We start from the raw sequence: 288,358 nt of genomic DNA, 5'->3' as shown, positions 1-288,358 counted from the left end.
TTTGCAAATTCTGTGACAAATACCACTTAGTGAATGCAAAGTTCAACATTAGATGTTCTAATTAAGCAAGCTTAGATATTTTATAGGATGAATTTGGGGGCCTGAGACCAAAGAGAATATAAAGAAAACCTGCTACAACATGGTTATAGCAGAATATAAAGAGAATATAAAGAAAATCTGCTATAACATGGTTAATTTATGTGATGGATGTTACTCTTATCCTGTACCTATATTAATACGGAGAAAATTCTGCTTTCTGCCTGACTAAATAAGCATATTCCCTCTGGAGCATTCAGAGCAAAGTCCATATGCTTCACTGGGGAAGTTTCTTCTATTTATGAGAAGGTTTTTGGCCCTCAATAAAAAAGAAAGGATTCATTTTATTTGTATCACTATCTGACTTTACTTGTATCTTTTTAAAAATGTAGTATCGTGTACCATCATTTATTGTACTATTATACATTTATCTCAAGTGGCATTTATTACAACCTCTAACTTATAGATCTTTATATAGATCTTTCTGCTTCAAAATTGTTGAAACCATAAAAAGCATCAAAACATAGGTACACATACCACACCATAAATCTTAATTTTTATATTCCTATGCAGTTAGAATTCCAAACTATTTTAGATGACAGTTTGGTATCTGAAATGATTAATCTACCCATTCTTTACACATAGCTATTTGTAAGAAGCATGATCTTTAAATAGACAAGTTATCAATAGGTGTAACCTCTAAATGCATGAAGAACTCATTGCAAAATAACTCCCTCTTTGGATCTATGATCTTGTGATCTTTCAGATGCCACTTTCCTCATCTGGAAAAAAATTGTTCACTTGCAAAAAGCCCTTGGGCATAACATGACATTTACAATGTATAGAGCATGCATTTCATGTTTATTTCTCATGTATTTCCTCTGGTGAAAAACTAATATGCAATCTACAACATCCAAATAAATGATTTGACATATTTTATACAACACATGTTCAAGTAATTAATTTTCTCATAGAAATGTCATACCATTTAACTCATAGTTATGAGCCAAATATTTGTGCAGTAGTTTGTAATGAATATATGCATAATCACAGATTGCCCTATTTTCTTTGTACTCAAATATAATTTAAAGGGACAGAATTAGGGTGCAGTAGACTTCATGTTATTTAATGCTTGATGCATAGTAGGTTGTCAATAACTGCTTGATGGATGAATAAATAAATGACTGACCTCTTTGGCAGTCCTATGAATTTTACCAAGTCCTATGAATTTTAGGACTTTAGGTTAATCCTATTGGGGTCTTATTATTAGATTATCAACATGATTAACTGTGTGTGATATGTTTTGAGAATCTTGGTTGCCAAGGAATGCAACATAAATAATTATGTATGTATGTGAGCAAAAGATGATACAAAAACCAATTTATATTAATCAAGTAGGGAACACCTGTATCAGGTTATTTCCAGCCAGCAAACAGAAATAAGGCTCAAACTGACTTAGAATGAAGGAAATTGATCACCAAACCCAAAGGTAATGTGAGCTCCAGGCATTGTAAAGGTAAATGGTATCCACACTGACACTACCCTTCTTTGAAGAGGAATAGGACTAATCAATCAAGAAGAAGTATTCCTGTATTTCCTGAAAAATTAGGGTTCATTGTCTCCTAAAGACACATTTATCGGTGAATTAAGGAACTAGGCAGAATGGGAGAATGTAGTTAGTCCTTTCTAATTTTGTTTTTTCAATTCACTTTCCCCTTGTTTGGTATCTACTAAAAACCTCATAAAACTATTTTGAGTGGCTGAGTGATAGAGTGCTTAGCATGTATGAGGCCCTGGGTTTCATACCCAGTACTGAAAAAAAAGTGTTTTTTTGTTTTAATCGTGTTCCCTAGTCTCTTTATTTCAAGAATGATTGCAGCCAGGCATAGTGGTGTATGCACACCTGTAATCCCAGCCACTTGGGAGGCTGAGGAAGGAGGATCACAAGTTCAGAGCTAGCCTGAGCAATTTAGAGAGACTCTGTCTCAAAGAGAGAGGAAAAAAAGGGGGAACTGGGGAGGTAGCTCTGTATTAGAGCACCCCAGGATTCAATCCCCACAAACACAGAGACACACACACAATGATCTCCATCTTCTTTAAAAAAAAAAAAAAGTCTACGTATCAGTGAAGCAAGCCCTTTATCACTCCTTACAGGTTTTTTGTTTTGTTTTGTTTTGTTTTGTTTTGTTTTTCTGAAGATTGAATCCAGAGGGGCTTTATGGCTGAACTACATCCCCAACCTTTTATATTGTTTGTGGGTGGGGGTGCTGGGGATTGAACCCAGGGCCTTGTGCATGCAAGGCAAGCACCCTACCAACTGAGCTATATCCCCAACCCCTTTTATACTGTTTATATTTTGAGTTTCTCACAAGTTGACGAGGGTCTGTCTCACTAAGTTGCCAAGGCTGACCTTGAATTTGTGATCCTCCTGCCTCTGCCTCCTAAATTGCTGGGATTATAGGCCTATGCCACAGTGCTAGGCTTCCTGAAGAAGGCACCTTCTGCAGCTAAAGTTTATCTGGGGGGACAAAAGCCCTGCCATTCCCAGCAATGCTTACTGAAAATAATGTGGATTTATTAGTTGCATTCCATAGGGATTTCTTCTCTTCTACAGTTATTTAACATTTTCTTAAATTACTTAGATGAAGCTGGGCATGGTGATGCACACCTGTAATCCCAGTGGTTTGGGAAGTTAAGGCAAGAGGAACTCGAGTTCAAAGCCAGCCTCAGCAATTTAGTGAGGCACCTTAGCAACTCAGTGAGACCCTGTCTCAAAATAAAAAAAATAAAAAGGGCCAGGCGTGGTGGCACACGCCTGTAATCCCAGCAGCTCAGGGGGCTCAGGCAGGAGGATCAGGAGTTCAAAGCCAGCCTCAGCAAAAGTGACTAAGCAACTAAGCAACCCAGTGAGACCCTGTCTTTGAAGAAAATACAAAATAGGGCTGGGGATGTGGCTCAGTGGTCAAGTGCCCCTGAGTTCAATCCCTTGTACCGCCCCCCCACCAAATTACTTAAACGAATGAGTGGTGGGTGGGACCACTGAAGGGCATGCTTATAGGGCTCTGGCCACATGGACAAAGGGACAGAACCAAACAAAATGTCAACAACCCAAACAGAGGGCCTTTGGGAAGAAAACCAAGGAGGATCTTAGGGTCCATTCACTTTCTATGCAACCCAATATAAGCTTCTAGGTGATTATAACAAATAGGTAGACTATGTGGTTTTCTGAAAGAATTATTGCCTTTTAAAAAAATTATCCTGCTTTCCATAAACTTCAGGACCAAACATAATGGAAAGTAAGAACTCTCATATAGAAAAAAATGCTATTGTCTATTTATTTTTTTAACTCCTCCATCTCTTTTCATGTATATACTATATAAAATTTTTCCTATGAAAAATGGTGCCATTCTCATGTTCAATTTTGTTCCCTACCTTTCCACTTGTAAGCATTACCCTATGTTATTAAATAATATCCTGAAAAATAATTTTATCTTTTTTATTCTTTTGTTCATTATTTTTTTTTTATCACCATACTGGTACATGCTTGTTATCCCAGCTCCTTGGGAAGCTGAGCCAGGAGGATAACAAGTTAGAGGCCAGTCTGGTCAACTTAGCAAGATCCTGTCTCAAAATAAAAAATGCAAAGGCCTAGAATGTAGCTCAGTCACAGGGAAAGCACCCCTAGCTTCAATCTCCAGTACCATAAAAACAATAATAATAATTTTTATGTTTTGAAAAATGATGCTTATTAACACATATTAATTGTACATATTAATGGGGTCCGGTGTGATTTTTCATACATGCATGCAGCATGCACTGAAAAATCCAACCTCCTTTTCCACTCCCCTCCCCCTGCACTCATACAAATCCCTAGTGATTGCTATTCTACTGAAAAATGATTTGTTATAAGCCATACTATATGAGTATCAAAATTAATTTATCACCTTTTTTCCTTTAAAACATTTCTTTCAAAGGGGAGAGATGATTCACAGACTGAAATGCACAGATCTAAAGCATATAGTTGGATGACTTTTGACAAGCACAAACACACTCTAATCAAGATGAAGGTTCTTTCCCTTGTCTCCATAAATGGACTCATCCCTCCTTCCATTCAATACTCCATGTCCCTGCAACCACTGTTCAGATTTCTATCACTGCAAATTTGCATGACCTATTCTAGAACTTCATATAAGAGCATTTATATAATATATTTACTTTTATGTCTGGCTTCTTTTTTGCTCAATAATTATTTAGCTTTTCCATTGCTAGTAACATTCTCTTGTATGGACCTATGGCAATTTGTCTGTTCACTAGTTGACAGATATTTGAATTGTTTCCAGTCTGGGTCTATACTAAACATTTTTTTCTTCAAATCAATTTTAGAGGGGGTGAGAAATGGTAGAAATAACAGATGGGTTAGTGATTACTTTTTATTTTTTTTTAAATCTTTTTTGGGGGCTAGGGAAACCAGGGACCTTAGGAGTGCTAGAGTTCTGCCAATGAGTTACACCCTCAGTCCCTAGTTTTCTTTGTTTTCTCCCTTGTTTTACTCAGCTTTTTCATTGTTGTGACCAATGACCTGACAAGAACAATTTCAGAGGAGGAAAAGTTTATTTAGGGGCTATTGATTTCAGATCATAGACAGCTGATTCCTTTCTTTGGGGGCTGAGATGAGGTAGGAAGAGTGTGGCAGAGAAAACTGGCTCAAGACTGGCACCAGAAAGCAGAGAAAGATTCACTTAACAGGGACAAAACATATACCCCAAAGGCATGCCCCCAAAGACCCACCATCTCCAGCCATACCCTGCCTGCCTGCAGTTACCACCCAGTTAATCCCTATCAGGGAATTAATGCACTGATTAGTTTAAGGTTCTGATCTTTTCACTTCTAAACTTTCACAAAAGAATTTTTTTGGGGGACACCTCACATATAAACCATAACATCCCTCTCTCTCTTTTATTTTTCTTTGTACTGGGGATTGAACTCAGGGCCTTGCACATGCTAGGCAAGTGTTCTACCATTTACCTACTTGCCCTGCCTCTGTATCTTTTCTTCAAAAGGAAAATAAGGAGGGCTGGGGGGTGTAGGCTGGGGCAGAGCACTTGACATGCACGAGGCCCTGGAGTCAATTCTCAGAACTGCCACAAAAAGAGAAGATACAGAGAAACATGGAATGCAGTTGAAAGACTGGGAATAAAGAGGATGTGAGCACTATGGAGATTTCTTGGAGAATTGGGAATGGAACCACCATTTGATCCAGCTATCCCTCTCCTCGGTCTATACCCAAAGGACTTAAAAACAGCATACTACAGGGACACAGCCACATCAATGTCTATAGCAGTACAATTCACAATAGCTAAACTGTGCAGCCAAACTAGATGCCCTTCAGTGGATGAATAGATTAAAAAATGTGGTATGTATACACAATGGAATATTACTAAACATTAAAAGAGAATAAAATCATGGCATTTGCAGGTAAATTGATGGCGTTGGAGAAGATAATGCTAAGTGAAGTTAGTCAATCCCCAAAAAACAAATGGTGAATGTTTTCTCTGATATAAGGAGTCTGACTTATAGTGAGGCAGGGAGGGGAAGCATGGGAGGAATAGACAACTCTAGATAGGGCAGAGGGGTGGAAGGGGAAGGGCGGGGACATGGAGTTATAAATGATGGTGGAACGTGATGATCATTATTATCCAAAGCACATGTATGAAGACATGAATTGGTGTGAATATACTTTGTAATCAACCAGAGATATGAAAAATTGTGCTCTATATGTTTAATAAGAATTGTAATGCATTCCACTGTCATAAATAAATAAATAAATCGATAGATAGACAAATAAATAAATAAAAAGAGGAAGTGAATAAAAAAACGAGACCAAAGAGAATTTTGAAAAAAAGATAACATAAGGGGAAAATTAATTAAGAAAGCAAAAAGAGAAGTATTAAAATTGGACAAGGATAAGAAGAAGTAATAAATAAACAGGCCAGCAAACAAACAGAAATGGAAAAGGGAAAGCCTATAAAATTAGAATAAGTAAAAAGATTTAGAACCATGTCACTTCTGTTTTTAATCATGTTCTTCAACAATTCTTGGAATGAAGACAAACAACTTTTGAGTCTCTTCCACCCGAACTTGAGCCCCTTGCACATTGCTAATGCTTTAATGTTTCCCATTAACATTAGGATGGGCAACGTTCTCTCCCAGGCCTGCCAGAGCAGAAGAGTTGTTCAAAGCTGCTTTGATCAGGGCAGCACACTCAAGGCAGTCTGTAAAGGAAGCCAGGAGGCCTTTTCATTTAAAAATAAGTGCCGCTTTGTCTCCCATGCTTCCTTAATTGAGGCAGAAGCTGAATCTAGGACACAGCTTGGTGGGAGATAGGCTATGACATGGTCACATGGAGTCCAGCTTCTGAGCTAGAATGGGATGGTGTGAAGAATGGTCATGTATCTGGTGTGTGTGTGTGTGTGTGTGTGTGTGTGTGAACAGTCACAAGGAAGTCTTCTGAAGTGTCAAGAATGTCAAATTAAGATGTTTGGATGACCTATATGGTAGAAAATTAACTAAATCCAAGTTAACGGTATTTTTTAATTTTGTGGAAATTTTGCAGATTAATTGATAGATTGATTGATTGATTTTGCAGAAGGATTTACATGCCTTCAACCAGAGATAAACTGAAACCAGAAAAGACAAAAAGGTGCAAGGTGGTTGAGACTCTTTTCTTTCTTTTTATGGTGTTGAGATGGAATCCAGAGCCAGCACAGTCTGAGCTCTACCACTGAGCTACACCCCCAGCCCCTTTGTTTTGTCTTAAAAGAGATCTTGCAGGCCTGAGACTTGAAAAATCCTGTTTTTACAGTGATGTTGCCACAATTTTAACCTAGAGTATTCATTTTCTCTTGAAGCCAAAGAAAAGACATGAAAATAATAAGAAACTGGAGCTGGGCACAGGGACATGTGGACTTGTAATTCCTGCAACTTGAGAGGCTGAGGCAGGAGGATCACAAATTCAAGGTCAGCCTCAGTAACTTAGTGAAACTTTGCTTCAAAATGAAAAATAAGAAGGACTCAGTGGTAGAATAACCCTGGGTTCAATCCCCAGTACAGAAAAAAAGGGGGGAGGGAGCAAAGAAGGATGAGTAAGGTATTATTATGGGAAGACATCATCAATGCAGTTTTATGAGGGCTTTATGGCATTCTAATCCCATCCCACCCCGACCCAGCAATGGGTCTCAAGTGAATATGATGATCAAAATTGCAAAAAGAGAGAAGAGAAAGGGCCACAGCTGCAGCCTACAGCTATTGAAAAATGTTAACATGGATGAGGATTTATTTGGTCTATAAATCCCAGGGGACAGGCTGTGGCTGTGGCTCAGTGGTAGAGCATGTGCGTAGCATGAGCAAGGCCCTGGTTTTGATCCTCAGAACTGACAAAAAAATATCCCAGGGGATATAATCATGAGAAAGACAGTTCAGTTTACAGAAATTCTGATTTTAAAAGCGGAATAATTTCTTGATATGAGAAATATTTGAATACTAAATAAAATAATAGATATTGACAAACCTGCAGGGGTAAAAGTGCTATGCAAATTGGAAGCATCATTATTATTCATTCATCCCTTAAGGGAGATGGTGGTAACTTTCCCATTAAAATACACCAGAGCAGTAATACAGGTAACTGGTCCCATAGTGGCTGCAGATATCAAAATACAGGTCCCAATTCATCTAGGGATCAGATGAGATGATAGTGTATGCTGGGGTCCATTGGGGACATGACATATTCTGCCTTGCTTCCCCAAATTCCCTGATTACCACTTTGATTGGATAGGCTTTACTGTTCCCCTGATATAAATGGCTGCTTCTGTTGAAAAATCTCAAGTGATGTATACAGCTGAGAACTATCTGCTTGGTTTTAGGTGATGAGTGAGGTCATATATTAACTCTTCAAAAAACTTGGTGAATTTTCATCTATTAAATGTTATGGCAGATGCCTTGCAGGAATCAGGCTGGAGTGGGGAGCATTTCCACTTTGGGTATGTGGGAGAAATTGGAGCTGTGCTTGTGAGTGTGAAAGAGAGTTCTTTTTGGGAAACTGTTTTCATATAGAAGATAGGGTTTTCTGTTCCTTTGCAGAGTCTGAAGGAGGAGTTGAGGGGCTTTGTCATAATAATCTCATCCTTTTTTTGTTCATCCTATGTTCCATGTCCTTTACACCTGTTATCTTGTTTAATACAACAACCCAAGGTAGAGATTTATAAGTGAGTAAACCGAGACCCAGAGATGATATATAACTTGGTTTGGCCCAAAGAACTTGGATATAGACAATCAGAGATTCAATTCCAGCCATGATTCCAGAAACCTTGTACTTGCCTGCCCTCACCAGAAGCCTATGGGTTGCTTTCCACCCTGCACTCTGCATCTGTACCTGTGTTTTCATTTGGATTCTCCCAGAAGAAGTTCTGAGATGAGGATTTGAAAGCATATAGTTTATTTGGGAAGTGATCCTAGGAAACACTGGTAAGGGAAGTGAGGCAAGGAAAAGAAGACAAGTTAAGAAGTGGCACACTGTTGAGCAAGTTGCCACTCTGGGCAAGTGGGGCTCAGTCCTGCAGGAGAACTTTGGAAAATGAGTTATCCTGCCTGAAGGGTAAGGAAGATGCTGAATTTACATATCATCTGCTCCTGTCCCTCACTGGTTGAAAGGTCACTGTTATGATTTATTTATGAGGTGTCCCCCAAAAGCTCATGTTCTAGACAATGCAAGAAAATTTAGAGGAGAAATGATCGGGTTATGAGAGCCTTAACCCAATTAGTATGTTAATCTGCTGGATTAACTGGGTGGTGACTGTAGGCAGGTAGGATGTGGCCAGAGGAGGTGGGTCCTTGGAGGTGTGCCTTTGGGTTTATATTTTGTCACTGGTGAGGGGAGCTCTTTCTCTCTCTCTCTCTCTCTCTCTCTCTCTCTCTCTCTCTCTCTCTCTGCTTCCTGACTAACATGTCCAGAGCTGCTTTCCTCCTCCACACCCTTCCTTCATGATGTTCTGCCTCACTTCAAGCCCAGAGCAACAGAGTCAGCCATCTATGAATTGAGGCCTCTGAAACTGTGAGCACCAAATAAACTTTTCCTCCCCTAAAATTGTTCTTGCCAGACATGGTGGCACAACTTGTAATCCCAGTGGCTCTAGAAGCTCAGGCAGGAGCAACACATTGGAGGCAGCAACTTAGCAAGGCTATAAGCAACTTAGTGAGAGCTTGTCTCTAAATAAAAATATAAGGGATGGACATGTGTCTCAGTGGTTAAGCAACCCTGGGTTCAACCCCCATGGGTTCAAATCCCCTGGGTTCAACCCCCAGTACCCCCCCCCCTCAAAAAATGTTCTTGTTAGGTCTTTTGGTCACAGTGGTGAAAAAGTTGAGTCAAACAGCTACTGAGCTGATGGAGAACACTAATTTCCTGGTAATGACAAAGCTGGCTCTGCTGGTCAGATTGCCCTTAGGCTAAGAAATGAAGGTGTTGGAAATAGAGGTCAGGGTTGACATGAAAAGTAGAAATGGTGAGGGCAAGTGATGTATAGACACTTGAGGACCACAGACCTCTCCCATGCCTTGGGGGATGGCTACCTCGGTGTTCAGCACTGAGCCTTTACTGATATTGATCCTTGGCTCTGACCACATTACCCCACTACATGAGAGTAGCAGGGAATCCAGGTACCATTTTGCCATAGGAAAGCCCATTATGTTGGACATAGAGGAAATAACGGTGTTGTTTTTATTATTTTTTAAAACCAAAGGAGTCTTTCTTGGACTTATAATTGCTCAGAAAACCAGTGATGTTCTCACCATCTATAGGGAGATTCTGTAGTTTGGATCTTATTTTGGTTTGTATCTGGAATGTCCCCTGAAAAGTCCATGTATAGAAAGTTTGGTCCCCAATGTGGCAATACTTAGGGGTGAGGTTTTTAGGAAGTAATTGGATCAATAGGGCTCTAATATCATCAATGGACTAGTCCATTGATGGGTTCATAATTAAATGGACTATTGGGAAGTGGTGGAAACTGTACAAAGTGGGTGCTAATTGGAGGAAGTACATCACTGGGGATGTGCCATGGAAGGGTATATCTTGTCCCCAGTTCCTTTCTTGTTCTCTCTGCTTTCTCACTACAAGCCTACAGTGATAGCGCCAAGAAACTATGGACTAAAACCTCTTTAACAAAGAGCCAAAATCAATCTTTCCTCTTTATTTTCGTTCAGGTATTTTGTCATAGCAGCAGAAAACTGACTAATACAGATCTTAAATGTTTCCCAAAGGCCTATGTGTGGAAGGCTTGTTTCCCCAGACTGTGATGTTATTGGGAATAGTAGAACCTTTAAAAGATACGAGGCCTACTGGAAGGTCTTTGGGTCATTGGGAGTGTACCTTTGAAGGTGGATAGTGGGAACATGGCCTGTTTCTCTTGCTCTCTTTTGCTTTGCTGCCATGAAATGAGCCACTTTGCTCCACTACAAGTGTCCACCATGATATACTACTTTGATATAGGCCCAAGGAAATGGAGCCAATCAATTGTGGACTGAAATCTCTAAAACTCTGAGCCAAAATAAATCTTTCCTCCTTATAATTATCTTAGATATTTGTTATCTTGACAGAGACCTGAATAACACAGGAGATATGAAAACAAAATTATAAAATCATTACAGAGGACAGGGATATAACAGAGAGCACACTGATTGTTCCAGATGCTGTGTATTCTAGCCATTTACTCTGTGTGTGGCATAATATGCTACAAGGCTTTCCCAGGTCTCTTAACAATTAGCATGTGTCATTAAAATCTTATCTACAATTATGCTTTCCAGTCTAAACTAGTTTTGAGTTTTGCCTAGTCTTTCCACCCCTGAGCAATGAATAATTCAGAGACCTATAAAATAGACAAATTCCATAGGGGTTCTGATATCCCAAATCATGCTGAATATTTTATTGAGAGAGTGAAACTTTAAAATAAATCCTTGAAGATAGTGCTCCTTTACATTGAAGCTCAAATTTATAGGTTGTTGAGCAGTTACTGTTAGTTTGGTCAACACTTCTATTTTATTAACAGAAAAATTTCCTTGAAAGGAGCCAAAGAAGCAATAGGGCTCAATGACAGGATGAGAAAGTCTATTTGCAGCCCCCAGTCACCTTTGAGACATACATATAAGGACACTTTCAGAGAAAACAAAGTGTTCCTGCATTACTTGGAGCATTTGAGAAAAAAAAAATCTTAAGTTTCTAGTATTTGAATATGCAGATCCAAATGTCCCATTCTTGGAAGCATAGCTAACTAGTAGAGTCAGGCCCTGGGTTCCATCCTCAGCATCAGAAACAAAATAAAACAAAAGAAACAAATGTATTATTCTCTATGGATTACTTGTTTTCCAAGTAATTGGCATAACTTATCAAAAAAGATAAGTTAAGGTATTTCACTTAAATAACTGATTTTCTTGCTAATAAAAATCTAAATTCTTAATCAAATACAGAATGGGCCTGGAAGTATAGCTTAGGGGTACAGTGCTTGCCTAGCATGTTTGAGGCCCTGGGTTAGATTCCCAGCACCATAAAAAAATAAAAATTAAAAGAAAGAAAGGAAGGAAGGAAGAAAGAAAATAGGGCATACTTATTGAATCAAACATCTCTGGGAATAAGTTATTCAATGGTAAACTAGACATTTTGATTTCTTAAATTCTTCTGGGATATTTAGAAAAAAAAATTTAGTAAATGATTTTCTCAGGGAACAATGTCAACTTTTGGTCTGAAGACTATATGAGATTCAATTAAGCAAGAAGTAGAAAAACTCTAGGATATCTCTGATCCGTAAGAAATAATGTTTTTTTTTCTACACTATGTACAGTTTGTATGTATAATTTTATATAAAAAGGACATTTATGTGTTGTCAATAACTTGTTATATTTACTAAACAATATGTGGTAGATCTTTTGGCATGGATTAGGATTGATTGGCATCTTGATGGTTGAATAGTATCCCCATTGGGTGGATTTATGAAATTTCTCCTTTGACATTGAGGTTATGTTATTTTTCCCTGTGGTAAATAATATCTACCATAATTAAGGACTCACTATCTTCCAGGCCTTTTTCTAAACACTTCATATATTATAACTGATTTAATCCTCAAAGCAAGACTTATGAAGTAAATACTATAATTATACCATTGTTTTTTAAAAGATTTTTAAGTTATCAATGAATTTTTTCCATGTATTTATTTATTTATTTACTTTTATGTGGTGGTGAGGATCCAACCCAGGGCCTCCCACATGCCAGGTAAGAGCTCTACCACTGAGCCACAATCCCAACCCTATCCCATTGTTAATGGGGAAACCCATGTGAGAACTTGCCCAGGATTGTCCTGGTGGTAAGCAGCTCCAGTATCTATATTGATTATCAAAACAAATGCCACTTCCAAATCTTTCTCTTTTGTCCACCTCTACCATTTGACTAGAAAACCCAATTCTATCTTCCTCCAGCCTTCTTTGCAGCTAGAAGAAGCCAATGAGACAAGTGCAGAAGACTGCTGGGAGCTTCCAGCAAATACTTTGCATTTCTTATGGTCTTGAATGCAAAGAGGTGATTTAAGGTGATGCTGCCATCTCATCATCTTGCAAGTATAAGGGCAAGGTCAAGGGAATTGCAGAGCTGTGCTGAACTTGCAAACTGATGCCAGGAGCTCCTTATCATTATTTTATTCATTCATTTATTTTTTTAATATTTATTTTTTAGTTTTCGGTGGACACGACATCTTTATTTTATTTTTATGTGGTGCTGAGGATCGAACCCAACGCCCTGCACATGCCAGGCGAGTGCGCTACCGCTTGAGCCACATCCCCAGCCCTCATTCATTTATTTTTGTAGTAAGGGGGACTGAACCTGGGGGATCTACTACTGAGCCACATCCCCGACCCTTTTTATTTCTCATTTTGAGACAAGGTCTTGCTAAGTTCCTTAGGGTCTCACTAAGTTGCTGAGGCTGGCCTTGAATTTGTGATCCTCCCATCTCAGTCAACCAAGTCACTGTGATTGCAGGCATATGCCACCCTGCTGGGATTAGAGCTGCATGGTTTTAGACTTCATATAATGTGAGAAAAAATGAATTCCTAGTTCTTTAAGCTACTGCTGGTCTGCTTTTCTGTAACTTGCAGCCTAAAGCATTCCTACCTGATAGAGTTCAGTAGTAGAGCAAGGATTTGGGTTAGGCAGTCTGAATCTAGAGCCTATATAGAAATCTTTTCACATTTTTGCATCTAAACAAGTAGAGCCAAACATCTTTGTGCACACATACCACTTCCCTTGCTATTTTATTAAGAAGGAAAAGTTGCCAGGCTTACCTATCAGACTTTCTTCTTGTGTTCAAAATGCAATCGTATAGGGGCCATGTGTGTGGCTCAGTGGTAGAGTGCTTGCCTAGCAAGCAGGAGGCCCTGAATTTCATCCCCAGCACCACAAAAACAAACAAATGAACAAAAACTCCAACAGATGAAGGAGAGTGGAGAGGAAGTTCAGCAGTATTACCCATGGGAATGATTGAAACCATTAGTATAAAGGCTATTCCTTGGGATGCTGAAAATGTTGTCCTGACCTACGGTGTATTTAGAGAATTCCAGTGTTTCTGTAGAAGTGTGGTATTTAGTTCTGAGAATACAAATGAAGACATATGTAGAGTGAAAGAAACTTTGCATAAAAGAATACTGTCCTACATAGACCCTCTGAGAAGCAGATGCCCAGGCAACACAAAATTAAGTGGTTAAGAATTTTATCAAGGGAAATGGCCAGAAGAGAAAAGGGGTGGGAGTGGAATTTGGAATGGTTGTAAGAGCCCAAAGGCTGTGATGCTGTTGTGACCTCCAGTGAAGGAAAGAGGTCTGGTGGCAGCATCCTCTATTGTCATGTGTTATATGGAAGGTTCAGCAAGGCTGCAGGCTGTCCTAAAGACAAAAGCCAGCTGCCAAAGGAATCTTGTTCCTGGAAGGAACTGGCCTGTCTCAAAGTTCCACCTCAGTCAGTCATTGGTGGGAAGAGCCAGAGAGGCATGGCAAATGAACGGTGCCAGGAAGGAATTTGCCATTCTGGTGATGGAACCCAGGGTGAGTGCTGTACCACTGATCAACATTCCCAGCCCTCGAATGGATTCTGGAACTTAGTAGCTGGGGCCCTTGGTCCATTATACTCCCTGGAGTTGAACATCTGAGGGACACATACTTTCTCTTGGGTGCTGTAAGTATATAATGCATAATAATATTTATATGAAGTTCTGGAACAGGTGAAACTTGTCTATAGTGGAAGAAATTCAGAGTAGTGTTTTTTTCTGGGAACAAGACTGGGGGTAGGGATTAACTGGGGCAGGGTATAAAAGAACTTTATAGGACTAGGGATGTGGTTCAGTAATAGAGTGCTTGCCTTCAATAGGTGCTGGGTATAATCTCCAGCACCAAAGAACAGAAACAAACATTCTGTTCTTACTATCTATTATCTGTCTATCTATCTATCTATCTATCTATCTATCTATCTATCTATCTATTATATATCTACTTTTCTATCTATCTACCTACCTAGATATCTTTTTTTTACTTTGCAGTGCTGAGGATCAAACCCAGGTTTTCACACAGGTTAGACAAGTGTCCTGCCATGGAACTTCATCCCCAAGGCTTTTTGTAAAAATTGTGAGACTGGATCTCACCTAATTGTCCAGGCTGGACTTGAACTTGGTGATCTTTCTGTCTAAGCCTCTCAAGTAGCTGGGATTACAGGTTTAAGGGGATTGGAGTTACAAAGTAGTAGGCATTTGTGAAAACCCAGTGAATGAACACTGATGTTTTGTGCATTTCATTCTATATAGATTTGATATATAAATAAATAAATATTGAACTCCAGTAGATTATATTCAGGCTGAAGTTCTCAGAAGGAAAGTCTCTGATTTACTTGGAAATGCATCAAAATAAAACTTCAGATCCATTAGGATTACTACTCTATTTAAAAAAATGTGGAGAAATTGTAATGTAGCAATCCCAAGTCTGGACAAATATCTATACCAAATTTTATCTTCTCAATTAACTGCTCATGTTTCTGTCTTCTGCCTGAACCATAAATGATACAACCCTTTTATTTTAAATTATAATAAAAATTGTAGGGCTGGAGTTGTGGCTCAGTGGTAGAACACTTGCCTAGCAAGTATGAGGCACTGGGTTGGATTCTCAGCACCACATATAAAAACAAATAAATGAAATAAAAGTCCATCAACAACTAAAATTTTTTTTTAAATTGTAAACACATTTAGTACATCTCATTCTCCTAGTTAATGTAGACTCAGGATGGCCATACCTGCCCCTACCTGCCCTGAGCAGCTGTGCAGAGCTTGGAGTTACTTTTGAGTGAATCATCCAGGAAGAAGAGGCAAATAGAAAACCTTTTTAAAAATCTACTGGGTTAACATGACCTTTGAAAATAGGGGAGCTGCCACATTGAGTTAGACACAACTTAGGATAATTTTAATATAGATTCTTATTTGAAAAGGAAAGGAATTTCAATTATCTCTCTTAATGTATCTAAATGCTTTAACTATAACAGGAGCTTGCTTTAAGGAGTGTTGAAATCTGCTTTCATGTTCAGTTCAAATCTATGTGTTAAGGGCTCATTCCCTGGTGCAAACAGAAGAGCTTTGCTCACCCCTCATACCAGTGTGTCTCCTGGGCTCTGAAGCTTTAAAGATATTCCTGCCTTCCATTTTTCCCTCTTCTTAGATAATTAATCTCAGTTTCTAAAGTTTAGTTTTTTCTTTTACATCTTGGGCCTTTGAATTCTAGTAAAGTGCCCCTTGAGGTTAAACTTTTTTTCCACAAATGTTACAGAAAGATTAAATCATTCACCTGAAGATGGTTAAAGGGGTCAGCAGTTCTTTTGCCTTTTATGTCCAATTCCATGTTCCTGTCTTGCTGAGAACAACTATACTGTTTTGTCTATTACTTTTTTTCACTGTGCTGGGGATGGAACCCAGGGCTTTCTTCATGTTAGACAAGTGCTTTACCACTGAGCTACACCCAGCCCAGTACTATTCTTCAGAACTGGGAGGTGTCCCCCCCAAAGTTGACATTAAGGGAAAAACGAGTTGCTTCTTGAAGAACACAGGGACTGTAAATATTAAAGGAACATTTTCTCTCTCAGGGCTTGTGACCAACTTCACTCATTCCAGTGCATTCATCTCCTAATTAGAAGAGCCAAAGCAATCGTTCTCAAGAGAGGAAGGCATGGAAGGAAATCAACCAGAGAATTACCCACATCACTTGTCCCCCTTTTCTTGTGCCCCAAGGTCTAAAGAGAGTGAGCATGTCACAATGGCCTGGGGGAATGGGCACCAGTGGTTTTTATCAGGTTTCCCAAGTAACTCAGAGAGGCAGCTGTCTCTCACTCAATTGGGAATCACTGAGCAACGGAAATACCCAATGTTAATTATGAGAGTTTAAAATATATACTTGATTTTACTTGCAGGACTCTACAATGCAGAAATAATTGTGCAATCATTCAAAGATAAATGCACAAGGATAGGAATTTCAGAACCTTGTAATAGAAATGCTAGTTATAATGACAATAACCTTCAAGTCCCATCAGTAGAGGTTTGGCTAAATGTAGGGTTTAGGCCAGGCGCAATAGTGCACACCTCTAATCCCAGAGGCTCAGGAAGCTGAGACAGAAGGATCATGAGTTCAAAGCCAGCCTCAGCAATGATGAGGTGCTATGCAACTTGGTGAGATCCTGTCTCTAAATCAAATACAAAATAGGGCTGGGGATGTGACTCAGTGGTCGAGTATCCATAGGTTTAATCCCTGGTACCCGCCCCCCCCAAAAAAAAAGTATGGTTTAGCTGTACCATATTATAGAATTCTGTGCCTTGGTTAGAAAGAAAGAAGTAACTTTCTGTACCCATCATAAATGGATTTAGTCCCTTTGGAATTGGTCTCAGTATGGAATTCACAAGTCTTAATTTGGTCTCAGCTCCCACTGGGAAATAGCAGAACATTGGGTTTTGTTATTGGGAACAAGGAAACAGAACAATAAAAAAAAATAAACTTAAAACATGCTTAGTTAACATCGGGTTATTTCTGTTACTTTTTTGTTGTGGTTAGAGCTGAAAGGACTTCTTTATTGTGCTGACTCAGGTAAACTGGAATCTCCTGTTTTTGAGGGCTGGGGAGAACTGGTCTATTTTGAGATCCACCTACTTTCTTAAGGTTTCAGTTGGATTATGTGGCATTTTGCATGTGTGACTTCATTGGGGTTCAGTCTGATCTGTCTGGGCCTCATGTAGGTCTCAGTCCAAAGGCTTCCTGCAATTTTGTTTAATATCACAACCACATCCCACCCAGATGCTCTGCCATGAGCATCATGTGACACACAAGTAAGAAAAAGTAAATAAAAGTTTAAAATGTTGTATATGGGAAGTAGAAAGGGAGGTATCACAAATCACTTATCCTGTGACAGACCACTGTCTGCTTGACAATGTGCATGAATTATCCATAGGATCCTCAAAACAACTCTGAGAAGAAGCATTTTACAGATGTGGCCCAAGCCAATCATGATTTTTTTTTAAAAAATTATTTGTTCTTTTTAGTTATACATGACAATAGAGTATATTTTAACATATTATACATACATGGAGTATAACTTATTAGGATCCCATTCTTGTGGTTGTACATGACATGGAGTTTCGCTGGTCAGGTATTCATATATGAATATAGCAAAGTAATGTCTGATTCATTCCACTGTCTTTCCTATTCCTATCCCCCCCTTCCCTTCATTCCCCTTTGTCTAATCCAATGAACTTCTACCAACCACCCCCCCCCCATTGTGAGTTAGAATCCATATATCAGACAGAACATTCAGCTTTGTGTTTTGGGGATTGGCTTATTTCACTTAGCAAGCATGATAGTGTCCAGTTCCATCCATTTACTGGCAAATGCCATAATTTCACTCTTCTTTAAGGCTGAGTAATATTCCATTGTGTATATATACCACATTTTCTTTATCCATTCATCTGTTGAAGGGCACCTAGGTTGGTTCCATAGTTTGGCTGTTGTGAATTTAACTGCTATAAACATTGGTGTGGCTGCGTTATTGTAGTATGCTGATTTTAAGTCCTTTGGGTATATGCCAAGGAGTGGGATAACTGGGTCAAATGGAGGTTCCAGTTCATGATCTTTCTCTTTTGAATACAATTCTGTCCTTAAGTCAGGCCCTTAAAATTCCCCATGGGAATTAGCCAACATCTTTACAAATGAACTCAATGTCTTCTATTCTAACCCCCTTCCATCTGTCCCAGGGGATAACTTTTTCCTAACATAAACCCCATACAGCCAGGTGCGGTGGCACACGCCTGTAATCCCAGCAGCTTGGGAGACTGAGACAGGAAGATCATGAGTTCGAAGTCAGCCTCAGCAATTTAGTGAGACCCTAAGCAACTCAGTATGACCCTGTCTCTAATAAAATACAAAATAGGGCCGGGGATGTGGCTCAGTCATTAAGTGCCTCTGGGTTGAATCCTCAGTACCAAAAAATCCCAACAACTCCCCCTCAAAAAAACAAACAAACAAAAAAAAAACATCCGTATCTTTCTTGCTTACAGTTCTTCAAATATTAAACATTGTCTACATGACTGTATCAAAATTCACAAACATGGTATGCAGGTGCTTTTGATCTGACTTCCAACAACCTTTTCAATTGGATCTACTGCCATTTGCCTCCCAAACTCCCCACCCTTTTGACAAGCTAAACTATTGGAAATTCTTGAACATGCCATTTGTTTTTATTCTTTGGGTCACTGTAAATGTAGAATATTGGGGTTTCTCTGATGAATTTCTAATTATCTTTCAAAACTAAATTCATGTATCTGAAACCTTTTCTGGCTCATGCAATCTGTATCCCTTCTATTTACTCCATATCTTGAATACCTGATATTTTATAGCTATAGAGACATGTTTTTTATTTTTTGGTACTCGGGATTGAACCCAGGGGCCTTAACCATTGAGCCACATCTCCAGTCGTTTTTATTTCTTATTTTGAGACAGAATCTTGATAAGTTGCTTTGAACCTTGCTAAGTTGTTTAGGGCCTTGTCAAATTGTTGAGGCTGGCCTTGAACTTGTGATCCTCCTGCCTCAGCCTCCTGAGCTGCAGGGATTACAGATGTGCATTGTGATGTCCGTCTAGAGATATTTTTTAATCCATTTGATTTTCCTATTAGATTTTTAACTCCTTGAGGATGTTGACTTTGTTTTCTTTATTACTTGTATACCCAATATCTAGAAATAGTTAATATGATAGATATTAAATACACTTTTATTCTATGAATAAATATAAAACAGATACAAAATAAGTGCAAATAAGTTGGGGGGAGACAAAGATAGGAAGAAGAGAAGATGCAGGAAGATCAAACTCCTAGGACTAAATGTTGAAGGTAATTGAACTGTAAAACTCAGGCACCAGATGACAGAGAAGAATTCTCAGGAAGTAAGAGTCTTAATTGAATAAAATGTGATTATCATTGATTTCGTCTATTTCCTTGCTTTCTATAGGACTGGGTGTTGCTGATACATCAACCACACAGCAAACGAAGGTATGAATTAGATCCACAAGCAAACTCAGTACTAAAAATGTAGTCACCATTCGACACATAACAGGTGAGGTGTGGACTTTAAAGAAAAAAAAAATGTGACTGAAATGAGGAAAAAAAAAATGTTGCTCAGAGGTGTGTTTCTTGTTCTTTTACCGAATACCTGCATGTAGAAAATGGATGTTAAGGGCAGCTGAAGCAAATTCTAATGGCTGGGGAATTACTTAAAATAGAACATTGACAGTAGGCACCACACTTTCTTGTAATTACTCATCCGGGTAAGGGCTTCAAAATGTATTAGCCATAAAGGAAAGATTCCAGACAGGCTCCTGCAACTCACGATGTTTAGGCTTTTTTAGTTATGACGACTATTTTAAGAACACACACATATGCACACACAAACACATAGGCAGGCGCGGGCGTGCGCGCACACACACACACACACCCCTCAAATCCCAATGTGTGTCACTTCATTGTACTCATAGGCCTTTACTTTAGATCTTAAGAGACCGGGAAAGTGATGTCAACCCATGGGGAGAGAAGAAAATATTCATGGGAAAAATATCATCCTCAGTTGCCGCAGTCTGGCTGGGCACAATTCAGGAACTACTTGTCAAAAGAAACGAACTTTATTTTTAGAACACACACCACACCACACAGCTCCTCAGGAAAAACCCTCAGAGCCCAACTGCCACCACCAGCTTCCCACAAGCCTCTCAACCTCCCCCACTCCTCCTGCTCTTGAGGCCCTTTGGCTGGGTCACGTGGGCGGAGCCCAAAAAAAAGTCCCCCAATGAGCAGCTCCGTGGTCTGAAAGGGCGGGGAAACAGCCCAATGAGCATCACTGCAGAGGAGCCAATCAGCTGGCAGCTAGAAGTTTGCTGGGGCCGCTGTGAGCCAATCATCAGCTGGCAGCTGGAAGTTTGCTGGCAGCTGGAAGTTTGCTGGGGCCCCTTCGGCTGTGGCTCTCAACACTCAGTGCAGAAAACAAAACAAAACAACTCTTGTCTCTTCTGTCTCTCTCTTTTCTGGTTCTGGAGACAGAACTCAGGGCCCTGTGCATGCTAAGCTTGTGCTCTACCACTGATCTATACCCCCAGCTTCCCACCATTTCTAGAACCAATAGAAGTGACTCATTGTGCCTTAATTGTTCTTGCAAATAAATATGGTGTATGCTGAATGCCTGCTTTCCTTGTGGGAATCTGGAATTTGGGGATGTGCCATGCAGGGGGTGCCTACCTGACTAGCCCCCAATAAAATCCCTGAGTGCTGTTTCTAGTGAGCTTCCCTGGTAGTTAGAATTTTACACTTGGCCATCACAACTCATTGCTGAGGGAATTCAATGCATCCTGGGAGACTCCAGTAAGTGAAGACTCTGGGAAATTTGTGTCTGATCTTCTTCAGAATTCACCCCTTGTGTTTTCCCTTGCTGATTTTTCTCTGTGTCCTTTTCACTCTAATAAATTGTGATCATGAGTACAATTATATGCTAGGTCCTAAAGTTGTTCTAGCAAATCATGGAAACTGAAGGTAGTTTGTGGGACCCTGAAACACTCTCAAACACTGGATTTGGATGTTTTATGACCTTACTTAAAAGTTATTCTTACTTTATACTCTTAGACACTCTCTCAATATAGCTTCCTCTTTTGATGTGCTACAAATATACAATCTAAGCAGAATCTGCTTTTTGTTTTTAAAAAAATCTCTGGTAGTACAAATGCCTAGCACACATTTGTGGTTGGGTTTAGTCCCCACCACTAACAAAACAAACAAATAGGCCATCACGTTCTGTCAAAACTTAGAGAATCTAAATATTATAACTGTTTTAGTGAAAAAGTCTCTTTTCTGAACTTTGAGGCTCAGGACTATATTACTCTTGATTTTTATTAATCATCATCATTAAGAATTTGTATTATAATTACTGTATGAAAATACAAGTTCCAGCTTTTTGAAACTCAAAAGTTGATCTCTTAAAGATCAGCAAAGGGGCTGGGGATGTGGCTCAAGTGGTAGCGCGCTCGCCTGGCATGCGTGGGGCCCGGGTTCGATCCTCAGCACCACATACAAAGATGTTATGTCCGCCGAGAACTAAAAAAGAAATAAATATTAAAGAAATTCTCTCTCTCTTTCTTAAAAAAATTGTTTAAAAAAAAAAAAGATCAGCAAAGACCCCCGACTTCACAAATACAGTGGCCTTCTCTTCTTTAATCCTAGGCAGGCTCTGTAACTGTTGACTTTCTGTTTCTTGGTGGTTTTTGTTGTTCTTGTTGTTTTGTTTTGTTTTTGGTGGTAGTAGGGATCAAACCCAGGCCCACACACATGCTAGGCAACTGCTCTCCTACTGAGCTACATCCCCAGCCCTGTCTTCCTGTTTCTTGAGACTCTCTTCCCTTGCTTTATAAGACACTGCACTCTCTTAGCCACCTTCTAGTTCTTCTACCCCTTCTCTACCTCCTTCTACCTCCCACCCCTTAAATATGCTCATTTTCTGTAGTTGCAGATGGACAGAATGCTTTTATTTTGTTATGTAGTGCTGAGGAACAAACCCAGTGCATCATGAGTACTAGGCAAGTGCTCTATCACTGAGCCACGCCCCAGCCCCTGTACCTCTCTTCTTTCTATTCCCTATAGTTGATAGTTAATAACCAGCAGGTATTTTCTATTTAATTTAATCCTCAAATTATTATATAGGTGTTAATATTTTCACATTTTAAAGATGGGGAAATGGAAGCACGAAGAGGTTAAATAAGCAGTCTAAGGTCACATAGCTCATAGGGACAGAGGCTGGGGTGGAAGCTCAGCCTGGCTCCAGAGTCCAGGCTCTTAACTGCTCCAGAACTCTTTCTAGAAAGCATCTACAAAGCAGGACCATTTGGTTCAGGGTATGGAAACCAATTGCAATTGATGATTGGCTGGTTCTTTGTGAACTCCTCAAAAGGATCTGTTATAATTTGGATCTAGAATGTTCCCCAAAGATTCATGTGTTGAAGGTGTGATCCCCAATGCATCAATGTCCAGAGTGGGGCTTCGGGGTAGCAATGGGATCAAGAGGACTCTGATCTTATCAATGGTTAAATCCATTGATGGGTTCATAATTGGGAGGAGGAAGAAATGGTAGGAGGTGGGGCCTAATTGAAGGAAGTAGGTCAGTGGGTGGGGGACACCCTGGAAGGGTCTAACTTGTCTCTGACTCCTTCCTCTCTCTCTCTCTCTCTCTCTCTGATTCTGGCTGTCATGACATGAGCCATTTTGCTTTGCTACACCTTCCTTGTCATGATGTTCTGCCTCACCACAGGCCCAGAATCAATGGAGCCAAGTGATTATGGCCTGAAATCTCTGAAACTGTGTGAGCCAAAATAAATCTTTTTTTCTCTCAGTTGATTTTCTCAGGTATTTTGTCACAGCAATGGAAAGCAGACTAAGTATCTTAAAAATAAGTTAACTTAAAACAGAAACCATTTACTTTGAAGCCGTGAAACCAGACAACTGAAAAAAATTGTGGTAATACTGATCCCAGATGCAGTCCCCTTGTGACTTGCCTGTCTCTGTTATTTGTGCTACCATTTTTTGGTATTTCAGAGAAGAAATCTCAGTTATCTTTGGGCCTTTCTCCTTTATTTTCCAAATACAATCTATTTCCTAGGCCTGAAGATTCTTTTTCATATTATTTTTTTATTTGGTCTTTCATAATCCCTTCGAATATCCCTTGTTATTCCTCATCTGTTCTATTGTGATAGTCTCCCAACCTGTCCCCTGCCTCAACTTACCTTCTTCACCATGATAGTTAACTTTGTGTCACTGTGACCAAAATACCTGACAAGAACAACTGAGAAGAGGAAAAGTTTATTTTGGCTCACAGTGTCAGAAGTTTGGTCCATGTTGGGCTGACTCCATTGCTCTGGGTCCAAGGTAAGGCAAGACATAATGACTGAAGGGTGTTACAGAGGAACACTGCTTACGTCATGGTGGCCAGGAAGAGGAGAGGGGCTGCAGGGAAAATGCACCCTTTCAGGGCATGCCCCATAGTGACCCATACCTCTAGCCATACCCCAATTACCTACAGTTACCACCCACACTTAGTCCATTCAACTAGGATGGACTGATTAGGTCCATTAGGCCTCACAATCCAAAACTTCACCTCTAAATATGTCTGCCTTAACACAGGAGCTTTTGGGGACATCTCATATCTAAACCATAACATCTACCACTCTATCAATTAGATTTCCTCTGGCTAATAAATAATATCCTCACTCCTTAGCCTCACTCATAAGCCTCTCTTCAATCTGGTGCCAATTCACATTCTCAACATTATCCCATGCCAATCCCTGATGCCAGTCTAACTATTTTGTCAATTCCTGAATGAGTCTTGGACCTTCCTTTTTGTTTTTCTTTTTGTTATGTATGCTCTTTCCATCCTTACTGTGTGTTGGGAATCCCCTCATCCTTTAAGGAAATTCTCCAATGGCCATTCTTCATCCTTTCGTCCATCCCTCTGTCCATTAATTCAACAAATATTTAGTGCCAGACACTGCTCAGATGTCCAAGGATAAGCCTTTCCCTACAGATACCCATAGTCCCATTAGAGGGAGAAAACGGTAATACAAGTCATGCCAAAATACATACATGTATATGGTACTAAGGGAAGAAAAGGAGCAGATCATCTAACTCTTCTGAAGGGAACAGAGTGGGGAGGGATAATGAGAGAGGCTCATTTGTGCTCCATAACTGTATCAGTCCAAGGTGACCTCTTAACTCTCCATTTATCTTTGGTGTGACGTAAGCATCACAACCACTATGCAATTCATTGTGCCAGGCACATTGTCATCTTTCGTGAAAAACATTTAAGGAATAAATACATTTCTACCAGATTCTACATCCCTGAAAAACAGGGGCAGTAGCTATCTGAATCCTATGCTGTAAGGTGCCCACTCAGTAATCCTTCAATTAGGTCCATCTGTTAAATTCCATTGATTGTAATCAACCTTTTCAGATGGGCACATCTGAATGCAGTGAAAAGCTTATTTCAGGATTTAAGAAATATTTGCATCACTTTTAAGGAGCTTATTAAATTCTAAAAAGAGCCAATTTGAAAGCTTTTTTATTGAACCAAGAGTGAAAGTAATGAAAACCAATTTTGCAAAGTTAAGAAAAAAAAAACAGTAAAACCCTTAATAATAATTGTTTTTGAACTCCCTATTGCTTAACTCAATACATTTTGTTTCTGAGTGCAAACTTTTCTGTCCTCTTGGGAGCTCCCTAACCAATCCCAAAGTTACGCAATAATTGAAATTGCTAACTGCTCTGCCAAATGCAGATCATTTGCCTGGGAGTTTGAATCACTTTTAAATGCTCACTAATATTGCTTGCGTGAAGAAATGTTCATGAACAGTTCAGAAAATTCTTGCAGATTCTCTTCAGTTCTATTCTCAAGTTAAATTAAAGTATTATTAAATTTCATATGTTCTAATAGATACAGTATGTCTAGTTCAATTCTATTTTTATGAAATTATTTCAGGGTGTCCGGGTTATTATATTCTCTGTAATCCTTCATTGGATATGTTGACATTGGCTAGTTCCATGTGGTGGGACTCTCTTTGGGGGATTTGTAGATTGTTTCTTTGTGCTTTGATGTCTCCCTTGCTTTTAAAAAAAAGCATTTCTCATTTTTATAAAATCAATATGTCATTATTTGATTTAAAATTTTACTCTGTGTGTTTCAGATTCATTTCAGATAATAAATGCCTGTTGGTTGATCTTCTGTGATATACTAAGATGCAGTACTAAAAAATATGGGGTCTCTTCCCTTAAACTGTGGTTGCTATTGCTCACCACAAGCTTCATTGGGGTTATTGCTGAAAAATCTGCTGGGCACAGTCAGTATGGAAACATACTTGAGAAATGTCCAAACACCAGCTCAAGAAGGTGTTCCCAAAGACTGGGGATGTAGCTCTTGCCTAGCATGTTTGAGGTCATGGCTTTGATCCCCAGTGCCATGAAGGAAAAAAAAAAGTCTTCCTTGATACTCCAAGCCAGTAAGGTCATACTAGGGGGCTTAGTAGGAAAGGAGGTACCATGGAAGTGTTGCAAAAGAGAAATGACTATTAGCCACTAGGCAGGTATTTTCAGGATTAAACCCTTAGGAGCTCATGGGAAGGTCAGAGGAGCTGTCACCCCTTTAAATTACTCTTTTTTTAATGTATTGGGCATTGAACCCAGGGCCTTACATGTGCTAGGCAGGTACTTTACCACTAAGCTACATCCCCTAAATGACACATGATGCAGCTTCAAAATTGTTTTTTTTTTTTTTTTCCGTATCGGGGATTGAACTCAGTAGCACTCAACCACTGAGCCCCATACCCAGCCCTATTTTGTATTTTATTTAGAGACAGGGTCTCACTGAGTTGCTTAGGGCCTCACCATTGCTGAGGCTGGCTTTGAACTCGAGATCCTCCTGCCTCAGCTTCCCCAGCTGCTGGGATTACAGGCATACACCACTGCCACCATGCCCAGCAATTTGATTGTTTTTGTTGTTTGTTTTTAGATAAGGGCCTTCAGAGAAAATGACAAGGAATCAGCCCAAATTGACCAATTACTCTGACTCATTCTTTTTAGGTGACCTAAAGTCAACTTTGCTCCTTATCATACTAAATTCTCTGCTCAGAGGCATTTGTGTCCACCATTTTTTTTAAACATGTGATGAAAAGCCCCATGCTTTCTTCATTCAGAGAGAATAATACTTTGAGAATTGTCTATAGTTCTCTCCTTACTTGCTGCTCTACCTACTCTTTTGTCTCCTGGCTAGGCTTGTTGGTTTTGCAGTTACAGAGGAGCAAACTCATTGTGTTCCATTACATGACCAGGTCAGGTTTGCAATTGAGGTACATTACCCAGATGGCCCCCAGACGCAAGACTAGCCAGATTCTTCTAGTTTCTCTGGCTAGAGTTCTATATATGAGGCTGAAAAAAGACAGCAACAAAGAGAAAAATTAAAGAAGTTCATATAAGTTTTACATGACACAGGAGCCCTGTGTCATGTAAGAAAATGAAGCCCTGAAGAAACACTGAAACCTGAGCGTTTTTAAACTAGGTTTGATGAAGCATGGAGAATCATAAACTTTGATAGGAGAAAGGACTATGGACTAAGCATAGTAAATTGGAGGACAACTGGCAAGGCTATTCATTCAGATTCCTTGTGGTGTCCTTCCATCTTGGAAGATAAGGATGCTCTGGTCCTCTGGATCTAGGGAGGGCACCTCTCACATGAGGTTCTTAGGATCTGCTGCAGGGGAAGCTCAGAAAGCCCTTCCTTTACCATTGTTCCTTGAAGTTTAAACTATTTACTATATTTTGGGACAGCATGTCAATTCTAAAGTTCAATTCTAAAGCTCAGGAGACAATTCTGGGCTAGGGCATTGATTCAGAAGTACCTATAGTTAAATCCATGTGGTCAGGTAAAATTGATCAAAAAAATCATGTGAAGAGTTACAAAGATGAGAACCAGATGGATTGAGAGAGAAACAGGACATGAAGACGAGAAAAATATCCAAGGACATGAGAAGAGGACCCACAGAGTACAGGCCATTGAAGCTGGATCACTAGACACTTTCAAGGAGGAGCTAGTGGACCACAGTGTCAGATACCTCAGGACAATGCAAAAAAAAAAAAAATGAATGAAGGTGGGAAAGTATCCATTGGGTTTGGCAATATAGGGATTATTTTTAAACTTTGTCAGAACAGTTGATGTGCAAGGGGTGACTTGATATTTGAACCCTGACCTGTGTGAGGGGAAGTCAATCATATTTCTTTGTATCTCCATTCCTGGCAAGAGATTGGCTTCTAGTCTGCCATTTTACTGACAGTGTAGCCCCTGGAGGAACCCAGTATTTCTTTGCCTGAGGTTTCTCTCTCCTGACCCTGTAAGCCTACAGACTTAAGTAATCTCCTAGTTAGTGAGGTTAAGAAACAATCTAACCTGGGATAGTGCAGTCATCATTGGGGTAGGTAATCATTATTGCCTGATTACCACTGTGGTTTGATGCATCCTCTACAGTTTCGGACCTTGGCAGTTTCCTTACTTCCTTTTAATACAGCTATATACTTAAAGGGAGGGCTCCGATGCTAGGGATTGAACCTAGGACTTTAAATATACTAGGCAAATACTTTGTTACCAAGCTACATCCTCAACCCTTTTTGAAAATCTTATTTTGAGATGGAGGTCTTACTAAGTTATGCAGACTAGCCCCTTGTATTTTTTATTGATTATATGACAGTGGAATGCATTAAAATTCTTATTACACATACAGAGAACAATTTTTCATATCTCTGTTTGTATATAAAGTATGTTCACACCAATTCATGTCTTCATACATGTACTTTGGATGATGATGTCTATCACATTCCACCATCATTGCTAACCCCCTGCCCCCCCTCCCTTCCACTCCCACCCCTCTGCCCTATCTAGAATTCCTCTATTCTTCCCATGCTCCCCCTCCCTACCCCATTATGGGTCATGGCTCCTTGTATTTTTATCAGGGAGGTGTGCATGTGTGTGTGTGGTGTGGGGCAAGAGAGGATTTAGAAGATATCTTCTGTGTTGCCAGAAGTGGAAAAACAGGTCTTGTTTAAATACATCACATGTACATAGCATTTTTCCTTAGCCTACATCTGTCTTATTATGTTGCTTTATCACCTTGCCTTGAGCCCATCTTTTATTAACTTCTTCTAAAGCCTGAAAATACTCTTTGGAGAGTTTCCCCTTATTTCTTGTCATGATGTATCATTCAGTATGTTGCTAGATTCTAATTTTCTAACATTTTATTTAGGATCTTTGGATCTATGCTCATAAGTGAGATCAATCCATGGTTTTGGGGTTTGTTGGCTCCCCCCCCAACCTTTCTCTTACTCTCTCCCTTCCTTTCCTCATTCCATTTTTTTCTCCAGCCAATTCCCCCTCCTCATGCTGGGGACGGAACCCAGAGCCTGGTTCATGCTAGGCAAAGCCTCTGCCACTGAGCTATATCCCAACCCCCCCTCTGTCTTTCTTAACACTCTTTTTGTCTGGTATCTTTATTAGGGTTATGCTAGTTAGCATCATAGAGAGTTGGAAACCATATATTTGTGAGTACTTTAGCATATAACAACAGAAAACATCTGTTCTTTAAAGAGCTAGGAAACATTTCCCATTAAACTTTCTGGGCCTGATGGCTTTTTAACTGTAGATCTTGAATTACTTTTTACATATCTTCAATAGTAGTAATTTATTTAGGTTTTCCACTTTTCTTTTATTGGTACTGGGGATAGAACCCAGGGGAGCTTTACCACTAAACTACATCCCTTAGTCCTTTTTATTTTAAGACAGGATCTTGCTAAGTTGCTGAGAGTGGCCTTCAACTAGTGATCCTCCTGCCTCAGCCTCCTGAGTCTCAGGGATTACAGGCAGGCACCACCATACCTGACCTGGGTTTTCCACTTTTACTTTTTTTTTTAAATAACATGTTGTCATATTTTAAATTTATTTTAGTTTTTGGTGGTGCTGTAAATCAAACCCAGGGTCTCACACAGTCTAGGCAAGTTATAACCACTGAGTTGCAGCCTGAGCCCTCCATTTTTATTTTAAAAATTATAGTCAAAGAAACCAAAATTTCAGTTAGACAGCAGGAATAAATTTAAGAGATGTATTGTATAATATAGTGACTGTAGTTAATAACAATGTATTATGTACTTGAAAATTGATAAAAGACTAGATTTTAAGTACTCTCATCCCAAATAAATAGGTGAGGTAGTGCATATGTTAATTAGCTCAATTTAGCCATTCTATAATGCATATATGTTTCAAAACACCATGATATATACCATAAATATATACAATTTTCATCAATTAAAAAGAGGGAAAAATGAAAGCCCTTTGAGTTGTACACTTTATTTTTTGAAAATTTTTTATTTGTTTTAATTAGTTACACATGACAGTACAATGACCTCGACATATCATACATTTGAATCAGATGGGATGAGTTGTACACTTTAAATGAGTGAGTTGTTAATCATGTATTTTAATAAATCTATTAACCAAAAAAGTTATCATTTAGTAAAATAGGTTTTTTTGTGTGTGTGATGTACAGTTTTATTTTTTAAAAAAATTCAAGATTATGTTGCCTAGGTTTTCTTGAACTCCTGGCCTCAAGTGATCCTCCTACCTCAGCCTCTTGAGTAGTTGGGACTACACACATGTGGCACTGTGCCTGGATGGTTCTGTGTTACCTCCTCCACAATCAGCATATAGAACCATTGCCCCCACTTCTAGCCCCTGGCAACACAAATCTTTCCTCCATTATTATAGTTTTGTATTTTAAAGAATATCATAGGAGCTGGGGATATAGCTCAGTGGTAGAGCACTTGCCTTGCATGAATAAGGCCCTGAATTCCATTCCCAGTGCCGTGAAAAATAAACAAATAAATAAATGAAATGGTTCAGTATGGAATCTTAAGCTGGGCTTCCTTCACTTAGAAAAATGCATTTGAGATTTATCCATGGTGTTGTATTCACTGTATGTTTCTTATAGCTGAATGGTATTCAATTTTATGTATATACTAGTGGGTTTATGCTTTTTTTCATTGAAAAATATTTATGTTGTTTCAGGTTTTGTTGATTATAGATCATGTTGTTATGAATGTATGCTCACAGGTTTTCATGCATTTAAGTTTTTATATCTGTAGGATAAATACCCAGGAGTGAAATATCTTGGTCATATGATAAGTATATGCTTAGCTTTATAAGAAATCGCAAAACAATTTTCCAAAGCAACTATAGCATTTTGCATTCCCACCAGCAATACATGACAATCACAGCCTCAATGTTTTTTTTTTTTTGTGGTCATGAGGATTGAACCCAGGGCCTCATGCATGCTAGGCAACCGCTCTACCGCTGTACCACATCCTAAGCCCAGTCTCATTTATTTTTGTTCATTTGACTTGTCTTTGCTTCTCTGCAATGTTTATGGTGATTTGTTGCTGCACATATTTACGTTTTCTTTGCGAGCTTTTATGGCTGAAATTTATTTTCAGTTTTGGGATTATGATCTATTGTTTTTCTTGCAATTGAGGATACATGTCTTTCAACCATTCTGGAAAATCTTTGTTCATTTAAGTATTGAAGTTTGCTTTTTCTATGTTCTAATTTCTCTTTTTGGAACTCTGTTAAGTATATGTTGGATTATTTCATGTTTTTCTATATGCCTTTTTATTTTTCATTAACATTTTCCAGCTCTTAATATCTTTTTGCTATATTCTGACAAATTTCCTGACATATGTCTTCCAAGTCACAAATTTTCTTTTCAAATGTAATTTTTTAAATTTTAGTGATTGCATTTGTCATTTCTAGAAGTCCTAGTTCAATTATTCCTCATCTTTTTAGGTGATATATCATCCTCTCAAATTTTTATTTTTTAAAACTATTTTTAGCATTTATTTTGCAATCTTTTTTTCTAATTTAAATCTTAGATTTTCTCTGAATCCTTGCTTTCTTACTATTATGGTTCTTTCACTAAAAAGAAAAAAAGAAAGAGCACTTCTACTTAGAAGGCAAATAGATCAAAGTAATGAGTAAAGTGATGTTTAATTTGGTAACTGGAAGGCAAAGAAGAGGATTAACTTGCTAGTCTGTTCCCTATCATAATCTCTAATGAAGCCTGCCAGTAAATACAGATGGAATAGTTTTTAAAATTACATATCCTAAACCTTGTTATTTTTGTTTTTGTTTTTCAGATTATGCCAAAATTAGCAGAGCACAGGAAATTGAAAACTTATAAATATTATATTCCATATAATCATATGCTTTGAATAGTTCCTCTAATGGAGAGCTTTTATTTTAAAAAATCTTAAGAAAAACCTTTTTTTAGTGTTTTCTTTTTATTTATTTATTTATTTATTTATTTTGCAGTGCTGAGGATTGAACCCAGAGCTCTATATATCCAAGCAAACACTCTACCACTGAGCTGCATCTCTAGCCCCATTTCTTTAGTTTTAACACATACAATTATGTATGTAAATACAAACTTCTCAGTCTCTGATCTTCTTGTTTCTAATCCAGCATTTAAAAACAAAGTGACGTTTATTGAGTGTGTATTATGCACTTGCCATAATGCTAAGTGCTTTACATTTATTTTTCATGTAATCCTCACCACCATCTATTTTATAGATTTAAAAACTGTGGCTGGGGCTATGGCTCAACAGTTGTGCACTGGCCTGGTATGTGTGAGGCCCTGGGTTCAATTCTCACCACCACATATAAATAAATAAAATAAAGGCCTATCAAAACTAATATATATATATATATATATATATATATATATATATATATATATATATATATATATATATATATATATATAAACAAAACCAAACCAAAAAAACCTAGAGCACAGAGAGGTTAGATGGTTTTCCGAAGATCACCCAGCTAGTAAGCAGGGAATTGAACACATGTCTTTCTAATTTTGTCTGTTCTATATAGTCATTTGACTTTGGTAAGGAATAGTGGTAGTAAAAGGAGCTGTTTTCCAAGTTTATTCTCTGGTACTTCTATGGTTTGCATCTTTTATAATTTCCTCCAAGAGAACTCATTTTCAGTTTTGACAGTCATCTATGTGTAGTTTATTGCCAAGTATTCTGTCTTCTGTTCTAACATTTCCTTTTCTCAGAAAATAGGAGAAAACAAACTCTGTTTCTCCTATACTCTCATTCAACAATCAACACAGAAAAATTTTTGTGACCAAATGTATGGGGAATCTTCCCACCTGCTAAGCAAGCAAACAATCCTCTAGCAGACACCAAATGGGCAAGCTCTAATTCAATCCAATTCTGATGCTATCTTCCTGAAGATAACCTCCAATCCACAAGTTAAGAAAGAACTGAGTCCCTAAGACTGCCCAGCTTCAGATGCCAATCACAAGCCCTGGGTGTGCTTCTGAGCCATGGACTGCAAATTAAGGTGCCCACAACCTTCTCTGTGGATTAGATTATTTTGCTAAAAGTGGCTCACAGAACACAGGAAACATTTATGCTTTACAATGGGTGCTGAGGAACACAAGAGATACAAGACAAGAGATACATAGGGCAAGGAGTCAGGGAAGGGGCGTAGAAGTTCCATGCCATCTTTGGGGAGACCAACCTCCAGGATCCTCTGTATATTCAGCTACCCGGAAGCCCTCTTAACTGTATATTCCTTGTGGTTTTATGGAGGCTTCACTACATAGTTATGATTGATTATATCATTGATCATTGGTGATCCATTTAAACCTTCAGCAATTCTCCCCCCTGCAAAGGTTGGGGGTGGGGCAAAAGTTCCAGTCCTCTAATCCTGCCTTGGTTTTTAGGGTGATAAGCTTCATCCTGAAGCTACCTAGGGGCTGCCAGCCATCAGTAGATCATTAATGTACAACAGACATTATCACTTCACAGATTCCAAGGATTTCAGGAAATGGGAAAGAAGATCAAGTACATATTTTCTAATATTACACCTTTAAACTCCCTTGAACACTAATATCAGACTTGTGGAACTAGATGTTGCCTAAACTGATATAGAATAGAGAAAATGAAAGACTGCCAAACTTTTCAGGATGTGGTAGCACAGGTTGGTAATCCCAGGTAACTCAGGAGACTGAGGCAGGAGGGTCACAAATTCCAAGCCAGCCTCAGCAACTTAGCGAGGCCCTTTATCAGAATAAAAAATTAAAAGGCCTGAGGATGTAGCTCAGTGGTAGAGCAGCCTTGAGCTTGTTTGATCTCCAGTACTGCAAAATAAATAAGTAAGAAGAAAAAGAACATTATTGTTATTTTTGAGTTTCTGTCCCCTCTTCCTCAACTGTAACCTTTATCAGTTATTTCCATTTATGGTTTTATTAGTTTGCATATGCTTATGTAACGAAGAATCTTTTGCTGGCTTTTGTGTGTTTTTGAAATTTATATAAATATGCCATTTATATAAATATGCATTATACATTATATGTCATTATATGCACATTATATACGTTATACATTATATATATATATACATTTGTTTAAATGAATGTATTTATTTTATTCCTTATGTTTATATAAATATTATAAATATGTTTACATTTATATGTATTTATGTAAATGTATTTTTCTATGTGCTTTTTTCCCCCTCTCTAGATGATTTCCCTTTTGGGGTATCACTGGAATGACATTGAGAAGAAATCATATCTTCACAATTTTAAATCTTCCAATCCATGAACATAATGACTATCTCCATTTATTTATTTATATTTATTTATGGTCCTGGGGATTGAACTCAGGGCCTTGTGCATGCTCAGGTAAGTGCTCTACCACTGAGCCACAACCCCAGCCCCCTAGCCTGTCCTTTCTTGAGTTTATTCCTAGATACAAATTATTTCTTGATGTTATTCTAAATGATCTTTTAAAAGTTATTTTCTAAATGTTTGTTTTTGCTAAATAGAAATGTAATTGAATTTGTGTGACTGCATAAAACCATTCATTTCAAGACGAGAAAAAGGAAAACAACACATTTGTTGTTCTTTGGATAAATAACAGCTGTAGTGAAATTTTACAAAGTTGGCTAGGAAAGATGGACACAAACATCAGGACAGTGTTATTTGGAGAGAGAGAGAGGGAATGGGATCAAGGAGAGGCACAAAAAGTGCATTAATAATATGCATAGCATTTTCTTTTCTTTTTTTTGAAGTACATATGGCAACATGTTAAGATTTCTTAAGGCTACATAGTAAGTACATGAGCGATATTCTTTGAACTTTTTTGAAATTGGTTGTGATTTTAAAAATAAAAAGCACAGTCGGGTGCCATGGTGCATGCCTATAATCCCAGCCACTTGGGAGGCTGAGGTAGGAGGATCACTAGTTCAAAGCCAGCCTCTGCAATTTAGCAAGGCACTAAGCATCTCAGTGAGACCCTGTCTCTAAATAAAATACAAAATAAGGGCTGGGGATTAGTTAAGTGCCCCTGGGTTCAATCCTCAGTACCCTCCCCCCAAAAATGCATAATGATAACTATATGCTCAAGGTAAGTCTTGTGATAGATGGTCTCAGAATCTATTAATTCTAAATTGGATATTACAAAGTGGGGGCTGTGTGTGGAATCCAAACTCCATGTGTAATTACTTTTTTGTGCCTTGTGATTTAAAACTGGATCATCAAACACCAAACAGTATACATTAGTATAATTCTGAATTCTTTTTAAAAAAATTAGGAAATCTGACAACATTATTTCCATGTGGTAATGGTTTATTAGATATGAGTAATTAGTGGTTTGGTTTTTGACTGTTTATTTTGACAACTTTCTAACATTTTCTAAAACAGAAGAGGATGCTAAGCCCTCAGATACCCATCAGTGAAATTCAGCAATTATTGATTCATAGGCAATTTTTAAATTGTTTTAAAATTTTATTTATTCACTTGTTTTGTTGCTGGGCTGTTGAGAGCCACAGCCGAAGGGGCCCCAGCAAACTTCCAGCTGCCAGCAAACTTCCAGCTGCCGGCTGATGATTGGCTCACAGCGGCCCCAGCAACATCTAGCTGATTGGCTCCTCGGCCCCAGCAACATCTAGCTGATTGGCTCCTCTGTGGTGATGCTCATTGGGCTGTTTCCCTGCCCTTTCAGACCACGGAGCTGCTCATTGGGGGACTTTTTTGGCTCCGCCCACATGACCGAGCCAATAGGCCTCAAGAGCAGGAGGATTGTGGGAGGTGGAGAGAAGCTTGTGTGGGAGAGAGAGGCTTGTGGAAAGCCGGTGGTGGCAGTTGGGGCTCTGAGAGTTTTTCCTGAGAGGCTGTTTTGTTTGGCGTGTGTGGTTCTAAAAATAAAGTTAGTTTCTTTTGACAACTGGCTCCTGATTGTGCCCAGCCAGACTGCGGCATTTGGTGGCTCGCACGGGGAGCGACTGAGGGTAAGTGAACTGCTCGCCCCTGAGGGCAGGGCGAGAGGATGGGTAGCCATTTTAAGATTGTTCTTTTGTTATTTTGTTTCACTTTTGTTTTAAGTTGCCTGTCCCTGGAGATGTGTAAGATGGAAGAAAAACCGCTCACATCTGAGGAACAGATAGGGAGAAAGGACGGATGGACATTTCAGGAGGCTATTATAATGATTTTGTGTTGTTCCAATTTTGTTTCACTCTGTTTCAGTTTTGTTAGGCGTTATCTTGTTGGGTTGTATTATAGTAGAAATACGGGATCAGAAATTAGTAAAAAACAAACTGAAAGAGTGTTAAGTAAATTGTTAGAGGAAGGAGGCATCTAAGTAAAATCAAGAACAATCAGGGCATACGTTGATACAACACAAAAATGTAGCCCATGGCTTTTTAAGGAGGAGTTAGTTGTTAAATATATCACAATGGAACCATCATGGTGAAGATTTAAAAAGAATAGAAAAGAAAAGCCCAGGGACTCTGCCAGTTGGCACATTGCCATTGTGGACGTTCATATCTTGTTTGCTTAGTCCAAAGCCTTCAGTTCAGACAATGGTAGAGGAAGGAGAAGACATATTGATTCAAGTAAAAGAGAAGGTCTCTCAAGTTAGTCAGACAGAGGAAAAGATTCAAGTAAAAGAGAAGGCCTCTCAAGCTAGTCAGACAGAGAAAGAAAGTATAAAACAGAAAAAGCCATCAGGGGGAAAGTTACAACAGGAGACTGCTACTAACACCTTTCTATCACCAGAGGGTGTAAGTGTCCAACCAACAGCACCACCTCTACAGGAGACTGCTACTAACACCTTTCTATCACCAGAGGGCGTAAGTGTCCAACTAACAAGGCCACCTCCATATGCTGGGAGGTCCCCAACCCCCGCAGTTGATAGTTGGGATCCTGAGACAAGATCTCAAATATTAACATGCCCTGTATTTGAGGCAGGAGGGCAGCGATTTTACCAAGTTTTAAATTTCAAAACAGTGAAGCAGCTAAAAGAGGCTGTAACAACCTATGGTCCTCAAGCACCCTTCACTGTAAGCATGGTCGAATCCATTAACAACTTGAACATGACGCCAGCAGATTGGGCTAATATGTGTAAAGCTGTGCTAAATGGAGGACAATACCTGTTATGGAAGGTTGCCAATGAGGAATTTTGCAAGGAGACGGCTAGGCGAAATGCAGCAGCTGGTTATCCTCAGAGAAATCTAGATATGTTGTTAGGAAAGGGACCTTATGAGGATCAGCAGCAACAAATTGCATATGATCCTGGCGTATATGCACAAATTGCTGCAGATGCAATTAAGGCATGGAAGACTTTACAAGGACATGGAGGTTTACAAGGTCAATTATCTAAGGTAATACAAGGAGCTAATGAACCTTATGCTGAATTTGTAGATAGGCTTATTCAAACAGCTACCAGAGTTTTTGGGAATACAGAACAAGCAATGCCATTACTAAAACACCTGGCTTATGAGCAAGCGAATCGTTGGTGCAGAGATATCATTAGACCATGGAAACATGAAGATTTAAACACATATATTAAATTATGTAGAGACATTAATGAACAAGAGCAAGTCATGGCAGCTGCAGTAAAACAGGCTTTAGATGCCAGAGACATTAATGAACAAGGGCAAATTGTGGCAGCTGCAGTAAAACAGGCTTTAGATGCCAGGCCAAGAACATGCTACAACTGTGAACAAACAGGACATTTTAAAAGGAATTGCCCCATTGGAGGAGGGTTTAACAAAACTAGGTATCAAAGGAGTAGAATACCAGGTATTTGCCCACGATGCCATAGAGGGAGACATTGGGCTAATGAATGCCGTTCTCAAACCACCATAGAGGGTACTCCATTATCAAAAAACGAACAAGGACCAGGTGTTTATCCACAATATCGTGGAGAAAGGCATCGGGCTCCATTGCCAAAAAATGGACAGGGGGGCCCAATGCTCCGGGGCCCAAAACCACAAATATACGGAGCACTGGAGGAACCCAGCAACCCCATCAGGGTAGTGCCCAGGACACATTGTCCATCAGATCCCTCATCAGACAAACCAGAGGGAGCGCAGGGTTGGACATCTGCGCCTCCGCCAGAGCAGTACTAACTCCAGAGATGGGAGTTCAAATCATTCCCACAGGGGTGAAAGGACCTCGTCCCAAAGGAAGAGTAGGCTTATTATTGGGACACAGCTCTTCTACTCTAAAAGGACTTATGATAAGTCCTGGGGTAATTGATCCTGATTATGAATGTGAAATAAAAATTATAGCCAGTTCTCCAAAGGGTATATCAGTAATTTCACCAGGAGATAGAATAGCACAGTTACTAATAATACCCAGCCTACATGATAAATTTTCCAGTTGTACTGTAGAAAGAGGTTCCAAGGGATTAGGCTCCACAGGTGTAGATTGGGCTATGCTTTCTTTAAATGTAGATTCTCGCCCCATGCTAAAACTAAATATTCAAGGACATGAATTTAATGGGCTACTGGATACAGGTGCAGACCTTAGCATCATCTCTTGTCAAGAATGGCCAAAACATTGGCCATTACAACAAGCCACTCAAACGCTTCGAGGCCTAGGAGTGGCGACTAATCCCCATAGAAGTGCAATGGTATTAGATTGGAAGGATCCTGAAGGATGTGAAGGAACTACAGCCATATGTATTGGATCATCTTCCCGTAAATTTATGGGGACGAGATGTCCTAGATCAATTAGGTTTGACATTAACAAATAACATCAACCAAAATGCACCCACTATTATGACTAGACAAGGTTTTAGGAAAGGAAAAAGATTAGAAAAACAAGAACAAGGTATAGCAGCACCAATACAAATAGATCAAGGAACAGAAAGACATGGGTTGGATTTTCAGAAAGGGCCACTGAGACAATAAAAATTACTTGGAAATCAGAAAGACCAGTATGGGTTCCTCAGTGGCCCCTGACTAAAGAAAAGATACAAGCAGCCCATGACCTGGTCAAACAACAATTAGCGGAAGGACATATACAACCTTCTGTATCTCCCCATAATACTCCCATTTTTGTCATCAAAAAGAAATCTGGTAAATGGAGATTATTGCAAGATTTAAGAGCCATTAATAATGAGATGGTTATTATGGGACCTGCTCAATCAGGGATTCCTCAGTTGTCTGCTTTGCCAAAAACCTGGTATGTTTTAGTTATAGATATTAAAGATTGTTTTTTTTCAATTCCAATTCATCCTGAGGATAGTCCACGTTTTGCATTTACTATCCCTGCACTGAATCATGAAGGTCCTGATCAGAGATATGAATGGAAAGTACTCCCTCAAGGGATGGCTAACAGCCCAACTATGTGTCAAATTTATGTTAACAAAGCAATCCAGCCACTTAGAAATCAAAATCCTGAACTACAAATATTTCACTATATGGATGATGTATTATTAGCACACAAAGATAAAAACACATTGCTAGAATGTTATGCCACACTTACAAACTTATTAAAAAATTATAATCTAGAGATAGCAATAGATAAAGTACAATTAAATTTTCCAATTAATTATTTAGAAGTTCTATTATCCTCAACCATGGTCCGTCCACCAAAAATTCAAATACGAGTAGATCAACTCAAATCACTTAATGACTTTCAAAAGTTATTAGGAGACATAAATTGGATAAGGCCTTATTTAGGTATACCAACAGGAGAGTTGGGACCTTTATTTGATATCCTAAAAGGTCCATCAGATCCAAATTCACCCCGAATGTTAACGCCTGAAGCAAGAAAGGCATTAAAAATCATTGAAACATATATGGAAAATATGCATTTGGATAGAATTGATATAAGTTTGCCTTTATTATTTATTGTACTGCCAACAAAAAATATTCCTACAGGAGTATTCTGGCAAGAAGGTCCATTATTATGGATACATTTATCTTATTCTCCTAACACTATTCTTACGAGGTATCCTGAGGCTGTAGGACAATTAATACTCAAAGGAATAAAAGCAGCAAAGGGAGTGTTTGGAATTTCTCCCAATAAAATTATTACTCCATATACTATGAATCAAATTGATGAGTTAGCTAATGAGTTAAATACTTGGGCAATAATCATGTGCAAATCTAATGTTTCATTTGATAACCACTTACCATCTAATCCTTTATTGTCTTTTTGGTCATTGCATCCTGTAATTTTTCCAAAAATGACAAGAAAAACACCTATCATGAATGCTCCACATATATTCACTGATGGGTCAAATAATGGTACAGCAGCAGTAATTACCCCTGATCAAACTTTTACATTTTTAGTACCCAAACAATCAGCTCAAAAGGTAGAGCTTAAGGCAGTTTTACAAGCTTTTGTGATGTTTAAAGATTCTGTATTTAATTTATTTTCTGATAGTCAGTATGTAGTTAATGCTATAGTATCTCTTGAAGATGCTGGTAGGATTTCCCCTTCTTCTACTGTTTTCTCTTTGCTTTCCACTATACAAAGTCTAATCTGGGACAGAAAAGATCCATTCATTATAGGACAGATCAGGGCACATACAGGATTGCCTGGAGCCCTTAGTTTGGGCAATGATTTAGCAGATAAAACTACACATGACATACATATTTTCTCTACACTAGAAGAAGCTATAAATTTTCATAAAAAGTTCCATGTCAATGCTAATACTTTACAAAAGCGTTTTAAAATAACTAAGGAACAAGCTAGACAAATAATAAAACAATGTCAAAATTGTGTGACCTTTTTACCACAAGTTAATCTTGGAGTCAATCCTAGAGGATTGATACCTAACCATATTTGGCAGATGGACGTCACACACTTGCCAGAATTTGGAAAATTAAAATATTTGCATGTTACAGTTGATACTTCTTCTGGATTTTTGATGGGCTCCCTTCATGCCGGAGAAAAAACTAAAGATGTTATAGCTCATTGCTTACAAAATTTTGCCACTGTGGGTGTTCCAAAACAGTTAAAAACAGATAATGCCCCTGGTTATACTTCTACCTCTTTTAAACAATTTTGCTCAACATTTGGCATTACTCATATAACAGGAATCCCATACAATCCACAGGGACAAGGCATAGTTGAAAGAGCTCATCAAACTATTAAAATGTACTTATTAAAGCAAAAAGGAGGAATTGGGAAGGGGTATATATTCCCCAAAGATAAACTTAAAATAACCCTTTTTACTCTAAACTTTTAAAATTTGGATTCATCAGGACTTAGTGCTGCGGAAAGGCATATGTGTCCAAAAAATGTGCATAAGCCCAAGGTACTTTGGAAGGATATTCTAACAGGACAATGGAAAGGTCCTGACCCAGTAATTGTCTGGAGTCGGGGGTCTGTTTGTGTGTTTCCACAGGGAGAACAGCAGCCGATTTGGATTCCAGAGAGATTAACCAAGGTCCTGACCCAGTGATTGTCTGGAGTCGGGGGTCTGTTTATGTGTTTCCACAGGGAGAACAGCAGCCGATTTGGATTCCAGAAAGATTAACTAAAGCGATTTCTACAGACCAAAAAGAAGATGATTTGGCTCAAATCCATAACAACTGATATCCAAAACTCCAGTTTGGCTATTCTTACATCTGCAACAGAACCAGGATGCTTTTTTCAATATCTATTTTATTATTGCCCTTTGCCATATCATGAAGTTCTATTTTGTTTTTTGAGCTCATACAGACCTAGGTTAATGTTTTGCTGATCAGTTCTATTTTTTGACTATAGATTTTTTAAACATTGCAATGGAGATTTCACCTGTAAAAAGTTATAAGGCCTTTACTATAATGTTACGTGTTGTATGCATTATATTATGTGTGCACACTTGTGTTTTGTGTTATATGTTTGAATGTATGTATGTCCATATATCATATATGATGAGCGCTCATGATAAAATGGATCCAAATATTTTTTTCACATAATTTATATGGTTTAATTTAAATTGGGTAAACAACTGTTGAGGATTGTTTTAATATGTAAACAAAAAAGAAGGTTTACAGATCTGTTTGTTTACTTTCACCTTTCCTTTTCATTATATTTAATAATTCTCTCAAAGATAATGTAAATTGTTAAGAAAATTGTTTTCTTTTAGTCCCTTCTGTAATGTTACATAATTTTTTCTTTAGCCATTATTGCCAGAATTCCTATCTTCATCCCAGTGCCGGTGAAGACAATGTAAATTGTTAAGAAAATTGTTTTCTTTTAGTGCCTTCTGTAATGTTACATAATTTTTTCTTTAGCCATTATTGCCAGAATTCCTATCTTTATCCCAGTGCTGGTGAAGTCAAAGATAAAACCAATCTACAGCTTCTACAATAGCCATCACTGAACTGCTTGCAGAACTTGCCTGGACACATTGTGAGCTCACCTGTATGCATTGTGAACTATCTGTTGGTGCAGCGACTTGTGGTAGTGTTGGGGTATTTTTGCTGATGATGTCATTGGTGGTACAATTTTTCCAAAAGGAGCCGTCAATTGGCTTGGTGTATCTTCCTCCCTTCTGCTTGTCATGATCGTCCAGCTAAAATTTGGGGGCCAACAGAGGTGAGGCAAAGAACCTCACCCCCCCGCTGGTACAAAGACCTCTCCACAGGTGTGGCTGTATACTGGACCGGTAGTCAGTGACGGGTAAGATCCAATTGCAATGGTACCAACCTAAGGACCATATGTACTATTGGACAACCTAAGGCAGGCACGGTCCCTAAGCCACATGCTTGTTGTTTAAACAGAGAGGGGGAGATGTTGAGAGCCACAGCCGAAGGGGCCCCATCAAACTTCCAGCTGCCAGCAAACTTCCAGCTGCCAGCTGATGATTGGCTCACAGCGGCCCCAGCAACATCTAGCTGATTGGCTCCTCGGCCCCAGCAACATCTAGCTGATTGGCTCCTCTGCGGTGATGCTCATTGGGCTGTTTCCCTGCCCTTTCAGACCACGGAGCTGCTCATTGGGGGACGTTTTTGGCTCCGCCCATGTGACCCAGCCAATCGGCCTCAAGAGCAGGAGGATTGTGGGAGGTGGAGAGAAGCTTGTGTGGGAGAGAGAGGCTTGTGGAAAGCCGGTGGTGGCAGTTGGGGCTCTGAGGGTTTTTCCTGAGAGGCTGTTTTGTTTGGCGTGTGTGGTTCTAAAAATAAAGTTAGTTTCTTTTGACAACTGGCTCCTGATTGTGCCCAGCCAGACTGCGGCACTGGGCATTGAACCAAGGCCTTACTCATACTAAGCATTTGAATCACCACTGAGCTATATCCCCAGCCCTTTTATTTTTTATTTTCAGACAGGGTCTCATTTTGTTGCCCAGGCTGGCCTTGAATTTGTGATCTTCTTCCCTCAGCCTCCAGAATAGGTGGGATTATAGGCCTGAAGCCAACGTATTTTGTAATTTGTATACACCATCAAATTGCCAAATTGAGCTAATTAACATATTTGTTATCTCATATACTAACCATTTTTTTCTCAGCAATTTTCAAGAATACATCATTATTAATTATTGTTATCATGTTGTATGATAGCGTCTTGAACTTATTCCTCCTAAGTGAAATTTTGTATTCTTTGACCAACTCTCCCACCCTTTTCCCTCTCTCCTGAGCCCTTGTTAATTACCATTTTACTCTTTTTTTCTATGGGTTCAACATTTTTGGATTTCACATAAGATCACGTGTTATGTGTCTTTCATATCATGTGGTATGTGGCTTATTTCACTTAACATAATATCCCCTAGGTTCACCCACCTAGTTTCAAATGACAGAATTTCATTGTTTTTTTTTAAGGCCAAGAGTATTCAATGGTGCACCTACACCACATTTTCTTTATCCATTCATCCATGATAACACGGCTAAGTTTTGAATATAAGGTGTTCCCCCAAAGCTCCTGTGTTAATGTAGAACTATTCAGAGGTGAAGTAATTGGATTGTGAGAGCTGTAACCTAATCATTGGATTAATTCATTTCCTTGGTTAATGATTTGAATGGACTGACTGGGTGGTAACTGTAGGCAGGTGGGTGTGTCTAGAGGAGGTGGGTCACTGGGGATGTGCCCTGGAAGGGTACATCTTTCTTGTGGGTTCTTCCCCTGGCTGTCCTGAGCAGGGCAGTTTTTCTCTGCTGTACCCTTTGGCCATGATGTTCTACCTCACCTTCAACCCAGAGCAATGGAGTCAACTGACCATGGTACCTTTGAAACAGGGATCTAAAATAAACTTTTCTTCCTCTAAGTGATTCTTGTTAGGTATTTTGGTCACAGCAATGATAAGCTGAGTTATGCAGACACATAGTTTATTCCATATTTTAGCCATTGTGAATTATTCTGCATTGATCAGGCAAATATAGTTATCTCTTTGACATACTGATTTCATTTCCTTTGAGTATATACTCAGAAGTTGGATTGCTGGATCATATGGTAGTTTTATTTCTGAAGAAATTTTGTACTGTTTTCCATAATGGCTGTTCTTTAATTTTTTTTTTTTTTAGTTGTAGATGAACACAATACTTTTATTTTATTTCTTTATTTTTGTGTGGTGCTGATGATTGAACCCAGTCCTCACACATGCCAGGAAAGCTCTCTACCAATGAGCTACAACCCCAGCCCCCCATAATGGCTATTCTAACTTACACTACAACCAACAACATACGAGAGTTCCCTTTTCTACACATCCTAGATGTTACTTCTTATCATTTTGATGATAAACTATATTTTTGATAATAGCCATTCTAACAGGTGAAAAGTGATATCTCGTTGTGGTTTTAATTTGCTTTTCCTTAGTAATGCTGAGCATGTTTTCATATACTTATTGGCCATTTGTATATCTTCTTTATTACATTTTTATTAGTGCATTGTAGATACACATAATAGTGGGGTTCATTTTAACATAATCATACATGCATGGAATATAATTTCTTCCATTTCAGTGCTTAATACTTCCTCTTTCCCTTCCCCTATTCCACTTCCTCTATTCTACAAGTGTTCCTTCTGTTAATTTATTATTTTTTTTTAAACTGGGCTTTGTAAGATATACATAAAGGTGAAATTCACTGTGGTACATTCATATATGCATGTAGCATAATTTGGTCAATTTCATTCTGCAGTTACCCCCTTTTCTTGTCCCTACTCTCTCCCCCTCTATCCCCTTCCTCTACTCCATTGATCTCCCTTCTATTTTTATAGGATCCCTCCATTTTTCCACTTATTTTGCTCTAGCTTCTGCATATGAAGGAAAACATTCATCCCTTGACTTTCTGAGTCTGGCTTACTTCACTTAGCATAATGTTCTCCAGTTCCACCCATTAACCAGCAAATGCCATAATTTCATCCATTGATGAGCACCTGGGCTATTTTTATCCATTCATCCACTGAGGGACACCTGGACTGGTCCTATAACTTGGCTCTTGTGAATTGTGCTGCTATAAACATTGATGTGCCTGTATCACTGTAGTATACTGATTTTAGTTCTTTGGGATAAATACCAAGGAGTGGTATAGCTGGGTCATATGGTGGTTCCATTCCTAGTCTTTTGAGGAATCTCCATATTGCTTTCCAGAGTGGTTGTACTAATTTGCAGTCCTACCAACAATGTATGAATGTGTATTTTCCCCTACATTCTCAGCATTAATTATTATTTGTATTATTGATTATTGCCATGTAATTTCAATGTGGTTCTGATTTGCATTTCCCTGATTGCTAGAGACATTGAATATATTTTCATATATTTGTTGGCCATTTATACTTATTCTTTTGAAAAGTGTCTGCTTAGTTCTTTTGCCCATTTACTGATTGGCTTATTTGGTTTTAAATTTTTAGAGTTCTTTAAATGTTCAGGATGTTAATTCCCTGTCAGAGAAGTAGCTGACAAGGATTTTCTCCCAATCTGTAGGCTCTCTCTTCATATCTTGTTTCCTTTTATTGTAGAGGCTTTTAAATTTGATGCCATCCTACTTATTTTTTCTTGATTGTATTTTTTGTGTTTTAGGAGTCTTGTTAAGGAAGTTGGTTCCTGTGCTGACATGCTGGAGTATTGGACCTACATTTTCTTCTAGCACTTGCAGAGTTTCAGCCTAATTCCTAGGTCTTTGATCCAATTTGAGTCAAATTTTGTGCAGAGTGAAGGATGGGGTTCAGGTTTCTTTTTTTTTTAATATTATTTTTTAGTTGTAGTTGGACACAATACCTTTATTTATTTATTTTTGTGTGGTGCTGAGGATCGAACCCAGGGCCTCACATGTGCTAAGCAAGCACTCTGTCGCTGAGCCACAACCCCAGCCCCTAAGTTTTATTTTTCTACATATGGATATCCAGTTGTCCCAGCACTCTTTATTAAAAAGGCTGTCTTATCAACAATGTTTATTTGGCACCTTTGTCTCTTATCGGATAACTATATTTATATGAATTTGTCTCTGTGTCTTCTATTTTATTCCATTGGTCTTTATTTCTGTTTTGGTGCCAGTACCATGCTGTTTTTGTTACTATAGCTCTGTAGTATAATTTGAGGTCTGGTATTATGATGCCTCCAGCTTCACTCTTCTCACTAAGGATTGCTTTGGCTATTCTGAGTCTCTTGTTTTTCCAAATGAATTTCAGCATTGCTTTTTCTAGTTTTATGAAAAATGTCATTGGTATTTTGATGGGAATTGCATTGAAACTGTATATCATTTTTGGTAGTATGACCATTTTAATAATATCAATTCTGACTATCCAAGAACATGTTCCATCTTCTAAGGTCTTCTTCAATTGCCTTCTGTAGGGTTCAATAGCTTTGTAGCGGTCCTTCACCTCTTTGTTAGATTGATTCCCAAGGGTTTTTTGTTTGTTTGTTTGTTTTTTTAGGTTATTGTGAATGGGAATTTTTCTTATTTTCTTTTTCAACAGATTTATTATTTGAGTATAAGAAAGTGATTGATTTATGAGTGTTGATCTTGTATCCTGCTACTTTACCAAGTTTGTTTATTAGCTCTAGAAGCCTTCTGGTGGAATTTTTTGGTTCTTCTAAATATAGGATCATGTCATCAGCAAACAGAGATAATTTGATTTCTTCATTTCCTATTTGTATCCTGTTAGTTTGCTTTTCTTTTTTGATTACTCTCACTAGAGTTGAAGACTATGTTGAATAGGAGTGATGAGAGTGGACATCCTTGTCTTGTTCCTCTTTTTAGAGGAAATACTTTCGGTTTTTCTCTGTTCAGTATGATGTTGTCATATATAGCTTTTACAAAGTTGAGGTATGTTCCTACTGTCTGTACTTTCTCTAGTGTTTTAAACACTAATGGATGCTGTACTTCATCAAATGACCTATTGATATAATCATGTGATTCTCATCTTTAACTCTATTTATATGGTGAATTACATTTATTGATTTGTCATGTTGAACAAAACTTGCATTCCTGGGATGAAACCCACTTGACCATGGTTCACTGTCTTTTTAATATGTTTTTGTATATAATTTGCTAGTATTTTATTAAGAATATTTGCATCTATGTTCATCAAGGGTAGTGGTTTGAAGTTTTCTTTCCTTGATGTGTTTTTGGTTTTGGTATCAGGATATACTGGATTCATAGAATGTACTTGCAAGTGTTCCCACTATTTCTACTTCTTGGAATAACTTGAGGAGGATAAGTGTTAGTTATTCTTTAAAGTTCTGGTGGAACTCAGCTGTGAATCCTTATGGTCCTAGGCTTTTCTTTGTTGGAAGCCTTTTGATAGCTGCTTTGATTTCATTACTTGATATTGATCTGTTTAAGTTGTCTAAATCCTCATGGTTAATATGGGTAGGTCATATGTCTCTAGAAGTTTGTCAGAATCTTCAATATTTTCTAGCTAATTGGAGGATAGATTTTCAAAATAGTTTCTAATGATCCTCTGGATTTCAGTAGTGTCTATGGTGATAGTTCCTTTTTATCTCTAATTTTGTTAATTTGGGATGGTGTGGTGGTACATACCTGTAATCCCAGCAACTGAGGAGGCTGAGTTAAGAGGATCACAAGTTCAAAGCTAGACTCAGCAACAAAGTGAGGTCCTAAGCAACTTAGTGAGACCCTGACTCAAAATAAAAAATAAAAAGGTCTGGGGATGTGGCTTAGTGGTAAAGGGCCTCTGGGTTCAATTCCCAGTACCCTCCCCCCCCAAAAAAATTGTTTTAAATTAATTTGGTTAGTTTGGCTAAGGGTTTATCTATTTTGTCTATCCTTTCAAAAATCAAACTCCTTGTTTCACTAAGCCTTTGTATTGTTTCTTTTATTCTCAATTTCATTTATTTAGGCTCTTATTTTAATAATTTCCTGTCCTCTGCAGATATTTTGGTGTGGGGGGGCATACGAGGGATTGAACTCAGGAGCACTCAACCACTGAGCCACATCCCCAGGTCTTTTTTTGTATTTTATTTAGAGACAAGGTCTCACTGAGTTGCTTAGGGCCTCAGTAAATTGCTGAGGCTGGCTTTGAACTTGTGATCCTCTTGTCTCAGTCTCTCAAGCCACTGGGATTATAGGTGTGTGCCACAGCACCTGGCTCTTCTGCAGATTTTGGTTCTTCTTTTTCTTGGGCCTTGAAGTGTAATGCTAGATTATTTATTTGGTTATCTTTGGTATCTTTTTAAAGGTACAAACTCTGGGCTGTAAACTTTAGTCTTAGAACTGCCTTCATACCATCTCAGATATTTTGATATGTCATATCACTATTCTCATTTGTTTCTAAGCATTTTTTAATTTCCCCCCTGATTTCTTCTGCTATCCATTTATCATTCAAAAGTGTATTATTTAATCTCCAAGTGTTAAAGTGGTTTTGGGTTTTTATCTTGCCATTGATTTCCAATATTTCACTATTCACTGTGATATTAGTTATGTTTTTTCATAATTTCCATAATTGGGTTGAGGAAGTCCCTTTTTGGAGGGGGAGGGGTGGAGGGTGGATCAAACCCAGGGCCTTATACATGCTAAGCATATACTATACCATTAAGCTGTACCCCTGGCCTCAGGAATTTCCTTTTATTCCTGCTTTGTTGACTGCTTTTATAGAAAAAAAAATTGTTCCATTTAGTTAAATTTTTTCTGTGTGTATTGAGGTGAACAGGTATTTTTTTCCTTTATTCTATTATTATGGTATATTACATCGATTGCTTCTCAGATGCTAAACCAAGTTTGCATTCTTAGAATAAATACCATTTGGTCTGTGTCTATAATCCTTTTTATATACTGCTGGATCTGGCTTGCTAGTATTTTTTTTTTTTTGAGGATTTCTGTTTCTTTATTTGATAAGAGATATTGGTCTGTAGTTTTGTTTTCTAATGAGGACTCTGTCTGGTCTTGGTGTCTCTTCTATTTTTTTAAGAGTTTTATGAAGAAGTAGAGCTAATTTCTCTTTAAATGCACAAGATCAGGACTTAAGATGTGGCTACAACCCAAGTAAGCACAAAATAATGAAGAAGAATGTCAGCTTTCAGGAGCTGAGAAGAATGGGGCAGTGATATTTCTGAGTATATCAAAACATGGGAGAACTGATAGGCTAGATTTCACTGGAGGAGAAAAGGAAGTTTGAACAAAAATACTGTCAAAGGTACTCCCTCCTGCTGCATCTTGTGGAAAGGCTCCAGATTGCAGGATGACCTCATTCCTCAAAAGAAATCCTCCAACTGGGCAAATATTTCCTTGCTCCTAGGCCAGTATGAGCTTGCTTAGAAGCGGTAGCTCTTTTGGCCTCCCCTGTGCTTTCTTGATCTATGGGTGTGTAACACAGACTCTGAACATCAATAACAGTGCTTCCCAGCACTGGTCTTGACATGCCCCAAGGTGTCTTCAGTTATTTCAGGGGTGTCTTGCAATTCTCAGAACTAATTGACTTTAAATTTATTTTCAAAAGGAGTTATATGCCATTTCAGATTTCCTTTGTGCTAGATGTGACAGGGGAGGCAGAATGGGAAGATATATGTCATGGAAGGAAAAGAAAGCAAGAAGTTACAGGTTTCAATTTACAAAAGACTGATTATCTGGAATCTGGGGTGTTTAGAAGTGTCACTGTAATCTGGTAGAGCACTTACAGAGCCTGCACAAGGCCCTGGGTTTGATCCCCCAACTGGGTGGGGTGGGGAGTCTCACTCTATTCTAATCACTGATTTATTCCAGTGTTTGAAAAAGGTCCTGGCACATCAGAATAGGTACTCAATAAATGTTGGTTAAATGAAAAACAATTAGATCAATGAATCTAAGATTCTATGAGGCTTGAAGCCCTCATTTAGATTTGTTGTCAGTTAAATTTGTTTGTGGTGTCTTACCCCTTCTTGTGTGTTTAATTGTTGGTCTTAGTCTCTTTATAGGTCAGAATCAGCCACTGCACATTTGTCTTATACACTCCTTGAGTGTTTTCTGTTTAACTTCCAGGAGTTCTCCAAGAAAGCAGCTGATTATGGAGCCCCATGCTCCCTCAGTAGATTCTGTGAGCTAGACTCACTCACGTTTGAGGTCGGATGGCTCCCAGAAGGCACCACCAACCTCCTGACTGCCTACATAGTTCAAAGAGCGATTTTTGAGTGGCCTGGCCAACCAAATCAAATCCCATGCATACAGGTTTGGATCAAGATCCTCCTAGAGGAACCAAAGTGGTTGAGATCTTGTCTTTCAGGTAAAGCTAAGAAGGATAAAACTATTCTGCTAACAAAACCTTCTCTCCAGAAGAAACAGGTCTTGCTGGAGAGTTTCGAGGATGAGGACCTTGCCCCTCCATATCTATCTGCCCCACAGGTGTCACCTCCTCCTCCTCTACTGGAGGCTGCCTCTCTCTCTCCTGAGGCTGCCTCTTCTCATCCTCAAGGTGCCTCTTCCCCTCCTATGAGGCCCCCTCACACTTGAAGGGGTTCTAACTATCATCCTTCTGCCCCTGCTCCAACTGTGCCTGACTCCTCCACTTTGCTGGTTCCTACATTTCCCCTCAGAATTCAGGCTCCCTCTGCCCTGGGAACAGAAGGTGCTGGACAGAACCCCTTCAGGGTATATGTTCCTTTCTCCACTAGTGACCTCTATAAGTGGAAAATTCAAGATCCATCATTTTCTGAAAAACCCCAAGGTCTTACTTCCCTTTTGGAGTCTATTTTCTATACCCATCAGCTAACCTGGGATGATTACCAGCAACTCCTTCAGACTCTTTTCACTTCAGAAGAACACGATCGAATCCAGAGAGAGGCCTGGAAAACTGTTCTTGGCCTTAATGGCCAACCCAGTGATGATCCAACTCACATGGAACTCATTTTCTCTTCAGTTCATCCCGATTGGACAGGAAAGGAGGCGATTGATCAGTACTGCCAGGCTCCACTAGGAGAGATCAAAGCAGCCGCTGAAAATCCCATCAATTTGGCAAAGGTAAGCGAGACAATTCAAGGACCAGAGGAGCCCCCGGCTGCTTTCCTGGAGCGCCTTCTTGAGACTTATCGTGTGTATGCACTGATGGATCCAGAGGCCCCAGAGAATAAAAGTGCTCTTAATATGGCTTTTGTGACTCAATCACCCCAGATATTAGGAGAAAGTTACAGAGACAGGAAGGATTTAAGGGAAAAATGCTGTCAAAATTGGTGGAAATAGGGGCTGGGGATGTGGCTCAAGCGGTAGCGCGCTCACCTGGCATACGTGCAGCCCGGGTTCGATCCTCAGCACCACATACAAACAAAGATGTTGTGTCCGCCAATAATTAAATAAATAAATAAATAAATATTAAAATTTTAAAAAATTGGTGGAAATAGCCCAAAGGGTCTACAATAGTAGAGACCCCCCTGAAGAAAAACAACAAATTAAAAGGTTGACAAGAGTCATGGTGATAGCTATGTCAGAGTCTCAAGTCACCTGAAGGCCTCAAATTCCTAGACAACAACCCCCAAGGGCTCTACTCCCTAAACAACAATAGCCCCCAGGAACAGAAATTAAAGGGTAAAAGGGACAATAACTCACTTGTTACTTGTGATGCCAGAATGCTCCTATCCCTTATTGGGCAGAAACTTGCTGCAAAAATTGCAAGCCACCATTTCTTTCCAAAAAGGCACAGCCAACCTGTCATTTAAAGGGCCAAAAGGTATTATATATACTTGTCCCATTGGGGAGAAATACCTGCTCTTAGCAGAAGACACCCGGACCCCACCTTCTGATCTCCTCATAAGATTCCAAAAAGAAATCCCAGGGGTCTGGGCAGAAACTAATCCTCCTGGCCTCACTGCACATCGGCCACCTATTATAGTGCAGCTCCCCAGCACTGCACCCCTGTACAAGCCTGACAGTATCTTATCAGACCGGAAGCTAAAAAAAGGCATATTCACATCCACAGGTTACAAGAAGCTGGCATGCTGATTCCTTGCCAATCAACCTGGAACACGCCATTGCTGCCTGTCCAGAAACCTGGGACAAAAGACTACTGACTGGTACAGGACCTAAGAGAAGTCAACAAAAGAGTGGAAACCATTCATCCCATGGTACCAAATCCCTACACACTTCTCAATTCATTGTCTTCCTCTCACCAAGTGTACATCAAAGATGCCTTCTTCAGTTTGCCATTAGCTAAGGTAATCCAACCAATTTTTACTTCTAAATGGTCAGATCCAGAAGGGAGATTTTCAGGACAATTGACTTGGACACAATTGTCACAGGGATTTAAAAACTCTCCAACTCTATTTGATGAGGCCCTAAGCCGGGCCTCACGGCTTACAGGCAGCAACACCCTGAGACTGTACTTTTACAATATGTAGATGATCTAATAACAACCAAAACTATGACTAAATGTAAACAGGCCACCAGAGACTTGTTAAAAACCTTAGAAACCTTGGGGTACCAGAGGTCAACTAAGAAGGCCCAATTATGCACCTCAACAGTCACCTACTTGGGCTACAATCTAAAAAAAGAAAAAAAGGACTGTGTTGTGGGACAGAATTAAGTCAATCATGCAGATTCCTCACCCTAAGACTAAGCATCAGGTGTGAGAGTTCCTCAGGGCCATTGGGTATTGCAGCCTTTGGATCCTTGATTTTGCTGAACTAGCCCAGCCCCTGTATGTTAGTAAGCGGGGAAAGAGGACTCTTTGATTTGGACTGAGAAAGAATAAGAGGCATTTGACAAACTGAAACAAGGCCTAGTCACTGCACCTGCATTGGCCCTCCCAGATATTCTAAAGCCATTCCAACTGTTTGTACATGAAGTCAGGGGAATAGCAAAAGGGGTGCTAACTCAGACTTTGGGGCCATGGAAACGCCCGGTGGCATATCTATCTAAAAGACTGGACTATGTTGTGGCTGGATGGCCAAACTGCCTCCAAGCCATCGCTGCCACAGCAATCCTAGTTAAGGAAGTAGATAAGCTTACTTTGGAGCAAGATTTACAGGTGGTAGCCCCACATGCTATGGAAACCTTACTTTGGAGACCTCCAGGGTGCTGGCTCTCCAATGCTACTACCACCCAATACCAGGCCCTTCTTCTAGACCAGCCCAGAATAAAATTCCTAAAAACCTCAGCTTTAAACCCAGCCACTCTTCTTCCTGACAATTATCCCTCCAAACTGCTGCACAATTGCCAGGAAATCTTGGGGTCACTCCAGAATGACCGGCTGGAGCTGATGGACACACCCTGGCCAGACCCAGGCAAGACACTCTACACTGATGGCAGCAGTTATGTCCAAAATGGAATCAGGTATGTGGGTGTGGCTATAGTTACTTTAAATAAAATTATCTGGGCTCAAGCTCTGGGACATGGAACTTCTGCACAAAAACCAGAACTAATTGCACTTACCCAGGGTCTCGGGTATGGCAAAGGAAAGACTGTTAATATCTACTGACAGTAGGTATGCCTTTGCTACTCTTCTTGTACATGGAGCTCTCTATAAGGAGAGAGGACTATTAACTTCAGGAGGAAAAGATATCAAACATGCAGAAGAAATTCTAGTTTTGTTAAAAGCCCTCTGGTTGCCAGAGAAAGTGGCTGTTATACACTGCACAGGCCACCAGAACACAGAGACACCAGAGGCAAGAGGAAACACCTTTGCTGATAAAACAGCCAAAGAGATGGCTTTAAAACCTGTAGAGACTTTACAGATTTTGCCTGTGTTACCTAACGGTGTTCTATCCACTTCCCCAATGTATATGGAACAAGAGAAAATTCTAGGAAAAATCTTAAAAACAACTGAGGATCAAAACGGATGGAAGATTCTACTGGACAAAAGAATTCTGATGCCAAAGACATTGGGGAAATTGTTAATTAAGCAATTACATCAAGGAACCCATATGGGTAGTACAAAAATGGCTGAATTGTTACAAAAAGACTTTTACATTCCAAAGTTAACTCAATTAACAAGACAAGTTTCTTCAGGTGCCAGACATGTGCTCAAGTAAATCCTAACCCAAAGGTAAGCCAATTTACAGGAACCAGACTACAAAGAGAAACACCAAAAAAAGATGAGAAGTAAACTTTGCCTAAGTAAAATCTTGACAATAAGTATTTGCTGATACTCATGGACACTTATTCTGGACAAATTGAGATATTTCCTACCAAAAACAAAGACAGCAACTATTATGGCTAAGAAACTTATTCAAGAGATACTTCCCAGATTTGGCCTCCCAATAGCCATGGGGTCCCATAACAGCCCAGCTTTTATAGCTCAGATAACTCAAAATTTATCTAAAATTTTTAAAATTAATTCAGACTTATATTATATATAGGCCTTTGCCGCAGTCTGGCTGGGCACAATCAGGAGCCACTTGTCAAAAGAAACTAACTTTATTTTTAGAACCACACAGCCAAACAAAACAGCCTCTCAGGAAAAACCCTCAGAGCCCCAACTGCCACCACCGGCTTCCCACAAGCCTCTCTCTCCCACACAAGCCTCTCTCCACCTCCCACAATCCTCCTGCTCTTGAGGCCGATTGGCTGGGTCACATGGGCGGAGCCAAAAAAGTCCCCCAATGAGCAGCTCCGTGGTCTGAAAGGGCAGGGAAACAGCCCAATGAGCATCACCGCAGAGGAGCCAATCAGCTAGATGTTTCTGGGGCCGCTGTGAGCCAATCATCAGCCGGCAGCTGGAAGTTTGCTGGGGCCCCTTCGGCTGTGGCTCTCAACAGGCCTTCAAATTTAAAACAAATAAAAAAGATAAATAAAACTCTAAAAAAGACCCTTACAGGTGGAGCCTAACAAGGACTGGGTCAACCTCCTTCCTTTTATACACCCTTTGTCTTAAAGGTTTATAATATTTAAAAGACCACCCCAGTTGGTTCCCAGACTGAAAGATAAAAAACTAAAATAAGTAACCACTCACTTCTTAAGTCCTTACAGGCTTTCTAGCAAGCCTCCCAACAGACTCAGGCTTTAACAAAGATAGTCCAACAGCCAGTTGCAGGAGAGACCTTCACTCACCCATTCCAGCCAAGCCATCATCCATCTACTTTAGAGCTTCGCTGGCTCGGACCCTTTCCAGTCATCCTGACCACCCCAACTGCTGTAAAAGTCACCAGAAAACAACACTGGATTCATCACTCCCAAATCAAGAAGACAGCTGCAACAGAAGATACACTCAGTACTTTTGATTTTTACTTTCTGTTCTGTTTCACTTTCAGACATGCACCCTGCACACAGCTCTATTCTGAAACTCTTGAGGCCAGAAAAAGATGGGACGCCTGATTCTAAAAGATAGTCACTGACTGAATGACTATCAAGCTGCTGGTCTTTAAAAAATATAATTATGACATGGTAAACTTAGATAAAAACTAAACTTAAATAAATTAATGATTTGATTTAGTCACATAAAACCAGTGGGGAATGTTGTGGTGTAAACTAATCAATAAAATCAGTAAGAGTATAAATCATAGGTTATAGATTAATAAAAATATAGATTATCGATATAAGATTTTGATAAGTGAGATAAAACAGTTATAAATCAAGAACTGTCATACACAGGCCCAAGACTTCATTTTGCTGCCTTCTATAAAAATAACAGTTGCATGACCCATTTCTGAGAACCAGAAATGAAAGCTGTCTTCTTGTAAGAAATTGTTTTTCTGTACTTCATACCCCACAGGATGTACACAGCTCAGGATATGGTGGTGGTCGTGGTGAGCTACATCCTGGGTTTGAGTACATTTATGGGTATACATGACTTTGAAATAGATTATCGCCCCCGCTCAGCTGAAACTCAGGATAAGGTTGTCTAAAACTTGCTTGGACCTGAGATACAGTTAACTAAGTTGTAAGCTAACTTCTTTTCTTAGCTTCTGTAACTTGCTTGCTTGCATGACGCTGAGAAAAGCCCCTGAGTTGTGGTTTTTGTCCTTAAATTCCCAAGACACAGGTCAGGAAATTGCTGTTTTCCCACAGAGCAGCAGTCTTTATGGGTGGGTGACAGTCCCCGACCAGGTAATTAAAGCTCTCTTTTGTTTGAATTTGGACTTAGCATGTTTTCTGAGGTGGCTCCCCAGGACAATGCCTCATGAACATAAGAGATTAGAATTCATGATTAATGACTAAGAGTTGACACTTCATATCTCTGGATTCAATCAACTATGGATTGAAAATATTTTTTTAAAATTGTGTTTATAGGGCTGGAGTTGTAGCTCAATGGTAGAGAACTTACCTAGCATGTGTGAGGCACTGGGTTCAATTCTCAGTACCACATATAAATAAGTAAATAAAATAAAGGTTTATCAACAACTAAAAAATATTAGGAAAAAAATTGCATTTATACTGAACATGTAAGACTTTTTTTCCTTCTCATTATTCCCTAAGCAAAACAGTATAACTATTTACCAACTTCATTTTTAAGTGACATATTTAATAATTGACATTTTAATAATTATTATAGATATTTATGGCCTACATTGTGACATTTCAATACATGTATACTATGTACAATGTGTCACAATCCTATCAGTGTAATTGGCATGTCCATTACCTCAGACATGTATCTCTTCTTTGTGTTGGAATAGTTAAGACTCCTCTCTACTAGCTGCCCTTACCCCTGGCACTGGGGGTTAAACTCAGGGGTGCTCTACCTCTGAACAACAGCTCCAGTCATTTTTTTATTTTTTATTTTAAGCCTTGCCAAATTGCCCAGGCTGGCCTTTAACTTATGATCCTCTGGCCTCTGCCTCCAGGGTCACTGGGATTACAGGCTTGGACCACCATACTGGGCTCTACTAGCTTTTTTGAAATATATAGTTAATTATTGTCAACCATAATTATTCTACTGTACTATTGAATATTAGAAGAGTATAATAATTATTTTTCTATCATTTACTTTTTGTTAAGTATTATAGGTCATCTATAGGTGATTTAAAGGATTCAGGAGAATGCAGGTAGGTCACATGAAAACACTATGCATTTTAAATAAGGAAGTTCAGCATCATAGGATTGGGTATTCCTGGGGGGTCCTGAAACCAATTCCCCATAAATATGGGGGGAAGAATATATGTTTTAAAATGATCAAAGAGATAAAGTAAGGAACAGGGGTATAATTCAGTGGTAGAGTATGTGCTTAGCACACACAAGGCCTTAGGTTTGATACCCAATACCAAAGAAAGAGAGAGAGAATAAGCAAAGGAAATTGCAAGGAAAGATTCAGGTCCTATTTAAGAGAAAAAACATATTGATTTTAAAAGAACAAATGAGACTTATAGAAATAAAAATATACTTATTAAAATTAAATTTCACCAGGCATGGTGGCATGCACCTGTAATCCCAGTGGCTCAGGAGTCTGAGACAGAAGGATTGCAAGTTCAAAGCCAGCCTCAACAATTTAGTGAGACCCTATCTCAAAATCAAAAATAAAAAAGGACTGGGATGTGTCTTAGTGGCTAAGTGCCCCTGGGTTCAATCCCCAGTGCCAAAATAAATAAATAGATAAATAAAGTTTAATGTATCACCTATAAACACTTTAAAAAGAATTTGATATTATTTGGTAAAATTGAGAATGTTTATACCTTATCTCAAAAAAAATTGTAAGTACAAAGCTAAACACTAGGACAGAAATATAAGCCTTCATAAATACTCAGATAAATTTAGAAATTATAATAGCAAAGAAAACATATTTAAAAAAAGAAACAGGGCTGGGATTGTGATTTGGCAGTAGAGTGCTCGCCTAGCACTGGCGGGACCCGGGTTTGATCCTCAGCACCACATAAAAATAAAGGCATTGTGTTGTGTCCATCTACACCTAAAAAAATAAATATTTTAAAAAAGAAGAAACAGTAAATAAATACATGTAAAACATGGTGACTACAACTTAAAATAATACTGAAGTTGAGACAAAATATTAGTCTTGGTAATAAATGAATGGACTTAGCTCATCTACTGAAAGAAAAATATCTTCAGTGTGGCTTGCAAAGCAAGATCCAAGTAGGAGATACATATAGCCAAAGTAATTCAAACAGGCTAAAAATAAAGGTATGTACAAAGATGTACCAGGTAAATGAAAATAATAAATGGGAGGTCTGGGGATATAGCTCAGCTCTAAAGTGCTTGCCTAGCATGTTCAAAGCCCTGAGTTCCATCCCCAGCACCACAAAATAAATAAATAAAATAAAACATGGCAAATAGATATTTTCAAAAAGTATGTAAATGGAGTTGCAATTCTGATTTTGAACAAAGTAGAATTTAGACAAACAAATAACTAAGTGTGCCCCAAAACACAATAATGTTAAAAGCCAATCTCACACTGAAAGTGTAGGCATGAAATAGCCATCTTTATTTATTTTGTGGTTCTAGGGATCAAATCCAGGACCTGGCACATGCTAGGCAAGTGTTCTACCACTGGACTACATCCCTAGCCTCTTAACCATCTTTAAAAAGAAGAGACTATGGATAAAAGGAGATAAAGGTAGAAATACCTCACATAGCTAATAGAAGACTTTTAGTGCAAAGAAGATCAAGTGGCAGAAATATAAGTAAAAAATATAGAAAATATAAGCAACATAATGAATAAAATAGATCTTAATGATCTACACTGAACTTTAGAACCTAATAGAGAATATGCTTTTCTTCTCAACTGCACATGGAATAGTTACAAAAATTGATCAGATATTAGATCACAAAGAAAGTTTAATGTCTGCAACTTACTCTACAATGGAAAAAACTGTATATATGGAGAGAATAATAAAACAAATGTGGTAAGGATTGAGGAATTGATGAATCTGGATGAAAAGTATATGAGAGTTATTTGGACTATTCTTAGAACTTTTCTATTAGTTCAAAATATTCTAATTTAGAAAGTAACAGAAAATGAACTTTTAAAAATGCTTGTAAAAGAACTTTTAGGAGAATAACTTTGTTCTTTGAAAGTAGTAAAAGATTTTGGATTCACATACAAAACATAAACTATAATGGCAAGAATGATATATTTGAATAGGATAAAATGGCAAATTTATGTACAATAAGGAACATTTGCAGGGCATGGTAGTGCATGCTTTTAATCCCAGCAGCTCGGGAGCCCGAGGCAGGAGGATTGCAGAGTTCAAAGCCAGCCTCAGCAATTTAAGAGGCTCTAAGTAAATCCTGGAGACCCTGTCTCTAAATAAAATACAAAAATGGCTGGGATATGGCTCAGTATTTTAGTGCCCCTGGGTTCAAACCTTGGTACAAAAACAAAACGAACAAACAGCCCCCCCCCCCAACACACTATATCTGGAGTTAAAAGACAAACCACAATGAGAAGACACTTGTTACACCTAGGATTAGTATCCAGCAAATATAAATAAATAAATACTACAAATGATTAAATAGAAAAATTACCAAAAAATATGAATAGATGAGTCACAGAAGAAGGTAACTAAAGCTTGGGGAAAAGGAGATCAACTGCATTAGGAACTAGGTAGAAACAAATATAAATGGCAATGGTATAGCACTTATTTATTCAGGTATCTGTCCAAAATTATAAAACTTGATGATACCCATTGATACCCCAAATTATAATACTTGATGATGGAGGGGGAAAGAGGACTAATTCTAATTGGTCCTTGAATCTAGGGATCCTTTAGCAAAATCTAGTCAAGTTGAAGTCATGCACTCCTGTATGTGAGTAATTCCACCTTTAAGTAGTCTCCAAAGTGTTGAGAGCCACAGCCAAAGGGGCCCCAGCAAACTTCCAGCTGCCAGCAAACTTCCAGCTGCTGGCTGATGATTGGCTCACAGCAGCCCCAGCAACATCTAGCTGATTGGCTCCTCGGCCCCAGCAACATCTAGCTGATTGGCTCCTCTGCGGTGATGCTCATTGGGCTGTTTCCCTGCCCTTTCAGACCACGGAGCTGCTCATTGGGGGACTTTTTTGGCTCCACCCACGTGACCCAGCCAATAGACCTCAAGAGCAGGAGGATTGTGGGAGGTGGAGAGAAGCTTGTGTGGGAGAGAGAGGCTTGGGGAAAGCCGGTGGTGGCAGTTGAGGCTCTGAGGGTTTTTCCTGAGAGGCTGTTTTGTTTGGCGTGTGTGGTTCTAAAAATAAAGTTAGTTTCTTTTGACAAGTGGCTCCTGATTGTGCCCAGCCAGACTGCGGCACCAAAGGAGCATGATGTTCATTGCACCGTTGTTAACTAGTGAACAATTGGAAACAACCTAATTGTCATCAATAGATGACAGCAGATGAATAAGTGATTTAAAATGACTGACTTCTTATCTACGCGTGCCAATATATAGAAACCTCAAAAACAGATCCTAGGGGAAAAAAGGAGGCAGTAGGAGCTGGGAGTATAGTGCAGTAGCAGAGTGCAGTGCTTTGAGTTCAGTTCCTAGCACCAAAACAAAACAAGGTAGCAGAAACTTATACTGTGAATGTGTAAAATTTATAAACACAGAAAAACAATTATGGTATTGTTGATGAATCCAAAGGTCTAGAAGAACTTACAGGCATTTAAAGAAACATGGAATAAACACAGAATTGCAATATAGTGCAATGAAAGTCTGAATTACAATAGACACCTAATACAGATGGAGGAGGGAGCAGGAAGAACGTAAAGGGGCATTTCCTTAAGATAGCAAAAACTTCCATGTCTCTCTCTCACACTGAAAGACAAGAAGGGCTTACTCAGGTGGAATATAGGAGGAAGAGTGTTTCTAGAAGATGGTGTCATTTGCACAATGCAGGAGGGAAGAAACAGAGCCTTCTTTGGAACCAGCCAGAGGTTTCTCAGAGCTGGATCAGAGGAAGGGGCAAGGAAGGGATGGAGCGTGTTGGTAGGCATCCCCTTGACAAAGGGAGTTTACCTCTCTGAAGATGGCTGGAAAGCTAGATTCTTGAAGTAGAAGAGCAATGGTTGCATTATGAATTACAAAAAGGATGGTTCTGAAGGCAAGATCAATGAGATCTTGTTTTTCTTTTTAAAGAAGGGAACTAAGCAAGAATAATGCAATGGGGGGAGAGAGATCAACAGAAATAGAGGAGTGACTGACAGCACTGTGTCCAACCTGTAGGACTCAGGGAGCAACTAGGGTGGAGGAATTGAGGAGGTCGCTGGCCTGGGCATCTTAGGTATATGATGGAGTGACAGAGGTTGCATTTTGTGCCACCTGACCCCGCTCCTGACCACCGCTGATTGGACCTTACAAGCGTTCAGTTCAAATATAAAAATGCACAGAGGAGGAACTGAAGGCGGCGGTTACCACTGGAATGGGTTTTCGTGTGGGTGTGTGTAGTTTTACATTATCTGGAATGTTTTAATTACAAAATAAAAGCTGATGTAAATGCAACATAGAAAAGCATTAACTTGTGTGACAGCTCAGTGGGTTCACAGGTGTCATATTATTTTCTGAACTTTTCTGTGCATTTGCACTAAATTTAATAGTCAAATGACAAAAAAAAAAAAAAAAAAGTGGCAATAATGGGAGAAACTGAAATGCTTGGAAGGCTTTAAGCTCTATATGGAAAAGATTAAGCCAGAAATCGGCGAGGGCGCGGAATGGTGAGTTTGTCTTGGTCTACGTAGGAGATGAGACCTGGGAGACCTGCCTTCGGCCGTTTGTGGGGGTGGGAGGGGGAGGGGTACGCGGGGCTGGTTTCCGCCCCGCCCGGAGCCCCGGCCCCTCCTCCTTCCATGACGCCTCCTCCCGTCTCCAGGCAACGTGGGGATTAAACAAGGCCGCCAAGGCGGCCGCTGCCTGCCGACCCCTGCCTGTCGGACCCTAGAAACTGGGAAGTTGAGAGCTATGGCTCTACCGCTGCTGCCAGGCAACAGATTCAAACGCGATGTGAGTAGCCAGGGCGTCCCAGGTCAGAGGTCCCGATCAGAGCCCGGGGTTTAGGCTGGGATGGGGCGATGACACCTCCCCGGACCTAAGGGAGGCCTCCTGGCATTGGGTTGGGTGCAACTGAGACCAAACTTTCTGCATCTGGATGCTTTCCTTACTTTAGATACCTTATATAGTAGGGTCCTTCCTTATAGGTGGCAGAACCTCCAAAAGTAGCAGGTGATGGTGATCATGAAAAACAACACTGAGTAGTTAACATGTGCCAGCGCTGTGCATTAATCAATTTACATGGCACTGGATGCTCCTAATGGTCCTTTGGATTAGAGAGTTACTATTTTATTCCCATTTTACAGTTAAAAAACTGAGGTACAGAGCTACAATCTCAGTGGTGAAACTGGTTTTCTTTCAGGCAACCTTTCTTCATAGCCCAGAAGCCTAATTGTTATCCTCAGTACCCTGCTTGGAAGAATTAATTATAGTTTGTTATTAAATTGAAGAAACCTGGCACAATAAAGGGGAGTAGGTGACAGGTGAAAGAGTTCTACCAATCTGTAAAGTTTAGTACCAAAATTTATAGAGACACACACCCAACCTTGGAGGGCAAGATGAAGATATAAAACAAAACAACAGAAAAAAAAAAATAAAAACGCTGAGCATTGAAGAATTCTTGGCAATAAATAGCACCTTATTTAAACAACACTGTGAAAATGCTACAGGCTTTTGTTTGCATGGAGTTACTATTTCTTTACTTGGGTTTGCCAATTGGGTCTACAGGAGAAGATAAGTAATAAATCATATCCCACTGATGGGAGGGATATTAGATGAAGCCACTCGAGGTATTTGTGTAAACCTCTGGTAAGTTTACAAAGCAGCGGAAAGATTGAAGTTTTCTGACTATGAATTCTGAACAGTGTCTGTATCTAACTTGCTGGCCCTAAAGTCCCAGTTTTATTTGTAGCTTCGGGCCACTGAATTCTGGTCTGGATCCCCACATATGGGTTGATCCGTCCAGTCTTGAACACTGGATTGTGCATTTCTTGGCTAATGGTTAGAGGTTGGCCTCCCAAGCATAGCATTGCTCTTTGATAAGATGAAGCCAGCCATGCCAATAAGAAAAGCTCCCAAGAAGCAGGATACGAAAGAAGATTCCAGAAATAAAGAAGCATGCTGTGTAAACATGACTTTTAATAAAAAAAATGAAAATAGAGCCTACAGCTTTTAGCCTAGCAACACTTCTGATTATAGGTGCCCACCACCTGCAGAATTATCACAGCTCTCACATGTTGATTAAGGGTGGGAAGGAAACACAGTGGTTGGATGAGGTATTTAAAAATCTGCCACATTGTACTAAGTGTACTTTTGCTTGGTTTTTAAACTTTTATTATTGTGAAGAATAGCACATATACATGAAAATGTAGAATGGATGATCACAGAATGAACATCAACAGAATATTACCAGTACTCAAAAAGTACCCCACCTTGACCAGGGTTGCCAGATTTAGCAAATAAAAATACATGAATACTGCTGGGTGGGTGGCACATACCTGTAATCCTAGCAGCTCCAGAGGCTGAGACAAGAGGATCTTGAGTCAAAAGCCAGCCTCAGCAAAAGCGAGGCGCTAAGCAACTCAGTGAGACCCTGTCTCTAAACAAAATACAAAATAGGGCTGGGGATATGGCTCAGTGGTCAAGTGCCCCTGAGTTAATCCCTGCTACCCCCGCCCCACAAAATACATGATTATTGCATGGGACCTATTTATGTTTATCTGAAATTCAAATTTAATTGATCATTTTGTGTTTTATATGGTAACTCTACCTATGATCCTGTTTTTTATTCTTTCCCTACTCTCCAAATGTTACCACTGTCCTGGCTTCTATCATTATAATTAGATTTTGCTTGCTTTTGAAGTTTTTATCCATAGAAATGTCTTGTTAGGTTTGTCTACAAATCCGTGGCTGTCTTTAGAGGTAATTTGTACATTTTCATGGCTTTTTTTGTACATTCATCCACTCTCTTTTTCTTTGATGGGGGGTACCAGGAATTGAACCCAGAGGCACTGGATCACGGAGTCACATTCCCCAGCCCTATTTTGTATTTTATTTAGAGACAGAGTCTCACTGAGTTGCTTAGTGCCTTCCTGAATTGCTGAGGCTGGCTTTGAACTTGCAATTTTCCTGCGCCACTGGGATTACAGGTGTGTGCCACCGCACCTGGCTCTTTTCACTCTCTTAATGGTAGATTTCATTTTTCTTTTTCTTTCCTTTTTTGGGGTGGGGTAATTTCAGTTTGCATTTTATTTTATTTGCAATGCTGGGGGTCAAATCTAGGGTTTCACATATGCTAGGCAATAACCATACCACTAAGCTACACCCCCAGCCCCATAATGATGTTTCTGATGATGTTATTTCCTTTATTATACTTCCTTTTGTTTTCTATTTGAGAAATAATTACACCAAGATCATGAATATATTTGTCATGTTATTGGCTAGAAACCTTTCATATTTAGATCTACAATCTAACTAGAATACATTTGTGTGTGTGTGTGTGTGTGCGCGCACGCGCGCATGCGCGCGTGTGTGAAAAGAGATAGGGGTCAGGTTGTATTTTTTTTCCCATATGGATATTCGGTTGATCCAGGACTATTTTTGGAAAAGGTTCCTGTTTCTCCACTCCTTTGCTGAGCCAGCTCTGCCACAAATCAAGTACGTGTATATGGGTAAATGTGTTTCTAGACTCATAAGTATATTTAAAACAATATTTTATTTATTAAACTCATTTTATTATTATTTGTGTATTTACTTACTTTGTGCCTGAGACCAATGGAGATGTGTGTGAACTAGAGAATAACAGTACACTTATTAGATACCTTGGGCTGTCATTCAACAAATCATTATTTTTTGTGTTACCTAGTATGTTCCCAAATCAGGTGGCTGCATTTTAGAAATTATTGTATTACATTGCTGGTGGGACTGCAAATTGGTGCAGCCAATTTGGAAAGCAGTATGGAGATTTCTTGGAAAGCTGGGAATGGAGCCACCATTTGACCCAGCTATTCCCCTTCTCGGTCTATTCCCTAAAGACCTAAAAAGAGCATGCTACAGGGACACTGCTACATCGATGTTCATAGCAGCACAATTCACAATAGCTAGACTGTGGAACCAACCTAGATGCCCTTCAATGGATGAATGGATAAAAAAAATGTGGCATTTATACACAATGGAGTATTACTCTGCATTAAAAAATGACAAAATCATAGAATTTACAGGGAAATGGATGGCATTAGAGCAGATTATGCTAAGTGAAGCTAGCCAATCCCTAAAAAACAAATGCCAAATGTCTTCTTTGATATAAGGAGAGTAACTAAGAACAGAGTAGGGTCGAAGAGCATGAGAAGAAGATTAACATTAAACAGGGATGAGAGGTGGGAGGGAAAGGGAGAGAGAAGGGAAAATGCATGGAAATGGAAGGACACCCTCAGAGTTATACAAAAGTACATACAAGAGGAAGTGAGGGGAAGGGGAAAAATAATATAAGGGGGACAAACGAATGTCAGTAGAGGGAGCAGAGAGAGAAGAGGGGAGGGGAGGGGAGGGGAGGGGGGATAGTAGAGGATAGGAAAGGCAGCAGAATACAACAGACACTAGTATGGCAATATGTAAATCAATGGATGTGTAACTGATGTGATTCTGCAATCTGTATATGGGGTAAAAATGGGAGCTCATAACCCACTTGAATCAAATTGTGAAATATGATATATCAAGAACTATGTAATGTTTTGAACAGCCAACAATAAAAAATTTGAAAAAAAAAGAAATTATTGTATTACATGTGCTATGAGTTGCCAAAGATTAATATAATTTTATAGACTTGTAAATAGTCATAAGATTGGATACTTTCTGGTATAGAATGGTCAGAAATCAGTAAAGCCATATTTGGCCTTTAATCTCCTCACCCCCAAGCTTGCTGAATTAAATTATGAAATGAAAAAACTTGGCTTCCTATAGATAGCATAATTACTTGACGGTTTGGGGTTTAAAATTCCAACATGAGCTAGCTGGTACTGCTTTTTCATAGAAATCAAAAAGGAACTTGTTTTTCTCCTTACTTAGCTACATCAGTCATGAGTAATAGATTGATTTTTCTCTGCAGCTGGGGGATGCACAACCTCTGTTTCAGTCTTTGAAATATAAAAAGTATTGTGCTTTCTAAAATACAAGCATTTGTACCATGTGTGACATTAAAATTATTATTATTTTTTGTTGTTTTTGTGGTGCTGGGGATTGAACCCAGGACCTTGTGCATGCAAGACAAGTACTCTACCAACTGAACTACATCCCCAGCCCTAAAATCATTTTGATATGAATTAATTAAAAACCTTAGGGAAAAATTGCAACTACACTGTAGAGTCTTCCTAACTTTGTTTTTTTTTTTTTTTTTTTTTTTTTTTGCCTTTTCTAACAGTCTACGTGTTGGATTTGTATTCCACTAAGAGAATCTCAGGTATATTGTCAAAATGATAGGATATTAAAGTTAAAAAGGGATCTTTCTAGCCAAACCTGAAAAAAATCTTTTCTATAGCTCTTTGGGCAGATGGTTATATAGCCGGTCCTGATATGCCTCTAATGAGTAAGGAGCTGCTCACTCTTCCCTCTGCTTATTTATTTATTTATTTATTTATTTACTGTGTGTGTGTGTGTGTGTGTGTGTGTGTGTGTGTGGTACTGGGAAAGGAACACAGGGCCTCCAGTATGGTGGGCAAATACTCCATAGTGAGCCACATCCCCAGCCCTCATTATCTAATTTATAGTGAAGTAAATGCTCCTTTAAGAAAAAAGAACATTATTGAAATTCACAATAGTAAAATAAAATAGAAATTTAATGATTCATGACCTTCATTTTTTTTAAAAGGAGAAACAGGTAGAAAGGAAGAAAAAGAGTAAATAGAACACAATCAGAGTGTATTGTACTTGGGAAGAGTAAGTATTGTTTCATGAATTGTTGTTTCTTTCTTTCATGTGCATGTTCACCTCTGCATGTGGGTGTATGTGAACTGGGCTGCACTAAAACATAGCTGTTATTGTGTTGCAGTGTTTGGAAAAAAATCCTGTTAGAGCCACCTCTACTAGTTCTTGCCTCAGTGTTTTTTTTTTCTTGGTACTGGGGACTAAACTCAGGGGCACTCAACCACTGAGCCACATCCCCAGGTCTATTTTGTATTTTATTTAGAGATAGTTGCTTAGTACCTCGCCATTGCTGAGGCTGGCTTTGAACTCGTGATCCCCCTGCCTCAGCCTCCTGAGCCGCTGGGATTAGAGCCGCTGGGATTACTGGTGTGCACCACCACACAGGCTTGCCTTGGTGTTTTAAATTCAGGTCTTCAACTTTTTAAAAAATGTTTTTCTCCTTGTTATACTGGGGATTGAACCCAGGGGTACACTACCACTGAGGTAGTCCCAGCCCTGTTTATTTTTTATTTTATTTTGAGACAGGGTCTCACTAAATTGCCAGGGCTGGCCATAAATTTGTAATTCTCCTGTCTCAACCTCCTGAATAGTTGGGATTAAAGGTATGCACCATCGTACCACTTGGATCTCCACCTTCTTTCAAGGCCATGTCTAGTCTCTGTCCTTCTAGAACCCTTGACAGAGCTCAACCAGACTTTCTTCATGTTTTAAAAATTTTGAGATTTCTAAAATTTTTTGAGGTACAGTTTGCATAACAAAATTAACCATTACCACTTAAAAATATACAGTTCAATGGTGCTTAGTACACTCACAGTCTTGGACAACTATCACCTTTGTTTATGGTACTGGGGATTGAACCCAGGGGTACTATACCACTGAGCCACATCCCCAGCCCTTTTTATTTTTAATTTTGAGGCAGGGTCTCAATAAAATGTCCAGGCTGGTCTTCAACTTGGGAGCTTCCTGCCACAGTCTCTCGAGTAGTTGGGATTATAGGCAACATGTGCCACTGTGCCTCCAAGAAGTTGTCATCACTCCAAATCTCAACTGTTATTTTTTTAATTCTGCAGGAGTTGGGTTTTTTTTTTAATCCTGAAATGATTTTTAAGCTTCAGGGAATTTCTTCATAGAAATTATATCTATAGGGATGGGAGATGTAGCTTAGTGGTAGAGCTCTTGCCGAGCATTTGCAAGTCCCTGGGTTCCATCCTCAGCACCACACACTTCCACGGGGTGTGTGTGTGTGTGTATACACACACACATAATTATATAATATAAAACTATATAAAATGATATATACATATATAATTATATAAAGTATAAATATAATTTATTTTCTATAACTCATGGTACATTAGCATGATCAGTGCTAATTACTATTATTAACAGTAATTGTAATAATAGTAATTGTCTCTGAGTCAAGAATGAGAGTTTTCTGTGGATCTGTTCACTTCACTGTGACTTATTCAACTACACTTACCCTTTCCCACAAAAGGCATCAACTCTAAAGCAAGTGTGAGTATAGTAGAGGAAATGTCAGGTTGTTTCTTCTTATCCTAAAATTTCCTACTTAATGTTTTTCCTTTTTACCTTAACCACGTAGACCTAAATGTCCTCTCTAGTTTATAGTTTAGGATTGCTAATGAGGAATGATAAATGGCATATGGTATGAGCAAGAGCAATTTTCTCTCCTGCTTAAAATGAAAAATGACTTTTACCCAGTATTTGAGAAACAGCAAAACAGGTAGTAAGGCTTAGTTTATACTTTTTTCCTTTTCATACATTTTTTTAAAAAACCTCATAAATCAGCATAATTCATTCCTGGTAAATAAACTAAGATTATTATTTCTGTTTTAATCCATGGTAGGATCTATTTTTTCAAGAAGTGGGTTCACTTGAAGTAATTTAAATAAAGGTTGTAAATTCATTTTAGTCAAGCTACTTACAATATGAAAACATGTTGGCAGGCTGGAAACAAGGAGTAATTGCCAGATGTGGTGGCACACATCTATAATCACAGCAGCTAGGGAGGCTAAGGCAGGAGGATCGTGAGTTCAAAGCCAGCCTCAGCAACCGTGAGGCCCTAAGCAACTCAGTGAAACCCTGTCTCTAAATAAAATACAAAATAGGGTTGGGGATGTGGCTCAGTAGTCGAGTGCCCCTGAGTTCAATCCCTGATACCCATGGGGAAAAAAAAAAGAAATATGCTGTATTGGGAACCTGGGCTTTACACATAGGGATTCAAATCCTACCTCAGCCATGTATGGTGGCCCACACCTATAATTCCAGTTACTCCGCATACTGAGGCAGGAGGATGGCAAGTTCAAGGCCAGCCTGGGCAATTTAGTAAGACCCTGTCTCAAAATAAGAAATAAGGGGCGCTGGGGCTGTAGCTCTGTGGTAGAGCACTTGTCTCACAGGTGTGAGGCCCTGGGTTCGATCCTCAGCACCACATAAAGCAAATAAATAAATAAAGGTATTGTGTCCATCTACAACTAAAAAAAAGAAGAAGAAATAAAAAAGGGCTCAATGATAGAACACCCCTGGTTTCAATCCTTAGTACTAGAAAAAGAAAGAAAAAAGTTGGCAATGATAAATAACAAAGCTACTAAAATCATTTGAGAAAGTAATATAAATAAAAATATAATCTAAGACAGTTTTATATAGGACATAAAAATTAAAAGTTTTTAAAATCTGACTGATGTGATTCGGCTCAATACAGGCAGTTACAAAATTATAATCTTGATTTATTTATAAGCATACATACCTAAGAGTGCTATTTTTCAAGAAACTGAAAGAATAATATTTACCTTTCCAATGTGAAATTTATGCATATATTTTGCCACATAAATAGTCAATTCCGGATCAGACTTGTGATAAGTGCATATGAATTTTATTTTCAATTGAAATGAAATTTCTGGCTTTTTTCTCCATACCTGTTAAACAAGGAAAGCTTTGCTTACACATATAAGAAGTTGAAAACTTCAGCAAAATGATCATTGCTTTCTTAGGAATGTCAGGCTACTTGACTTTCATATAAAGTCAGAACTGGCCATATGGTGGATGTTTGTTTAACTTTATAAGAAATCCTCTAGCTATCTTCCAGTTTGCATTCCCATCAGCAATGAGTTCCTGTTGTTCTGAATCCTTGTAAGCAATTGATATTGTCAATATTTTAGATTTTAGCTGTTGTAATAGACATGTAGTGTATCTCGATTTTAATTTTTATTTCTCTAATAGTTATCATGTTGCACTGCTTTTTATGGACTTCTTTGCCTTTGATATATTTCCTTTGGTAAAATATCTAATGTCTTCTACATATTTTTAATTGGGTTATTTCCTTACTATTGAGTTTTGATGGTTTTAAAAAATATATTCTGGGGGCCTGGGGATGTAACTCAGTGCTAGGGCACTTGCCTAGCAGGTGTGAGTGCAAGACCCTGAGTTCAATCTCCCTTATCTAAAAAAAAAAATCAAAAAACTGTGGGCTAGGGGTATAGCTCAGTTGGTAGAGCACTTGCCTAGCATGCACAAGGCCCTGGGTTCAATCCCCAGCACCTCCAAAATAAAATTTGCACAAAAGTCCATTATTGAATATGTGGGCTGCAAATATTTTCTCCTAGTCTGTGGCTTGCATTTTCATTCATTTAAATAGAGACTAGAAAAAATATATATATTTTTGGGGGGTGGTGGTGGCAGGGATTGAACTCAGGGATACTCAACCACTGAGCCACATCCCCAGCCCTATTTTGTATTTTATTTAGAGACAGGGTCTCACTGAGTGGCTTAGTGCCTCACTTTTGCTGAGGCTGGCTTTGAACTTGTGTTCTTCCTGCCTCAGCCTCCCTAGCTGCTGGGATTACAGGTATGTGCTGCTGTTCCCAGCCTGAAAAAAAAAAAAATATATATATATATATATATTTTCAATGATAAAATATAACATGAGTTCAAACATATTTCCAATGCAAATTAAGGATTATAGGATTTTTATTTAACTTCTTTGATTTAATATTTATCTTTTATTTGCATTGAAAATGTTGATTCACAAGGATGAGAACATAATTATTCATTGTTCCATCTTACCATAAATAGAAAATATATGCATATGATAGTTTCTGACTAATAATAATGACATTAGGGGCTGGAGTTTGGCTCAGCCGCAGAGCGCTCACCTGGCTCAGGCGAGGCCCTGGGTTCGATCCTTAGCACCACATAAAAATAAAGTAAAGGTATTGTGTCCAACTACAACTAAAACAAAATATTTAAAAAATAATAATAATGACATTATTAGCAATTTGAGTTTTAAAAATAGTTTAAGATTTCTTTGTAGTTCTTCCTGTTTTTACAGTATATCCCACTACTAATGTACTGTCAAATTGCTGGGTTTTAATTTCATTTAACTGATTGCTGGGAGTGTAGTTTCATTTCATTGTGCTTTTGATTCTTAATTAAATTATTTTTTTGGTTCAAAGTCAAATTTAGAAAGTAAGATGCTTTCAGAGAGATCTAGCTTTTATCCATGTCCTGGACACCTTACCACTTTGTTTCCCTCCCTCTATAAGTTACTTAAAAAAATTATTTAGCTTTGGGCTACTCCTCTCCTGTCTCCTTTCTCACTTGGTTTTTACATCAGCAAATTCTTAAATATGTTTACATGCTTCCCCTTTATTATAGAAATGGTGGCATACTCTGCACATTCTCTGGCATATTCCTTTTTCATTTTAAGAGTATATCTTAGAGATCACTTCATAGAAGTAGAGAGAGCTATTTTTCTTATTTCTTTTCACAGCTATAGGGCTACTCCATTGTATGAACTTACAATAGTTTATTCAACTCATCCCCTTTTGATGTATAGTTATATTATTTCCACTCTTGTGCTATTACAAATAATGCTGCAATAAATTGTCAAAGTTAATGCTTCAAAAGACACCATCTAAAAAATGAAAAGGCAGCCAGTCCGTAGTATGGGAGAAAATATTTGCAAAGTGTATATGTTATGAGGGACTTATTTTGGGAATATATAAAGAACTCCCTAAACTCAACAATAAAAAGATAATAGTCCAAACAAAAAAGGAGGCTGGGTGCAGTTGTGCATGCCTATAATCCCAGCTACTTGGGAGGCCAAGGTAGAATGATCACAAGTTCAAGGCCAGTCTGGGCAATTTAGTGAGATCTTGTTTCAAAATTTAAAGAAGAAATAAATAAAAGGGCTGGGGTGTAGCTCAGTGGTAGAATGACTCTGAGTTCAACCCCATGTACCAAAAAAAGGGAAAAGGGGTGGGGGGCCAAAGGATTTGAACAGACATTTGTCCAGAGAAAATGTATAAAGAGCCAATATGCACAATAAAAGATGTTTAACATCTGTATTCATTACAGGCATGCAAACTAAAATTAAAATAAGATATTATTTCATACCTATTAGGATGACTATAACAAAACAGATAATCCAAGTTGGGGGGATGTAGAGAAATTAGAATCTTCACGAATTGATGGTAAGAATGTAGTATTGCTGTTATGAAAAATAGTCTGGTCATTCCTCAAATGGTTGAACACAGAGTTAATACTTTATGGCACAAAACTCCTAGGTATATATGTAAGAGAAAAGAAGACATATGCTCACACAAAAAAATGTGCACATTAATGTTTATAACAACATTGTGCATAATTTTTATCATATCTTTTTAAAAAATTGGGTAGTGGAGATTGGGCCCAGGGCCTTGTGCATACTGTACCACTGAGCTATCTTTCTAGCTCAGCATTCTTCATAATTTCCCCCAAATGGAATCAACCCAAATGTCTTTCAGCTGATAGGTAGATAAATAAGATGTGGCTTATACATACAATGGATTGTTCATCCATAAAAAGTAATGAAGTGGGGCTGGGGATGTGGCTCAAGCAGTAGCGTACTCGCCTAGCATGCGCGGGGCGCTGGGTTCCATCCTCAGCACCACATAAAATAAAATAAAGATGTTGTGTCCACCGAAAACTGAAAAATAAATATTAAAAAAATTTCTCTCTCTCTCTCTCTCTCTCTCTCTCTTAAAAAAAGGAAAAGTAATGAAGTGCTGGGCATGGTGGCACACACCTGTAATCCCATGTTCAAAGCCAGCCTCAGCAACTTAGTGAGGCCCTAAGGAACTTAGCGAGAACTTGTCTCAAAAATAATAATAATAATAATAATAATAATAATAATAATAATAATAATAATAGTAGTAGTAGTAGTAGTAGTAAAAGGGAAAAAGAAGGGCTGGTAATGTGGCTCAGTGGTTGAGCACCCCTGGATTCAATTCCCAGTACCAATAAATAAATAAATAAGTAGAAAAAAATGAAGTACCAATACATCAATACATGGTTGAACCTCCAAACCATTATGTTAAAAACAATATGCAAAAGGTCAAATATTATATGATCCCTTTTTTGTGAAATGTACAGAATAGACTATAGGGAAAGAAAGTACATTAGTGGTTGGTTGTCCAGGACTGTGTAAGGGAGGAGAGAAAATGAGGAATGGCTACCAAAGAGTATGGGATATCTTTGGGGGGATGAAGAAAATATTCTAATGTTAGATTATTGTGATGATCACACAACTCCAATACTAAACTCCATTGAATTTTGAAGTTTACATTTTGAATGGGTAAATTTTATGATACATAAGTTACATTTCAAAAAAGTTTCTGCTATGTTTTGGATTTGTGTCCTCCAAAAGATTGTAAATTCAAGGCTTGGTTTCTAGCCCATGGTGCTATTGGGAGGCGTTAGAACCTTTAGAGGTGGAGCCTAGTGGGAGGTGTTCTGGCCATTAGGATTGTGCCAGAAGGGAATATTAGGACTCCAGCCCCTTCTTTGGGCCACCATGAGGTGAGCAGCTTGCTCTAACATAGACTTCCTGCCACCATGTGTAGCCTAACTACAAGCCCCAAAATAACAGGGTCAATCAATCATGGTTGAAACCTCCAAATCTGAGTCAAAGTAAACCTTTTGTCTTATATGCTGACTATCTCAGTGTTTGTTACAGTAACAGGAAGCTTATTAACTCATAGATTTAATGGTGGTGGGGGTTGCTAGGCAGACAAAACCACAGGTGTCCACTATACCATATCACAGGATTGTTTTGATTTATTCCCACTAACTATTGAAATATCCTTGAAATTACATTATTTCAAACTGGATCACCTCTGGAAGCAGCCATTCATCCTTTGGAAATGGCATAATATTCTGATATTAATTTGGATTCAGAAATTAGAGTGGCCTACACTGTGATTTACATATCAAACACTTATCTGGTCACTTTAAATTGTGTACTGAACTTTATAGCTCTGTCACAAAGAATACATTTGGCTGTAAGTATCAGAATACCTGATAAATAGTTATTTAAGCCAAATAAATTCTCTCATGTCATAAGAATGCTAGAAGTATAGCACTTTCAGGTTTAGGAAGTGGCTGATGAATGTCATTAAAGGACTCAGGCTCTTTTTGTCTTTCCATTCTGCCATCTTCAGAGTATTGGCTTTTCTTTCTTAGATTTGTGACCTCATGGTTACAAATAACTTCTCATAATCATGTTTAAGATAAACAGGAAGGAGATGGAGGGGAAAATGATTCTTATGTAGGAAAACAAAATATTTCCCAAATAGGTTCCTTTCTTCCATTTTGTGTGCTAAAATGTTTCACATGGCTATCCTTTGCTACCAGGGGTGCTGAGAAGTTATTTTGATTTTTTACCATCTATTTTTGGAGGTGGGAAAGGGAAAAGGACTCGCTTTATGGGCTATTGGAACCAACAAGCTTCCATACCAGCCACAGACTTAATACTTGTGAATCTGGATGTTTTCCTTGACCTTAACATTCCTTTCCTTAATTTTTTGTTTGTATTTTAAAATTATACAAGTAACACATGAGTGTAACATTATTGGAAAAATCCAAACAATATTGTTCTTTTTAACTTATCCTTTTTTCCTTTGTGGAAAACAAGCCTAACACTCCAATTAAACCAGCTGGCTCACTGTGTGTCCTTTGAATATATTTTGGACTTCTCCATTCAATTATTAGTTCATCTGTCCCCTCACTTGCCTGGTGCCTCTTCCTCTTCCCATCTAGACCCTTTGGTCTTCCCTCCCAACTTGTTTCTAATCCCCCCTTGTCATTAAACCATTTCCTGTTCATCTCAGCAAGAACCATGGTCTTAGTCCATTTTCTGTTGTTATAATTGAATATCTGATGCTGTGTAATTTATTAAAAAAAGAAATTGATTTCTTATAGTTCCAGAGTCTAGATAGTCCAAGAGCCTGGTGTGGCATCTGCTTGGCATCTGGTGAGAGCTTTCTTGCTGCATTATAACAAGGCAGAGGCATCACATGGTGAGACAGATCAAACATAATAACATAATAGCTCAGGTCTCTCTTCTTCTTTTGTAAGGGTCAGGCGAAGCGTCGGAGAAAGAGACCACCAAGTGACCACTCATGCAATTGGCAGAAGGGGATTTATTGAACCAGCATGCTGGGGCTCCGTGCCCACTCAAGAAGGGAAAGCAGCCCAGAGCCCCGAGCAGGGGCTGAGCACTGCTTAAGTACACTTTTTGGGGAGGGCGGAGGGCTTTGTATACATCAGAACAAATCATCATGAGGCACGGGAAAATTGAACAACAACTTCTAAACCTGATTAGTTCATTCATTGGCGGGAACAGGTCAGGCTGGAGTGATAGGTCATTTCTAAACGGGGTACACATTCAAACTAATTGGTTTTAGGGCCTAAAGGACTCCGTGACCAGTTACACAGAGCCCTTCAGTTATTAAACAACCAAACAGCCAGGGGAAATGTTTACTGGGCAATTCCCGTATTGTCCTAACAGCTACAGGGATTTCAGGTTTTGCAGGTAGCATAGGAACCTAATAATACCTAATCCTTTACATTTTAACTCAGACCTTGCAGCTTAGAAACTTTACAACACCCGGTCTTTTACCCTTTAACTTTTACACTTTAACTTCAATTTCTTTTACCCTTACACTTTTTTTAAAATTTTGGTACTGGGGTTTGAACCCAGGGGCTCTTAGCCACTGAGCCACATCCACAGCCCTAGTTTGTATTTTATTTAGAGACAGGGTCTCACTGAATTGCTTACCACCTTGCTTTTACTAAGGCTGGCTTTGAACTCATGATCCTGCTGCCTCACCTCTGGAGCAGAGCCACTGGGATTATAGGCATGTGTCACCACACCCAGCTCTCTTCCTCTTTTTATGAAGCCACTGATGCTATCTTGGGAACCCCATCCTTTTGACCTCATCTAATCCTAATTACACTCCAAAGCCCACCTCCAAATACCATTAACATATGACTTTGGGGATTAAGTTTCCACGTGTGAATTTTTGGAGGACACATTCAAATCATAATACCCTCTGTTTACATAATCCTAAAGGCTCATATTGTCCACATCATTCATTGCTTTATTTCCTTTGTTGTGATTTGTGTTGTTTAGGTGTGATTATAGCAATCCTTAGCCGAACTAGAAACTGATTGATTGTTTTGTTGGTTGTGGTTTGGATGTGAGGTATCCCCCCAAAGCTCATGTGTGACACAATGTAAGAAGATTTAGAGGTGAAATTATTGGGTTGTGAGAGTCTTAACACAATCAGTGAATTAATCCCTGATGGGATGAACTGAGTGTTAACTGAAGGGAGGTAGAGTGTGGCTGGAGGAGGTGGGCATTGGGGGCCTGGCTTTGGGATATATACTTCATATCTGGAGCATGGAATCTCTGTCTGCTTTCTGATTGTCTTGTGAGCTGCTTCCCTCTGCCACACTCATGTCCCATGATTTCAGCCTCACTGTAACACTGGTCCCTTCACCTTCTGAATATAGCCCTCATTGCTCTAAGGCTTATTTTTTTTAAAATTTTTCCTCTCTTTCCCCTTCTCCCCCTCCCCAACAAGATTAGGGAGACAGTGCTATCTTTTCTTCCCCTAGTTAACTGCCCTTGAACACACACACTACAGAAAGGAGAGGCCTGCTGAGGATCTGGGAAGTGAATATCTCTCAAATTAACAAGTGAATCCTAACACACCATCAGTGGGCCCTGGGGGCCCCCTACCAGAGCACACCTGGAACTTAACTCTTGAAGAATTCCTTTAAAACCCCCCTGTCTCTCCTGATTGGGAGAGTCAGGGGAGTCCCCTGTGTTTTTCCTTTTCTAGTAAAGCAATAAAACTTCTTTTTTCTTTTTCTCAAAACTGTGTCCTCATTATTAGATTGGCATGGGGACAGGGACAGGTAATTACATCACCTCAAGCCCCAAGGAATGGTTGTAGAGTCTGTGTCAAAGGAACCACTGACCTAGAGCCAGTCCAAGCCCCAAGGAATGGAATCCGCTGTCTATGGACTGAGATCTCTGAAACCATGAACCCTCAAGTAAATTTTTTCTCCTCTATAATTGTTCTGGTTGGGTTTTTTTAGTCACAGCAGCAAAAACCCTGACTAAAGAGTCACCCTCCAGGTGCTCAGCACCTTCCTTATACAAGACAGGCCCTGAATAGGAGATTGTCAGGTGTCCCTCTCTACCTGTGGCAACCCTGGTTAAAACCTAGATAAGGACAAACACAGCTTGGGAAAAATCATCTCTGGAATTAGGGTCTCCCTGCTGTCTTCTACTGCTGCTATGGAACAAAACAATAATTATTTTAGCAGCAGTGAATATAAAGAAGAAAGAAAATCATTTGCTTTTGTGGCTTCAACAAGGTTTAAGGCTTTTAGGATGCTTGGTTCATACAAGGTATCCAGGGAAGAATGAAGAATTTCCTTGGCAAGTTGTGACTGGAAGCTTCTCTGTAGCTTGTTGTGCCATGCCAAAGGGCATTTCTCTCTTCCTTGTTGGCATCCTATTTGGCTTTTTTGGGAAGTAACAGATTTTTCTATGTATATTCTTCAGTTCAGGAATCCTTAGGAGGCCAAGTCTTCCAACAATAGGACTACAAATATATTAATAGCATGAATGTGAAGGAATTTTTAAAGCCATTTCCTGGGGAGTTTATCCACAGTTGCTGAAATAGCAGAGCCACTATTTTTTTTTAAGGGAAGGAGAATTCCCCAGAGCGAAAAATAAAATAAAAAGTGGACATTTTTCATTTTTATTCCCCCCTCTTTTTAGTATTAGGGATTGAACACAGGGGCATTTAACCACTGAGCCACATCCCCAGCCCCTTTTATTTAGAGACAGGGTCTCACTAAGTTGCTTAGGGCTTCACTAAGTTGCTGAGGCTGGCCTCAAACTTGCAATCCTCCTGCCTCAGCCTCCTGAGCCACCAGGTGTGTGTCACCATGCCCCACTGTATTCCCTCTTTACCCAGGTCTCAATTTCATCTGGCAACTGCACTATGACAAAGTATCCAGCATGACCAGTCAAAGGCCAGATTCTTTGTTTTCCTCATTATGTTGGGTATGGTTAAAAGAGATTTTTAGGGAGAGGTTAGGCCCATCACATGGTTTAATCTTAGTTTAGACTATCCTTTCTTCTCTATTACTTTTTAGTAATTAAAATGTGTTGCCCTGCCAAATTGAAGCAGAAATATTTGCTTTACCATTTATGGGACTATTTCCATATAATTTTGGTAAGAATTTAATCATTTATTGCTCAGCTGCATTAATGTTCATAACTAACACTTTATAAAAGGTACCTGGGTGGACCCTCAGAACAACACCAGGAGAATTGAAATGTTAATATCCCCAAGGCCTGTCCTGTCCTAAAGAATTATTAATGAAATAGCTCTCAGCAAAACAGGGAGATGCTAATCAAACCACCTTAGGCCATTCCTGCCCAGATCTCTCCTCCCCACACCCTTGGTCCACCTGTTTCTCACCTTTTGGCATTCCCACCTGTATCCCCCATCACTGCAGGATAGAGGGAAATAAAGGACAGGAATGTGGGGGGACAAAAGAAGACCTTAGATATAAAAGGGAGAAGATCTCAGTTCGAACTCCATTTTCTTTATGGGCTCCGTTTTCTTTATTGGACTTGATATTAGACCTGATTTATCTAACTACACTACCTATCTTTAAATCTGGCTTCACCATCACAGTGAACAGTTCTGTCACCACAAGGATTCCTTCTATTGCCTATTATGACCACACCCACTTCCTTCCTATCAATTTCCCCACCCCTGCACAATTCCTGACCCCAGCAACTATTAATTTGTTCTCCATTTCTAAAAATTGTTATTTCAAAAATGTTAAATGGACTGGCCTAGGTGCAGTGATGTTTACAAGTAATGACTAGAACCAGTTATAGATATTTCTGTTCCACTCCCACAGCTTTACTTGACCTAGTCTTTAAAGAAGATGTTACAGAGCTGGGATTGTGGCTCAGTGTTAGAGCACTTGCCTAGCACTGGGTTCAATTCTCAGCACCACATACAAAAAATAAATAAAATAAAGGCATTCTGCCCATCTACAACTACAAAATTTTTTTTTTAAAAAAAGATGTTACATAAATGGAATAAAAATTTTTAGGTAACTATTGGAATATTTTCCCCCAACTTGACATATTCCATGGGGATTAAACAAGTTGTTTTATGTATTAATTGTTCATTCATTTTTATTGTTGAGTAGCATTCCATGTATGTACCCATTTCTCTAAGCATTTTCCTGTTGAAGGGCATCTGAGTTATTTCTAGTTTTGGGCTATCATGAGTAAAGCTGCAATGAATATTATTATTTGTGTGAACATAGGTTTTCATTTCTTTGAGATAAAGACCCAAGAGTATAACAGTGGTGTCTGGGGTTGTGGCTCAGTGGTAGAGCGCTTGCCTAGCATGTATGAGGTACTGGGTTCGATTCTCAACACTGTGTATAAATCAATAAAAGTAAAGGTCTATCGACAACTACAAAAAGTATTTTTTAAAAAAAGAGTGTAACAGTGGCCCATTTTATGCTTTGAATATAGCCCTTGCTGCTGTGCCACTGCAACTGATTTTTAAAATGGATGTGTTTCTTTCTGTTCCTTTCTCCCTGCTCCCCCTCCCTAATCCTAGGCAGAGTTATCCATCTAAGAGAAAGAGGGTTTACTGTAACACAGTTATCAGAGTACATAACCACCACAGGAATGAAGTAATCCAGACTTTGGGCATGGTACCAGAAGATCTCAGAAATGACTGTCTCCCAAATTAACAAGTGAATTATATCTCCAACAGAGAACTCCTGGAATGCAGCCTTTGAGTTACCTCTTTAAAAGCCCCCTGTTCCTGCGATGGGCAGAATCACACCCTCTGGGACAGGAGTGCCCCCTGTTTCTCCTTTGCTAGCAAAGCAATAAACCTTAATTTTCGTTTCTCTCAAAACCATGTGCTTATTATTGGAATGGCATCAGGGACAAGGACTGAACTTTGAGCAACAAGAGTATAATTGCTGTGTCATATGATAACTGCATGTTTAATTTTATTAAGACTATCAAATCATTTTTGAGAGCAAATTACCTTGTTATATTCTCAGCAGCAGTGTGTGTGTATGTGTGTGTGTGTGTGTGTGTATCTATATAGTTCTCCTGCACCCTGGTTAGCATTTAGTGTCATCACTATTTTTATTTTAGCTTTCTGATAGGTGAGTAGTGATATCTCTCTCGTTGTGGGCTTAACTGGATTTTTTTTCTAGGATTAAAAAAAAGGGGGAGGGTGGAATCTCATGAAAATAGAAGGGAGATCAGTAGAGCAGAGGAAGAGGATTGAGGAGGGAGAGAAGAGGAACATAAAAAGTGAGAAACTACGAAATGAAATTGGCCAAATCATGCTTTGTATATATGTGAATATACCATAGTGAATTCCACCTTTATGTATATCTGTAAAGCACTAATTATGAAACCAATAAATAGGGCTGGGGTTGTGGCTCAGGGGTAGAGCACTCGCTTAGTACATGAGAGGCCCTGGTTTTGATCCTCAGCACCAATATAAATAAATAAACTAAAGGTGTTGTGTCCATCTACAACTAAAAATAAATATATATTAAAAAACAATAAATAAACAGAAGGAAGACCAGTAAAGCAGAAAAGGGGAAATAGGAGGAGTGAGGAAGGGAGGAAAAGTAGAAGTACTGGAGACTGAAATGGAGCAAATTATATTGAATACATGTATGATATGTCAACCTGAACCCCACTACCATGTAAAATTATAATGCACTAATAGAAGCAATTTAAAAATTAGCATTTCTTTGATGGTTAATGAGTTGAACATCTATCTTTTCAACTTATTTTCCATCTGTATATATACCATGGTTAATGAGTTGAACATCTATCTTTTCAACTTATTTTCCATCTGTATATATACCTTGGTGGAAAGTCTGTTTTTTGTCCATTTCAAATTGAATTGCTTTTTTACTGTTGAATTTTCAAAATTATTTTTTAATTTATTTTATTTTTTTAGTTGTTGATGGAGCTTTATTTATTTATATGCAGTGTTGAGAATCGAACCCACAGCCTCATACATGCCAGGCAAGTGTGAGCCACACTGAGCCACAGCCCCAGCCCTTGAAAACTCTTCGAGATGTGGTTTACACATATTTTCTCCCAGTTTGTAGCTTCTCTTTGCATCCTGTTAACAGGATCTTTTGTGGAGTTGTTACTCAAAGCTTGGTTCTTGTCCCTAATGCAATCTAATAATGAGGATAAGGTTTTGAGAAAAAGGAGAAAGAAGTTTTATCACTTTGCTAATAAGGGAGAAACATGGGGGTGGGGTGGGGGTGGGGGCTGGGAGATGGGGGTTGGGGTTAAGGGGTGGGATTATGGGGTGGGGCTAGGGGGGTGGAGGGTGGGGTGGTGGTGGTGGTGGTGAATCCTGTGCCAAAGGCTGTGATTTTGCCCATCAGGGGGAACAGAGGGTTTTTAATGAGGTGACTCAAGGGCTTCATTCCAGTGTGTCCTGATGGGGGTTATAATTCACTTGATAATTTGGAAGATTTTTTAGATCTCCTGGAGCCATCCCACAAGTAATTTGCTAATAAAGAACAAACATGGGTGGGGGTTGGGGGTGAGGTTAGGGGGTGGGGTTAAAATTACTTCTTTGCTATGGTGACTATGTGCTCAAGGACCAGTAACTTGGCCTAGGACAGAGAAGAAGGGTAATCTTGTTTCCCCTGAAATTAGGAGGGGAGATTAGGGAGAAGGAGACATGAGGGAGGTGGAGAGGAAGAGAAAGAAGCTCCTCCATTTAAAAATGAAGTTCAAGTGGCAGAGCAGCCAGGGCTATATTCAAAGCATCAAGTGGACTACTATTCCAGAGTAAGTTTCTAATTTTGATGATGTCCAATCTATCAACTTTTCCTTTTATATATTATGCTTATTGTGTTAAATCTGCCTATTCCCAAATCCTAAAAACTTTCATGTTGCTTTATTCTTTCTAAAAATTTTATAGTTATCTTGGTGGCCTGCAATCCCAGTGGCTCAGGAGGCTCAGACAGGAGGATTGTGAGTTCAAAGCCAGCCTCAGCAATTTAGCAAGGCCCTAAGCAATTCAGTGAGATCCTGTCTCTAAATAAAATACTAAATAGGGCTTAGGATGTGCCTCAGTGGTCAAGTGTCCTTGAATTCAATCCCTGGTAGAAAAAAAAATTATAATACTGGGTTTTGAACCAAGGAAGAGCCTTATGCATGATAGAAAAGCATTCTACCACTGAGCTACACCACCAGCCTTTTTTATTTTTTATTATGAGACAGGGTCTCACTAAGTCGCTAAGGCTGGCCTCCAACTTAGGATCCTCCTACCCCAGCCTCCCTGAGTTGCTGGGGTTACAGGCATGTGCCACTGCTTCTGTCTTAGTTTTATAGTTTGTATTTAAATCTGTGAATAATTTTCAATTAATTTTTTTCTAAGGTGTGATTTAGGTCATGAACTTTTTTGGCCTATGGATGCCCATTGTTCCAGCACAGTTTGTTGAAAAGGCTATCCTTCCATTGATTGCTTTTGTATCTTTGTAAAAAAAGTATATTTGTGGGATTTCCTTACAGGTTCTCTATTCTTTTCTTTTAATATTTATTTTTTAATTTTAGGTGGACACAATATCTTTATTTTATTTTTATGTGGTGCTGATGATCAAACCCAGTACCTCATGCATAGTCGGGGAGTGCTGTACCTCTGAGCCACAACCCCAGCCCAACAGGTTCTCTTTTTTTTTTTTTTTTTTAAGGAGAGAGAGAGACAGACAGAAGAGAATTTTTTAATATTTAATTTTTAGTTTTCGGTGGACACAACATCTTTATTTATTTTTATGTGGTGCTGAGGATCGAACCCAGCGCCCCACTCATGCCAGGCGAGCGTGCTACCACTTGAGCCACATCCCCAGCCCCATCCCAATAGGTTCTCTATTCTGTTCTATTGATGCAATGTCTGTCCCTCTGCCAATGCCACACTATTTTTATTACTGTAGCTATAAATCTTAAGATCAAGGTTAGTAATTTCTCCAACTTTATTTTTCTTTGTCAAGGTTCTTTTTACTTGGCGTGGTGGCACATACCTGTAATCCCATCTATTTGAGGGTTGAAGCAGGAGGAATATGTGTGGGCAATTTAGCAAGACCCTGTCTCAAAAAATAAAGAGTCTTTAGAATTCTCTTTATTGATTGTAGCTCAGTGGTAGAGTGCCTCTGGGTCATTCCCTAATACTGCAAAACAAAAAAAAAATGTTTTTCTTTGTCTTCCTTATGTTTCCCAATGAATAAAGAAAATTATCCTTTATATCACATAGTAATTTTACTCTTTTAAAATAATCAAGGGCTTGTTTGCAGCCCAGTGATACAGCATTTGCCTAGCATATTCAAGGCCCTGGGTTCCTTCCATTCCCTGCACTGCAAATAAATAAATAAAGACACTTTTAGAGACTGCATGCATTGATTTATAATGCTTCCTACTGTGAGTGGTAGAATACCTGATCAACAGAGTGTTAAACAAGTAGAAATTTTTACTAGTAGGAAGTCTAGAGGTAAGTGGTTGCTGGCATATATTCAGAGGCTCAACTTTGTCTCAGCATCTCTGCAATCCTCCCCACATTCTTACTAGTGATCCCAAGGTGGCTGCTGCAGCTCCAGGCATCATGTATACCTCTCAATGCAAGTAGAGGTGAATGAGGGGCTCTGGGTTGTATCTGTCCCTGGGCTCAAGAGAGCAAAAACCTTTTTTAGAATTTGAAAATAGACTTCTGAAAGGAGGCTAAGGAAAGAAGTGTAGCATTTAGCTTTTTTTTCTGGAGGTTTTAAGTAGAGACTGACAAGGGAGAAGGAATTGGGGGATGAATATAGTAATCAACTACATTGAGTTAGTGATTTTAACTGACTCTGAGGGAAGTCTTTAGAATTCTCTTTATTGATTTGTGCCTTGAGTTGGATTATTTAGAGGGGAGAAAAGGAAGGTGCTGTACTTTTCTCTAAATGTTAGTGATTTAAATTTTATTTTCCACTCTACCGATTGAAATACATTATTAAACGTATCAAATCAGTCTTATTGTTACATTAACTCAATAGTTAAGAGTCAAAAGCACAACATTTTTCCAAGCTAGGTTTGGAAAATGGAAAATTAATTTGAAGATATTTGAGGTTTTCTTTGACATGCTTTTTTATTTGCCTACTTGGGCTTATTTTTGGAGTGATTTAGCTTTATTAATAAGTAATGATAGCTTTCACGCTCTTATGGTCTTGAGCTCTAAGATCCCACTTTACCTGAGGCAATTTTGTTGTTATTTTCTCTTGGAGGTTCACAGCATCTGCTGAATGACTTCTTTTTCTCCATAAAAGTACAGAAAAGAAGAAAAGAAAAAATGAATTTCTAAAATAAATAAGATATGAAGGGAGAAAAAAAAAACCCACACTATTCATGGAAGAGAAACAAACTAGTTCCAGAACTAGATCAGGCAGGCATATCAAAAAATGATGGTTTTAGATGATTCTATATTGAATTTTCCATTAACCTAAAAAAGTAGTTAGAAAAATTAGTGTTGTTAATGCTTACTGAAATATTCATTTTCCTTTTTGGTGGTACTGGGGATAGAACCCAGAGCCTCACATATGCCAGGCAAATGCTGTTCCACCAAACTACAGCCTCAGCCCCTAACTACATATTAACTGCTTGTCTTCAAGCCCCAATTTCCATCAACTGCTGGTTGCTGTAGAGGGGTTTCTACAGCACTATCTGCTCATACCTGCCCTGCTTTTAAGGGATTGAATGTAGAGCCAATTACCTGATCAGTTTCTTCCCATCCAGGTCAGGGTAGTTATTTTTGCTATTAATGCTTGTCAAATGCAAAAAATAACAATTCAACCCTGATGACTTAAACAAGGGGAGATCTATTTTCTCCTAGAGAGCACAAAGAATGTGAGGCCTAATGCTAAGGGCTCAGGTATTGGGTGTGCATCCTGAGTTCAATACATACTACTTGAGTAATCTTGGGCAATTACTTAAAACTCTCTGTGCCTCAAAATCCCCATCTATAAAATGGGTATAATGATAGAAGGGACACAGAGATTTTCTCTGAGAATTCAGAGTTTCATGCTTCTAAAGTACTTCGAGCAGTGCTATAGTGATTAGCTATTAAGGCAACAGAAATGATATTTGCAACTGCAAAGATAGGCTTCTAGCTTCTGGTGGTCCTAGTGAGCTGTCAAGTTCATATAATGCTCCTTGCTCTTCCTGCGTTTGCCAGGAGCCTGTCATGTTAAACATCTGGGCTTTGGAGTACAGACTAGAAAGAAACAAGGCTGTTGTGCTGGAGCTCTTGCAAGAGAGATTGCAAATGGATCAAATGGATCCCCAACTCCTTGTTGTTGTTTTTTTCTTTTTGGGAGGTGGTACCTGGCATTGAACTCAGGGGTACTGAACTACTGAGCCATATTCTCAGTGGTTTAGCACCTTGCCATTGTTGAGGCTGGCTTTGAACTTGCGATCCTCCTGTGTCAGGTTCCCCAGATGCTGGGATTATAGGTGTGCCCCACCTACCATGCCTGGCTGGATCCCCAACTCCTAATGTTGATGACAGTAGCCTACTCTTAGGTTTGGGTTTATGGTTTCTGTAGGGGCCCTGACAACTTACTGATGATTCATTTATCAATCCAAGCATGTGATAAAATTGCTCTTCTAATCTTTAGCAACAAGAAAGGGGTGGTGGTATCAGTTATGAATTCGATGTGAAGCAGGGTCTCATTTGGCTTCTGCCTTTCCAAAAGTAGTGTCATAAGTGGGATGGGGACCAGAGAGTTGAGATACTGAGGAGCACTGATCTGGAGATAGCATGTTCCTGACTTTATCATTTGTTAAGACATTTGCCTAATTACCTTGAAATGAGAGAGAGCATGAGTTCACGTAAAAGGCAGGTTGCTATGTAATGCTAAGAAGTTATGATGTACAATGGAAATCTCAAGTATGTGTGGAAGAGGGTGTTAAACATTTGAAATAGGTGCATTATGGTGTGTTACTGCATACTAAACAAGTCCCCAAGGAGTTAATTTCTAAGGTACAGGATTCTGAATTAAAATTTCAAGTTGATATTCTAATAGTGCAAGAGTGGAATTTTTCATGCTGTGCTGATTAGAATAAAATAGAAATTGGTATTATCTAACTTTTAAAAAGTGACTTTTTTGTTTTGTTGTTGTTTTGAGTCTGAATGTGTGAATTGACAAGCCAAGAATTTTGGAAAGGTTTCAATAATGGTTCCTTTCATGCTAAAAGTATTCTTTGAAAGGATTGGGCCTGGCTTATTTCATTTAGAAAGAGAATTGTAAATATCTAATAAGTATCTGGATAATACTCTTCGGGTTGAGAATTTGTTCCTAAGTTTAGCAAGGACTTGATTGAACAATATTCTGAATTTCATAGATTTTGGGTATTCCTGAATTTTCTGAGCATTGGCGAATTTTAGTGTTTAAAATAAAAAGACCCTGTCATGTGGTGTTCTTAGCCATTGTAACACGCTGGACAAAAATGTACTGACAAGGTGTGTTTGTGTGTGTGTGTGTGTGTGTGTGTGTGTAAGTGTGTATGGAGTTGCAGTAGGTTGCTGATCTTTAAAGCAGCAGATATACTTTTTACCCTTGTTCCTTCCATCCCCCTTTTTACCTCTGGATGCTATGGTGGTGACCAGGACAGGAAGGGCTAGCCTTATTGAAGGCTCCTCATGTATAATCCACTGCTTTGGCCTTCTTTAGAAATTGCAGAAATGAGCCTCATCTCCCATAAGATGTAATTGAAGCATCTGATTTTGCCATTTAAGGCTCTCTGTGGATTGATTTCCATATTAACTTTTCAAATTTTATTTCCTGCTACTGTAGGAAATGACCCTGAATCTAGCTGAATCTGGTCCCTGTCCTTCAACATGCCCCAGCACCTTTTCTCTTATTCTGTTAGACAAATGCACTAAACGTTTCAAAGTTCATTTTAAGACTCAAATTCTCCACGAATTTTAAGACTCAAATTCTCCACGAATTTGTCTCTAGCTTCTACTACTCGATACTGTAATCCCTTGAATTCCTGTAGCCTCAATCTATATGCATGGGGTCCACTGTTTGCTACAGTTGGTTGCCAAAGAAAATAAATCTTAAAAATGGAAAGTATATTAAGTTCACCAATTATTGACTGTATCTCTGTTGGGCCTTTTTTAGATGCTGAATGAGAAATAAAATAGACTGTGGCTCTGCTTTCATGGAACTAAGAGGATAGTGTTAAAACTGTGACTCTCATTGAGCAGGGACTGAAAATTGGATGATTCATACTTGTTCATGAAACAAATTTAATATGACCAATAATGTCATGAAAGTAGAGATAAATCTATAAAATTGTTGAATCAAATGTAGAAAATTAAGTTCTAAGTCATGTAAAAGGTCATTATGTATTATTCATAAAAATGTTTTTTTATAGGGCTGGAGGTGTGGCTCAGTGGCAGAGCACTTGCCTTGTTCTTGTGAGGCACTGGGTTCCATCCTCAGCACCACATAAAAAAATAAAGTTCAAAAATGTTTTATAAAATCTATTTGTAAAAAAGAAAATATGAGCACTCAGGTTGGTTACTTAGGGAATAATCCTTGGTCTGTTTTCCACTGGAGCTCTAACTCAGTTTTTGCTAAAAGTCAGTACCAAATCTTTACCCTTGAGAAAATGAAAAATATTAACAGGCAGGCACAATCACAGATATCTTCTCACTTAGTCCTAACCGCTGTTCCATCAAACAGGTTTTATTATTTTCACTTTAGAGAATGGCAAAGCCAGAGGTCTCTAGAGAAATAAAGTGACAGTTCCAGAATCCCAGGGCCATATGTGGTAAAGCTGAAATGTGAATATTAGGCCTCCAAAGCCAGATCTCCTGCTCTAGCCCTTATGTCGATGTGATGTGTTTACACTTTTCCTCCCTGGTTTTGTTCTTGATTTCCCAGAATTCCAAATGTTTACATAAGATTTAAGGAGGTCTAAGCCAGGCAATGGAGTCAAGGAAATATTAGGTGAGATTATTTGAAACTAAATGGCAGTTTATGTTCTCTTCACTCAACAGATATTTATTGAGTTCCTACTATATGCCAGGCCCTATAGTCCTCATTCTCAGAAAGTGCAAAGTCTAGTGTCAAATATAAGCACATGAATAGAGAACTAGAATATAATATTCTAAGTACAGTGATAGCTGCATGGGAATTATGGATAGGCAGATGGGGACTCATTTGTTCAATGGGTGAATCAAGATCAAACCTTGTGAGAGTCTTTGTTTCTGTCTGCACCACTGCTTCTCTTTCAAGGGCCTTACCTGTTATTTGTTTTTTTTTTTTTTTTTTTTTTTTTTAAAAAAAAACATTGTCCCGTGTTCTACGTACTATATCTTGTGCTGGTATACAACTAGGGGCAATGGGCAACCTTCTGGGTGATTTTCAAGATTTTATTAGAAGATCTGTACAGGGACATAATGTTCTGCCTTTAGCAGCCAGGGAAAACTTCAAGAGGAGATGACGTTTAGATCTTTTATTTATTTCTTACATTTTTCTGAGTTTGGGTTATTTTAAGGGAATTATAAATACTAGAAACTCAAGTTCTGATTTGCAATACCTTACTAGAGCTATGCAAAAAGCCATATGGTTCAGAAGATATTTCTGTCCCTGTGACTCTACCAAACACCATTCTCATCAAGGTCATGACCATCTCCTTGTTGCCCAATCACGGTCAAGTCTCAAGCCGCATCTTAATTTGACTTATCAGTAGCATTTGATGCAGTTAATCATGCCCTCCTCTTCAAATGCTTTCTTTACAGTTTCCATGACACTAAACTCTCCTAGTTTTCTTCCTGTCTCACCAGCTACTCCTTGTTCATCTTCTTTGGTATAGTTATACCCCATCTCCCTGATTTCTCTCTCTCTCTCTCTCTCTCTCTCTCTCTCTGGTGCTGGGGATTGAACCCAGGGCCTTGTGCATGCGAGGCAAGTACTCTACTAACTGAGCTATATCCCTAGCCCTGATTTCTTAACACTGGGATGTTTTAAGGTTCAGTCTTGGCCACCTTTTCTGCACTGTCATCATTCAATCCAGGACTTAAATACTAGCCATCAACTGGTGTATGTCAAGTTTTTATACCCAGCCTTCACCTGTTTGCTGAACTTCAGACTCACATATCCACCTGCTAATCAACACTTCTACTTGCTTGTCTGAGTGGTATCTCAAACTCAACATGTACAAGGTAGAATCCTGCACTTCTCTGTCTCCTACCTCCAGATCTCTCACCTGAATTCTCTCCCACTGTTTCATATGTCAGGATAAAACTCCATCCTTCTAGTTGCTCGGTATCTAATCTATCAGTAAACCTTTTTGTTCTACCTTCAAAATATATGCAGCATTTGATCACTTTCACTATTTCTACTTCTATCACTCTGATCTGGGACACCATCTTTTTCTTGCCTGGACTATTGCAATATAACCAATTCTTTGTATTGTAACCATAGTGATCTTTTCTATCCCCTGCTCAAAACAAAATCCCAGCATCCTTTAAGCCTCTATGGCCAGCCCCTGTTTAATCTCTTTACCTTGTGTCTCAAGTTAGGGGTCCTCTAGACCTGTCTCAAGCTAGAATAGTGTGGTGTTCTTCTTCAAGAACACCTAGATAGCATGGCAGTCTAAAGTGCAGGAGGGAATGAAAGGAGAAAGGACTGTCAGTGACAGCAGACTACTATTTTGTGGAATGTGAAGGTGGAGGATGGGAAGAAGTGAAGACATTAATAGAAGCAGGACTCATGGATGAAGGAGGCCTTCTTCCTCTACAAAGTAAAGGATTTGAGTGTCTCAATGTGTCTAGGGAGAGTAGCCCAGGGGAGGGAGGGGTTAAAGCTATTGGTTATGGGACCAGAGACACAGCAAACCAGTACTGGGAAGAGAGGCACTTAGGACTCTGGTGTGGTTTTCCTCCACTTCACCCCCTCTTTTGGTCAGAGCCTTCTCAGTATCTTCAGTCCACTGTCTCTAGCCCTTTCTCCTTGATTTCCAGTGCCTGCACCTTCTTTCTTGTCTGCTCCTGGTCTTCTGAACATTGTGGAGGGATCTGACACAGGTTCTGAGAGCCACATTGCTTCCTGGATGTCCCCCCCCCCCACCTCAATCCCCAGTTCCTGTCCTCCTGGATGCTTAAACTTCCCTACTGTGGAAGCTGATCCAGGGGGTCAGGAGGTGCTACCTTTTTTTAAAATATTTATTTATTTATTTATTTTTTAGCTCTCGGCAGACACAACATCTTTGTTTGTATGTGGTGCTGAGGATCGAACCCGGGCCGCACGCATGCCAGGCGAGCGCGCTACCGATTGAGCCACATCCCCAGCCCTAGGAGGTGCTACCTTAAGATTTTTAAAACCTGTTTTCAGTTCCAAAGATCCATTATGTAATTGATAACTCTCTGCAGATTGAATCACCTAAACACTAAAATGTATCTCCAGGCACAATAATAATCAAATAATCAAAAGTGAGAGGATACTGAAGCATAAACTTTGAAATCCCCTCTGTTATCATACTTGGCTATTGTGGCCCAAATGTTTATGTACAGGGATTTATGTTTTCTTTCTTTTTTTCTTGTTCCATGCTGGGGATGGAACCCAGGGTCTTCTGTATGCTCAGCAAGTGATCTACCACTGGGTCACACCTAGCTTCAGTAGGCATGCTATGATTTAATCAGCTTCTTTAAGATCTTTGGGTTAACATGTGGCAGTTGCCTTAGCTGACTTCAGTGCCACATGCCTGTAATCCCAGTGGCTCCGGAGGCTGAGGCAGGAGAATCTCAAGTTCAAAGCCAGCCTCTGCAATTTAGTGAGGCACTTAGCGACTCAGTGAGACCATGTCTCTAAATAAATTATTAAAAATAGCTGGGGTTGTGGCTAAGTGGTTAAGCACTCCTAGGTTCAATCCTCAGTAACTCCCCCCACCCAAAAAAAGAATAAACAAACAAAAAACAATTCTTTTGCCTTTAGATCACCCTTCTCTGCCGCAGTCTGGCTGGGCACAATCAGGAGCCACTTGTCAAAAGAAACTAACTTTATTTTTAGAACCACACACGCCAAACAAAACAGCCTCTCAGGAAAAACCCTCAGAGCCTCAACTGCCACCACCGGCTTTCCCCAAGCCTCTCTCTCCCACACAAGCTTCTCTCCACCTCCCACAATCCTCCTGCTCTTGAGGCCGATTGGCTGGGTCACGTGGGCGGAGCCAAAAAAGTCCCCCAATGAGCAGCTCCGTGGTCTGAAAGGGCAGGGAAACAGCCCAATGAGCATCACCGCAGAGGAGCCAATCAGCTAGATGTTGCTGGGGCTGCTGTGAGCCAATCATCAGCCGGCAGCTGGAAGTTTGCTGGCAGCTGGAAGTTTGATGGGGCCCCTTCGGCTGTGGCTCTCAACATCTCCCCCTCTCTGTTTAAACAACAAGCATGTGGCTTAGGGACCGTGTCTGCCTTAGGTTGTCCAATAGTACATATGGTCCTTAGGTTGGTATCATTGCAATTGGATCTTACCCGTCACTGACTACCGGTCCAGTATACAGCCACACTTGTGGAGAGGTCTTTGTACCAGCGGGGGGGTGAGGTTCTTTGCCTCACCTCTGTTGGCCCCCAAATTTTAGCTGGACGATCATGACAAGCAGAAGGGAGGAAGATACACCAAGCCAATTGACGGCTCCTTTTGGAAAAATTGTACCACCGATGACATCATCAGCAAAAATACCCCAACACTACCACAAGTCGCTGCACCAAAAGATAGTTCACAATGCATACAGGTGAGCTCACAATGTGGCCAGGCAAGTTCTGCAAGCAGTTCACAGAAGGCACTAAAAGAAAACAATGTTCTTAACAATTTACATTGTCTTCACCGGCACTGGGATGAAGATAGGAATTCTGGCAATAATGGCTAAAGAAAAAATTATGTAACATTACAGAAGGCACTAAAAGAAAACAATTTTCATTATCTTTAAGAGAATTATTAAATATAATGAAAAGGAAAGGTGAAAGTAAACAAACAGATCTGTTAACCTTCTTTTTTGTTTACATATTAAAACAATCCTCAACAGTTGTTTACCCAATTTAAATTAAACCATATAAATCACGTGAAAAAAAATTTGGATCCATTTTATCATGAGCGCTCATCATATATGATATATGGACATACGTACATTCAAACATATAACACAAAACACAACTGTGCACACATAATATAATACATACAACACATAACATTATAGTAAAGGCCTTATAACTTTTTACAGGTGAAATCTCCATTGCAATGTTTAAAAAATCTATAGTCAAAAAATAGAACTGATCAGCAAAACATTAACCTAGGTCTGTATGAGCTCAAAAAACAAAATAGAACTTCATGATATGGCAAAGGGCAATAATAAAATAGATATTGAAAAAAGCATCCTGGTTCTGTTGCAGATGTAAGAATAGCCAAACTGGAGTTTTGGATATCAGTTGTTATGGATTTGAGCCAAATCATCTTCTTTTTGGTCTGTAGAAATCGCTTTAGTTAATCTTTCTGGAATCCAAATCGGCTGCTGTTCTCCCTGTGGAAACACATAAACAGACCCCCGACTCCAGACAATCACTGGGTCAGGACCTTGGTTAATCTCTCTGGAATCCAAATCGGCTGCTGTTCTCCCTGTGGAAACACACAAACAGACCCCCGACTCCAGACAATTACTGGGTCAGGACCTTTCCATTGTCCTGTTAGAATATCCTTCCAAAGTACCTTGGGCTTATGCACATTTTTTGGACACATATGCCTTTCCGCAGCACTAAGTCCTGATGAATCCAAATTTTAAAAGTTTAGAGTAAAAAGGGTTATTTTAAGTTTATCTTTGGGGAATATATACCCCTTCCCAATTCCTCCTTTTTGCTTTAATAAGTACATTTTAATAGTTTGATGAGCTCTTTCAACTATGCCTTGTCCCTGTGGATTGTATGGGATTCCTGTTATATGAGTAATGCCAAATGTTGAGCAAAATTGTTTAAAAGAGGTAGAAGTATAACCAGGGGCATTATCTGTTTTTAACTGTTTTGGAACACCCACAGTGGCAAAATTTTGTAAGCAATGAGCTATAACATCTTTAGTTTTTTCTCCGGCATGAAGGGAGCCCATCAAAAATCCAGAAGAAGTATCAACTGTAACATGCAAATATTTTAATTTTCCAAATTCTGGCAAGTGTGTGACGTCCATCTGCCAAATATGGTTAGGTATCAATCCTCTAGGATTGACTCCAAGATTAACTTGTGGTAAAAAGGTCACACAATTTTGACATTGTTTTATTATTTGTCTAGCTTGTTCCTTAGTTATTTTAAAACGCTTTTGTAAAGTATTAGCATTGACATGGAACTTTTTATGAAAATTTATAGCTTCTTCTAGTGTAGAGAAAATATGTATGTCATGTGTAGTTTTATCTGCTAAATCATTGCCCAAACTAAGGGCTCCAGGCAATCCTGTATGTGCCCTGATATGTCCTATAATGAATGGATCTTTTCTGTCCCAGATTAGACTTTGTATAGTGGAAAGCAAAGAGAAAACAGTAGAAGAAGGGGAAATCCTACCAGCATCTTCAAGAGATACTATAGCATTAACTACATACTGACTATCAGAAAATAAATTAAATACAGAATCTTTAAACATCACAAAAGCTTGTAAAACTGCCTTAAGCTCTACCTTTTGAGCTGATTGTTTGGGTACTAAAAATGTAAAAGTTTGATCAGGGGTAATTACTGCTGCTGTACCATTATTTGACCCATCAGTGAATATATTTGGAGCATTCATGATAGGTGTTTTTCTTGTCATTTTTGGAAAAATTACAGGATGCAATGACCAAAAAGACAATAAAGGATTAGATGGTAAGTGGTTATCAAATGAAACATTAGATTTGCACATGATTATTGCCCAAGTATTTAACTCATTAGCTAACTCATCAATTTGATTCATAGTATATGGAGTAATAATTTTATTGGGAGAAATTCCAAACACTCCCTTTGCTGCTTTTATTCCTTTGAGTATTAATTGTCCTACAGCCTCAGGATACCTCGTAAGAATAGTGTTAGGAGAATAAGATAAATGTATCCATAATAATGGACCTTCTTGCCAGAATACTCCTGTAGGAATATTTTTTGTTGGCAGTACAATAAATAATAAAGGCAAACTTATATCAATTCTATCCAAATGCATATTTTCCATATATGTTTCAATGATTTTTAATGCCTTTCTTGCTTCAGGCGTTAACATTCGGGGTGAATTTGGATCTGATGGACCTTTTAGGATATCAAATAAAGGTCCCAACTCTCCTGTTGGTATACCTAAATAAGGCCTTATCCAATTTATGTCTCCTAATAACTTTTGAAAGTCATTAAGTGATTTGAGTTGATCTACTCGTATTTGAATTTTTGGTGGACGGACCATGGTTGAGGATAATAGAACTTCTAAATAATTAATTGGAAAATTTAATTGTACTTTATCTATTGCTATCTCTAGATTATAATTTTTTAATAAGTTTGTAAGTGTGGCATAACATTCTAGCAATGTGTTTTTATCTTTGTGTGCTAATAATACATCATCCATATAGTGAAATATTTGTAGTTCAGGATTTTGATTTCTAAGTGGCTGGATTGCTTTGTTAACATAAATTTGACACATAGTTGGGCTGTTAGCCATCCCTTGAGGGAGTACTTTCCATTCATATCTCTGATCAGGACCTTCATGATTCAGTGCAGGGATAGTAAATGCAAAACGTGGACTATCCTCAGGATGAATTGGAATTGAAAAAAAACAATCTTTAATATCTATAACTAAAACATACCAGGTTTTTGGCAAAGCAGACAACTGAGGAATCCCTGATTGAGCAGGTCCCATAATAACCATCTCATTATTAATGGCTCTTAAATCTTGCAATAATCTCCATTTACCAGATTTCTTTTTGATGACAAAAATGGGAGTATTATGGGGAGATACAGAAGGTTGTATATGTCCTTCCGCTAATTGTTGTTTGACCAGGTCATGGGCTGCTTGTATCTTTTCTTTAGTCAGGGGCCACTGAGGAACCCATACTGGTCTTTCTGATTTCCAAGTAATTTTTATTGTCTCAGTGGCCCTTTCTGAAAATCCAACCCATGTCTGTCTGTTCCTTGATCTATTTGTATTGGTGCTGCTATACCTTGTTCTTGTTTTTCTAATCTTTTTCCTTTCCTAAAACCTTGTCTAGTCATAATAGTGGGTGCATTTTGGTTGATGTTATTTGTTAATGTCAAACCTAATTGATCTAGGACATCTCATCCCCATAAATTTACGGGAAGATGATCCAATACATATGGCTGTATAGTTCCTTCACATCCTTCAGGATCCTTCCAATCTAATACCATTGCACTTCTATGGGGATTAGTCGCCACTCCTAGGCCTCGAAGCGTTTGAGTGGCTTGTTGTAATGGCCAATGTTTTGGCCATTCTTGACGAGAGATGATGCTAAGGTCTGCACCTGTATCCAGTAGCCCATTAAATTCATGTCCTTGAATATTTAGTTTTAGCATGGGACGAGAATCTACATTTAAAGAAAGCATAGCCCAATCTGCACCTGTGGAGCCTAATCCCTTGGAACCTCTTTCTACAGTACGACTGGAAAATTTATCATGTAGGCTGGGTATTATTAGTAACTGTGCTATTCTATCTCCTGGTGAAATTACTGATATACCCTTTGGAGAACTGGCTATAATTTTTATTTCACCTTCATAATCGGGATCAATTACCCCAGGACTTATCATAAGTCCTTTTAGAGTAGAAGAGCTACGTCCCAATAATAAGCCTACTGTTCCTTTGGGAAGAGGTCCTTTCACCCCTGTGGGAATGATTTGAACTCCCATCTCTGGAGTTAGTACTGCTCTGGCGGAGGCGCAGATGTCCAACCCTGCGCTCCCTCTGGTTTGTCTGATGAGGGATCTGATGGACAATGTGTCCTGGGCACTACCCTGATGGGGTTGCTGGGTTCCTCCAGTGCTCCGTATATTTGTGGTTTTGGGCCCCGGAGCATTGGGCCCCCCTGTCCATTTTTTGGCAATGGAGCCCGATGCCTTTCTCCACGGTATCGTGGATAAACACCTGGTCCTTGTTCGTTTTTTGATAATGGAGTTCCCTCTATGGTGGTTTGAGAACGGCATTCATTAGCCCAATGTCTCCCTCTATGGCATCGTGGGCAAATACCTGGTATTCTACTCCTTTGATACCTAGTTTTGTTAAACCCTCCTCCAATGGGGCAATTCCTTTTAAAATGTCCTGTTTGTTCACAGTTGTAGCATGTTCTTGGCCTGGCATCTAAAGCCTGTTTTACTGCAGCTGCCACAATTTGCCCTTGTTCATTAATGTCTCTGGCATCTAAAGCCTGTTTTACTGCAGCTGCCACGACTTGCTCTTGTTCATTAATGTCTCTACATAATTTAATATATGTGTTTAAATCTTCATGTTTCCATGGTCTAATGATATCTCTGCACCAACGATTCGCTTGCTCATAAGCCAGGTGTTTTAGTAATGGCATTGCTTGTTCTGTATTCCCAAAAACTCTGGTAGCTGTTTGAATAAGCCTATCTACAAATTCAGCATAAGGTTCATTAGCTCCTTGTATTACCTTAGATAATTGACCTTGTAAACCTCCATGTCCTTGTAAAGTCTTCCATGCCTTAATTGCATCTATAGCAATTTGTGCATATACACCAGGATCATATGCAATTTGTTGCTGCTGATCCTCATAAGGTCCCTTTCCTAACAACATATCTAGATTTCTCTGAGGATAACCAGCTGCTGCATTTCGCCTAGCCGTCTCCTTGCAAAATTCCTCATTGGCAACCTTCCATAACAGGTATTGTCCTCCATTTAGCACAGCTTTACACATATTAGCCCAATCTGCTGGCGTCATGTTCAAGTTGTTAATGGATTCGACCATGCTTACAGTGAAGGGTGCTTGAGGACCATAGGTTGTTACAGCCTCTTTTAGCTGCTTCACTGTTTTGAAATTTAAAACTTGGTAAAATCGCTGCCCTCCTGCCTCAAATACAGGGCATGTTAATATTTGAGATCTTGTCTCAGGATCCCAACTATCAACTGCGGGGGTTGGGGACCTCCCAGCATATGGAGGTGGCCTTGTTAGTTGGACACTTACATCCTCTCGTGATAGAAAGGTGTTAGTAGCAGTCTCCTGTAGAGGTGGTGCTGTTGGTTGGACACTTACACCCTCTGGTGATAGAAAGGTGTTAGTAGCAGTCTCCTGTTGTAACTTTCCCCCTGATGGCTTTTTCTGTTTTACACTTTCTTTCTCTGTCTGATTAACTTGAGAGACCTTCTCTTTTACTTGAATCAATATGTCTTCTCCTTCCTCTACCTTTGTCTGAACTGAAGGCTTTGGACTAAGCAAACAAGATACGAACGTCCACAATGGCAATGTGCCATCTGGCAGAGTCCCTGGGCTTTTCTTTTCTATTCTTTTTAAATCTTCACCATGATGGTTCCATTGTGATATATTTAACAACTCCTCCTTAAAAAGCCATGGGCTACATTTTTGTATTGTATCAACGTATGCCCTGATTGTTCTTGATTTTACTGAGATGCCTCCTTCCTCTAACCATTTACTTAACACTCTTTCAGTTTGTTTTTTACTAATTTCTGATCCCGTATTTCTACTATAATACAACCCAACAAGATAACGCCTAACAAAACTGAAACAGAGTGAAACAAAATTGGAACAACACAAAATCATTATAATAGCCTCCTGAAATGTCCATCTGTCCTTTCTCCCTATCTGTACCTCAGATGTGAGCGGTTTTTCTTCCATCTTACACATCTCCAGGGACAGGCAACTTAAAACAAAAGTGAATCAAAATAACAAAAGAAGAATCTTAAAATGGCTACCCATCCTCTTGCCCTGCCCTCAGGGGCGAGCAGTTCACTTACCCTCAGTCGCTCCCCGTGCGAGCCACCAAATGCCGCAGTCTGGCTTGGCACAATCAGGATCATTTGTCAAAAGAAACTAACTTTATTTTTAGAACCACACACGCCAAACAAAACAGCCTCTCAGGAAAAACCCTCAGAGCCTCAACTGCCACCACCGGCTTTCCACAAGCCTCTCTCTCCCCCCCAAGCTTCTCCCCACCTCCCACAATCCTCCTGCTCTTGAGGCCGATTGGCTGGGTCACGTGGGCAGAGCCAAAAAAGTCCCCCAATGAGCAGCTCCGTGGTCTGAAAGGGCAGGGAAACAGCCCAATGAGCATCACCGCAGAGGAGCCAATCAGCTAGATGTTGTTGGGGCCGCTGTGAGCCAATCATCAGCCGGCAGCTGGAAGTTTGCTGGCAGCTGGAAGTTTGCTGGGGCCCCTTCGGCTGTGGCTCTCAACACTGGTGATTTAGGACTGACAGTGATAACCTGATTGTGTAGGACCTCAAGACCCAGGCCCAGCATTAGATGACCAAACCCCTAGGCCTCAAAGCTGCAAGACACATCCTCACCCAACCCCCATGTCAAAACCCCTCCAGCAGCATGTAGCACCTCAGGTGTTGCACAATGTTACCACAAGATGTTCCATGTAGATAACCCTAACGGGCCCCCTATCACAAGATGTTCCTTTTAGACAGTCCTACTGGTTAAACTTGAGAACTAGGTTTAAAAACAGGAACTGAAAGGACAGAATGCAATTTTATGGTTTTTCTGAGAACAAAAAGTTGAAAAACAAGTTTACCCCCCTAGGTGACTCAACTGCTGAATTCAGAGGGACCAATAGGAAGGCTGTTGCTGTGCTAAGCTAAGACCTAACCCACCTGTTCCATATAAAAGATCTATACCCCAAAGCCCGGTGTGCCAGCTCATCGAAGCTCCGGCTGAGGTTTTGCTGTGCACCCGCAGGCGCCTGTGTGAGAATAAACGCCTCCTGCTTTTTGCAGCCAGTGTCTCGTGTGGTTCATTCTGGGTTTGGGATCTGTGGATATTTCATTGTGGAGGTCCCACCGAGATCCAAGATCCCGGTTCCGGTTCCGATCCCGGTCCCTATCCGGAGGACACCCGACATCACTGGGAGGTAAGCTGGCCAGCTCAAACTGACTGTCTTGTTGTCCTGTTGGTTATCTGTTCTTTGTTCTGCGCAGCGTCTGTAAGACTATATGATCCTAGGCATAGTCATTTAGTATTCTGAGTATTCTGAGGCAGTTCTGTCATTTAGTATTCTGAGGCAGCTTGAGAAGGAGTTGACGAACTCGGACTTCTCCCCTGCCACCCTGGGAGACGTCCCAGGGATCAGAAGGGTCCATTTCTTTGGGGCCCCCGGTGTTTCCGAGGGTTACACCATTTTTGTAGGTGACAAAGAAGTACAAACTTCTCCCAGGCCATCTGATTTGTTCGGTTTCCACCGAAGCCGCGCAGCGATCTCACTGTTTGGTTTCGTTTTTGTGTCATTGTGTCTGTCTCTCTATTTCCTCTCTGAAAGTAACATGGGACAATCACTAACAACCCCTTTGAGCCTAACTCTAGATCATTGGCAAGACGTTCAAGATCGGGCAGACAACCTGTCCGTGGCAGTCAAAAAGAAAAAATGGAAAACTCTCTGTACTTCAGAATGGCCAACATTCAACACCAGCTGGCCAGCAGAAGGGACTTTTAATACTGATCTTATTTTCCAGGTGAAAACCCGAATCTTCACCCATGGTCCTCATGGACACCCTGACCAGATACCCTACATTGTTACCTGGGAGGACTTAGCCTCCAACCCCCCCCCTTGGGTTGCTCCTTTCTCTCCACCCAAACCCCCTCTCCGTCCTCCCCTTGAACCCTCTGCTCCCCTCATTCCACTTCCCCCTCCCCAAACCTCTCATCTTTACCCTGTTCTTAACAAATCTGAGACCTCAGTTAAAACAGGGACAACACCAAAGAAGGTTCTACCGCCGGAGGACTCAACTCTAATTGACTTGCTGACTGATGAGCCTCCTCCCTATCAGCCCCAGCCCTTACAAGCCCCTGAACCTGATCAAGCATCCTCCGAGGACGAGAACCAAGAAGGCCCAGTCGCCAATGCTCCCCCGGATCCTTCTCCCATGGTGGGACGGCTCCGGGGACGCCGGGATCACACCGCCTCAGGAGACACCTCCAGAGTTCTCCCCCTGCGACAGACGGGAGGCCCCAATGGCCAATATCAGTATTGGCCTTTTTCTGCCTCTGACCTCTATAACTGGAAAACCCATAACCCTTCCTTTTCTAAAGACCCTACAGCTCTAACCTCTTTGATTGAGTCTATCCTAGTAACTCATCAGCCAACATGGGATGACTGCCAGCAGCTCCTGCAAATTCTCCTCACTTCAGAGGAGAAACAAAAAGTTCTTTTGGAAGCTCGCAAAAATGTGCCAGGGGACGATGGGCGTCCCACCCAACTCCCAAATTTGATTAATGAAGCTTTTCCTTTAACCCGGCCAAACTGGGACCATGCGACTGAAGCAGGTAGGGACCACCTACGTCTCTATCGCCAGTTACTCATAGCGGGTCTCCATGCAGCAGGGCGATGACCCACTAATTTGGCTCAGGTAAGACAGACTACCCAAGGGGCAACAGAAACCCCGACAGCATTTCTAGAAAGATTGAAAGAGGCATATCGGAGGTTTACTCCTTTTGATCCTGATAGCGAGGACCAAAAAGGAAATGTATCTATGGCTTTCATTTGGCAGTCCGCCCCAGATATCAGGTCTAAATTGCAGAGACTAGATAACTTGCAAGATTTTTCTCTGGCAGACTTACTGAAGGAAGCCGAAAAGATATATAACAAAAGAGAAACTCCAGAAGAACGAGAGGACAGGATCAGAAAGATGCAGGAAGAACGAGAACTTAAGCTTAGAGAGGAATCAGACAAAAAAGAAAGGGAAAGAGAACAAAGGCGTAACAGGGAACTAAGTAAAATATTGGCCACCGTAGTTCAGGCAGGACATCAGGGAAACAAAGTAAACAGGGACAGGGAGCAAAGCAGACCCCGTGTAGACCGAGATCAATGTGCCTACTGCAAGGAAAAAGGACACTGGGTAAAAGACTGCCCAAAGAGACCCCCCAACCCCAGGAGAGATACCAACCGGGCTCCCCGACTGCTAACATTAGATGAGGATTAGAGGAGTCAGGGCCAGGAGCTCCCCCCTGAGCCCCGGGTAACTCTACAAGTAGGGGAGCAACCTGTGACCTTCCTAGTGGATACCGGAGCCCAACACTCAGTGCTGACACAGACACCAGGACCCATGAGCCACAAAACGACGTGGGTCCAAGGTGCCACTGGGAGTAAACCCTACTGGTGGACCACCACGAGAGAAGTACACCTTGCCACAGGTAAGGTTTCTCATTCGTTCCTACACGTGCCTGACTGTCCGTATCCACTGTTGGGAAGAGACTTATTGGCTAAATTGAGAGCCCAAATTTATTTTAAAGATGGGGGCATCTCCATCACGGGGCCAAACCAGACTCCATTACATATATTGACTTTCAAATTGGAAGACGAATATAAACTTTTTGACAAGCCCTCGGTACCTATGAAAGACATGGACTATTGGCTTAGTTCCTACCCGGAGGCCTGGGCTGAAACCGGAGGAATGGGATTGGCAAAACAACGGCCCCCAATAGTCATTCATCTGAAGGCCGCTGCTACTCCCATTAATATCAAACAATATCCTATGTCAAGAGAGGCCTATCAGGGCATCAAGCCGCATATCAAACGCCTCCTAGACCAAGGCATCCTAACACCTTGCCAATCGCCCTGGAACACCCCACTACTACCAGTTAAAAAGCCGGGGACTAATGATTACAGACCAGTCCAAGACTTAAGGGAAGTTAACAAGAGGGTATGCGATATCCACCCCACAGTGCCAAATCCTTACAATCTCCTTAGCACTTTGCCTCCTACTCATACTTGGTATACTGTTCTGGATCTGAAAGATGCTTTTTTCTGCCTAAGACTGTCTCCCCAAAGTCAGGCTCTCTTCGCATTTGAATGGAAAGATCCAGAAGGGGGAATCTCTGGACAGCTGACCTGGACGAGACTGCCACAAGGATTTAAAAACAGCCCAACACTCTTTGATGAGGCTTTGCATCAGGATTTGGCAGACTTCCGTGTAAGGCACCCTTCCCTAATCATGCTCTAATATGTAGATGACATCTTGCTGGCTGCGACCTCCGAGGAAGATTGCCAGGCAGGTACGGAGAAATTATTGCAAACTTTGGGGCTACTAGGGTATAGGGCGTCAGCAAAGAAGGCCCAAATCTGTCAGACAAAAGTTACCTATCTGGGCTATGAACTCCATGATGGTCAACGATGGTTGACAACTGCCAGAAAAGAGACTATCTCAAGTATACCAACCCCCCAGAGTCCCAAGCAACTGCGGGAATTCCTGGGGACCGCAGGTTTCTGTAGACTCTGGATTCCTGGGTTTGCTGAGATAGCAGCCCCCTTGTATCTACTAACTAAGCAAGGTAACTCCTTTGCTTGGACTAAGGAACATCAATTGGCATTTGATAACATCAAATTGGCTCTTCTGTCAGCCCCTGCTTTGGGCTTACTGGACATTACCAAGCCCTTTGATCTGTTTATAGATGAAAAACGGGGATATGCAAAAGGGGTTTTAACCCAAAAACTAGGGCCCTGGAGGCGACCTATAGCCTACCTGTCAAAGAAATTAGATCCAGTGGCAGCAGGATGGCCACCATGCCTCCGGATGATTGCAGCTGTGGCTCTGCTGATTAAGGATGCCACTAAACTGACTTTGGGACAGCCATTAACCCTGTTAACCCCTCATGCCATCGAAACTGTGATTCGCCAGCCGCCTGATCGCTGGATGTCAAATGCCCGACTCACCCATTACCAGTCTTTGTTATTGGACACCGACCGAATTCAGTTTGGTCCCATGGTGACGCTGAATCCAGCGACCCTCCTGCCGCTCCCAGGAAAAGCCGATCCTCACAACTGTCAGCAGATTCTTGCAGAGACACAGGGAACCCGGCCGGACCTCACCGACCAACCGATGAAGGATGTGGAGCTGGTCTGGTACACAGATGGAAGCAGTTATCTGCTCAATGGAGAACGACGAGCAGGAGCAGCCGTCACCACCGAATCTGAGGTAATATGGGCGAGTGCACTTCCGGGCGGAACATCAGCTCAGCGGGCAGAACTGATAGCGCTGACTCAAGCGTTAAAGTTGGCAGAGGGGAAGAAACTAAACGTGTACACTGACAGTAGATATGCCTTTGCTACTGCTCACATACACGGAGAAATTTACAGACGCCGGGGTCTACTAAGCTCAGAAGGAAAAGAGATCAAAAATAAGGCTGAAATATTAGCCTTACTTAAAGCTTTATTCTTGCCTAAAAAGTTAAGTATCATGCATTGCCCCGGTCATCAAAAAGGTAATACTCCAGAGGCCAAAGGGAACAGATTAGCAGATGAAACGGCCAAGAAAGCAGCCCTAGGGCCACAGCTTTTGATAGTGACTCTATTGCCCCAACGAGTAGACCCACCACATGATGACCATGAAGAACACTGGGTCTATGAAGATAAAGATTTAGATGCCATACAAAAACTGGGGGCCACTTATGACCCCGGAAAAAATGTCTGGAAATATCAAGGAAAGACTATCATGCCCCTCAAAAATTCAAAACAATTAGTAAAGTCCCTACACAGACTAACACACCTTGGGGCTAAAAAGATGAAGGAGCTCTTAGAGCGTGGGGAAGGTACTTTATATCTTCCAAACATGGATCAACTTCTGCGCCAAGAAGCAGAAAACTGTCAAGCATGTGCCCAGGTAAATGCTGGTAAGATCAAAATTGGAACAGGGATCCGGGTAAAAGGCCATAAGCCCGGAACCCATTGGGAAATAGACTTCACTGAAATTAAACCTGGTATGTATGGCTACAAATATCTTCTGGTTTTTGTTGACACTTTCTCTGGATGGACCGAGGCATTCCCAACTCGGCATGAGACTGCTAAGGTGGTTGCAAAGAAATTACTGGAAGAAATCTTTCCCAGGTATGGAGTACCCGGGACCATTGGGTCAGATAACGGGCCTGCCTTTGTCTCCCAGGTAAGTCAGATGGTGGCCAATACATTGGGGATTAATTGGAAATTACATTGTGCTTATAGACCCCAAAGTTCAGGACAGGTAGAAAGGATGAATAGAACCATCAAGGAGACTCTAACTAAATTAATGCTTGAAACTGGCACTAGAGACTGGGTACAACTCCTACCTTTAGCTTTATACCGGGCCCGAAACACCCCAGGCCCACAGGGGCTAACCCCATTTGAGATTTTGTACGGTGCACCACCACCTGCTGTTAACTTTTATGAAACTGAAACTTATGCCTCCCTCACCCCATCTATGCAGACTCATTTGCGTGCCTTGCAGTTGGTCCAGAACGAGGTTTGGAAGCCTCTAGCCGCAGCATACAAGGAGGAACTCAAAACCCCCTCGCTGCCACATCCCTTCAAAGTCGGAGACACCGTCTGGGTACGCAGGCACCAGAGCAAGAACCTCGAACCGCGGTGGAAAGGACCTTACACCATCCTGCTGACCACTCCCACTGCAATCAAAGTGGACGGCATCACCGCTTGGATCCACGCTTCCCACGTGAAAGCTGCACATCCGCAGGAGCCCACAGACGCCTCTCTGGATCCAGAATGGAAACTGCAACGCACCCAAAACCCGCTAAAGATAAGACTTACACGTTGTTAATCACTCTTGCTCTCTACGCTACTCCCCTCGTCCTAGGTAGTAATCCCCATACCCCCATGAAGTTGACTTGGCAGGTGTATTCCGAAACCGGAAAAATAATTTGGTCTATTACAGCAGCCCACATCCCTGGCACATGGTGGCCTATTTTGACCCCAGACTTTTGTCAACTAGCCGCTGAATCAGACTCTTGGGATATTCCCGGCAACTCACATGACCTCAGTACTTATTGTTCTACCCCCATAACGAGATGCAGACTGGGTCAACATGACTTTTACGTTTGTCCCAAAGAAGGGAGAAACCGAACCCAAGCACGTAGATGTGGAAATTATAAAACATACTTTTGCTCCTCCTGGGGCTGTGAAACTACAGGGGACGCTCACTGGAAACCTTCTTCTGATAAGGAATTCATAACAATACTCAAAAACTTCACTCCCCATGGTACGCGCCCCTCTGATTGCTATCCCCCCCCTACATCTTACTACCAAGGGGACAAATCATTGCCCTTACGGATACAGTTTACAGAAAAAGGAAAAGAACAGCTAGATCCCTGGCTCACTGGGAGAACATGGGGCCTTAGATGGTTTATGAAAGGAGATGATCTCGGTGTAATTCTCAGAATCAAATTATCTCTAACCCCAATTTTGATGAGCCCAATAGGACCTAATCCTGTTCTCGGGGACCAAAGAGCTCCCTCAGTTCCCAGACAATCAAAAAGTCCGCCCAAAGTACCTCCCAGTGAGCCACCCATGTCTCAAATTGTAACCATAGACTGTCAAACCTCTAGTTACTCCCCCGAACCCACACTCCCTGAAACCGAAAACCGATTGTTAGATTTGATTCAAGGAGCCTTTTATGCCCTCAATGCCACCAACCCAGACCGCACCCGGGAATGTTGGCTCTGTCTCACCTTCGGCCCACCCTACTATGAAGGAATAGCAATAATGTCTGACTGGAACAGTAACATAAACCCTGATCCTAAATGTATGTCCCTGCCCGGCTATAAACTCACCATCACTGAAGTTTCAGGACAAGGGATCTGTGTAGGAAATATACCCCTGTCACATCAACCTCTCTGTAACACCACCCTCCTGACAAATGGCTCACAAAATAACTATTTGTGGGGTCCCCCCGGAACTTATTGGGCCTGCAACATTGGACTGACCCCCTGTATTTCCACGGCAATCCTCAATGCCTCCACTGATTTTTGTGTGTTAGTCCGAATCTACCCACGACTATTCTATTATTCCTCAGAGGAATTTGAAGGACATTTCATGGGCAGGATTCGATACACCCGAGAGCCTATCAGCCTTACCCTGGCAGTCTTGTTAGGAGCAGGAGTATTGGCAGGAATTGGGACTGGGGCTGCAGCTCTGGTTGAGGGCCCCCGACAGCTAGGGATTCTAGAAGCTGCAATCCAACAAGACCTAAGAGCAATAGAAACCTCTGTAACTGCTTTAGAAAAATCCCTAACCTCCTTATTAGAAGTTGTCTTGCAGAATAGACGAGGTCTGGACCTATTATTCTTGAAGGAGGGAGGACTTTGTACAGCCTTAAAAGAAAACTGTTGCTTTTACACCGATCACACAGGGGTAGTAAGGGAGTCTATGACAAAGCTTAGAGAAAGACTAGATGCAAGGGAAAGGTCTCTGCAAAGCTCCCAAAGTTGGTTTGAAAGCTGGTTTAATAACTCCCCTTGGTTAACTACTATATTATCTACTGTAGCCGGTCCCTTAATTGTATTGCTGCTGATCTTAACATTTGGGCCCTGCATATTTAACAAATTAATGCAATTTATAAAAGAAAGATTGTCTGTAATTCAAACTATGGTACTCGCGCAGCAATATCAAGTACTCCCACAGCACCCTGAACCATCAGCTGAGCAAATACCGGACTCTGAGCAGGTAGATCAATGGATATAAGATTATATCCCGGATAAAGAAAAAGGGGGGAATGTAGGACCTCAAGACCCAGGCCCAGCATTAGATGACCAAACCCCTAGGCCTCAAAGCTGCAAGACACATCCTCACCCAACCCCCATGTCAAAACCCCTCCAGCAGCATGTAGCACCTCAGGTGTTGCACAATGTTACCACAAGATGTTCCATGTAGATAACCCTAACGGGCCCCCTATCACAAGATGTTCCTTTTAGACAGTCCTACTGGTTAAACTTGAGAACTAGGTTTAAAAACAGGAACTGAAAGGACAGAATGCAATTTTATGGTTTTTCTGAGAACAAAAAGTTGAAAAACAAGTTTACCCCCCTAGGTGACTCAACTGCTGAATTCAGAGGGACCAATAGGAAGGCTGTTGCTGTGCTAAGCTAAGACCTAACCCACCTGTTCCATATAAAAGATCTATACCCCAAAGCCCGGTGTGCCAGCTCATCGAAGCTCCGGCTGAGGTTTTGCTGTGCACCCGCAGGCGCCTGTGTGAGAATAAACGCCTCCTGCTTTTTGCAGCCAGTGTCTCGTGTGGTTCATTCTGGGTTTGGGATCTGTGGATATTTCAATTGAATGTGTGAGTGTGCATATGTTTGGGGATAGGATGGGTAGGGATGGTGGAGGTATTAGCAATTGATTCTCCAAGGAGCAGAGCCAGGCAATAGCTTACCATCCTGAACATTGCTTCTAGCTTTCCTCCCCCAGCCTTAGAGTTGGGCTGTTACCTGCCCAGGGCAGCTGTTATAAGTCTGGCTGCCCTGGACAGGGCTGCCCAGACCCTCCTCCATTTATTCCAGCCATCTTCACTGCAAAAGGAAATGAAATATTTTTGATTCTCCTGTCAGACTGTCCTGCCGAAGCATCATGCTTTGCAAGAGGTTCTTGCTCTGGTTATACACAATCCTGGCAGCAAATTCTGGATAAACATTACCTCCTGGAGAGAGAGGCAGGGTCATGAACTCAGAGGGGGCTTCAGTTGTATCTGAAATGCTTATTTCTTATGCATGACTATGTGGCACATTCATTCTATGATATCATATGTGATTATATTGTATCTCATATATTATCAAGTATATTATATAATCTTGAATTTGCTGTTTACCATTTCCATGCATGTGTAGGCCATAAGTATAATACTTTGTATATGTGGAATTATCAATTATATGTTCCCTTGTACCACTTAATTTTTCCTGGACATATTTTGGGATTTGTCTATATTGATATATGTAATTTTAGACCTCTGTGTAAATATTCTGTTTTATAAGGAGAACACAATTGGGATATCTCTTCTTCCATCTGCAGAAATTTGGGTTTTTGTTTGTTTGTTTGTTTGTTTGTTTATCCCCCTTGCAAACACTGCTGCAACAAATCATCTGATATCCAGTTCCTTATGCTCAGGGGCAAGCGACTTTTAGGAGTAGACTTGCCAGGCCATGGGACATATACACAATTCTCCTTGCTAGAAGGTGCCATCCCTGTCTTTTGAGTTCCCAAGCAGCAGTACATGAGAGGTGATATTGGTTCGTATACCCTTGCCAACCGTTGGTGATATTGTCTGTGCTGTTTTTCTATCCACATCACCAAAAGAGCTGGGAGGCAAAGCTTTACAATTAGAAGAATGTCAGCTTTGAGGATTTTCTTGTTACATTTCTTCTAACGAGGACAAGATTTTGTTTTCTGTTTTGGTGAAAATAATGTTTAGACTTCTGTGGAAAATAGTTACATTTCTACTCTGAAGTAGAGGGTATTTTTTCTCTTTCTTTTCTTCTGTTTGCATTCTTGGCAAATAAGTAGGAAAAACCAATTAGCAATGTTCTAAATGCTTGCTTGTGGTAATTGTTATTTTGAAATGTTTTAAATAGCATGGCGCATTAGGTTTATTCTTATTGCTTTTCAAAGTTTTGAATTCGTTAAAATGAATTGAATTTAAAATGTGACACAACCTTAGGGATAAAGATTGATCATAATTATTTACCACTCTGTGCATTTTGGGATGGGAAAAATAAATGAGATAGCAGTAAGAGTAACTCTGACCATTTTATGTTTTCTCTTGTCCTCTCAGGTGGGAAAGGAGAAGTTCCATAAATCCCAACATTGGGGCTTTTGCAACAATGTAAGGATGCTAGTAAGTGATGAGAAACCTGGAATAGGTGGAGTACCACTTATTGGGCAAAAGATAAAGCCTAAATATGGTGCATATCCTAAAGGAGAAGGAATTGATGTGCCATCCTGGGTAGCTTTTGATAAACAGGTAAGTCCCATGGCATTGGGAAAAATGTAATCTTAAAGTTTTACATGTTGATTTGAGAAAATAAGAGTCTTCAATATAAATGTTAAGCCTAATTCTTTGTTTTCTTTTTGGCTTTTATACATATGATTTCCTTTACTTTGGGTGTTTCTCTTTTAATTTTTTAATTGACATGTAAAAATTGTACACAGTGAGGCTGGGGTTGTGGCTCAGTGGTAGAGCACTTGTCTAACATGCATGAGGCACTGGGTTCGATCCCCAGAACCACATAAACAAACTAAATAAACAAAGTAAAGGTATTTTGTCCATCTACAACTAAAAAAAATTGTATACAGTTAGCCCTCTGTGTGCGCAGTTTCCATATCTGTGGATGCCAACCTATGATTGAAGATATTCAGAAAAATATTACTTCTATACTGAACATGCATAGACATTTTTCTTGTAATTATTCTCTAAACAATACCATATAACAACTATTTACATAGCATTTACATTTTATTAGGTATTATAAGCTATCTAGAGATGATTTAAAGTATATGAGAGGATGTGTGAAGGTTATATGCAAATACACCCCATTTCATATAAGGGACTTGAACATCCTTGGATTTTGGTATCCATGGGGGTCCTGGAACAAATTCTCCACCAACACTGACGGATGACTATGTATGGAGTACAATATGTTGTTTTGAAATATGTATATATTGTGGAATGGCAAAATCAAGCTAATTAGCATATGCATTACCTTACATACTTATCTTTTTTTTTGTGGTGAGAACACTTATAATCTACTCTCTTAGCAATTTTCAGCTTGCTACTAATGGCTGTCACCATGCTTTAGAATGGATCTTTTGAACTTATTCCTCCTGTCTAGCTGAAATTTTGAATCCTTTATGATCACAGCTATTTCTTGGCTATCTCTAGGCAAAAAGACAAATTCAAGAGAAAAATACCCTAAACAAAGATTAATTATCCTTGCTCTGCTGTTTCTGATCAGGCACATGGGTTGCAGAATGCCTGGCTAGTGCTTCTCGACCATATTCTCCTCTTTTTCTCTGTACAGGATAATCTGTCTTTCTGTAGACTAAGTCTGGTCACCCTGTTATTATTTTTGCTTAGTGAGTTGCCATTAGCTAAGTAAATTTGCTTCATTCTGAATGTGGAATTAAATAGGAAGAGAAATTTACCTTATCTTCTTTCCTCTGTACTAATTATGATTCCCTAAGGACTAAAGGGTGACTTGGCAAGGGTGACATGGCAAGAATTGTAGAAGTGAAGGGAAGAACTGCCATTATTAGATGAGAGTCTGAAAATACACACACACACACAGAACACACACACAAACACAGAGTTAAAAAAAGGAAATGCATTTGATGCATTTGAGTGTCTACTTTTTTGTGGTACTAGGGATTGAACCCAGGGCCTTGAGCATTCTAGGCAATGCTCTACCACTGAGCTACACCCCCAGCTCTTGAGTCTCTTGAAGAGGGTCTAAGATCAAAGGAAAAGAAACCCAAGCTAACCAGTTTTTTCCCAGAAGGCAGCTATATGGATATGCTGTGTTTAGCAGAAAACCTTGTATCAGAACCCCATGTTCTATTCTCCAAAAAAGAACCTGTTATTAGATTATTTTAGACCCTATAATTAAAAATAATTCAGGACTAGATGAAGCATTCAAATCATAGTATGCCTAGTTTACCAGGTGGTTTTTTAGCAGTCTTTAACGTGGATTGGTTGGCAATCCTTTGATTCTAATTAAAATGTCCTCAAATATGGTTGAAGTGACACATTCAATTTCATCTGATAGGGTACATCAATTAGAGCACACACATAATTTTTTTCAAAGCCCAGTTCTGATGCTTAATAGAGATCTAACAGGGCACAGGGAGCCTTTTTTCCTAGGAAACCATCTACTTCCAACATGGGCCAATACTTCTTCTTCTTCTTCTTCTTCTTCTTCTTCTTCTTCTTCTTCTTCTTATTATTATTATTATTATTATTATTATTTTCAGTTCCTGGTTCAGGGCAGGACCTAGAGCTAAAAAACAGATTTTGGACTGATTGACTTGGGGTGATTAGTCCTGGGTTTCTGTTAGTCTCAATCTTATAGGATATTGAATTTGCAAGGGTCAAAGAAAAAAAATCTATTTTTATCTTACATTGAAAAGAGGATATTGACATTATTTTTAACTAATCCACTACTGAATAAGTAATGTAGACCACAATGTATTAAACCATTATCCTGCATTTAAAGTTGAAATTTCATGTTTTTCTCAATATTTAATATGTGCCTTTCAAGCCTATTTTGCAGCTCTTTAATTACTTATAAAATTATGTAGAATATTTCATGAAGTTGAAATGATTTTAGCTTCAGACTACTTGAGAAAATGAAGAGCTTGTTCATTTCAGATCTAACTAAATGCAACATAATTCTTTTGGTTATTTTGTTGGTCAACTTCAATTAAATATTCATCGAGCTTTAAACGAGACCCTAAGACTATGAAATATTTACATGCCCTGATGGGATTGTGAGCTACAGACTAGATCCTAGTTAATACCCGGAGCAAATTATAAAGTGCTTTCTCCATTAGTGGGTTCAACAAAACAAGTCAACACCTGTTAATCATTTTTTTCTTAAAAATGAGACACTTTCAACTTGTTGCCAGTTTTTCCAATATCTCTTAATCCTAGCAATATTTCTAGGCTGTGCTCTCAAACAATACAAAATGAAAATAAAGGCAATTCTTTGGAGAGTGTATTAAAATTAATATTTGTAGTTTGTGCTCTTGGTGCTACCCAGATCTGCATGGGGGCTGGGCACTACTCCCATCCCCCAGCTGCAGCAGATGCTTTGATAAGCAGCTTGCACCTGTAATCCTCTCTAGAGACTTGCTCTTGACAGATGGGAGTTTCAGCTCCTAGAGACACCTGGGAAGTTACGCTGGCTTTTTTTTCCCCCAAAGTGGGCAACCAATGACTGACTGATTCCTTGCCTGAAAATGTGACTGTGCTGTGATTCAGGTCCATGCCCCCTCGTGCATTAGCCAAGACTTAACTTGATCTGCGAATGCATCCTTGCTTGGTTCGTTTCCCTCTCCTTTCCTGTTTACCTCACTCCCTAACAGGTTTCTCTCCAAAGTGTGCCCTTAGGAAATTGCATGTGCCTAATCGGTTTTAGGTTCAGCTTTTATGGAACCCAATCTAGGATAACATTCCATTTTTTTATCCATAATTCTGAAAGTGACCATAAGAATGCCTTGCTCAGAGAAAGAACACCCAAAAGAGAAAATGCTGTTTGCAATCACCAGAAAGAGCCAGTATTTGTTACTTTGCATGATTGATCCTCATGGTGGATGCTTCTTGCTCTTTATCCTTCATTAATTCACCCTTCATTCTTACAGACAGTTTTATGCAGGCTGAAAATGTGCCCGCTTAAAAGTGTTCACCTTTCCAGAATCCTTGTGGCTAGGGCTAGCCATGTGAGTCACTTCTGGCCAAAGATATATTTGTTAAGGTTTATTGAGTAAGGCTTTGGGGACAGTTACTGTTTTACTAATGAAAAGAGTTAGGCTCTGCTGGTATGATTTTTCTGCCTTTACCCTTCATTTATTTTCTCCTCTGAAATTAGGGCATAACTCTTTGGATCTGGCAGCCATCTTGTAAGGACAGCAGAGATAAATAGAACATAGACCCCTGTTGGCATCATGGAGCCACCATTTCAGACTCAGGCTGCCTATCTCTGGGCTTGTTATATGAGAAAAATCAACCCCTATTTCAGAGGTTCTCAATCTGGGGAGGCATTTTGAAATGTATGGAAGTGTTCTGGGTTGTCACAATGACTAGGAGCAGGGCTCAGTTAGGGTAAAGCATGTGAGTTTGCTTTGGGTGCACCATTTCAGGGATGTCCTGGAACTTAACAATCAAGTTAGGTATTTGAGTGTAGCACATTAAATTTAATGCAGAAAATTCATGGTGAACAAAATGCCTATATTTTATGTAAAGACAGGATCAGCAACTGTGCCAGGTAAGCCATATTGGAGCCTGAGGCTAAAGGAAAAATCAGTCACACTGATCCCATCTTTATTTAACATTTTTGGTATTTTGAGATTTTGTTCATTATAATTTTTTGCATTAATTTTGATATTTTAAACCACATCATCCTGGGGATAGCCCTTATTAGAAGGTGCTGCTGGGGGCCAAGTGTGTATTGCACATCCTGCAATGTGAGAACAGTGACCCAACACTTGGAAGAACTGTTCTACCTGTAATGCCAATATGGTTCCCATTGAGAAACATGGGAACCTGCTTAAAACCCCTAGCACTGGAGTGGAGGGGGGACAGTGTACAAACAACTAAAATAATTTTGCTTGATATTGTGCCCACCTGGAAAGGGCTAGTGATGTCATTGAATTCACTCGAATTAAAGAAGGCCATGATATATCATGGTATGAACAAAACCACTCCATATCAGGTTAGAACACAGTCAGAACACAGACATTGTCCAAGCACAAAATGCATCATTCACACCAACTGTTCCCGGTTATCATTCCAGTACTCCCACAAGGAAGAAGCAAGTCTAGACACTTGTCCTCACTGTATAAATGAGGAATCATTTGCAAGGATAAGTGGAGCAGAGGTCAGAGTCTGCGTTTAGATGTTGGCGCCACTGGTTCTGATCATGACCTGCCATTAAATAGCTATGTGATTGTGGCTTAGTCCCTTTATCTTTCTAAGCCACAGTTTCCTTCACTTTTTATAACCCAGGGTTTGGCTAGTTAATCTCTAAGGACTTTTTACCTGTAGTAGTCTATGACTAACACTTGTCTAAAGTCAAGTTTATCTAATTCATTCTAGAACTGAGCCCAGACCCTGGATCTCTTGGCTTGGGGCTCTTTAGAATTACATCAGGCACCAGCTACTTCATCATTAATTGAAATTTGGCATTCAGCAGTTTATAATATGCTGTGGTTTCTATCACAAATGATCCTGTGGTTATCTACTTTTATAAAAACTCAAAATATTTAGAAATACACAAATGCCTAAATGTTTTTATGACTTTTATCTGGATGTTAAGCACCATTTACATAGACTGCAATTATATTCTCATTTCTTTTCATTTGTCAATGGCAGCTAGTTAGGCTAATTTGTTTGCTATTTCACAAATGATCCTATTATAGTGAGTGCCAGGATAAAGGTTGATCTTATGGGGATACGCATGTGTTTAAAAATATTTCATTTCTCCCTGTCTTGTAAACATGATAATTATACTCAAAACTACTGACCATAGAATTAGAATTTTAATAACTTTGTACTAATTGACATTGAGTTTGTAGTGAGCTGATTATTTATGTAGTACTATATGAATCTCTGCTTTGAACAATATAAAAATAATTTGGTCTTTTCAGTCACCTTGATTTTTTTTTTAATTGAACAAGTGGGTTTATCACTCTTTGCAGTGTGGGAAAACACACACCCTGAGCAACTGTGTGATGTGTAAGGAAGCAGGTGCTAGAGAAGACTTGTGATAGGATGTGGACTTGTGTTGGGTAATTTTAAGGTGGGTTTAAGGAAGTGGGGTTTTGTTCTGGATTGGGTGCTACCAGGAAGCAAGAAAATTTCTGATTGGGTATCTTAACAAATCTCTTTTACAGAAAGAGTAGACTAGAGTGAGCCTACCACTGGAATTGGGAAAAAAAAAGTAGTTGTCATGCTTATTTACCAGGAGAGGGGGACATTTGGTATTTTGTGGCTTGGGCAGCATTCATTTTCTGTTTTTTTTCAGACAGGTGGTCTTGATTTTGTCTTTATATATCAAGTCACAGAGTGGTCTTGTTTGATGTTGGTGATCTCTTGACTGTTCTTGTACAACAGAACAGCAAGGTCAGCTGTGGGTGCCAAGCTGGCTCCCAGGTATCAGGGGTTGTTTTTCTCTTTCTTATCCAGTATCAGCCAGAATTTGAAATTTGTCTGCAGAGGGATTAAGAAATAATCAGATATTGGGCTGGGAATGTAGCTCAGTGACAGAGTGCTTGCCTACCTAGCATGCATGAGGCCCTGAGTTTAATCCCTAGTGCACTCATGCACACACACACACACACACAGGTATAGTATATTGGAATTTTAGAATTTCACATGGCTAACAAAGAACAATACATAACTACAGATTTTTGAAGTTTTGCCTAAAGCTAATTAGGAGTGTTATAAAATATAATCAGTTTTAAATCTAATTGAACTTCTAAGAACAAGTGGAAAATGTGTCAGATATTATGCCTTTAAACCATATTTCAAGTTTCAAATGGAAACTTTTCCCTAGGATTATGTGATTTTCAGATTATCTGACTACTGTTCAAATCATTTAATAAAAGACACCAATATGGCTGGGAGTGGTGGTGAATGCCAGTAATCCCAGCGGCTTCGGAGGCTGAGGCAGGAGGATCATGAGTTCAAAGCCAACCTCAGCAAAGGCAAGGCACTAAGCCACTCAGTGATACCCTGTCTCTAAATAAAATACCAACTAGGGCTGGGGCTGGGGCTCAGTGGTCAAGTGCCCCTGAGTTCAATCCCCAGTACCAATAAATAAGTAAGTAAGTAAGTAAGTAAATAAATAAATAAAAGTCATTTAAAAAATTTTAAAAAGACACCAATGTGTATAATCATAATACAGTGTGACTGAAGTACACTACTATTTCAATCCCATGTTAACATCACAAAAATTATATAAATTGTTAGCTGTTTAGTTTTAGAGAGGAAATCAGAACGTTTGCCTAAAATCAAACATGTCAAGCTTCAAATTCTCAACTATATATTCTGCCTTTATCACAAGAGTAAAACACCAAATTGCAGTCTTCAAATTTATGTTAAAGTGATAAAGTTTCTAATTTCATTACACAATGTGGGTTTCTTTAATCTTCTTTTGAAATTCAAAAGGCGTTTAAACTAAAAAATCCCCAAATCTGGAATAAATGTTTTTAGAATAAAAGAATGAGATTCAGAATGAATCTTTTACTAAAGAAGAGAGAGAGTCCATCCTCTCCCCTTTTCTGAAACCTAGAATTTAACAACTAGACAAAATTTTAAGGCCCTCACTGTAGGCCTGAACATTTTTTTTAAGTCAGTGAGCCTATGGCTTATTCTCATTATCCACAGTTAATCTTTTGGAGCTGTACTGATAAAAAGTAGTACACCCCTGTTAGAATGGCTATAATTGATGAGGACTAACTATACCAAGTTCTGGCAAGGATGTGAAACAACTAGAACCTTCATATGTTCCTGCTAGGAATATGAAATGGTACCACCATTTTGAAAGATAGTTTGGCAGTTTCTTAAATAATTAAACATATACTTACAACATGACCCAGTAATTCCACTCTTACATATTTATCTAATAGAAATTAAAAGATATGTTCACACGAAAACATGCATGTGAATTTTTTTTGAGTGGGGGGTACTGGGGATTGAACTGAAGGGTACTTGACCACTGGGGCACATCCCCAGCCCTACTTTGTATTTTATTTAGAGACAGGGTCTCACTGAATTGCTTACTGCCTCGCTGTTGCTGAAGCTGGCTTTGAATTCATGATCCTCCTGCCTCAGCTTCTGGAGCTGCTGGGATTACAGGCCTATGCCACCCCACCTCCCCCTCATGTGAATTTTTATAGCAGAATTTGTCATAATATCTCAACTAGAGTATAACCCAAATGTCCATTCATTGATAATGGATAAATAAAATATTATGTATCCAATACAGTGAAAACTATTCAGCAATAAAAATAAACTACTAATGTATGTTAAAACATAGATGAACCTTAAAAACATCATACTAGATGAAAGAAATCAGGCACAGAAGACTTTTATATTGTATGATTCAATCTACATGAAATCCTAGAAAGGCAAAGTATAAGAAAAAGTAGTAGTTGTTGGGGGCCAGCAATGGGAAAAGAGAACCAGTCTTCCTTCCTCCTTCCCTCCAGATAGAACTCAGGAGCACCTTGCCTCTGAGCTACATCCCCAGCCCTTTTTCATTTTTTGAGACAGTTTCACTAAGTTGCCCAAGTTGGCCTTGAACTTGTGACCTTCCTCCTCAGCCTCATGAGTAGCTGAGATTCTAGGTATGCACCACTGCACTAGCTAAGAGAAGGAACTTTTGAAGGACAATAGAAATGTTCTAAACTAGATTGTGGTGATCATTACACAGCTCTATACATTTACAAAAAGCTACCAAATTCTGTATACACTCAGAACTAGTAAATTTTATGACATTTAAATTGCAGCTTAACAAATTTTATGACATTTAAATCATAGCTTAACATATTAATTTGTAATATTTTACCATAACAGTATGCTACAGACTGGGTGGCCTAAACAACAAAAATTTATTTTCTTACATTTCTAGAGGTTGGAAGTCCAAGGTTAAAGTGCCTGCAGGGTTGGTTTCTCCTGAGGCCTATCTCCTTGGCTGGCAGATGACTACCTTCTTGCTGCTTCTTTATATTGTCATTATCTATGCACACTTATTTTTCTTTTTATGAACATAAATCCTTGTCATTTGTAACATTTTAGTTCACAAGTTAGGGTCTAATAGTCATTGAAAGGACAAATCACAAAGTCCACGCCAAGTCCAAGGACCACACCACATAACGGAATCCCACTCAAGAGATTTATTGTTAGAGCATGGAGCAAACTGACAAGGCTGTCCCTCTGAGGAGAGCAGCAGCCTGTGGGCACTCAGAGGGCAGCTTTATAGCCCACGAGGTATTTCACAGGCAAGCTTAGGGGTTACACCATGGGCTGGGGAGGGGTCCACCCTTTAGCAGGAACATGTTCTTAGGGGAGGCCAAGCAGCAGTGCCTCAGAATGTCTAGATAAAATGGTTCTTAATAAAAACTTAGGAGTCCCTAGATAAAATGGCTCCCAACCTAAAATGGCGGATCTTATGCCAATATTGATCTGATGCTAATAGTCATTATTTCATTTGTTGATTTAAATTTTAAGCTGATTCATTTATTTTTATAAATGTTTGATCTATAATGAGCATTTTTATGTATGTACTTTCCCCCTCTGAATTTAGGCCAGCTGCAGGTTTTTTTAAAAACATTTTTAAAAGTTACTTACCTTTTTAAATTTTATATTTATTTGCAGGATTCTGCCCTGTGGTAAGCTTACCCCTTTGTAATACTTTGATAATACAAATACTGACCATAAAATCTAACTGCATTTTTTCTTTTTATATATATATATATATTTAGTTGTAGATGGACACAATACCTTTATTTTATTTATCTTTTTTACATGGTGCTGAGGATTGAACCCAGGGCGCCTTACACAAGCTAGGCAAGAGCTCCATCACTAAGCCACAACTCCAGACCTGTATTTTTTCTTTAAAAAAATATTTTAACCAGGTGTGGTGGCTCACACCTGTAATCCCAACAGCTCAGGAAGCTGAGGCAGGAGGATAGTGAGTTCAAAGCCAGCCTCAGCAAGGGAGAGGTGCTAAGCAACTCAGTGAGACCTTGTCTCTAAATAAAATACAAAATAGGACTAGGGATGTGGCTCAGTGGTCAAGTGTCCCTGACTTCAATCCCTGGTACCAAAAAAAAAAAAAAAAAAAAAGAAAAAGAAAAAAAAATGAAGTAATTGTGGACTCATCAGAAGTCATGAACATAGTACAGAATTCTTGTGTACCCTTTCTTCAGCTTTCCCTAATAATAAAATCTTATATAACCATAGTATATTATCAAAACCAGGAAATCAACACTGGTATAGTATATTAATTAAGCTGCAAAGCTTGTATGGATTTCATCAATTTTTACATGCATTCAGTTTTTCATGTTATAGTTTTATGAAATTTTATCACATGTATAGATCCATGTAATAACCACAGTAATCGGGACACAGAGTAAGTATTTCTTTATGATTTTCTTGTTTGACTCTTTTCATCAACATTATTGTGGTAAATCTTATTTTAATTTTAAAAATCAACTTTATTATAAGGTATAAATAAAATATAAAGTATAAACGATATATAATAAAATATACCAATTTTAAACATACAGAACATACAGTTAAGCATGTTGTGACAAATGTATGCATCTCTGTGTTGACCACCATTCCCAGATCATACAGAACATCTCTATCACCTCAGAAAATTCCCTCATGCCCCCTTCACTTGTCCATCCCCTATTGTTCTGATGTTTCTTACTATGTTTAGTTTTGCCTTTTCTTGCATTTCATATGAATGGAACCTTACACTATGTCCTTCCTGGTGTCTGGCTTACTGTTTGGGATTCAAGATTTGAGGTACAGCTTTGAGAATATGTACAGAAACCAAGTGCAGCAAATTCACATAATAGTGCACCATGGAAGATTTCTGGGTATTTATGTAGTTGCCTTTCATTCTCTGGATTGAAAATCCTGCTGGGTGTAGTGGCGCACGCCTGTAATCCCAGCAGTTTGGGAGGCTGAGGCAGGGGGATTGCGAATTCAAAGCCAGTCTCAGCAATTTAGTGAGACCCTGTCTCTAAATAAAATATAAAAGGGTTGGGGACGTGACTCAGTGGTTAAGCACCCATGGGTTCAATCCCTGGTACAAAAAAAAAAAAAATCCTGCTTTATTTTTAAACATGTTACATTTTTTTTCAAATAAATTAATCTTCCAACCTTCAGAGGTTTTAAAACACAGTAAGATATTAAAATTGACCGTATACTTTGATCTATTTTAATTACACTCCTTTATTTGAATTCCTGTTCTGACTAGCATATTCATTGTGCTATTTAGTATACTCATAGTTCTTTTCATAAAGAGGATTCTCCAGGGACACATGCTACTGTTATCAGAGGTATTAATAATTGAGGGGGCAAGGTTATTCATTGTAAGACAACAGGAATCGGGTGATGGTGGGCAGGGGGGATAGCTGCCATATTACTCAGAGGTAAACAGAAGTGCTTATCTTCATTCCAATCCCTTGTGTTTCATCCCATTTCTCTCAACCTTGTCCTTTCCATCTTTCAACCTTTTTTCCATTTCTTTTTTTCTTTTATTGTACTTTTCTCTCTATCCTCATTCTGTTTACTTTCATCCCATTTCTTTTCATCCCCACTGTGAGTACCCTATTTAATGTTTTTCCCTTTCCCTACTTCATCTTCCTGCTTCAGGCCTTGCAATTGTTGACTTTGCTTCTTAGGAGAATATCATCATCATCATCATCATCATCATCATCATCACTGATATTATTACCATCAATGATATTATTACCATGGATAGTGTTTTCCTGTTCCTTTACCCCTAGGGTTGGACCTAGAGTGCATATACCTCCCTAAATGGTCTTACATTAACTCCGTGCACAGTGGCTAGGGTATCATAGGAACATGGTTTCCTGTTAAGTAACAATAAGTATTGGCCTTCCCCTTAACGGGAGGGTCTTTGGTGTAGTGGAAAGAACAAGGCTTTTCAGTCAGTCAGATTCTGGGGTTTAGAACCTAAGTTTACCATTTATTACCTATTTCATCTTGGCCATATGCTTAACTTCTGTTAGTCTCAGTTCCCTCATCTGTCAAGTGGAAGTAACAAAACCTACCTTAGAGTTGCCATGAGCGTTGTATGGGCAACACATGTTAAGTGCCCAGCCCTGAGTAGATAGTCATGAAGAATTAATTCTCATCCCTTGACTTAGGCTTTTCTTAATTCCTTACCCGAACCCTATGTTGTCTTTTATTTAGAGACAGGGTCTCACTGAGTTGCTTAGTGCCTCGCTGTCGTTGAGGCTGGCTTTGAACTCCGGATCCTCCTGCCTCAGCCTCCTGAGCTACTGGATTTACAGACATGTGCCACCACGCCCAGCTCCTCTGTGTACTATTTTTCATTCTTTTGAACTAACAGTAATCAGTAATAGACTATGATAGTTTTGTTCACATTCCTTTTATTGAGAACTGTACTCACAGATTTTACAGCATAATCATCTCAAGAAACTTTGTTCAGGTACTTTTTATGTTTAATCAAAATTCTACTTACTTTGCAATCTATCCTAGTCTTTCCTTCCTGTGTGGCTGGATTAAAAACTGAAACCTGTTTTGAGGGTATTTTATTCTATTTTTTTTCTGCTTGTTGGTTTTTTTCCCACTTGGTATTCTAGGGCATTTATTTTGGCATTTATGGACCAACAGTAAATCACAACCATATTTTCAATTCTGGTCTAGTTGGCTTTTGCAGTCAGTTTTATTAATTAAAGCTTCACTTCTCACGGATATGCAATGAAGATATTACTAATGTGCATTTCCAGCTTTCTCCTTTGGCCATGCCCTGTCTAAACAAAAATTTGTCTGCTCATTTCACTTTCTCCCCTTCTCCATCCTCAAAGGATTCTTCTGAATTTTCCAGCTGGATTCTTAGACTTTAGGGGATGTAGGAAATGAAGAAGGGGGGAGGGGAGAGGGAGAGATCAAACAGCTCTTGGTGATGAAATGAGACATTTTTGTGGAAGAAGTGTAGATGTGGAACATAAATTGGATAACCTTTAGATTGTTTTTCAGAAGCCCAAGAAAAGGTGAGACAGCCTTTTCATTGAATATACTACCATACTGAGACTGGAGCATACTGGCTTATTATTTGAGTTATATCTAAGTGTTAACTCATTAAATTAGATGTCTGTTGTTTATACAAATAGGAGAACCACTATTACCCCTTCCTTGTCACTGATCAGTGAGCAAGTCCTCTCTCCTCTCTGAAGTTTCCTTTCGTTAGTCTTCTTCTTTCCAAGGCCAATACTTCTATCCTAGTTATCATCTTTCACTTGGGAGTGGCCTCTTCAGTGGCATCCTTACCTTCAATCTGATTCCCTTTCTCAGCTACCCACTCTGCTATAATCAACTTTCTAAAATGTTTAGAATCCTTTCAAATCCTTCATAGATAGGCCTAGGGACCGCCTATCTTTTAGCTCTTGCACTTTTCTATTGTCCTGTTTTCTGCTACTCAGCTGTTAGCCACATAGAATGGCTTGCAATACCCCAAGTGCTGAACACTCCCATATTCCTGTAACTTTGCACATGCTGTTCCCTCTACAGAGAATGCCCTTCCCTACTTGTACTTCCTTGCCCTTTCCATCCATAGAAGGTCCATTTTGTCTCTCTCTCTCTCTCTCTTTTTTTTTTTTTGATATTGGGGATTGAACTCAGGGGCACTGGACCACTGAGCCACATCCACAGGACTATGTTGCATTTTATTTAGACACAGGATCTCACTGAGTTGGTTAGTGCTTCACTGTTGCTGAGGCTGGCTTTGAACTCCTCATGTCTCAGCCTCCTGAGCCACTGGGATTACAGGATTGCACCACCGCACATGGCTGAAGGCTCATTTTAGATGTCACCTGTGATGCCTTCTTCTTGATGGTTTCTGATAGTTTGGCAATCCTCCTTCCTTTTGGAGCATTTTCATAAATCGCTATTATTTGTCTCAGTGTTCTCCACAGAGCAAAAGTGAGTGAAGATTTTCTGGCAGTTCAGGGGATGTGGCTAAGCATCTGGGGCTTGGCAGCTTGAGTTCTAATCCCAGCTTCACCATTCTGTTACCCTGAGACATTGGATAAATTACTTAGCCTCTTTTTTTTTTTTTTTTGGTACCAGGGATGAGACCCAGGTGGCACTTAACCACTGAGCCACATCCCCAGCCCTTTTTAATGTTTTGTTTAGAGACAGGGTCTTGCTGAGTTGCCTAGGATCTCACGAAGTTGCTGAGGCTGGCTTTGAACTCCTGATTCTCCTGCCTCAGCCTCCCAAGCAGCTGGGATTACAGGAGTGTAATCCCAGTTCAAACCTTAACTAATATAAACCAAAGTTCACAATATTACCTACTTTATAGGAGGAATAAATGAGATGGCATAAAAGCACTTAACACACTGTCTGATCCATTCTAAGTACTTAGTATTGGTTATTTTTACTTAGCTTTGAATTCTTGGAGCCTAAAACAGTGCCTGACACATGGCAGGCATTCAACAGTAAGTATTCAGTGGATTTTTTTTCTTAAAAAAAAGAGCTTTTCCTAATGACTTTTAGCTTATGTCCACTGCACTGTAATTATTTGAAGGCATCATACCCCATCTTGCAGTTATTTGCCCCTCATGTGACTGTACAATCCTTACAGCTGGAGAGACTGTGTTATTGAGTGTTGTGTCCACCACAAAGAGCTTTGAATTTAGCAGATATTCTGTAACTGGGTTGGTTTGCACTATTTTGTAAAGGAGCTTTTCAGCACCAAATAGTCATTGTGTAACCTCGGCTGTTGATGCATTTGTGGGCAGTGAATAATGTATTTTGGAACCTATAGAATAATGTATTGGGGAAGGGGAGGCAGTCCAGTTTTTAATTTCTAGAATTAAGGAATAAATTATTTGGAGAATATAAAGGACATTATATCTAAGCATTATTCTTCTTGCTCTTTTGCGTGGAACCCAGCCTTTTAAAAATCATATCTCAAAATGATGGCATCAAGCAGCATTTTTGCCTTGGTTCTCAAATCTTTCCCTGTGAGGAAAAAATACATATATACACACATATATACACAAAACTACAACAAATAAAGGAAAATTATGTCTATAACACATAAATAAAATCTATCTTTTATATGGTCGATGCTATTTCTTTTGTATATTCCATGTTGAACATACAGTTTTCTTTATTCAATTTTTCAAACTCCATAATTAGCAATGTGATTTCTGTTGGATAGGGTGGACCCTTCTTCTCGTCCTAGTATCATTTTTTCCAGGAAGTCTGATTTTAAACAGTGGGTTTGAACCTCTTCTCTTAGTAATATCAAGTGTTTTTTAATTGCCTTGCTGAATAGACTCCATAAGGATGTGAAAAGACTATTTTAGATATGGTTTTGACAGTATTTTTAAGCTTCCAGCTTTGCATCCTACACTGATTTTATATATTATTCAGTATTTTTATACATTCATCTTCTCTCCAAAACTGTTATATATACATAATTTTCTTAATCCTTTAAATAGTGCTGCAGTATCCTGTGGTTAGCAAGTGTTGATTTTCTAATTTTTGCTGAAAGGTTAACCAGTGAACAAAGAGTTTAAGTGGTCTGTACCAGTTTATAGTTAATTTGTGATAAAGCTACAAGAATAATATTCTAGCATTTTAGCCACTTCCCTTTCCCCTTTTAAGCATTACAAAATCATATCTTAAGAAGCAGCACACAAATAAAAATAATTTAATGAATGCTTATGCCACCCATACAGGTACATTTCATCTTAAACTGTAGATTTAATCATGATATGTTGAGCATAAATTATAAATAGATTTATGATATTTTTATAACAAAAAAATCCTGTGGAAATCATCCTTCTATAATTTGTCCTTTTTGTCATTCATTTATTCAGCTTACCTTTATTGACCATCTCTTAGTTAAACAAGCTAAATGAGATTCAGGTTTGTATGAGTTGAATTTTCTTAAAATAAGATATGCCTATTTAAACACAGTATCCATAGGAACATAAATTTATCAAAAATGAAGTGAGAGGAAAAAAAGAGAATTTGGAGTGAGATTATAACTTGAGCATTGGTATTTAGATGTACTCCCACCTCACAATTCCAATGGAAATGACTGCAAAATTTTAGAACATGGAGAAACTATATTAATATTGAAGGCTAGGGAAGGGGTTTCATCTTCATGCTGCAAACTTTGAAGAATTTCTACCTGACACAGTGCAGATGGGGTTATCCTGAAGGAATATGCCAAAACCAACTTGAAATTTTTACTTCCTGAGAGAGCAAAAAGAATTGAACGGGGGTCAGGATAACCTGCAAGGGCTTTTAGCTTGTTTACTCCCACAACCTGTTGATATCTTACGAGTGCCAGTAGGAGACCCAGGAATAGTCACACTGAGGTTAATGCAGGCCCTGCATTGGGGTTTTTCTCTTGACACAGCAGGCAATGGCACACAAAGAACTGGACAGTCTGTTCTTGGAATGGAGGTCAGGTCAATTTATGAAGTGTTTCTATGGAAAAATTTAAAGTTTTTCCTACGGGGGACTATCCATGGCTTCAGTTCCTCCTACTTTCTCTTCACATGCTGTATATGAATTTATATCAACCAGTCAGTCTCCCACTGAGATGAGGAATCTAAAAACATTAGGATGAACAGTAAAAGGAGTAAAAGAGACCTCATGCACCCTAATTGGAGAAGATCAGCCTGGATAGACTGCTCTTTGTTCAAGAATGAACAAAGAATGAACAAAGAACCCCAACATAAGGTTTTTGAAAAGACTTTGCCACATAAATGGAGAACACGGTATTCAAGAGGCAAAAGAAGAAAAACACTTATTTCAAAATTATGTTTTCTCTAGGAAATGAATATTTTTTATAACAATGTGCTTTGTGTTTTCTGTTGAATAAAAAGAAGTATGTAATACAAAGTAAGCAGTGAAAGTAAACCTTGTGAAGTGAGAGCTGGAAGGAGAAAGCAGAACAAGAGAATAAATTTAAAATATTGCTGAGTGAGCCTGTAGGCAAAAAGGCAGAGAGGGAGTTTGCTGAAGAAGGAAGAAATGTGAGGAAACCAAAAAATGGAGAAAAAAATTATATGGAGAAAAAAATTACAACAGGGGAGATGATTACAAATGGGGTGAATGATAAGAAAGTCAAACTTTAGAAAATCTCCCCAAATGCATAATAAAAAGTAAGATGTAAGAGGAACAAGACAATGAAAGTCTGAGCACAACATGGAATGCTAACATGAAGATAATTATTTCTAAAATATTACAGGCTAGATTACAAACAGCCAAACTGATTAAATATACCATAAGAAAACATTAAAAACAAAATTCTCTGTATTAGAAAAGATGTAGATGTGGCACATGTGTGGTGGTTCATGCTTATAATCCTAGTGACTCCAGAGGATGAGGCAGGAGGATCACAGTTGGAGGCTAGTCTCAGAAGTTTAGTGAGACCCCCATCTCAAAATTAAAAAATAAGTAAAAAGGGCTGTGGATGTAGCTCAGTGGTAGAGTATTTCTGGGTTCAATCCCCAGTACCATCATAAATAAATAAATTAAGATATAAATCGGTAAAGTGTGTACTTTCCTCTTGGCAAACTTTAATTTCAAGGGTAAAGCCAATAAATTATTAAACATTCTTGTTCAAAAAACGTAAAACCCCAAAGAAGATGCTTCAATATTAAATACCAGAAGAGAGTGAAGCAATGTATATAACTTTTAGGCATAAGTTTGTGACCCAGAAATCCTAGAGAAATGTCATACATTTTTTTCTGTTCATCTTTTCTTTCCAGTGTGTTATTCATTAGTGAAAACAGCAGAATGATGACCTCAGTTATATAATCTATCATACACATGCCATCCATGTACTTTTCCTGAGAAAGTTGTTTGATGGTATATGCCAGCCAATTTAAGATATAGCAAATTAAGCAATTCGACCACGAGGAAGTCATGAAATAAAAGGATTAGTTGCCGCAGTCCGGCTGCAGCAAACTAGCCGGGGGGGGGGTGACGAATAACTTGTGTACGTTGATACAGCAGGAGTAGGAGCCGTTTATTGCAGGACAGGAGCAGTATTTATACATTCCACACAGCTTATCTTATTAGCATAAACTAGATACATCAGTCAACCAATAAGGAATCTCCACACTTAATAGCTCGCTTTTGTTACTTCTCAAACCACTCCCTCTGGCATTTTGCCAGGCACCATTCAGACTTGTTTACGAACTCTAACATTCCCCTGGCAAAATGCCAGGTGTTATTTTTGACTTGTTTACAGACTCTAACATTTCCCCCTTTTGTTTAATTTAAATAACGACCATAGTGGTTTTTACAGAAACACCATAAATAACCTGCTACAAACAGAAAGGGAGGATACAAAATGCCGCAATACCAAGCCACTTGATGGCTCCATGCAAGAAGCCCTTGGAAAAATTATACCAGCAATGACACTGTTAGCAAAGATACCGAGTTACAATTTGTTATAGATTACAGTTTGTTGTCTCAGTCCAGGTAAAGTAGTGTCTCAATAGATTAACTCACAGTCCAGGTAAATCACAGTCCAGGTAAGTTCTGCAGGCAGCTAGCTTAAATCACAGTCCAGGTAAGTTCTGCAGGCAGCTAGCTTAAATCACAGTCCAGGTAAGTTCTGCAGGCAGCTAGCTTGATCCGAAGTCTCGTCCGGTTCTCAGCTGAAATCTCAGTCTGGTTCTCAGCAACACTGGGAATTCTTCCACCTTGGTCTTTACCGGCACTGGGACGAAGGCAGGAACTCCGGATGGCTAAAGAAAATCCTGTAGCATTCTACTAAGAAAACAACCTTCTGAACAATTTAGTACATTATATCAAGGTTTTTTTGCATTTGAAATAAGCATTAATAGTGCTCATTACTCATTAGCTTCCAGGTGTGGGAGAACCATTGTAGTTTAGTTATTGGCATTGAAAATGACCAAACATCAGGGACACCAGTAGCGTCTTCTGCTGGCTGTAGTGCCTGGGCAGCCCCAGATGGCCCTGGGGAGTGTCCCGGACTCAAACTGCTACTGGGCACAGGGAGCAAGAGCCTGCGAGACTGTGCCTCCAAGTCAGGTCTAGATTTGGGCTCGCAGCAGTGGAAGAGCCAGCTCCCCGGCCAGGAGGCAGGGAAGGGCCAGTCGCCGCCACCTCTTGGAAAATCCTTGTTGCGCTGTGACCGGCTTGCACACTCGGCAGCCGCCTCTCCGCTTCACGCACCCTCAGGTAACGAAAAGTATTTAGTAATAGCCTTTTGCTGCAACTTTTTTTCTGATAATCCTTCTTCTTCTGAACTTTCTTTTTCTTTCTGACTAGAGTTCCTGGGCTTCCATCAACACATGCCCTAACTATTCTTGGTTCCACTGGGGTGCCTTCTTCCCTTAGTAATTTACTTCTCACCCCTTCCATATTTTCATCATAAAGACAATACAATACACTGAGACAAAACAAGACACAAACATACTGCATCAATCTTCTCCATTTTCTTGAAATGGCCATTTTTCCTCTCGCCCTATCTGCCTAGGGACGAGCAGATTTGCTCCCGTCCTATCTATGGACGGGCAGCTTTTTTTCGTCACTTACCCCCGAGTGTCCCGGGGCTCCCCGTAACGGGCCACCATCTGCCGCAGTCCGGCTGCAGCAGAATAACCGGGGGGGTGACGAATAACTTGTGTACGTTGATACAGCAGGAGTAGGAGCCGTTTATTGCAGGACAGGAGCAGTATTTATACATTCCACACAGCTTATCTTATTAGCATAAACTAGATACATCAGTCAACCAATAAGGAATCTCCACACTTAATAGCTCGCTTTTGTTACTTCTCAAACCACTCCCTCTGGCATTTTGCCAGGCACCATTCAGACTTGTTTACGAACTCTAACATTCCCCTGGCAAAATGCCAGGTGTTATTTTTGACTTGTTTACAGACTCTAACAATTAGTAGTGAGCAGTGGAATGAAAAATAATTGATAATCATGAAATATAAATAAAGTTCAAAACAATCTAAACATTCAAAGCATTTATTGAAAGATAGAATAATAATGAAGTGGGCACCAAATTCAAGATAGGGACACAGAAAAAACAAGTTACTTTTCTTATTTCATCGAGTTTTAGTAGATATTAATTTTTGGAATTAATACTTGAACTGACATTTTAAAAGTTACAGTGAATAGAGTTAAACTCTTTATCAGGAGGAGGAAAAAAAACCTCAAACTTGTCTGTATATCATCGTTCTTGATTTAACTCTGTTTAATGAACATACATATTTTGTATTTTTAACTATGTCTTTTAAAAAGACCATAAGTAAAAATCCATCAGAACATTACCATTTTATATTGCTTTGTGATGAGACTTTTGTGGCATATAAATTCTTAGTTATGTATAGGCACAAGTTACTTTTATAATCAATTTAAAAGAATATTCAATTTAACATAGCTATATGATCAAAAGTATGTAAAGGAAAAAAGCAACTGGGTTCTAGGTAAGAGAAATGTCACACTTTTTTTTTCTGTTCATCTTTCCTTTCATATTGTAGTGTACATATATATTAATTTTTATAGGAATAAAAGTTAACTATCAAAATGAAAAAAACCCTATGTATACAACAGTTATAATTACAAACATATTTATGCTATTGAATGCTTTGTTCTTTCCCAAATCAAAAATAAATTAAGATTTAGCTAAAGACCTTAGGAAAAGCATAAATCAGACATTAGAAAGCAGAAAGAAAAAAAAGTTAATGAACTTAAAAGCTCAATTTTATAAAGTGGTAAACAGATTTGAATAAACATAAGCATCAAAAAGTTGACTGGTTAAAACAACAGAATTAACAAACCTCTTGATTGTTTGCTTATGAAAACAAAAGTACAGAGAATAGTGTATTTTTAATCATAAATTCAGGGGAAGTAAAACATATAGCTTATGCTAATTATGAATACTATAATAAATATTAACTAGCAAAATTGACCCAAGGAATACAATACTAGAATTGGCCAATAAGTATAGAAATATTCAGGAAAATTGCCAAAGAGTTACTCCAAATGTTGATGTGATTGTTTCTAAGTGGTAGGGTTATTGGCTATTTTTCCCCTCTTTGTCCTATTTAGGAGTCTCAAAAATTCTACAGTAAGCAGGCATGAATTTGAAAGTTAGATATGAATAAAACAAACTGTGAAAACAAAATCACTCTGTCTTTTAAGATAAAGTTTGCTCCTTTTGAGCTTTAAAGGTAGAACTAGCTGCCTTTACCAAAAAAAAAAAAAAAATGTTTTTAGTGCTGAAACCCAGGGCCTTTTTCATGCTAAGCCTGCAGTCTATCACTGAGCCATACCACCAGCCCTGCCGTTCCAAAACTTAGGTGAAGCGGAATATTGCGATGTACCCTAAAAAGACTGCCAAGGTTCAAAGAGCCTGTTAATGGGCCTGAGAGGCCCTGTGACTCTGGGGCAAACAATGGCCTAGGGACCATAAATTGAATTTCTAGATTACTGGCTGCCTTCTTGTGCTCTGATATATCTGGAACAGAAGAATAAACACACCAAGTACCATACACACAGATAAATACTAAATAATAATTCTTTGAGGTGCAATAGAACACCATTTACAAAATGTAAATCTCTCTCACATTTGGATCATAAACTTTTTTTTTTGCTAGTAACATGAATAGATTCTTTTGCCCATTCATGTAGAATAGATAAATGAAATGAAGATTGGGCCTCTTGTTTTTTGGGGGGTCAGGGATTGAACTCAGGGGCACTTAACCACCGAGCCACATCCCCAGCCCTATTTATTTTTTATTTAGAGACAGGGTCTCACTGAGTTGCTTAGTGCCTCACTTTTGCTGAGGTTCGTTTTGAACTTGCGATCCTCCTGCCTCAGCCTCCCAAGCAGCTCGGATTACAGGTGTGCGCTACCACGCCCAGCTACAGATTGTGACTTTTGATTTAGGCCAGTTAGACAGGACTGCACTGCTTACTCCCATTCCTGAAGATATAAGTTGAATAATGGTGAGGCACTCTTCTCTGTGTTAGGAACACTGCAAAGTACAGTATATGCATCTGCCACAAAATGTAGAGAGAGCTGGACATGGTGGCACATGCCTCTAATCTCAGTGACTTGGGACACTGAGGCAGAAAAATCATGTTTGAGGCCAGTGTCTATAATTTAATGAGACCCTGTCCAAAAAAAAAAAAATGGTGCTGGGGGTTTAGCTCAGTGATAGAATGTCCCTGAGTTCATCTCCAGTACTGGTTAGAGAAAAAGCCCATAAACAAATGTAGAGAGAAAAACAGGTTCAAAAAGTACTTTTACCATGTAAAAAAATCTTTTTTTTTTGGAAAGGAAAATTACTTTCTTTATAACCTGTACATCCTGTTTATTTTGTTGAATATATACTTATAAATGCAAGTGGTTTGTTTTGTTGTTTCATTTTTTGTGGTGCTGGGGATTGAACCCAGGGCCTTATGCATGCTAAGCAAGTGCTGTACCACTAAGTCAATCCCCAGCCCTAAGTGTAATTTACACTCATCTTTGAAATGTCCACTTGGTAGACTCAGTTAAATGACATTTTGCTCTCTCATAGAACTTGCATAACATAAAGGTAAACGATAAAGGATATTGGAGCTGGGCATGGTGGCACATGCCTGTAATCCCAGTAACTTGGGAGGCTGAGGCTGGAGAATCTTAAATTCATGGCCATCCTCTGCAAATTAGCGAGATCCTTAAGCAATTCAGTGAGACCCTGTCTCAAAAATAAAATAAAACATAATAAAAGGCTGGTGATATAGCTCAGTAAGCTCAGTAGTAAAGTGACTCTGGGTTTAATCCCCATTGCCAAAAAAAAAAAAAAAAAAAAGATACTGTAATGTGAGAATGTGGTGACTAGATATGCACAAAATGTGATAAGGGCATGTAACCAGGAGTATGTGACTGAAGTGGCATTTCTCAAGCAGGTGTTCCTAGAGAACTTGAGCTTGCTGAGTTATACCTCATACTAATATATCAATAATTGAGAAATGCCATCTTGAGTACTTATGTTGCCTACTAGTATATCAAAGGACACGTGAAATCCTAAAATTAAAAAAAAAAAAAAGCAAAACCAGACTCTGAAACTTTGTACAACTCAGTATTTTACCAAAATATGTGACCATAGAACCCTGTTTTCTGCTAGTCTTTAAAAACAAGCTTAAGCCCTCTGTGGGACAGACTTTGAGCAATGTCTATTTAAAGTACACATTAAATAGAAGAAAAGCTTCTTAGCTCAAAATACTGGTGGCTTAGATTTTTAAGGCTCTGTCTTGAAAGTATAATCAAGTCATACATTTCACATTGCATTAACTTCTTTTGTTTTAGTAAAAGAAAATGAAATGCTACAACTTATTTTTTACACTTAAACTTTCTTTTTCTCTGAAGACTGGATTCTCAACAAAGGAGAAATCCAAGATACATTCTGTTTTTTTTATAGGAAATATGAACTGTCATATTTCCTGGTAAGGCTGGATTTTCTTTTTGTAACATGAATCTCATCTATCAGTGGGCTATAGATTCCCTTTAATCTTTGACTTGGCTTTTAAATTAGAGAGGAGTATTGGAAATATGATGGTTTATTTCTCTATTCTCTTCATAATATCACCCTTCTCCCAAATATTTTCACTAATCTTCCCCAGTGTTAATGAAGTCAGTTACTTATTTATCCATGAATTCAAAAATCTTTGCTTAGTGTCTGCTCTGTTCCAGGTGCTAACATCAAGAATTCAGTACTGAACAAGACTTATAAACTTATAACCTACTGAGGGAAGATAACCCATGAACATACAGATAAATTAACAGGCTCTCAGATATAAGTGCTATGATTAAATTAAAACAGGATGAACTATTTTTTTTCTCTCTCCTGGACTGGTGGTCAGGGAGGACTTCTTTGTAGAAGTGACTTTTCAGCTGAGAACTAAATGATGAGCCAGCTGATTTTTCTGGATCTGATAAATGAATATAAAACAAACTAGGAAAGTCTGAAATACTCTTGAGTCTGTTTTCACTGCTTCAATTTTCAAGGAGAAAAAAAAAAAGACTTTCCATCTTTAAAATGGCATGCACACCTATCCAGTAATGGGATTCCTGGATTTAGGTGTGTGATTTGGCTCAAAAAGTTAAGTTTCATAACTCAAATATTTTCCCTAGAATGTGAGTTCATTTTAATTTCTCAGGGAGGACTGCTATTTGCCAAGTGGGCAGCTGAAGCTCTTCTGTTGGTGCTTTTGAAGTCTTTCTGAAGAACAGTATTTCTAAATCATATACATTTGTACTTTGTTAAAAATCAGGGCAATTTAAATGAACAGCTATTATTATTATATATTGGTCATCAGAAGAGCTTTAAAGTTATACAACTGTTAGGAATTTAGTTTAGATTCAAGACTCATCTCTTCAGTGGCTAAGACTCAATTGTATTTGGCTTTCGTCACTCTTAAGCACCTCCATAGCCCCCTTGACATGTCATGACTGTTGTTTCCTTTAAGACAAAAATGCTAGTTTGGTTTATCTTTAGAAATAAGAAGTCTCAAGTTAACAGCCATTGAATTTATGAATGTAACAACAATCTATAGATTATAGAATTTCTGTAATAATGTACATTTTAATAATTCAACGTTACTTTTTTTTTAGACAAGTAGAAATGTGACTGTTCACCAACTGCTTAAAAACAGGTTGCAGAGAACTCTTTTCTTTACCGACCAGCATTTTGCCTGGGAAGAAAATCCAAAATAACATTAAGGGCAGTTTCTTTAGCCCTTCTCTCATCCAAATGTATCCCACCCTACCAGTCAGAAGGTTTTGAGGAAGACAACTTCTCTTTTCTTGGTTTCAATAAACTTGATCTAGGAGATAGGCAGAGTTCAAATCCAGTTCATGTTTTGTCAGGCTGCTGGTTTTCCTTTTCTGGAAGAATCTTGACTGTGTCCTTTCTACTTAAAGACTGTAGAGGCGACTGGTATTCTCACGCCAGGTGGCCAAGACATGGAAAAGAGGCTCATTTTTGATTCTGGCAATCTCTTGCACTGTGTGAAAGGCCAGGCCCGGGTGGGCATATGGGCAGAAACTTTTGGGAACCCGGCGAGGGAGAAAGTAGGGAGAATTAGTTTCGACAAGAATTCTTTCCAGTGGGATCTTTTTCAGAGCTTCTCGGGCCTCCCAGGCAGAAGAGTAAGTCAGGACTGCTGTGAAGCCTACAAACATATTGGAAAGTGCTTCAGCAAGGGCTCAATGACTGGGTAGCTGCTGGTGAAGCAATGCCTATGGATCTTGTAGTCAGAGGGCACAAATTTTTTCATGATGCCCAGCAGATCTTCATCAGCCTCTCGGCAGTGGATCACCAAGGGCATTCTAAGGGACACAGCCAGCTGCAGCTGTCTCTCAAATATCTTGAACTGCTCTGGGACAGGTGTGGTGCACTTATAGGAGTAATCCAAGCCCATTTCTCCAAATGCTACAGCCTTGGGATGCCGCAAGGTATGCAAGAGATTTCTTTCTTGATGCTTATTGTAGTAACGTGCAAAATGAGGGTGACAGCCAAAGGCGCCCCAAATCAGGTCTTCTTTCAATAGTTCCTCCCACAGGCTGTAAGGGTAAAAGAAATTGAAGTTAAAGTGTAAAAGTTAAAGTGTAAAAGACCGGGCATTGTAAAGTTTCTAAGCTGCAAGGCCTGAGTTAAAATGTAAAGGACTAGGTATTGTTAAGTTCCTATGCTACATGCAAAACCTGAAATTCCTGTAGCTGTTAAGACAATGCTTGGAACCACCCAGTAAATATTTCCCCTGACCGCCTGGTTGTTTAATAACTTAAGGGCTCTGTGTGGTCTTGCACGTAGGCATCGCAGGGCCTAAACCAATCAGTTTGAATGTGTACCCTGCTTTAGAACTGACCTATCACCCCCGCCCGACCTGTTCCCGCCAATGTATGTACTAATCAAGTCTAAGAATTGTTGTTTGATTTTCCCGCGGTGTATGATGATTTGTTAAAGGAGACTGTGATGTATGTAAAGTCCCCGCCCTCCCCAAGAAGTGTACTTAAGCAGTGCTCAGCCCCTGCTCTGGGCTCTGGGCTGTTCTCCCTTCTTGAGTGAGCACGGAGCCCCAGCATGCTGGAATCTCAATAAACCCCACTTGCTGTTGCATGAGTCGCGGTCCCTTGGTGGTCTCTTCCTCCGATGCTTCGCCGGACCCTTACAAGGCCATCCCTTAGAGTACGAGGATCGCAGAAGTCAGAGATGCAGCCCTGAAATTCCTTAGGGAAGGAGTTGCTATAAATTTTTCTGAACTTGGTAAAGGTCCCTTTGAAAGACAGCTTGGAATAGAGCATGTCCAAGTGACAGTGGGTATCAATGAAACCATCTACTAGGCATGGTTGCCAGGGGCTCCTTGGCTGCAAGTTAAATACATGTGCTCCGTAAGGACTTAGCAGCTCTTCATCTTGATAGGTTTTCCCCTTTATGTCTGCTGTTGAATTTCTGGAGAAATGGAATGAACAAAGATTCTGGGATCTGCCTTCTGTCATTTGCAGACTCTTGTAAGTATCTTGGGAGCTCATTGGATGGTAGGAATAATCACAACCCAGGAAGTTCTGTCTGCCTCTACCAGCCTGGAATGTGGTAGTGGTACTACTGCTGTCTGTGGAAGGATAACGTGAAATCTTTGTATTACTGATCCAACAGCTGGTGTAATCATTCCAAGGACTGTAATACAAATTGGGCTGGTGTATGCCACAACCCCTCTTGAAGGATGGAGGGTCTGAAACTACTGGTAAACTAAATGAGAATGGCTCCTTCTGAGAGAATCTGATAGTGGAGTTCTCATCCACATCAGACCATTCACTTTCTGAAGAGGGGTAGTCGATTACCACCTTCTTTTCCTTAGGCTTTTGAATTACTGAGAAGGAATTATTGGCACCCTGAATTTCTAAGGGGAGAGAATTTTTTTTCAAAAATGACTGTCCTTTGGTCACCAAGAGGCTTCTCACTTAATTTCTTACAAGGAGTTATAATCACTCTCCTATCACTGATGCTGTTAATTTTGGGGGCTGACTCTTTCTTTTTCTGAGAAGCAAAGAAGGTAACACTCCTGCCTGGTTTTCCTCCAGAGTTGGGACGCTGTAGTACCCTTGGTTTTGTACTAGGGGAAGCTTCTCCCTTTTCTTTTGGTGTTGCTTTTATTGTGATACCATAGATAGCCTTTCGGTAAATCACTGAAGAGCCTCGTTCTTGAGCTGTACCCATCCCTTTCTGGAAATTATTTGGTTCCTGCATCTTATTTTGCTGCTGAACTCTACTTGTCCCTTTCTGGAACTTATTTGGTTGCTCTATCTTATTTTGCTCTATAACTCTATCCATCCCTTTCTGAATCTTATTTGGTTCCTCTATCTTATTTTGCTCCTGAACTCTATCCATCTCTTTCTGGAAATTATTTGGTTCCTCCATCTTATTTTGCTCCTGAACTCTATCCATCCCTTCCTGGAATTTATTCAGTTCCTCCATCTTATTTTGCTCTTGAATTCTGCCTGTCTCTTTCTGGAACTTGCTTGGCTCCTCCATCTTATTTTGGTCCTGAATGCTATCTATCCCTTTCTGGAAATTATTTGGTTCCTCCATCTTATTTTGCCCCTCAACTCTATCTATCCCTTTCTGGAAATTATTTGGCTCCTCGATCTTATTTTGCTCCTGAACTCTGCCCGTCTCTTTCTCAAACTTGTTTGGCTCCTCCATCTTATTTTGCTCTTGAACTTTGCCTGTCTCTTTCTGAAACTTGTTTGGATCCTCTATCTTATTTTGCTCTTGAACTCTGCCTGTCCCTTTCTGGAACTTATTTGGTTCCTCCATCTTATTTTGGTCCTGAATTCTATCCATCCCTTTCTGAAATTTATTTAGTTCCTCCATCTTATTTTGTTCCTGAATTCTATCCATCCCTTTCTGAATCTTATTTGGTTCCTCCATCTTATTTTGCTCCTCAACTATACCCATCCCTTTCTGAATCTTATTTGGTTCCTCCATCTTATTTTGCCTCTCAACTCTATCCATCCCTTTCTGGAAATTATTTGGCTTCTCCATCTTATTTTGCTCCTGAACTCTGCCTGCCTCTTTCTGAAACTTGTTTGGATCCTCTATCTTATTTTGCTCCTGAATTCTGCTTGTCCCTTTCTGGAAATTATTCAGTTCCTGCATTTTATTTTGCTCTTGAACTCTGCCTGTCCCTTTCTGGAACTTATTTGGTTCCTCCATCTTATTTTGCTCCTCAACTCTATCCATCCATTTCTGGAAATTATTTGTTTCCTCTATCTTATTTTGCTCCTGAACTCTACTTATCTCTTTCTGGAGCTTATTTGGTTCCTCTATCTTATTTTGCTCCTGAACTCTGACTGTCCCTTTCTGGAAATTGTTTGGTCCCTCCATCTCATTTTGCTCTTGAGCTCTATCCATCCCTTTCTGGAATTTATTCATTTCCTCCATCTTATTTTGCTCCTCAACTCTATCCATCCCTTTCTGAATCTTATTTGGTTCCTCCATCTTATTTTGCTCCTGAACTCTATCCATCCCTTTCTGGAAATTATTTGGTTCTTCTATCTTATTTTGCTCCTGAACTCTGTTCATCTCTTTCTGGAACTTGTTTGGTTCTTCTATCTTATTTTGCTCCTGAACTCTATCCATCCCTTTCTGGAACTCATTTGATTCCTCTATCTTATTTTGTTCCTGAACTCTGCCCATCCCTTTCTGAATCTTATTTGATCCCTCTGTTTTATTTTTCTCCTGAACTCTATCCATCCCTTTCTGAAACTTATTTGGTTCTCCCATCTTATTTTGTTCCTGAACTCTGCTTGCTCCTTTCTGGAACTTACTTGGCTCCTGCATCTTATTTCGCTCCTGAACTCTGCCCATCCATTTCTGAATCTTATTTGGTTCCTGCAATGAATTTTGCTCCTGAACTCTGCCTGTCCCTTTCTGGAACTTATTTGGTTCCTGCATCTTATTTTGCTCCTGAACTCTGCCCATCCCTTTCTGGAACTTGTTTGGTTCCTCCATCTTATTTCGTTTTTGAACTTTGTATGTCCCCTTATGGAACTTGTTTGGTTCCTGCATCTTATTTTGCACCTGAATTTTGCCCGCCCCTTCCTGGAAATTGTTTTGTTCTTCCATCTTATTTTGCTCCTGAACTCTGCCTGTCCCTTTCTGGAACTTGTTTGGTTCCTCTATCTTATTTTGTTCCTGAATTCTGCCCGTCCCTTTCTGGAACTTGTTTGGTTCCTGCACCTTATTTTGCTCCTGAAATCTGCCTGTCCCTTTCTGGAACTTATTTGGTTCCTGTATCTTATTTTGCTCTTGAACTCTGCCCATCCCTTCCTGGAAATTGTTTGGTTCTTCCAGCTTATTTTGCTCCTGAACTCTCCCCATCCCTTTCTGGAACTTGTTTGGTTCCTCTGTCTTATTTTGCTCCTGAACTCTGCCCATCCCTTCCTGGAAATTGTTTGGTTCTTCCATCTTATTTTGCTCCTGAACTCTGCCCGTCCCTTTCTGGAACTTATTTGGTTCCTCTATCTTATTTTGCTCTTGAACTCTGCCCATCCCTTCCTGGAAATTGTTTGGTTCTTCCAGCTTATTTTGCTCCTGAACTCTCCCCACCCCTTTCTGGAACTTGTTTGGTTCCTCTGTCTTATTTTGCTCCTGAACTCTACCCATCCCATTCTGGAACTTGTTGGGTTTCTCAATCTTCTTTTGTTCCTCAGCTTCAGCAGCAAGGTCAGAGTTCATGGAGTTACGGGATCTTGGGTTAGAATGAAGGATATAGGCTTCCTCTAGAGAAGCCATTTCTTTTAGAAATGGGCTCACGGACAGAGTGCACAGGGGATCCCACACACTAAAAGCCTTTCAGGCCCTGAATCAAGCAGTTTTGGGGAGGCGTTTCCACCCACACCTGCACCTGAGAAGGGATAGGAAAAATTTCCGCAGCGTGATCAGCCCCAGGAAAACCTCTAAGTACAATTCACACAGTTCTTCTCCTGGGCTTTTCAGGCCCTTGGGGACCTGGGCCACCCTCCTGGGGGCCCTCCGAACCACCTCACTGAGTTCCCCAAGGTAGCTGTTTGCTAGGGTCTCCTACCTAAGGACCACTCCTGTGGTACTGTAATTTTTGTGGTTCTGACACCTTAGTACACGTTTCTCCTTTTTTCAACAGTTTTCAGTGTACCAAGATGCCAAAGTCCTTTCACCGTGATTCCAAAGCACTGTGGAGAAACCACAGCGATCTAGGATTCATGAAAAACCCAGCTTGGCATTGGAGCCCACAACGTGCTTCCCAGATTGCCATGCGCTTTTGATGAGGATTTGGATGACGCAATTTCCTATCAAAGCACTTCCGGTACATCAAAAGTGTAACATTGAGTTCCTATTACAAGAAACTAGGAACAACACATAGGGGGTTCCTGTGTTGGACTACTGGCCCAGAGGCTCTGTTCGCCAAGAGCAATCAGGAAGACAAGGCTGAACCAGTTTGGAAGCAGAACCAGACAGCCGGCCCCAATCATCCCTCCATCTGACCTGCTAGGGGGACTGGGGTTGTGGCTCAGTGGTAGAGTCCTTGTCTCCCATGTGTGAGGCACTGGGTTCGATTCTCAGCACCACATATAAATTAATAAAATGAAGGTCCATTGACCTGCTAGGTCGGAAACTCCCCTCAGACAGTACCCTCTCCACCTGCCCCTTCCCTACTTCCTTTACTTTCCACTTCCTGTCTTTTCTGTCTGCCGCTCTTGGAATCCCACCTTCCCGGCAGAACTCCACCTGAACTGGTATCACTGCCACCGTTTCTGGCATTTCCACACCTACAGTCTTTTTAAAAACCTTAGTTATAGTTTTTAAAGCATAGCATATATACTTTAAAAAACATAAATGTGATATATAACTATATTTTAGCTCTGTTATTTTCATTTAGCATTAGTGCATATCTTCAGTATTATTGCCGCGTGGCTCTCAAAAACATCAAACTAGTGCTTTTATGTTTTAGGGGTCCTTGCAGGTGCCATAAATTAACCAAACCCTTCCTTTTTTGTTAATGCTTCAGGTCCTCTCATTCTAAGTCTTTTCTATAAAAGTGTGAAAAAAATGTCGCAAAGAACATCTTTGCGCATTTAAGTTTTACCAGTTTGGCTTATTTCTTTGGGCTACATGCCCAGAAATGGAGTTCCTGAGAGGAAGTGTAGGAATTTTTAAATGGTTCCTCATAGCACCACAGTGCCCCAGAAGGATTGCAGTAATTTAAAATTCCATCTGAAGCTGAGCATGGTGTGGTGCTGAAGCAGGAAAATTGCTTGAACCCAAGGAGTACAAGGCCAGCCAAGGTAACAGTGAGATGCCTGTCTCAAAAAAGAAACACCAAAGAGAGGGGTGGGGAGAGAGCTTCTCCATGACAAATAGTCCATTTAATGGGAGAAATCCAAACTTGATGCTTCATTGTACTTTTAATTTGTACTTACCTGATAACTTCTTAGAGTGAACATTTTGTTGACCCTCTCTTGAGTTTTGTTTATGCTCATTTCTTTTCTTTTTTTTTTTTTTTTAATTATAAACCAGGTAACCAGGTGCTGTGAGGCATACCTATAATTCCAGTGACTCAGGAGTCTGTGACAGGAGGGCCACCAATTCCAGGCCAGCCTGGGTAACTTAGTGAGATCCTGCCTCAAAATAAAAAGGGCTGTAGCTGTAGCTTAGTGGTAAAGTACCCATGGGTTCAGTTCCCAGTACAAAACAAATAAAACCCCAAACAACAACAAAACCCACTTTATAAAATAACTGGGCACTGTGGTACAGGCCTTCAATCCCAGCCACTCTGGAAGTTGATGCAGGAAGATGGCAAGTTCAAGGCCAGCCTACGCAATTCAGCAAGATCTAGTCTCAAAATAAAAAGGGCTGGAGATGTAGCTCAGTGATAGAGTGCCCTGGGTTCAGTCAGTACCACATGCACAAATTATAAAAGAAACTTTTGTCATATTTTCCAATTTTTTGTTCTTATTTTTTTTTGTTTTTGTTTATATTTTAATATGGTGAAGTTCCAACTTTTTTTTTAACTTGAATTTTAGTTTTTCTTTCTTGTTTTTCTCTTTCTCCTAAACCTAGAATATTCTTTTGGGAAGTGAAAGTAGATGATTTGTTACATTGAAGCTGATAACCCACCTGCTATTTTGTTTTGGGTTGTAATTTAGTTGGGGATCTCTATATATGTTTTTCCAAGTTAATACTTTTTTGCTTACTGATATGTAATTTATTTTTGAATGTGTGTTAAATTCTTGTACTTTTCTATTCCAGACTAGTGTGTCTCTTGTTACAATGGCATTGAATTATTTTAATAATTGAAGTATTATGCTAAGGTATAAAATCTTAAGTAGCTAGGTCTACTTCATTTCCCTTAATTTAAATAATATTAATAATTATTATTATTTTGTGGTGCTGGGGATTGAACCCAGGGCTTTGTGCACGCAAGGCAAGCATTCTACCAGCTGAGCTATATCCCTAGCCCTAATGGTTATTTTTAATAGGCTGACTTGTTGATGTTTATTAGGTGGACTTAGTTTTAAGTCCCTTGAAAACACCAGTGATATATCAATTTGAATTTTTTTTTAGTCTGCTTATCCAGAATATACTTCACTTATATTTTTAGTCAAGTTCTTTTATGTCTTCTAAATATATATATATCTGGGTCACAAAATTTTAATTAAAACTACTTTTAAGTGGTTTCATCATTTTTTTATTCTATTATAAAAATACAGTGGGGAAAGTATCCCTCTACCCATTGCATTTTCTAACTGTCTAGTACATAAGAATATTTTTGACTTAGTTGTGGTTACACTGACATCTTTTCATTTATTAATTTTTTGGTGTTTGCATGTGCCATTATTTTATCTGCCTATAATGATAATTTTTGTCTATTTCTTGCCAATATTTTTATTTTGTATCTTTTTACATTGTCCAGAACTTCTAAAAAGAGTATTAAGTATTGATGATTGTAGGGGCTTTATTGTTCTGTCCCTGATTATGGTAGACGCATAATTTGATTAAATATAATGTTGGTTTTTAAAGATGTTGTTTTAAAGCAGATGCTTTGTAATCTTGTTCAAGAGTTACCCTTGCATTTTAAAATGTGATAGGAAATGGTATGAGATCATTACATATTTGCTCTTATTTCCTAACTTGGAAACATCATTGCATATATGAGGAAAATGCTACTTTTTGTGTAGGTGGTTTATAACTCTTGTGGTCTATTAAATTCTGCTTGCTTGTATTTTTGTTAGGTTCTTCTATAAAATCACAAGTAGTGAAATTGCTCTGTAGAAGTAGTTCTGAACCTTGGCTTGCACTTGGTGATCACCTGGGGAGCTATAAAAAATCACTGATACGGACCGAACCCACCCAGAGAGATTCTGACTTGATTGCGTGTGTGTGTGTGTGTGTGTACCTGGGTGTGGCCCAAGCATTAGGATTTAAAAAAAATTCTACAGGTGGTTTTAATGTACAGCCAATGTGAGAACTGCTGCTATAGAGTTTATTTTTTTTACGGCACATCTATTAGACATTAGAATTCACCTTTGTGGCTTTCTTTTTTGGTATCCAGGGGGAATTATATAATGTGGTGATTTTTTTTCCTTAAAAGTTTGAAAGAATCCATTAGCAAATTATCCCAGCTGGAGCATTTGTTAGAGTAGTTCTTTGATAATTTTTTCAATCTTCCTTCATTATTAGCTTATTCATTGTTTTTGATGAGTCATAATTATTATAGAAAATTACTTATTTGTGAATTTAAAATTTACTTTCAGGTTTAATTTAAGATAATTTCTCTAATTTATTATATGTGTCACAAACTGTTTCATTTATGATTTTATTTATCTTCTTTCTTGAATAGCTTTGCTGGAATCTTAGCTAATTTATTTTAAAATATCCTGGATTTGTTTATTGTAGTTGTTTTTCTCCTTTCAAATTCATCTGTGCTTTTTTGCTTTCCACTTGTTTTCTTTTCCTTTTTTTTTTTTTTTTGTTATGGGGGATAGAACTCAGGGGCACTTGGTCACTGAGTCACATCCCCATCCCTATTTTGTATTTTATTTAGAGACAGAGTCTTACTGAGTTGTTTAGCGCCTTGCAGTTGCTGAGGCTGGCTTTGAACTAGCGATCCTCTTGCCTTAACCTCCAGAGCTGCTGGGTCCACTTGTTATCTTTATGACAAATTTTTGCGTATTCAAAAGTTTTTCTTTGAACTATTGGTTCTGAACTCTGGCGTCTCTTCAGAATTACCTGGGGAGCATGGTTGAGAAAAAAATAGTATCTTTTCCTTATCCATGCATGGTTCATGGCTGAGAAATCTCTAACAAAAGACAGATTAAAAAGAGAAACCATGCAATCTAGTTAATAAAATTTCATCTGACATGGGAGCCTTCAGATGAAGACCCAAAGAAATGAGAGAACTATTTTTTTATGGACAGTCATGCAGAAGTATGATTGGGAACAAAAGGTATAAACTAATGGTAATAAATTGAGGGGGACCTAGCAGGACCTGTTTGTTCAGAATCTTTTCTGTATCCCTGTGTGGCATTCTTTTCTGGGTATAGGGAGGACTCCTGTGGCATGAGGGTCTTCAGGAAAAGAGGGAGGGAAAAGGTCAGAAAGGGACCTTCCTAGATTTTATGACCTGCTTCTTGGGAGAACAGCAGGGAAGGTCAGGAAACAATCCTGTTTCTTCTGACTTCTCAAATGTCAAGGTGTCATATTTTGGGGCAGCATGTCCTGAGCCCCATCAGTAGCTTTTAAAAATATACTAATTCCTTCCTCTCCTCAATGATTCTGATTTAATTTAATTAGGCTTAGCTCTGGTCTTTTTATTTTAATTGCTAATGTGCAGCCAAAGCTAAGAAACAAGGTTAGCAATTTTTCCTCTCTCAAGCTGTAAATTCTCTTGTATAATAATATAAATTCATTAATTTATCCCCAGATTACAGGCTTGCCTATATCCTATAAGTTTATATAATTTTAAATTTTATTAGATTTTGTACTTTTTGAGGTTTTAAATTTATCTTCACTTGCAGTTATTAGAAGTGACAAGTTTTGTTAACAGTTACATTATACATTTCTAATTGTATTACTTTGTGACCAGTGACAATTTATATAATTTCTGTTTTTTAAAATTTCTTGTTTTTGTGAATTGATGTAGTAAATTTCTATAAATCAACCATTGCCGTGTATAAAGGAGCCATCTTCTATATGTAACAAAATTTATTATCATTTATTTCCTTGATTCTAAGATGTTTATAGTTGTGAGAGAAATCATTGATTTAATGATAGCTTTTTTCAGGAAGAATAAATAACACTGAATTAAGTGTACACAAAATTTTTTATCTACTAACCTAGAAGAGCATGCATTTATTCTCACTGTTACATATCTTTTCTAAGAGTGCTTCATAATTTAAGTCTGAGCCCCCCCCCCTTTTTTTTTTTACAGAGAGCCTAAACTGTTTGTTTGTTTATTGTGGTACTGAGATCAAATCCAGGGCTTCTTGCATGCTAGGCAAGCACTCTGACAAGCAGTCTACCACTGAGCTACTTCCCCAACCCTTGTTTCTTTTCCCTTCCTCTCCTCCTCCTCCTCCTCCTCCTCCTTCTTCTTCTTCTTCTTTTTTTGAGTCTCAACTCCTGGGCTCAAGAGATCCTCCTGCTTCAGCCTCATGAACAGCTGGGACTATAGCCACAGGAACAGGCCTACATCACTGAACTTGGCTTCGTAAACATTTTAAACAAGATTTGTGATGTTGAACTCTTTGTAAATTGTCAATACTCATTTAACGTTACTGATGTTTCATCCTCTTTCCTAACAACTTTGCTGAAAATACAGCTGTGAGTTTTTGACACTTACATGTTTGGTTTCTGAGTAATAGTCTTTATCATTCATGCGTTGGTCACACCAACCTCCCCATCTTTAAAAATTGTGTGATGTATTCTGAGACATTAGGCTTTTGCTTTAGCCTTATGATTGTGTGGACTAGCCTGTAACAGAAAACTTTCTACACACAGTTATTATTTTTTGCTGTTGTTGTTAGTGCCACACTGGACAAGAATCTTTTTACAACATTTTAAATAAAAACCAGGAATCTAAATTAATGTTAAAATCCAGCTATTTGGGATATGCAGTGCAAAGCAAATGATTGACATGAAAATATGATTAATTCTTTCTCTGCAAAGCTAAATTTGTACCATACATTAAGTTGTAACTACTTGCCCATCAAAATGCACTCCTGACTGCTTTGAGTTTCTTTTTGGTTTAATTGTAAAAAGACTCTGAATTCAGAAATATGTATGTGAAAATGTTTTCCCCTTTATAATGAGGAAACCATGTACCTATTATTGAAAGCTAACTAATTTCATATTTTATGTCCTCTAGGCTAAGATCAAAATTCCAAATGCGTTGGGGATCAGGCAGGTAACCTTTTCTAATAAATACTGTAAGGCCTGTGGAGGCCTGTGGAGAACTGAAGATCACACACCCTGCCAAAGAGCATTGACATTCTGTTTTTACGAAAATTGCAGCCAATTATATCTTCTAGAACCTTTCTTATCTAGTCTCTGCTTGACTTATAAATTATGATAAAACCTTGTATTGTAATTATGTTTCTATAAATTTTCATTTCTAACAGTTTTTATTTTAGGTTCTTTTTCTGGATTCTTTGCAGGTTTCATTGCAATTAGGTCATTTATCTTTGTGAGATCACTTTAAATCTATTTGGTGTCTTCTCTCACATTCTACTTTGCCACATTTTACAATTTCCTTTCCCTCTTCCTTTTTTATCTCCATCATTCTCAGATTTGTTCTCTCTCTTTCATGTTGGAGTTTGGCAGCCCTGTATTCTCATGGTACCAGGAAATGAAATACCAGTGTGTTCATCTTCTGGGCATATTGAAGCCCAGTCTTTCTCTCTTTATTTCCCCCTTAAATATCTTCTCTTTTTATGCATCATTTCATTGGTAAATATTTTAATGATTATGTACTTGATAATTGTTGTCAACTGGCCTATGCCTATTTAGTCATTCACAAATTTATACCAGTAGCATTCAATATGTAGGGGTGGATGAGAGCTAAGAATATTCTCTTCACACTTTCCTACCTGATTACAAAGAAAAAAAAAAGGTTTCAAATTGAATACTTACTGTGCTGAAATTTCAATGAAGCCCCAGATCTCTTTTTTAGGTGTTCCAAATATAATTCAGATAATATAAAATGTCCAACACAATTCAATGTCTAACATTGTTTTTGTAATTAAGGTAAAATTTACATAACATAAAATTAACCATTAGCCAAATTAAAGTGTCCAATTAGTGACATTTAGTCCGTTTACAGTGTTGTACAGCCATCAACTCTAATTCCAAAATGTTCATTACCCCAGAACAAAAAAATCCTATACCCATCAAATAGCATCTTACCTGAACTTCTCTCTCAATACAAATGTGATACCCTGATAGCACTGGGTTTTTGCTAAACTAATTATAATCAGGCCAGATGAATTCCCCAAGAAAGCCACTGAATATAGGACCATTTGAATGAAGTTGTAGGACCCCTGGGCTCTCCAGATCCTTAGATTCTTAGAACCTGTTCCTATAAGGACAGGCTTGGTCAACACTGGTAACTGATCTGTGTGTTTTGAATATGATCAGTTTACTAACTAAACTCATTTCTAACATGGTGACTAACAAAGCTTCTTGTGGTGATCAGGCATTTTGTTAGCTACTTCTGAAGTATGGGCTTCTGATAGAAATTTGCTAACTACTCCTGGAATGTTTATTCTTATTTAGGATAGCTGAGTGCCCCTAGAAAGTAAATTAATATACATATTGTCTATGTTGAATAACCTTGGAGTTATATGCATAATTAACTTTTACAACTTCAATGATAAAATTTGAACAAAAGTGAGAGGCAAAGGGAATATTTTTAAAAATATTTTTAGTTGTAGACGGACACAATACCTTTAATTTAATTATTTATTTTTATGTGGCACTGAGAATTAAACCCAGTGCCTCACACAAGCTAGGTAAGCACTCTATTACTGAGCCATGACCCCAGCCCCACAATGGGAATATTTAAATGGAGCACAGACTCCTTGAGAGTTCCAGGTTAAACTTGAAATGATAGTGTAAATAATACTGTTCCCACAAGTGTCCTTGATTTCCATGTCCTCCTCAATGTGTGAGCAGGTCGCCCTGTTGGGGGTGATTCCAAAGGTTAAAGATACATATTTATACCACATGGCATCTAAGCATAAAGACTTTTTCACCTGATCTTGAAGAAAAGGCAGACAGATATCTGCTTCAACAGGAGAGAAAAGGACTGTTTCACTTGCAGAAAGGCACAGTTTTCCAGGGTATTCCAGATATTTTTTACTATCTTTTGATTTTTGCCATAAGAGCATTAGAATCCACCTGCCCCCAGTCATACAATGTAAGATGAGATGAGTCTGGATCCAGCATTGAACTAGGCTCTTTGAGGCTCCTGGAAAAGTGTGAGGTGAAGTCTCCTTGCTTTGGAAGAATTTAGGATCTGCCTGTTTGAATTACCTCAGGATAAACAGTCAGTAGGAGCAAGAGTCAGGATAATTTTAGCCCAGAACCAAAGTAGCTTTGTGTTATTTTTGATGGGAAAAATCACAAAACTTATATTCATCATGTGAGAAAGAATATTTTGTCTAACACATACATTTAGAATCCCACTGTGAAATTCCAAAGACAAACTCTAGTTAAGTTTATGGTAGGGCTGATTGGTGGATTTATTACTTGAATATCATTCCTTTGTTCTAACCAGATGGTGATGAAATTATAAAATAATCTGTATGTACTGTAACCTTGATTGTATATCCATTCTCATTGCTGATGTGTGGAATATCTTGAAAAAAATCTCCTCATCCCTTTTCTTAATACTGACGGTTATGGGCTTTATTGATTTTTAAGTTTGCTGATTTCTTTCATGGTTTTTAATTATGATTCCAACAGGTATTATCTTTTGATGCCTATGTGGAAGATGAAGTGCCTGATAAAAACCAAGAAAACTATAGAATAAGATACTATAAAATCTACTTCTACCTTGAAGATGACACAATTCAAGTGAATGAACCAGAGGTGAAAAATAGCGGACTGCCTCAAGGTATTTATTTTAAGCAGCATTATGATTCTTTCACTTCTAACTCTTGCCTTTATATACAGTCTTTCTTTTAGCTTTTTAAAAAGCTCATGCTAATCCTTAGGTATCTAACTTGTTGGCAATGGTGATAGAAGGATGCTGTTAGTGTTTAATTAGTCATAGTGACTTAATCAGCCTTCTACCCCACATACTTCAATCATTTTTCTCACTGCTCTGTGGCATATTGTATCCTTTCAGGTGCTGCTCCAGTATGAGCAAATTCTCATGTGTCTTTGACTTTGTCCTCAAATCCTTTGGTCTCTTTGTCACGGCCACAATTGCTTTTTGCACAACATTATCAATGGAGAAGAGAAAGCTATTCTCTGTTGCCACTTTTAGATTGATATTCTTTCCTGAATTTACTGTCATTTGTTTAAACTACCCTCTCTTCTTCCTGGTAACTAACATCATTTATGGTAATTAACAAAACATTGATGGTACCCTAACAGAAAGTCCTTGTTCCTTCACCCTGTGTATAGCATCCATTTTTTCTGTACTCATCTTCAGCTACAGATACGTGTGTGTGTGTCTGTGTGTGTGTGTTTGTGTTTTAATTCTGTGACATGGCCACCACCAGAGGAACTAATCCAAGACTGCATTATTAGAGTATGGAAGAAGATATCAAGGGAAGTGACTGATTAGTTCTGGTTGTGCTATGGGTCCATCCCTCGGGATGATGTTGAATTCCGGATACCTTCAGGGGACAGTAATTAACCATGATGGTGTAAGGACTGAAAGTTTGTCATGTGTAAGACAGAATACTGAAAAACAATATTTTTCTGTAACAGGAGGACTCAAGTGTGTCTGATAAATGTCTCTAGATATCTAAGGGAGTATCATATGGAGGAAGGATGATCACATTTTCTGTATCCTCAAGGATGGAAGCTAGAGGTCAGAAAGAGAAAGAACTTACAAGCAGAGAGCTGCCAGAAGTTGTAGTGGATGGCCCTGGTTGGCCTTGGATGGAATTAAGGGTGGGGGTTTGGTGTAGAGTGGAGGAGTAAAGAGTCACATTCATTGCTATAAATGGATGCCCCTGGGCAAGGGTCAGGTGTTGTTTTTCACTGATGGTTTAGTCCAGGCATTGCAGGGGAGTTGAGTGTTGGTTTGATCATTGATGTAAATGTTCTTTGTTGGTTGGATCATTAATGTAAATATTCTTCCAGGGTCTTTGTTCCTTGAACAACTACAGTCCTTGGGTGCAGTGTCATTTCTTTGTCTTTTGGAATAGTCCCATCTCCATTATCTCAGACTCTGAATTATTTTCTCTTACTACAATCTCTACTTCTTTTACTTTCTCCATTTGTTCATACTTACCTACCATTCCTGTTCTTCATTCTCCTAGCAAAATGTATTCTGAACTTATCCATGTCTTTTGAGCCTATTTACTACCATTCTAATCCGAGCTACTCTCATCTCTTGATTGGAGGATGGAATAACTGCCAACCGTGGTCTCCCTGCCTCCATTTCTGCATCTTCTACCATGTCCTCTATGTAGTATCCAGCCATGGTGTTGCCTAGGATATTATCTTGATGCAATGGTGGCCTCTAAAAAGCATGCATACATGCTCCCCCAGAGGCCACAGATCAGAAATTAAAATTGTGGGTGAAATTAAAATGCATGAATCATACAATAGATTACATAATTTAAAATGCACAACAAGGGCTGGGGATGTAGCTCAGTGGTTGAACACTTGCCTAATATAGGCAAGGCCCTGGATTCCATTCCCAGCAGCAGAACCCCACCCCCCACCCCACAATAAAACTGCACGGAGAGAAGACAGGGGAAAGGGTAGATTTACATACTGTGGGCTAAGTTCAAGTGGGTAGAATGACCACACTGCCTTAATCCTGAGATAGGCAATAGTTTGTTCCCCACTCCTTCTCCTTCACAACCTCAGCTGTGGATAATGTGGTTTGGAGACCAGAATTGAGGGTCAAGCAAGGAGAACCACAGACAGAAAATGCCCTGGTCCATGGGCACATCATTGCTGTATTGGAGAGACGAGTGTTTGGTCACAGCTGTAGCTCGCCAGCAAGAGTGATGAATAATCATGGGTTTTGTTTGTGTTTCTTGGACAGAGGGTCCATGGGGCCAGAATTGTTGTTGCTAATGAATGAGTGGCCGAATTAAGGCCTCATGAATATTGAGTATTCATGAATATTTAGTGTCTCTTGTATATTTAGTGTCTCATGAATATTTAGAGCCCAGGTGCCTCATGTATATTTAATACCTACTGAAAATTAGTTATCTCTTGGTCCTTCCATCCCTTCCTTTCTGTTTTTAACATATACATATCCTACTTACTTCCTTCTTGTCATTACTTAACACATCTTGTGATTTGTGCCTGTGTTGAATGAAGTTTTTGCTTACTAACTACTTATTTAAGCCTGATGCTTCCACAGTGGTGTACTATAATGAGTTCAAGGGAGCAGAAACAGGAATTTGGAGGCCAGGGGCCTCTGAGAAAAGGTTGTCATATAGCCTTATTTCAGTGTGCAAAGGACTTTTCTCAATGCTCATAAGACTGAGGCTTTTCTTACAGCATGGCTTTATTGTGTCTGGTGCTTGGGGTGATGAATTTGAAGCCACTTGGCATTGCCAATAAGTGTTTGTTGAATACCTGTTCTGTGCTAGGCATTATTCTGGGTTTTGGGAGAAAGGACAAGATGATTAAGACCCATCATGCTCTGATCTCATGGAGTTTACAGACCAGCAGATTGAAGAGGAAAGGGAGCATAATGACTAGTCCAGGAGTTTTATGGTTGTTCTGGCTAGAAATGCTAAGTGTCCAAACCAAGACAATGGAAGTAGGACTAGAAAGCTGGGGAAAGATTTGAGAGACCTTTGGTTGGCAGAGTTGATAGGCCTTTGGTGACTAAATATAGAGATTGAGGAAGGGAAATATCTATGATAAAGTAAGTACTTTACCATTATTATCTCATACAATCCTCCAATGACTATCTAAAGTTGGTATTGCCATTGTGACTTTTACTTAAAAGAAAACAGGCTTAGGGGGTAATTTGCTTGTGTGTGTGTGTGTGTGTTGCTGGGGATTAAGCCCAAGGCCTTGTGACTACTAGGCAAGAACTCTTACCACTGAGCTATACCAGAGTCCTAGCTGATTGCTTCAGAGATCTCTAGTAAAAGGGATGGTGATACCTTTGTAAAAAGTCCAGGAGTATGGAGCACAGAGTATGGGGCAGGATTGGGGTTTGTTGTTCTGGTACGTTTGTTTGGGGGCATGAGGCCTTTGAAGGAATTAGGACATCTATGTGTGATATCCACTAGGCAGGTGGAACTTCAGGATGAATTTTCTATAAAAATAAAGACTAAAAATGTGAATTGGGAATCATGAGTACTCAGATCATGACCAGAATCAGTCTGTTCCACTGTATTGAAGGAGTGCTGCTGCCGACGTGGTGCAAAGAGGAAGAGGATTTGATTTAGTATCTCTGCTGGTTTTTCTAGTAGAGGGAGAAGAAGGCCATATAAGTTGTCCTCATTGTTCTTTGGTTCCAAACTTGACTGAATGGTCTAGGAAATATGGAAATGCCTTAATATTTTTTTAAATTTTTTTTAGTTGTTGAGGGACCTTTATTTATTTATTTATATGCGGTGCTGAGAATTGAACCCAGTGCCTCATACCTGTTAGGCAAGTGCTCTACCACTGAGCTACAACCTCAGCCCAACTTATTAAAAAAGGTTCTGACATAATTTAAGGTTAAAAATGTGACATTTTATTTTTTAAGGGACTGTAGTTTTAGACTTTGGGGTCATTTTTAACATATATAAGGCAGTTTTTAAAGTTTGTAAAGAATGTATTAAAAATGTTTATAAAATTATTTTTAAGTACAGAAAGAGATAATTTACAACTTTTCATTTCTGTGAGCATCTGTTTTACTCAAGTATATTTGATTAGGTGGATGACAATATTGCTTTTCTGACCAAACTGCTTATTTCCTGATTACTTTCCCAGTCAAAACACCAAATTTGCCCAAATGATACAATGAAGGCCACACACTATCTCAAACCTGCATTATATATATCCCAAACCTGGATTATATTTTTATTATTATTCCTTTTTAAGTGAAAACTCATATTCCTATAGCTCACTGGCCCCTGTCCAGTGCATTTTTGTTTTATTAAACCAGCCAAGAAGAAATATGAAATACAACCTCTAGGATGATCTTGGAAAGGCTCTTAATAAGATTTTCAATTCTCTCAGCCTCAATTTCAAATCTCACAAAGGTAGATTCCAAAGACAAGTTGAAGATAGTCATAATGATGCACTTGAAAATAATTTTTATGTAAGAAAGCAAGATTGTTATTCATAAAGACAAAGAAGAACCCTGAGTAGAAAGACTACTTTAAAATCTTTGCAGAAAATTGTAGAATTTCTCATCGGTTTACTGTGTGTGATCAGGACATTTCTCTGTGTGAAGTTGCAGCTCAAGGATGGTGGACAGAATACACAGTAATCACACTGTGTAACGACATTGAGTTTGTCAGCAGAGTGGAGAAACCTGGAGGGCTGTAGCAAATCCTGTCGAAAGCAAACATGAATAACCACTCTGTCATCAAACTTTGTTTAGAAAGAAACCAGTATCTCTTGAAATATTTAATACCATGATTCTTGCTAAAAAAAAGTTCTGTCTGGACAGTGAATAGTTTGAAAAAGCCTTTAAATGCTTTCCTAAATTAAATAATAGGGAAAAAGAAAACAAATTGAATGAGCCTGGGGTTCAGACCTTGGTGGGATGTGCTAGGTAGTTTGTGTGTGTGTGTGTGTGTGTGTGTGTGTGTGTGTGTGTGGTTTGAGTGGTCTTGACCTGCCTTCCTTCCATATACCTGTGGGCTCTGGGAAGAGGCTAGGGGTCAAGTTTAGGTGCTGTGCACTGATGGTGTTCCTGTCACTTCACAGGGTTTTGCTGTTTTCCCAGTGAACTGGGAGGCTGGTTGCACCTGTTTCTCATAGACCTGACCATTCCGAAATCAGTGCAAATAGATGAATTATAGCGCCCCTCCCCACATGGGGTGCTAAGAATAGGAAAGACAGTGGAATGAATCTGATATAATTCTCCTATATACATATATGAATACACCACAGTGAATCTCACAATTCAGTAGGAGATATACTCCATGTTTGTATAAATATGTAAAAAAAACCCTAATTGTCTCTATTACCATGTAATTTTTTTAAAGGGTGGCCAGAGTTTGGAATAAGCCAGAAACAAAAGATGCATCCATTAGCATGGTGCCAAAATAGGCATTTAGTTACAAGCATCTTCTAATCAGAAAAACATATTTTTAATATTCACAAGTTCTTGTTGGCAAAGAGATTTGTGTGTTATGAGTCAAGTAAGTCACTGTTTCAATTCAAGGCTTGCTTTCATTTCTTGCCAGGACATCACTTTCTTTTGGGTAGATATGTTATATTAATAGAATTTGTTGCTCTTCTGCTGGAATGTAGTTAAAATAATTTTATGTCAGGCCAGGAATGTCAGAGGTAAACCCAGTAGTTTAACTTCTACCTGTCTAACAGAATAAATGTCAGTCTAATGCTACTAAATCCAAACTAATTTATGCTAAAGAAAAGATAATGAATAGAAACATGCCATGACTTCCAGCATGGTCCATACCAGTTGATTTCAGTTGGGAGCAATCATCAGAATTTCCTAGCCCACCCCAGAATTTTTTGTTCTGGAGTCTTGGGGTCAAGAACTGGCTTTTATATGGTTCCTAGTACATCTTTGGATAAATTCACTTATGATTTGTTTGGGCTCCTCAATTATGTAGTATTTCTTTTTTTTTAATCCTCTGAGATAATCTACTTGAATGAAGCAAATGTAATCACAAAATAGAAATCAGCCCTTTGTATACCATTCATTCATATTAGGTATACACCATATATAAGTGCTATATCTCATAAAGCAGAAGGGGGTAGCAGTAGGACTGCCAGATAAAATACAAGATGCCCAGTTATATTTTAATTTCAGAGAAGCAATGAAGAATCTTTTAGTGTAACTATGTCTCAAATATTTCATGGGATATACTTATACTAAAAATGTATTCATTATTTTTCTGGATTTCAAATTTAACTTGAGTATCCTGTATTTCAGTCAACTAAATCTGGCAATGTGGAAGGTGAACATTGGAGCAATAATGGAATGGAATTATGTAGAATTTAAGAGTGGAGGTGAGTTGCTAGTCTGAGAAGATAGGTATTTGGTACATGGTGGCTGCTCAATGGATATTTGTGGAAGGAAGGAAAGGAAGAAGGGGGGAAGGGAGAAGGCTATAAAACAATGCAGGCATCATAAATGGTACCAGGTACTTGAGGGAACAGAGGAGGATAAACCAATATCCACTAGAGAAGATGGCATTGGAGTGGTAGCTCAAATGTTTCTCCAGAGTCAAGCATGGTGGTACATGTCTATAATAATAGCAATTTGGGAGGCTGAGGGAGGTGGATCACAAGTTCAAGGCCCTTTCTCAAAAATAAAAAATGGGCTGGGGATGTAGCTTAGTGGTAGAATGTACCTGGGTTCAATCCCCAGGAACACACATACACACACACACACACACACACACACACAGTTTCCCCAGATAAAGATGCAAGAAAAAGGTAGAACACAAGATAAAAATGGGGTAAGGAGTTGGGAGATATTTGGGAGCAGATTATAGAGCCTGTATTAAGAAAACTAGGCAAGAAGGTGGTAATGCAAGAGGACACTAGAGCAACTGCCCAGCTATCATTTTGGTGCTTATTCAGTGGCTAAGGGGGAAATGCATAGGGTTATTAGTTTTCATTATGATCAGAGATATGGAATTATAAAATGTTTATTCATTTGCTTAAAGGCAGGGGCTTGATTATCTATATTTAAAAAGTTATTCTTGTGAAAACAAAACTCTAAAGATAACATTTTTGAAAAATAATAGAAAAACTGGAATAGTGATTTTAGTGGAGTAATATAGTGAGGGCAAAGGGAGGTAAGGTACCCTATCGTGTTGATCACTATTAAGGCTCTTAGTTTTTTTTTTTTTTGATACAAATTTAGTAGACATGGTGATAAGAGAACATTCGAGTTGTATATTCATTCATCTAAGAAATGCCTCCCTCTAGTCTTGGATGTACCCAAGGTCTGCAGTGATACAAAAATGAAATAAACATACTTACAATTAAGATAGATGTAAGAGGTTGGAAACTTACTTCTGGAAGGTGAGTTCCTAAAAACTAAATTTAGTGCTATGAGCCAAATCTAAGGCAGGTCCCTATTGAATGACATGAAAACACACTAAACAGAAATGGTTATATGGCCACTTTGATCTAAATCATAGGGGAATGTTAGAAAGTTAAAGCTTGCAGAATATAGTCAAATAACAGGGCTTTTAAAAAGGAAGAGAGATGTAAAATACGAAGATGAGGACAAGCTGGAAAGGGGGCACTTGATGCCTGGACATGTGTCCCAGTTGTCATTAGGGGCACTTAAGAAGATAAACATCATCGGAAAACTTAAAGGGCAGACATGGTGCTTTAGTTGTTTTTTCCATTTTGTAACATTATTTTGGCTTATCTACCTTGATGATCCAGCTGCTTTTTGTTGTGTGCCAAAGACATGGCATCCTGCCCATTTCTTTGACATTCCAGAACAAACTCCTGCCATTTATCATGGAAGACTAAAAACACACAAATTACAATAAATAGAATTTTTAATCCTCAAAGGACACAGTTGAGAGATCCCAGGAATATATTATTGAAAGCTCTCATGTGCAACTATACATTTCAAATGGCCCACATCAGTTTTCTGATTAACATGCGATTGTGATATTGGAATCCTGGTTAACAAAAAATTTCTTGTGTAGTGTTAGCTCTGCCTTTCCTCTCCAACCCATGAATGGTCAGGATTCTTTTATTACAAAGAACTTCCCTGGCCTCTCCTAAGAAACATCTGGTAAGAGGAGTATGGGAGCCTGAGATATGCAGCCTCCTAGGAAGGACAGGTAAGGCTGTGATGCTGTCCTTACAGTGGGGATTGCTGTTGGACAAGTGGCCCTCTCTGGAAATTTGCCCTTAGAACAGAGATAGGCTGTTCTTTTGAAAGAGCTCCATAATCAGTCTCTCTCCTTTTCATGGTGGCTAGCTCTTCTGCCCATTTTTATTCTGTGTTGCCTATGGTTCCTTTCCTTCCCTTAAGTAATTTATGGCTACAGTACAGTGATATACATTTCAGTGAAAATTATGGAAAGTAATGGTTTTTAGTTCATGTCTGAAATCTCAAATTCAAGATCTTTTTCTGCCATTTGTTAGTACATGACCTTGGCCTTGGCAACTTAAGCACTCAAAGTGCTCTGAGCTTTGGTTTTCTCATTCATAAACTGAATATTCATATTTCATGTATTAAGTGTCTCATGGGATTATTGAAGATTAAATGAGAAAATGTAACTGAAATTCTATCCTAGGGCTATGATGATGATTGTGATTATTATTATTTAAAAGCCCAGTGGGTGGGCCAGTTCTTCATATCTAGAAAAATATAGGATTCCTCTTCAGAGTCTTACAGAACAAAAACCAGCACTGACTTGCTTATTTGAATTTTTATAATGAACTACAAATGCAAGATAGATGGAATTTTTGAAGAAGCTCCTCACTATTGAGTTAATCTTATATAGTTTAAAAACTGTCACAATGTAAGTATTTTTAAAAAGGTATATAATGGATCCTGAAAATACCTGAAATGCCCATCCTTTTATAGATGTTTAAGTATGCAATTTGTTCTAAATGTCTAATCTTGAATGATTAAATAATTTGCATACTGTTTTCAGTGGCATGAATTAAAGGCTAATTGAAGAATAATTTTTGCAGTAAAATTATATCATCTTTTATGTAGTATATTTAAAAATATTCTAGGCCAGTTCTAATTTTATAGTTTTATTATCTTAATTTAATGTACCAAGTAATTAAAAATTGCTACAAAGAAAAGAAGATGAAAATGATTTTAGTTAATTTCCCCTCAACAGAGTGAAAAGATGATAAGTGGAGTAATGGAACAGAGCCCAGCACAGTTCCTGGCACATAAAGATATTAATTAAATGTTCCTTAATGAATAAGGAACGAATAATTTCTAAGTATTTCTAGATTTTGGAAAAGGCACCGTTCTCAGTACCACATAAAATACAAAGAAGATAGGTTGACATCTTTATATTAAAATACCTCCATACAGAGGTTACACAAGCCAACTATTATTGAACCATGAGATCCTCAGGTTGCTCTGCTCGCTCTTGGAGATGGTTCTTAGGCCCAAGTCAGTTATACATGTTAAGAGACAATTCTCCATGGGTATCTTGCATTTTTGTACCTCTCACTGAGGCACTGACTGCTCCTTGTTCTGGACTCTCTTCAGGGACATTTATATATACAAACAGCTTTGGAAGACAAAGACAGTCTCTCCCTCTAGAGCAGAGTGAAGATTTTGCTAGTTTGCATTCAGCCTCAGAAGATAGAGGTAGTGTCTCCCTCCAGAACAAAGGGCAAATGTGCTTACTGCCTGTTCAGTTTAATAAGGCTGTTTATCGCTCACTGTAGCAGATTCGGGTTCCCTAAGCTCTAGCATCCTCTCCTGTCCTGTAACCTACTGGGTGTACAGCTGTTGTCTGGTTCATATTGTGTCCTCCAGTGGGAATTGGGGCTTAGGAAGCTGGTGCAAAAAATGCAGATGTTCTATTGCTACTGTTACTGCTACTAAGTAATAAACTGCCCTTTTTCTCTACTCAGAAGCAAGTGGGCATCCGAAAGAAGGGGATGATGGGATGAGATTAAAAACCTTTCTAAGCAACTCAGTGAGACCCTGTCTCTAAATAAAATACAAAGTAGGGCTGGGGATGTGGCTCAGTGGTTGAGTGCCCCTGAGTTCAGTCCCTGGTTAAACAAAAACAAGATTTAACCCAGAGTGCTGGATAAAACTATGAAGCCTCCTGTGACTCCACCTGATGGCAGTGGTTGGATGGAGGTGGACAGAGGCTGTAGAGGAAGAAGAAAGATTAAATTGATAGAGGGAAAAGAAATCATGAAGCTTCACATTAGCCTAAAGTCATTCATACTTATCGAAGCTGTAAATCACCATGTTGGCACCTAACATACTGCAGCTTATTGACTTTTTTTTGAGCCAGGAATATGTATTTTTATGAGCACTCTGCTTTGGGGCCTTAATGCCTTGGTTAGTTGTGTACATTGAGTGTTAGTGGCTGAAATTGAACCTGTTTGTTCTATGAAGACATGATGGCAATGTGGCATTTTTGGTCACTCTTCTTATAGTCTTCTTTTTTCATACCCTACCCCACCCCAGTATTTATGGTTTATTAAAATATCTTCTCTAACACCACTCAGATCCCTCTACTGATGTGCCAGGCTGGTCAAAGAACTCTGGACCTGCACTGGGGTTGTGACTCAGTGACTGAGCACTTGCCTCGTATGCATGAAGCACTGGGTTCGATCCTCAGCACCACATAAAAAAAATAAATAAATAAAATAAAGATATTGTGTCCATCTACAACTTAAAAAATAAAAAAAAGAACTTTGGACCTCTGAGGTCTCAGCGCCCTCTGACTCCCTTAGAGTTTGAATGTACTAAATGCCTCCTAGGACAAGCCCTTTGCCCTGTTGTTGGAAGGCATATAGAATTTTTACTAAGATGTACTGTAACTTCTTGTTAGCTGCTGCATGATACAACAGTTGTCTTTTACTTCATGCCACAGGGACTATTATCCGCCGTCATCGGATTTCTCTCCCACCCCCTGATGATGATCAGTTTTATACTGTATATCATTTCAATATCAACACAGATGTTGTCTTCTATGGCCGGACATTCAAGATTTATGAATGTGATGCATTCACAAAAAACTTTTTGAAGAAAATAGGAGTGAAATTAAACCCCCCTGGACATTGTCCAGAAGATCCTTATATGAAGCTGCGGAGAGAGGTAAGAAATTGATGAGTCTGTGAGTTCTTGTCTTGGAGGGTTAGTAAAGGGTGTTCCTGATGCAGCTGTGAAAGAGCTTTTGGGGCCATCATTACTCGAGTTGTCCTGTTCTCCTTTGGGTTGAAGGGAAGGCTAAGAGTTGGCCTCAGAACAGGAATGATTGCTTAACTAACCACACATCCCAGTTTTTTCTGTGGAGTTTCTTTTCCAGGCAGGAGCATTCTGTGAGCTGCTTAGGTGGAACAGTTTCTAGGAGCCCACGATTCCCTTTGTGATCACTTATAGCATTTAAGTTGGGCCCACAGTTCCATGGCTTGTCTCTCCTGGGTTTAGTTACTTAACACTGGCTGGAAAAATCTTTGCTTCTCTGCTACTTACTTACTATACCAATCCTTGTGGGTCTACCTTTTTCTTCCTCCTTAGAATTCCCGTCTCTTCTTATGGTGACATTGAATGCTGAAATGTCCTGAAATAGTGAAGAGTGCCATGATTCTATTGTCTCCCTATTATGAAAAGATGTTTTTCTTCAAAGTCTGATTCCAGTTACTATAGGGAGTGAAGATTCAGTATTATTGTTATCTTTCTGGAGATTTTAAATGATTCTTTGACCCAAATTTTATGTTTTCTAAAAGCATCTAAATACCCAAAAGGGGAAGTGTCATTGGAAGTCACATACCAAGCTAGTCTTCTTGCTGGGTCTGAATGCAAATCTCTTAAGTCTTACCTTGATTTTTGTTATTGTCATTTGTTTCCCTTTTCTTTTTTATTGACATATTATTATACACAGTGAAATACAGACATTAAATATACTAATGGATGAATTTTAACAAATGCATATACCCATACAACTTACACCCAAATTGAGATGTTGAATATTTTCTTCCCTCCAGAAAGTTCTCTTACACATTTTTCTAATTAGTTCCTCTCCCTACCCAGGGACAACCACTAGTCTCATTTTTATTCCTATAGATTCCTTTCGTCTGATTTTTATTGTTTTAAAACTTATAATTCATTTCCTTATAGAAAGATAACAAAATTTAAAATCAAATTCTCCTATGATTTCTTGTTAAAAGCTGCATGTAGGATTATTCATCTATACCTGTCTCCTAGTACCAGCCAAATTATCCTTTAATGTTATAGGCATTCAAACCTCCTGAGAATTATACATACGTATACATATATATGTATAAATAAAATTTATATAAAACTGATTCTGCAATATCTAAGATAAAATGAAGGTGTATCAGCGTATAAAGAGGTTTTTTTTGGTTTAGGTTCATTTTTATTTTTTCCAAATGTCCTAGACAAAAGAGTCTAGATAAATACAAAGTCATTAGAAGCACCAGAGAGATCCTGAAGGAAAATGGACTCATTTGAATTACCACCCCTTGCAAATGGCTCAACTCATTCACTACCCGTTGGTATTATATGATAGCAATTGTGAATGGTGATCTCTTATATGAAACTGCAAAAAGCACTGTAGGATTTTATAAGTTTATAAAGAAAAAAGAAGTATTGTTCCAGGAATTGAGAATAAATACCAAGAAAAGCCAAGAAATGGTTTTAAATAATTTTCTTTCTGATTAGGAGGATCATTTTAGCATTTATTCCCTCAGGGAGAAAACTCTTCAGTGAATATAGAAACCTTGGACAATTAGTCAATATAACCTTTTATATTGACTTTTATGCATTTAGTTCTTTAGTGTTGCTGCCTTGAAATGTAAAATTTGACAATTTAATTTGAACTGAAAAGGATCCCAATGGTATATAATCAATACTGCATTTCTAAGAGATCATCTAGTCCCCCCGCAATATTTTTTTTAATCTATGAAAGTCGTGGTTCCCTAATTTTGTTTAAATATCAAGGATAAGACTGAAGAGTCTCTGGAAAGCCATTGTATCTCCCCCTGTCTTGGGGGGTAAGATTGTATTTAGACTGCCCTGGACAGATAGAACATTTCAAGAATTTCCAAAATGATTACATAACCCAATTTGTGACAATACTTCCCTTGCCAATGAGTACTTCCTTATATAACAATCCTATTTAGCTTCATCAGTTAGAATGGAGGCAGTTTTTCTCCAAGATGGGGCTGAGAACATGCAAATGGAGGGGAGAGCTATACCAAAGAATACTGCAGAGCTCTCTGTTTCTGGGGCTGAGGTTAGGTGACATGGGCTTCTGTGTGGAACAGAAGTTCTCCATTTGCTCCTCTTCCATTTCCAAAATAAAATCATGAATATATTTCTTCTTTTTTACCTTCATAAAAATCTGAATGAGTCAGAAGCATTCACAGATATGAAGTTCCAGTGAAAAGACACATGATTTTATTTAGTTGAGTTATAATTAGCATAGGATCAAATTCATAGTACTAAAACATACAGGTCAATGAGTGCTGGAAAATGCATACAATTGGGTAATCCATTGGACTGGGACCGGAGATGTAGTAGAGTGGTAGAACATTTGTCTAGCATATGTGAGTCATGTGTTCAGTCTCCAGCACTACAATGAAAAAAAAAAAAAAAGATGTAGAGTATTTCTATCACTCCAGAAAGTTCCTTTGTCCCCCTTTCTGATCAAATCCCCTATCTAGAAGTAATTCTGATTTCTGTCACCATAGATTAATTTTGTCCATTCTCAAACGAAAGCTTTAAGTCTTTGAGAAAAGTCAGTTTTAAAAAACATTACAGAAGGAAAATTTGGTGTATTAAAATAATGTTTAATAAAATAGGAAAAACTTCCTGATGCTTGTCAGTATACTTAAGGGTAAAACTGGTTATAGATGCATACATATGTAAGTCAGAGCCAGTTGAAATCTTTAAAAATATCATAGAATAGTCAATAGAAAATGTATCTTTATGTCAGTTTATTACTTCCATCCCAGAAGTGACCATGCAAAACCTGCAACTATTTCTGACATTTTCTCCATTTGCAGAAACTAGACTGTGTAGATCCCTTTCATCCTTATGAGTCCTTTGACACTCTGAAACAGTTCCTCCAATATGATGGGAAGGTTTTGCGATTCTTCTGCCTATGGGATGACTCAGACTCGTTGTTTGGGGACCGGAGAGAACTCGTCCTGCATTACTTCTTGTCTGACGATACTGTGGAAATCAAAGAAGTGATACCACACAACTCAGGCCAAGATGCTATGTCATGGTTCCTCCGGAGGAGTAAGCTACCCAAGGTCAGCAGTAGATACACAACCATTTTCTAAGTTTGCTTGGGGGTCAAGAGATCTGAGTCACTGTTGGGAATGTTGTGTGTTATGCCTGTGTATTGACAGTTACCCTTTTATAATGTGCAATTTAGAAAATTTTCATCTTGTGTCCTCTGTTAATATACATCTATGAAAGTAATCTACAGAATCTGACCAATTAGAATTGAAACATTCTGGATTTAAGGTAAGTAAAGGGAAAAAGTAAAATCTAAGAGAAAGCACATATTTGCCATTGAGTTCACAATCAGTCAAATGAAAGTAAAGGATTCCCTAGTAAAAGATTTGCTCATGGCCTTGGATGGGCATTGTGTGTGTGGCCCCTGAAGCTCTCCTGAGGTGAGCCCATGGTGTTGGTCTGGGTTGTGAATACTCATACAAATGTACCCATGTTTGTGTGTACATGTGCACACACACACACGTACACAAGTATATGCACAGAAGTGAGTGATTCTTCCAAGTGTAGTGACTAGTTACCAACTAGCCACTAGTTAGTGTCAGTAACAGCTTTTGCATTTTATTTACTATTAAAAAGCATTGTCAGTGCTGGAGTTGTGGCTCAGGCAGAGTGCTTGCCTCACACATGTGAGGCACTGAGTTTGATCCTCAGCACCATATAAAAATAAATAAACAAAATAAAGATATTGTATCCATTTATAACTAAAAAATTTTAAAAAGATTATTTTTTTAAAAAAGCTTTGTCAGACTGATTTCTACAAATACTTTTGGTTATTTGAGAGCTATTGTAACTTGGGTGCAGCAGGAGCAGCACAAAGGCAGGTTTGTATTAGAATTAGGGATCTGCCTCTTAATAGCTATGTGACCTTGGGCAAGTCACTTAACCTCTCTGAGCTTATTTTCCCATCTCTAAAATGCAGTTAACAGTGGTTCCCTCCTGAGGTAAATGTAAGGATTGAATAAGAAAAGATAGTAAACAATACTCTCTAAGGACTTAAGGTGTTAACACTTCTCCATGTTATATTTTATTTCTAATTTAGATAAGGTATTTTTAACTTAGTTCTTAGTGTTCCTGAAAAGGTTACTGTAACACTCATTTCCTATGCACACAACCACTGGCCATTTGGTCCTCACAGAAGGTTCTCCCAGATTCTGTGAGCCCGCTGCCAGAAAGTCCTGCTGCGTTGCTTGGAGGCAGCGGGAGGCAGAATTCATTCCTGAGGGGGGCCTCTGGGGTATGCACAGTAGGTGGCCAGGAGGAGCCAGGGAAGCCCATTTTTAGAATGACTTTGCAGATAGGCTAAATATAAAATAATAATGATATACCTGACATTTGCAGTATGCCTCGACATCAGTTACTTCATTTCTTTTATTTATTTATTTATTTTTAAAATTGATTTTATTTTTGTAAATACATGGCAGCAGAATGCATTACAATTCTTATTACACATATACAGCACAATTTTTCATATCTCTGGTTGTATATAAAGTATGTTCACACCAATTCATGTCTTCATACATGTACTTTGGATAATAATGACCATCACATTCCACCATCATTGCTAACCCCCTGCCCCCTCCCTTCCCCTCCCACCCCTCTGCCCTATGTAGAGTTCATCTATTCCTCCCATGCTGCTTCTCCCTATCCCATTATGGGTCAGTCACCTTATATCAGAGAAAACATTCGGCATTTGTTTTTGGGGGATTGGCTAACTTTACTTAGCATTATCTTCTCTAACTCCATCCATTTACCTGCAAATGCCATGATTTTATTCTCTTTTATTGCTGAGTAATATTCCATTGTGTATATATGCCACATTTCTTAATCCATTCATCTACTGAGGGGCATGTAGGTTGGTTCCACAGTTTAGCTATTGCGACTTGCACTGCTATAAACATTGATGTGGCTGTGTCCCTGTAGTGTGCTGTTTTTAAGTCCTTTGGGTATAGACTGAGGAGAGGGATAGCTGGGTCAGCTACTTCATTTCATTTATTCGTTCAACACATATTTATTGAGGACCAACTATGTGCTACCTTGGGGGTTACAGTGAGAAAGAAAATGGATTAAGTCCTGCTTCATGGAGTTTCGGTTCCTGTGGGGGAGAGATACAAAACACATGGATATTCCCTTGAAACTCACAGCTTCTTTTCAGAAGGGAAGCAGTTAAGTAATGTTGTAGTGAAAAAGATGAAGGAATTCAAGTTCTGAAAAGATAAATACATTGTCCCAAGTCCAGTAGCTAGTAAGTGGTAAAAAGAGAGTTTTCATCCAAGTGTACTATTCTACATTATGTGACCTACTTGTGCCACATGCATCATAAATTTCACACATTTAGACTTCCATTTTATGTCACATGTATCAGGAAAGATTCAGATTTCTTGTCCATAAGTGATGCTTTTGATCACGATCAATTCACATAGTTAATTAAGGTGTTTCCTGCAGCTCACACAACTGCTTGGGACCACCTGGAGCCTAGAATGCAGGACTGGGCAGTTCCCTGTCTTGCCACAGGCCGGGTTTTCTGTTAGAGGCTGATCCAAGTCTATTGCTCCTTCCACTTCACTACGCTAACTCTGTGGGCCAGCAGGTACTCTATTCACTGAGCTCAGGATGAGGCAGGGTGCTAATCAGAATAAATAAGCCAAGGAGGCAGGGGTTCTTCCTTGGGGAGGGTTGTAATTTAATGAAGAGAAAAGATGGCTGCTGATTAAAACATTAGAGAACCAGAGAAAGTGGTAGAACCCTGTGGTAGGTGCTGGTGAGGTTTGGGTTGAGGACAAGTAATGGATTGAACAGTTCTCAGTGTGTAGATGGCTACCTGTAGAATGGGAAGGGTTGAGGGCAAAACAGGGCTTTATCAGGGCCTTAAAGAATGTATGGAGTGTAGGGAGGCAGTTAAAAAATGGGGCTATGGCATAAGGGCTATAGCAGTGTAGGGAGGCGTGGTGGACTATGTGTCTTCCTCTGGATGGTAGAGAAGGACCATATACCGCATATTTCCTACATGTGTCCCTGGAGTACACTGTCTCTGTGTTCAGAAGCCATCCGCATTGCTTTGATTTTGTATTCCAGCACGGCCCACCTGGGATCTATCAACCAGGCCAGATAACAGACCGAACAGTTCTCAATGTGTGCGGTGGCTTGGCAGAGAAGCGAGTGGATGGCTACCTGTTAGATAAATACAAGGTAAGGATCCTCATGTTTTATTACTGTTTTCAGTGTGTCTTCCCTGGAACCTGAACAGTGGGGTGAGTTACATATTCATCCCTGGTGAGAGTATTAATGAAATCAATGAATACACAAATATATACATTGTACTGGCATTTATCATATAAATAATGAGCCTGCATGCATACAGAAATACATGTATTGCATTGCTCTTGGCAAGTACTACAGTGCTAAAATAATGCTTTCAAATGTTAACATTGATTGGTTACTTTTGGATTTGATTTTTAAACGTTAGTTATAAATAATATAATTGAAGTGTTTTTTTCCCCCTTTGGGAAGGGGTACCTAGTTCTTTAGAAGGTCCATGGTGCCAATGCTATGTTCCTTTGTTTTTCTTAGCTAGGAAAACTAGACCAAGAGTATTACAAAGATAGTGACCTGACTATAGGGACCTACATCAATGTGTGGGGAAGGAAAGTGCTCCTCTGCGACTGTGATGAATTTACAAAGTCTTATTTTAAGGCTAAATATGGAGTTGGTAAGTGATACTTATGCTAACTAGAGAATATTTTCCAATTTTGACTTTTTGTTCCTAGCTATGCTTTTACTTTTGAGTTTCAGATGTTAAGCTCATAATTGCTATTGTTTACTGTGCATTTGCTATCTCTGGGGCATTTGTTATCTTACATAGTCCTAACAACAATCCTTCATGGGTAGGCTCATCATCCTCATTTTTTAAAAAAAATATTAGTTTTAGTTGTAGATGGACACAAGACCTTTATTTTATTTTTATGTCGTGCTGAGGATTGAAGCCAGTGCCTTCACATGCAAGGCGAGCACTCCATCACTGAGCTACAACCAGTCCTCATTATCCCCATTTTTTAAAGGCAAAGAAATTGAGACTTAAAGGGACTCATTTGTCCACTCATATAGCAAGCAAAGAATGAACCAAGATCTGAACTTGTCTGCCTGATCCCAGGGGTTTCTATTTTTTTTCCCTTATGGCTGTCTGCCTCACTGCGACATGGGGTAAATGTTTAAGTTGGTCAAATAACATGGAAATATAAGTGCTTTTTATTCAATTCTTGCTTACTGCAATAGAAACATTTCCTTGAATTCTCTACGGAATTCTCTTGTGCCAATTTGTTTCACCTTTCCTGATAAGGCTCAGCCAGGTTTCTAGCTTCTCCCTTCATAGATATCAATTCCATTCCAATCATATTAGTTCAGTTCAGAATAAAAAGTAGTGATTTATTAAGCACCTGTTATATACAGGTCAGTGCAATAGACTTAGGAGATAGAGAAGGGGTTTCTAGGCTAGAAGGGAAGTTGGGACCTACAGTATGATACATGGTGTTATGAGAGTCCTAGAAACAGGTGGAGGATATGATGTAAAATCTGAAACCCAAGCCCTCATTTATGAAACTCCTACTTTTAGGAATTTAATAATAATAGGAAGGAATGCTGACCAGCTCTGCCCCCTTCCTAGGCCCTCTACCCAGGCTCCAAGTATGCTGCTAGGAGTTGATGAGAATTGCTGACCTCCCAGGTAGGGGTTTAGAGCTGGGATAGGGATGCTTAGTCCTACAGGTAATCCCTCAGTATCCACAGAGGACTGGTCCCAATTCCCCCCATACCAATATCTCAAGATGCTCAAATTTCTTATATATGAAATGGCATATAGTATTTGCATAGAACCTACACATATCCTCCTATGTATTTTATTTTGTTAATATTTTTGAGACTGGATGTTGTGAAATTTTTAGCTAATTTTGAACTTGCAATTCTCCTGCCTCAGCCTTCTAAAGAGCTGGGACTACAGGTACATGTCACCATGCTGGGCTACTTTAAATCATCTTTAGATTACTGATGATACCTAATATAACATAAATGCCATGTAAGTAGTAGTTATACTATATTGTTTCGGGAACAGTGATAAGAAAAAAAAATATCTGAACATGTTCAATACAGACACAGTTTTCCCGGAGTATTTTCAATCTGTGCTGGTTTAGTTCAAGCATGCAAAAGCCACAGATTTGAAAGGGTGACCATGCTTCCCTCTGAAGCTTGGAACATTCATATAAACACACTTTCCTGAAGGGTGAGATGGAAGCCAGAAGGAATCACAGCTTCTTAAAAGATCAGGTGCTGCCCGGTGTGGTGGCTCACGCCTGTAATCCCAGTGGCTCGGGAGGCTAAGACAGGAGGATCTCAAATTCAAAGCCAGCCTCAGCAAAAGCAAGGTGCTAAGTAACTCTGTGAGATCCTGTCCTTAAATAAAACACAAAATAGGGCTGGGGATATGGCTCAGTTTTCAAGTGCCCCTGAGATCAATCCCCAGTACCCCCCCCCAAAAAAAAACCAAACTGGGTGCTTTGTCTATAGACAGACAAAAGCCCACCTTATGTGTCTTGGTGTCCCTATTGTGTAGCATTCCTGGCCTCCTGGGAATTTTTATAGTGAAAGAGAAGGAACACAAAATATATAATGGGGTTAGATTAAAAAAGATTTTCAGTTTTACTCTTAGGTTCATTAAGGGAGCTTGTTCCGCTGCATCAGCATGTCACGTTAGTCAAATGTGTGGGTCCTACAGGGACCAAATTAGGGGTCTCTTATTTTCTAAAATTGGTCCTCTTTAGTGGAAATTGTTGAGCATAGTTGTTTTGGTGTCAAAACAACTGGATAAGACAGGAATGTGCAAGTGTAGAAGCTGCTAGTGACCCTTAGTCATTGGGGAAAAGAATTTGGCCTTTGATAAATGTAGATACCTGTTTAGAATCAATAAGTCTTCAATGCAAGTTGAAAATTTGATGATGGGCCACTGAAATCTATAACTTACATCTGAAGATTACCTTTATATAAAGGTCATGGTGAAAGATTGAAAGATTACCCTAATATAAAGGATGTGGTAAAGATTCTAAAACATCATATAATTCCTTAAACTTAGAGCATAGCATTTGGTTGATATTTGTCAGCTTGACTTTGAGAATATAAAATTTGCATCTGGGAAAATGAATATCATGCTGGAGAGACTTGGTATATCATTTGTGTCTTAGCAGCTTCTACAGGAATTTTCAGAGGCCCCGTAAATCCCTTGTATGCTCCAAATCGAGTTATCCTGGGTAAATGTATCAGCTTCAAATGTCCGTAGTCTGGTTCAGTTGAGTCTTAGTGCTTAATTTCTTTGTGTCTACAGCTTTTGTTCACTATAGACTTACTCTGTTATGTTAAAAAAAGTAGTTTGTTTCTTTAAAGCGAACATGAGCATTTTGCATTTAAACACAAAATTATGCAAACGCAAAATTATGATGCATTTCATAGTCACACTGATTTTTTTATATTTCTCATAACATATGTTAAAATATCCCGCTTAACAGACATTATTATTATACAACATTTCTTGAGTTACAACAGTGTACTCAGTGTAACTAATGACTAGAAATTATATCTATGATTGAGTGTAAGGGGAATAGATCAATATTCTCTGATCATCTTTACATTTGCTTTTCCCGATTTTGGGGGATAAAGTTAAATTAATATACTTAATGTTATTTAGATATAGTTCTTTCTGACATTTAAAAAATTGAATCAATGATCTTTATTTTTCTTCATTAGCGGCTGTGACATGTTGGTAAAAATATTTTTAAGGATTAATAAATGCAGTCAAATGCCATAACAGTTGGCATAAGCATTAAATAATTTCAATGAAGAACAACAGACATTTGACTCTTGAAAAGATGAGATTCTTACATACTTTAAGGATTCTAAGGAGAAGGAGATTTCATTGATTTCTTGCCCATCACTGTCCAGTGTGACTCCTCCATTAGGCAGTGTGGTCATCCCTTTGGTCTTGGCTTGCCTGCTGGGTTATAGCAGGTCACTCCCTCAATGTTTGAAGTGGTTGAACACAGACAAGCTGGTGGAAATATGTCAGTCTTATAGTCTGAAGGTTGGCAAAAAGCTCCAGTGGCTTCAGCAGGTATTTCTTCCACTAAAGGAACAGGGATTTGAAAGTAAATCATTCTTACCTAGAAATTTCTGCCTTGGGTTATTATTTCTTTTTCTATAAGAGCATTTTCTTGTCATTGATTCTTAGTGGCTGATATCACCCAACTAGTAACAAGATCATTAATCCCTATTGCCTTTGAACACTTAGTAGGCTATACTCAGATTAAGGCTGACCAAAAGTCCTAAAGCGTCTTTAATTTTGTAAGTCATTTCTTGCTCTCTCTGAGATTTTGGCACTAGAAGCAGCAGAACATCTAAAATGAAATGTTTAATGATCACTTGAGCAAATTTGCCATCCCAACTTGCAGCAACAGGGATAGAATTGGCTTGTGATTTCACCAGATGACCTTGATGGACCCTAACAATTTTGCTTCTTTTACCTTCCCTATGAAGAGAAGATGGTTGAGGATTAGAGGGTTTCTAAGGATTTTATAGCTCTAACATTGTGTGATTCACTAATCATTTGACCCCCAAGTAAATGTTTCACTGAAATAATTTGACCTAGGCCTTGAGTAAAAGAGAGATGAATTTACCTTGAAGCTAATGAAGCTAAATCTTCAAGGTTCTTCCTTTACGGGGGTCCCAACCCAAAGACCTGGCCTAATTTTGTCTCAATAATTTGTCATTTTTAATTTTTATTTTTTTCCTGCAGTACTAGAGGATGAAATCCAGAGCCTCACCCATGCTAGGAAAATGCTCTACCACTGAGCTACATCTCTAGCCCTTGTTATTTTTTATTTTGAGACAGTGTCTAAGTTGCTCAGGCTGGCCTTGAACTTTGAATCCTCCTGCCTCAGTCTTTAGAGTGGCTGGGACTGCTGGCTCACGCCACTGTTTGCGGCTGACATTTTTCATTTAAAAAAAATTTTTTTTAGTTGTTGATAGACCTTTATTTTATTTATTTATACATAGTGCTGAGCATTGAACCCAGTGCCTCACACATGCCAGGCAAATGCGCCACCGCTGATCCATAGCCCCAGCCTCGATATTCTTTATCTTAAAGAGCTTCTTCCAAATCAAATAAGCTGTAAGTCTCCCAGAGCCTGGATCCATCTCTGGGTTATAAGAATATAAGGTAAACTTTGAGGTAATTGAAGACTTTTCTCAGAAATGCTTCCAACTGAGAAGGTGAATAGAAAATCACTATGAAGGAACATTAAGACTCCTTTTTATACCTCATCTTTCTGCAGTTTATTGGAATACAATCAGTCATGGATAGGCATTCAGTCTTATGTATTTTTGCAAGTCATTTGGGAACAGAGAAGTCAGAACATTTGAAAGACAGGCAGTGTCTCAGGATCTAGTAAAGTACCAGTTACAGAAGACATTTGGGGATGCTTTGTATAAAAATGTATACTTTACATTTATTCAACAAATATTTTTAAATACCTGAACCATGCAAGAGGTTGGGATGTTGCAAAACCAGAGACATCCAACTCGTCATTCAGGCAGAAGTTCACAGCTTTGTGAATGTATACGTGTTACCCAGAAAAATAAGGTTTAAAGTTGGGTCTTGAGCCACGGTTTCCAAAAATTGATGTATGTGGTGTTACAAAAGTCAGGGGTGATGGAGTGGATCAGTTCTCAGCTTTTATACACTAGATGGCACTGTGGGTGCAGAGGAAAACTCTAAATTGGTTCTTTTGTTACTTAAATCTGTTGCCAAAACTATGTAGTTGAGAAAACAACAGTGTATTATAAAACCTGGGGTGGGGGGGAAGGTAGCTGTTGAATACATTCTTAATTACTTTGCGATTAAGTGTGTGTCTTCCTGGTTTAGACTGCTTAGGTTAGTATGTAAAGTTGTATGTATATGTCCCCTGTTGTATAAAACTGCTTATGTCCCAATTTTCTAATAATCACATAGAGCTCTTTGTTATCTCTATGGTGCTTGCCTTGAAATGAAAATATCAGATGGTGTGTTTGATGTAATGGTGAGCAATGGTAGAGTCTACTATAGTTCTGTCTGATTCTGAGACTTGAAGTTTCCTTTTTATTTCCAAGACTTTGCTTTAGTCATCACAGAAATAACAACAGGAGAGTTTCCCCCATATTGGCCGACTGGCTGCACCTTTTCTCTTTGTCAACATGTCTGCTGTGAACAGCTTCTATTAGGGTGGAATGGTATTTTTTGGAGGGGATTGTGCTTGGGGAAATTTCACACAAAGACTACTAGCAAGTCTGAGGAAAAGAGAAAGCTGAAAATGTTTTCATATCAGAGTTAGGAATGGCTCAAAATCCTTAGTGTTTTGATAATTCAGTAAAACAAAAGCAAAAACACCTCAAATTTTAGAGTTAGGTTGTCTTGGATAGTAAATTGATGCACATTTTCTCTTATGGTGATGTGCATTAAAAATGTAATTTTCCTTCTATTAGAACAATAGAAGGAAATCTTATCATACACAACCAAAATACCTATGGCATACTCAAGTTTGGGAAAGAATGGAAAGTAGGTTCTGTGGTTTGGTTTTTAGAAAAGATCCTGGTATCTTCTTTGCCATTAGTGATGGGGCAAACACAGTGACTTGGGGATATCTGGTCAGTATGCTATTTTTCTGGAAGGCACAGTTGCTTCTTGGAGATTGCACAACAGTGTAAATGAATACCTAAGAGCTTCTAGGCTTTTATAGATATGTCCCCAGGTTTCTCTCTACGTCTCTTTCCTCATATGATAAGTGAAGAAAACCAGCAGTATTTACTACTCAGCACTCCCTTTGAGAGAATAGGCAGTTGGGCATTAAAAAGTTTTTGTTGTTTTATTTTGTTGCTTCTTTACACTTTATTCACCATTTGAATAAAATTATAGTCTTTCCTTGGGCAGGAACAAGAGTAACTTGGAGCACTGGTGGGTGAGAAGAAAGAGGTTTTATTTTGTGTTTATTTTTGAATTAGATAGTGAAGTGTCATGTCCTAGAGTTTGTTGGAGGCAAAGGAAGGGGCTGGAAAAGTGGGTCTAGGAGGAAGAACTGGCGGGTGGGAAAGGGGAAAGGTAAAATAGTCAAGAGTCAGACATATTTGGAAAATAATTTTATTAGTGAGTGTTGTTTGAAGATAGGAGAGGGCTAAATTACAGGTTAAAATATGGAATGGGGCATAAAGTTTCAAGTTTGAATTTTCATATCATTGGAAAAATCAGGGGAAGAACAAAAATATTCACAAATGGGGATGTGATGACAAAAGATAAATGTTTACTTATTTGACACAGATTCTTATTTTTTATTTTGAACCAATGGCAATTATTAAGTGACTTCTGTGGTTTTTGTAAACATGATTGGAACCTACTCTCACAGGATTTTGCCGTGTTTTGTTTGAAAGAGTTTAAAATAGTCTACAAAGATCTCCATGTTCATCTTGAAATCATAACAAACCTTTCAAAACAGCCATAATCAGGGCAAAAGAAAATATTTGATGTTTTGTTTTCCTTTGTTTTGTTATAGAGAACTTTACCTCCATTTCGTGCAAGGCTCCTCCTCTTCCAAAAATAGAAAGGAAATTTCCACCTTACACGGGCTTTGGATCTGAAGAGGATTCTCTCCGTTCCTGCATAGGCCTTGTGCCCACACCTCACCAGAGAAACTTCAAGAAATGCATGGAAGAAGACAGGTGCTTTAGGGAACCATGATTTGAGTCCTATCTTTTCCAAATCTGTTTGGGATTTATGACAGTCCTCATGATAAAAAGAGGTGACACAAAGCTCATCTAAGCGCTGGGGTTGTAGCTTAGTGGTAAAGCACATGACTTGCATGCATGAGGCACTGGGTTTGATCCTCAGCATCACATAAAAATAAATAAAAGTATTGTGTCTATATACAAATAAAAAAAATTTAAAAAAGGAAAAAAAAGCTCATCTAATTTCAAGTTCAAGGACATGTTGTTGTAGTCTTTTAGTGAAATTGATTAACTTATAGGTATTGCCAGGTTCCTACATGAATGTTTATTTTACAGTATCTTCTGGGGAATCCTAAAGTCATATCATCCCCAATCTGTGGTGCCTTTTTTATCTATCTGCCTGTCTGTCTCTCTCCTGAAGATAATCCCTAGGAAAGGATGTAGAGGAAGGGGTCAGCAAACTTAAAAAGAGTCAGTGTAAATATTTTGGGCTTTGTAGGCCATATGGCCTGTCACAACCATCCAGATGTGCCATGAAAGCAGCCATAGACAGAATGTAAACACATGTGTGACTGTGCTCCAAAAAAACTGTTTTTATGAACATTGACATTTGAATTTCATGTAATTTTTAGATATCACAAAATATTCTTCTTTTTATTTTTTCAACCATTTAAAAATGTAAAAAATACTCTTAGCTCAAAGACCATATCAACACAGGTGGCTAGCTGGATCTGGCCCATGGACTGTAGTTTGCCAGCCCTTGTTATAGAGATTTCAATGATATATAAGTGTTTTTCAAAATGTTATTTCGAAAAATAATTAATGTTGTTGTTTTGATTTGAGAGGTTTGGGTAAGTTCAGTAACAACAGATCGCTCACATGGCTGCATATAATTTCAAAAGATGGATGTTCAAAGTATCCCTAATATTCTATGAGGTAAAATCTGCTCCTGAGTCATGCATGTAGAATCTAGGCACTGCCTAGGGCTACTTTTTTTCTTCTGCAGGGAGAGCAGACTGTGGAGAAGAAAACCAGGGGGAAAGTGGTGGGGAAATACCGCAGCTACTTCAATAGGATGCTGGCTAAAAGCTGGAGTTCTGCATGAGGGAAATAATGGGTCAGGAGATCCTGGAGAGAACAATGATAAAGGGAATGTGCAGTAAGACTAGGAGAAGGAAATAAGACAACACCCTGAATTTGGTCAAATTGAATGAGGTCAGATGCTGTTATTGAACATTTGAAGGAGAGAGAACAATAGTTGTGCTATATCTGTAAAAATGGCTGAAATCTTTTTGAGACTTGTACAGAATGGTGGAAAGTATGCCCTTGCCATGATGTGATGTTTTGTCTTTCAAGAAATAATCTTTTATTTTTAAGGAGTTAGGGCTTTATTTATTTATTTATTTATTTATTTATTTATATTTATTTATTTATTTTAGTTGTAGGTGGACACAATACCTTTATTTTATTTGTATATGGTGTTGAGGATCGAACCCAGTGCCTCACACATGCCAGGCAAGTGCTGTACCACTGAGCCACAGCCCCAACCCAGGTTTTTATTTTCTAAACTCAGTGCTACTCAAAGTGTGGTCCCTATACTTGTTAGAGATGCTAATTTTGTGCCTCTCCCTCCAGACCAGTTGAGATGGAAAACTCTGGAGGTGGGGCCCAGCACTCTGTTTTCACAAGCCCTCCAGGGGATTCTGAGGCACATCAGTGTTTGAGAACCACTGATCATCACGTAAGAGAGACACTAACTTATTCTCCTTCCTCTCTTATTGATAACAGTGTTTACAATGAGGTTCCAGGATAGGACTATTTGATGGACATTTCCCACTAACTGATGTTTTTAAGGGTTGCCACCCAAAGGATGTGCGCAGGAAAAATGTCCCTATTGTAAAAAGAGACAGAAGTTTTATTATAAGTAAACATGATGAAATATTATCTAGGGTGTTGCTTCTGGAACCCAGGGGTAAAGCAGTTCTTTGTGGGTAGTTGACTTAGTCTCTCTTTCTGTCTGCACTGGGTAAAGTTGCCTACAGAACCCTGACTGCAGACAGCATTCTGTTTGTGTCACTTTATTGTGGCTAGAGAATTGTGGTATAGGCACAGATATCCCTAATTTCATTTCTTTCTGTCCACTGCTTGTTCTGTGCTAGGAATACACTTCTATCAAACTCCTCCCACACAGTGACCTTGTTTCCATAGTAACTGGCACATTCGGCTGGAGACTTATGCATGAGTTTGAATGACCCAAGGTTTCAAAACTGTGAGAACCTAAGGAAGATGATCTCACAAACCATATAAAGATAGTTTCTTAATGCAAATAAAGAAAATGTGAATTAGAATATGAAATTATTCATAACATACATTGATTTTATATATTGCTATCAAACAAATTTACTGGGTGCTATTGTTATGAGGTTAATTCTGTCTACTATGAGTCATTGGAGGATATCATTTCAAATTAAAGCCTATGAGGTTTTTGATAGACATGGAGATCATCTTTATTGTCCAGGTAAACATCACTGCGATGACCTGCTGGGCACATTGTCTAGTCTGACTTGGGAGAACCAGAATAATTTCTTTGTCACTGTACCAGGCTGATTTAGTAACTTTGTTCTCTGTGTGCCCACAGTATTCTGCTGATTATTTCTCTAATAATATTACTACTACTCTGTTATACCATTAAGCAATTAGTGGTTACTGTCTACTAAATACTTTATAATACTTAGTATCATTTTATCCTCAAAACAGCCTTGGAAAGTAGATAATTACTGCACTCATTCTTCACTTGAGGGAACTGAGGCTCAGAGAGGCTCTGCAACTTGCCCAAACTCAAACAGTTAATTTTTAGTTGAGCTTGGATTTGAATCTCTTTTCTGGAGTACGCCTTTCTTATTGCAAAAGCTGAACTTATTACAGGTGTGAAGACTACTCATTTATGCAATTTATGGGCTCTCCCAAATCAAGAATTGTTCCTTGAGGTCAGGGACTGGCTTCATTGTTTCCCTAAGAGTTAGAACAATGCTGACTGCATACTTAGGGGCAGGTCAATATTTTATTCAATACGAAGAGTAATGGAGCCAGGTGTGGTGGCACATGCCTGGAATCCCAGTGGCTTAGGAGGCTGAGGCAGGAGGATCCTAAGTTTGAGGTCAGCCTCAGAAACTTAGGGAAGCTCTAAGTAACTTAGTGAGACCCTGACTCAAAATTAAAAAAAATAAAAAGGACTTGGAGTATAACTCAGTGGTAGAATGCCTCTGGGTTCAATCCCCAGTTACCCCCTCACCACAAAAAGAGGAGAGGATGAATAAGTGGACAGAATAAGAGAGTAAATATCCACTAATCCATTTCTTAAAGATGGAAGGAAGGGACAGATAGCTTCCTACCAGGAAGGTTAATATCCCATACTTATGCTATTCATAACTGTATAGCATCCAGAATTCATGATTTAATCTTTTTAAAAATATTTTAAGGTATAGATGGACAAAATACCTTTATTTTATTTATTTATTTTTATATGGTACTGAGGATCACTCCCAGTGCCTCATTCGTGTGAGGCAAGCATACCACCATTGACCTACAACCCCAACCTTCATGATTTAATATTAGTTTCTCATTTGTTCCAGATATTGTCCATCTGCTATACCCATCAGCCATTTTCCCCCTCTTTAAATTTTTTTCCCCATCAATAAAAATAAGCCTTCATGTGTTTCCCAACCACAAGACTCTATAGCTCTAGCTACTTTTGAGGCTTTTAGTAGATGTGTAGCTCGGGATTATCCATTCATTTTCTTGATCAACAAATATTTCCTGTCACCTGCTACATGCCAAAGACCAATCTAGGTATTTGCCATAGTTGTGATACTTCTATGAACAAAAAGACACAAAGGTCTAGGGTTGTGGCTCAGCAGTAGAGCACTGCCTACTAACATGTGTGAGGTACTGGGTTTGATCCTCAGCACCACATAAAAATAAATAAGATAAAGGTATAAAAAATTAAATAACATAAAAATTATTTTTAAAAAGACAACAAAAACAGACAGAAAGCCCTGCCTGCCTAGAACTTTCATTCTAGCTGCAAGAGGTACGTAAAAGATAAAGATAGTAAATAATACATAAAGGCATTATTTAGTATATATAATGTATTCAATACCATGGAAAAGTAAAGAAAGTATTAAGTTGCTGTGAAGAAAATAAAGGGAATTTGGGAGTATGGGGTTGATGAACAGCCCAGGTTGTAGTTTTAAATAGTGTGTTCTGATGCACCCAAGGGAAGAAAATGTGTTCCAGGCAAAAGGAACAGTCAGTGTAAAGGTCCTGAGCAAAAAGCGTGCTTGGGATGTTCAAGAACCATCCAGAAGGTCAACTGGATAGAGTAGATGAGTAAAAGGCAGAATACACCGAAATAAGGTAAGAGAAGTAATGGGATGGGATCACAGAGGGCCTTATAAGGAATCTTTTGACTTTGAATGAGAAGGAGGGAATCCCTGGGACATTTAAGCAGAGAAGTGACTTGTTCTGACTTGCATATTGAAAGAATCCCTCCAACACAGTGTTGAGAGTAGACTGTAGAAGACAATGGTAGAATTGAGACCAGTTATGAGGCTACTGCTGTAGTCTAAGAGGAAAATTATGGTGGCTCAGATCTGGGTGAATGCAGTGGAAGTGATGAAATTAAATAGTGGATTCTGGAAATATTTTGAGGGTAGAGCCAGTAGGATTTCCTGACAGATGAGATATGAGGTATAACAGGAGTGAGGAGCTAATGTTGTCTCTCAGGGTTTGGTCCTGAGCAACTGGAAGGGTGGAGTTGCCAGCCACTGAGATAGGAAAGACTGTAGATGAGTAAGTTTGAGGGCAAGAGCAGAAGTTCAGTTTTAGAACAAGTTTGAGATGTTTGTTAGCTATCAAGTGGAAATATTGAAAAGCAGTTGGATGTATGAGGATGGGGTACAATAAAGAGGTCTGAGCTAGATAGAAATTTGGAAGGCATCCGTGTGTACATAGTATTTTAAGTCATGATGCCAAGTTGTACTAGAGTCTTCAGACTGGATGAGATCATCAAGGGAGAAAATAGATACATAGAGACAAGTGCATGAATAAAACTTGGGATACCCCAAATTAAGTAATTGGGAAAAAGAAGAATAACCAGCAAAGGAGTCAGAAAAGGAACAAAGAGGTAGGAGAGAGCAAACCCAAGAGAATGCAAAATTCCAGAAGTCAAGCAAAGCAAGAGTATCATGGAAGAAGGAGTGGTCATTTGTGCCAATTGCTGCTGATTGGTCAAGTTAGATGTGGACAAAGGAAAAATTAAGCATTGGAATTGGCATTATGGAGGTCATCGTTAGCCTCTATAAGAACAGTTTAGGTAGAGCAGCCCTAATGAAAGTGTATTTAAAATAAAATGGGAGACAAATTCAAGGTGGTGATTATAGAAAATTGTGTTATATAGTAAAAGTTAAGACATGACTCTTGGATCTAGGAATTTATATATTTGGAACAATGGGAATAAACACAATTTGAAAACAACCAACTAAAAGTACAAGTCTATATAACACAAAATTGGGTCTGAATAGAAGATTAGCTGGAAGGGCAGAATATTGTGATAAAGAATGTTCAGAGAAGTTTGATAATTAGCTTCTTTGTCAAGGAAATATATGAAGACTCTTGCAGTGGTTCTTACAGTGTACTCTGGGGACCACCTCATCAGAATCTCCTGGGGTGCTTACTAATAATTCAGGTTTCCAGAGTCAGCTGGATACTGAGTCCATATCTCTAGGGATGGGGCTCTGGATTCTACATACTTAACAAGCTTCCCAGGTGACTTTTATACACAATAAACTTTGTGAACCGTTAGTCTTAAGATTTTATTGAGATTGTATTCTTGATTGATGAGATCGCCAGAACACTAGATTTAAGTGAAAATTGGGCATGTTGAAAAGTTCACACTTAACATATACACTTGTAAATTTATGTAAGTTCTATGAAGTTACATTAACAGTAGTATTAATTTGCCCAGTGACTAGACCTCATTTGAATATTTCAGGTATCTGAAAAGTTATTGGTTTTTCATGAGAGTGGGCTGATAAATGTATTTGTTAATTATAAATTCAATTATGTGCCAGAGAAGATAGTTGACAAAGCATAACTGGCCCCAGCACTATGTGAGGTCCTCCTGAGGCCTGAGAACTAGGCACTAAGAAAATATCAATGGCCTCTGGGATGTTTTGCCCAGGCTGCCTTGGAACTAGCTTTACAAATGGCTGCACTCTGTCTCACTTGAGGCCTCAAGCAGAGAATCTTGGCTCCATGCTTTCTCAGCCCAGGTTCTTGGATAATTTTAGAAAGGCACAGAGAAAAGCACTTTCTGCCTCTATGAACCAATATTACTATGCTTTTTATCACTGTGATTACAAAGAGTGCATTTTGGCATAGGAGACTCTTCAAGTAAGGACCTCTCTGATTAGAGTCATGACAGGGAAACGACAAAGGCCTGATTTGACTTTGTGCTCCTTCAGGCAGTGATTTTGATTTTCGAAGACCTCCCCAAGGCTTACTGTTTGTTACGAGGTCCACCTTTCACTAGCAAAGGTGCACAGACATGCTTCTGCTTAGAAACCATAAATTAACTTCTTCAGTGACCAACAAATCACCTCTGGGAACTTTTAATTCTACAGTTTAATCCCATGTTCAGCCTACTATTTTATTCATGCACAGAGTTTTAAGTTCAACCCCTAGTCTGTATGGGTATAGCTTTCTTTAACCATTTATTGAGTATAGTACTTACAATGTAAAAAGTGCTATATTAGGTAGTCGTTAATAAGACACATTGCTTTCCCTTGGAAAATAGACCTGCAATGGTTACTTGCAATACAGGTGATAAGCTATAAAAAAAAAAAAAAGAGGCTGGGCTGGGTTTGTGGCTCTGTGGTAAAATGCTTGCCTTGCACTTATGAGGCCCTGGGTTCAATCCTCAGCATCACCTAAAAATAAATAAATAAAATGAAGGTGTTGTGTCCATCTATAACTAAAAAATATTTTTTAAAAAAGGAAGAGGCATGACTGCTATTTGTTATAGCATTTGAAAGGGAAAAGTTAATTTTGCTCCCAATAGAATCAGGAGTGATGCTGGGGAGATAGGGGGAGAAGTCAGGGAGGGTTGGGGATATAGAGTACAAGGCAGAAGGGCCATGGGTGCCAGATAGTGAGTAGTAAAAAAATGGAGGTTGTCCCAGGCATGGACAGAGCACACCTTCTGGACTAGCTCAGGCAATGGAGCCAGGTGCTTGCCCTTCTATTTGACATGATTACTGTGATTGGTGCCAGGCTTGTCATTACAGAACAACTGATGAATGTGATTGTTTGAGCAGCATGTTTACGACATGTGTTTTGGATCCATTTACCCAGGACATGTAATGAATAAGATGTGTTTTAATATACTGAGGCAATCTCTCTGTATTTAGATTGAGAACCTTAATAAGAAGATGGTTGGACTCTTTGCACAGTTTAACCTCCTATTTTTGAAACCATAGCATGCCTCTTGCTGCCCACCCTCCAACCAACATGATATGTACAAGATTACTTGTATAACACTCTCTTATTTCTCTTCTGTTTAGCTATGGCAATGTAAGCAGTATACTCCGGTTTTTTGCAAAACTAATCACAGACAAATGTGCTGATGTGGACAGGATGTTTGTTATTTCATATTTTCTCAGCGATGATACACTTTCAGTGTTTGAACCTATAGAGAGGAATTCAGGTAAGAGACACACTCTCAGAGTATTTTCCTGAGAACATTTAATTGCCTCTTCATTTTGAAGATTAGGGAATATGATTCGAGTCTGTAGCCTATATGATCCCTGGTAGTAGGTTTTTAAAAAATCAATAGGTTTCTTTTGGCAAAAATGTTTTAAATGGGAGCTGAAATATACAAAATGATAAACAAGGAACAGTTATGGCTGTCTCAGAGATGGGGGGCCTGGGATAAATCCCTTTTGCCACTATTCCCTCTTTTTCATGAGGTAGTTCTATGGAACCCAAGTATTTAAAAATCAAGGTCTGGCTGCCACCAGTGCCACTCTCAGCCAGCAAGCCAAGAGAAAGTATATACTCTTGATAGTTCTGCCTAACAGATTTTTGTTGATGCTCTGACAAGAATTCCAGATATATAAATTTAATCTTCAGGATCCATCTTTCTCTGGCCCTTCTGTCTGTTAATGCTATTTGCACTCGGGCCTAATGGAATGTTCTCCACACTGTGCTGATTATATGGCCATTGCTGAAGAGATGTTGATTTATCAAACTATGGAACTGTAAGACACACACTCACACACTCTCTCTCTCTCTCTCTCATATATATATATTATATATACACACTTATATATACACACACACACACACACACACATATTATTTATATGGTGCTGAGGATTGAACCCAGTGCCTCACATGTGTGAAACAAACACTCTGCCACTGAGCCCCAGCCCCAGCCCAGGACTCTGTTTTTTGTCTCAACATATTTACATCGTTTATCTGTGCTGAAAACACACATTTGGAAAGAATAATCAGTGATGTGCTGGTTAACTGGCTCTTTGAAAAAAAAAATTGAAAGTCCTGATTTGTACTGTTTGTCACTTTCCTTGATGTGAATACCCCAATCACAGCCAGTTTTAAGAAGCCAACAGTTTAAAAAAACTGGCTTGCAAAATCTTCGAAAATTCAACAATTGGCTCTTGTGAGCTGGTATGAGCCCTTAGCGCACCAATGAGTAATGAATAATTTGTATAACTAAATCAAGACTCCACAGTGATTTGAATAGAAAATCTTACGATATGAAATTGAATAGGGATGAATATAAGTCATACTCTGAATAGTCAAAAAATCACATGTATGCATCTAGAGTGGGGAAGATGTGGCCAAGTAAATTGTAGCATGTGTAAAACAGAAAGGGTGATAGTAGTCAATGAAAAGCTTATAATAGTAGTGGCCATTACTCAGTACCTGCTGCTGTCCTTTCTAAGAACTCTAAGAGGTTAAGTTTAGTAGTAGTTCTCCAAGAAACAAATACTGAGACAGGATTATCTCCAAGATATTCCTTCAGGGGAAATGCTGGTGAGGAAAAATGTGGAGAGAGCCAGAGGAGACTGGGAGAGCCATCAGACTGCAGTACAGTTCTGACTCTGGTAAAGGACAGAGAGAAAGAAGAAGGGAGGTCTTAGACTGTAGTGGAATTCTAAGAAGATTTCTGCAAGGCTGAGCCAAAGCTGCTAGTTGGAAGAGCCCTTGTCTTTATAGGAATGGGCCAATCTTAGCATCTCTGCCTTGTGTAGTCATTTGTTGGCAGAAGCCTGTGGGAAGTATGACCTCGGCATATACTCGAGGATGGATTTCAGAACATGACAGCTGGGGTCTTCTACCAGTCATGTTCCCTACAATAGGTAATTTGAGAGGTACATTTTCCTGGGCCCCCACAAATTTTGTTTCCATATTACCAATGAGAATTTACAGAAGTTCAGAGAGGTTAAATAACTCTTAAAGATCATCCAGCAGGCAAGTGACAGAACCAGGATGTGATGTTGCTTTACTTGGCTTCAAGGCCTGTGTCTTTCCACCACTTGTGTTATCAGAATGTGGTAGGAGGATCTGATAGTGATGTAGTAGTGACCACAAAATCTCATCTGGTCTCAGACTGTATTCACAGGTCTGTAGATTTCAGTTCTGATTCAGAGTTTCAGTTCTGATTCAAGCAAACTCTGCTTGCTACTTTCCAAGAGGTCAAAAACCAATGCCTGGAAGAGAACAGATGAGTTGTTGAGAATTCTGGGAAGTAAAATACATGATGAAAAACTCAAAGAAGCAAAGATACTTTACCTGTTAAAAATAAAGTTAGGGGGTTAGGGATATTGTGGTAGAGTGTTTGCCCAGCACACTTGAGGCCCTAGATTCCATCCCTAGCACTTCAAAATAAATTAAATTAAATTTTAAAAAATATGTAAAAAAAGTTAAAGGGACCCCCACAGTTGTCTTCAAATACTTAAGAAATCTCCTTCACAGAGGTGGGACAATTTACCCTTAATTTGCACGTCAGAATAAGTGCAAGACAAATAAGTAGAAATAAGCACAAGTGAGACATTTTCTAAATGGTACTATTCAAATGTGCTCCAAAGATGAGTAACCTCCTGATGTTACACACTCCCAGTATGCTGCAGGAATATTTATGTAGCAGGTCTTTGCTATGTGTTTATTTGATTAGGAAGGGAGAAAGAAGAAAAAGGCTAGAATACTATACCATGTTTTTTTTTTAACACATTCACCTAGGAAGTCTTATTTCTTTGTCCACTGCTTCATTCCTCCCTTTAGTCTGAGAATAATAGACAATATGAGTTCACAGGTAAGTTGTATAGTCTGTGTTTGAGGATGAAGCAACTCTAAAGGCAAGCCACATGGTTCTTTTAAGAATAAAGACTACCCATGAACTTTTCTCTCTTTCTCTAGGGCTCACTGGTGGGATGTTTTTGAAAAGAATTCGTGTTAAGAGGCCTGGACAAGAAATCTTTAAAAGTGAACTATCAGAATATATCAAGTCTGAGGAGCTGTATGTTGGAGCCAAACTGAATGTGAATGGCTACCTATTTCTTTTGCTCAATGCTGATGAGTACACCTTAAACTACATGGAGAATAATACAAACAGGGTGAATTTACTTTGTATAATTCTTCACTTGCCTCTCAGCCCTCTGCAATGTGTGTTTTTCTTTCTCTAGGGGCTTTTCTTCTTCATCTTGCCACTGTTTTACATTGTGCATTCACACATGTGGGCATGAATAATGGATCCGTGCAGCTTGGCCACAGGTCCCATCACAGAGGCCAGGTCCTTGTCTCCTCTGTTTACACGCTTGGCTCTCCACTGCCCAGCATCACGGATTCCAGGAAGAGGCAGGAGGCTGGCCCAGGGTTGAATCAAGTTTCCTGCATTTTCTGCTGACACTAACAATGTTTTCAGAAAGAAATTCAGCAAGTATAGGAAAGGAAGTCAGTCCGGTGCCACACACTGTGCCATCCCAGTTAATTGGCACAGGCCAACAGAGAAGGCCAAGACCGGAACAAACAGAAACCCCAAGGGAACTCAATAGCTTCTGGGGTTGCAACTTCCTATAACTGTGGCCACCTGAGGCCTAAAAAAGACTTTAAGGAGGAATTGGCCCTAGTGAGCTCAAAAAGTTTTTTTTTTTTTAATTTGAATTAAGGTGGCAGATGGTTACCGTTCTTAAAAGTGCTATTATGGCAGTTCTGTTCAGTAAAAATAACATTTGGGAAAAATCTTAATTTTGAATGTGGACTCATTCAGTGTGCAAACGTGTATTTGGGAATCATTGCCTAATATTGAAAAAATCTGTCTGGAAATTTTTTATTTTAAAAGTTCACCTGTTACATAACAATATTTATGTGCCATTTATATACTACAGTACCAGTTTTGTCTTATTTACATATAAAATGCTCAAGGTTAAGTTGTTAGCACCAGTCTCTCCATATAATACATGTGTATCCCATCTTCCATATCGATTTGGGACTTCTGAGAAGCAGAAGACAGAGTTATAAATGCAAGAGGTGTATTGGGGGAAAGACCTCTGAAGGACAAAGTGAGGGAGCAGAAGGAGACAGTGGGTGGATGGAGTCTTCAGACCAGAATTCAGGTCTAATTCCTGTTGAGGCTAGGAAGGAAGGGTGGATGGGAAGAACCTCATCTGGGCCATGCAGCTTTGAAAAAGTCTCAGCCAGGCAGAGGGAGAGCCCAGAGCAAAGACTGCCCATTTGAGACACCCAGAGTCAGGCAGGAGTGCCCAGCTCTGCTCCCCCTGCTGTGTTCTATTACTGAGTGAGACAGCCAAGGGAGACTGTGGCATCATTAGGGATACTGCATTTGGACCGTGTGTAGATCTAGAAGTTGTGGCAGCTGGAGGCTGTTGGCTTGTGATGCTCTTCTCCACAGGGTCTCTCTTGATAGGAGGCCTGAGCAGCCTTGGCTGCCACTTCATGTCTCCATTTGTGATATTAGAGATTTGGGTTATCATAAAAGCATGAACCATCAGCTATATAAAATACTGAACTCAGGTAAGAAACTCTATAATTGGGGAGTTAAATTTCTGGAGACCAGCAGGCCTGGATTGGAAATCAGACCCCATACTTTGTAGCTGAGAGACCTAAGCCATGTGTCTTCCCTGACCTTCATTTTCCTCATCTTTGACATAAGAGTAACAAGAATGCCTGTTTCATAAATTTGCTAGAAAGATTAGATGTGATGATAATGTGTGACGTGCTTAACTTTATGTGGCCTATAGAAAGTTCAGTTGTTGTAACTATTATAAATTAGCATTATATTTCAAAATAGAGGGTGAACCTATGCCTTAATATAAAATATACAGACAGTTCCCAATTTATGATTGTTCAACTTAGGGTTTTTTGACTTTATCATGGCATAAAAGCAATATACATTCAGTAGAGACTGTACTTCAAATTTTGAGTTTTTCTCTTTCCCTGAGCTAATACTGTGCAGTCCTATCCTCTCTTGGCAATGCTGGGCAGTAGCCATAAGCCACAGTTCCCAGTCAACTCTGATCACTAGGGGAAACAATCCATACTCTACAGTGTGCTGTGTTACTAAGCCAGGATATTTTCTGGGCTAGGTATATTTAGTGCACATTTTTATTTTAGGGTACCAGGGATTGAACTCAGGGGCACTCAAGCACTGAGCCACATCCCCACCCCTATTTTGTATCTTATTTAGAGTTAGAGTTTCACTAAATTGCTTAGTGCCTTGCCACTGCTGAGGCTGGCTTTGAACTTGCAATCCTCCTGCCTCAGCCTCCTGAGCCACTGGGATTACAGGTGTGTGCCTGGCTTATTCAGTGTATTTTTGACTTATGATGTTTCCAAATTACATTGGGTTTATTGGAGCATAATCCCATTGAAAGTCAAGGATTACCTGTATGTAAAAAGGTAGGTATAGTTTTTTTTCCCCTCTTTTTCCTTTTTTCCTCATGCTAGAGATTGAATCTGGGGTTTCAGGCATGCTAGGCAAGCGTTCTACCACTGAGTTGCACTCTCAGTCAAAACATATATAGTTTTAAGGAATAAAGAGCTTTTCTTCTTTCAGAATGATAAAAGCATGATAGGACATTATCTAGTATCAGCATCTCAAGTGAAAATTACATTATTTTAAAACTACTCTTAACAAGGGCATACTAGGCAGAGGAAGATTAATATACTCTTTAATACCAGTCCGAGGAGTCTTTTCAAAAGAGCTAATAGATCCTATCATGGAAATACATGAAAGGAAATGCAAAAAAGGAGAGGGAGTGGGGGCCTGCAGTGGGTGCCAAACCACCTGGATCATTTTGTGGTGGAAGAGAGGGAGCTTTATTCTAAATTACCACCAATGTTTTTATTCTAAAATTTCATCTTCTCATTTTTGATCTTTTAGCTGTAATTATTTATAACCTTGTGCTTTACTGAATTGAATAAGAAATATTCTTCCTAAGTCAAAAGGCTAATCACAGGGTAGGAGACAGGAACAGTAGACTTTCTGCATGAGTATTACACTGCCTGTATGGATCTTTGACAACTAGCTGTGCTCTGATCAGTGCATTGCCTGGGTAGCCAGAAGTTTCTGGGGTGGTAGGGGGGCATTCTAATAAATGGAGAAAATGAGGGTCTACTTATCCAATTTTGAATCCCCATTCTCTGCTTTAGGGTTTGCCAAAATATTGGGCCCATGTCCAAGGTTATAGGGAGGAGGCTGAGGTGGAAGCAGATTGTTTTCTTATCTCTGTAGCCTGCTGTCTCTTAAGTTCATTTCTCTCAGATTTGGGGCCTAGGCTAATGACACTTGTTGTCTTAAAGGCATAGCTCAAGAGATAACAAAGCTAGTCATCTCTTCTCTGTGTTGGTCTCTATACAAAGGCATTTCTAGCTAACTTTGGGTTTACCATGTACAGTCTCTTTGCTGGCCATCATAAATATTGGGCTCCTGAAGTTTCAGGTATATTTAAATATGTCTTTCATTTCTCTCTTCTAGTTTCCATTTAGCAGCATCGAATTTGCCCTACAAAAGCTGAAAGACTTAGAATCGAAATCAAAAGATATCAAGCAGGTATTTGCAGCTGCTGACCCTAGACACACAAAGGTTTTGGATTATAATACATTCAGGTAAGCAATATTCTGCTAGCAACAATCTGTTTCCAGCTCAAGATTGTCTGAAGAGCACAAAGAACAGTTGCTTTCTTCGTGTCTCCTAGTCAGTTGACTATAGGCTTTTTATTAGAAATTGGCATTTTGCATTTGTATTACTTTGTGGTCAAATTTGGGCTATTAATATTCTAGTAAGCTTTACATTATAAGTTTTTAGGTAGGAACAGAGACTGAAGAAAAGCCTAGGAAGTCAGATGCTCACATTGTCTTATAAATCATGGTGTTGAAAGATCCAAGGAATGCTGGGAATAGTGCATCTGAATGATAAAGGTAGAAAAAAGTTCAGCTAAGAGTTCCCTTCAAATCTGGGAGACAGAGAAGGGCTATATCCCTAGGAATGCAATAAAGTTGGAAAAGATAATGAAAACTTTACTGATTAGCAAGAGAAAAGGTGATGTTATGTATCTGTGTATATGTATTCTCATATATAGATTCTAAAAGACAAAAACATAGGAATTGAAGGGGAAAATCTGACCATAGTTGGACGTTTCATAAAAAAATCATGAACAATAAAGGTTTTCTCTAAGGTAAAGCTGAATCCCGTGACTGTTCAGTGACTGACCTAGGCAAACTTCCAAACAGCAGAAACACAGAGAAATTCAAATTCAGGGTCTAAGTACAATTGTGAGACTTCTTAGCTTGAAAACAAAGTGAACAGAGCCTTCAGGAGAATGTAAATTAAATCATGGATGGAGGACAAAGGGGACATTCTCTTTAGGCTGAGAATTCTGGCTTCTGAAAACAATAGTGGCTGAAAGCTATATAGTAAACTGGGCTTGATGCAGTCAAGATGTGCACTGAGAAATGAGGAAGCGAGCCCAGGCAAGGGTAGCAGGGAGGTCTTTCCAACTTTGTGTCTACAGTTGCCTGTTGCATCACTACCTGGTGGCCTGGAGCCACCAGGAGGCCCACAGTGCCCCAAGAGCTCATTTGTTGTTTTAACAAAGCTCTTTTGTGTCTCTAAAATGTTCTTTGGAGAGAAGCAGTCAGAGGACATATTTTTATTGTTTATAATTCCCAACCTTCTGGGATCAATAAGAATTTATAGTCCTTTGTTATTGTTCATAGTCACATACACATATTCATGGTGTTTTGGAAAATAAATGGAGGCAGAGTAAAGAGCAAAGATAATTAATTACTCAGGCCATGGACTAATGGAAAGCAGTGGAGGAGAAAACAAGAAATTTCCATCAGAAATGAGGGAGCGGTTTTGTTTTATTATTTTGTGTCCTTTTACAAAAGCATCCATTCTCCCAGTACTCTTGCAAAGTCTATTGGAAACGTTTTAGTGAGTTCATGGGGGCTTTTTGGGAAGCATTTAGGCCAAGGAGGATCTCCAACCAGGAGAAATTGCTCTGCAGATGGAGGCCTGACCTTAATTGTGGGTGGGATAAAGGACTACCACACTGCTATTGGAGGGGTGGCCTGAAGGCACTGCATGCTCAGAAAGAAAAAGCTCCCCATCCCAGAAATTCCTTAAGACTAAAATCACCTTAGGTTATGCCTGGCCTGAAGAAATCCTCCAGTGGCTTGCCATTGTCCTTACAATAAGATCCAAATATTTGACTGCGGCCAATAGGATTCTGTTTATAGTTCCAGCATCGACACTTCTTTTTCTCCAGCCCTGTTCTTTGGCCTCCCTGGTTGCTTTTCAGTTTCTCAAGCACATTCAGCTCTTTTCCTGCATCCATGCCTGTGCATGTGCACTTCCCTCTGCTGGGAAGGTCCCCATCATCATCCTTTCCATGTTAATCCTAGGATTCATCCCCAGAGGGGCTTTTTTTTCTCTATCCTATCTAAAGTAATCAAGAAAAGAGATTTATGTAGCTCACAATTTGGGAGGTTCCAAGGCATGGTACCAGTATCAGTTCAGCTCTGGTGAGGATCTCATGTCAGATACAGCATCATGGTGGAGCACATGTAGGAGAGATCGCATGGCAAAATAGAGTGGGAAGGGACTAGTCTTTCTCTTTCATAATAACCCTCTCATGAGAACTAACCAGGGTCCAATTGATACTGGTCTTGAAAATCAGGATCTCAGGATCAGGTCCTCATTCCCCTGTTGTTAAAGATTAAATACGAGAGAGAGAGAGAGAGAGAGAGAGAGAGAGAGAGAGAGAGAGAGAGACAGACAACACACACACACACACACACACACTCCTCCAGAGAGGAGGGAGCCCAGAGATGATACCTAAGGGAGTGGGGATATCTTGTCCCTTTATAGATTTCAGGTTCCTAGGTTTCCTTACTTCTCATGCTTACATGACCAAAAGGCAGGAAGAGAGCCATCCAGGGGGTGATTGCTTGTGTTATGTAAGTGTGATCCTCTCCCACCCCCCAGACTATGGCTGTCTACCCATTTCCTTTTCTTTTAAAAATTTGTTCTAATTAGTTATATATACATGACAGTAGAATGCATTTGACACATCATACATAAATGGTGTATAACTTTTCATTCTTCTGGTTGTACATGATGTAGAATCACACCTGTCCTGTAGTCATACATGCACATAGGGTATCCTTCCTATCCCCATACTCCCTCTCCTCCCTTCACTCCCCTCTGTCTAATCCAAAGTACCTCATTTTTCCCTAGCCCCGCCCGCCCCCATTGTGAATTAGCATCATATATTAGAGAAAACATTTGGCCTTTGGTTTTGAGGGATTGGCTTATTTTACTTAGCATGATATTCTCCACCTCCATCCATTTACCTGCAAATGCCATAATTTCATTCTTCATTAAGGCTGAGTAATATTCCATTGTGTATATATACCACATTTTCTTGATCCATTCATCTGTTGAAGGGCATCTAAATTGGTTTACCTATTGTGAATTGAGCTGCTATAAACATTGATGTGGCTGCGTCACTGGTCACTGTAAGTATGCTGATTTTAAGTCCTTTTACCCATTTCCTTTTCTTTGATAATCAGCTACCAGTTCTTTGCCCCATCTCATGATGAGAGCTACATTAATCACTTCCTAGGGCAGTGCCCCCAGAGACCAAATCGCCTTCCATTAGGCCTTACCTCGTAAAGGTCCTATCACCTCTCACATTACCATACTGGAAACCAGGGTTCTAAATACATCTGCACTTGAGGGGCAAATCACATATAAACTGTAGTAGTCTCCAAATGGGAGTATAGACCAGGAGTCAAGATGTCCTGGTTCATATAACATGTTTGGGGTTGGATACTCACTGAGTTCTCTGGGCTTGGGTCTGCCACTGTGTTTGGCCCACAAGTGTGGGTCCCTGCACGTTGTCTTCAGACCTCTTTTTTGCTCCTCACACCCTTGCCTATACAAAGACAAAGGAACTACATATCTAGTTACTTTTCATATCATATTCTAATCTATCCTTTGCTCTCTAGCTAATATTTTTCTTTTATTTATGTGTGTGTGGGGGGGGGCCTCCTCTCATCAGAAGGTAATCTCTTTGAGAGTGAAGACCTTCTCTCTCTTGTTTTCTGCTTTAATCTTATCGCAGTGTTAATAAATGTTAGTTGAGTGGCTACATTTTGTTTATCCTGACTACTTTGGCTCTCACCAATAGGTTGATGTCTCCATTTTAGTTCCTCATTTTCAGACCCTTATCCAGAATGATAGACTTGAAAATACAGACATCTCTAGGATCTCTCCCCTTTGAATATCCTTAGGCATCCTGAAATAACTTCCCTTAAATTAACCTCATTTTCTTCTTTCAGATAATTGCAGCTCGGGATGGTATCTTGGTAAAGTTTACTATATGTGTTCCCAGAACCCAGGCCTGGGTTCAGCTTGTCTCTCCCCTCCCTCCTATCTCCACCTCTCCCATCCATCATATGGAATTGAACCCTTTGGAAACTTTGCTTACCATCCATTCCCAGCTTCATTTGCATCACAGTTTCCCCTGACTCTCTGGAGAGCTGCAGAACTGATCTTTTCTTAACTCTCATCCTGCAAAGTTTTGTTATAGTGACCTTCCTGAAGTCTGATTAGGTCATTCTTGTGCTCTGAACTCTGCATCAGCTCCCCATTGCTTGCAGGACTAATTCCAGCTTCTCAGCATATCATGTGAGATCTGGCCCTTGTCTACCTCTTCCTCCTTATTTATATCTTGCTAGAAGGATATGTCTGTAGAAGCCACCATTTATTGAGCACTTACTATGGGCCAAGCAATGTGCCAAAATGTTTTATATCTACCATCCACTGGAAGCCACTTATTGAGTTGTTACTTGTTTATTTCCCTGCCTCCATGATCCTGCCAAGTACAATAGATGTTTGTTGAATAATTTAACGAATGATTCTATTTCTCAAGGAACATTCAGTCTACAGCCTGCAGCAAACAAATAAATAATTGATTATCTTGCGTCAGAGAAGGGCCATCTGTCTCTGGCTTACTGGAGTCAGGGAAAGATAGACCTGACCCTCACCAGTCAAGTGAATTGGGTAAGCCACATTCACCGTCATGCATCTCATTCTTTGATCTGTATTATTAGTCCCTATGGGCCTTTCTATATTTTGCTATTCTGAAACTCTTAAAATATAGGTTTATAATACACTTATAAAGTGTTCTCTTTTCAAATTTGTGTGTTGAAATCATAGAGAAGAGTAGAGACAGGCAAAGGTGGATTGTTAGGCTTCTGTCCAGTGTAGCTACCTGGCCCTCTCAGTATATTCTTGGTGCCTCAGAGCCCAGACCTGCTGTGTTGTCCAAGCCCTGGCATTCCGCTTTCTTCTCTCAGGAAAACCTCAAAGATAGGAGCCAGTAAACTACCTCTGCACAGTGGAGTAACAGGTAGGCCTCTCAGAGACATTGGTCTTAGGATAGACTTGATGGATGCAGGGATAGGTCAAGAAACAGTAGAGAGTGGTTCTGCTTTTTTCACATGGGCAGGGAACATTTTTCTTTGGCTTTGTGAGTGTTGCCCACTGTGCCTCTACCTAGATCTGTTTCTCTGCAACCTTTTCTTTACAGTCTGAGATTTACCTATGAGAACTTCTGATTTATCAAAAGAGAGCAGAGGGTCTTTCTCAGAGCGAGGGCACATTTTATCAGGGAGCAGGGCAGGGTCTAGGTTTGGCAGGGCTAGTATTTCACAAAATTGGGAACATGGGTAGGTGGGGCTTTCCAGAGCAGGCTGTGGACTCTAAATTACATGTAGCTTCAGCGGTGAAGGCCCAGTGCCAGGGAAGACATGGCCTGTCCCTTCCTGTGGCCACCTTTCTGAGCCTTGATCTGCCCATCAGAGTTGACATTTGACCCCATGTAACTTGTGCATATTTTGGCCCTCTGTGTGCTCATCTCTTCTCCCTACTTGGGCAAAGTTCTTAGAGGGCAGTGGCCATAATCAGTTCACCCTTGTGTCTTTCCCAGATCCCTCCAGAACCCACAGTTCTTCCTCAGACCTCTATTATTAATCGTGGGTCAGTAGTTCTTCTATGAACATCCATATAATAAATTCCTTCTAAGATTTAGAGCCTCGGGAAATGTTCTCACTTATAAAACTGAAATTCTTCCTGAGGGAGGTAGTGTACTATAAATAGATCAGATCACACTGGTTTTGTAGTCGGCAAACCCAGATCTAAATCTCAGCTCTCTCATTTACCAGCTTGGTAGCCTTGGGTAAGTTGTTCAACAATTTTTTTCATCTAGAAAATAATGATAATAATGCCTACTACATAGAGCTGTTGTGATGAATAATAAATTTGATACAGTTTATAAAATTCTTATTGTAGTCCACTGACTAGTGCATGGTAGACACTCAAAAAAGAAAGAAAGAAAAACAAAGAAAACACTTTATCCCAATATGGTAACCTGGTGTCATCAAGAATAGTTATATGAATCTACATGCCATTTTCAGTATTTCAGTAAGGTATATTTTTACCTGTGATGGAGTCATCTAAAACATTAATAAATGAAGTTGGAAAAGAACCTCTTAAAAACTTTGAGGCCATGAACATGGAAAATAATAAACATCATTTGTGGATCCAGGTTGGGAAACATTAATATAATCTAACATGTTACTGTCCTTACTTCAAGGAAGCAGATTGTAAATTTAGTGTTTAGAACATGGTAATGATCTCATTGTGATTTATCTAGGATGGTTATCTCTCCCTTTGAATGGCTCTGCACTATCTTTATTTGGAGTACTCTGTGTACATTGCTGTTGGTGTTTTTATTGTAGGCTAACATCTTTTAAGGAAGCCACTAGTCTATGAATCTGTATGAACAGAAGCAAAAACAAAGATAAACAAACACATAAATTCCAAACACACTCAAACATAGGTTCTTATCGTGAATCAAAGCATCTGCTTTGTCAGTACTCATAGCATATCTTTGAGAACAGCATTTTGAGCCTTCCTAAAAGCATTAAATATAAATAATGTGATGTGGTAGAAAGAAAGCTGGCCTGGGAATCAAAAAAGATGAAGGTTTTTTATTTGCTTCTATCACTGCCTGGTGGTGTTGTTTGTAGTGGTGAGGGCTTAGTTTTAGAAAAGCAAAATCTTCTCTGGCTAGTTAGGCAGAAAAGGAATTTATTAAAAGGATTCTGGGTGGTTCACAGTATCTTTGGAAAGACCAGAGAAATAAGCTTGAGACTGAATTTTAGGAACAAAGCCCAGAACTGGGCTGTAGAAATATCTGATGAAAAAATGACCTCTGTTACCACTGTCCCTACCCATGAGTCCTTGCTACACTTGCATTGTTGCTAAGAACTCCCTTTTTTTTTTTTTTCAACCATCACTACCACCACTTTTGGCCACTTTTGCCTCTTACCACCTCTGAGAGCTGAACCCCTCTGACACCAAACATGGACCCTATTGAGTTGGTTTTCTCCTGTTATTGCCTTCTCAATCAACATTTTCTGAAAACTTCATGATTAGTGGATTCTGGGTCATGTGCATGTTTCTAATTGCATGGAAGGCCAGGAAATTGAACTTGGAACATAGTATGGGAATTTACCTAAATATAGGCAGGGAACATAGTATGGCAGGGAATATAGTATGGGAATTTACCTAAATATAGAAAGGCTACTTTAAAGGTACCGTTTGTACAAAAGTTTCAGTTAGGTTGATTAAGTTCTGGAGATCTATTTGTACAGCATAGTGAATATAGTTAATAATACTGTATTCTTGAAAATTGCTGAGTGAATCTTAAGTGTTCTTTACACATACACACACACACACACACACAAAGGTAATTAGTGAGATGAGGGATCTGTTAATTAGCTTGATTTAACCACTTCACAATGCATAAATATATCAAAACAATGTACAATGTAAATATATATAATTTTTACTTTTTTTATACCTTTTTTTTTTTTTTTTTAGTTTTTTTTACGTGGTGCTGGAGTTCGAATCCAGTGCCTCACACATGCTGGGCAATCGCTCTACCACTGAGTTACAGCCCCAGCCCCACAACTTTTACTTTGTAATCATACTTTAATAAAACTGGGAAAAACTAAAATAAATGAGACCATTTTCATTTGCTGTGAATGTTTTAGAGATATCAAACCAACATGAACTAAACAGGGAACACAAATGTATATTGACATTAAGGACTAAACTCCTTGTTTGCGACCAAACCAAGCAACACACCTACCTAGTTTTAGTAATTGAAAATGCTGTTTTGACTTACCAAGCAGCTAAACAAGATTCAAAGCCCTTCCCTACACTTGGCTACTTTCTGAGTATAAATTGCTTTATTTAATTTATTTATTTTTGTGAGTTGCTGAGGGTGAACCCAGTGCCTCACACATGCCAGGCAGGCACTCTACCCCTGAGCCCAGCCCCAGCCCTATAAATTGCTTTAAATGAAGGTGTTGGATTAGATACAAGATTAAAGATTGAAAACTGGCAATTGTTTTTGTTGTTGTTGTTTATTTTGTTTAGTGTTTTAAAGTTAGGAGTTCAAACATAAAAATTTATATATCTAGTACATCTTGGAAAATAGAAATGGAGCTATATTTTCCCATGACAGTAATCAGTTGCAGGTGAGTGGCACCTGTCTTCATTCAATAGAACCATTTCTCTGCATTTCTTCCCAGTCTCTCTAATCTTTATTGTTTTATCCAGGGCTTAGATCATTATAAAGCCCTCTTTTAGCCATAAAATTTTATTATTTTGTTACCCTAGGTATTATGGAAATAAGCATGTAGGAATCACTGCATAAATAACCCCGAATAGAACTAAAGGCTGATTTTTTAAAATTAGAAACCAAACATGACTGTGTGCCTAGAAAATTCACAATAACCAATTTAAAAATATAACTACTAAGAATATTTGGGGGCTGGGTTTGTAGCTCAGTGGTAGAGCAATTGCCTAGCACAGGGGAGGCACTGGGTTGGATCCTCAGTCCACATTAAAAAAAATAAATACATAAAAAATAAAAAATAAAGGTTATATTCTTAAAAAGTATTTGGAAAAGTAGCTAAATAGAATAAAATTATATACACAGCAGTAACCAATTAGGAAATGTATTGTGAAAGGGGATATTATTCACTGTATTACAAAATTAGGAAAGCCCTGGTAATAAATTGGACAGAAATGTGTAAGATTGAAATGAATACAATTTAAAAACTTTATGATATCTCTGGATGGGAAGACAATATTGTAAAAATTCTAATCTGTCCAAATTAATTTGTAGATTTGAAACAATTGCAATCAATATTACAATGTAGGTTTTTGTTATTGCTGTTGTTAGATTTGGTTTTGTTTCTCAGGGTTGAGGAGAGAAGTAGGCCCATTGAGTATGAAGGTCCCTTTTTATGGACTTTAAGATACGGAGAACATTTCAAATCACTGGATAAAGAATGGGTTATTAACAGAGATTTTGTTGACAATTAATTTGAAAATGTTTTATATATTTTTATTTTTGATGGAGCAGTTTCCAAAAACCATAAGGGAAAGATTGGCTGCAGAAAAATTTTATATTTCCCTAAAGCAAAAGATGCTATAAACAACCTTTAAAATATAAGGGACAGCCAGGTGCCATGGTGTATGCCTGTAATCAGAGCAGCTCAGAGGCTAAGGCAGGAGGATCGCCAACCTCCACAATGGTGAGTTGCTAAGTAATTCAGACCCTGTCTGTAAATAAAATACAAAATAGGGCTGTGGATGTGGCTCAGTGGTTATGTGCCCCTGAGTTCAATCTCTGGTATCCCCCCCCAAAAAAATAAGCAAGGGACAGACTGAGAGAAGATATTTGCAACCAACATAAGAACTGGGGGATTAACATAAGGACTTAAAAAATCCTCCTATAAAATCAACATATAAAAATGAGTCAAAGATAAGAATAGATAGTTCACTGAAGAAATACAAATGGTTTTTAAATGAAAACCTGCTCAATAATGATGCAGCTGAAACAACAATAAAACATTATTTATACATATTATATCGGTACAATTTTAAGATAATAATGTAACTGACTCCAGGTGAGTGTGTGAGGTAATACTCTCATTTTCTATTGACAGGAATTTAAATTATTCAGCATTTGGGAGGGCAATTGCCAGCATCTAGTATTGAGACACTTTTACTTAGTACTTGAACTTTAAACATTTTTTATTGGGAAAATTGTGACAAATGTATTGACATGTGTGTTGCAAAGGGGTGCAAAAGCATGGCCGCATGCAGATACATACATGATATTTACTGCAGCAAACTTTGTGATAGCAAATATAGCAAATGGACAAATCAAATGTCCGACAGTTGGGAAATAGTTGGATATAGTCTACTGCATCATTATTCTTTAGCCATTAGAAAACCTGAAGTGAACAAATATGCATACCTGAAGAAATGTTCATTGTATCAGTCAGGACTGGCTACTTAATGCTGCAGTAACAGGCAATTCCAAAATCCCAGGGAATTAAATCAACAAAAGATTATTTCTTGCTCAATCTATGTAGCCATTGTGTTTGTCAAAGGAATTTTGTTCATAGTCTCTACTCAGGGACTGAAGCTCAGAGAATAGTCACTACCTTGAATGTTGCCAGTTACTTTGCCAGAGAAAGGAGAAAACTTCAGAGGGTTAAGTACAGCAAATTCTCACCTGGGAAGAAATACATATCATTTATACCCTCAGTTTACTGGCCAGTACTAGTCACAGGACCCCACATTGTGCTCAGAAGAAAAAGGGAAATCAAATTTTGGTAAACACCACTGACAGTTACCACATTATATTTCATGCTGTTTTCTAGATAAATCAAAATTCAGAACTAAGTATAATATGATCCTATTTATGCCAAAAGTTTGAAGGTTGTATGTGTATGTATATTTGTATAATTATTTCAAGGAATGTACATATATTAAAGAAATTCTCGGGGGCAACACACTTAAGACTGGGTCTCATTTTTGTTTTTGTTTTTGACAATGAGCAATTGTAGAAACAAACAAACAAACAAAAATAAATTAAAATGAAATAAAACCCAAACAAATAAAACCAAAAAGCCTGGGCAAAGAGCTTTCTGAACATTTTTCAAAAATAACATTTTTATTTCTTTCCTCAATTTTCATAAAGAGCTAATGGCAGATGCTGGCAGAATGTTCTGGGCAAAAGTCAAGAGGCTCAGAATCATAATAGAGCACTTTATGGATTGTTGCAGTTGATGTTCTACTCTAATTATTCATGAGAGTCAAGTAATATTTTTTAATATATTTTCTTAGAATTTCTACATTGTGGGTCCAAATGTTTTATAATATGTAATTATAAAATTCTGGAACTTTAAAATTAAATGTTGAGATAGAGGAATTTTTGTAATTTTCAGATTCTAATGAGATTAGACCCAAAATCTTGTTCATTCATTTTTACCCAGTAATTCATGAAGATTTTTAAATGTTAAAAAATTGAAAGAATCAAACAATGAACACCCATATATCTACTTGTACCATGTAAGATTTACATCTTACTTTATTTGCTGTGTGTGTGTGTGTTACTGAGGACTGAACCTAGGGGTACTCTACCACTGCACTATACCTTCATTCTTGCTAAGTTGCTGAGGCTGGCTTTAAACTTGCAATCCTCTTGCCTCAACCTCCCAAATCACTTGGATTACAAGTATGCACCACCATGCCCAGCTTTTTTTCCCCTTTACTTTTTCACACATCTCTCCATTTATACATCCCTTCATCCTTCCATTAATTCATCTTAATTTTGGTACATTTCAAAGAAAATCACAGATAGTTACTTCCCTCTAAATATTTCAGTGTGCTTGCCACTTATTTATAGTTTTTTTTCCTTTGATATGTAGCTCAGTGGTAGAGTGCTTGCCTAGCACTGGGGTTATGGCTCAGTGTTAGAGCACTTGCCTAGTATGTGAGACCCTGGGTTCGATCCTCAGCACCACATAAAAATAAATAAAGGTATTGTGTCCATCTACAACTAATTTTTTTTATTTTCAATAAAACACACAAACATTAAGTTTACATTTGCTGAGTTTTACAAATGCATATATCTGTACAACCCAACTTTCTATTAAAACATAGAACATCACCATCACCAAACAAAATTTGAACACTCTCCATCCCAGTCAATCACTGCCCACATTTCCCATTCAAGAAGCAGCAACTGAGCTAGATGTGGTTGTGCACAAATATAATCTCACCAATTTAGGAGGCTGAGGCAGGTGTATTGAAAGTTCTAGGCCAGTCTCAGAAACTTAGTGAGGCACTAAGCAACTTAAAGTGACTTCCATCTCATAAAATGAAAAGGACTGGGGATGTAGATCAGTGGTAGAGCACCACTGGGTTCAATTCCCAATACCAAAAGGAAAAAAAAAAGAACCTAGCATTCTGATTTTTTCTCCATTGATTTTTTTTCCTGTTCTAGGATTTCATACAAATAAAATTAGTCAGTATGTACATTTTGTGGCATCTTTTATTCATTTTTGTTTCTCCTAATTACATATCTAGGAATGGAATTGTTGGACCATAGAATAAGTATATGTTTTGTTTTTAAAAAATCTTCCAGACCATTTACCAAAGTGGTTGTGCTAGTTTATATTTCCAAGTCCAAATTGTCAATCTTTGTTTTCTGTAATCTGTTTAAGAAGCTTTTGGCTACCTCAGAGTCACCAAGATATTTTCTGTGTTTTTTTTCTGTTTTATAATTTTAGTTTTCCTCTTTAAGTACATGATTCATCTCAAGTTATTCTGTAGGTGATGTGAAGTAGGATTGAGGTTTATCTTATATTCTTAAAACACATATTTGAAATACTTATATTATGGTCCAGAATATATTAAAGAAAAAACCTAAAGCTTTAAAATATAATTTTGAAATGGAAGAGTTTTTATAACTTTCAAATTCTTAGTAAATTAGTGACAATGTCTTACCATTCTTTTTCTTCTGTAGTATAGTTTTGACTATTAAAATTATAAATTCTCCTTGCAAAGGAAGCTGAAATTTTTTTATTATATTTATTTTTTAGTTGTAGTTGAGCACAGTGCCTTTATTTATTTATTTTTATGTGGTGCTGAGGATTGAACCCAGGGCCTCACATGCTCTAGGTGAGCACTCTACCGCTGAGCCATAGACCAAGCCCCATGAAAGACTGCTTTTTAAAAAATATTTTTCCTAATAATTTTCAGCAATTTCCTTATGCAATACATTCCCATGAGAACAGAAGAATCCTCACTATTATCCTAGCTAACAGGTGAATGCTAATGATATTGTTAACTAAAGGAAACTGTGTACCATGTGCAAATGGTGGATTGTAGTTTCCAAAGATGGTTGCAACAGTATTTCTCATCCATTATACTCACTTATAATGTTAACTTGATGCTCCTTCTACTGAAAGGTGGGACATTTTCCCCTTGAATCTTGAGTGAGTTTGTCACTCATATGTAACCAATAGAATGGGACAGGTAATGCTGTGTGACTTCTGAGGCCAGGTCAGAAAAGATGTAGATAATTATGTATTGTGTGCTGTGACACTTGCTTTTGGAACCCTGAACTACCATATAGAAAGTCCTACCACTCTGAGGCTATCATGCTATGAAAAAGTTCAGTCTATATTAAAAAATAAAACATATATATGTGGTAATTTAATTGGTAGACTCAGCTGAGATCTGTTGATGGCCCTTGCCATGAATGATTCAAGTCCCCAGTTACAGAATTTTCCAAGTTAAAGCCTCAGACATTCTTCTGTGCTCTGTCTGAATTCCTGACCTACAGAATCCATGAACAGAACAAGATGATTGTTTTTAGCCTTTTATTTTTAGGGTAATTTGTTTAACAGCAATATTAACTGGAGCAGTTCATCAATGCATTCCAAGGAATTAAAATAAACTAAGTATTTAATCTTTGATTTTTAGGGGACAATTTGATATCATTTAATACCTCAAAGTCATGGCTTCCTAGTTCTTGGATTATAGATATGGGGAAATCCTGTGCCACACCTTGGAAGTTGCTGTTGTGAAAAGATCTGTTGTCATACATCTAATTATAATGCAGAACATGCAAAAATATTCTTTGTATTTAGACCTTTCATCTGGAAGTATAGTAGGAAACTTTCCTTCTTTCACCTGAATTGAGCCAAATAGAGGCAGAAGGTTTTTTGAGTTTAGATGACTTTTCCATTACAATTATAGAACTGTACACCAAGGAGTGAAACTTACTGCATGTACACTTAAAAATAAATTAAAATTAAAAAAAATCAACCATGTTCTTGGGAAAGAAGGCCATATCTTGTTGTTAATTTTGTCTGTTTTCTATTGGGCCTGTGCTACCTCTTTTGATTTGTTACTATAACATCATGATTAGTTCGTGATCATAGATAGCAGGGTGAATTCTAATTTTTCTTCTCCAAATCTTCCCTGACTTTCCAGACTTTTAATCATTCATATCAATTTTATTATTACTTTTTCTAGCTCTATAAAAAGTTGAATTATGACTAAAATAATGTTGAATTTATAGGTTAATTTTGGGGCAGAATTTCTGTCACTCTGACCTAGAGACTTCTCATCTATGAATATAGTATATCTTGTTTTATAATACTTTGTTGTTTTGTTGCTATTGTAAATAATGTTTTTTTTTAACCTAAAAATTACATTTTTAGTTGATTGTTGATGGTGTGTCTGAATACTATTGATTTTTTTAGTGTTTCTTTTATGTTGATCTCATTTTCTCTTTGAGTTCTTAGAGCCCATAAATTCTCTTAGATTTTATTTTGGTCCATATTATAAAAACTATAAAAATAACAGATTTGCATCCTCTTTTCTGATTCTTATGACATTTTCCCCCTGTTATTATATTGGCTAGCACTTGCAATGCAACATATAAGATAAATAACATTTGGAGGTATTCTTATCTTTTTTCTGACTTTCAAAGGAATGTTTATAATATTTCACTATTAAGTACTTCACTTGTCATAGATTTTTGGTAGATGCATATATTCTTTAGGATTTTCACATCTTTGTTCATAAAGGAGATGGGCCTATACTTTTTCTTTCTCCTACCATGTTCATCTACTTTAAATAGGAGTGTTTTATAATAGCTCTTTAAACAATTTTCACAACATTCATTCTGTGTTTCTTATGGCAGTTTGTAATAGGTGGGTATTGTCGATACTTTGAAGGTTTGCATAAATTGCCTGTCAAACCATATGATCCTTCCTGTCTTTAGTGGGTAGATTAATGACTCACTTTATGTAAGGGTATTACATTTTATTCCAACTCCCTATTTATTTTCAAGTTGCTGTTAAAAATTATATAGTTTTTAGAATTTCCATTTAATCTGATTTAAAATTTACTACAGTTTGTGTGTTTTTTAAAAATCAATTTTACTACAGTTGTTTATTCTGCTAATTTTTTAGAGCAACGGATTTCAACATGTTAACCCTTTTTTAAAACTTTGTTTTCTATTTTATTAATTCCTACTCTTGTTTTTACTACCTCCTTCTTCATACTTTATTTGTGTTTATTTTATTTTCTAACTTCTTAAATTGGACATTTGTTTCACTGATTTCAGTCTTTCTTTTCTAAGAAATGCACGTTAAGGCTTGAAGGTGCCTTCCAAGTACTATTTTTACCTTTAGTGTGTTTGTTATCCTCCATATAAAATATTTTCCAGTATTATTATAATTTCTTTTGGGATAAATAATTATATAAAAGTTTGTTTTGAAATTTCTAAATGTGTACAGGTTGGCTTTCTTTTAGTTCTTCACTTTTCATTACATTTAGGTATAAAACATGGTTTGCATGATATTGATTCTTTGATATTTATTGAGACTTGCTTTATAATTCTGGGAATAAAGTTATTTTTTGAAATGAATTTATTTTTCTCTTTTGAAGTTTAAATGGGTAAATAATTCTAGAATTATACTTATTTTCCTTTGAGCTTTTGAAGACATTATTCTATTTTACCCTCCATTATGGACATCATAAGTCTCTTATTAATATAATTATTCCTTTGTAATCTTATGCCATTTTCCCTCTTGGTTGCATTTTCCTATGTTTGGCTTTCTGCAGTTGTATTATAATATATCTTGGGACTATTTGTAATTCTTGAGTTTGAGAATTATTCTGAGTCATATATCTCTTCAAATAGCTTCTCTCATCCATTTTCTGTTTTCCTTCTTAAACTCTCACTTTTTCTCATTGTCTCTCTCATCTCTCATTTGTTCTTATTTGTTTTCCATTATTTGCTGTGTTCTTGACATTTTCCGTAAGTCTTTCATCTAGTTAATTGATTCAATAACTTTACTGTTATATTTACTGGTATGTTTCTGTGCTTTTCCATGGCATCACATACTCTTCTAATGGCTTCTCTGTTTTATCTCTTTAATAATTTTAAACACAATAATGTCATGGTTTATTACTGATTTTTGTTCTGTTGTCCCAAATTCAAGGGGTGCCACTAACCCTCTATTACATCTGCTGATTCTCATTCATGGAGGATTATTTCCTTTTATGTTTTATGAGCTCATCTTAAATTGTACTTTCTTTTTTCATTGCAGTGTTCCTTTGTTGCTTGGCTTGGCCCTTTAGAGTAGTTATTTTTATAAACTTTTTTTTTTACAATTTTGAACTAATTGTAAACTTATAGCAGAGTTTTCAAAGTAGCACATGGAGTTCCATATACCCCTCCCCCAGCATATCCTCATATTAATATCTTACCATAGCATAATTATCAAAAGAAGAAAATTAACTTTGGACAATATTGTAACGTAAAAACCTTTTTTGAAGTTTTCTGATTTTTTTTAAATTTAAATTTTATTTTTTATTTTAGTACATTATAGTTATACATAATAGTGGGTTTTTTTGGTTTCTTTTGACATATTCATAAAAGCATATACAGGGCTGGGGTTGTGGCTCGGTGGCAGAGCACTTGCCTAGCATGTGTGAGGCAGTGGGTTTGATTATCAGCACTGCATGTAAATAAATAAAATAAAGGTCCATCAACAACTAAAAAAAAGCATATACAGTAGTTTTCTCCATTTCAATCTCTGGTACTATCCCCTTACCTCCCCTCTTCCCTCTCCCCAAGCCCCTTCCTTACTCTATTGGTTGTCTTTCTATTTATTTTTTTAATTGATGCATTATAGTTACATAAAAAATTGGAATGCATTGTGATATATTTGTATATGCACATAGCATAATGTGGCCAACTTTATTCCCCAATTCTTCCCCTTTGCCTCCCCTCTTCCTTTACCCTTGGTCCTCTGCTTCTACTCTACTGCTCTCTCTTCTGTTTTCACAAGACCCCATCCCCTTTTGTTCTCTAGCTTCCACATAGAGAGAAAACATTCAACCCTTGACTTTCTGAGTCTGGCTTATTTCACTTAGCATGATGTTCTCCAGTTCTATCCATTTACCAGAAAATGCCATAATTTCATTATTTTTTATGGCTGGGTAGAACTCCATTGTGGACTATACTTTCTTTGTCCACTCATCTGTGGCTAGACATTATAACTCGAATATTGTGGATTGTGCTGTTGTAAATATTGATATGCATGTATCACTATAGTATACTGATTTTGGTTCTTTTGGATAAATACCAAAGAATGGGATAGCTGGGTCATATGGTGTTTCCATTCCCAAGTCTTTCGAGGAATCTCTATACTGCTTTCCAGAGTAGTTGTACTAATGTACTAATCTATCAGCAATGTACAAGTGTACCTTTTCCCCTACATCCTTGCCAGCAGTTACCATTATACACTAAGGTTCTTTTTCTGTTCCAGAATCCTACCCAGGATCACATAGTGCATTAGTCATTGTTTCTTCTTAGTCTTCTGTAATCTATAACAGTTCCTCAGCCTTTCCTTGTTTTTATAACCTTGATACTTTAAAAAGAGTAGTGATCATTTATTTTGTAGAATGTCCTTCAATTTGGAGTTTTCTGATATTTTCTCATGGTTAGCCTGAGATAATGCGTTTTTGGAAGGAATACCACAGAAATGATGTTTTGTTCTTCTTTGTGGGTCACACTAAAGGGTTCTTAATGTCAGTGTTTTACTGCTGGTGATGTTGACCTTGATCCCTTGATTAATGTGGTAACTATCAGGTTTCTCAATTGTAAAGTCCTTTTGTAATTAATAAATAACTTGAGAGAGGTATTTTGAGACTATGCACATCCTAATTTTCCTCAAACTTTCACCCACTAATTTTAGCATCCAGAAGTAGAACTTTCAGAGTAGTTTTGTTTTTGCCTCTCTAGCCTTGTTTATAAACTGGCCAAATTTCGTTTAATTTTGATGTTAATTTGTTGCCTTGGAGCTTTATATAGTGCGTGGGTAAAATAAATTTGTACTTCAAATTCATATTATGTAAAATGTTGGCTTAGAGTTCTCTCAGATAATATTTTTCATACCTAGAGACAAAGCTCTAAAAAGCCTCATTGTCATTTCTCTTGGCCAGTGGGTAGAGCTTACTAATCCTTCTTTCACATCAGTTGCAGCCTTTTACAGTTCTAGCTTCTGGCACAGATTTCACATATAGGAGTTCCAAATTGCTCCTGTCGGTGGCCATAGCCTTGTGCCTGAGAGAGCATTAAAGTTTAAGTTCTTACCTGTTTAAGAGCTGATCCCCATGTCCCCACAGCTGCTCCCTATTAGCTTGCACACCTTCCTGTCTGGCTGTCAGCTCCTCCTTTGCCTGAAAACCTAGGGAAATTTCTCTCCTTTTTTGCAAGCTCAGCCAGGAGTTTGAGTTTTAATTGCCACCTCATCTGCCATTTTGCCACACACAATCTCTCTACCATGCCATAAGACTCTCTAAAATTACATTGGGGAAAGTATTGACTAGACACATTATTATTAGGGAATGTCACATTATTATTAACACTTATGCTGAAGTGGATTTGGCTGTGATCATGTAGGCCTAGTTAAAATCGGCTCCACTATTTAAAAATCTTAATCACTCTCAGGCTTTTCTCTTTCTATTTTTGAAGCATATCCATTCTTATAACCTTGAGTTTTATGGGATGCTAGAAAAAATTCTTGGCATTTAAGAATAAATAAACCATATAATATTGTGCCAAAACAGATAGAGTATTTCTTAAGTTTCTAAAGAGTGGAAAAAGGACCAAGTCTTTTTGGAGGTTTTATATATACATATATATTTATATTGTGTTTATTTTATTTCTTTTTCCATGATTATATTCTTGTGGGAGTGGGTAATCATTAACAGTGAAACTACTATTTCATCCAGAATACAATGTGCTAATGGTCTGTTTTCTAAATGAAGTTTCTATGAATAAAATCAGGCAGCTATGTAGCTACATAGATGCTAACAAATGACCCCATTAGTGCCACCCGTGCCTTCTTCTTTAATTAAATCTGAAAGTTTGTTTAATAAATAGGGAACAGTAAGTAAATGCTAATTTGTAGTTCCTCCAAGGGAGAATTATGATGTATAAAGTAGGATATAAAATAAGAGGACACTTTGGGGCAGGAGGGTAATGACATTTAGGCTCCCATAGGCAGACCTTGCCTTACTGATTTTCATTCAAGTAAATTTTGCAACCCAAGGTTCTATGTGTAGAAGATGTGCCTCATTATGGTGTTGAACCATGTAAGTTCACTATTCATTCATTCAGTCAACATATATTTAATACCTATTCTGCGACAGGTAGGCAAGAGGTTCAAAGATGAGTCACTTGCTTCCTACACCATTTTGGAGATGGTCTCCTTTGCTATCCAGTTTTCTCCTGCTACTTCTGCAGATATGGTCCAGATTACATTTCTTCTCTTAAGATGTTCTGACCACCCCAGCTCACAGAACTCGTTGACTCTTTGAACTCGTTGCATTTTACTTGGTACCACTCAGCATATCTTTTTATTTCCACATGCATATTAATTAAAGAATAAATGAATGATCAAAGGCAGTGCCCTTTGTTCGGATTCAATTTTCACTCAATAGTTAGGATCCAATTAATAGGGCATTCCTAGACTGACTTTGGCCTTTCTCAAAGGGCAATTCATTCTACCATTTACTAATAATTATAATAATAACTAACATTTATATGTTGCTTACTATGTGGCAAATGCTGCAGAAAATGCCACTGCATGTTAACTTATTTATTCCACATAGCAGTCTTAAAAAGTGAATACTATCATAATTCGTTTTGCAGGTGAGGAAACTGAAGAATAGAGAGGCCAAGGAAACTACCCAGGACCAGGTATTAAGTTGCAGACCTGGGATTTACACTAGGCACTCTAACAATTTCATTATATAAATTCAAGATTTAGATTCTATTCTAGCTTGAACTTGCTTTGTAATTCTCAGGTTCTTCAACTGCAAAATGAGAATAACTGAGGATGTTACTGGGGACATTAAATAAATTAACATATGTGAAACACCAAGCCAAAACATACCAGGTACACTTGTTTTATTCACTTTCCCTTTCCACTGGCCACAGGAAAGTTACACTCTGGGTCTAGAAAGCATGTGTATTCCTTGGATGGCCTAGCAGTTGCCTCCACCAATTGTGATACCTTTTTTCTTCTCAAAATTGTCTTCCTTTAGTCTACCTTTCTGGAAAGATGTCTTCTGGGATGGGGACAGTTGGGGTAGGTTTGAAAAAAAAAACTTCCTGGGGTATATACTCCTTCAATTATTTTTTTATTTATTTCTATTTTGCCTTATTTCAGAAATGAATTTGAGATGTGTTACAAAGACATGGACAATTCTATAACATAAAACAGATAAATAACAAAAGTAAAAGAAAACATAAAAGTAGAAAAGAATGGTGGGCCTAAAAGTGGGGCTGACAGTGTATTTACAGGCTGTAAAGTCATGGGTATTTACTAGCAGTGAGCCACAGGCCTGTCTCTGAGCTTCCAAGGATTCAGCACAAAATAGGAAACCATGGGCTGGGGTTGTAGCTCAGTGGCAGAATGCTTGCCTAGCATGTGTGAGGCACTGGGTTTGATTCTCAGCACCACATATAAATAAATAAATATTTTAAAAAAGTAAATACTATTTTAAAAAATAGGAAACCAGGATCACTTACAGGATTCATGGTGTTTCAACTGCAACACTAATCCTTTTGCCAAGAAGGAATCCTAATGCAGAGCCCAAGAAAGACATTCTTCTCTGGCTGCTCACAAAGATGACCCTATGGTAGGTGGTCTCAGCAGCTTGGGCCCCTGATACCTAGGGATGAGCCTCAGATGGCTATTTCTGATAGTATTACTTAGAAGAAAAACTTCCCACCAGAATACTGTTCAGTCAAAACAATTGTGCTAGGAACATGAAGCTGGCCCAGGTGCCCAGCTTCCTGAAGTTCAGCTTCATCTGGGGCGTGAATATGCTTCTTGCTGACTTCTGAATGAAGAAGAATGCAAGGGTGGGATTTGGGAGAGTGGATTAATCATTGGTTGGCATAGTTTCAATGTTTAATAAATGGTCTCAGAATCCTAGTATTGTACAAAAGAAGCATTTATTTAGCTCACAGGTCCAGAAGTTGGCTAGGGGTCATTTGATCTGGTCTGGGCCTAGATGGGGCTGTTCTGTTCTACATGTCTATCTATTCCAGAACAACCTGGTTCCAGTGTTGGTGGAACCAGTTGTTGGGTACCATGAGACCAAAGAGGCAGAGAGACTCAGGGTTGCACTGAGTGCAGTTTATTGGAGAGTTACATATAGTCTTGGGTGGCAGCAAAATAGGTGGATCCCTGCAATGTGGATCAGGAGGAGGGAAGTTTATATAATGGTCACAACAAAAGTGACTTCATCCAAGTTGGAATGTACCTGGTTTATCTCAAGCTAATATCAAGGATGTCAGGCATATTCAGCACCACCATCCCATGGTAAAGCTCCCACATAGCACTCTAATGATTTTGTCTATTTATAGTATGCTGGGAAACTATGTACAGAAAACAGACTAAGATTACTCAGGATGATCATGGTGGTTATACCTCAAAATGGCTACAGTCAGGTCAAGCTGAATCCTTGTACTGTCTTTCTCCTCCAAAGAGCAGCAGGCTAAAACCCAGAAATGTTATTCTTACAGTATGGCAAAAGTACAGACAGGGAATGAAAAACATGGAAGACCTTGAAATCTGCATGCTTGGAGTTCTGCATCCTTCTATTGGCCAAAATAAGTCTTGTGGCTGACCCCATTGTCAAGGAACAGGAAAGAAAATGTACCTCTTTAGAGTTTGGAACAACAGACTCACCTGGGAAAAGGTCCAGATATGGGAAGAGTATGGAAAGGAGTGATGCAGTATTCCACAGAGGGGGTAGAATTCACTATGGACAAAGCTCACTGTGTCCTGAGGATCCCTGCTGGTGCCAGGCAGGTTTAATTTGCTCCTGTAGCAGGCTTAGACATGACATAGCCATGGCTGTGGCTAGTTACTGTTGCAGCAAATCAGTGTGGTGCAAATTGAACCCTGTGAGTGACAATTCTGTGACCTGGAAGGGACTGTGCACCAGCACCTGCCAGAGCTGCTCACTCCCTCCCTGAGCAGGGAATATGGCTGGGACCTGAAGTGGCAGGGAAGTTAGGGTTGTGACTCACAAGCAGCTTCCTCATTTTGTTTTATCTTAATTGACTCATGCTCATTTTTGTCTTTAATTTTTATAAGTAGAAATGTAAAACACTTAATAGATGGGCATATTTACTTTATTTTTTGATTTAGAGCCATATATGCTTTACAGAGGAAGCTATCGGCATATGGATTTCTTCTATTACTTTTAAAACTGCTATATTTAGGGCTGACGCTCTGTGGTTACACGCTAGGATTCATTACATAGATTTCAGGCACACAGTGTTTAAAACAAGGAGCCAGGAACAAGTTCCCATTATATTATCTGGACTGAAAATGATTTCTTACTGACGTTGCAAAGTTTAAAAAGTTCCAGCCACTGTCAAAATTTGGTCAGTTGGGTGGTTTGCCTAGGTTGTGTCTGTGACTTCTAATTCAGATAAGTGATTTAATCCTCAGCCCAGAGCTGCCTTCCCCCAAGCTCAGAATTCTTCATAGAAGACCCAGAACAAATCCAAAAATAAACCATGATGAAAATGTCAGAAAATTTTCTACTTCATATTCTGGTATGGAAGTAAATCATTTTACTCATTGATGGACTTATACTTTTTCCTTTTTTTGAATTGTATCTTCATGTAGAAGACACAGTTGCCTTAATGACAAGTTGTTATTAAGTATAAGCCCAAGAGTCTACTAAGTGGTCTCAGGAAAGGGCCACTGCTTAGGTCGTGCTTATTATGAACTATACAACTCTGGGGACACTGTGCATTAAGAGTCTTTTTTTTTTTAATTTGCCTATCACTGGTTAGTGAATTGTGACAAAAATCTCACTTTCACTCTGCCACCTATCCTCTTCTTTCCTTACCAAACTTCCAACCCAAATGTGACTTCTTACTCTTCAAATTAAGTCAGTCTCTCTCTCTCTCTCTCTCTCTCTCTCTCTCTCTCTCTCTCTCTCTCTCCTTCCCAAATAAATGTGCCATCTTTTCATATGGGCACATTTATTTAAGTTAGATGTGTTAAATCCTCCCTTTCCTTAACTTTTCTCTGCATATACACAGGCACATGTGTTTTTGTCCCCCATCTGTGACAGAGACTGTGGGATTTGTGATCCACAGCCACACACCAAGCCAGACTGCTCTAGGGACCTCTTTGTAAAGTTGAATGAACAGTGAAAAACTAAACGTGGATTCTCATGCAGATTCCAAGAGTGATTTGTTGGATGAAAATTGGTTTTTGTTTGTTTATTCTTAGAAACTAGTTATGTTATGATTCCAGCAAAATGTATCATAGTTTCAGCAAGAGCAGGCCATTTTGAGAAACAAACAGACCAAAACAGGGAAAATGTGTATTAAAACCTATAAAACACATATTTTCTGAATCAAAACTTGAAAGCAGAAGGCACTAATAGGAGACTGGACACCAGAGAAGACTCAATAGTAAACCAGAGAACTATCTTTAGAAACACTCCCAAATAGAACAAAATAAGAAAGGGATTGCAACAATGAGCTAGAAGAGAACAGAAATGCAGCTAGAGAGGAAACTGAACAAATGAAGCTAAAGTGATATTCAAAGGTCATTTTCTAAATAATTCTTTTTTTCCTTTTCTCTTTTGGGGAGGTGCTAGAACCCAGGGTCTTGTCTGTGTTTGGCATGCCCTCTACTACTGAACTGTGCCCATGGCCAACTAAAAAATTATTTTCTAAATGTGAAAGAAAAGTGTCTGTAAATTGAGAGAGTTCACTATTCAAAGCAAAATATATGAAAAGAGATCACAAAATAGAGCTTGGTAAAATTGTAGAGGAACATAGAAGAGAATCTTACAAAACAAAGCTAAAAACACCAGCAGCAGCAGAAGAACCAGTGACCTAAAAACCAAAAAGCTATGACCGCAGGTAATGCAAGGAGGCACTGGATTAAATCTTCAGTGCTTTGAGGGTAAACAAACTGGGGACAAGATGTTTTTTTGTACATGGGTCAATAGAAATGTTTTAAAATCTTCAGAAAAACTGAAAATAGTTTCTTTCGTAAATTGCCCAAAGTAATGCATTACTTTAGAACATCAAGAAAAAAAATCAAAACGAAGAACTCAAGGGGGGCAACTAATCTTAAAAAGTTAGAACAACATTGAACATTTAAGCAGATTTGATACACATATACACACACATGTAAATTCCAAGGTAAAACATTTCAAAGTGGTGAATGATATTGTTAAAATTGGAGGGGGAAGCTGTACTAGGGATTGAACTCAGGAGCACTTGACTGCTGAGCCACATCCCCAGCCCTATTTTGTATTTTATTTAGAGACATGTTCTCACTGAGTTGCTTAGTGCTTCACTTTTGCTGAGGCTGGCTTTGAACTCGTGATCCTTCTGTCTCAGCCTCCTGAGCCACTGGAATTATAAGCATGTGCCATCACACCCGGCTTGTTAAAAAAATTTTTAAAGACAAATGACATGGTTTATACCACAGATAAGTAACCAAGACTTAGGAAGAGACAGTAGGGGAATAAAGAGCTGAATTCCTCATATTTCATCTGAGAGTAAAAAATCATATTTCATTCTTATCTTTGATAATTAGGTATATAAAGGTTTATAATATTTTAAGACATTTTCAAGTTAATCTTCCTAGAATTCCAGATGGAATTGCAGAATCTAGGAGCAAACCAAGTATATAGTCTTAATTGCAAAAGAAAAGTAGAATAGAAAATAACAACATCAATACGTAAAAAATTGAAACATAAAACAAGATGGCCTGGCTGGGGAGAGGCCTAGGAGAAGTTTTGACCATAAATGTAATTTCTCTGATTGCCCCTGGAACTATTATGACGGAATCTATCTGCTCCATGTTGACATGTGATCCCCTGTTTTGCTTTTTCATTTAATTCCTTGAGTCTCAATTGCCATCTTACAGGTGAAACATACTTTACCCCAAATGCTTTAGACTAGAAGTGTTTCAGATTTCAGAGTTTTTGGGATTTTTGAATATTTGTATAGACTTTACCAGTTGAGAATCCCTAATTTAAAAAAAAATGTGAAATGGATTTCAGAGCATTTTGGATTTGGGGTTTTCCAATTAGGGATGCTCAGCCTGGATCAGGAATTATTCTTGTATAGTTTCTGTTAAATTTTTCTTGAGACCTCTTATCTTCCCCTTCTTCCTTACTTGCTCAGGAACCCTAGGGATTTTACTTTGCCAAGAGAGGGTTAGACAACTGCCAAATACCACCATTTTGACTCTTAATGTCATAAAGCTTTGATGTCATAAAGCTTCTGTGAAAGACAGGGTCTGCCAGGCTAATGGATCACCACTGGGATGACTTTGCAGGTCAGAAGGTGAACGATTAGGATTTGATGCCCCTTTAAGTTGGGTGACATGAACTTGTCTATATGCTGAAAGGAAAGGATCACCAGGGAACAAGAAATCAAGGACACAGATGGCAGTAAAATGTGGTTTGCTCCTAGTTTCTGTAATTCCATTTGGAATTTTATGTGGATTAACTTGAAATTGCCTTAAAATATTATAAACCTCTATTTACCTAATTATCAAAGATAAAGATGAAATATGATTTTACTCTCAGATGAACAATTGATGAATTAGCATGTAGTTAAGAATGAAGAAATAGGGGCTGGGGATGTGGCTCAAGTGGTAGCGCACTCGCCTGGCATGTGGGGGGCCCTGGATTCGATCCTCAGAACCACATAAAAAATAAAATAAAAATGTTGTGTCCACCGAAAACTAAAAAAAAAAAAAAAAAAAAAAAATACTAAAAAAAAATTCTATCTATCTCTTAAAAAAAAAGAATGAAGAAATAGTTACGGATGGAGTCAAGACTCAGCAAGGCCTTTCCCATCCCGCACATGGATGTCTCAAACTTTTCTCACTCTTAAGCTCTGAACCTCATCATTTCCCTCCCATTCATAATAGAAAATCTCATCTCCAGATAAGCAGAGAATAGAGAGATCCTGAGATATAAACTTCCCACCTGCCCCTACACCTATAACATTACACTCTTCCTTTTTCATCTCAATAGAAGGGTGTTTCTTCCACTGTCCAAAGCTAGCTTCCATGATGGCTTTGTCTCCTAGAAACTCAACAAGAGACCTAGTTGATAACTCTCAGCTCTTAGTTCTTGTCCTGTTCTCTCCATTGTCCCAGTAAGCCCTCAATGGCAGACCCACCTTCCCATTTCTTCCTTAGGGCTCTGTCTGATGTCAAACTCTATTCCTATTGCTCTTTTGCTCAACACCCTTCAAGATATTCCCTTCATCAGTAAAAGAAAACTAGGGGGGGCCATGGCCCACATGTGTGCCTGTCATGATTGGGCCCCACCTGCCAGCTCCCTGTTTATCTCTTGCTTTGTTCTAGTCATCCTAAGAATCCCAGAGATCTCAGTTCAAATCTTGGCTTCATCTTCTCACTATTGATGTGCCCTTGAGCACACAGATAAAAATAATGATATAAAATAATAATATAAATATAATCATGAAAGAGTTATCATAAGGATTAAATAAGTTCATACATGTGAAACAGTTCAATGTCTGGCGTACACTGAGCACTTAATAACAATAGCTTCTGTTATTAATGCTCTGTGCAGCCCCCACTCCCTACAGTGTACCATCTTCTTGCCTTCTTTAGTATTCAAGGATATGGTTCTTTCTCCTATTCCTCCCATCTTCCTCCTTCCCATCTTGTTTTCCACTTCTCTGATTAACAGATTATCATTCATCTTCAAGGTCTGCTCCACTACCATCTCTGCAGTGAATCCTACATGGCATAGACATGTGCTTGACTGGATGACAGGTCCTCTCTCTGAACTTATAGCCAGATCTTTATTGTAGCCCCTTTTTCTGTTCTGTTGAGTTTGCCTTCCTTCTTGTCTGTCATTAACTCTAGGATACAGGGATTGAGGGCTGAAGGTCAAATCTATTCCATTGCTGTCTTATACTCCATCAACTGACCTGGAGTTTAATATTCAATGTTTGTTGGATGGATGAATAGATACATGGGCAAGGGACCCATGTAGACAGAACACACTAGAAGAAATATAATGTCTTAACAAATAAGGTGAAGAGATGTTTATTAGTTATCAAATCATTAGTGATTAAAACAAACCATCACTTTTGCCTGTCAAATTGGGAAACACTTTGAATATGGGTGATATCCATTGCATATGGGAGGGTAAAGGCAATTAGCACCATGAGAACTGAAGCCAGCATACTACAATAATATATGCATAGTCATATATATAGCAGTGGAATACATGACAACCAAACTATGGAACCAGCCTAGGTGTCCATCAATGGATGAATGGATTTTAAAAAATGTAGTATATATGCACACTTGAGTTTTACTCAGCCATAAAGTTGAATGAAATCATGTCATTTGTAGGAAAATGAATGAAACTTGAGAGTGTTATATTAAGGGAAATAAGCCAAACTCAGAAATTCAAAGGTCATATGTTTTCTTTCATATGTAGAAGCTAGAGGGAGAAAAGGGGAAAATAAGGTGGGGAGATTTCACAAAAATGGAAGGGAGACCTATAGAATAGAGCAAGGGGACCAGAGGGAATAAGGAGGGCAGGGAAAGAGAAACTGGGGAATGATACTGACCAAATTATATTGCTATATTATGTATGTGTGTGTATACTTACTATACATTAATTAAAAATTTAAAAATTAATAAATAATTACTGGCCCAAAAAAAGAATTTTTCTTTTGCTCTACTAATTGTACATCTGAAACATGGTCTAAAGGGAATAATTGTAAATACAGACAAATGTTTATGTAAATGGATGCTCTTTATGACATTATTTATATAAAAATTTGAAATAAAACCTTGAAATATCCAATAACAGAAGTACAGTTTGGTATTTTGGTTTCAGAAGAATATGTGCAACATGGAAATGTTGTATTAAGTGAAAAAAGTCGATTATAAAATAAGTTCACAACTATTAAAAAAAAGAATGGCTAAAACCCCTGTATAGAAAATAGACCTCAAAGAAAGGTATCAGGGTATTTATTTAGTTATACTTGGAGTGTCAGAAGTGTGTATGGTTTTTCTTTTCTTTTTCTTTACTTCTTTCTTTCTTTCTTTTTTTATGTGTGGTGCTGATATGGAATTAGAACCTCTGATATGCAAAGCAGGAGCTCAACCACAGAGCAACATCCCCAGCTCCTCTTTCCCTTTTTATCTCACTTTTATGAATTATCCAAATTTTCCATAATTGGAAATGTATTACTTTTATAATACAGTAAAGCCAATAAATTTGATATTTTAAAATGTGTTTCAAAAGTATGAAGAATCTGATTATATTATTCATAATTGTTTGAAATGAGTTAAGTCTTGAATTACTAAGTTGATTATAAGCTCCCAGAGGGCACAGGGCCCATGTGGTATTTAGCCCATTTGTGATCAGTAAGTACTGGTGGGTTTGTATGGAGTCACCCTGCACATAAGGACCCTTTATCGTTGCAGTGCTCCACTTGGTCTTGTCGGCCTCTAAAACATCTGGTAACCAAGCAAGAAACAGTTAAACACAAAAAGCCAAACAAGTGTAATTTGCTTGGAGACAAATGATCCCTGAACACAGCATAGGTGTTAATGAAAAGGAAGGTGATAGAAAATGAGAAACTTTGCTTGAAAACAAAATGAATATTTACTCTTTCCTGCCCACATTGCAAGTTAGTCGCCATTATCCAGACTTGCATTTGCTTTACCAAGAAGTGTTGACACAGTTTAAAATTAAAAAACAATTCATTATTGCTTTAGTTCATTTAAATGCATACTATACCGAATTGCAGAATAATTATAGATGCATGTTTTGAAGGATGTCTAAAATTTTGCCTCAATGAAGAAAAGACTGTTAATGTTTTATAGCAATCACTCTTAATGGCATGAGAATATCTTTTTGTTTGGCTACCTTTAAACAGCCCTGAAGTTGAGTGTACCAAGACATACTGAATTTCAAACTAAATAAATTAAAATTACCATGTACATTCCACTACATGTCAAAACAGGAAAAGTTGTAGTATTTGATGTGAAATGAGGATGAGAGTAGTAATACAGAAAACAAGAACTGTGTACATTTATTTGGAATAAGAGAACAGGGTCAGTGATTTTCAATGTGACTGTACTTCTGTTTTAGAAAATTTATCAAAAAGTCATTTTTCAAAATAGATGAATTTGGCAGTAATTACTTATACTATCATAAGCTTCTTTCATTTCAAAAGGATTTATTTCAAGTTTCTTTGTGTTTGTCATTAAGAACCTGATAAAAATTAGAGGAATTTGCTGATAAGATGTTGGGCTCCTTTGCCAATTAAATATGACCCAAATGAAGACAGCATCTCTTTATATGTAACAGAGAGTGAAAGAGGGCATTACATTTGATTTCTAAAAATTTAGTATTTTTGGAGCTTTTGAGACTGATCCAGTGTATAAAGTAATGCCCACCTGGAGCTTGATACTTTATTACTTCAGACTTACTCCTGAATATGACTACTTAAAACAAGTGGACCATTTTCCCTTTATATGTTGAAGATAAATTCAAATATTTCAGAGTCATCAAAAACATTTCACATTCCTCTAAGATAAACTTAATTAAGAGAAGCTACGCTTTAAGTAGCTTCAGTTGAAATTAACTTCATTGTGAGATGATGAGAATTATAGAGAAATGCTTGCATTTATTGAGCATTTGTAGTTCCAGGCACTATGCTAAATGCTTTTCATATCTTGATAACTTCATCCTCAATTTGGATCTGTTTAGAAAACTATTTATTATACAGGCCTTACTGTGTGCCAGGAGCCATTTAAGGTATTATGGATTCAGCAGTGAACAAAATAAATCAATAGCCCTGCCCTCTGTGGAATTTACATTCTAGTTGTGGAGAAATGATGAAGATGATATGTAAAATAAGGACATTCTAGACCAGGTTAAAGTATAATGAATGGCATTGAGGAGAAGAAAGCAGGGAAGGGGCTAAAGTTGTAGAGGAAGGAGTTGAACAAAAGGCTTTATGGAGAAACTGATATCCAAGCAGGTGAGAAGACACCCTATAAGAGGTAAAAGACCGGACTGTAACTTTCTGGGGGAAGAATGTTTCATCCAGCTAGAAGGAATGGCAAGTGCAGAGACTCTGAGGTTGGAACATGCCTGGCTTGTTTGAGGAAAAGCAAGGAGAGCAGTGAGGTGCATTCAGAGGGGAAAGATGGGAGGGTCAGAGTGGATGAGTTTGGAGAGACAGAAGAGGAGGGGTCATCATGAGGCTTTTGGGTTTTGCTTTGAGAGAGTTGGCAAGCCCTCAGGGGGTTTGGAACAGGATAATGGCATGATGTTTAGTAGGATCATCCTGGCTCCAATGGCAAAAGAAAATTCTGTGACACATATGATGATTACCAATTTTACCGATAAGGAACTAAGGCACAGAGAAGTTAAGTAATTTACCATAGTTTCCATTTACTAGTGAAATAATGGGACTGGACTTTTAATCCAGGACTGTGTAATTTGAAAGTTCACACTTTCCTCACTAGACCACATCACCTCCCAATTGAAAACAGGTTTTCAGTCTTGGCTGGAATGGATGATTTTCTTATGGTCTGCAGTGACCCCCTTTGCCTCGTTTCCTCTGGAGTTCCTTGGACTCTCTGGCAAGGCCACTATGTTACACAACTCCAGAGAAAACCACTTATACAATAAGTCTATAAATGCACTTTCTAAAGATGGACATTGCACAGTCCAAATGGCTATATGTAAAGGCACTGTTTTCTGATGAAGCTGAAGAATTTGTAAATGGCTTTGAACTCCAGTTGGAGTCCAGTTTTGAACCCTTAACAAAGTCTGTTTGGTTAGACATTTGTATTGGCCCCACTTGGATGTATCTTTCCATCTCTCCTTCCTCCAACACAGCTCTCTGGCAGTGCACAAATCAAATAGTATGCCATACTAGGATGTAGTGACAGTAAGGCAGCAGTTTCAGATTAGGCCACAGGTGTAAGAGAAAGCCTGAGGGAGTGTAGGATGTGAGCAGGTGTGTGTGGCTTCTGATTAGAGGAAGGAAAACACATTTTATTCAATGAATATCAAATGGAAAGGAATGAGAAAGAGTGCTACCTAGTTGTGATCAAAACTGCTGCTTGGTTTAATTTAGGCTCAACCAAATTTTCTTGTAAGCCTTTGGGCCTAGGTTTAGGCTCTTGAGGTCTTGTTTGTGCCAAAACTAATTTTTAAAGTTTATTTGAAAGACATTGCTTAGACTTTGAATGATTCAATATGTAAGAAAATACCGTGAGATTCAGAGCTTTAAAAGGAAGTTTTGATTCACTATTACTTGACTGGATGACTTTAATGGAATTATGTCTTGTAAAACTGTTTAACATTTCATGTTTCAAAATTCTGCATAGTTACCTCAATAACCTAGAGCAGTTTGGCATTTTTTCCAGTTTTATGACTTTAATTACAAAAACAGAGAAAATCATGGCAGTATCCCTTATGAAAGTAACTAAATAATAGTGTTATAATACAGTATTATACTGTATAAAATATGTTGGGTAAAGACAAAGGTAAGTTGACCTTTGAATCCTTAATATTAGCTAATATCAACCAGCAAGCACATGATCAATACAATTCATAACCACTTTTTAAATGCATTTTTATTCCCCTTAAATGAGTGAGCAAGAAGTACTGAGATCAGATGATGGCATCAGATCTTATTTCAGTTCACTCTGAAGTTATAAGTGAGGAATGTCTATGCTTGATGGAATTTGGACCTTTGTTTTTGCAATTGCTACAAAGCAAAAGTGAAGTGTGCAGAAAAATGTTTGGTATTTTCCCAACGGGTTAAATGTAGAGTTACTGTATGACCCAGCAATCCTACTCCGGAGTACATATACCCAAAAGAACTGAAGACAGATGTTCAAACAAAATCTTTTACACACTTTCATAGCAGTACTATTGACAATAGGTAGAAATGCTCGGTGCAGTGGTGCACACCTATAATCCCAGTGGCTTGGGAGGCTGAGGCAGGAGGATCACGAGTTCAAAGCCAGCTTCAGCAAAAGTGAGGTGCTAAGCAACTCAGTGAGACCCTGTCTCTAAATAAAATACAAAATAGGGCTGGGGATGTGGCTCAGTGGTCGAGTGCCCCTGAGTTCAATCCCTAGTACCACCCCCCAAAAAAAGGGTAGAAACAACCCAAATATCCATCAGAGCAAATGGATAAGCCAAATGTAGTACATTCATATAATGGTATATTTTTCAGTCATAAAAAAGTGTGAAATACCTAAGCATGTTACAGCATGAATGAACCCTGAAAACATGTATTAAGGAAGAAAAACAAGTCACTAAAGACCACATATGATTCCATTTATATGAAATATCCAGAATTGTCAAGTCCGGAGGTAGAAAGCAAATTGGTGGTTGCTGGGTAGGAGAGAGGACTGTGGGGAGGAAGGAAAGGAGAGTAACTGCTTAATGGGCATGGGGTTTCTTTGAGATGATGAAAATGTTTTGGAACTAGATAAAAGTGGTGGTTGCACAACATTGCCAATGTCATAAATGTCACAAATGGTGAATTTCATGCCATGTGTACTTTGTCACAATAAAAATGGAGTGTACTACTTTTAAAAAGATCCTAATTCTTTGAGGCCTATTAAAAGTTTTTGTTTGTTTGTTTGTTTTGTTTTGTTTTTTTGGTACCAGGGATTGAACTCAGGGGTGCTTAACTGCTGAGCCACATCCCCAGCCCTTTTAAATATTTTGTCTAGAGATAGGGTCTCCCTTAGGGCCTTGCTAAGTTGCTGAGGCTGGCTTTGAACTCATGATCCTCCTGCCTCAGGATCCCAAGTGGCTGGGATTACAGATGTGCGCCACCATGCCCAACTAGATAAAATGGAGCAAGTCCTAAAAAAAGGCACACATGGCAAATGCAGGGCAAAGTAGTGGCAGCCTGTTGAGATCTGCAAAGCGAGACTGAGATGCCATGGTTGAGATCCCTGGTTCAGCAGTCTGCCTCCTGTGGGTATTGCAGCCACAGGGGTAGCTGCTGCAAGTCCTCTGATGCCCTGCAGGACTGATGACAGTTTTAAGTATGGCATAGCTTGTTAGAAGCTCTCACATAATGCCATGTAATGCTGTGGAATACTGAGCTGTTTAAAATCCAAGCATACAAAATCCCAGCAGATATAAATTTTAACTGCAGTGACGCCAGGATAATTTCAGTTTATCCAATGAGAAGGAAAATAAACTTTTATGATCTGGTGGTACTATAATAAGTTTAGTTAAAGGTGCGTGGAAAGTTTCTAGTTATTGCTGCACATGTTTTTTTTTTTTTTTCCTTGTCCTTGGGTGTGTGCCGCTTGCTCCTCTTCACACACTAGTCTACTTGCAAAAGGAAAAAGCTGTTCGAAAGGTTTTATTTCTGATAATGAAAGTAATATTTGATTGTTACAAAAGCTGAGAAAAATGAAAATGCCTTTTAAAAAAAGAAATCTTGGCAATGAAGGATACTGCTATTGATATTTTGGTCCATCTCTTCCCTGTGTTTTCTTTCTCCTTATGACTCTATATGCACCTATATATTGAGTTTCACTGGGATCGTGTTACATCAACATAGCCCAAACATCTCTTTTTTTTTCCAGTTGTAGATGGACACAATACCTTTATTTTATTTATTTATTTTTATGTGGTGCTGAGGATTGAACCCAGGGCCTCACATACTAGGCAAGTGCTCTAACACTGAGCCATAACCCCAGTCCCTCTCTAGACATCTTTTATACAAACAAATACCAATCAACATAGCATTAATAGTTGTATAGTGTTTCATTTTATGTATGATCATGACTGATTATTCCGTGACCAATGCTGCAAATGAGCCAGGGCTTTCCTTGTAGCATCTCTTCTATGATCAGTTACCCACCCTGTCAGAGATGGCTGGTGACTCAATGTTTCTGAAATTATTTTCTCTTACCTTTTTGTGCTGGCTAAGGATAGTCCTCAAAGGAGAGGTAATGAATTGTCTTATTCCATTTTCTGTTGCTATTACAAGATACCTGAGACACAGTAATTTACAATAAATAGACACATGTTGGGCTCATGATTCTGGAGTGTGTGAAGTCCAAGAGCATGATGTGGGCATCTGCTTGGCATTTGGTGAGGGCCTTGCTGCCTCATGACATGGTGGGAGGTATCACATGGCACAACAGCAAGCTTACTAGCTCAGGTCTCTCTTCCTCTTCTTATAAAGCTGCTAATGCCATCATAGGGGCCCTACCTTACCTTCATGACCTCATCTAATCCTGATTACCTCCTGAAGGTCTATCTTCTAACCATTAACACATGAATTGGAAGATTAGATTTCCAACCCATGAACTTTGGGGACACACATTCAAACCATAGCATGGATAGTAAAAGGAAGAGAGGGACATTAAAAAAATCAGCTCAAAATTCACTGCCTTTAGGAAGTTTCACCTGAGCTCCACACCACTTCTATTCTATCTTCTTTCCCAACGGAGGACGGGGGATAGAGGAATATACAGAAGCATGGGCTTTGAAGCCAGACAGCGTTTTCATTCTGGATTTTGTGATATGGGGTGGATAACTTAACATTTCAGTGTCTCAATGTTCTCATCTGTAAAATGAGGATGATAATAGTACCTTACCTCTTAGGTCAGATGAGACAATCCATGCTAAAAGTACCTGGCAGCAGATGACCAGGCATATAGCAAGACCACAGTAAATGGTAGAGGTTGTTATTGCTATTACTCATTTCATTCAATTGGCTCTACAATCTTGCAGCTTTGAGATCTCATCTGAATGCTTGGAGTATGGACTGAAAAGTTCAGATGCCAGAGTATCTTTTATAGTGTTTTCCATAGAGTGATCCCCTTGTCAGATTTCCTGATTGATTATCTGACCTGACTCTCTGAAATTGTGGGCTCCCCTTGATTGCATTTGGCCCTCATTTCCCATTAAAAATATAAAACCAAACCAAAAAACTCAAAACCTTGAGAAGTAGATGTAGGTAAAATGCATTTCCTTTGGAAAGAACATTATGGGCTTTCTTAGACTCGATCTAAAGAAATTCTAGGGGAACCTAGAATTTTTTTTTTTTTTTGTACTGGAGATTGAACCCAGGGGTGCTTAACCACTGACCCACAGCCATTGTTACCTTTTTTTGGTATTTAATTTAGAGACAGGGTCTCACTAAGTTGTTTAGGGCCTCACTAAGTTGCTGAGGCTGGATTGAATTTGTAATCAATCCTCTTGCCTCAGCCTCCTGAGCCACTGGGATTACAGGTATGTGCCATTGTACCCAGCTAGAATTCTTAAATGATAGTGATAATGGCCAGAATTATCTAAAAGAACTAAAAGCCATTCTTCTGAAAAACCAATCTATAATAAAATTTTATTTTCTTCCTTTATTTGGGATTTTGGGGAGTTGAATTATTTGGGAGTTTTGAGAGTTGAATTATTTCAAGTAAGAAAGTTTTTCTTATGGAAGCTAATTCATGTAACCACCATAATATTTTTGCATTTTGATCACTTATATAATTCTTCCTAATGTATGCTACATAGTCTATAGCTTCACACAGGACACGCTGAAAATAAAATAGTCTTGTTATGCTTTGGGCCTCCATTGTTAATATGTTGTTGTTATTTATTTTTTATCTCTGCCGAATAATCTTAATGCCATTTGCCTTCTAAAAAGTCAGACAACTGTATCCTTACATAACTCTTTTAACTTTCTTCTTATTTTTAAATTTTTACTTTTTATTACAGAAATGTGCATAATTGCTTTCCCCATTTCCAAAACACAGTTCTGATTTATTGATTTATAAATTTTGTGTCCTGGGAAACCAGAAACCTAAGTCAGTTACTATTTTGTGTAAGGAAGTTTAATAGACATTTTTAAAGTCATGAACTTAGTGACAGGTATTTTGACCATTCAAGGACTTCAACAATTTACTTCTTGGTTGTAGGCTGTTACCTGATAGAAATTTGACTCTGGAAAAATGCCATTTTGCTTATAAACCATAGTACTGATGATTTCTCATTCTAGCATTTGTACCTTCCTGCTGCTCCTAAAGTATAAGAATTAAGTTAAAAGACGTTAATTTTCTGACCTCTACACTGTTGGTAAAAGTTTCATGAAATGAAATTTGGATCCTTTTAATAGAAGGAGAGGTAAAATATTCTTAGATATCATTTTCCTATTTCCTTTACAGAGATTTATTGATGAATGTAACATCTGGGAGGCTTATAGACCAGGAGGTTATCACCATTGCACGCTACTACCGTGTGCCTGAGGACATGAGTACAGATGTGAATATCTTAATTGCACAGGCCCATGAAAAGCTCAAGAAAAATATATATGAGAATTTTGACAGACTCATTTTTAACTGTGTGTATGAAGATCGAGAAAAGTAAGCTTCATTTTATTGATTCTAATAAATCATTTAAGTTTATGTGAACCTGAGTAATGAAGGAATTTATATTCATCCAAAAGGGCAAAAAGAAAATTGATATGTCTCATCATACTCTACCTTTTAGCAAAGCCACCTTAAATACTTAGGGGACAGGGGAGGCCCTATGTCTTTAAAAGAATAGGCTCTCCCATTTTATTTTCATTTGCTTCTAGAAGCTTTCAACTGAAGCATAGTAAATCAAGACATTAGCATGTTTAATTCTAAGATATCTTCTTACATTGTTTTAGTACTAATTGGGATTTATAAATGTGACTTTTATAATACACAGGGCAGAGAATTTATAATTAAACTTTCTACAGAATTTCTTTGAAATTATTCTTCTTGGGGCTGAGGTTGTAGCTCAGTGGTAGAGTGCTTGCCTCGAATGTGTGAGGCACTGGGTTCGATTCTCAGCACCACATGTAAATAAAAAATAAAAGTCCATCAACAACTAAAATGAATAAATAAATAAAGTTTAAAATAAATTATTTCTTCTTAAAAGTAATGATGCTTAGTGCAATCTATTTCTAGTACACTGAACATGTGTGTGTACAGTTTTATTAAACCATTGTTATGTACAAATGGATCCAAACATCTCACTATGTTTTGGATTTCATCTTATCCATAGATCTGATATAGTGGGGAGACGTAAAAATTATTGATTTTATCTAGAGTTAGAAAAATCTTAGTTCTCCCTCTAGCTTCTAGCCCTTTTACTACATACCACTGCCATTTCTCTTCCCTCTGACCCCCTTGTTCATCCCCAGACTTGAAGTCTACACCCAAATGGCCAGCTACATGCCCTAAGTATCTTTGAAGGTACCATAGTTTCTCTAATCTATAATGCATCCTTATTGAAATATTATTTTTCATTAAAGCTTTAAGCTTCCTTGAACCTCCCAGAGGATCTTTGGACTGGTCTTTGCATAATTCTGGCTCTACCTTGAACCATGGTGGTGCCCCTTCCCCAGGGTGAGGAACCTGACCCTCCTTTGCTAAATGAAAACTTCTTGGGAGTATTGGGGTTGCTTAATCAGACAGCATGGGGTTCTTATAGATCTAACAACCTTTGATTGGAGATATCAACATTCTCATTGCAAAGAAAAGAGCCCACTTTCTTTCTTGTTGTTTCTCATTTTGCATGGTGCCTGGGAAAACATCGGCCAAGTGAGACTACTGAAATGACCATTGGGCCTCCTCTAGAGTCGTTTTGACTTGCATTGGACAAAATCAAAGTGAATGTTAAGGCCCCAGCTGGGTTTGGATCCAAAAAAAAGACCAGAAAAATGCCCTCAAGTCATATCATACTTGTGTTGGAGGCTCTAGATGCCTGTCAAATTAGGAGATGTTTTCAGATATCAAAACTGTTTTTGACTAGTGGTCAAGAATGCAGATCGATTACTAAGAGCAACACTCGTGGTTACAGCCTTAATAGGCAGTACTATCACCAACCAAAAATCTGAATCTTGAAGGAGAGGCCTTCATAAGGACAGAATTTGGTGACCTCTAAAATGGAAAAAGTGGGTGAAATGCAATATGACTGTTTTTCCTTACTATGAACTCCAATACAAGTTCTCATACTTACTTTCATGTGCATATATTTAGGACATATCACATTTGTATTTTTTTTCTTATAACATGCAATTTTACCAGAGAGACACAAAGTATATAAAAGTCAATACATTTTTTTAATGCAGAAAACATGTATTACCCACCAAAGACATCCAAAGGCTGTGCAAGTCCTCCAGGTTACCTTTGAGTGATGATCTTCTAGGAAACTTACTATCCAGGTAAGTAAGATATCCCCATGATGGGATTCTTCTGCATATTTTTGTTTTAGAGACAATTTCTGCTTTTACATCTCCCTTTAATTACCCTTAAATTGACCATAACTATTTTGATTATATCATTGAAGAGCCACTTCCATTTAAATACTATAAAAGGAGAAGTTAGTCATGATTTTAAATGTTAGAGAGCCTATTATGAATTATTATCATTTTGACATTATCACACACTTACATATATATATATATATATATATATATATATATATATATATATATATATATATATATATTTCTGAGAAAAAAGTAAATGTACAACTTAACTGATTGAGAGAACATTAGATGTAAAATTTGGGGTAGGTTTTTCGAAGCAGTAGTTCCTGATGACTAAAAACATGTGGTAAAAGGATCTAGGGTTATTAGCATAGGACTTGCTGGAGCACTATATATAAAATATATACATATTATGATGCCATAAAAGGAAAGCATAATGAATTGCTTTCTAAAACACATTGCTTCTGTTGAACATGACTTCTGACTTTCTGGCAGCACCTGTCCCATTCCTCAGATTCTGGTCATCTTTTATGTTTCCTATGGTATTGCTCCAGCTCCTCCACTGACTTAGATGTCTTGATAATTTTGACATTTTTGACTTCATGCTAGGCATTGTAATCATTGCTTTGGATGCATTATTTTATTTATTTTTTGAGAATAACGTAGTGTGGTCAGAACTATTATCCTTCCTGTCTTATACATGAGGATGTTGAGGTTTAGAGAAATAAGGTATTTTGCCTAGTCTTATAGTCTAGAAGAAGCAGCATTGTGACTTGATCCCTGAACCTTTTAAATGCACATGCCTTGATTCTAACAAATTTTCTTTTGTACTAGAGATCAAACCCAGGACCTTGTACATGCTATGTAAGTGCTCTACCCCTGAGCTAAAACCCTAGCCCACTTATATCAATTTTGAATAATTGTCAATAGCCAATATATTAGGATGTCTTTAAGAGTTCTACCTCCTTCCTGCTGCCTATACCCACTGTCTCCTCTTCATTATCATTATCATTACACTTATTCTGATCTACATTTCTTCTTGACTATTTCAGGTCCTCCACCTTGGTCTTTCTTCCACCAGTGTCTAAATTTTTAAATCTACCTTTACAGACTACAACTAAATATCTTCTAAGAGCAAAAATATCATTGTGTCACTCTTCTACTCACAAACCTTTTGTAGTATCTCATTGCTTCCTAAGACCAAAGTCTTTAGTTTTAAACTACTTTTCCTCCTTCTCCATCATGGGACTTAGGGTTTCCAGTTGGAGTGTTGTTCTCAAGCAGGGGTTGGGTGGGATGTCCTTTGTCTGAGACTAAAGGAGAAACCAAAGGAAGAGATAAAAACAAATTCCCATTTGGAGAAGTAGGGTCCAAGCGTCAGGAGGAAAATCAAGAGAAGGGTAAACCCCTTTGGATATGTGTGTGTATATGCGTTAGATTGACCTGGAGTAATTTTCTAGACTATCGGTTCTATTTGTTTTCTTTGTTTGTTAGTTTTAGCTCATTTTCTTTTATTTTCTAGTAGTAGTATGAAGGATAAGTAAGTCATCCTGGTGTAAAAGACCTGAGATGAAGTACATGTGCCTAGGAGTCAGAATTCTCTGTAGTTATCACATTCCCAAAGCACTCCTTCATTTTCCCGATATGCCAGTGAAATTGGGCCATCTAGCATTTTATACATATTTCTCATGTTTTCCTACCTTTTTTGCCTTTTCTCTGGCTATTTCTTTCATAGGAAATAGCTCCCAATTTTCTTCACCTACTGAAAGCCAGCTCTTCCTTCAAGACCCATTTCAAATGCCACCATATCCATGAATCCCTCTCACATTTGCTTGGCTGATGATTGAAGTGATTGTATCCTAAGATTTCTCACAACACTATTTATATTTCTCTTTTTATCCCTTACCTTATAATGAAGAGTTGTGACTTGACTTTTGATCCATTTAGATACAAACACCTGCTTCTAACCCCTTTAATTTACCACCAGTAAACAATCAATGAATTGTCACATCTTGGCAGTTTTACTTCCCTACCTTGTTTTTCATATTCTTTGAATCTACTTACTAGCTATGTGATCTTGAGCAAGAGTTTGGACCTGCTTAAATCTCAGATTCCTTACCTCTAAAAAGAGTGTTATGATTTGGTTCAGAATGTCTCCCAAAAGCTCATGTGTTAAAGACATGGTCTCCAATGTAGTAATGTCCAGAGGTGGGGCTTTTGAGAAGTGACTGGATCATGAGGGCTCTGACCTCACCAGTGGATTAGTCCACTGAGGGATGAATAATTTGAATGGACTATTGGGAGGAGATGGAAACTGAAGACAAGAGGGGCATTTTTGAAGGAAGTAGGTCACTGAGGGTATGCCCTTGGGGACAAGACATCTTGTCCCTGACTTCTTCCCCACCCTTCCTTCCTGACTACAATGAGTTGAGCAGCTTCCCTTTACCACCTCCTTTTACCACAATGTGCTACCTCACCTCAGATCCAAAACAATAGACTGGCCAGCCATGGACTGAAACTGGAAGCCAAAATAAACTTTTTCATCCTTTTAGTTGTTTGTCAGGTATTTTGGTCACAGCAAAAAAAGTTGACTAACACAAACAGACAACAGTATTTACTTCCTACTGATTCAAAGGAGTAATTGAGATAATGTATATAAAGTACCCAACACAGCACCTGATGCTAACTATTGACTAGGGTCTAAGAGAGAAGTTGAAGTCAGGGACCATAGACCACACAGTCTGACTTAGAAATGAACTGGGAGAATCCTGTGTCCTTTATGAAGGAAGTCTTGTTTTTCAATAGTTGGATCTGGATGCTTTTCACACATTAAGCTGTCTTCTAGTCAGGAAGCTGGGATGTTTATTAGATTATCTCTTGATGGGCCTGAGGACGAGTTGTCCTAGAAAGTCCAGTAATGTGGGAGCCTGGCCTCTGGAGGACCTAGAGGTTTCTTAGCCAGTGCTGAGGCCACCAAGTCATCATCCTCCCATTCTCTCAGCAGACTGTTTTGTCTTTGCCTTTACAATTTGACATTAAATGCAAAAAAAAAAAAAAAAGATTCTGCAACTTGCTTTCAAAGTTGTTTCTGTCTCTAAACACATCTGCCTCCCTGCCCAGCTTAGCTTTGAGGAGTTCACCCCTCTCCACTGCTAAGCAGACCATGTTCAGTCTAACTTTGCCTCTAATTGTGCGGTGACCCTTCTCCACACTCAGGGGAAACTTCAGACTAATCAGATTAGAAAATGTCTCATTCCCATTCCCTTCTCCTTCCAATATGCCCTGCCATGATTTGGGTCACATGCTTGGTGTTTTGCATCATCTCCGCAGATTCCTTTCAAAGACTGCCCTAATTCCTAATGGGCCCATCAGCCTGCAGCTTACATTTATATTCTGCATTCTTATTGTTCCCCACAGACTCCACAGAGCTTTACAGAGCCTTGACCAGAGTCTCTTTCTGCACAGCCTCCTCATGGCATGCTAAGCCAGAACCCCCTCTGACGTCTGCAGTCTCCCATGGGAGGCAGGCATGGAGTTTGTTGATTTTGTTCAGTGCACACTCTGCCCAAGGGTAGATTTACCTGCTTTGTGATAAGCCTAGGCAGTTTGTCAAGTGGCACTGTTGCATGGATTCAGATCACAAGATGAAAGACTGTATGACTGAAGAATTGGGTACTTTCTTTCACCCACTGGTTGTTACCCAATTGTTTCTCCTGACCGGGTGTTTTGGTACTAAGATTTCTTGTCTGCTCTGTTCCCATTGTTATTGTAATTCAGCTAGGCCTTTTCCTAATTAGCACAATCCAAGCCAAGATCTGGACCTCAAAATCTTTTCACCTTCAGTTGCTCCAGTCCCTATCAGTTTGTATGGAGAGAGCTAGTATGAGGTCACCTTACTCACTACACAAATTCATTTTACTAATGCACAGAACATCAGACTTAAATGTTCTTTGTAGCAGTGCCTATTACCCATTAATAATAGGAGTGACACTTTGCCTTGACTTAGTGCTAAGGACCTAAGAATATTTTGTACATTCTTGAGCATATTAAAAGGTATATTTTAATTGATGGTAGCCATTATTCTTCATTTGATAAATGCAAACATGGAGGTCTAAGGAGAGTCTCTCACTGCAAGAACATGCTTAAGTCCAAAGTGAGTCTCAAATGGAATTAGAACAAAAACTCCCTAAGATGCCCTCAATCTTTGTTTCTATCTCAGCTCCTAGGGGTAGGGACTATGTCTCATTCATCTTTGCAGCCTCACAGACTTATCCTGTGCTGATATATTGTTCATGGAGGAGAAAACCGTGGGCTTGGGATCCACCAGACCTAACTCTGAAGTCTAGTTCTGCTGCTTCTGGTTATGTGGTCTTGGTGTATTTCCTCAACCCCTCTGAGCCTTAATTTGAATGTAAATGCTCCTCACTACTAATAGGCAAGAAATTCTGACTCTCAAACCATAAAAGATGAAGAGAGTTCTGAGGTTATTCCATCCTGAGTTTCTTGTGGGACTGGAGTGTAAATAGGTGGCTTCCTCCCCTAATTGAGACCTTCTGAATCTAGACTTGGAATAACTAGAAATTCAAGTGCAACTCTTTCCCCATCAGCTCTGCCCCAAGCCAGTCTTTTATAGCTGGCTTTGGGTTCCATGGAATGCCTTAGAACTGGCCTCCCAAGAGAGTTGGTGCCTCATCCAGAAAGATCTATTAAAATGGAAAAAGTTAACAGGGCTTTAAAATCATCTCATTATGTTCTCCCCAGCCCTGCCCCCGACCGGTTTGGACGCATATGTAATTTCACCCAACAATACCTAGCAATGAGGCTGAAGAACAGCATTGAGCCATGTGGCTGCTGATGTTTCAGACTGATATACTGATAAAGTTTTCAGAGAAGAGTGCTTGCTTTCTCAGTCTCTCTCTCTCTCTTCACTATGCCCCCTTTCTTTCTTCTTCTTTGTGTCACACATGCATACCAAATTTGTAGTTCTTTTACATAATCCCAAACTCTGTGGACCAACAGAGCATAGTATGCACAGTCCATACTTGGCAGCTGTAACCCACCTTGCCAAAGAGCTCTGTGTTGAATCCACAATTGGAATTTAGAGGCCTTTCTATTTAGAGATAACCAGTTACTCATTGGCAGCTTGAGCAATGCTATTTTGCCAGCCCAAACTTTTTGTGACCAGTCAATGCAGTGGCCCAGAACTCTAGTTTTTTTTTTTTTTTTCAAGTTTTCTGGCCTGGAAGAATTTTACAAGGTGTCTCAGGATGCACCTCCAGGTTTTCTGGTAATGACCTGAAACCAAACATAACTAAGTGAGTCAAATATGGATTTTCTCTGTCTTTTCACCTTTCCAACCCATTCCCCTAAAGTGATGAGATAGCCTTTGCAAAAGAGAGGAAGCAGATTCCTCTTCAGTAAAATATAGCCTCCACTAAACCTTTTTTTCTTAACCTCTGTAGAAGGTAGAAATAAAGCAGCTCAGCGTTATTCCCTGTGGCAAGGAGATGGATGGCTTCTGCAGTTTTCAAGTCATTCATCATTTTTGGAAGGGGGAGCATGAACATCAGTCAAATGTCCCATTAGACTCACTTCTAAGAACTCCCACCTAGCAAAGCATCAGGGAGCATGTTTGGGGGCCATTATTATTTAGAGAGGAACCAGAGAAATTGCCTTCCCTCCCCCTTCTTGCACAAACATGTCTCATGGTTTGTGTAGTGAAGGTAATGGTAGATTGCTGAAGTTTCAAAGGGAAAGAAGAATTTATGGAGGCTTTAGGAAAACACTTTAGCACTGTGAACTGGGACTTGAAAGTAAGGAGGCTGACTTTTTAACAAGCATAGAAACACTTAAAAGCCAGAATTAGCATTGCCCTTTAGGGCAGTCACCCTGGAAGGCTCTGCACTGATTCCAACAATGTTGCCATAGAAAGTTCTTCTTTGGAATTGCCTTCAAAGACTTTTAAAATGAATTTCTTCCAGAGTAGCAAATCTCTGTTATTTGACTGTCGATCAGAGTTTTAGCAAGACCCAAATGTTCTTTGGAGAGGAATAAAGTAGGGAACTCAGGTGGAGAATCTGGATCATATTTTTTAGTGAAAGCCCAACATGACAATGAAATAAGGTAATATATTTTCTATACAATTCACAGGCTTTTCCAAACTATTTTGAAAGGATGGCTGGGATTTGGCAAATGATGTATTTAGTCATGGGCCAAAGGGAGGCCTCCATGATGAGTACAGGGGTAATAACCTTCGAGGCTAACTATAGGCATTGAGTAGCCTACTTGTCCTCATTTACCTGATGTTCAAACCTTTCTCCATCTCTGAATTGTTTCTCCTGACTTCTTTTCCAACCTGCTCTGTTTTTAGAACAGGAGATCTACCTTGTATCCTAGGGCTCTCTCATAACTTCATGTTACAGGTATAGTGTGTATCAAAGTATAGAATAGCAAATGATGGCAGGAAAAACCTCACCATATCAGTGGTCCATGGAAGAAGCTAAATGCAGAATCTGAGAGCAGGGAGGAAGACTCAGAGACTAATTCCAAGTGAGCGAACTCCCAACTAGTAGCACTCCTTTCTTTCCAAGATGGATGTTTCCATGTTTACTACCTAGAAAATCATGTTTTAGGATCTGTCACCTGCTTTTAACACCCCTTACATTTTAAATTTAAACATAATAAAATAATCCAATCATTCTGATAAGCTTATTCCATCAATGGCATTCTCTGGCCATATCAATGGCTGCCTTTAACCCTTCTAGCTGCTTTTGCAGGCATTTAGGATGTGCATAATAATTTTTTTTATTTATCATTTATAGATACTATCTCCTAACTACCTGTTGTGATGATTGAGAATTTAGCGTAATCTTGGTTTTCATTACTACTTGTTCTTTCTGTATGCTCTCAGGATCTGCTCTTTATCTCTGATGTTCTGGAAGTTCATGATAGGGACTTTAATATTTGGAGACAGAGGCTTGCTAAGTTGCCCAGGCTGGCCTTTTATTTGTTATCCTCCTGCCTCAGCCTTCAAGTGTTCATATGTGAATTCAGTGTGGTTACCACTTTGTGGGCTCTTCTACTTTGCAGGCTCTCCCCTTTGTTTCTGAGAATTTTTTTTATTAGTTATTTAATAATTTCCTCTGTTCCATTTTCGTTTTTATCTTATGAGAACTCCTATTATTAAGATTTCAGATCTCCCACATTTGGACATTTTCTGTCTCAAATTTTCTCATTTTCATTAGATGTATTTATCAGAGGATTTCCTCCACTTTGTGTTCCAAACCATCTAATTGCATCATTCTACCACTCTCATATTTTTTAATTCCAAGCACATGTTTTTAGGCCACATATTTCCTTTTTTGTAGTCCTCTGTTCTCTTTTCAGGGGAATAATATATCCTTTTAGCTCACATCTTACCCTCTGCTCCCTGAACTGTCTGTTTCTCTTGTTCTCCTGTTCTCCCCCCATCCCACCCCCCATTACTGTTTTGACTTCTGTCCTTAATGTTGGACACTTTGGTTGGGCAGGGGAGTCTTGTTGATTGGTGGGTTTCATTGCACAATCAATCAGTTTCTGAAGCTCCTTCTTCATTGGGGAATCCCCAGAAGCTGAAATCTGGAGATTTCTCTGTAAATATTTATGGTATTGAGAGAAGAATCCTGTATTTTCCTTTCCCTAGTAGAAAGGAGGATGGGATCAGAGAAGGTAGGAGAGTTTAAACATGGCCACTGATGTTCTGGAAAGAGGAAAGGGGAAGGAAGGGGGCTGAGTGCTCTCAAATTCAGGTTCTTCTCTGTCTCCATTATGCCATCTCTCCATGACTGCAATCTCTGTAGAATTAGTCAAATAGAGCTATCCTTTACTTCCTAAAGGGAGAAACACACTGTGGAAGAAGATACTTGGGGGTCCCTCCACTCTTGCTTTAATTCGAGTTTCCAACAGTCCTTGTTTTCAATGCCACACTTTATCCCTGCCTTTATTGGCACCTGAATGTTGCACTTAGGAGTCTCTTGGGAAATTTGCAGGCCACATGGATTGGTCTCTCAATGATACTTTCCCTTTCATCCCCTGCCAGATAGACACTTTGAGCTCAGTTTCCTTTTTCCTCTGCTCTACCAAGTCAGTTACCAATCTTCGATTTGCTTTTCACCTTAAAAAATTGTTTTAAGTGGTACTAGGGATTGAACCCAGGGGCACTCTGCTACTGACTTACATTCCCAGCCTTTTTGGCTTTTTAAAAATATTTTGAGACAGAGGCTTGCTAAGTTGCCCAGGTTGGCCTTGAATTTGTTATCCTCCTGCCTCAGCCTTCAAATAGCTGGGATCATAGGCATGTACCACTGCACCCAGCTCATCTTGCAAAAATTTTTGAAATCTCTTTTCCACTTTTATCTGTTCCAGCTATCTTCATCATTGTGTTTCTTCCTTTTTATCCCCACTTTTATTCCTTTACAGGTGAAAAGTAGTATTTGGTGGAAAAGGGAGAAAAATGCTTGCGATCAATCCATTATGGTTTACTGCAAGTCTGTCCACTTCCCAAAAGCACAGAATTTTTTCAAGAAGCATCCCTTTTATTGAAATATTCTTTGTTCTTTTCTCTCCTTTGCCCCTTGGGGAAATTCCCACATACATCAAGGTCTTCTAAGACAAAACTGAAAAGAAAAACTTGGAGCATTTTACCACATTAGCTAACTCTTTCTTTAAGCCTAGCTCTGGGATTTGGGTAAGATGACATCTTTCATTTCTTGTCAAAAAAAATTTATACATAATTTGTGAGCTACATACAGTTTTTATTTATGGCTTTTGATCCTTCTCAAGTGTAATCTGATTCAGAAATATCCTTTCCAAATGGGCAAATGGTTAGACATATTGAGTCTGACACATTATGAGCTAGACAGGGAAAAGGGCTGGGTAAATATGAACAAATATCAGTGAGTGGTAAAAAATAATAGAAATAATAGGACTTTCTGTGGTGACTTCCAGAAGTTTTCTGTGAGTTCCAACACTGTCACCCAGGACAAGTGCAAATTCAGACAGAGACTCAGATAAGAGGGACTCCAGGAAGATCTTCCTAAGGAATTATAATTTTATTTTTGGTACCAGGGATTGAACTCAGGGGTGCTTAACCATTGAGCCACATCCCAGCCCTTTTTTGTATTTTAGAGACAGGGTTTTGCTGAGTTGCTCAGGACCTTGCTAAGTTGCTAAGGCTGGCTTTGAACTCATGATTCTACTGTCTCAGCCTCCCAAGCCACTGGGATTACAGGCATGCACCACCACACTTGGCTAGGAATTGTAATTTGAATTGAGAGTTCAGACAAAGGGACCAGAAGACACAACTGCTTTACATTTCTAGGAGCAATCTTGGCATGTTCAGGGAACCAGAAGAAGGCCAGTAGACCTAGAACATTGTAACAAGAAGAGAGTTTTCAGGTGAGAACATGTGATCAGAGAAGTCTGCAGAAGCCAGATTAAGTTGAGTTTGTAAACCCTGATGAGAGTTCAGCTTGTGTTCTAAGTATATTGGGAAGTCATTGGAGGACTTCAAGCAAGAAAGTGATCGAGCAAATCTATGTTACAGAAAGATCACTCTGGTGAAGGATAGTCTATTGCAATATAGATAGAAATAGCAAGACCAAGATGGTAAACTGTTGCTAAAATCCTGGTGAGAGATGATAGTGGCTTGGGATTTGGGAGAAGTGAAAGAGATGGAAAGAAGTAGATAGATCTGTACTATGCTTATGGTAGTAGAACCCACAGAACTGCTTATTGGATTGTATATGAGGAGTAAAGTCTGATGTGATCCTATTTCTAGTTGGTAGTCTTTTGAGTGGTTTCCCAATTACTGAAATAGTACACTTCCAAACTCTAGGATTGTGTAAGTGCCTTGTGTAACTCATGTGGGAATTTACTGACAATTAAATTCTGTACAATACAAACAGATAGAAACAGTTATTTCATTGATGATCTCACCCAGTATCCCAGTTTTGTGCCTTTAAATAGCATCTATATAGCTAATGACTTCCACACTTAAATCTTGAAATGGACCTCTTCCTTGAACTTCAGACTCATAGCCCAAATTGCTCACTTCCCATCAAAGTGTAACATAGCCCAAACTGAACTTGGGGTCTTGATTCTCAATGTTTACATCCTGCAGTCTTTCTCATCTCAGTTAAGGCAGTTCTATCTTTTCAGTTGCTCAAGCAAAAGCCTTGAAGTCATCTTGAATTTTTCCTTTCTTACATACTATAGGAATTCCACATTCTAAATACATTCGGAGTTTGTCACTTTCCATTGCCACCACCCTCAGTCTAAGCTACCATTACTCCTTGTGTGGATTACTGCAAGAGACTGCTAGCTGTCCTTCCACTTCCACCTTGACCGCTATATTCTACTCTTAGTATTTCAGTTAATGTCCTCTTTTATAAATGTCTTAGGTCCTATCTTGGTCTGTTCAGGCTGCTACAGCAGAATACCATAAACTGGGTAGCTTAGAAAAAAATATATATATATATATATATTTTTTTTACAGTACAGGAGGCTGGGAAGTCCAAGATCAAGGAGCTCTTACATTAAGTATCTAGAGAAGGACCACTTCCCAGCTTATAGATGGCTCCTTCTTGCTATGTTTTCACATGGCAAAAAGTGCAAAGGAACTCGCAGTGGTCTCTTCTGTAAGGACACTAACCTCATTCATGAGGTCTCTGTTCTCATGATCTGAACACCTCTCCCCAAATGCCATCTCCTAATATCATCACATTGGTGATTATATTTCAGCATGAGTTTCCAGGGGACATGGTCTTTCAGAACATTGAAGGTCCCCTAACTATTCTGTACAATATGGTCCAGTGGCTCTTAGTTTTCCTCAGAATAAAAGTCAAAGGCTCTATATGATCTCCTTCTCTGACTTCAGCTTCTACTCAGAGTGTTAGCAAATGCTTTCTTTAAGGCTCCCTGCTAAAGGAAAGCTTCTCAGAAGATATCTTTAATTGAATGAGTTTTAGTTCTTCCCCCCAAATATACACAAATGAAAGAAATAATGGTCCTACATTTTGGCTACAAATATTTCCATAACCAGAGCATGTCCTTTAAGGAGTTGAAATGATGAGTAAGACAAAATTTAAAGGGTAAAGAGTGGTAGGGGGTGGCAAATTGGAGCTGTATCCCAGAAGCCTTGGCCAAGAAATGTACAGAAAAGAATTACAGAATTCCTGTTCCCCTCCTCAGATCACTCTGTTTATCCCACTTTGTTTAGTTTGATGAGTCTATGTTATATTAGACTATAACATTAATTTGTTGGTGCTGATTTTTATTAGTTTATAAATGTGAGCTATTATTTTCTTACCATGTTTTGAAGATCAAAGAAAAATCTGACTTATTATGAGTATTATTTTAAAGGCAGGTGCCTGGAACAGAGTGCTTAAAAGAATATCTTAGTGATGTTTGTCATTTACTTCCAAAAATGGTATTACATGATTAATAGATAACTGGCTTTTAAAACTGACATGATTTTTTTCAAGTTTAGGATCAGTGGTATTGAGGTATTGTACTAAGAAGTATTTAGACAATGTTTAGGTCATTATAGCAATTGAATTGAAATTATTGTATCTTGATGGCCAAAACAAAGTTAAGGATGAATTTTAGCCAGAGTCCATAATTAAGAAATAGTTGTCACAAAAATATATAAATCATGCAAGTAGTCTAAAAAATATTGGTTATTTTGAACCTAGACATTTATGGTGCATCATAATGATTTGTTAAATTTTTTCAAAATGAAAATGTACTTTTTCTGATTATAAATTTAAAACAATTCACATGATACATAAAAGTGTAAAGAAAAAGCCAAAATCATAATTTCTCTTTCCAGAGATAGCTGTTCTTATGTAAGCCTATTGTTAGAACCAGATTTTTTCTATGCCTTTTAAAATAAATATAAACTTAAAATAGGATCATAACTGTACGTACATTTTATAACTTCCTTTCTGTTCAACAATATACCCAAAACATATTTCTGTGATAGCAAATATGGATCTAAATAAGCCCTTTTAATGGCTATATAACAAATAATAAGGATACCTTTTATTTTTCCCAAAAATGTACTAGTGGCCAAAATTAATCTAGGCTTGTTTTAAAGATTTAAAAGGTATTAAGAAATATAAAGACATTTTATTTTACTAGCATTTGATGCCAACCATTAAACTAAAAAGGCCTTCAAATATTCTTAAGAAAATATAATGAGGATCTTAGTTACTAAGTATGGAAATTTGTTTCTTTGACAACTCTAGCACATGTTTATTGAATACCTACTAAGAATCCGCACTGATCTAGGTGCTAAGAATACTTTGGCAAATTAGATAGGTAAGACCCCTACTCTCACAGAATTTATATTCTTGAAGATGGTGAGTAGATAATAAACTAATAAAAATAAGAAAAATATCAGATATTGAAATATACATGAGAATGTAAACTGGCATTTGAATCCTGAATTCTGCAGACTAAGTCAAGTCATTTGTTTGCAGGTTTGAAGATAGTGAACATCAAATAAATTATGAGTCATTTTTCTCTGCCCTGAACTGGAGAATGAATCCAATGCCTGAATTGTCAGCCCCATCGTACCTTAAAGAGGTAAATAGCACCTGTTTTTAAAACCAGCTGTGGATACCTCCTTTGCATTTTTTTAATTCATAGCAGTTTTATTCATAATAGCCAAAATTAGAAACAACTCAAATAATATTTATTAATAGGCGCTATCTTGCATTTTTAACATCCTGTATCTTTAAATTATTTTTCAATGTAAAATATCAACATCAGTGCTTTTGGAAAGAGTGTTTATGTGTTTCTTGGTATTTATGTTAAAGGCTAATTCACTTTCCATGCTGAGCAAACATCTGTTCTCTAAGAGCATGACTTTTTTATGCAGCTGAATTTTTTAACCTCAGTTGCATCCAATTATATAGAAAAAGGGATAATAGTTTACAGTTATAAATAGATATAAACACTGTTATCAGAGGATTCTGGTAACATCATTATAAGCCACAAGAGCAAATCTCAAATGGTGCCTGTCTTGAATCCCCAGTATAACTGTGGCTGTACACACAGGTTTGCCATGTGAAACAACAGAAGATGGAGGTACACATTTTATGGCGGGGTCAAATTTAAAATAAAAACTCAGTAGAAAACTGCTTGGTAATGGAAAACAAGTTCATGTGATCAGATGGTGCTCTCAACATTGTGGAATTGTCTGAATTCTCTAAGACCTCTTTGGACCAATTATCTTTAAGGAGTGGGTGAGTGGGTGGTGGTTTGTTTACATTTTAACATGCTCCAGAAATTGATTTTCTTGGGAAAGGCCCTTAATAAAGCAAATGTCATGTGGTTGATACTGTCAGAAAGGAGGCATTTATTCCTGCTGACCAGTTCATTCTGGCCTGAGCTGATCTAGTGCCCCTGGGAGTTCCTTCAGGCATGCAACTACTCTGGAGTTTCAAGGGCAGCCTTGGAACTTCCAGATGGTTGAGGGACAGTGGTGGCCTTTGGAGTTGAACAGAACTGGAGTTGAATTCTGTCACTGTCACTTACTTAGCTGAGTGACTTCGAATCAGGTAAGTTACTTATTTTATTCATTTGTAGATTTAATCCTCAGACAAATCAGAATTAAGTGTCCACTCTTAGCAGGTTCTCTGCTTTATGCTGGTGTCCAAAGATAAAGGTCATCATTGCTATCCTTGAGGAACCCACTGCTGATGAGGAATCAGTACACTCATGATTTGGAATATGGATTGATATAGCTGTGTGCGTGCATGTGTGCACATGTGTGTTGCTGGGGGTGGGGAGTTGGAACCCTGGGCCTTGTGCATGCTTGGCAACCGCTCTGCCATTGATCTACATCCCCAGCCCAAGAAGCTGCTTCTAAATCAGGCTAGTGGACAGGAAGTATTCTTGGGGAGGTAATGCTTGACAGTTCAGTGATGAGTAGTAACAGTAGCAAGGTAGGAAAGTGATGTGATATGGAAAAGGCATTCTCAACAGAGCTTTCTGGGACATGGGGCAGACTGATACTTGAACAGAGCCAGGAGGAATTGGTGTGACTGGAGTGAAGGCACATAGGGAGGAGTGAAGGATGACTGGAGTTGCCTACAAATGGGTGAGGTTTGAATGTTGTCCTGAATATTATCTGGAGACCACTAACAAATATGTATTTTTTCATTTTAATTTTTTTAAATTAATTATTTTAAAATGATACATATTTATGGGGTACATTGTATTAATTTGATACATGTATATAATATATATAATGACAGGGCAGTTAGCATTTCCAAGTCCTTAAACATTTTTTAAAATAAATCACTTATTTATTTTTGCAGTTTTGGGAATCAAACCCAGGGTCTTGTGCATGCAAGGCAAGAGCTCTACCACTGAGCTACATCCCCAGTGCTTAACTAACTAACTAACTAATTAATTAATTAAATAAATAAATAAATTATATTTATATTTATATTTATTATTGGCAAATTTTAAGAAAGAAAGTGACATGATCAGGTGTGCCCTTTACAGGGAGCTTGCTCTGGCAAGGTGGTGGGTAGACTGGAGAAAACAGGTAAAGACAGGCAGATCCATTGTGAGATTTTTTGGCTATTCTGTCATCAGGGAACCCATTAGGAGGCTTTTGATGTCACCATTGTAACAGCAAACACAGCATTTACTGTGTGCCAACCATTGACCTAAGATCTCAAAAACTCTTTGCTTATTTAACCCTCATAGAAACCCTATGAGGTAGGTACTTTTATTATTCCCATTGTAGAGATGAGGAAGTTAGAAAAAGAACAAGTATATGGTAGAGTCAGATTCTTAATTCAGGTCTAGTCTATTGCCAACAATAAAAGAAAAACATTGACTGGGGGTATAGTTCAGTGGTAGAGTGTGTACTCAGAATGCATGAAGCCCTGGGTTCAATCCCCATCACCAAAAAACAAAGTAGTAGAAGAAGAAAAATATCTTTTAAATTATTATTGAAGATACTGGATTCAATGAACCCATATCCAAAATATTACCACAAAAGCAAATTAATACTGTCATTTTCCCTGGTAATCTTTTAAACCTTATCCATGTGAATATTTAATTTTATATATAAAAATGTTTAGACATAGAATTTGTTTTATTTGTATATATAAAATACTAAAATATGAACAAATTATGTAAAATTATAAAGTAAATTTTTATGTATAAAATTATGAAATAAAAATTTTATATATAAAAATGTTGAATTCAGTTGATGTTCTACCTTTTCATTTAACGTCCTAGTATTCTGTGTTGGTTGTTATCCATTTATTCTATTAGTACCATGTCTAGGTCACTCTACCCTTTTCTGAGCCTGCCCAAATCAGTCCTGGGCCTGACCATTGTGGACCACATTAGTGCGTTCCCTAGCTTTCAGGCATCTAGTTGGATTGGCCAATGGGATGCACCAGCAGAAAAGTTGAAGATGGGAAGAGAGAGAAATCATTTCCCTTCCTGCCAGTTATATCCTCCTCCTACCAAGATTCATAGATTCTGTGTGGAGATTCTGTCCATATAGCTGTCACTCCAGGTTCCAACATTATGTACCCCTTTAGACCCAGGTAGTTGTAATAGCTCCCTGCTGTTACAACTCTTGGGGACTGGAGAATCCTCTGTTGATTTTCCTAAACACTTCCCACAACTTTGTAAAGTATTGCCAGCCCTCTGTATCCACAAGTTCTGCATTCATGGATTCAACCAACCATGGATAGAAAATATTCAAGAAAAAAAAAAAAACTGTGCTTGTGCTGAACGCATGCAGGCTTGTTTCCTTGTCATTATTCCCTAAACAATACAGTACAACAACTATTTACACAGCATTTACATTGTGTTAACCACTATAAATCATCCAGAGATGATTTAAAGTGTGTGGGAAGATGTGCAAAGATCTGATACAAATACTGTGTCATTTTATGTAAGAGACTTGAGCTGTCAGTGGATTTTGGTATCTGTGGGGAGTCTGGTAACAAATCCCCCTCAGATACTGAATGATGACTGAGGTCGCTTTATTTATTAAGCTTGTCTATTTACGCTGTTTGTGTGTTGTCCTCTATTTCCCTTGGGACCCTCAATGATACATGTACTTATTTTCACTAGTTAGCAAAAACCTTTGTTGTTCCTTGATTTGCTTTCTACTTCTCTCTTCTTTCATTCCACCCAATCCACTATCCAATTCACCTCTGAGATTTCATCTTTTTTTTTTTGCACAAAAATGTATCATACCACATACATTTATCTGTAGTGTGCTTTTCCTAATCATGGAAAATTCATCTAGCTTAATATGTATAGACCTAAGCCATTGTTTATTAGGTATATATGGATATATAATAATCTGTTAAACACTCTATTAATAGGCATTTTTGTTGTTTTTATGTTTTTGCCTCAAAAATGTGGTATCTTATTACTTTAATTTTTATTTTCCTGATGACTGTTGAATTTGAATGAAATATAATCACTTTTCTATACTACAACCCAGGGTAAGTTACATGTATTTTTCACAACAACCCAGCATGCACATACATAATGAACAAAAGTTTCATGAAAGAATGCTGTTGTAACTACCTATGGCATTATATATGTAGTTAGATTTGTTTTCTTTTTTCCTTTCTCTCTTCCTCCCTTTATCTCTTCCATTGTTTTTTTCTCTCCTCTCTCCCATCCTCTTTCTTTCTCTTTTGAATGTTGTTTCTGACCCATTAAATTTATTTCCTGACCCACAAAAAGATCACCACCCACACTGGGTTGGAGTCACTTTGCATGGGAGGGTCAAAGATTCACTCTTCCTGCAGTCACTTCTTCCCCATTTTATGACTTACCAACTCTGTCACTGAGACAATTACTGAGCCTCAGGTGCTTTAGAGAGAGAGTGTAGGGCAGAGGTCTGGAACCATAGGGATTTGATTTCAAATGCTTGACTCCATCATCAACTAACTGGGTGACTTTGTACAAGTTAGTCAACCTTTCAGGTTTACCCATCTCAAAAATGGAGATTAGAGTATCTCTCCATTAAGGTTGTTGTAAGGAACTGAGTCAATATACATGAGGCACTTATTGTGATACCTTTCCCATAGTGGGGCTTAAATTAGGTTCTGTCATTGTTTATAAAATGGAAATGCCTTACCTTCCTCATGTCAGGGTAGTTGGCCCTGAGCAGTCCCTTCCAAGGCTAAGATAGTTTTCTGTGCTTAACAGTAAGCGTTAGAACAGTTATAGGCTGAAAATGTCCCATTAGAAAGAGCCTATTCTTTAGCAGCAAGCTCTTCCTAATTGTTACTCATTTATGGTGAGACGAATTTTACTCATATGGTCCCATCAGTTCTGCTTACTGAGCCTAGAAAGATATCAGTCTGCCAGAGACATTTGGAAGGGACCACTGTGTGTGTGCATGTGTGTGTGTGTGTGTGTATGTATGTATGTGTGTGTGTGTGTGTGTATAAAGTTGTTGTTGGACACAATACCTTTATTTTATTTATTTATTTTTATGTGGTGCTAAGGATTGAACCCAGGGCCTTGCTAGGTGAGTGCTGTACCACTGAGCCACAACCCTAGCCCAACCACTTTTTTTAGATCAATTAAAAAGAACTGAAAACAAGTATCAAATGCTACCCAATCAATATAACCCATAATGAGAACTTAATCAGATTCCAAAGCACTCTGGTATTGCTAAGCTTGTCATTGTTTCATCAAGAGGATATAAGATAGCTTGGGAATGTTATGAGTGAATCTATAATCTCATGTAAAAATACTTAGTTATGAATGGGTCAAGCACAGTGTCACATAGTTCATACAGTAGAATTGGTAGTGAAGAATATAGTATCTACTGAACCATTTAAGTATGCTTAAATGTTAATATCTAATAATGCCTCCAGATAGTTGTGGATCAGATCTTGTCACAGGTTGGGTTCTCCAGAGAGCAGGTGGAGCCTAACATGCAGATGTTTACTTGAGAGTATCCTTGGAATCAACTCCTGTGGAAAGTAGGGGAAAGAATCAGCAGTGAGCAGAGGGAGAAGTTGAGGTATAGTATATATCTAAAGACAGCTTGTCTGACCCATAGAGAGCTCTGGAGCTAGAATCATCTTTCAGAGTTATCCTGAGTTGGGCCAAACTAACCTGGTCTTTTTTTTTTTTTTTTTGCATGTGTGTGGTGCTGGGGGTACTCTACCAACTGAGCTATATCGCCAGCCCCTGGCCTTTTAAAAAAAAAATTCTGTGAGTTGGTTCAAGAAAAGAAATAACCTTAGACAATATGGCTCTTTGCAACCAAGACATCTTTGTAGTTGATGTAATCCTTTCAGGGGGATCCCTGTCCTTCCTCAGGACTTAGGCCACCAAGTGCTTCCTCAAGGAGATTCTAGATGGCACATCATAGCTTAGTAACCAGCCACTCTTGAAGCCCCTGTTGGTTGTTTTTGGTGTCAGTTGGGAGCCTGGTAATATGAGCCAGCCTCCTCTATTGTTGTCAGATCTTCCATGCATGGCAGGGAACTAATAGGAGAGTGACTATGCCACAATAGGCCATGGAAGGATTAGACCAGATTTGCCAGTCCCTGGGCCTGGTTGGGCAGAAAAAAATCTCTCACTTATACTTTAAGGAATCACCAACATTTTGGTAGTCTGCCCTAGTCAAAAATGACATGTGGAGCTTCAAGGCAAGATTCACCAGGTTGTGGCAGTGTCCTAGCCCTGAGTACAAAGTGATGAGATTAATATCTTCTGAGAATAAGGAATAACAGGCTGAGTTTCTGTGTGGAAGCAGAGCGTAGGTGGAGGCCTGGGATTGGAAAGCCACACATTTTGTCCATTGTATGAGATGGATAGGCTGACAGTGGCTAAAGTTCCAGAAATGACATCAAAAATGACATGGGCAGCTCTCTAGAAGTTTCACTCAGAACTCATAGATTTATTCATGGGCTGAATGTTTTCCTCAGTATGACCTCTTCCCTGTACCAAAGAACACACTGAGAAATGAAAAAGGACTTCTTGAGTAATGAAAGATGAGTGTTAGATTCAACATATTCTGCCTGCATCAGGTGTTAATGGATAGGATTAATGTTTAGGTAAGGATCTAGAGCACCTTCATAGTACATGGAGTGGGCTGGGAGAGGACAAAAACCAGGAACAGGACCAGGGCTTTGTCTAACCTGAGGCTGAGTAGAGAGGTGGTTTGGTACACAGATATGGGATCAAAAGGAGTTGGGTATCAGGGAATTCCAGAAGGGCATATCTCCAAAATAGCACAGTGATAGGAATCTAGAAGTTAGCACCATTCAGCAATCAGAGGGAGCCAGTCGATAGACTCTCAAGCTTTCATCCTCACCAAGGATTGAGCATGATGAGTCCCTGTTCCAGTGAGGTAACACCAGGAAATGCACACAGCTCAAAGGGGTCATGGAGATGATTTGATAAAATAGGGTGGAACACTCAGAGAGTAGCAATGGTAGAAAGCTTTTAGCCTGCTTAGGACTGGGAAAGCAGGCAGGGACCAGCATTACTAGAGCCTAGCAAAGAATTTGGAGCAGTAGTTGGAGAACATAATCATTGCACTACTGCTGCTGTAGCCACCACCAAATCGAGGGCCAAAAGGGAAGGAGCAGGGCAAGGAGGAGGAAAGTCAGTGTGACATCTCTCTTCTCTTACTCACTCCCTATCCCCCATCTCCTGACACCACCTCCCATTGGTTGAACCCTAGAAGCCAGAAATTAAGGAAGCTGATGTAATTCACATAGGTCATCCTCCCAGGGCAAGGAGCAGGGTGAAGTCTCTTGAGTGATAAATGGAGAATTACCCAGCTCAATCTGTTACCAGAGTAAAGACCTTATCTCAGGAGAACAAGCCCCATAGCCTAGCCAGGGTATAAAGCCAGACCAGACTAATAAATAGCTCCTGGAGCTTGGTCTACTGGATGTCAGGACCAGTGCTCAGATGTAGCTTCCCTATATGTGATAGTCACATGGCCTCAGATAATAGAAGTGGATTTCAGTAGCAAACAAACAAAATGTAAAGAGAACTATGTTATAGCTAATCTATCTTTGATTAGTCCTGCTGCCCTTTGGTAACAGATGTTTTGTTTTTGTTTTTTTCCTGCATAGATGGGTATTGGCTGTGGCCTACATCCAGTGGCCTATAGCCTGGATTCTTGGGGGTGGGGGATATTCCTTGGTCATCACTCTGTCTGGCCCCTCAACAGCCCATGGAGCTGTAATTTACCTCTCACTCCATTATGTGACTATCTATGGTGTCAGCATGTTGCCCTGGTGCTATCACAGCCTGGAGACCCCATTCCCATTCAATTGTGCTTGCTCGCAGATGGTAGCTATAAAGCTGACAGAATAGGTCCCACTGTTTTGAGCCTGTCTGGTTAATCTCAGAAGTCACGTTTTAAAAAATAACACTAAATTGGTTCTCATATAAACTTTATAACTTGCACTGTATGACTGGTGTCTTATCTTGTGACATTTCTGAGAAAAATTGGACATGGCTTCATTTTACAAGCACTATAACTGCAAAAGTATTAGCAGTTGGCTCTAAAGCTCCCTCTTTCTCACAACAGGATAATATATGGCCTTGGCAGTGGGAAGTAGTGGGTGATTGGGTACACCTTGGGATAAATCTTTGGACATCCTACTTGTGGAGGATCTCCTTTTGGCATTTAGAGCACAGAATGCCCTGTGACATTTTATTATCCTAACATCTTGCCCAAATAAATATCATTCCTAATTTATACATTGGAAGCTAAGAATCAAGAGGCATTCCTAAAAGTAAGGCATATATAGTTAGGGGCTAGTGCCAACTTTTAAAATGAGAAGTTATTTGTAGTATTTGTGATTGAATTTAAGAATTGAAATAAAAGGTTATTATCCATTTTCATTAGATTGAAAAAAGTAACTGGTAAACACATGCTGACTACCTAACATAGAGCAATAACCTAGTTGGAGATGCTGTTTCTGGAATCTAATATGATCTGAAGCATTGGAACATTAGGCTAAAGCTCAAAAATTCCATGTTTCCTTGAAAACTTAGTTTACCTGTAATGTACTTCTAAGGAAGGTTTTCTTATTTATAATTGACAGCTTTCTTAGCTACACTTACATGTAAATGACATCTGTTGAAGCTTTGTCTAGAGCATAGGGAAATGAAGGTGAAAAATTGCTATTGCCCATGATAAGACAGAAAATTATTAGCAAATTTTTTGTTGTTTTAAATTTTCTTTCTTTTTTTTAAGCTGTAGATTGACACAATACCTTTACTTTATTTATTTCAATGTGATGCTGAGGATTGAACCCAGTGCGTCACATGTGCTAGGCAAGCACTCTTCCACTGAGCTATACCCCAGCCCAATCTTTTGGTTTTATATATGAGCTTTTCCTTATGTTACCAGAATGCTCTTGATTATCTCAAGAAGTATTTGCAAGATCCCCTTCCCAAAATGAATTTTAATTTGCTTTGTTAAAATTTAATTGCTTTTATATTTTTGTACCTAATTTGATTATTTCTAAGGTCATGTCACCCTTATTAGAAGGAAGGGAGTCCAAGAAAACCATAATTTTGATTTCATATATACTACTATTGGACTTTTCTACAATACATAGATATTTTCCATAGAAACATTCTTTTCCAAGCTAGTAGAAGGGAGTAACATGATGAAGTCACTAACATGACTCTATCAGCCTTGCAGTTGGGAAGAATAAAAATAACCTTGTTTCAGTGAAGCGTGGAATTTAATTGGCTCCCGATCTTTTCCCCTCATGCATCTGGTGGCCAGTACTACAGTAGAAAAATTTGAAACTAAAAGAAGACATAATCCAATTAAATTTCCTTTTAAAAATGTCAAAGCAAATAAATCCAGGGCCTATTAGCTCACACACAGCTTTGCTATTCTCACTGGGCAGCTGCTGTTTACTGGGTTTTCATCCAGTGCCATCTTTGCTTCCCATTTCAAGGGTGTATGACTTTTTACAGATCGACAGCTACAGTTTTTTACCATTGATGAACGAGTAATTTATTGCCAACTTCTTTGACATCTTAAGTGGTTCTAGTGACAGCCAGCTTGGAATATGTCATAGGACCCTCTCAGAGATGATGATTCCCAGTCATTTTAGAATCACAATTTTATATCATTGAATGTCATTCTGTATTTCATAGTTTTTCCCTCTTCCAGAAAATGCTATGTGGCACATATTATTCAATACTCCAGATTACATTAAATTTTGTTCTAAGATTTGGGGACTGTCTGGAAGTCACATTGGAGACTCTGGATTCACCGTCAGTTTGCCAGAAAGTTGCTTTGTTCCAAGCTCTGCTGTAACTTTCATAGGCATGCCCTTAAATATTTATTTATTTATTTATTTATTTATGATACTGGGGGTTGAACCCAGAGACACTTAACCACTGAGCCACATTCCCAGCCCTGTTTTATTTTTTATTTTGAGACAGAGTCTTGATAAGTTGCTGAGTCTGGCTTTGAACTCACAGTCCTCCTGCTGCAGCCTCCTGATCCACTGGAATTACAGGCATATGCAACTGTTGCCTGAGGAATAGTTGCACATGTGTGTACTCATGTAAATCACCATCAAGTCACTGGGATTACAAGTGTGCACACCATGCCTGGCAACATGCTCTTAATTTTGATACGTGCAAAATTGCTTAGTGTCTTCATCTGATTTCCTCTAGAAGCAATGTTGAAGACAAGGATTTGAGCTTATACAGTTTTGCAGGAAAGAACCATTAGGAAGGGATTAGAAGTACTGAGAAAGTGAAGGGAGGGAGCTACTTAAAGGGCACATTATCAAACCAGTTATAAGTGTGGATGACTGGAGTTTAGGGCTGCTAGGAAATGCTGGGATCCAGCAGCCAACATATTCCTCAGAGTTATCCCATCCAAAGTGCAAAGGAGCTGCAGTATTCATCTGTCAACTCACTTCAGTCATTGGTTGAGGACTGCCCTCAAAGTGGGGGAAAGAAAATAATTCCCTGGCACTTTTGGCTTGTCCCACAGGCAGTCAGAGTGGGCCTCAGAGGCCAAGCAGAATCTCAACGCCAAAGGAACACTGGAGTATGACCAAGTGGAAAGTGTAAGAGGGTAGGAAGGAGCACTGGCAGAGCCTATGACACATAGATTTCAAACCCGTATCAACAAGGGCCTGTCTTGCAGAGACGGAAGCAGGCTCATCTTCATCTGGAATGGGAGGGATCAACTTCTGTGGATGAATCCCCCTATTGTAGAATTACCCACTTAAGTGTTATTCCCATTTAACTTACATGCATGGGCTATGATGTAGCTCAGTGGTAGAGTGCTTGCCTAGAATGCACAAGGTCCAGATTCAGTCTCAATCAAAAACAAATAAAATCTTACATGCACTTCTGGGAAAACCACGTGATCTGGAGTTTTCTTTGCATTTTATAGTGTAGGATGAATAAAAGGTCAGTATTTTAACTCACTGCCTAGATTTTCATAAGGTTTGTATAATGTTTGGAACACTTACAGATTTATTAGAAAGATCAACACTGATAGCTGGTAGTTTGGGGATATATACATACATAGATACACACATACACATATGTATGTGTTTTGTGTGTGTGTGTGTGTGTGTGTGTGTGTATTTGACAGGACTGGGAATTGAACTCAGGTGCTCTACCTCTAAGTTATATCCTTAAACTCTATCTCTGAGCTACATCCCCCTGTTTATTTTATTCTTGAGACGAGGTCTTGCTAAGTTGTTAAGGCTGACCTTGAACCTGGGATCCTTCAGCCTCAGCTTCCCAAGTCTCTGAGATAATAGGTAGCTTGTACCACCACACCACTCCTGGCAGGGTTTTATTATGTTGCCCAAATCCTCTTTATTTTTACAAAGGGACCAGCCATGCAATTCCTTTAGGTAGATCCAATTATAGGCAAAATTATGAAAAAGGTACATTTCCTTCTACTTTATTGATGTCCTACTCCATTGCCTGAGCCTCTGAAAACTCCCTGTTTTACTGTAATTTTGGGTAGCCTGAGGGCATCTCCCTAAAATTGAGGGTTGGCAGTGGATGGATCCTGGGTTCCTGAAGCACTATAAATGTGTCTATGGCATTTATCAAATATTTGAGACAGAAAAAGTCACTCCCATCTAGAAACTGGAGAACAGTGAGAAAGGGAAAAATGATCAAGTGAAGTGATATTGATTCTAAACAAAGAGTATAGTGGAGCTAGAGTAGTCAGGAAGGCTTTCAGGGTGCTATAGGGAGCAGTCAGGATTTAAAGAAATAAACTATTATCTTAAACTACCCTTAATTTCAAACCTCCTAGGTCTTTACTTGAGTTTCATTTTGTCCAAGTCTGACTTATTGCTAATAAATTTGATTCTCATTTCCAACTCCTGAGTTATTATTCCAGTATAAGTTCTTCTATTTCTTCTCTTTTATTATTAGCATGTAAATCATGATTCCATGTTAAAAAAATCCACTTTTACTAACAAGTTCTGAGGAGGATCCTTTAGTACTGACTTATTTCATAAGAGGATACATTCCTTGAATAGCTCCATCATAATTAAATGAGTTATATGTGTTTTATTCATTTTATATTAAAAACTTTATAAAATACCTATCAGGAGATAGCAATTTTGAATCTGGATGTTTGTACCATTCCCCTATAATAAGATTAAACTAGAAAATACCACTTCAGAGCAAAAATTGCCCTAAATTTTGTAATCAGCTTTTTGAGAATGTGTTCAATAGGAGTTGAATGTCTTGATCTCAGCCTTCATTGATTAAAATTATTGCTTAATATGTTCACAATGGTTCACTACTTTTTGGTGTGAGGAAGCCCATTTCATTAAGTTCCATATGATGTGAATTACACAAAACACCCTTTAGAAAGAATTCAGAAGGGTCATTTCCTTCTTTACATTGCCAGTTGTTGGATTGGGCTCAGTCTCTGAGAGGCGGCATTCTTGAGAGAAAAAAAAAAGTTTCAATTCAAGAATATTGTTTTCTACTTAACTTTTTTTGCTGAAAATGACAGAACCAAATGTAGCTATGTGGGATGGGGGTTAGCTACTTCTGAACAGGCCCACTCCATTGCTGTCTTGGAGGGCAGCCTAGTAGATAAGCATAGCTCTAGAGCCTCACAGCCAGGGATAGGATCTAAGCTTCTCCACTGACTGATGGTTTGGTTTTAGATAAGCTATTTCGTCCTTCTATGACTTGTTTCTCTCTTTTATAAATAGGCATCATAATATCATCTTCCTCTTGGGGACTTTCTGTGATGATTAAACAATGGGATTCATGTAAAACACTTAAAAGACCTTCTATCATATACTAAATATCCAATAAATGTCTTATTATTAGTACTAGATATTGAGAAGATTCCTATAACCCTGCAAAAATATTCAACTAGTTCATCATCATAAATCATCTCTTAAATTAAGATTTGGGGCTTTAAAGAGGCCAGTACTTGGGGTTCTTATTCCACATCGATATTATCAATTGCCATAATTTTACAGATCACTCATATTCCAGTGACTTCCACATCTTTGTATAGTCTGGATGTGAGCTGTGTACTCTAGAGAACTGTATTTCCAGGTGTTTACCAGAATCTTCACTGTGATGTCCTATAGGAACTTGAAATAAAAATGTCCAAAATTGAACATACTGCCTCCCTCTGATCCTTATTTCTCCACTGAAATTTCTTTTTTTTTATTTTTTATTTATTTATTTATTTTTTTTATTGTTGGTTGTTCAAAACATTACATAGTTCTTGATATATCATCTTTCACACTTTGCTTCAAGTGGGTTATGAACTCCCATTTTTAGCCCATATACAGATTGCAGAATCACATCAAATACACATCCATTGATTTACATATTGCCATACTAGTGACTGTCGTGTTCTGCTACCTTTCCTATCCTCTACTATCCCCCCTCCCCTCCCCTCCCCTCCCCTCTTCTCTCTCTACCCCCCTACTGACCTTCATTTCTCCCCCTTGTATTATTTTTCCCTTTCCCTACATTTCCTCTTGTATGCTCTTTTGTATAACCCTGAGGGTCTCCTTCCATTTCCATGCAATTTCCCTTCTCTCTCCCTTTCCCTCCCACCTCTGTTAATGTTAATCTTCTTCTCCTGCTCTTCGTCCCTACTCTGTTCTTAGTCACTCTCCTTATATCAAAGAAGACATTTGGCATTTGTTTTTTAGGGATTGGCTAGCTTCACTTAGCATAATCTGTTCCAATGCCATCCATTTCCCTGCAAATTCTATGATTTTGTCATTTTTTAATGCAGAGTAATACTCCATTGTGTATAAATGCCACATTTTTTTATCCATTTGTCTATTGAAGGGCATCTAGGTTGGTTCCACAGTCTTGCTATTGTGAATTGTGCTGCTATGAACATCGATGTAGCAGTGTCCCTGTAGCATGCTCTTTTTAGGTCTTTAGGGAATAGACCGAGAAGGAGAATAGCTGGGTCAAATGGTGGTTCCATTCCCAGCTTTCCAAGAAATCTCCATACTGCTTTCCAAATTGGCTGCACCAATTTGCAGTCCCACCAGCAATGTACAAGTGTACCCTTTTCCCCACATCCTCGCCAGCACTTGTTGCTGTTTGACTTCATAATGGCTGCCAATCTTACTGGAGTGAGATGGTATCTTAGGGTGGTTTTGATTTGCATTTCTCTGACTGCTACAGATGGTGAGCATTTTTTCATGTACTTGTTGATTGATTGTATGTCCTCCTCTGAGAAGTGTCTGTTCAGGTCCTTGGCCCATTTGTTGATTGGGTTATTTGTTATCTTATTGTCTAATTTTTTGAGTTCTTTGTATACTCTGGATATTAGGGCTCTATCTGAAGTGTGAGGAGTAAAGATTTGTTCCCAGGATGTAGGCTCCCTATTTACCTCTCTTATTGTTTCTTTTGCTGAGAAAAAACTTTTTAGTTTAAGTAAGTCCCATTTGTTGATTCTAGTTATTAACTTTTGTGCTATGGGTGTCCTATTGAGGAATTTGGAGCCCGACCCCACCGACTGTAGATCGTAGCCAACTTTTTCTTCTATCAGACGGCGTGTCTCTGATTTGATATCAAGCTCCTTGATCCATTTTGAATTAACTTTTGTGCATGGCGAGAGAAAGGGATTCAGTTTCATTTTGTTGCATATGGATTTCCAGTTTTCCCAGCACCATTTGTTGAAGATGCTATCCTTCCTCCATTGCATGCTTTTAGTCCCTTTATCAAATATAAGATAGTTGTAGTTTTGTGGATTGGTTTCTGTGTCCTCTATTCTGTACTATTGGTCCACCCGCCTGTTTTGGTACCAGTACCATGCTGTTTTTGTTACTATTGCTCTGGAGTATAGTTTGAAGTCTGGTATTGCTATACCGCCTGATTCACACTTCCTGCTTAGCATTGTTTTTGCTATTCTGGGTCTTTTATTTTTCCATATGAATTTCATGATTGCTTTCTCTATTTCTACAAGAAATGCCGTTGGGATTTTGATTGGCATTGCATTAAACCTATAGAGAACTTTTGGTAATATCGCCATTTTGATGATGTTAGTTCTGCCTATCCAGAACAGGGATATTAGGATATTCATCTTCTAAGATCTTCTTCTATTTCTCTCTTTAGGGTTCTGTAGTTTTCATTGTATAAGTCTTTCACCTCTTTTGTTAGGTTGATTCCCAAGTATTTTATTTTTTTTTTGAAGATATTGTGAATGGAGTGGTTGTCCTTATTTCCATTTCAGAGGATTTGTCGCTGATATACAGGAATGCCTTTGATTTATGTGTGTTGATTTTATATCCTGCCACTTTGCTGAATTCATTTATTAGCTCTAATAGTTTCTTTGTAGAGCCTTTTGGGTCTGCTAGGTATAGAATCATATCATCTGCAAATAGTGATAATTTAAGTTCTTCTTTTCCTATTTTTATGCCTTTAATTTCTTTCGTCTGTCTAATTGCTCTGGCCAGCGTTTTGAGAACTATGTTGAACAGAAGTGGTGAAAGAGGGCATCCCTGTCTTGTTCCAGATTTTAGAGGGAATGCCTTCAATTTTTCTCCATTCAGAATGATGCTAGCCTGAGGCTTAGCATAGATTGCTTTTACAATATTGAGGTATGTTCCTGTTATCCCTAGTTTTTCTAGAGTTTTGAACATAAAGGGATGCTGTACTTTGTCGAATGCTTTTTCCGCATCTATCAAGATGATCATATGGATCTTATTTTTAAGTCTATTGATGTGGTGAATAACATTTATTGATTTCCGTATATTGAACCAGCCTTGCATCCCAGGGATGAATCCTACTTGATCATGGTGCACAATTTTTTTGATATGTTTTTGTATCCGATTCGCCAGAATTTTATTGAGGATTTTTGCATCTAGGTTCATTAGAGATATTGGTCTGAAGTTTTCTTTCTTTGAAGTGTCTTTGTCTGGTTTAGGTATCAGGGTGATGTTGGCCTCGTAGAATGAATTTGGAAGTTCTCCCTCTTTTTCTATTTCCTGAAGTAGCTTGAAAAGTATTGGTATTAGTTCCTCTTTAAAGGTTTTGTAAAATTCTGCTGTATACCCATCCGGTCCTGGGCTTTTCTTAGTTGGTAGTCTTTTTATGGTTTCTTCTATTTCCTCAATTGATATTGGTCTGTTTAGGTTGTCTATATCCTCCTGACTCAATCTGGGCAGATCATATGACTTAAGAAATTTATCGATGCCTTCACTATCTTCTAATTTATTGGAGTATAAGGATTCAAAATAATTTCTGATTATCTTCTGTATTTCTGAAGTGTCTGTTGTGATATTGCCTTTTTCATCCCGTATGCTAGTAACTTGAGTTCTCTCTCTTCTTCTCTTCGCTAGCATGGCTAAGGGTCTGTCGATTTTGTTTATTTTTTCAAAGAACCAACTTTTAGTTTTGTCAATTTTTTCAATTGTTTCTTTTGTTTCGATTTCATTAATTTCAGCTCTGATTTTAATTATCTCTTGCCTTCTACTTCTTTTGCTGTTGTTTTGCTCTTCTTTTTCAAGGATTTTGAGATGAAGTATGAGATCATTTATTTGTTGTTTTTTTTTTCTTTTTTTAAGGAATGAACTCCAAGCAATGAATTTTCCTCTTAGAACTGCTTTCAATGTGTCCCATAGATTCCGATATGTTGTGTCTGTGTTTTCATTATCTCTAAGAATTTTTTAATTTCCTCCTTGATGTCTTCTATAACCCATTGATCATTCAGTAACCTATTTTTCATTCTCCAAGTGATGTATGCTTTTTCCTTCCTTCTTTTATCGTTGATTTTCAGTTTCATTCCATTATGATCAGATAGGATGCATGGTATTATCTCTACTCCTTTATATTGTCTAAGAGTTCCCCTGTGACATAATATATGATCTATTTTTGAGAAGGATCCATGTGCTGCTGAGAAAAAAGTGTAACTGCTTGATGTTGGGTGGTATATTCTATATATGTCAATTAAGTCTAGGTTATTAATTGTGTTATTGAGTTCTATAGTTTCCTTATTCAAATTTTGTTTGGAAGATCTGTCCAGTGGTGATAGAGGTGTGTTGAAGTCTCCCATGATTATTGTATGGTGGTCTATTAGACTCTTGAACTTGTGAAGAGTTTGTTTGATGAACATAGCTGCACCATTGTTTGGGGCATATATATTTATGATTGTTATGTCTTGTTGGTGTATGGTTCCCTTAAGCAGTATATAGTGTCCCTCTTTATCCCTTTTGATTAACTTTGGCTTGAAATCTATTTTATTTGATATGAGTAGGACACTCCTGCTTGTTTCCGAAGTCCATATGAGTGATATGATTTTTCCCAACCTTTCACCTTCAGCCTATGTATGTCTTTTCCTATCAAATGCGTCTCCTGTAGGCAGCATATTGTTGGGTCTTGTTTTGTGATCCATTCTACTAGCCTGTCTCTTAATTGGTGAGTTTAAGCCATTAACATTTAGGGTTATTATTGAGATATGGGTTGTTGTTCCAGCCATATTTGTTTATTTATGTTACTAAACATGGTTTGTTTTCCTCTTTGATTATTCCCCCCCCCTTTTACTGTCCTACCTCCCACTGTTGGTTTTCATTGTTATTTTCCATTTCCTCTTCCTGTAATGTTTTGCCGAGGATGTTTTGAAGAGATGGTTTTCTAGCTGCATATTCTTTTAACTTTTGTTTGTCGTGGAAGGTTTTAATTTCATCTTCCATCCTGAAGCTTAATTTCGCTGGATACACAATTCTTGGTTGGAACCCATTTTCTTTCAGTGTTTGAAATATGTTATTCCAGGATCTTCTAGCTTTCAGAGTCTGTGTTGAAAGATCAGCTGTTATCCTGATTGGCTTGCCCCTAAATGTAATCTGCTTCCTTTCTCTTGTAGCTTTTAAAATTCTCTCCTTATTCTGTATGTTGGGCATCTTCATTATAATGTGTCTAGGTGTGGATCTCTTATAATTTTGCACATTCGGCATCCTGTAGGCTTCTAGAATTGGGGATTCTGTCTCATTCTTCAAGTCTGGGAAGTTTTCTCGTATTATTTCATTGAATAAATTGCTCATTCCTTTGGTATTGAGTTCTATACCTTCCTGTATCCCAATGACTCTTAAGTTTGGTCTCTTAATGTTATCCCATATTTCTTGGATGTTCTGTTCATGGTTTCTTAACAGTCTTGCTGAGCTGTCTATGTTCTTTTCAAGTTGAAATACTTTGTCTTCATTGTCTGATGTTCTATCTTCTAAGTGTTCTACTCTGCTGGTAGTATTCTCAATTGAGTTTTTAAGTTGGTTTATTGCTTCCTGCATTTCTAGGATTTCTGTTTGTTTGTTTTTTATAACCTCTATCTCCCTGTATAGTTGATCCTTTGCTTCCTGGATTTGTTTGTGTAATTCCTTGTCGAAGTGATCTTTCATTGTCTGATTTTGCTGTCTAATGTCTTCCTTGATACTCCAGATCATCTGAAGCATATATATCCTGAATTCTTTATCTGACATTCCATCTGCTGCAGCTGTTACCTCTTCTAAAGTTGAGTTGACCTGCATTGCTTGTAGTCCTTTCTTTCCTTGTCTTTTCATACTGCTTGCGTTTCTTTCTTCTTGGTGAAACTGTTGTGTTTTTGAAAATTTTCCCCCCCTATATATTTATATTGCTCTTGTATAGTTGAAAAGTCTCCCTTGCAGGTGCGGGCGGGGGCTCTGCTCTGCCCCTCCTCCAATTGGTGTGAGGTGTCTACCACGCCCGCGGACCCCTGGGCCTGATCTGCCGTTCTGTCGCAGGTCTGCCTACCTTGCAGGTGGGGGCGAAGGCTCTGCCCTGCCCCTCCTACCATGCCCGGGGACCGCTAGGCCTGATCTGCAGGTTGGTCGCCGGTCTGCCCACCTTGCGGGCACGGGTGTCAGTTCCGCTCCGCCCCCACTCCAATTGGGGTCACTTGACCACCACACAGGCGGGCCGCTGGGCCTGATCTGGGCGCGGGCGAAGGCTCTGCTCTGCCCCTACTCCAGTTGGGGTGAAGTGTGTACCACGCTGGTAGGCCACTGGGCCTGATCCGCCGGTCTGTCGCAGGTCTGCTTACCTTGCCAGCGCGGGCGGCGGCTCTGCCCTGCCCCTCCTACCACGCCTGCAGACCCCTGGGCCTGATCTGCAGGTTGGTCACAGGTCTGCCTACCTTGCGGGCGCGGGCGGTGGCCCTGCTCCTCCCCTCTGGCTCGACGACAAAGCGAGAGAGACTCGGGTATCTGTGACTCACCCTCCCTACCAGGGGACCAACTGTTTCCGTCGCCGGTGGCACCGATGAAGTTCTCTCCTCGGCCGCTCTCCGATGACATCAGATCTCTGCCATGCTGGCATCCCCTGTTCTATGGCTGAATCCCATTTTCTTCTCTTCCAATAGGTGGAGCTGTGCCCTCTGAGCCGAGCTTCTGCCCTCTATGTGCTGACAGAAATCCCTGTACGGTGGCTCCTGGGAGTCTCTCAATCCTGTTAGTCCAGTGCCCTTTCACTTATCCGGCCCCTCCCCCTGTTCCTCCTCCCAGCTAGCCAGCCAGGTCCTGTTCACCAGAGGTGGTTCCCCAAGGATCTGATTACACTTGCAGCCCCACCACGTGTCCTATATCCTGAACGATGAACACCCTCTCTGTCATTCATCTAAGTCCCAGTGCTGTGGTGGGGTGATCTGGGAACCAACAGTTTAATTTTTCCGGACCCCTTTGGTGGGCACGCCCCCAGAAACTGGCGGCTAAGATCTTGGGTGTCGCCGCTGGTGTTAAGGGGAGGTGGGGATCTGGAATCCCCTCTGCTTCCCTATAGACACGCCCCCGGAGAGATTCCCAAGGTTTCCTGGCTGCTTGTATCTGGAGGGGGTGGGAGTCACACACCTGCTAACGTGGATTCCGCTGGGAAGGAATTCTGTAGGCGGAACTTTGGTGATGTCACCTCTCTGCTATGGCATGCCCCAGGCTCCTTGCCGGAGTGTCCGAAGGGAGGGGTGGGACTGGTCTGTCTCTGGTTGGTTTCAGCTCCCTGTTCGCTATTTCATGAAGGCTTGGCGAGAGACCTCTTCCTAGAGTCCCTGCACCGCTCCTGCTGCGCTGCGCCTCGGAGGCTATCCGCCCTGACGCAGGGGCCGGTGCAGGCAGCCGACAGTCGCCGAGTCACGCGGGCAGCGGCCCCTGAAATTTCTTTTAACTCTTTTTCTTCCTGCTTTCCTTATTTTATTCATGCTATTGCTCTGGGTTGCATATTTCCCCTGCCCCAAAATTCATATCTACCCTCAGAATGTGACCTTATTTGGAAATAGGATCATTGTAGATATCATCCATTAAAATGAGGTTATACTGGATTAGGGTAGACTGTCAATCCAATGATTGGAGTCCTCATAAGATAGCCACATAAAGAATAGAGACATATAAAAAACACCATGTGAACACAGAAGCAGAGAACTGTCTCAGCAAGTCAAGGAACTCCAAAGATGGTTTACAACCTCTACAAGCTAGGGGAGGTGCATGGGCCTATCCTGCTGACACCTTGGTTTTAGATTACTGGCCTCCTAAACTGGGAAAGAATCAATTTCTGTTTATTTAAGCCACCCAGGTTATTGTAATTTATTACCGCAGCCCTAGGAAACTAATATGGACACTGTCAACTATTACTAAATTTAGAATTATTTTTATTGGTTCTTTTTAGTTATGCATGATAGTAGAATCTATTTTGACATAATTATAAAAGCATGGAATACATATTCTTCTAATTTAGTCCCTAGTATGTCTAATTCTCCTTCCTTTCCAATAACTCCGTTCCCTTCCATTTATTGATTGTTCTGTCATGTATCCAGTTATTTTTAAATTAATTTCTTATGTATGTACATGATAGGTTCATGGTGGTATATATGTACATAGGAAAGTTATGTCAGGTTCATTCTCCTCCATTCCCTCCATTCCCCTTTGTCTACTCCACTGAACTTTTATTCTTGCCCCTCCCCACTTATTGTGCATTAGCTTCCACATATCAGAGCAATGTTTCAGCCTTTAGTTTTTGGGGATTGGTTTATTTCACTTAGCATGATAGTCTCCAGATCCATCCATTTACTGGCAAATGTCATAAAGTCATTCTTCTTTATGGCTGAGTAATACTCTGTTGTGTATATGTATCACATTTTATTTATCCACTCATCTGTTGAAGGGCACCTAAGTCTGTTCCATAGCTTAGCTATTGTGAATTGTGTTGCTATTTTAAATCCTTTTCATATATACCAAGGAGTGGGATAACTGGATCAAATAGTGGTTCCATTCCTAGTTTTTTCAGAAATCTTTATGTTCCTTTCCAGAGTAGTTTTTTAATTAAAAACAGGTGAAAACCTGTGTTGCAATCCTTTCTTGCCTCCTCATAGCTGTGGCATTTCTTGGATTACAGCTACATAATCCCAATCTCTGCCTTTGTCATCATATGTCATTCTCCCCTTGTGTCTTGTGGCCATCTTCTTTTAAGGATTCCAGTCTTATTGCAATAATGCTCTACCCTACACCAATATGACCTCATCTTACTCATCTTAATCTACCTGATTACATCTTCAAAAACCTGATTTCCAAATAAAGTCACTCTCTAAGATATGGAGGGTCAGGACCTCAACATATCTTTGTGTGGGGGTACATTATTCAAACCATATTACTGCCCCTTTCTTTTATCACCATTTCAAATCTTACCTTCTTATTATTCTGTGTTTTCCTGCAGTAGAATCTTTCACACATAGCCCCTTTTCTCCAGCCCAGCTTCACCTGTTCTGGTTTATGGTGCAGTCATCTTTCCTCAGGACTGTCACAGTCACCATCAAATTGGCTTCTCTATTTCATTTTACTCGCCATACACCCAACAAGTTATCTAATCAGTTTCTAATCAGATTCCTGCTGTTCCTCTGGAAAAGACCAACCAGTAGCTTCCTCTCTTCACAGTCTCAAGTATGAACTGTCTCAAAAGGCCCTTATAGACCACACTGGGCTATTCATTCTTTCTTGAAAATAGATATTGAAGTCTTTAGGCCTTTGCTTATTTTATTCCCTATGCCTGGAGCACCCTTCAGTGCTTTAACCCCCTGCAGACATGTTCCTCATCCCATAAGGCCCAACTGAAACCTTGCTGACTCAGTGTGCTTCCAGAATTCCATCACATAGACTTATTGAGCTTTTCCCCGTGTTTCTGTGACACCTTGTGACTGTGGACACTAATGTAACACCGGTAGAGATTTAAAACCTTTTTGTAGGCTAGGACTGTGGCTCAGTGGTAGAGCACTTGCCTAGCATGCACCTGGCCCTCAGCTCTATCCCTAGCACTACAGGAAACAAAACGAAAGAAGAAATAGAACATTTTATATAATACAATTAACCTTGATAATAGAAATATAAGCAACTGCAGTTATGGACTTTCCCTCTGTTGATATTAATATTAATTGACCATTGTAGCATATGTAAAAGTTTTCACATATATATATACACATACACATACAGTTATATGTCACTTAATGATAGGGATATATTTTGAAAAATGCATCATTAGGTGATTTTACTGTTGAATGAGAATCCTAGGAGTATGCTTTACACAAACTTAGATGTTACTGCTAGTATATTCCTGGGCCATATGCTGTTTGTGTATGTGTGTGTATACATACAGTATAGCCTATTACTCTAGAGCCCTAATGAATAAAGTGATATGAGATTAAATCAAGCACAAAATAAAATAATGAAATTAAGAGGCATGGTAAACACAAGATATGAGGCCACCATAGCATAACATGGTACATTGTTTTATAGTAAACTTTTAAGTAGAAGGAGTACATTCTAATGATTAAAATTTTAGTAAATGCATAAGCCAGCAACATGGTCATTTATTATCATCATCCAACACTATATACTAACTGTACATACTTATGTACATTAGTGTGTGTGCTATACCTTTATCTGACTGGCAGCAAACTAGGTTTGTTTAAACCAGCATCACAAATGTATGAGTAATGTGTTGTGTCACAATATCATGACAGCTATGACTTTACTATGCAGTAGGAGTTTTTCAGCTCCATTATAATCTTATGGGATCACTGTCAGATATGCAGTACATCATTGGCAAAAACACTGTTATGTAGCGCATGACTGTATATATAAGGTAGCTTATCCCTAAAAGGATACTGTGAGTGATCCAGTGCTCTTTTAACAGCTTATTGAAGAAATGGGACCCAGGCTGCCAGTATAGCTACCAGTTTGAATTTTTAAAATTGAATTCTTAAGGCTAGGGATGTACTCAGTTTTAGAGTGTTCACCTAGCATGCACAAGGCCCTGGGCTCAATTCCCAGCAACATTTAAAAATAAACAGGAAAAAAGTTGAGTTCTTAATAAAGTATAGCAGAGCTATGACTACAGTAGTGCTGCCTAACAAACAACTCCCAAAATTTTAGTGGTTCACAAGACATGTTTATTTTTCTTGCCCATGGGCCTATAAGTCAGGTGAGCTTGGATGGCTGTAACTGGGCTGAGCTCCAGGTTGCAAGTAGGCCTGGTTTTCTATAGAGCCAGCAGTATCCAGGGCCATGCTCTTTTCATGGTGGTAGCAAAAGTATAACAGGCCAGCACTAAAAGTGCGCAAGCCACAGCCATTCATGTAGCCAAGCCCATATCAAAGGGACAGGAAAACATTCCTCCTCTTCTGTGGGAGGGTCTGCAGTCACATGGCAGAGTGTGGACCTTTTTAATTCTAAGAGAGGCAGCAAGTGAAGGATCAAGATACAGAAGTTAGGATTGGGGATGTAGCTGAGTGGTAGAGCATTTGCCTAGTATGCACAAAACCCTGGATTCAACCCCAGCACTGGAAGAAAAAAGAGAGAGAAAGAGGAAAGAATCTAATATACCAAAGTCCTCATGATCCTGAAGTGGACAGCAAAGAATTATGTTTTGAAAATAAACTGTTTACCAAATGGCAAGAAACAATTTGATGTTGAATTTTCAAAACTGTGTTTTGAAATGTGGCTCTAATTATATCCATCTTTGTTTTTTCTTAGAAATGTGAAGATGTTTGGCTCGGAATGCCATCACCTATTCCTGTGAAATTCATTAGATACTTAGACCTTTTGAGGGATGTGTTTGGCTTAGAGGAGGAGGAACCATGAGACACTTTGAATCAACTTCCTTTGATGTACCTCTCTAATTTTGCCAAGTTTATTTTAGTAGATATAATTTTATTAAATGCAAAAAGAAACAAGGTTCATATTGAATAGAAATCTATAAACCACAATTAATCTTTTGTCATTTTAGTTTTTCAGAGCATCATATTATATTACTAATGTACCAGCACTATTAAAAATGCCATTTAAAGAAATGTTGAACATTTTTATCATATGTATGATTTATGAATACCAAAGAATCTTATGATAATTTTTCCATCCAATGTATTTTGATTTATTGCAATATAAAAATAAAATAGTTTTTGACAGCTATATATGACAATTTAAAATCAAATTATATCAGAGCAATAAGTTGTGATTCCAGTAAACATTTTTTAAATCTTTTTGACATGTGTTTATTACTTATATAATTAAGTTTTATAGCAACTCACCTCATCAAAATAAGTCTTAAACCTCTCTAGAGTGAATGTATTTATTTTCTGAAATTAGTAAAGTTATGGGAAGAAAAGGAACCTCCTCCCTGCCAGCACACACACACTTGGGTGAAAAATTGAAACATATGCAGTGTTTGTATTTTTAATGCCCTTTTTGAATCTAAAGTCAGCTTGTTAGCCTAGGAATATATGCATGTGTATATAATTATAGTATGACCAAAAGTGTATTATGTCTAAAATATTTAAGGATGTGAATGCTGAAGATTTCAAGGATTTGTTTTGGTTTATTTTACATACATACCAACAGCCCCCAGGCCCAGAGGTTTAAATATTCTAAAACTACATCTCCCTGGTTCTATGTTTATTTTTCTTCAGCAGAATTCTTGTGATAGAGTCTACATTTGATTAAAACTCATGGCCATAGACTTCTGGGAACTTAGTATTAGAAATCTTCTGCAGTCTACCTGAATCTTCATTGTTGCATGCTGGGTATCATAAATCCATTTTCTCAGTGTTCTCAGAGATGGCACAACCCTGTCAGGAAAGGACTGCACCAGTCACCTTTCAGTAGCTACTCTGAGGAGAGGATGAGATGCTGATGACATTTCAGGGACCCCGCCTGTCTCCTTATTCTTTCATTCCACATTTGTAGCATCTTGCCTAGAAGTGAGCTGGCTTCTTGGCACTCAGGTGGACCAATTTTGCTCAACAACAATGGATTTTTCATCTTTTTAAAAAACTGAGCTAATCAATAGATGGCTTTTCTATACAAGCCATCTAGGATAATTAATTACACATGTACCATTGTTAAAATAGACTCCACAGAACTTCTAATAAACCAGTATATTCAATTAAGATACTAGAAGCATCTACCCATAAACCCTAATTTTGACTATGTGAGTTCTGTCCCAGGATTTTTATATTTTTCGAAGACAACTGATAGTGCCAAGCCATTTTGTCACTTTAAGATTTTCTATTCCCCAGAGAGCAAGCTTTTAGAATGATGACACTTTCCTGGAACTTTTCAAGCTGACACATTTGTCACTCTCCTATTCAACTCTTAACTTGGTTATCTTTTCCTCAGGAGTTGAGATATATAGATAATTTAGCCTTTATACCAGCTTGTAATTACTTCATTTGAGAAGCAGAAGGAGAAAAGAAAGGGAAGGAAACCAAAGAGAACACTCCTGAGTTTGGGGGGTAACAACTGCTTATTCTCTTGCATAGATGTGTATTATTGCCCTGATCATTCCTAGTTCAAGCCCACAAAACAATGAAATAGCCATTATAGGAATCATGCCGATAAACATGATACATTGCAGCCATACAGACACTTTAAATAATTATTCTTTTTATAACTAAGCCATATACTGAAGGAGATTTATAATTTAGAGATAATATCCCCATTAGTAAAGTTTATGACCCAATAAACAGCTCCCACTAGTTAATAAATGCCAAAGCCATAAAAACAAAGACTATTAATGTAATAGAATTTCTGTACCTCCCTCTCTTGCTGGTGGTCTGAAGATACTGAAGGGACATGCTATCTTAGGAAAAACATTTATTCTCCTTATGTAAATATCAATGAATTGTCTTATAATCCATCTGGAAAGCTCCCAGCCCCACTTGGTTCCAGGTGGTCCCCAAATTCTGCTTAGGTTTCAAGCAGAGATAACTGGTTGTCAGCACAAAGAAACCCTGTGACTCAAATCTTTTGGGGGAGGTGGGGAGAAGGGCTGGGATCTCTGCCTCTTCCCTCTGAAAAAGAGAAAACCTTAACTATTGTCATTGTTCCAAGGTAATAATTTGGAAAGAAGTTTCACACCTTTGCATAGACTTATATTTTTAGCTCCTGACATTTTCTCATTTTAATGGAAAAGTTAAGTGCTGCCTATGGCTGTCTGGGTGGGTTGAAGGTTAATATAGGCAAACTTTTGTCCCAAGAACTAATTGTTTGTTAGTATTCTCCGAACTGTGGAAATGATTGATAAAGTCATATGAAAGCCCAAATCAAGTCAGGTCTTTTCATTACAAAACAGATTAAAAGCCATTGAAGTTCACATTAAGTAGTTTGCTGAGTCACTGTTGTGAAATATGGATGTTGTCAGAAGATGACTAATTTGCAGTGTTAATTTGCCCTTTTATTCCCTTTTTCACCTGTTATCTAACCATTTGAAAAGTACTGTGGAGAAAAGTCTACTGGCTGACTTAGTACTCACCAAATGGTTAAACTTTTACACAGTAGAGAGGAAATGCAGAGCACTTTAAATTTCATGCTTTCTAGTAGTTTGAACATTTTGCCTACTTTATTCTGTGTATTACCTTTGATTCAATTAATGTCAAATATACCATTCTTGGTATTTTTTTAATGCTATGCTATTTGAAGTTTTGTTATTTGGGGTTGAAGAGCTTCTCGTCTTTCTGGATCCCTCAGTCATGAGTTTAAGATATTTAATTTGCCCTTCCTTCTTTCAAATAGCAGAGAATTATTGATGAATAAAATGAGATTCTCTCAAATTCAAAAAGAAAAGCCATGTAATTCTTGCCTTTCCAACTTGGATTTATCTTAATTTGAGTGGGAGTTATTTCATGGCCTTTTCTGTGTGTTTCTTCTCCCGACTTTCCCTTCCTCCACACATTATGATTTTGCTCATTATAAGTTTAATAGTTGGAGATTTAATGGAACAGTAGGCCTTCCCACAAAATATTTATGACATTGAATAATGCAGAATCCATTAAATAATGAATTGCCCTGTTCCCAATTATATGTATATTCTTTTAGTTATGAGTATAGATCCCTGAATTTTGAACACCCTTCACGATCAGTCTGTAAATGACCTTTCAGAGAAACAGCTTCCAAATGATGGTAGAAACAGATACTCCAGTGATGCTTCTCTGCCCTCCTGTTTGCTTGGGCAAAGTCTGAATTGCTTCAAGCTGAAGGCAGGCTAAGACCTTTGCAAAAATGAGTCTTTTCAAGTTGACTGAGCATCTTCAGAGACAGTGCTTTTCAGTTCCCAAGAGAATGTAATGTGTAAAAATGGAAAGCCCACTGAGGCAAGATCAATGAAGCTATTGAGCAAAATAATAAACCTGGAGCAAACATCATTATTACAAAGGGCAGTGCTGACTGGGCAATTAGTTTAAGAGAATTTTCGACCAGGTTACATATTGGTTTATATATACATTTTCACTCAAAGTCGGTTACATTTCCCCCAAACTAACAGTTCTGAGACACCTTTGTCAACAGAGTGGCCAGAATGTGCATCTTCTTTGCGTCTGTTCCTGGTGCCCAGTAAAATTCCTTCCAAGGGAACCCATTATGTGTCTGATGTGTGACATATACAGGAATCCAGGGGTCAGCACTACTGCTCAGAAGCAACTGGTAATGGCTAAAAAATGTGACTGATGAAAAACTCCACAGTGGCTCTGCAAGCCGAGAATTAATGGCTGGCTGGAATCAGTAGGAGTCTTTACTTCTAAATACTCATTAGTTAAAGCAGTGAGGCCTGATGTTATGCAAGTTAGAGAAGGAAGGGGGGACCGCCCCTCCCCATTGTCTATTTTGAACAGAATATGCACATTTAACTCAAAGTGGTGAATGGTTCAAATACATCAAACCAACTATTCATCAATCTCCCAGCTTCCTGAGCACCGCTTTGCATCTGTGTAGCCAACAATAGAGGAAATTCTTGTTATGACCCCACTCACTATAATATTAAAATCCAGAGGAGCTTGTAGCTTGGTGAAAACACAAGAATGCATTCTCCTTTAGAAATTCTTCCCCCAAAGTCATCTTTGTGTTTCCTTTTTCCTATTTTGCCTGTACAAGAACATCTGACTCAAAAAGGAGCTTGATAAAAATTACTTTCGCCTGCTTTTTGTCTCCTGTGCTTCCACTGCTCTTCATTATGGCTGTGAGGCCACCCATGGAATACAGAACAGGAGCCCAAAAGCCATTTCAGGCTGCTGCAGATATCCCCAGTTTTAACAATCACCCGAGCCAGCAGAGGGAGAAAGGAAGTGGCGAGAGAGGACAATTGGCTAGGGGAATTGGGAGGAGATTGGGGGCCACCTCCTGTGCATAACTCACCTTAAAGAGTTTGAGCTTGAAGGTGGGGAGTGAGAAGTTACTAAAAGAGTTTGAATATTGGGTATGAAAACATCATGGCTATATTTGAAAATCTCTGGCTGCTTTGTGTGTGTGTGAACCTTAAGTGTCAAGCAAGTTTGTTGATGAGAAGGTTGACTAAAAGATTTTTTTTGCCACGGGCTGGGGTCATGGCTCAGCAGTAGAGCGCTTGCCTCACATGTGTGAGGCACTGGGTTCAATCCACAGCATCATATAAAAAATAAATAAACAAAAATATTGCATTCATCTACAACTAAAACCAAAATTTTTTTAATTAAAAAAGAGATTATTGCCAGAGAAATGATGGATGGTTTGGATTAATGTAATATTGGTGAGGTTGGTGAGAAGTGGAGAGATTCATGACACATTCAGGATGTTGGAGATGAGAGATTAAAAAAAAATCAAAATTATGATTGGGTCTTTTTTTTTTCTTTTGGTAGTAGGGTTGTACCCAGGGTCCCTGGAACACTGAGCTGCATCTCCAGTCTTTTTTATTTTGAGACCAGCTCTTGTTAAGTTGCTCAGGCTGACCTTGAACTTAATATCCTTCTGCCCCAACTTTCCAAATATCTGTAATTACAGGTATATGCCACCATCCCCAGTTTGATTGGGTCAGTTTTGACAGACAACTGGGCAAATAGTGTTGCTATTCACTGTACTGGGAAAGATCAGAGAAAAAATAGGAGAATTCTGCCTAAAGCATGCTAAGTTAAGGTGCCTGTGGAATAGATAAAGTGGCATCATCAGAGTGTGGATGGCAATTGTGAGTCTGGATAAGTTAACCCAGGAGGAGCATGTTGTCTGAGAATCACAGTGCCTGGCATATTACCAACTAATAATTTTGAAAAGGAAAAAAAAAACAGCTTCTTTGACATACAATGAATTACACACACACACACACACACACACCACACAAACACACACACACACACTTGTTTTATTGTACTGGGGATTGAACCCAGAGGATACTGAACCACATCCCCAGCTGTTTTTTGTTTTATTTTGAGACAGGTTCTCACTAAGTTGCTTAGGACCTCACTAAATTGCTGAGGCTGGCCTCAAATGAGCTAGCTTCCTGCCTCAGCCTCCCAAATTGCCAGGGTTGCGGTTGTGGCCACCACACCTGGCTTGAACTACACATATTTAAAGATTTTACAAAGTTCAATGTCCTTCACATTTTCACCAATACTTGGTATGGTCAGTCCTTTTAATTTTAGGCATTCTAATAGGTGTGTAGTAGTGTCTTATTGTGTGGTGATTTCTCATTAAGTTTTGAGAGTTCTTTATTATTCTGGATTTAGACCTTCTATCTGATATGTGAATTCCAAAGATTTTCTCCCCAACTCTGATTGGCATTTCATTCTCTTAACAGAGTTTTTTTTTTTTTGGGGGGGGGGGCAAGCTAAAACTTTTTATTTTAATGAAGTTTATTCTTTGAATATACTCTTTTCTGGATTTGTCAAGGGAGATAGGTGTCTCCAGAGAAGGTTCTAAGGAGTTCCCAGAAAGAAGGGGGAACTTGACTCAGGAGCAGCGGGGATTCTTTGAAGATGTGATGGAAAGGAATTTTAGCACTTGCCAGACAGAGGCTTATTTAGGAGCATAGAGATGCATTCAAGGGAGAATTCAGGCCATCTGGAGAGTGAGAGATGTGGTTTGGAGGTTCCCAGCTCTTCTTTTAAAGGAATCTTGTTGAGAGCCACCTCTCACATATGGGAAGGTATGTAGAAATGATATCAGTCTGGTAATCTCAAGATAGGTGCTAGTGGTCTGGTCAATCTCAGGATCCTCAGGCCAATGTGGTCACCATTATATGATCAATAGAGCTGTAAAGTTGCCTAAATTATAGGTTCCTCAAAATATCATATCTCTTTTTACTTATTCTATTTATGGGAGGGTTAACTCACAATGTTCAAAGTGATTATCATAAGTGAATAAATTTACAGTTAACTCTAAGATATACAAGTTTAAAAGGAGGAGATCATGAACTGAAATTGATTTCTATCCATGTATGAGTTTGTCAGAATGAACCCAACTACTATTTATTACTATAAAGCTCTAATAAAAATAATTAGTAAAAGAAAAAAAATCTACAGATTTTTCTAGGAATTTGAGAGTGACTAGCCTGGGAAAGAGACTGGCTTAGGGAATGACAGGACTGGAAAAGTATGCAGAACTTCTCAATTGAAATGTTATTTCTTTGTCCTTTATGTCTCTTTTCTTTCCATTTTTAAAAATTCTTCTATCCTACCTTAATTTATATGTCAGTTACAACCACACTGCTTGTTTATTGTAGCTTTATAATAAGTCTCAAAACCAGTATTGTTAATTCTCCAACTTTGTCCTTGTTTGCATAGTAGTTTTGGCTATTCTAGACCATTTGCATTCCATATGAGTTTTAGTATTGATACTAAAATTCCAGTAGGATTTTGATTGGGTTTGCACTGAGTCTTCAGATCAATTTGAGGAGGATTAATATATTAAATATATTAAAAGTATTGAGTCTGCTGGGTGTGATGGTGCACACACCTTTAATCTCAAGAGCAGCTTGGGAGACTGAGGCAGGGGGATTGAAAGTTCAAAGCCAGCCTTAGATACTTAGTGAGGCACAAAGCAACTCAGCAGGTCCCTGCCTCTAAATAGAATATAAAATATCTATATCTATAGATAGATAGATAGATAGATAGATATCTACATATCTATATTGAGCCTTCTGACACATGAACATAGTATATTATTTTATTTATTTAAGGCTTCTTTATCTTAACAATGTTTTGTAGATTTTAGTGTACAGATATTGCATGTATTATTTGTTAATGCTAATTTTTAAAATTTTCAATCTCTGTTGCTAGAAAATAGAAATAAAATCGATTTGTATACACTGACATTGTGACCCTTAATAAACTCATTTACTAGTCTTCCAGCTTTTTTGTAGATAGCATTAGATTTTTTTATATGGAGAATTCACATAGTTGATCACAGATGATCAGATTTTCTACATCGCTAATGTTACTCTATAAATAAGTAAATTTTTGCTGCTTCATTTCAAATAGATGTACCTTTTATTTTCTTCTCTTATTTTATTGAACTGGCTAGAACTCTAGTACAATGTGAATGCAAGTTGTAAGGGTGGACATCCCTTTCTTCTTATAGAACTTGAGAGGAAAATGTTTTGTTTTTCCTCATTGGGTATAATGTTCATGCTAGGATTTTGGTAGATGTCTTTTATCAGGTTTAGGAAGCTCCTTTCTGTTCCTACTGTACTGAAAGATAAAATCAGTAGTGGATTTTGTCACATGCTTTTGCTATATCTATTAAAATGATTATATGTTTTTTTCAATTTTGTTAATATAGTAAATGATATGATTTTAAAAATGTTTTATTATGGTGGAATTCATATCACATAAAATTAAATTATAAAATTCAGTGGCATTTAGTACATTTCCAGTTGTAAAACCACTACTTCTGGTTCCAAAACATTTTCACCAACCCAAAATGAAACCTCATGCCTATTAAACAATTACTCCTATTATCTTCTATCCTCAGAACCTGCCAACCCCAATCTGATTTCTGTGTTTAGGAATTTACCTATTCTAGATAGTACATGTAAACAGAATTTGTGACCTTTGAATCTTCTTTCACTTAACATTTGATTGAGTGTAGGTGTGTGTGTGTGTGTGTGTGTGTGTGTGTGTTGATAGAATTAAACCCAGGGCCTCATGTGTGATAGGCAAGTGCTCTATCCCTGATCTGTACCCAACCTGGCATAATGTTTTTGATGTTTACCCATATTGTAGCATGTATTGGCACTTCATTCTTTTTCATGACTGAATAATATTCCATATTATGGCTGTATCATAATTTCTTTATCCATTCATCCATTGATGTACATTTGGATTGTTTCTATCTTTTGGTTATTGTAAATAGTGCTGCTATGAATATGTGTTACATGTATTTGTTTGAGTACTTGTTTTTAGTTCTTTTGAAAAAAATATAAAATAATCCTAGGTCATAGGATTATTTTACATTTAACTTTTTGAGGAACTGCCAAACTATTTTTGACATAACAGCCAGCAATGTAGGAGAGTTCCAAGGTTTCCATATCCTTGCCAATACTTGTTATTTCCCTTTTTATTATAGAAATGCGGGTGAGTATAAACTGGTAGCTCATTATGGTTTTGATTTGTATTTCTCTAACAACTAATGATGCTGGGCATCTTTTCATGTGTTTCTTGGCCATTTGTGTATCTTCTTTGGAGAAATTTTTATTGCAGCATTTTGCTCACTGTTCTTTGAAAATGACCTTAATTTTTAAATGTTAAACCAGCTGCATTGTTGGAATAAACCCTGCTAGGTCATGATGTTTTATTCTTCTTAAGTATCACTAGGTTCACTTTGTTAAAATTTTGTGTGAAATGTTTCTTCTATATTCATAAATGATAGTGATCTGAAGTTTTCTTGTTGTTATTTGGTTTGGGTTTCTTGATTACATTGCCCTCAAAGAATGAATTGAGAAATATTTCTTTCCAAATGTATGGAGGAGTTCATGAATTAGTATTTTTTAAATATTATTTTAGTTGTAAATGGACACAATATTTTTATTTTGTTTTTATTTTTATTTTTATGTGATGCTGAGCATCAAACCCAGTGCTTCACACATGTGAGGCAAGCTCTCTACTGCTGAGCCACAACCCCAGCCCCATGAATTAGTATTATTCCTTCCTTAATCATTTGATAGAATTAAACTGGTGAAACCATCTGAACCTGCAGTTTGCTTTGTGGGAAGATTTGTTTGTTTAAATCCTCAAATTCTTTAATAAGTACAGGGTTTTTTTTTTTTTTTTGGTGTGTGTGTGTGTGTGTTTGTGTGTGTGTGCTGGGGATTGAATGCAGGGCCTCGCCCATGCTGGGCGATACTCTCAGCCCAATGTAAGGCTTTTCGGGTTACATATTTCTTGTGCTGTTGAGTTTGGTAGTTTGTGTCTTTAAAGAAGTCTGTTTGTTTCATGTTGTCTGTTTAATTTATTAACTTAAAGTTATTCATTAATATTCAATTTTTTTCCTTTTACTATCTGAAGGCTCTTTAGCGATGTCATCTCTCTCTTCCTGATACTATAATTTCTCTATTCTTTTCTTCTCCATGGTCAGTCTGGCTAGAGATTAATCAGTGTTATTGATCTCAAAGAAGAAGCTTGTCATTTTGTTAAATCTCTCTAGTGTTTTTCTGTTTCATCAGCTTCTGCTCTGATCATTATCATTTCCTTCTTCTATTTACTTTGGGTCTAATTTGCTCTTCTTTTTCGGTTTCTTAGATTGAAAACCAAAGTCATTGATTCAAAGTCTCTTTTTTTTTTTTTCTAATGTCGATACTATGAAACCCTCCTAAATCCTGCTTTAATGGTATCCCACAAATTTTTGATGTACTGTGTTTTCATTTTCATTTGATTGCTCAGTTACTTCCTTATTTCTCTGATTTATCCTTTGATTTATAGGTTATTCAGAAGTGTGCTATTTAGTTTCAAATATTTGGGGATTGTCCAAGGAGCTTTCTGATAATTTTTGATTTAATTCCTTGTGGACAGAGAACATATTTCTATGACATATGTTTTTAGTTCATTTAAATTAGTTTAAAGGCCCAGAATATGGCCTATCTTTTTTTTTTAGTTGTTGATGGACCTTTTATTTAATTAATTTATTTATAGGTGGTGCTGGGAATCAAACCAGTGCCTCACACATGCTAAGTGAGTGCTCTACCACTGAGCTACAACCCGAGCCCTGGCCTATCTTGATTAATGTACTACCATGTGCACTTGAAAAAGGATGTGTTATCCTATAATTCTTTTGTGGGATGTTCTATAAGTGTCCATTAGGTCAAGTTGTTCATATCTTCTATATTTTGTTAATTTTTGTCTACTTGTTCCTACACTTATTCAGAGGATGGTGCTGAAATTTCTGACTGTAGTTTTGGTTTCATATATTTTGAAATTCTGTTTTTACCTGCATAAACATTTAGGAGTGATAAGTCCTCTTGATTATCATTATATAATGAATTTCCTTATCCCTGATAATATTCTTTGCCTTAAAGTGTATATTGTCTGTGGGACTGGGGTTGTGGCTCAGTGGTAGAGCACTTGCCTAGCGTCTGTGAGGCACTGGGTTCAATTCTCAGCACTGCACATAAATAAATAAAATAAAGGTACATTGATAACTAAAAATATTTTTAAACGTATATTGTATGAATAAATAAAAAGATGGAGTCAGAGTACAATCTTCTGGCCATGACATACCAGGTCAACTTTGACATGTTGACTTTGACCACTTAACAGAAGATGCAAAATGTAGGGAAAAAATTAAAAGAAGAGAGAAATCTAACAAGGGTATTGAACCTCTGAGACTCCTCATGTAAGGCCACTTTTGCTGAATTGATATGTGAGCTTCTAGCAAAGATTAAAATAATATTTTACATGAAAAATATATTGTGTGATAATAAAGCAACTCTAGATTTCTTTTTATTGATATTACCATGGTGTATTTTTTCTGTCATGCTGGAGATAGAACCCAGGGCCTTACACATCTAGACAAGTGCTGTATCCTCAACCCAGCTCTTTTTTCTTTTAACATATGTGTATTTTTATATTTGAAATTCCTTTAGTATAGATTGAATTTGGTTAGGTCTTGCTTTTTTAAACAATGTTATGACTACTGCCTTTTAATTGGTGTATTTAGATTACCTAGATTTAATTTACTTATTGATATGGTTATATTTAAATCTACCATCTTGCTATTGTGTCCTAGTTGCTCGATTTTTTGTTTCCTTTTATCTTCTTTCCTTTCTTCCTTTGGGTTAATTGTATTTTTGTTACAATTTCATTTTACCTTCTTTGTTGGATTATTAGCTGTTGTTGGGAGGAAAATGTTTTCTCTACCATTTTATATTCAGTGTTTGGGGGCCTGCAAATTGAACTGAAACAGACAGATTACTAATCTAAGGGGAAAACATATTTAATTATGCACATACACATGACTGCTCACAAAAAATTTAACTTAAGGAAGCAGTTATAATTTAAAGCTTACATCCCATCTTCACAGGAGATAGAAAGGGACACAGGGGCACTTCTGGGAGAATAAATGACTTATTAGAAGGGAGGGAGAAAGGGTACTTATGGAGAAACAAATGACTTTTTGGAAAGATAAATGGGTCTGTGGGAGAATAGATGAGAAAAAATAGTTTCCTGATGGCAGTTTCATGCCAGGGTATGAAACCCATATAGAAATGCTTATAGCAGCTTTATTCATAACAGCTCAGACAACCCAGCTGTCCTTCAATGGGTTAATGTTTAACTGGAGCACATCCATATTGTAGAATACCACTCAGCAATAAAAGCCAATGAATTATTGATGCAATGTGACAACCTGGATGTGTCTACAGAGAATTAAACTGTATTTAAAAAGCCAACCTCAAAAGCTTACATATAGTATGTGTTAGTCAGATTTTCATTGCTGTGACAAAATACCTGAGGGAAAACAAAGGAGTAAAGATTGTTTTGGCTCATGGTTTCAGAGGTTTCAGTCCATGGTTACTTGGCTCTGTTGATTCTGTGCCTATGGAGAGGTAGAACATCATGGAAGAAGGGCATGACAGAGACTATTCACCTCATGGAAACTGGGAAGCAGAGAGAAAGATTAAGAGAGAAGGAAGATATAGTCCTCAAGGGTACATCCCAAGTATCTACTCCTTTCAACTAGGTCCTACTTCCTATAGTGTCTTCTACTTCTCCATAGTCCATTCAACTATGAACTCATCAAAAAACTGATCCATTGATGCGATCAGAGGCTTCATTATCCAATCACTTCCCCAAAGCCCTACCTTTAAATATTGCTGCAATGGGGACCAAGCCTTTGAGAATATTCCAGATCCAAACTGTAACACTGCATTATTCCATTTATAGAACATTCTTAAAATGACAAAATTATAAAAATGAAAAGCAGATCAGTGGTTGCTGGAGGTTACCAGGTGGTATGAAAAATGAGATGAGGGGAAATGGGTGTGGCTATAAAATGGCAGCATGAAGAACCCTTGTGATGATGTAAATCTCTATCTTCACTGTCGATATCAGTACCCCGATTGTGATATAGTATTATAGTTTTTAAATATGTTACCATTGGGGGAACTGTGGAAATGATACATGAGATCTCTTTGTAATATTTCTTAGAACTGCATGTGAATTTATTATATAAAAATAAAAGGTTTAATTTTAAAAAATTTAATAGAAGACAAGGACTTTTCCAGATATAGAAAAAGTGAAAGCATACATCAAGAGCACTTCTCTCCAAATTGATCAAATTCAATGCCAGCCCAATCACAATGTGAGTAAGCATTTTAGTAGAAATTGACAAACTGATTCTAAAATTCACATGAAATCAAAGATAGTCCTTCAGACAGGAGAAAAATGGATTCAGTGGGAAATTGTACCAAATATTTAGTCAAGAAATAACAACCAGTTTTGTATAAACTCTTCCAGAAAATTCTCAATTCATTGTGAGTTGAGCATTACTTTAATACAACAACCAAAACAAACTTTTGGGGAGGGGGTAGAACACTGATGCAGCATCTCTTTTCTTTCTTTCTTTTTTTTTTTTTTTTTTTTTGGTGCTGGGGTGTGCATATGCCAGGCAACTGGTCTACCTCTGAGCTATACCCGTAACCCTTCTTATATTTGAGACAACGTCTTACCAAGTTGTTGAGGCTGATCTCAAACTTCCCATCCTCCTGCCTCAGCCTCCTGAGTAGTTGGGACCCTCTGCTGGCAGCTGGAAGTTTGCTGGGGCCCCTTTGGCTGTGGCTCATCAGCTGCTGGCTGATGATTGGCTCACAGCGGCCCCAGCAACATCTAGCTGATTGGCTCCTCTGCGGTGATGCTCATTGGGCTGTTTCCCTGCCCTTTCAGACCACGGAGCTGCTCATTGGGGGACTTTTTTGGCTGTGGCTCTCAACAACCCTCCTTAGTCAGGCACAACATTTCTTAATAAAATTTTAGAAAAATAAATCTAGTAATCTTTAAAAGTGATACTACATTATGACCATGTAGAATTTAACTTAGGAAGGCCGTTGGTTTGAAATTGAAAAACCAATCTTGTCACTAGCAGATCAAAAAGGGAAAATAATTTTCAATGAATTTTTATAAATGAATTTTGACAAAATCCAGAATTCTTGAATTTGAAAAATTCTAGCAAAAAAGAAGGGAACTTTTTCAATATGATAAGAAGCACCTACACAAATACCTGCAACTAACATCATACGTAAAGATGAAAGACTGCTTTCCTTCTAAGATCAGGAAACATCTAGAAGGTACAAGCTTATTGCTTCTAGTCAGCATTTTATTGCATGGTATACAGATGGCAAATAAACTTAAGAGGATGTTCAACATGAATAGTTGAGGGAAAGGCAGTTTAAAACCATAACAAGATTCCTATACATACTTAATAGAAATCTAATATTACATCACAGCCAGTTTGGGCAATGTAGGGAGTCACTGGTACACTGTGTGAGAATGTAGGCTGGTACAACAACGTGGGAAATAGGTTGTTTCTTAAAATGTTCAACATACATTTTCAGAGTGATTCTATGCCTAGGTAGTAACCCAAGACAAATGAAATCTCATTTACATATAAAGACTTGTATATAATAAATGCTATAGCAGATTTATTTGTAATAGCCAAAATCTTGAAGCCAGACATATTGCTATCTACAGGTAAATGAATACATTGTAGTATATCCAAATGATACATGCATCAACATAGATGAATCTCAAAATAAACATGCCAAGTCAAAAAAAAAGCCAGAAATTAAAGCACACATTCTGTATGATTCTATTTATATAAATTTCCAAAGAATGCAAACTTTTTTATGCTGACAGAAAGTACATTAGTTCTGTTTATCATGCATCAATTGTATTTCAATAAAGTTGTAAAAATAAAAAAGAAAACACCTAGCCCTGTGTAGTGGTGTGTACCTGTAATTCCAGATACTCAGGAGGCTGAGGCAGGAGGATCACTTGAGCCCAGTAATTGAAGGCTGCTTGGGCAACAGAGTGAGACCCTATCTCAAACAGACCCTACAACTTGTATGGAATGTGAATAACATTGTATTTAAAGATAAATAAATCCATGGTGGGGCTGTGGTTGTGGCTCAGAGGTAGAGTGCTCACCTAGCACATGCAAGTCGCTGGGTTTGAGCCTCAGCACCACATAAAAATAAATTAATTGATTAATTAAATAAAGGTTTTAAAAACATAAATCCATGGTCTTACATTTATAAAGAAGAGTGTAAATTGTATCAATTAGGTAAAGATCAAAAGCTCAAGGAAGAAAATCACAAATATAAAATCAGAAAGAAATAACAAACAGCACAGTAATCAGAATTTTGTAATAAGCTCCTGTTGATTATAAAAACATCACAAAATGTAAACATCTTCCCATATAATGAAATGGAGAATAATACTTGCAATAGAGATTATAGATAGGAGTCTTATTAAATCATAGGAGAAGTAGGGCAATCATGCACACTTGTAATCCTGGTGACTGAGAATGGGTGCACCGAGACAGGAAGATCACAATTTCAAGGCCATCCTCAGCAACTTAGCGAGACTTTGTCTCAATACAAAAGAGGACTGGGGATGTGAACCCAAGGGCCTTACTCAGTGGTAAAGCACCCCTGGGTTCAATTCCCTGTACCAAAAATAAAATAAAACCAAGGACAATATACATAAGACTGTATGCTAAATAAATCTTTTTATATCTACTTTTGCAGCACTGGGGATAGAACCCAGGGCCTTACGCGTGCTAAGCATGTGCTCTACTATTGAGCCACACTCTAGCCCCATACTTAAATCCTGTTGTTGCATTGCCCTGGGACCATCTCATCCAGCTTGTCCCATTCAAGATTCCTCTGTCCAATGGTCCTTCATTTGCAGCAACACTTCCATGGCTGGTGACATTAGGGCAGGGACAGTGTACAGATATTTCAAGGTAATATATTTACAGTAGAGAAGATTCTGATTATTTAGAAGTTCTTCTCTAGTGAGCTGTAGTTAAAGTCTTCTAAATGTACTATAGTTCCCCTCTTGGCTCTTAGGCCAGCTAAATGTGGAGGTATTCCTCACCTCCAAATATCCAAAGACAGTCACATAGGTCCCCACCTCAACTGATCTTGTGTCACAGTTTTCAGATCCTTTGAGATCTCCTTCACCTTGGCTGTGCTACTCAAAGTGTCTGTGGACATTGACATCACCTGGGAGTTGTAGCAATTTAAAATCTGAGGCTCAACCCCAATCCTCCTGAATGAAATGTGCAGTTAACAAGATCTTCAGATGGTTTATGTGCTCATTAGAATTTATTTATTTATTTTGATTTTTTAATTAGATGTTTATGGCTATACATAGTAGTTGGGTTTACCCCTAGAAACTCAGACATGCATGGAAATCAGTTTCAGTTCATGATTTCCCCTTTCTCATCTCCCTTTCCCCTGCTGTCCTGTCCTCTTCTCCTTCCTCTACTAGATTTCCTTCTGCTCATCTCTTAATTTATATTTGATTGGTTCTTTATGTAATCTTATCCTTTCTCCTCCTTTCCTTTATTCTACTCTAGCTTCTGCATATGAGAAAAAAAAGTTTGACCTTTCAGTTTCTGAGTTTAGCTAATTTCACTTAGCATGATATTCTCCATTTTCATTCATTTAGTAGTGAATGCCATAAGTTCATTTTTTAATAGCTGAGTACAACTCTATTGTGTGTGTGTATGTGTGTGTTTTTCTTAATCCATTCATCTATTGGTGGGCATCTGGGTTAATTCCATATTTGACTATTGTAAGTTGTGCTGCTATAAACATGGATGTGGCTGTATTGCTGTAGTATGCCAATTTTATATCTTTTTGGAAAATACCCAGGAGTGGGATAGCTGGATCATGTGGTGGTGGTTCCATCCTTAGTTTTCTGAGAAATCTCCATACTGCTTTCCAGAGTGACTGTGCTATCCTGCAGTCTCACCAACAATGTACACGTGTAACTTTCCCCCGACAACCTTACCAGCATTTATTGTTGTTTGTATTCTTTTTTTAGAGAGAGAGAGAGAGAGAGAGAGAGAGAGAGAGAGAGAGAGAGAGAGAATCTTGTTTGTACATGGACACAACACAATGCCTTTTATGTGGTGCTGAGAATCAAACCTGGGTCGCGCCCATGCTAGGCGAGCACTCTATCGCTGAGCCACAATCCCAGCCCCTGTTGTTTGTATTCTTGATCATTGCCATTCTGACTAGAGATGGAATCTTAATGTAGTTTTGATTTGCATTTTCCTGATTGCTAGAGATTTTAAATATTTTTTTCATGTATTTATTGGCCTTTTGTCTTTCTTCTATTGAGAACTTTCTGTTTCATTCTTTTGCCCATTTGTTGATTGGGTTATTTGTGGGGAAGATATATATATATATATATATATATATATATATATATATATATATATATATATATATATATATATATATATATATATATATTTGATGCTAAGTGTTTTGAGTTCCTTGTATGTTCTGGATATTAATTTCCTACTGGAGGAGTAGATGGACAAGATTTGCTCCCATTATGTAGGAGCTCTCTTTACATCATTAATTGTTTCCTTAGCTGTGCAGAAGCTTTTTGGTTTGATGGCATCCCACTTATTGATTATTGGTTTTATTTCTTGCACTTTGGGGGTCTTGTTAAGGAAGTCAGTACCAGCACCTATATGATGGAGTGTTGACCTTATGTTTTCTTCTAGCAGTAGTAAGGTTTCTGGTCTAATTCCTAACTCTGATCATTTCGATTTGAGTTTTGTACAAGGTGAAAGATGGGGGTCTAATTTCATTTTTCTACATACAGCTATCCAGTTTTCCCATGTGGTCATTAGAATCTAAGAAATATTGGTCTTGAGGAAGAGACATTCTTATTTGTCATTTAATGGGTGTTCTCCAGATTGAAGAATATTCCAGTGTTCTTGCAATATACTAAGTGATCATTAGAATTTCTGATAAAGTTGATGGGTGTGGTGGCTCACACCTATAATCCCAGCAGCTGGGGAATCTGAGGCAGGAGGATTGCAAGTTCAAAGCCAGCCTCAGCAATGGTGAGGCTAAGCAACTCAGTGAGACTCTGTCTCTAAATAAAATACAAAATAGGGCTGGGGATGTGGTTCAGTAGTCGAGTGCCCTTGGGTTGAATCCCTGGTACCCCCCCAACCCCCCAAAAAAGAACTTCTGATGAAGTCATTCACATGGAAACTAATATTTATGAAGCTTGTTGCTTTCTGCAAACCACTGTTGTCAGGCACTGTTAAGTGGGAGACAAGTGTGAAATATTAAGTCAGTGCAAAGGTCTAAGAGTTTGAGAATCCAGTTGTCATAACACATAAGTGATAAATGGCAAAATGATTCTATAGGCAATGCCAGCTTTTGAGACTCAGAGGAGAAAGAGCTCATTGGAGAACAGGGTGTTTACAGAGGAGTGGGCTTGTCTCCAGGCTTATAAGGATTAAACACTCATGGTAGGGGCACAGCTGTGGCCAGCTCGTCACTGGAAATGGTCATGGCATGTGAGAAACAATGTGGTCAGGGACAGGGGTTCTCGAACTTTAAGGAGCATCAGCATCATTGGGAATTCTTGTTAAAATGCAACTCTCTGAGTTTTTGAGATTTTTCTGAGCTTTTTATCTAGTTGGTCTGGAAGGAGGCCCAAGAACATGCTTTTCTAGCAAGTGTCTAGGTGATGCTGATGCCAATGGTCTGGGAGAGACACCGGAGAACCATTGCTTTCATTGAAATCATATGGGACATGGAGCCATTTTGGGTTTTATCACTTTAAATTTAGGTGGCAAGGATTTTTTTTCTTTTTGATGGTTCTCTTGGAGAAATAGAGAATGATAATAGCCATTTTACAAGCTTTTGAGATGAGAAAGGCAATAAAGATTGATGGACGCCCTTTAGTATATAGCCTGGTATATTGCCAGTGCTCCATAGTTGAGCTTCATTCCATTCCCTCCCCCAGAGTGATTCAATTTGACATTAGCTACAACATCTTTGGGAGTGAAAGGATAATGTTTTGAGTGTGAAGGTCACTTGGGAGAGGGCCTGTGGACTTTTTGCAGAATTTGAGTGAATCTTCTATACTATTAACACATATTGGATAGTGTCTTTTAGGTGGCTATGTTGACCCATCTTTTACTCTGTTGAGAATTTATATTGCCTGACAGTGAGTCAAAGCAAATACTTTAAGGTTTAGAGACACCAATGACTTTCCAAGTATACTGCCTAAAGGACTGATTTGAGAAATGGAAATCAGCACTTATAGTCCACCATGGAAATATGTAAATGTATTTCTAATTTAATAGAACTGAAATTTCTAAGGTAACCAACCCCCTTAGACTTGTTATTTTTAAATATTCAAGCAAGCCTATATATTTGGTAGAATATGAAGATAGACTTTTCCCCTTTCTGTATCTAATAGAAATCCTTTAATTTAAACATCAGGAACAAAATGATTTGGCAACTGAATGTGTTTCCCTATCACGACTTCCTATGAGATACCCAGATTGAGGCAGGAAATTGTGCCACCATTAGACCTTGACACCTGCATGGGAATCTGTTTATTAGATTATAGCTGATGGCTAGTTTGGCACACAGAAAACTTTTGATGGTTAAGATACCAAACAGGTAGGTTTGGGTTGATGTAGAGGAAATAAATAAAGGGTTGTTATGGAGCAGGAGTTTGCTCAGTTGAGTTTGGGGCATTTAGGGACCATCCTCAGGATCATGGACATCTGAAGGAAGTAACTCAGGTAGGGAATGAATTAGGAAAGGGGATAAACTTTTCCCACTTGGTAATTTAATGTAATGTTTCTGAACTAGGCTTAGGGCCTGTTCTTATTGTTTCTTTATCATCTCAATAACTGAACTTTAACAGAGAAAATATGTCACCTCCCAGATTATGTGTCTTTCCTGGCTCTACTGGTTGCCTTCTGGATCAAATTTAAACTGCCTATTTCAAGACCAGCCAGCATCCCTTCACTCCAGTGGTATATTGTATAAATAGCCATCATGGGCAATTAATGTCTCTGATTTTCTTCTTTCTAAATAATGTGGTTGAGGATTGTTTAATATATTTCAGTTTTTCTCCCCAAATCATGTCAAGTAAATTATGTTTTCTTATGCTTTGCAAAGTTCATGTATATATCACTTCAACTGTGATTAAAAAGGATAAGGTATTTTTTTTAGAAAAGGGATATGAACCAGCTACTCACTAACATTTTATAAGCATAAGACTGTTTTGATCAGAAATTCCTTAGGAAAAATGTCTATACATTTTTTTAAAAAAAGAAAGAAGACATTTTTATATAGTGAATGTTAAGTTACCATGTAACATTAAATGAGAATTTTCAGTGACTTATTTTTCTTGTCTTTCTTGCCCACCCACACAACCAATGTCATACATGTTTGCTTCTCTGAGTCACTTTGAGCAATCCATAAATCTGCACTCTTACAACCTTGATAGTAGAAGAGCAAAAAGTCTGCCTAAAAATTGAGGAACAGAATGCTCCCAATTCATTTATGATCCTGGTGCTCCATGCTATTGGGTTCTCAAGGAATTAATTCTTTGGGCTGGATGCCTGAAGCAAAGATAGAGAAAGGGGGGTTCATTCAGCACTTGGGAGGAGTGGCACTTTCTGCAAATATCAGAGTATAGTCACAGTGACCACATCCAGGAGTCTTAGAAGATATCTAGGGACCAGCTCAGCATACATTCCATTAGTCTACTCATTTGGGGTACCAGGATGCTCCAATTCCATCATTTTCTCCTATATTCTATTATATTTAAAAAATTGTTGCAGGGCAGGTGGCCATTGTTGACCTAAAAATGGCAAAAAGGCTCAAGTTTTATCCAAAATTGATGATCTCAAAAGACTCCACCCACAGAGACCTTGGCCATTTTGTCACTAACTGGGGTCAACACCCACCATGCAGCATCTCTTCCTAGTGTCCATGGTCCTCCCAGGGCTATTTCTACTCACCTTCTGCCTATTCCATGCTTAACTTTCTTCAGTTCATCTGGTGACACAAACTTCTGTTGGTTAAGGATAACCCAGGCTCCTGCCCTTCCAAGCCCCAAAGAATTGGCTCAGCCCAATACAAAACTCTGTCCTCCAGAGAGCCCAAGTTGGAGAAGGTAGGTTTGGTCCCACCTGTGCAGAAAAGCAGGACATGAAGAGAATGGGTTAGATCAGAGAGCAAGAAGCTATTAATGCCCCATCAAAGAATCCTCAGCTCTCTCCATTCCATGTACCCTGACCAGAAAGCTTACTAATTCTAGTGCCTGGGACCCCATCTGCAGACTTTCTCTGATTCTCAGAGTGAGGCTAGACTGGTACACAGGGCACAGTGGAAGCAATGGGCAATTAATTGGTCTAGAAGTGGTCTCCAACCAGTCACAGGAAGAAAGTGATAGCTAATCCCCCCAGTCCCTCATTCAAGTAAGACCACTCTGAGGTACATTCTATGCAGTCTTGAGAGACTCCTGGTAAGACTGAGCCCCAACTTCTGGAGCAGTAATCTTATTAACTCACCCTGTTTTGCTTTGCTTTCTTCCCTGTCTTACTCATTGCCTTCCATACTACAGCTTCCTGGCATTGATCTTCAAATCTTTGTCTTAGGGTTTGCTTCTGAGGGAAACAAATCTAAGAGCTAAAACATAGAATGTGTGAGGTGGTGGCTGCTCACACCAGCTGGGACTAAACTGTGGCAGCTCTAAATGCCATGTTGAGATGAGTCTATTCCATGGTGACCAGGTACAGAGTATTTGATCAGACTCCTATGCTAGAGGAACATTCTGGAAACACAAAGAGGAATGGATTAGAGCAGTAGTTCTCAAAGTAGATCTATGAAGATAAGAATCATCCAAGAACTTTTTAGTAACTCAGATTCTTGCCTCTACCCCAGACCTACTAAATAAGACAAGAAACCCATTTTAATAAGGCTCCAGATGATTCCAACATTCTTAAAGTTTGAGAACCACTGGATTAGAAGATGAAGGAGAAATGGTTGCCAGAACCCTGATGAGAGACTGTAAGGACCTGAGCTTTCAGTTTGGATTCTATTCTCCTTGTTCTTTTTGTCTTGGACTGTAATGTATACAGAGTGTGTCCAGCAAATATTGTGGCCTAACGTCTCCCATGCCATAATCAGGCTATTGGGAGCTATAATGAGAGGGGTGAGGAGAAATCCGTATGCTGAGGTGACTTCATTCATGAGGTTCAGCCACTACAGACCCCAGAGCATTTAGAGCTGTGCCCTTTTCTCAGTTCTGGTGGTGGTGGTGGGGGGGGGTGGGGGTGAGGTTCCCCTAAAGAAATCAACATTGGCCAAATTTGAGGTCTTCTTTGGAATAAATAACAGCTACTCTCTCTTCAGAAATCCAGATACCATGGCTTATGTATATGGAGCCTGAGAAGTATTATAAATCTGAGAATAAAATCTCCATAAAGTGGGCAATAAAAGCTTTTTAACAGAAATTACTTCCTGAGAAAGGGAACACTGTGTGTTATGGGCAGGGGGAGGAATGGAGTTTGGGAAAATGGAAGGAGGTCTCCTGCTAAGTTCCCTGGAATCTCCAATTGGTTTGTGTTAATTTGAGAACTAATCCATATTATTTGTTGTTTCTTGACAACCTTTTCTTTCTTATTTTCAAAGTCAGCTCCACCAGGGTCTAGTTTCTAAGTCAGGAGTTTCAGAACCCCCAAATTATGCCTTGCAACCTTGCTCAGTGGTGTCCCAGACTCTTGGTGCCTGCCTGTGGGTCTGTGGGAACTCAGAGTCCCCCAGCAGTCCCCAGGGCTGGGGTGGGTAAGGGAGCCATGGTTGGCAATGGCCTATTCCCACCGGGGCACCAGCTCCGGGAACAACAAGGCCTTTGACTGAAGCCTTCACAGGAAACTTTCTCCAGGCCAAAAGAGTAATTGGGAAGGTAGTTTTGTGGGTTGGTTTCTGAGCCAGAGTTGAAACCAGGCTGTAGCAAGTCTGAAAGAAACCTGGCAAAGGAGGAAAAGGCTCTCCTTGTGCCAGGAACTGCACAAACCCACGACCAATCACACAGCACTAAAGCAGAGAGGAAATGTTTCTGATTTACGGTAAAGATGGCTCCGCCATGTCGTGATTTACCCAAAGTGGTGGAGGCCAGGGTTCTGCTTGGTGGAATGTGGCCCATTGCAGGAAAGCCTGGCTGGAATGATTTCTAGATAATTTATCTTTGATGGGAGGGAAAAGTAGGTCTTTTTTCAAGAGGAAGTAAAGAGGAGTTACTAATCAGAAAACCTTAAAAGGGTTTTGTACACCCCCTTAACCAGCCAGATTGAGTTATTGCTTTAGCCATGTCATATCAAATTAATGTGAAAATAAAGATGTATATATATAAGAATTTACTAGGCATATGGATATTTTTCATAAACAAAGAAATAATTAGCTTAGCTTGAAGAGCAGGCCATGGTTGGCTACACCAAGGGGCTTTTCAAGTCAGCCAGGGTTGCTTTGTAGATTAAATACAAAGCTGTTGTAAAATGAGTAAGCACAAAACCTCATGTCAGATAGAAAGACTAATGGGGCCAGTGTCGGCTCTGGGCTGGAGAGAACAAATCCACGGGGCCAACCAGGTCCCTTTAAAGCTCCCATGGCAGAGGGGCCTCTGGTTGTGTCCACTGCTCTCCACCGAGTCCTTGGCTTTTGCAGCAATGTTTCTGGTTGTCATAACAACCAGCCATGGACCGATCAATCTGGATACTGAGCAGCCTACCCAGTCCAGTCATTAAAAACTAACAGGTTTTAGTGATTTGGGTATGTTTCTTGATTGATGTGAACAAGTCTGGCAGTTATCAACCTGAGGGTGGTCAAAGAACCAGGGAAAAGGTCACAGAGACTGGATCTTCCATCTTCTTTTTTTCTCTAGGTCTGAGGCCCAGAAGGGGAAAGTGACACCCAAGTCACCTAGCGAGTATGTGGTAGAACCTGAATGAAACTCCCAAGCCAGAATTCTCTACCTCTCCTTACCATCTAATCAAACCACAGTACCTACTCTTAAATCCACAGAAATTTTTTACAAAGCCATTTTAAAAATTCTGTTCTTTTCCAACAGAAGTTAATTCCCTAAAGACATATCTTAATTAAGCCAGCATAAGAAAAATAGCTGCAATAACTATAAAAATGATGCAAGATAAAGACAGGCATTCTTTGCAGCTTAATTTATTATGACTTTAAAAGGGTTGCTACAGCTTGCCTTGATTCTGTGAAACATAGTACATTTTTGCAATTCCCTTCAGTTATAAATTAATATAGGCCATTAGGGATGAGGCTAATGGTGGATGAAGACTTTCTCATGGGGAATACACAGCACCTGAAAAAATGAACAACGGTGGTTTACAGACCCCCAACCAGTTCGACAAATGATACAACTTGTCATAAAACTAGTCCCCCAAAGAGACATATTAATTTCTAATACATAAACCCAGCCACTTTTTATTTATTTATTTTTCCCTTTCCTCTATAAGTGTGTTCCTCACAATGCTCTACCCAGAGGAATTCTGGGATAGATAGATGATAGATAGATATTAGGTATATGATAGATAGATAGATAGATAGGGAGCTGAGATAGGCTGATCTTAAGCCAATCCACATGAATACCTTATGATGACACTTGACTCTTCTTTCCTTTTAAAAGTCCAAGTTCACAGCTGAGATCTTTTCAGGCTGGTTAGCTATTATCAGCATAGTTTCCCTTTCAGAAATATAAGAAAACAGTATCTTTCTAATTCCCAGTGTAACAAAATTAAATCTAGGGAGCTTAAAAAAAGCAGGGATTAAATAAAATAATGTATCAGAAGGGTCTTTTCCTCCCTCACAGGGGCCCACATGATTGCTGAGAAGCTGGAGGGACCTAAGTGTCTCACTGGGGGAGGCTTGAGATAAAAGACCAACCTTATGCCCTATAGATTTCTGGTTAGAACTGTAGCCACTTTGAAACTAAAAAAAAGAAAAGAAAAGAAAATCTAAGTCCAAATCTGAAATTGACAATGGCCTTCTGAATTCAGATAAGCAAGGCCATATCTCTGAGGACTATTTCCCTGCAGAAAATACCTGGGTGAGTTGCTAATTTCAAAGTCCAATCCCCCTCCCCCTGCTGCCACCATCAGTGTGGGCTTCACTGTCCTTAGGACTTTTATTCAAGAGATTTAAATGTCTGAGATGCTGTATTTCTTCACCCAGGAAAATAAATGTAGCCTGTCTTGGTGTAAACAATAATAATCAACCCCTGCAATAAATTAACGCAGAAGGATGAGCGTGCATCTGGCATTAGGGATTCCGATTTATGGCAGCAGCCCTGGGCTCCCAAATACCCTGCTTCGCCTGCCCGCACACCAGCACAGCTGAAGGAAAGTGATAAATGATTGGAAGTGGATGTACCCTTGGGGAACAGCATTGTGACGGATAGACAGCTGTGGGTATCACAACATACACAGTGATCATCTGGGCAGCCCACGGTTTCCGTGTATGCATGAAGGGAGCTGCCATTTAGAATATCATCCATTGAATGGAAGGTTAGTTTGATTTTTCTCAGTTTATTTCAGAAAGGGAACAATGGGCCACGGAGTCTGCTTGTGATAAATCACAGTAATGACCCAGTGTACCCAAGCTTGGTCCAATCCAGAGGTGAAGCTGATGTAGACCAGAAACAAAGCATAAAATTGATTTACCATAACTTAATTTTTCCCTAAAAAAGGTCAATGTCTCCCTGAAGGAATTTCCCTTTTATCTGAACAACTGTGTCAGAAAATGAGATCAGGACAGAAGGAAGCTAGCAAGTCACCCATTTGTGACCCTGAGAAACACAGGTCTGGTGTCTTTTGGGGACAATTCAATATGGCATGTGGTTATCTTAAAGTGAGAGAAAGAACTGTAAAGGGAATCTGTCCTTTTAAATTCTTTTTTTGTGTGTGTGGGGTGGGGCAGGGACTGAACTCAGGGACCCTTGACCTCTGAGCCACATCCTAGCCCTATTTTGTATTTTATTTAGAGACAAGGTCTCACTGAGTTGCTTAGTGCCTTGCTTTTGCTGAGGCTGGCTTTGAACTTGCAACCCTCCTTCTTCAGCCTTCAAAGTCACTGGGATTACAGGGATGCGCCACTGTGCCTGGCTTTCTCTTAGATTTTTTTTTTTTTTTTTTTTTTTTTTTTTTTTTTGGTACTAGGCATTGAACCCAGGGATGCTTAACCACTGAGCCTGGCTCCTTTTAAATTCATTTCTGCTTTTGTATTTGGTCATGCAAGAACTTGGCTATACTAGGAACAATGGTTGAAACACAAAATGACTTTGACTTATTGGTGATTCTTTATATCAACTGAGAAAACATAGTATATGGAATTGAATATACTTGTGGTCTACCCTCAGAACAATGGCCTCTGAATGTCAGTTTTCTTTTGTATTCCCAGCATCCTGTGTACATAGGAGAGCTTGACAAATGTGTGTTGAATGAATGTGTTCTTTTCTTTTCCCCCTGAAACTGAGGATTGAACCCAGTTTAATCAGTACCACTAAACAATATCCCCAGCCCCCTTATTTTTTCCCCAACACTTTAAAAAAATTATTATCTCATTTTGAGATGACCTAAGTTGCTGAGGCTGGACTTGAACTTGTGATCCTCCTGCCCTGGATTCCCAAGTAGCTGGGATGAAAATTATGCCACACCATACCCCTCTGTGAATGGGTTCTTGTGTTAAAAGGGAGCTTAGAGATCACCT

The 288,358-nt window shown here is 38.6% G+C and overlaps 1 protein-coding gene and 2 non-coding genes across 4 annotated transcripts; 2 read left to right on the top strand and 1 right to left on the bottom strand.

Annotated features, from left to right (window-relative positions):
* Positions 1 to 2,295: 2,295 nt before the first annotated feature.
* Trnaa-ugc (transfer RNA alanine (anticodon UGC)) lies at positions 2,296 to 2,368 on the bottom strand. Its single transcript has one exon. It is a non-coding gene; the product is annotated as a tRNA-Ala (tRNA).
* A 59,283-nt stretch (positions 2,369 to 61,651) lies between these two features.
* Positions 61,652 to 262,313, top strand: Efhc2 (EF-hand domain containing 2). Of its 2 annotated transcripts, none has more exons than XM_058582489.1 (15): positions 61,652 to 61,766; positions 108,933 to 109,121; positions 147,668 to 147,818; positions 158,611 to 158,834; positions 161,768 to 162,019; positions 165,081 to 165,194; positions 165,576 to 165,714; positions 172,622 to 172,787; positions 180,416 to 180,558; positions 183,294 to 183,490; positions 186,871 to 187,001; positions 223,170 to 223,367; positions 225,107 to 225,199; positions 237,769 to 237,874; positions 261,808 to 262,313. In XM_058582489.1, exons 1-15 carry the CDS (start codon positions 61,725 to 61,727, stop codon positions 261,913 to 261,915), a joined length of 2,253 nt encoding a protein of 750 aa, XP_058438472.1. In that variant the 5' UTR covers positions 61,652 to 61,724; the 3' UTR covers positions 261,916 to 262,313. The 2 variants fall into 2 exon arrangements, with proteins under 2 accessions (XP_058438472.1, XP_058438473.1); XM_058582490.1 differs by lacking the exon at positions 61,652 to 61,766 and adding an exon at positions 107,330 to 107,447.
* On the top strand, positions 70,222 to 70,294 carry Trnaa-agc (transfer RNA alanine (anticodon AGC)). Its single transcript has one exon. It is a non-coding gene; the product is annotated as a tRNA-Ala (tRNA).
* Positions 262,314 to 288,358: the final 26,045 nt, after the last annotated feature.

This window comes from Marmota monax, unplaced genomic scaffold (genome assembly GCF_021218885.2).
Source record: "Marmota monax isolate L192 unplaced genomic scaffold, Marmota_monax_Labrador192_F-V1.1 WCK01_AAM20220418_F8-fsc00182, whole genome shotgun sequence".
In the NCBI taxonomy this organism is placed as follows: domain Eukaryota; kingdom Metazoa; phylum Chordata; class Mammalia; order Rodentia; family Sciuridae; genus Marmota; species Marmota monax.
The sequence above is the reverse complement of the archived record's forward strand: the minus strand, read 5'-3'. Positions and strand labels throughout refer to the sequence as shown.

What these genes read in the sequence shown, in the direction of transcription:
- Efhc2 (XM_058582489.1), top strand. Translation starts at nt 61,725, where the DNA reads ATGGCTCTACCGCTGCTGCCAGGCAACAGATTCAAACGCGAT. An exon ending in ACCTATAGAGAGGAATTCAG is followed by an intron (nt 180,559 to 183,293) that starts GTAAGAGACACA and finishes CTCTTTCTCTAG; the next exon opens with GGCTCACTGGTGGGATGTTT. An exon ending in TTGGATTATAATACATTCAG is followed by an intron (nt 187,002 to 223,169) that starts GTAAGCAATATT and finishes TTTCCTTTACAG; the next exon opens with AGATTTATTGATGAATGTAA.